The following is a 288,358-nucleotide window of genomic DNA, read 5'->3' on the forward strand; positions in this document are numbered from 1 at the left end:
ATTTATCAAGGCAAATTGTCTTTTTAAAGTCCTTTTAGACTAAATCTCTATACGTTCAACTTTAGCTCATAGCACCTTTTACAAGAATACACTGGGAATGTTTTTGTTATATTCAAGGTCGAAGCAGTGTGGATATATCGCTGTACTGACTGGCAATAATTTTAGCCATGAGCTCCAGGAATATCTAATAGAGGCCTTTGTTAACAGAGAGAGATCATATCATGACTTTTAAAGTTGGAGTGTGCTGTCTCTGATTATCTTTTGTGAAATATGATTTCACCCACAAACAAGCGGCCCTCTCACAGATAAGCACTAGCATGAGTAGAACTAATATAAGCAGCATGGCACATTAATTAACGTTGATATGAATAGTTCCTGTGATTATGCAGACAGCCATCATTTTCATCCTAAAATCATATACGTCACAAATTGCCATGGAGACTGCCGACTGCATAGCCTTTGTGAAAACCTCCATCTCTCGTGATCAGAATTGTTGAGCTAACCCTACAGCTGAAGAAATAAGAAAACTCTTATCAGTGCCGGATATAAGCTACAGCTCTGAGAAGATGTGAGCATCTGCTCAACGTCTTGTGTAGTAGATCCCCCCAGCTAATACTATCCAGACACAGACACATTTGGCATGCTTCATATGATGGTTAACTGGCTTTGCATGGGCTCATGCTACATCTCTGTTCTGCCACAAGGGTTGATATGCAGCATACTTAGGAGTTTGTAAATCTTCAATGTACTGGCTCTGCGTCATAGAAGAACTTCTGTTGAAGCTGTATTTCAGTCCAAAACAATGCACGATTCATGGCTTTAACAGTCAGACATTAGCCGGAGGTTTCAGCAGGCCTACACTAGGGCCCTTAAAGTGCCCCTATTATGTTTTCTTTTTCTGATATTCCATTTCTTGCAGTGTGCAATATTGCTGTTTGTGAATGTAAATGTTCTAAAAAGTTGTTAAGTCCAGGTAAACACGATAAAAAAAGTGATTGTCTCACAAAAGAAAGAATCCACTCTGAACCTTCTAAACGAGTTGTCTTTAATTCAAATCCCACTGCGTTATGGTTACACGTCACATAAGACATTTGCATAATGCCCGCAAACAACTTGACCAGTCGTTTGAAAATCATTGTGTGGGGATGTGTTTATTATGAGAAAAATTCAGTATTTTTATTTTTTTTTACCTTTGATGCATGTAAACCTGTTTTAGGAGACCTCCAAAACAAAATTAGTAACCTTTAAAATAGCATAATATAGGGGCACTTTAAGAAAGAGACTGTATTCACCTTATTTTTAATGGAAATACGGACACAGCCAGTTGACAGTATTTTGTGCGGGACTTCCGGTCAGGCACTTCTAGTCACTGGCGAGCTAACTCACTTTTCACCATAGCGGTTAATCAAACAAGTCTTCGTCTAACTCATCGTTATGGCTTCGAGGAAGACCGGGATTGTCTGTGCAGTTAGAGGTTGTCATAATAACTGGTACAAAAGATAGATTTACTTGGAGGAGTGTTTTAATCATCAAACGCGTACGAGAGCTGAATGTGGATGCGAGTCGCCCTACGACCTTTACCCCGCGCCGAAGAATGAGGAATCCCTTCGCCTGTGGTTAAAAGCTTTAAATTTGAAGAAACCACCGAAGCGACCATATGTTTGGCCTTTTCATTTCGTGAAGACAAGACCTACAGAAGACCACCCAATACCAGAAAAGTGGCTTGGCTACCAAGTCCAAATAAAAACTCCACGGAGAAACAAAATCATTATAGTAACACCTGTATAAATCTAGTCATCATGGCATTTATTTTGTATGATTTACAATTATTTATAGCCATCTACTTATTGCCATCTTGTGCTTTAGTTGCATTCTGATGGCATTCATTATTAATACATTTGACATGACAAAATACCTCCATAGATATATTAGTCCAGCGTTGGCTCGACCGTGTTTAGGGCGGTGTTGAAGGCGCCAGCGAAGTTTTGGCTCTCTGCCAGCTAGATGCATGAGTGTTTCAACCAGGTCCGGTATGCGAACTGGGTTAGGCGGGGCTTTAGATTTTTGTTGTATTCATCTAGGCATTTTTTCTGTCAACTCTGCATAATCCTTCGCGATCGATATTGTTAGTTAGCCCAGGGAAGCGAAGAAACGGAAGTGCCACACAAAAACTGGAAACAGGACCCATATTTACTTCCGCGTTCGAAAATAAGGTGGATAGGGAAAACGTCTCAGGTTACGAATGTAACCCATGTTCCCTGAGAACAGGGAACGAGACAATACGTCATCTTGACGCTATGGGGAACGCCTCAGGCGTGACAGGTGTCTGAAATCAAGTATCAACTCACAGCAATCATGTTGACCGGCGACAGCCCGTGCATCATCAGCTTGAATGATGAGCGCGCGACCTGGATGTATAAAAGGGAGCCTTGCACACATGACAACATCCTATCGTCTGAAGGGACTGTTGCAGGCAGGCCCCGAGGCATGGCAGGGAGACGTATTGTCTCGTTCCCTGTTCTCAGGGAACATAGGTTACATTTGTAACCTGAGACGTTCCCTTTCGAAGGGAACTCGACAATACGTCATCTTGACGCTATGGGGAACGATATACCAACTCCACCATGCTGAGGGGAGTGAATGCCCAAAGGCAGTGACAACTGTCCGAACCAGTAATTCAGAAAACACTGGAACCACTCACCCTTAGGTCACATCGGGCTGTCAGTGACAGCACTCCCTACCGGTCATAGCCCAAGCTAATGAACCAAGAAACCGCCAGAACATAGTTAATGGGGGGTATATCTGGGCCAGCTCAAAGGCTTAGGACCACAGCTTCCAATAGAAGGGGTCACTTCTAGGGAGTGTGGCTAGGGGACCCAAGGGACCCCCAGCCAGTCACTATTCAGGGGAGCGTGCCACCTGAAATACCACCAGGCTGGTCTGGTGATCTATACTAAGACACACGGTCTGGCCATAGCCTGTCTGTCCGAGACAGAGCCTCTGGAAGTTGCCTTGGATAAGGCATCCAGAAACCAAAAGCCTGCGAAGCTGGCAGAAACCATTCAGTTCCGGAACACAGAGACGGGATCTCCCGGAGAGTATGACTCAACCTCAAGAAATGGCGGAAGTCGTCCACTCAATCCACGGGTCTACCCAGTGCTCGCTCCGAACACTGGGGAAGTAAGAGAGGGTTCAAACCAGGAAGGTCTACTGAGACCTAAGACCTGATGACCTCCTCATATGGGGAGCTCCAGTACATGAGGGCTCATATCAGGAAGGCCTGTGAGGCCTGAAACCTGGCGACCACAGTATGTGGGAGCTCATACTCAGGAAGGCCTGTGAGGCCTGTAACCTGGCGACCACAGTATGTGGGAGCTCATACTCAGGAAGGCCGGGTGAGGCCTGTAACCTGGCGACCACAGTATGTGGGAGCTCATACTCAGGAAGGCCTGTGAGGCCTGAAACCTGACAGCCACACAATGTGGGGCTACCTTCAGAAAGGCCTAATGAGGCCTGTAACCACAGAATGTGGGAGATAGCTTGAAAGGGAAGCGCCTGTCGTAAAACATGGCGACAGAAGACGCATCTAGAGTGGGACCCAAGGTGAAGAACCGGAGTCTGAGCCACGTAAAAAAGGGAATGAAGCGGACAGCGCATAACCCTTTATCATAAATATGGATTTTAGAAAGTACATGAGACAAAAGTGCATGTACTTAGCCATTCCGAATCCAGGAAGGCCTGGTGAAGCCTCTAACCTGGTGACCACAGCATGTGGGAGCTCATACTCAGGAAGGCCTGGTTTACTTCGACAACAGGACGCATCTAGAGTGGGAGCCGAGGTGAAAGACCGGGGTCTGAGCCACATAGGAAGGGACCGAAGCATACAGCGCATGACCCTTACCATAAAAATGGATTTTAGAAAGTACACAGGACGTTCAGTCGTGTGACTTACCATAAGCATGGGTTTAAGAAGGTACGGAGCGTACGTACCAAAAAGAAAAATAGATGAAGTAAAGGTGCATGTACTTCATTACTCTATATTCAGGAAGGCCTAGTGAGGCCTATAACCTGACGACCACAGTAAGTGGGAGCTCATTCTCAGGAAGGCCCCTGAGGCCTGTGACCTGACGACCACAGACTGTGGGAGCTCGTATCCAGGAAGGCCGGTGAGGCCTGTAACCTGGCAACCACAGCATGTGGGAACCCATGATCAGGAAGGCCAGATGAGGCCTATAACCTGATGGACAATGCGTGGGAGCTCACATTCAGGAAGGCCTGATGAGGCCTGCAACCTGACATGTGGAAGCTCACAACCAGTGAGGCCTAAACCCTAGCGACCACAGTGAGTGGGAGTTCACATTCAGGAAGGCCTGGAGAGGCCTGTAACCTGACATGTGAAAACTCATTACCAGGAAGGCCTTTAGGAAGCCTGAAGCCTGGTGACCACTGAATGTGGGAGCTTAACACTCAGGAAGGCCTGTGAGGCCTGTAACCTGGCGACCACAGTATGTGGGAGCTCATACTCAGGAAGGCCTATGAGGCCTGAAACCTGGTGACCACAGTAAGTGGGAACTCACATTCAAGAAGGCCGGATGAGGCCTATAACCTGACATGAGGAAGCTCATAACTAGGAAGACCTGCGACCACGGTGTGTGGGAGCTCATACTCAGGAAGGCCGGGTGAGGCCTGTAACCTGGCGGCCACAGTATGTGGGAGCTCACATTCAGGAAGGCCAGGTGAGGCCTGTAACCTGACATGTAGAAGCCCATCACCAGGAAGGCCGGTGAGGCCTGTAACCTGGCGACCACAGTATGTGGGAGCTCATAACCAGGAAGGCCTGGCGAGGCCTGTAACCTGGCGACCACCGTGTGTGGGAGCTCATATTCAGGAAGGCCTAGTAAGGCCTGTAACCTGATACCCCAGTATGTGGGAGCTCATAACCAAGAAGGCCGGATGGGGCCTGAAACCTGGCGACCACAGCATGTGGGAGCTCATACTCAGGGAGGCCTATGAGGCCTGAAACCTGGTGACCACAGTATGTGGGAACTCACATTCAGGAAGGCCGGATGAGGCCTGTAACCTGGCGACCACCGTGTGTGGGAGCTCATATTCAGGAAGGCCTAGTAAGGCCTGTAACCTGGCGACCACAGTATGTGGGAGCTCATAACCAGGAAGGCCGGATGAGGCCTGTAACCTGATGACCACAGTATGTGGGAGCTCACATTCAGGAAGGCCGGTGAGGCCTGTAACCTGACATGTGGAGGCTCATAACCAGGAAGGCCTGGTGAGGCCTATAACCTGGCGACTACAGTATGTGGGAGCTCATATTCAACCACAGTATGTGGGAGCTCATTTTCAGGAAGGCCTAGTGAGGCCTATGACCTGATAACCACATTATATGGGAGCTATATTCAAGAAGGCCTGGAGAGGCCTATAACTTGATAACCACAGTATGTGGGAGCTCATATTCAGGAAGGCCTAGTGAGGCCTATGACCTGATAACCATAGTATGTGGGAGCTCATTCAACCATAGTATGTGGAAGCTCATATTCAGGAAGGCCTAGTGAGGCCTATAACCTGATAACCACATTACTCCTTGACAGTCAATTCCTGGGAGCTCACCTCAGGGAGGCCCAAGCGCTGTCCGGTTGCAAAATAGGGACTGTCTGGTTAAGGAGGCCTGTTAAGACCTACTACCTGACCATCGAAAAAATCTTTAGATTTACTTTCTTACCCATAACATTTTGCCCCAGACTCTAAAACAGGAGACGTGGTCTGAAAAGAAACAGAAATATGTTAATTTTACATTTTACAAAAAGACCAGAATTACACCTGCTCTTTTTGTTCACTGCTCATCATTTTAATTCCTCAATTAATGCAGCCAAAAAAACTGGATAACGCGATCTGGATGATAGGCTGAATTACTAAATATCTAACTTCTTAAGTCAGATAATATTCCATCATTTTAATTCATAGAATTAAATGCAGCCATAATCACCAGACAATACTGTTTTAATATTTATTTATACGTTCTCGTAGAGAAGAGCGAGAGCGGAGCATCTTTAAATGAAAAACGCTCACAGTTTGCACAAGAGGCTCTCCCGCGCGCTTCAGCGATATTCTCAAAACAGACAAACAGTCCCTGAAGACGAAAAGATGTTGTCATGTGTGCAAGGCTCCCTTTTATACATCCAGGTCGCGCGCTCATCATTCAAGCTGATGATGCACAGGCTGTCGCCGGTAAACATGATTGCTGTGAGTTGATACTTGATTTCAGACACCTGTCACGCCTGAGGCGTTCCCCATAGCGTCAAGATGACGTATTGTCGAGTTCCCTTCGAAAGGGAACAATGTTTTATTAACTTTCTAAGTCTCTGAAGTGTCTTTTTTATCTCTTTCAAAAAGGTAACAAAATTGTTTCAGATATCAGAAAATACCATGGTACTTTGATATGTCTGAATGATTGGTCCATTCATAAACTATGGTTTTTACATGATAATCTCCATGATAATTTGGTACTTAAAAGATCATTCCAAAAACTGGTACTTTTTTGTGTTAGCTCATTTATCCAACTTATTTTTTTTAACACATCTGGTGTCAGCTGCTTCAAGTTATTTTAGCTGTGCAAATTTTTGTTTTATCATATTTATTATCGTAATCATAAACAGATTGATTTTGTAGTGCAAGTAGTTTTACCATTTATTGCACTTTGTTATTCTTCTAGTTATTCACCTATAGTGGCTAATGAATCAAAAGTCTTGCATATTCACAGTAGGTAACCAATAGGTAACCTTAGTTTTATGACTGAACTATGCATTTCTGAAAAATGTTCACGGTCATGGACTGATGAGATGGCTTCACTCATATCAGAGTGAACTCATACCTCTTTTGTTAGTAACTTTGGATAAATGCATCTATTAAATGCATAAATATAAATTTATTTTGAGAGTTCAACTACTGATTGAACTACTATTAATTTCTTCAGTGTTAAAAAATGAGGAAAAAAAAGTAATTTTTCCTCAATCCTATAAAGTTCACAAAATTAGTAATTGAAATGAATTGACATTTAGCTCCTGATTCGTTCTCCTTTTTGTCTCTCTTTGCGTGTGTTGATGTGTAAAAAAAAAAAAAAAAAATTATGGAGAGACAATGAATCATTTGAGAGAGTTATGGCAAGTGTTCCGATATTCATTACTTCTCTGTCATCTCCCTCTGTGTTTGTGTGAATTTTCTAAAATGAGGTAAGGCAGCGTGTGTGCATGTGCATAAGTCCATATCTTTTTAGATATCAACACTCTTGAGTGCTAGGACAGTAGATTTCCTGGCCTTTTTACAGTCGGCAGGGGTTCCTTTTTCTCCAAAAGAGCCCTGTGTAAGAGCCAGCGGGGCTGCAGGATGCTGGCAGGTGTGCGCCTGAGCTCCTGCTTTTGTTCCTCACCGCTGATTGATGGCGGCGGCCTTTACCACGCTCAGAAAGACCAGCGTGAGACTAACCGGACCTCCACGGAGCGGAAGCTTGACTTGGCAGAAGACACAGTGAGAGGGAAAGCAGCAGCAGCGACATTTACAGAGGACACCAGCACCAGCGAAAAATTCCCATTTGGGAATGGTTTAGGAGCCGATCCCTGTCAAAAATTCCATTATCTACTATATCCTCACACCAGGCCTCGTTTATAAAATGTGCGTATGAACTTACGCCTACACTAAAATCCACGACTATGTTCATATTTATAAAAACAGTCTGAGCAGACGTACGCACTTTTCCTTGTGGCAGAGAGTCGAAGAACTGCAGGTATTTGGAAATCTAATCAGTTCTTGCCGTTCGCATTTCTCAAGTAAAGGATTTGGATGTTGACCAGTGCTCTTTAATATGTCAGTTACATTAATCAGGCGCCGTTTACAAGGCGGAGATCTGAAACCATTCAGCCATGCACAATTTCACGATCATTTTCGATTTATAAATTTCATTTCTGGAAGAGAGGCGTATGCAGGGTTTTTTTGTGTGTACGTTTACTCTCAGATCATTTCTCAAATGTGCGTACATGTGATTCAAACACGATCAAACAAGATCAAATGTAGGACGGTTTCAACGCAACATTTTATAAATGAGGCCCCGGGTTTGTGAAGAGTGGAAAAGTCAACTTGCATCCATCTTAGCCGATGCTCTCTGCCCTGATGTCTTTTATAACCGATCCCAGGTCAGATTCCTCCTCCATAGTGGATATATACTAAAGACAAGTACAAATCTCATGTCAGCTTAGTAGACCACATTCTGTCCTAACCATCTGTGAAGGAAAAGATCAAATCTGCTCTTTATTAAACCCACAAGTCTATACCAGTGGCTTTATCTCATATAGATGTTCTTTGATGTGCTCAGTGATGTTATATTAAAATGCAATATTGACCTGTTCCTGCTGAACACAGTGAGATGTATTCATCGAATCCACCTCATTTAAACAGTCTGGAATGAAAAAATGCCTGATGCCCTGTGGATTTGCAAGGAGCCTCTTTCTATTGCCTATATTCTCCATAATCTTTGTGTAATAACATAAATGGGCCCTATTTCAAAGCAAATCTGTTCTATGAAAAGAGGGCTGACCAAATTTAGCCAAAGGCAATTATTAGTTAGAGGAAAGAACAAGCCTCCAAATCCTTCCTCCTGAGACTGGTGGATTTAGTGGACTTTGATTCGTGCTGCACTTTATCTAGGGTATAGACCCCTGGCTATGTTCGGCTCCAGAAGCTTTGTGATGTCCCCCACACTGGGACCAGCAAAAGACTCCCTATTTTCCAAGCCTCCTTGTGAAGACTGCTGTAGACATCCTGCCAACAAAATGTTCTTTAGTCTGCGCACTACTGGCAAATAAGCCTCTGGGCCTGAAAGCCTAATTTTACAGACTCAATATCAGCTCTTTGAAAGAATATGAAATAGATGGTAAACATTGTAAGAGTATAATAGTGCTTAATGCTAAGCACATAGTTTACCACAATTACCATCCTTTTTTGAAGATGACATGAGCCGACTCGTATTCGGTCTGTAGACACGCAAGTAAAGCAAAAAGCTCATTTGAATAATGACAATAATGTCTGCAACATAGGCAATTATTGGTGCAACTGGCTCCTGCTGCTCTAAAGCGACTTTGTAAACACACAAAAAGTGGTTGTCATGGTGATGACGTGAAGTCTTCACCATCCTTCTGATTCTTTTCTGTGAGTCGGCTGGAGTTCACCATTACAAGAACCCTCATTAAACCTGGCAATCTTCGAAAGATCTCCAAAGCCTTTTGATTCACAACCCAGGCATTCCTATTTTAGCCACTGACCTGTGTTGATTATTAAACAAGGCGAATGAAGGTACGAGCCTCCTGAGCATGCAGCAGGACATTCGATTATATTGATCTGGGCTTGTCGCTATGGAGTTGGTTTACATAGAGGCTCCCTGCGGTTTATGACAGAGGCTCACGGAGCGATAGGTCAAAATGCTAGAAAGGTTCTCTCGACCGTTCATAACTGTGCACTCAGGTCCTTCTCTAAATAAACAGTATGTGCAAATATGTAATATACAGGAGCTTATTTATATTTGTCTTGGTCAACAGAAGAATAAAAGGCAATAAAATCCAAGCATCCATCTCACATGTGCTGCAGCCCTGCTCCAAATCTGTAAAAGACTATTAGTGCGTGCTGTCATTCATTTAAACGTCTTTCTGATGAGTACTTTCCTCTGTCCATTCATGTATTATGTTTCAGTCTATCTAACTTCTCAGCTATGTTATGTGCTGTGTTCAAGAGATAGTTCACCCAAAAATGAACATTCTTTCATAATTTACTCACACTCAAGTTGTTATAAATCTGTATGAACTTCTTTCTTCTGCTGAACACAAAAGAAGATATTTTGAGGAACGTCAGTGACCAAACATTTAATTGGACCCCATTGACTTCCACAGTATGGCAAAAAAATAAAATAAAATAAAATAAAATAAAAATACTAATAAAAATACTATGGAAGTCAATGGGGTCCATCAATTATATTTATATTTTTTATTATATTTTTTATATAACTTGGCTGAAAGAAGAAAGTAATATACTCCTAGGATGGCTTGAGGGGGAGTAAATTATGGAAAATTATTTTTTTTAAGACTGTTTCTCCCTGTTTACATAAATGCTCTGGCTTACAATATAAAAACATTTTTTTTATTATTATTATCTATCTATCTATCTGAGTGGATTTTTTCCCCAAATATTCTTCATAATCCTCTTTAGTGTTTAATTTTGGATGACTGAAAGAATGAATGAATGTATGTCTAAAAGAATTCAAGAGAACAAATAGAGTGTCTTCCAGCTAAGGAAAGCATTGACCAGGACCATCTGCTGTCTCCTCTATAGCGTATGTCTCCGGTCTGGCAGAGAGAGACAGAGTATTCCTCTGAATTATTACAAGCAGCAAGAGAGTCCCTTGGATACTGTTTTTTAAAACTCTGGAAAGTACACTGTAAAAATAAAAGGTGCCTGGAGGAACCTTTTGGGGTTCTTCACTTTGCCACACCGGCGGAACCGTCTGTAGATCCTCTAGGCACCCTTTAAAAAGGGGCGGTTCTCTGAAGAACCACACAAGTTTCCTGAGGAACTTTTATATTAGGCACTGTGTGGAACCACTTTGGGTGCCTCCAGGAACCAAATTTCATTTTTTTAAATATTTAATTTCATGTTGTTACTATGGTTACCTTTGACTTCTATTATAATAAACAAATTGAACCAAATACAAAATAAGAATTGTTTATTACATATTTTATATTCATTTTTATACATACACTTCCATGCACATGGGAAAAAAAGCTAACTGTAGATTAATATCAATGAATACACAAAAAAATAGTATAATACATAAGCAACATGAATAATCAACCATGTATATACAATAGGCTATACAAGAAAAGACATATCAACAAAATGCATGGAAACACATATGTTCCACGAAATAAATCAAAGTAAAAAAAATAAATTTTGACTAATTAAAAATGTCCATCTTCACTTAACTTTAAAACATTTGTGTTTCAGTCCAATGGTAAGTCTGACATCACTGTTTCTAAGTCCAAAAGCTCTATCAGATGCCAAAAACAAACAAACAGTGCTAATATACACTCATTGTGCTGTAATATTCCTGAAAATTATGATCCTAACCTTTATCTCTATACCAAAATCTTTGATGGTTAGATATTCAGCTATTTTGAATCATAAAATGTTGAAGTCTGGGATGCCGTGAGACTGGAGACTGTAATGTACACTGTGGCTTTTGAAAAGCTTAAATGTGTGACTTGAATCAACAGTGTTCATAAATGGTTGTTGAGTATTCTCATGAAACAAGATAGAGGAAGTAGAAGTAGAGGCTTCGACCCGGAAACAGTATTAAGGTGCAGTAAAATTATCTGTTGTTCTGTGAATGTTCACTGGTGAATTCCAGTCATTTCAATCAGAATCCACACGATCAGCAATTTCGTTTGTGGTCAAAAATGTCACTATGGGACCAAGTTGGTGTGAGGTACTTAAAGAGTTAGAAAAGTGAAAAGGTACAGCAGATTCATTTTCCGTTTGTTTTTCCTCTTTTCTGGTGGATGGTCCAGGCACTTCAGTGATTTTCAGGTCTACAGGAGGATTTTTATTCTTGTTCAAACTTGTATTTCAGCTTACCGAGATCCCTGCAAAGTACAAAATTTACTGTTAGTAAGGTTATTAAAGTGATAGTTGTGAAATTTAAATAATCTCCTCAGCCTTGGGACGTTCCAAACCTGTTTGACTTTCTGTCTGTGGAACCCAAAAGCAGATCTCAGGCATAATGCAACCCCTGTCACCATTCAATTTCACTGCATTAAAACACAAGCAGAAAAAAATTGTGTAAATCATTCATGAAACCATTCTTATGTACACTTGTCTAGTTCAATTCAATGCAACAATTTATGTAAAAATGGTTAAGCTCCAAAAATGTCCCAGAAAAGATCCTAAAAATAATCATTGATTTTCTTATGTGTTATGGGTTGGGTTGTAAGTCTTCTGAAGCCATATAATAGCTTTTTCCTTTTTTTTTGTCGAAAAAGACTAAACTTGAAGTTATAATTCAGAGTTAAAATGTCTTATATTCAAATGCAAATGATAAAGATATAAGAAAAAATGCATAGCATTACTTGTGAACCAAACCTGTGATATTATTTTTCTGAGTAACATGAATGAGATTTGAGAGTATGAGGGAAGATTTTCAGAGAATAACTGATTAAAAAACACAAGTACACAGTCAAACAATACAATTGCACACAGAGAAAGTTCATAGTAATAAAGTACTTGCATGTGGTGCAGGTAACTTACTGTAATTCAATGTTGCCACTGAAATGTTCAGATTATTTTAGAAATACTGTTGTTCTGGGGAAACAAAAGAACAAAGCTGATTATTCACAACATAATATTTATTGACCAGTAAATGGCTTTAAAATGGTATTTGAGAGAATGAGGGCACCTGTAGTAAAGTTAGGCTAACGTTAAACAAAAACAGACCAAACTATATTAACCTGCTTTTGTTATTCATAACAAACGCCAATGACGACAGCAGGAATCAGCTAAATTATAGGCTATATCAGCAATTTGAAGACACAGTTGTACAGAATATGTTGAATTGAATGACTAAATCAATCTAAGACAATAGGCTAAGTCAATAATTTCCATTTGTTCATTAGATCAACGTAACGTTAGTTATCATCGCGGCTAAAACCTTCATACCAGATACTGTGCAATAAACGAGTGGTAAACACTGTAAAAACGTAGTAATGTATAATATATTTAGTTTATATATGTGTGTGTTTGAATATATAGTGAGTAGACTCTGTATTTATAATTATTTGGCGAGTTTACAAACCTTTAACGGAGAGCCGAACAAACGGCGGAAGCTTTGATGAGGGGAGCCGTTACTTTCAAACCCGATGACGTCGATCAGCTGAGCTTTGTTGCGCGCGAGCAGCGCGAGCATCACTGAAGCGAAGCAGAGGAATAGCAGCAGTTTTGTGACAGAAGAAAACTTCTCTCCTCCTGGTTCTTCTTCTTCATATTATTAATATTATTATTATTTAGTGTTGTTGTTTAAGGTTTAAATTACTCAATAAAATAGGCCCATACTAAATAAATGTAAGCTACCCAAGTGAAAAAGACGTAGGCTACTGTTAAATGTATTAAAAATGCATTAAAGTATATTTGTACTGTAGGTCTACTAAAAACACACTCAAGTACATTTTTAATACATTTAATAGTATGTCTTTTTCACCTGGGTATGTATACTGAATCAAACTTAAGTAGCCTATAATAATAATAATAGGATAATAATAATAATCTTATTCTGGCCTCACTGAACCATTAGGTTCCTCCAGATGCTGGCTTTAACATAAGAGATCTTCCAGGAACCACTTAAATGTTAAAAGATCTTCCAATAACCCTTTTATCGCATTCAAGTTCCTCTATTTTCCCCCAAAGCACTTCGAGGTCTCGTGACTCGTGGTAATGAAAAGGTGACTCCAGAACCTCTGAACTAAATATAAAGTGCTTAAAGGATCCCATAAGTTCCAGCAAGAACCTCAAAGATTGTCAATGCTCCTCCAGTAACCCTACTATAGGAGAAAGAGCTTTGAGGCACCTAAATTACATTTTGAAGTTCCTTGAGTATCCGACAGGATATTTGAGGCTCCTTTAGTTTTTACAGTGTAGTTTGGAAGCATCCCTTTTCTGTCTTTGTCTTCTGGAAAGGGCGGTTGTACTTTACATGTGGAAAACACCTTTTGCATGAAACAGGAAACTTTTGTTATAACTGAGAGGGGCAGAGTAATGCTTTTCCAAGATTCTTAGCCTGTTATGCATTGCTTGTACTTCCAGTGAGTGCAATGAGAAACTTCAACATGGTAATCTTTTCTTAAATCTAGACTTTCCACATATATCGGTGACTCTGACTTAAGTGTAACCATGATAAAGCAGTCTGTTTTAACAAGAAGTATGGTAAGATCTCTGTATTTTCACTGTAGTTAAAACAGAGGGAAGTACTTTTGTGTGTTTTGAGGAACAGATAAAATGTCATGATAGTGTGTCACTTGTGTGGGTGGAATGCACCAAAACGGAACCATGAATTGAAAGTGCAAAAGGTATCCACACTAAAGTTGCATGAAACATTTAAAGTCTTCTGTCATTGCAGCATCATAAGTGACAGTTAAAAGTTGCAAAAACAGTGTTGCAATCTTGTATCAGTAAGCAATTTTGGTAATTGAAAAGTGCTTTATATATATATATATATATATATATATATATATATATATATATACATTGGCAGCCTTTTAGCTGGAAAGTGCTGGAATGTAAAATGCATTTTATTTTGTAATATTGTAATATTACAATTTATAATTAAATAGATAATAATTTGAATTTCACTCATTAACACTGACACACACACACACACACACACACACACACACACACACACACACACACACACACACACACACACACACACTTCAGAGTTAAAGAGAGGGCTCTTTGTTTTCTGTTCTGTGTATTTTTTTCTGCTTATCTGCTTTCTCTCTTCCTCTTGATACAACTTCCTCTGAAGAGAGAATTTGTTCCTGTCTCTGTGAGACTGACACTCTCCAGGTGGTCCAGCAGTGTCAGTAATATACTGTACATGACACCTGGCAGTTATAAATAAAAGCATGTTTATGATATTTTAACCACTGCTATTTGCATATTTTTGTAACACAAAGAAGTAAACGCATATTTTACATAATTCCCTTTATATGGTGTGTGTACACAGGACTGCTGGCAGACACAGGCCTAGTTCCTGTTCTCTGTCTCCTAGTTGTCCATCTGTTTCCTCAGGCCAGACAGTGTCTCTTCTCCACTCGCATTCACATCTCCTTTTTGGAGCCTGCACTAACCCAACTCTTGCACCATCACCAAAGGTGTTCAGTTAACACACACCACAGTTTCTGTGCTTTATATCTTCACACTGTAATTTCACACTGTAATTTCACACGATCTGTGACAGGATATCAGCTGTGGTTTAATCTAGCACAAGCTAGTTTTAAACTAGTTGCCCGTAGCTTGTTTGTCCATGGAAATTTGATGTAGGGCACATTCAATTGGAAAACAGTATTTTAATTATAGAGTGTTCCAAATCAAAATATACTGTAATGAGGCATTATTCAGAGTCTCCATTCAAATATGTCTTTCATGATTAGTTTATTATGTGTGTGAAGCTGACAGACATCAAAACAAAACTGTTAATAATCCCGTATAATCTGAGGGAAAATTGTATATGCAGGAATGCAATGAAATTTTAATATCACAAATTATCAAGAACTTGAGTACAAAGGTTGATTTTGTGCTGCCTCCCAAAGCTTTTGTAGTTAAATACTGGGAATTGCCATCAGTGGCTGTTTTGTATTATGGGAACAGACGTTGTTGTTAAATTATTACTTAGGCCTACACACACAAATATGCACAAAACGTCTGCTCAGTGATTGACGGTCCCTAATTTTTCTTTTTTTTTTCTTTACATAGAACATTGTGGCACAAAACACATTCGTGGTGCGTAACAACTGTAAAGGTGAGTGTCCGAGAAACGTGCTTGAATAACAGTTCCAAAAAGTGAGTCCACTTCACTCCCTGCTAAAAACGTACTCGGTGTAACTCGTCCAGATTTTGTCCTCGTTGGGGTCGTTACTCGCGTAAGCGCAGGTGCCCGTGGAGCTACAAGCAACCATGTGGAAGCCCATCTCCGCCAGCCTGTCAAAGGCTTGCTCCAGGAAATTATACTTCAGGTAATACCGAGACGTGTACCTCTCTGGGAGTCTGTCGGGGTCTCTGCTCTCGTTCAGAGTCTCCCCGAAAACTTCTTTGGCGAGAGACGTTTTGCCGCACACGGTGATTCTCGCGACCCTTCGAAATTTGGCGTCCTGTTGGATGTCTCGTCCTATGGTGTAGGAGCCCCTGTACCCGATGGTTATGTAGCCGGTTTTCTTCGCTTCCAGAGACGGGGAGCGAGGTCCGGTGCTGGAGACACTGGTGCCGGCGTGCGCAGCCTCCTCGGGGTCGCTCTGGCACACCTCCTCGCTGATAGAGTTCTCCTTACTGACCGCCGGTCTCAGGCGTCTCGCCAGCTCTTGAAGTTGGAAATATTCCGCCTCTTTAAGAAGGCTCGCCTTCTCTTTGAAGTAATCGGGCAAAACCAGAGTTTGGTCTCGCAAGTAATCCAAAATATATCTGAACAAAAAGCCGTCCCTGTCCAAAAAGAAGCGTCCTTTGCTGTCGGTGGTAAGTTCCGTGGGTTTTTTCTGACTGAACATGGTCCAGAGCAAAGAATTCGGCACGGAGAGTAAAGTTGAGTGGCGCGTAACGTAAACTTGCCCTCCGACATTGAGCTCAATAATTTCGGAGAATCGCTCTGAAGCGTCCGCACGACTTTTATCCATCTCTGCACAACTGCGCGAGACGTCCGGTGCAATCACGGGACTGAAGAAGAGTGGAAAGAAATATTTCAGCTTTGTTTATGTAGGCAAAACACGGTTACGTAGGAGGAGGAATCTGACGGCTGCATTAACTCTTTACTACCACCCTGTGAGAAATAAAATAAAATATTAATAATAGGGCCTAATGATAGCCTAGTAGTAGCATAGTAGTAATATTAATAACGATAACAACAACAACAACAATAATAATAATAATAATAATAATAATAATAATAAATGAAACTCCCTGTGATTTGCTTAAGTCAAGAAATGGTATTCTTATTCTTATTATTTTGTATTTGCTTTGTGATAAGACATTCTTTTAGAGGACTTTCAGAATGTCTCCTTTTTACACACAAAACTGTTATTCGGTGTGATTTGAGGAGGTTCCAAAGATCAGGAAATTTACTGTACAAGGAAGCAAGGATTCAGCGTCACAAATTTGATCCTCTGATTAGTGACAAAGAAATAGGGCAGAATCTGAAATTCCTATTTTAAGATGTCCTCGTAACAGTGAAATTATACAGTTAAGCACTGAGAAATATTAACTAACAACATGTACTTATAAGGTTATGATTAGGGCTAGTTGCATGTATTTAGTGTTGACACATATGATTTACTGTTGACACTAAGTAGCCAACATGTACAGTATAGGCCATAACAAGGACGCTGTTAAGTAAAGTGTTGTCATAATTGCTATAATTTATAGTGTACTTAATACGCACACGTGTGCCTTAATGTGAACAGCTTTGGAATTTGTTTCTTCCGAAAATGAGTTGGCATTTCCATCAAACATTCACTACATCTATAACTATTTATCAAGTAAAAATGCCCAATTGTACATCAAAACATTGTCTTTGCAGAGTGGTTTTCTGATCCATTTCAACAATATGCCTATACTTATGCTTTTAGTTAATTATGCTGTTCTAAAGATAACTTAAAAAAGAAAAGAAAAGGTATATAGTTAAAAATAAATAAATAATAATAATAATAAATGGGGTAAGACCACATACCTATGTGCCACAGAAGAAAACAATCATTGCATATATATATATACACACACACACACACACACACACACACACACGCGCACACACACACACACACACACACACACACACACACACACACACACACACACACACACACAATGAGGTAATATTCTATTTCCTTTAACCTTTTTCCTTTTCCTTTATTTCCTTCATGTATTATTAACCAAACAGGTTGCACTTTGGTTAATAATTTTGCTGTTTATGCAAAACTTCTAGATAGTGGGAACAGTCAGATCAATGTCTATAACAGCAGTGCTTCTATAGCGACATCTAGTGGGCAAGAAAAAGAAGCAATTCATTGTGCAAACTACTTGAAACTACTGAATTAATTAGCACAGCGTTGAATTCTTGTTCAGTAATAGACATTTTTTAATAACAGTTTTATAAGTTACAATATAATAATAAAAATAAAAGAAATGCGAAAACAAAGCTGTTTAACAAAGTTACACCTCTGAAATGTTACTTCTAACAGTCAGTATAAGACCATAAATGTAAGACCTAAGTAATAAATGAATAAATAAACAATGAAATTAGATAAGAATCGTTCAACAGTGTTCACATAGGTGCACACCCAGCCGGTTCAGTAAGGGGACCTCCCTTAAAAAAAAAAAAAAAAAAAGTGCTGCAGCAAACAATGCACAGCTTGTCCTTTATAAACTATTTTATTGGACTCTTGATTCTCCATCCGCATTAACTTCAGTATTGACTTTAAAACGTCTTCTTCGTAATAGTTTTTAGATTACTACTATTGTTGTAGAATATATCTTAATTTTTTAGCTCACATCTGAGATTTTGAAATTTCATAAAGGCAAATGTAAGTGTGTGAAAGCTTGAAAATAATAAGCTACAAGACACGTCTGTAGACTACATCATATTTTGAAATGAAAATAAATGATTTTAAAATGTAAAAAAAAAAAAAACCTATCCCGTAGATGTATCCCGTAGGCCCAGTCTCACAGACAGGGCTTTGATTACGCCTTAGTTCAATTAGGGCATTTAAGTGGCTTTTAGAAATGTGCCTTAGAAAAAAAGAAACATTACTGGTGTGCATATTGAGACAAAACAATGACAGTGACATATTTTAATATAAGGCAGTGCAAGTTGCTTTCAGTTAAACCAGCACAAACATGCATTTTAGTCTGAGACTATAGGCTTAAAGAGTTAGTTCACCCAAAAATGAAAATTCTGTCAGTAATTACTCACCCTCATGTTGTTCCAACCGCGTAAGACCTTCGTTCATCTTCGGAACACAAATTAAGATATTTTTGATGAAATCTGAGAGCTGGATCACTTCCCCATAGGCTGCTAGGTGACCGAAACTTGCTGGCCCAGAAAAGTTATTAAAGAGATCGTTAATATAGTCCAAGTGACTACAGTGGCTCAATCTTAAGTATATCAAGCGACGAGAATACTTTTTGTCCGCAAAAACAAACAAAAATAACGACTTTATTCCACTATTCATTTCCTTCTCTCTGGGCCTCTAGTTGGTTCACGTAGTGTTTTTGCGCAGCGCGTCTGTGTTACACGTCATCACGCATCACACACATGACAAGCGTCGACCAATAGTGAGCCTACGTGGTGACGTGTAACACAGACGCGCTGCGCAAAAACACTACGTGAACCAACTAGAGGCCCAGAGAGAAGGAAATGAATAGTGGAATAAAGTCGTTATTTTAGTTTTTTTTTGCGCACAAAAAGTATTCTCGTCGCTTGATATACTTAAGATTGAGCCACTGTAGTCACTTGGACTATATTAACGATCTCTTTAATAACTTTTCTGGGCCAGCAAGTGTCGGTCACCTAGCAGCCTATGGAGGAGTGATCCAGCACTCAGATTTCATCAAAAATATCTTAATTTGTGTTCCGAAGATGAACGAATGTCTTACGCGGTTGGAACAACATGAGGGTGAGCAGGGGCGTAACACAAGATCCCGGGCCCTATGCATAGGCAGTCCTGATGGGCCCCCATGTTCCTCAAAAAAATAAATAATAATAATAATATGGCCTCTGCACACATGAATCTGTAGACCTAGATATTTATAGCGTAATAACTATTAACTGTAAATGCTTAGAGTAGCCTGATAATTTGTCATGTGTGCACACACATTTCAAACCTCCTTTCAACATTCTCTAGCCTACTTTACTGTGGTTACTAAGTTTAAGCTAAATGATATTAATTTTTTTTTTGTATATAACACTCAACGTAGGCTATATAATTGCTAATCATTGCTAATTTTAGATATTATAGCCTATTAATTTAAAATTAAACAGGTTTCAATTTAGGCTATTATAATGGTGTGTTGTGCAGACAGCATTGTTAGTGTACAGTTTATTTATTTAGCCTTTACCTCAGATTACATGTATAACCAAATTATCATCTGAAAGTGTATGTTCTGCTCTTTCAGTGGGTTGTCTCAGTTGATTTTTAGCACTAACGATCGCGGAGATATTCAAGCAGTTTAGCACTACAGATTTCGTGTTCTAGTTTGTGCTCACCTTTCTTGAAAATAAGTCAGTTACCAATTGTTTCCCCTCATTTTTTTTTCTTTCCTTCTAATGTCGTTCCTTTCATTTTGGGGGGCCTGATTTGCCTTGCTTTGAGAAAGACATTTCTACAGCAGAAGTTTGCGCTCCTCCAGATGCTGAACTAACTAACATAAACAAAATGCGTGCAGATGGACTAAACCATTTGGCGCATTAGCAAGGGGTGGGACCAGTCAGTCAATCAACAAAGTTATTCAGCCAATACACTAATTTTACATTTCATCTGACATTCATTATGAAATTTAATTAGGAAATGAAAATATCTAGGTAACATAAAATATATTCCAGACTTTTCAAGGGCCCTCTCTCCCTTTGGGGCCCTGGTAATCAGTACTGGTTTTACCCCCAGTCCGACGCCCCTGAGGGTGAGTAATTACTGACAGAATTTTCATTTTTGGGTGAACTAACCCTTTAAGCCGGGCAGTAATGTAACACACTGGACTTAAGCTCCAAAATCAAAAAGATTCAGGAAATACAACGCATATGCTGGTTAGCCATATAGTCTCCTGTAAGCAAAACATTTTAAAAACAAAATGCAAAATGGTGTCTAGAGAATGGTCCACACACATCATTGACTCCTAAAAAACCTCTTTGTAAATTTCCCAGAAGGCTCATTGCGTGTGCTGGAGTGTGGGAATAGTCCTCCATCATAAGACCACTGAGACACACTTACGACTGTGGGCAGATGGGAAATTTTTGTTTATAAACCATTTCCTTCATCTCAGTTTGCTACAGTTTATGCCTTCAAGTATAACTGAGAGAAAAAAGGATTTTTTATTTTATTAGGGACCAAGTTAGGCACCTATTTTATCCCCTGGCATTCTTCTTCCTTCTTCTTCCTTCTTCTTCTTCTTCTTCTGCTCTTGAGCCTATGGCAGCCCATAGAGCCGCTTGTGGGAAAGTTATGAAATTTGGCACACTGATAGAGGACAGTCTGAACTGCCACCAGAGCAAATTTGGAGTCTCTAACTCAATCCCTCTAGCGCCACCAACTGTCCAAAGTTGCACTCAAGTTTATGATAATAACTTATGAACCGTAAGGGCTACAAACAACACCGAATTTGACTTATGTATGGGGGCACTCACAAAAAAGTGGTGGGACTGCGCCACTTGGTGGCTCTATAATTGAACACAACATGAAATTGTATCTGACATCCAGTATACCGTTGGTCTGATTGACTTATTTGTCTCAATTGCTATCATAGTCCATTGTGAAATTGGTATACCTTTATAAACATGGCCGTCATTTCAATTGCAAAACGTCAAAAAAGACCCAAAGGTGTAACTCACCAATGTTTTTGAATATTGACTCTAAACTCTCTGTGTCACCAAAAGTGACAAGCAATTAAATCACATAAAAAATTATTGTATTTATGTTTTTTTTTACCATTTTGTAAAAATGTCTAAAATCGATCACTTTACATTTGGTCTTGATGCTCCATGCCATGTTTGTTTTGCTTCTCATTTTGCCTCTGCTTGGCCCCAATAATTGCTGCTCGCAGCTATATTTTAGACATATTTTAAATTTTGTATCTAAATGGAGAAAAACTGTCAGGTTTAGTTACAAAAAAAAAAAAAATAGGCTATAGGTTTTTCTGTTATAATATCCTCTCCATTTTCATTTTATACCAATTCATTAGAAAAATTCCTCTCAGTAACAACTGTCAAAACAAATTGAGATTTCAGTGAGCAGAGCTTATTAAGCAATTCTGACATGTTGCAGTTTGTGGCTGTTTTTATTATTTGACAGTCTCATGGATCATGCAAGGAAAAACTGTGCAAGTTCACCCCCTTGTGGCTGAAATGGTACATTGCAACACACGTCAACACTGGACTCGCATGCACTAAAAAGTATGTTTAGCTACATTTATGTCCTTGACAGACTTTCTATCACTTGTGCAAACACATCATTTCTCACTTGCAGATCTCTTTTGATTCAGCGCAGCAATTTTGAGACGCCACACACCGTGTCAGAATTGAACCACCAACGGTTCAAAATGGAGTATGTAACCCTGAGATGTCTGAAGAAAGCACACTTAATTAGACAGCTGCCTCCATCTCAGATATGCATGGTGTCATCCTGGTGAGACGGACATAGGCGTGCAGTAATTTCATGAAGCATGTTACCAGGGCATCTGTGTGAGAGTTGCAGTATTGATCCAATGTCTTTCCTAAGGTCAGGCACTGTTGGGAGAATCAGATAATTGGGCATCAGTGTAGATGAATATCACAGTGATGTTTTTGTTCACTGAATAGTGTCCGGTAAGGTGGGTAGATTGAGCATGTAGCACTTAAACCTTAAATTTCCCCTTGTTCCGCCTTCACATTATTTCCTGGGGGGAAAAAAGCTGTTCTGTGAGTCAGAAATAATGAAGGTCATCTTCAGATTAGCTATTTGCTATAGTGGTACATTACTCATATGATTAAATAATTTGAGCTTGGTGACAGACCTTAATAATTTAAAAGTTTAACAGCTAAAGCCGGATGGTCAGTTATTTTGACTGGAATTATTAATGTATGGCATTCTAATGTAATCAGATTGACACAACGAGTGTACTGGCAAGTTACCTTTTTCAAAGAATGTCCATATCCTGAAGTGTTATATGTAATATATAATTAGGGCAATTCATCAGATGAGCCGCAAGACTCCTGTACTGTTTTCTAATTGATTTCATTTCTCAGCAGCTGGTTTGTTCCATACAGACTGACAGCCTCATTTGTAAACATAATGATAAGTCAATGAATCACCTTCTACCAGTCTGGCTTTGTATACAGTTTAGTCAATATTTTTTTTCTGGAGTTAATTTTAACAGAAACAATGCAAAATAAAAGAAACACAATGATTTAGAGTCTTAGAGTCAGAGTTTTAGAAATATAATTTAGTCTTTAATTAATAGTCATTAAGAATTAAAATAGAGTAATACTTATATTAATACTATTTATTATTATTATTATTATAGTGATTATAACTACAATTAATATTTTAATTAATGTTTATAATTACTTTAAGTAATAATATACTTATGATTACTTATACTTAATATAAAGGACTTGCATTGCTTAATGCTCTATTTAGCAATTTTACAATTCACTTAACTGTACACCAATTTAAGGGGTAATGAAATACTTTTTTCTTTTATGTTTTATGGTAATGTTTTATGAAGATATAAATGTAGATTATTAAATTACCATATTTCATTTGTGCTTTCATGTGTTTTAAGTTAAATATTCACACTATTTGATTTTTGCCTGGAAAATAAAGGTACGAAATGCTCACTGGTCAGCAGCAACCTACTGGAGATCAACAAAGCAGTCTTTTAAAAACTCCCAGAATGCCCTCTTTCTCTAAACTGTCTATCAAACCCTTTTGTCAGGTGACACATAGGACTGTGGGCTGAATTTTAATGTAACTCTTTGCCCTGATATATCAACATGTCAGTCTTTTCCTTTCCGCTCGTCACGGTTTGTTTTTCCCAGTCAAACCCTTGTCATTTAAATGCAAAAAAAATCCCATAAATTTGTTTGTGATTTCCTGTCTAGCCTTGTCATACACAAGCAATCACTGCTTGGTGTCGTGGTGTGTTTCTTCTGGTTTTTAGACAGAAACACTCATGACGTTTGCATGTTCAAAGGCTTGAGAATCTGCAGATTGTGACATGCGTTTGTTGTATTTAATGACATTCGGAATATTTTGTAATATTTTCTATTCTGTTCTAGTGTTTGACAGCATCTAAAGCCATAAAATACTAAGATGGGCTCAGCTGGACGTACCCTGGTTTTATAGGGGAGATTAAAATATGTTTTCTGTGCCAGTGAATGTGTGAAATATTATCCTTTTATATTCTATGCTCATAAACCAGAGGGCAGCATTGATCAGCTGTGCATGCTTGTTAAATGAAGCCAAGGAAAGAACTGAAGTTCAGTAAACCCCTTTGAATTACATGTGCACTCTGTTACAAATATCATCCTACTATTTCACTCTGACAGTGTATTCAGCCTTTGTTGGCTTAAAGTCATATTGACCTCTGGCCTTTGAGAAAAGAGCCTTTTCCCCTGATGTCTGCCATTTGGAGATGCCTGTTAATTTCAGCACAGAGAGTCTCGGTCAAGATGTGTTACTGCAGACATATGAAAGTCTAATCAGTCTTGACATTTTCAGTTCTTTATCTGTCTTTCCTCTTCTGCATCTCCTCTGTCTGTCTGCTGCTGTGGCGTGAAGGTAAATGAGTCCTCATTAAGTCAATAGTGTGTGTGTGTGTGTTTGTGTTTTGGTTGGGCCAAAATATGTTTTCGCCAGTATACCATTTAGTTTTGCTTCGGCTGTTTGAGAGCACTGCATAAAAAGAAGAGAACATAATTTGATGTATAGTCTCATAACTAATAAGCAAGTCCACCCATCTCAAAGACAAGCAAACCACATTATAAATGTGTTTTCATTTACACAAACTGTCAGATTTGGAAAAAAAAATGTGACAAGAAAGTCCCTCATGAAGTGTAAAATATTTCTTTGAGGCTCCATTCGCTTTCCTGCATATTATAGGTGGTGTTTTCATACCTTCCTTTTCTCTCTCTGGGAGATGTTAGTCACACAACATTACCTTCCATCACTTCTCATGAGAGTCTTGGCATTTCAGAGTCTAAACTGCTGAAGCAACACAGTGATTAAAACAACATAGAAAACAAGAGAAACCGACAGCAACAGAAAGAGTTGCTTTAAAGATAATCTTTATAGAATAGTTTATAGAATAAAATAAAACTTTATAGAATAAAAATTGCACTCAAAATGTTGCTCCAAACCTAAATGATTTTCTTTCTTCCATGGAACACAAAAGGAGTGCATATTTAATACCTCATTTGCATATTTAAACATTACAGTTCAGAACACTTGTTTTATATATATTTAATGTGCAATTATTAATGCGATCAATCATCTGGGAAGTATGGTGATATATAGTTAATTCAGTAACAATATACAATAAGGTTCCATTAGTTACACGAATGCATTAACTTACATTAAATAACAAAGAGCAATACATTTGTTACAACATTTATTCATCTTTGTTAATGTTAGTTAATAAAAACAACATTCGTGTCTGTTCATGTTCATTTACTTAATTAAATAGTTATATTAAATATTAACAGATACAACTTTTGATTTGAATGTATTAATAAATGTTGAAATTAACATCAATACATGCATTAGAAATATTTTGTATTGTATACAACTATTAACAAATGGAACCTTATTGTAAAGTGTTACTGTAAATCTTTTGTTATCCTTTTCACCTGGGTTGTCTTGAATTCTTTTGAGTTTATCAAACAAAGTGATCATATGTCTTCAGAAGACTTGGAATATAGTGCAAGAGTCATATTTAATGAAGCATTTATGGTGCTTGTTGTCATTTTTTGCACTGACAGCTCCAGGTTACTATACTATTCACTTCAATTTATAGAAAAAGCAGCATGAACATCCAACCTGACATCTAATCTACAGTATAGTCTACGGAAGAAAGAAAACTATACTATTGTCTACTAAAAATTATACTAACTAACTGTTGTTGTTTTGAAACAACATGAACATGATAACAATACTGTTTGTTTTTGGGTGAACTATCCCTTTAAATGAACAACATCTGATTATGTGTCTAACAGATGTTATGAAATCATTCCTCCCCTTCAGAACAAGGGTAATCAATAGTGAGACTGATGGCAATGAGTGGTGCAAGTATTTGAGCTATATTAAGAAGATGTCATTCCTCATGCCCAAGGGAGCTGAGGGGAATCCATCTTGTTTGGCGACATTGTATACAGTAATTCTGCCTGAAATTCGAGACTTTACTAGTTGAAATTAAAGCCATAGCCTATATTTCTCACCATTGCCATTTAAACGACTGTTAATTAAATTTGGAAAATGTTAAACTTACATCACACTCTTTGAAAACTGGCTTCCGGTCATATCTTCATTGATGCTTTTTGAGAATCATATGAACAAAACCGATTTTATCTAAATCTGTTTTGAACATTCAGATGTGTGCTCAAGCATCAGGCTCTTTAGAATTTTCACCTGTGAAAATCAATACTTTTCCAGAATTTTACGTTTACTCTTGTATAGAACAAAATCAACCAATATTTAAATCTTTTAAAGGGATATTTCACCGCTGGAAAGATTAATGTGTATTTAAATTGGGCCATTTATGTAGTAGAAATGTGAAATTATTTTAGAAGTTGGTGCCTTCTAGACTGAGAAAAGCTAGAAAATGTATTTTTGGCTCATGTGGATGAAAGACAACAACTCCCAGAATGCACTTGCCTCGCTGCCCTATGAGGCCACTCCCAAGCCACGCCTACCGGTTACAGAGGGCAGTATCGGAAGAAATGATACAACTAGGCTACTAGTCGACTCGAAACTGAAAAAACACCATTTTATCATGAGAGCACCCCTCTATGGACGGGTTGAAAACATGCGGAACAAGCTCCTACTACTGGCTGTGGTCTCTAGCCTCTGGCCAAAAAAGCCTCCGATGAGACAAAATGACGATTTTTGCGTCATCTGAGTTTTTTTTCCAGACACACTATACAGAAATCTCTCGTCTCAGGGGGACATGAGGGAGGGAAGCACGGTCATTCGAAAATACTACCGGGTTTCTACTGATACAAAGCTTAATGCTAATCGGTGAAGTATCCCTTTAATTACCTTGAACGCTCAGACGTGTATCCGAGTAAGTGCATGCATATGTAGACAACACTATAAATTAAATGTAGCTAGATCTAAATCCAAACCCAGGCCCAGATCTGGCCCACACCTGGTATGCTTTGAATCCACATGTACCAGATGTGGCCCGGATCTGGGCTGTTGCTGTCTGGGAAGGAACACTTAGATCATCATCATATATTTTGTCATATCACTCAACCCTATAATAAAGCACTAAGGCATTATAGACATAACAGTATGACTTCTGCAAAGCCGCTTTGAAATGATGTGTGTAGTTAAAAGTGCTATTTGACTTACAATACATGAAGATAAAATGACTATACACACATAAAATGTTTCATAATATTAACCAACATCTGTTTAAATGCATACATACATATTCCTAACGTTCCATCAATAAAGATCAATACTTAAACAATTTATCTAATGTATCATTTCAGCTTGTTTTGACCTTTAGCACATTTGAACCCTGATCTCCTGCTTCCTCCAGCTTTTCCCATGCCCACGGTCTTCATTCTCAGAGACTGTTCACCTTCTCTCAGGGTTACAGCTGTATTCCTTCGCTTTTCAATCAGTGCTAATGGATCTGCTGGCCTGCGTTCAGCTCAGTAAAAAGCTTCTGTACACTCATACGCACATTCATACACACTCCAAGACGCTTTCTCTGCCCCGAGAGAGTGGGCTAGCATGCCAATGAAGGGAAATAACCCTAAGGATGTTCTCATTAAGTGTTCTATCTCAGTGCGTCATTTCTACTACTACAAAAAAAAAGGTACGCCGTCAAGGTACGCTAGCAATTTTAGAAATAACTTTTGCTGGTTGTGATTATTATGGAAGCCTGCTTAGTGTTTTTTGATTAGAAAGTGCAAATCACTGGAAAAAGCGCTTGAGCGTTCTATAGTGGTCAATGTTTGTAGCATTCAGACAACACAAAAGCTTGTTGGTCACATTTGACTGGAATATGCTCATATGTCCGACCCCCTCCTTTTTGAGTGATACGCAACAGAGTGGTGAATAGCAGCACATGCACACTGCTTGTTGCCTTTAGGGGCTTTCTTTGTGGTCCAAGCACAGGGATCTCACAAGAAGAAGGCAAGAGCCCTGCTACTATTGAATTAAGCTATGTGTGTGTGTTTTTCTATCCCGGTGGGGACTTCAACCTGAATGCACACAATGGAATGAATGGAAACAAGCTTATAAATCATACAGAATTAGTTTTTTTTGAAAATGTCAAAATGCAGAAAGTTTTCTGTGACGGGTAGGATTAGTACTGGCCTTACAGGATTTGTCTTCTTGTAAAAGAGAATCACAGTCTTAAAGATTTAGCTCCATTCAAAGACAGCAAACATGGCCAATATAACAGATGAACAGTCTGTACTAGAGTAATCTGAGGGAAATGATGGCTGGATATCAGTTCCTCTAACTCAAATATATTTGAATAATACAGCTGGAAAGCACATTTTGATCAGAATCACTGATCGCACAGGCTCACCAAAATTGTTTTCTTTGCACACTTTGGGCCCCTTAATAACAAATTATGTTTTATCAACAAAGTTTGGTTGGAACACATTCAAATGATCTATCCCAGGGATGGGCAACTTCAGTCCTGGAGGGCCACTGTCCTACAGAGTTTAGCTTCAACCCTAATCAAACACACCTGAACAAGCTAATCAAGGTCCTCAGGATTACTAGAAAATTACAGGCAGGTGATTTTTTCAGGGTTGGAGCTAAACTCTGTAGGACAGTGGCCCTCCAGGACCGAAATTGCCCATCCCTGATCTATCCAATCAATCCTCACCTATGTTCCTCGACAGTTTTCAGCATCCCTCCACCACCCCGTCTCCTCACACTCGCCTCTGGGTTCGGGCCAAAATACCAAGCTCTGAGCCCTCTCAACGGACAGCACGCCAAATACGCATTCAACTTTACTCTATCTGAATATTTGTAAGTGTGAACTCGTGAATTGAGCATCATTTGAATGCCACAGCTTACCTGAATATTGTTGTTGACCATGTCCATCCCTTTATGACCACAGACATCTTCTGATGGCTGCTAACGCTAAACAGGATAACGCCCAAATCACAAAGCCCAAATAATCTCAAACTCTTTTTTGTTTTTTAACATGACAGTTCACTATACTCAAATGGCCTCCACAGTCACCAGATCTAAATCCAATAAAGCACATTTGGGATGTGCTGGAATGGGAGATTTGCGTCATGGATCTACAGCTGACAAATCTGCAGAAAAATGAGTGATGCTATTATGTCAGTATGGACCAAAATCTCTGAGGAATGTTTTCAGAATCTTGCTGAATCTATGGCATGAAGAATTAAGGCAGTTCTAAAGGCAGAAGTATTTATAGCAAATATGTATTTATAAAAAAATAAATAAATAAGGTATGTGATTGGCTGACATTTAATCAAACACGCCAGTTCAGTGTCATTAAGATTTTAACAAGTATACAAGATTTTGATAAATCAGGTTCATTCAGCTGAACTAAATAGCTCTTATAGATCTAGTGTCAGATTCTGTTTCTCTGAGGCTATAGCCGAGCGTTGTGGAATTGACCCTGTCTCATTTCTCTGCCATGTACTGCAGGGACTGGGTCGCGCTGAACGTCTCACACACTGCAATTATTGACTTTGCTAAAGGGGATGAGATAAAGGTCCACTCATCTAATCTAGAACCACTGAGACTTACTGAGAGAAACAGAGCCGGTGGTGTGTGTGTGTGTATATTTGTCCGTATAACTTGCTCTCGCTTTCTATCTTGGTACATTAGTCTCTCTCTCTCTCTCTCTCTCTCTTATCCCTCCATCCCTTTATCCCCCTTTCTTTCTTTGTTTTCCCTCCCTATTACTCTCCACCCCTTCTCTCTCTTTGGCTCCCTCCATTTTTCAATTAGATGTCCAGCAATTACATTACTGAGGCCATCACTTAAGGAACACATAAATAGTCCTGAGTCGCCCTGCTGGCTGAGAGTAAAAGAAAGAGATGAGATAGTACACTTTCACGTCAGAGATGGAAGGAATCTGCTGCATCATAAAAATTTGGGTTATCATCACTTTATGCACTTAAATATGATTTAAATGCCATAAATAACACAAATAAACTAAAAATGACTATACTATACCTTACAGAAACTATAAAAAATATATGTTCATATAATAAATATAACAAATTCCACACTATTATCAGTGTCTATTAATTGTGGTACAAAACATATAATCTCCATAATTGTCATTCACCAAGTTGCCAATATGCCATATTTAATCGGATAAAGGATCTTATTAAAGGATATTTAATAAAGGATGATAGCATATACATACAAAAAAACCCTCTACTTAATTTACTCACCCCCATGCTGTTCCAGACCTGTTTGACTTTCTCTCTCGTGTGGAAAAGAAGCTATCTTGGCGATATAGAAGCCTTAAAGGATTCTGTCAGTTGCTTCAAAACAAATGAGTTAAAACAAAACTAAAACTAAATCCATAAAATGATCCCATGATGGGAACCCCTAAAAGGTTCTATATATGATTACATTTTATTAAACAGCTTTATCCCTATAGAAAAAATTTAAATGACCCTTTAAGCATGAATTGCAATCATTAAGATATTTTTTTCCTTATAATCTTTAAGGCATAAAGCGTTCTTTAAAGGTCAAGAACCCAGGGTTTTATATAGAGCTCCCCCCTCAACCTTTTTTTTTACCTTGAATATCCATGCTTTCCCCATTGGAAATTTCTTTAGAAAGACATTTTTGAGTGTTGTACCAGTAACACTTTGAACAGACACTGTGGCTGACAGTGGAAATAAAGAGTTTTGGGACATTGCCTCTGGCTTTTTGGCTTGTTAAAGAGTGTCTGTGACTTTTTTGTTGGTGTCTTATGTAACACAAGTCATGTAGGACAGTCCCATGTGATTGTCCCCAGGGAGGACTGCGTTGAAAAGATTACGTGACTGAGAAACTGCATCATCAGAATGACAGCGGAAGAGGTTGTGACGAGTTTTATCATACAATAGTTTGGTTGGCAGAGATTTGCGAGTGGAGAGACATGGAGGGAGAGAGGGGAAGTATAAGTCAATAAAGTGATCCCTGAGGAGTAGTACACTTTAATGCCTGGATTCCTCCTCTGGGTCCTTTAAATTCATAGCCGTTGTTTCAGATATTGATTCTTCAAAACAGGGACATCAACTTGTTTGAACTGATCTGAATGCACCAGCTAAGTGACCAAGACTATTGGAAAGCTAATGATAGACATTGATTTTACAAGATCTAATCCACTTGTTTTTTTGTTTGTTTTTTTAAATAGTGTAGTATGGCCAGCAGGACACAAAGCAGATGCTTCTATCGCTGACAGTCATGTCTGATACTGATGTGCCCTCAGGGTCACTTGTTCTAGTCGCTCCATGTCAAAAATAAAAGAAGAAATAAAAAAGGGTTACTCCTTGTCACCACCGATGACTTTGCTGTCGAAAAAGAAAAAGAGCGGGTGGGAAAAAGGAAGATGTTTGGCCTGCGGGAACAGGATGCACCCATATAAAACATGTTATGGTGACATTCCAGATCTTGAGGGAGAAGATATTGAGAGGAGAAACATTCTCAACAAACCCAACAGCATATATTTATATTTCCTTTTCTGTTTTTTTTCTTCTTTTTTTTCTTCTAAATATCAGTGTCACCCCATCCCTGACTTGGAAAGGTATACAAATTAATGTTACATTCATGAAACATGAACATAATTATTTTGTGTGTGTGTGTGTGTGTGTCTGTAAATCATTTGTAAAGCCTTTCTGACATCATTTTCTGATTAATTAAATTTTTCTCATTTTCAAAAGTTAGTACAATTTTTTTTTTAAGTCTGCTCCCAACCACATGTAAATAGTGCGTAAAGACAGTGCATTTTGATAACACTATTCACCATAATAATATAACATCTAAATTTAGAAGTTTTCAGAAAGGTCGATTATGCGCAAAAATAACTCATGAAAGAAAGTTTCATGAATGAGTAATGCAAACTTTAATCCTACATTTCATAATTTTTTTGTTTTGTTTTTGAATTGTCACTTAAATACACAAATCTTTGATTACAGTTTATTTTAAGGAGTTCTTATTACAGTGTAATTACACAAATAAGTAATGAGCAATATTAACATTAAACTATAATGCAGGGTTAGGGTTAGTTGCTTGTAATTATGCATAACTTACTCTTGTTAATATAGTAAGTACTTGTAACGTGTAACAAGACATTGTACAATAAAGCGTTACCAAGTATTTTATTGTCACTTAAATGCAAAATATACAGTACATTTCTTTCAGTGCTCAAAATTGTCTATTGCTGTTCAGGATAGTCAAAAAGTTTGCGATTCTTTGCTGATATTTTGTCTCTTATCTTTCTCATTACATTATACCTACTGTCTTCTGGTAAGGCCCAGAACTATATTTCCCAGCATGCCCAATTATTCCCCTAGGTTTAATGAGAGCCAATCTAATTACACCTGCCGCCTTCAATAGAGAGAGGATTTCTTGACAGATACATGAAGACCCTGGCATTAAGAGAAGTGCAGAGGAGGCATGTCCTAAGATTGTCTTCTATGGCACACTGGGGACTTTATAGCCACTTAACAAAGAATAGAAAGGAAAGGAAATTATCACTGTGTGCAGTTGGTACAACATGATCTGTATCCGTTGCTGATTTGCAGTAAAGGAAATTGTTCAAATAAATAATGATGGGTGTGAATACAAATGAACGCCGCCTGCTAGCTTCCGTCACAGGCTGTGCTTCTAACCGTCGTTGTGGGAGATTTGATCGATTGAAGCATGAGAGAGGACAAATGTCCCTCACTTAGGCTGATTCAATTAGACGCACCATATTTCAGCTGAGATTCTTGAACCTCAAGCATTTCATTACTGATTTGTGAGCAGAGACGTGATCACCAAGAAAACCAGAGTCCGCCCACAAATGAAGTAAGCTAGTGATTTAAAAATGAATATCACTGGTGAGTATTAAGCACAGAAGACATCTGGAAATAATCTGGAAGTGCTAACCATGAAATGTGTTCAAACTGTGTTATTTGGCGAGTAAGTAGTCTTTGAGTTTTTTCCAGACACTTAAGATGGCCACATCAGTTGGAGGGATAAAAATGGCTTGACTTTTGGCTAAGCTAACAGTACCGCCCCATTGCGGTCATTATTAATCATCACAAGTGCTCTTCACTGTTCTTTTGTGAATGAGATCTCTGGCATATCCAGCCTTGACGATGTAATGGGATTAAATTTTGGACAGCAAGGACAAAATGGAGGACAAGCTCGGGACATGGTTGGGTGGGGCGAAAACAGCGTCATCGTCCAACCCCAGGACATTGACGCAGTATATGAAAAGACGCATAAGAGACCCGGCCCAACCCCCGCCTTTACTTCCCTCCTCCTTCTTCACCCCTGCCACGCCCCGCCAAGAGCAGCAGAGCACTTAGAGTAATGTAAATAACGTACTGGCTATTTTTAGAGTGCCTTCCCTTAACAGTGACATTGGAAGTTGAAGAGAGTTAACGTCATAAATTGTCACGTTTTCAGACACGCGTTCTCGTAACTACCCGCAGATCCTACACCAGTCCGCAGACCTTTTTGGCAGGCTTTGTTATCACAAACGGGAATAAACATAACGTATTTAAACACAATTTGTCAAGTTTGATGAATTTAAACAAAACGGAAAAAGTCTACTTAGACTTTTCGTGGACTGTAGGCCTATTACTTACAATGTAACAATACACAACTATGAAAGTCTTAACAATAAAATTTATTGTCTTTTAATAATTCTATGTTTAATCTGTAGGCCACAATTAATAAATAAATAAATAAATAAATATAGATTTGTGTAGCTGGCTCCGAGCAATTCAAATATATATACTTGTATATAGACAGTGAAGTGATACTTTACATTAGTGGAATACTGGACAGTTAGGCTATATTCACTGGAATATAAATACACACATCACACAAATTTCTGTATTGCTAAAACCAACAAAATAACACAGCAGCTGGCTCATCCTGGAACCAGGTACAACGACTTCTTTTGACATCAAATCACAAAATATAACACAGCACAGACCCCGGAGGTTATTATTACATCTTGTAAATCATTTGCAGCTACATTCATTTTCAAGTACAACCAAGTGACGAACTGGCTTTGCATAATGTCCAATTACCTCCATTTAATCCATGTAGCTACAGTAGTTAAGGCGATTGAAATATTATATATATAATATATATACATATTTCCATGTTCCTTGTTTTCTGTTCATCTTAATATTGCACTATGAACATGAAAAAGACATTTGCCACATGTACACTTATGTCACAGTTGTTAAAGGTATTTTGTAGATGGGAAGCACATCACTTGTTATAATATAATTTTGTATTTATGGAACAGCATATAACTGTTTAGCTACATTTATGATAGGATAATCTGCACTAATATCTAGAATGGGAGTTTGACATACATAATGGCATGACACATGGACTTACACCTATTATTTATTCATATATAGCTATAATTTGAAATATTATAATCACTGTTACATTTGTTTTTTTTGTTTTGTTGTTTTAAATCTGGACTGATCTGTGTCCAGATTCGCTGGAATTAAAGGAATATTTATAGCAAAAATGAACATTTTGTCATCATTTTCTCACTTTCAAGACTGGAACACACAAAAAAATACTTTGAAGAATGTTTTAACTGCCCCCCCCCATACAAAGGTCAATAGGGTCCAAAACAGCCCACTGAATTTAATTGTATGACCACTGAGACATGTTTCTGTGTTCCACATAAGAAATAAAGTCATGACGGCTCAGAGAGATATTGAGAAAATTATGACAGAACATTTTTGGGTGAACAGTCCATTTAATATTATCATTTCCCCAGGATTATCACAGTATCTCAACATTTTCTTTAGAAGGGAAAGGAGAGTCACTCAGGTTTGTACATACCAACAGGAGTCGAAGGGCTTCTCAGGGTAAGCAAAACCATCAAGTCAGTTTTTTCCTAATATTACTCACACCACACGAATCTCTGCTGTTTTCTTCTCTCTCTCTCTCTCTCTCCATTTTCAGTTGCTATTCAATTCCCTTCTGAAAGAAGTGATGGCAATTCCAGAAAATTATGTGGAATGAATTAATTATGTAAATCAAATTTCTTTACTTATTGTGTGAAGCAGTCCTTCACATTATGGAGCCACTAGAGAGTCTCAGGATCGACCATGAAGTCTCTACTCGTTCTCATGACTTGGTGACTCCGGGCTGGAGTCTTCCTCTTCGGTCAGGGTTTCTTTCCTGGCGAAGGTAGCAGCTAAAGTAACACTAAGTCTTGGCTTGACCGGGGCCATTTCATTCAGTCCAATGATGTTCCTGTTCACCAATGTGGTCTTGTCCATTATTTCAGCACTGTGCTTGGACACCACTGCATCCAAGAAATCATATTTAGCCGACAAAGTGCCATTCTCAAACAGATACTTAAACAGGTGTGAGACGGCCACGTTGCTTAGGAACGAGGCCAGCATGGAAACTGTCTTAAAGGGAAACCTTTGCATCACCAGGTATTCCACTTCATTGGTCACATGATGGACCTTCTTCTCAATGGTCCATCCGGGGTAGTAGATGAACGGAGGCAGTTTTAGATAAGGTTCCCCTCCGCCAATGCGCAGGATCATTCCAAAGACGTATCCAGCCACCGCGCCATAGGTGTTTGTGCCACGGACAAAAAGAACACAGATGAGTTGGGGGAAGATGATGACGTAGACCAGGTCAGAGCTCAGGTACCATAAACCATAGACAGTCCCAGATAGGAGAGCCATGGCTGTCGCTAGACCCCCGAACACAAAAATAGTGATCCGCATGACCCACACAATCTCACGGTCGGAAGCCTTGAGGTCAATACAAAGATGAGACGAGAATTAGAGGGGAAATAAAATGATAACTGAGAAAGCTACACATTTCTATTTGATTAAGTTGATTAATATGCAGTTTTGAATCACTTTTTTACATACAGTGTCTTTTTGATGCATCCAAACAATACAATTTTGTTTTGGATTCCATTGACTTTCATTATGTGGACAACAACAGATGAGACATTATGCAAAATATCTTTTTTTGTGTCTCGCAAAAGAATGAAAGTCATACAGTTTTTGAACGACATGGGTGTGAGTAAATGATGACTGATTTTTATTATTATCATTATTAATAGTATTGAGTGACCAATCCTTTCAATTACCTTATTCCTGCATTAGTATGCATATTTATAATTTTTAGAGAAGTCAGTTATTCTGACAGTGCAAAAAATTATTTTCTTACTCATTTACTGTCATGTTTTCCATTACAAATATCTAAATATTATTAAATCAACACCGTAAGATAAAAAAATATGTAGAAAAAATACATTATTTGTTATTATTATTAGAGTTTTTTGGACATTTCCTTTAACACTAAAACACAACACAATGCAATGCGTGACTCAAAATATGGGTAAAACACCTGTGAAAAATCAATACGGAAAGTTTCTTCTTATTAACAAAGTATATAGTGCCCTATTTTCTCACACTTTTCTTAAGAGTAAAGATACATTTACTTAAGAAGCAAAATGACTTAAGATATAAAGGAGTTTTCTAAAAATAATCAAAATTAAATGACTTTATTAAAAAAAAAAAGAAAAAGAAAAAAAAACTCACAATGAGGTACGAGAAATAGTTTTTTCTTAAAAACTTTAATAAAATTTCTTATTTTTTCTTAAAGGAATAGTTCACTTAAAAATGAAAATTCTGTCATCATTTACTCACCCTCGAGTTGTTTCAAACCAGTAGGAATTTCTTTCTTCTGCTGAACACAATGGAAGATATTTTGAAGAATGTCGGTATCCAGACAGTTGATGGACTGTTTGACTTCCATAGTAGGAAAAAAAAAAAAAAATACCACGGAAGTCCATGGGGTCCATGAACTGTCTGATTATGGACATTCTTCAAAATATCTTCTTTTGTGTTCATACTGGTTTGAAACAATGTGAACTTTAAGTATAAACTCACTTAATTTGGATGATTTTGCTTCTCAAGTAAATAGATCTTGATTTAAAATGATTTAGATATTTGTACTGGAATTATTTAAAAATAAATGTTTGTAGTGAATGACTTAGCAGTGAATTAAATTAGACTGGCTCTCACCGATTGCCGGAAAGCGAGCTGGTAGATGTTCCTAGCGAACATGGAGCTGGCTGATAGGATGGATGAGTCAGCGGATGACATCACTGCGGCAGAAACTGCCCCCAGACCAAAAAAGGAGATATAGGGTGGGCACAGGTGCTGTAGCACGATCGGTAAGATCATGTCGGACTGGTCCCTCTGCATGGGAGGAACTGGCCCGTAGGTCGTTTGGTTCCAATCTGTGGAGGTAGAACATACTTACTACATACTTTGTGTAATACAACAACATATCTATCTATCTATCTATCTATCTATCTATATATGTGTGTGTGTGACCCTGGATCACAAAACCAGTCACATGTCGCACGGGTATATTTGTGGCAATAGCCAACAATACACTGTATGGGTCAAAATTATCGATTTTTCTTTTATGACAAAAATTATTAGGATATTAAGTAAAGATCATGTTCCATGAAGATATTTTGAACATTTCCAACCATAAATATATAAAACATTTATTTTTGTGAGTGAATGCAGCACAATCGCGAACATACATGGAAAACTTTAAAGGAGATTTTCTCAATGTTTCGATTTTTTTGCACCCTCAGATTCCAGATTTTTAAATAGTTGTATCTCGGCCAAATATTGTCCTATCCTAACAAACCATACATCAATGGAAAGCTATTTATTCAGCTTTTATGATACATAAATCTCAATTTCAAAAAATGTAACCATGTGACTGGTTTTGTGGTCCAGGGTCACACACACACACACACACACACACACACACACACACACACACACACACACACATATATATATATATATATATATATATATATATAAATTTTTTGCATCATACATGAGGCTAATGTATATTAAACTAAATGAAATATTAACGTTCTATTTCAAATTCTTTTTACTTTCAATCCAAAAGCAACACGCCTTGTGCTTGATTAGCCGGTTATTCCCAATAAGTTAAGTAATTTAAGTGACTGGCTGTGTCTTTGATGCTGAAAGTCTGTTGATTAAATCTGGGTGCTGTGTGCCTCCCTCAGATGTAATATTTACAGGGTTCACATCGTTAAATGGATAATCTGTTAATAATGTATGAAGGAGACCAGCTGTTGTTATTTACTCATTTCTTTAGTGATCTGAAGGGAACATGGTTTCCACCCAGGGCTGATACAGCCTGGGGAACACCTCCCACAACACACCATAGCAAATCAGACTGTTTCCCTCAATAATGAGAAAAAAGTGATTACATAATTAGAATTACTGACGGTATGTACTAAATACAGTACATGCTCAAAGGGAAAAGGGCTTTAGGACAAGGAAATATTATATGCAGGAAACAATATGAAAAATGCTTTGATGCACATTTTTAATTTGGATGAGCTGTGAATAATTATTCAGGGCAAGGGTACAGTATGTGGCATGTTCTGGAGCAGAAAAAACAATAGAAGTGTGTAATTAAGAGCACTTTTGTATTATCTGTTTAAAGGAAAGATTTCTGACTTAGTAAAATCTAAAAAGTCCAATGTTGAAGCCATGCTACAAAGCTTTTATTCCTGAAATAGTGAGCCTTCCCATTTTTTTGCACTCCAAAGTCTCGGTCTATTGATCTGTAAGTGGAGACAGCCTGTAAATCAGACTAATTAGACTGCTGGGGTGAATTTGTTTGCATATGTTGTTTATTTAACCCTTAAATGCATGAAGGTTTTGCCAATCATTATTACATATTCGGGTCTTTAGCGTCCCGGATCTATATCTATCTTACTTGCTCTGCAGTAAATCGCTGAGCCATTTCAAGTTTTGCTGATGACACTTCCTATTCTTTTGTTTTCTGCCTGCGGTAACTATGAGTGAAATGTCACTTCACATATCAGACATTGCCACCTTGGGGAATAAAGGTGAATTGCACTTATTCAGTCATCAAATATTCAATTATGGTTGTGCAGAAAAGATATACTTACAGTTACACAACTTGGTTAGCAACCAAAAAAAAAAAAAAAAAAAAAAAATGAATGGGAAAGCAGGCATTCTTTTATATATATATATATATATAAAAAAAAAAAATCTCGTTATATTGTTGATAATTAATTGATTGAGGAATACTAAGAAGATTGATGTCTTTAAAAAATGAATGAGGAGGAGTATAGTGAATGATGTCCCGGGTCACTGAAGACCTGAGATAGAGTTCTCAACGGGTCGGGTCGGCCCGACAAACCCAACGGGACCTGTGGGTTCGGGCCGGGTTCGGGTCGAAAATATAATCAAATGACTCGGGCCGGGTCGGACCTCGGGCTTAATCTTTTCCGCTCAGTGAAAAAACAAAACAAAACAAACCAAAAAAAACACATTTATTAATCATCGCTGCTGTTCACCGTAAAGAAAGTCTGGCTGCTGCGTGCAACGTGCATTATGGAGAGGGGCGGGGGCAGACCTGACGCCGCTGCGTGCACGCCTTGTCACCTTTAGCCTGGAGAATAAGATGGAGTTGGTGAAAAGTAAACAGCCTACTACAAAAACAGCCTACTACAGCCTATTTATATATTTAAAGTTTATTGTTTCAGTTGTTTGTATTGTTTGTATTGTTAAAAGGCGTGAATATTAAAGGTTGATTTGAATTCCCGTCTGCTGGTCATGATAATACGTGTATGAGAAAAAAAAAATCCGACGCGGCGTTGGGCCACGGGCCGGGTTCGGGCAGATAATTCATGTTGATGTGTCGGGTTACATCGTGCCCGGGCTTTAAAAGCGTCGGGTCGGGTTGTAATTTTCAGGCCCGTTGAGAACTCTAACCTGAGGTATGCATTTAAGGGTTAATGCAAAACTATATATGCAATAAATTAACTGCTATTAAAGTTGGTATGAAACAAAGTTGCAATAATATTTTATTCCCTATAGCCTGCAACAGTGCCCACCCCCGTTTTCAGCAGAAATTATTCCGGAAGTATTTTTTTTTTTAATTAATTATCATTTTTTCCCATAGGGATTTAAAAATATTCTCCATTAAAGAGTTATACGTCATGAACCAAGCCAATTAATGTTAATGTTGATGTTGATTGAACATTTTAAATGTATAATGAAAGTAATATAATTTAAAACTACCAGGTGATGTATTTATTCACCCAAACACCTGTTTGGCACCTATTCACCATTCCACTATCATTGAATCATGATCTCGTTGAAAAAATGTCCGGTTTCAAATATCTTACCTGTGGAAGCCCCTATGGCTCCGATCAGGACGGAGGGAATAGCCATGATGATACATCCAAAGGCAGCCAGGAATGAGAGGACTTGAGCATAGGTAGCTGAAGAGGCAGAAAGAACCCTTTGAAAATACACCTGCCAGGGAATCCCCCCCAACATCTAAAAACAGAAATGTCATTGTAAATACAGACACCAGACATCATCATACAGATGCATAACATCAAGTGTGTTATAAATTAGGGAAATTTTTTTAACTACAAACATTAAAGCTAATCTCTCTCTCTCTCTCTCTCTCTCTCTCTCTCTCTCTCTCTCTCTCTCTCTCTCTCTCTCTCTCTCTCTCTATCTCTCTCTCTCTCTTTTTTTTTTTGTTGGTCTTATTTAGTTTTCCGCCCTACGACTGATTGCATTGTTCAATAAAGTGAGAAATTAAGTTTGGCCCTTCAGAATCAACAATCATCCATCGGCAAAATGATTGTGTCTCCATTCCATCATGCTACAGTGAGTTGTCCACTCACCAGAAGGCAGAAGTTGTCAGCCCACATCCATTTGTCAGCGCTATCTATCTTCCCGAGCCATGCAGTCTGATTAGCATGGAGCTGCTTCACTGCTGTCACTCCGATGTCAGACACGGCTGGATTTGAGAGTGCAAAAGGGACGCTCACCCACTACGAAGAGAACATTTTCCACTCTATTACCATGTAATAGACTATCTATAACATTGTAACACACCATATTGAACTTAATGTGTGGCATGTGCAAGTGCAAAATATAATAGATACGATTTTATGCATTAAACATTTTTAAAGTTTATGAAATTCAATTCAATTTTTTTAAACATTTCTTTTTAAATTTAAATTTTAATTTCCACAGCAGTGCAATAGCTAATCAGTTGCTAATGTTATATTATAAATTGAATTCAATTAATAATGAAATAAAAAAATACAACTTGTATCTACGAAAAGTGATTGATGAGTCGTTACTCTCAAAACTGCATAGCTGACAGTCACTATATGCTGCTGAAGACATGCAGACATCAATTAAGGGGAAAATGACATCACCGATGACTTCACCATGTGGCTCTGTGAATCCTTACCAGTCCTAAAAAAATGCAGAAGAGCTGGACAACATCAGTGTAGGCCACTGAGTAGAGTCCTCCAATCAGCGTGTAGAAAATGGCAATAAGAGCCGAAATAATCACAGACATATTGATGTCGATGTCAATGATCACACTCAGTGTGGCTCCTGTGACATAAAGAAATATGCTTTTCATTATGTTTAATTAAGCAGTATTTACATTTGTGCAGTTTGTACAATTATGGTAGAGCTTGCAAAATTTACTGATTGCTTGAGAAAAGGTCTGCATAAGATATAATTTCCCTCTCTATTCTTACCAAGGGCAGATAAAATGGCGGCTGACCAGAACATTTCCCCCATTAGAGCAGGGATGAATAGCAGACCACCCATCCTTTTTCCGTACAGTAGCTGGAAGGGGTCAAGCATGGTGACGTAACCCCGGGAGCGCATGGGTTTAGCAAAGAAAAGGCCACCTTGACATAAATCAATTCATAGAAATTATATGTTTGACAGATATGTTCCTAGTTCTGCATGTTAGCTTGAAAAATGAAAAATGTCTTTCACCGCTTATCATAGCTGCATAAATACACAACATACCCAAGACAAGGCTGAGTGCATATCCAAAGGGAGCCTGTGCCCATGCCAAGCCGTACCCGGGAAGATACACATTTTCTGCAGTGCCGTTTATATAACCTCCTCCGACCCAAGTTGCTGGAATGAAAGAGGATTTAAAAAAAAGAAGGGTCTTGAAAGTATATTGTTTTCTCTCTCTCTCTCTCTCTCTCTCTCTCTCTCTCTCTATATATATATATATATGGTTGTGTATGTGGAGATACCATATTTGGTAACATAAATAATTACATAATTAACACTACACACTACATGCACAATGGAACATATATATATATATATATATATATATATATACAAATATAGGCTATATATTATAGCGATATAATAAAATATAACTTTATAATATATATTTCATTTAGGCCTACAAATTTCAGAATTTGTATTTTTCTATCTATTTTTTTTTTATCGTTCTCACTCTTTCAACATACTCGATTTATAACGATAAGGTTAATTTGTCCCCCAATCATTTAATTTTGGCTGTCTACTTTAATGTGTAGAAAGACATCAAGAAAACCTTTTTATACAGACAGAATATTTTTGTTAGATAACTAAATCTCTAAACTGAAGAATGTAAAAATAAAACGCCAGTCACGTTATATCGCATATAGACTACATAAAGTAAAATTTACTTTTCTATTCATTTCTCTCTGAAACTCACCAGTCATGGTAAATGCGCCGACAAATAATCCAATATCCCTTCCACCGACCATAATAGTCTCACTGCGATCAGTTCCCTCCATCACGCCGGAATTCTTGTTCTTCCATGCTGCCCAGATTCCCACTACAAGGATCAGCAGGTAGAAGATGACAATCGCCACCAACCCCTCCACATGGATGTTCATCTTCTCTCTGCTAAAGTCGTTGTATTTCTAAAGAACCGAAATGCATTGAGACCTAAGTAAAAGAGACCTAAAGAGATGCATAAGAAAAGAGAGAAAATTAAAAAAAAAAAGTCTACTTTGCTTCTCAACACAAAGAAGATCAGGATTCAGAAATATTTTGCATCAACTGTTGTTGCACAGATTTGAAATGCGTAGCATTTTATCTCTTAATAGTCTAAATCAGCAGGTTGTTTCAGTCACTCGAAGCTTTGTTAAATTGCATGCTAAATTAATGGATTTCATGTTTCTTGTTTAGGTATTGGGAAAATGACAACTATATCATAATTGAAAAGTGCCTCACCTTTGTGAATCAGCCGCTCAACTGCCACCAAGAGTGCGAAAAGAGCCCAACTATCGCCTCAGGAGAGGAGCAGTACAGCACATTTCAGAGTGAGCCAAACTTACTGTGAATCTTATAAGAGCAGGTTTCGTCAGAGGGTCGGTGAACGTCAGAGAGATGTGAATGGGGGCTATTTATGAATAAAGATGTCAGAAAGCGCAAATGAGCCGCGCGTCACAGGAGGTTCTCAAGTCAACTGAAAATCGCAAGACAGGGGGGAAACAGCTGTAAATCAAGAGTAGTGGAATATATCGGTTCCATTCATGTTTTTCTTGACTGGTGTTTTAAGGCAGTCTGTTTGAGTTAAGCGCTCTCTCTCTCTCTCAGCAGCAGCAGGTCAGGCGCTGTCCAGAGTACTGAACCAGCTCTCGTGCCAGGGCTTTTAGACGCCACCCAAACTCTCCAAATTCAAGTGTATTGGGTAGACAAAATTAAAAAGTCAGGAGGGTGTTTATAGTCAAACTGAACAGCACTGGAACGCTAAATAACGTTGAACACGACAGTAATCCAACGCAATTGTGCGTTTTTCTACGTTGTATAGCCTTTTTTTTCTGCTGTATTTTCACATGTTTACGTTTTCTCTGTTTTTGACTTTGCTATATACAGGCTAAACTATTTTAATAAAGCGTTAATAAAAGTACATCTTTGTTCATTTTGTTTCGTAGATTTTTGCAAGTAGGGAATCAACGAATTCCTTTTATCTAGGTACCTATTCAAATTATTAAAAGACTTTAGGCCTGTTTTACTCTTTTTGCAGGAGTGCTCTGTTTTATGATTTATTTTCTTTAAAATCCGCAAATGAAATTCTGAGATTCTGCCACCCAGTGGCTAAATTTTATGCTGTTGGTGGTTTTCCTAGTGGCTTAAATTGCTAATTTTAGCTAGCTTTAATGCATTGTTCCATCAAGGAAAGGGTTCCAATAAGGGTTCTCATAAGAGAATTAGTAGACTGTAGTAGACTGTCAGTAGACTGTTAGGTTATGGTTAGAAGTTAGGATTCGGGTTAGTAAAATAAGTTGCCTTTTAGTTGCCAAGTTACTTATAGTCAGTAGAATATCTGTTGGGGGACCATCACAATAAAGTGTTAGCAGATATTAAGCATACAGTCAACTAATACTCTAATGAGAGTTAGTTGCCATTAAGACTTAAGATGCAAAAGCCTCTTAAGTCCGTCTAAAGATTTTGTTTAATATTAACATTTTTATCAGGCTCCTATAGGTTTCTACCCAAGTACCGGCATTTCTGAATGGGCTGAGGCTGGGATTTAGTGAGTTTGAAGTGAAAGTATTTGATGAACGTATACTATGTGCGGAGAGCATTCACTCAATATTATTATCTCATTTTTGACAGAGGTGGCTTTTAGAGGCTTTTGCATCGGAGGTCTTCACATGTAGTTGCAAAGTTACTTATAGTTAGTAGAATGTCTAAAGTGGACTATAGGAATAAAGTGTTAACAAACAAAGGCTACATAAAAATGAATTAAGGAAATGCAGGAGAGCATGTACTTCAAAATCACCTTACTAAGTCAAAGCTAAGATTTCTATTAACATTCATGTGTTCGTGGTAGGCTCCATGAGAGCTTTTATAGACACTGGACATTATTTCCCGAAGACAGGCTTTCCGCAAATAAATCTCCAGGAATCGGAGACTTTTTAGATGCTAATTGCGCCTCTGCACGTCTGACAGTTCTGCAGGCTATTCTAAGTAAAATCACATTAATTTCCTTGAGAAATAAGAATCTGTTAGCTTTCTTAAAAGAGAGAATGCAACTCTCCAAACGAGCCAATTTAATGGAAAAAAGAAGCCAGATATCTTCTACCTAGCCTATATCAGACAAGTCGACTAATTTAACTGGTAACATTTTGACAGCTTGCCAAGTGAGTCCCAATTATAAGCAGACGGTATACTTCCTGTACAGATGTCGAAGTTCTTTGTAGTTTAGAAAAGGCCTGGTCAAGATCCCTCAGCAGTTTACAACAGCAAATGTGGCACAGGTTCTGAAAATCATTTATGTGGTTCAGATAACATAACATTTTGAGTTTCTGTTGATTAAACCAATCTCCTTCATTGTTTTAACTCATTTATTTTTATTTTCAATGAACACAAAATTAAGGCAACCAGGTTAGTTAGGCTACTTTTTAAGTTAAACCAACAATATTTTTTTCAGTGTACGGAGGATGACTATGTGCATTTTAAAATCTCTTAAAATGTGTCTGAAATAAACAGTTGATGTTTTCTCCTAGATCCCTCGTGCATGGGAACAGTCATGGCGCGCAGATTTTGCTCAGCTAATGAGCACACTTCACATCTGTTTCGTGTTCTTTGAAGTGTGTCGCAGAGAGATGAACATGTAGTTTTTCATGGACAAATGAACTGCAGATTTGACAGAACTGTCAGCAATAATAATAAGAAACAACAATACAATATAGGCTATATTAAACGTAAAAATGTACACTTAGGCCTAGCCTACTACAACAATGTCCATAGAGGTGATAAAAGGTATGATCTTCAAAATGCAACTCGGGTGATACATTTGTGAAAGAAACATTACCTTCATACATGTTTTTCTTTTAAAAAATTAAGTTAAATGAATTTATATTGTGTATATTTCAGCAGTTGTTTAACTACCTGTTGTGGCTTTCAAAAGTGAATTACAGAGTAGACTGATGCTGCCACCTAGCGGTAGAAAGTAGCTGCAGTGAGATTGGGTGCTAATTTCAGTTGTCCGTCTGTAATACGTCTATCGTTCATTGGAAAGTTCGAAAAAAACAGAGACTACAGCCTTCTGTTCAGGGACCGTAGCTGGAGCAGCGGAGAAAACCCGGTATTTACACAGAGAGATGGAAAGTGGCAAGCAACGGGCACTTACAGGGTCCCGCATCAGCGTCACGTCTGTTACGCATGGCTAAACGAGACGATCTGAATCTGCACTGTTTTTTTTATCTGCTGTCACTTCTTCTCGGGGATCTGCTGCACAGACTGTCTCTGGTGCTGTCCCTATAGCACCAGACGCTGATGGAAATACAGCATTTTCCCATTGAAGTTAGATGAGAGAGAGAGAGAGAGAGAGAGAGAGAGAGAGAGAGAGAGAGAGAGAGAGAGAGAGAGAGAGAGAGAGAGAGAGAGAGAGAGAGAGAAAAGAACATTCTGTCGTCATTTACACTCAAGTTATCTCAAGCCTGTGACTTTCTTTCTTATGCGAAACACAAAAGAAGATATTTCGAAGAATGATAGTAACCAAAGTTATTTCTTTCATTATATCGAATAAAGAAAAACAAACAAAACACTGGGACATTTCTCAAAATATCTTCTTTTGTGTTCCACAAGAAAAAAAAAAAAAAAGCCATAGAGGTTTGGAACGATACTAGAGTGAGTAAATGACAGAATTTACATTTTAGGGTGAACCATCCCTTTTTAAATGAACTTAGAATTAGCTTGACTACTAGGCAACATGGGCTTTGCAGTGCACAAACAGACAGCTTTGGTGGTTGGGAAGATTCATTCTTCTGCTCAGACGAATTCAACCTAAACTTTTGACGGAGAAAAACCAAAAGTAACTGCCCATATTGTGTCTAAAAAGTATGCTACTCATTATCTTTTTGTATACTGAACCACAGTAATATCACACTCGCGGTTGGCAACGCTCAAGTCATCCTCATAAACATAATTAAATGAGATGAAACTCCAGCTGAAGTCTCCAATGACAGCACAACGCCATTTGGCACCACTTTAGTTTTTCAGTGACTGGAAAAGACATAAATGTGTGCGATTCCATTAAAACGGCAGATGGCTCTATGATTAGATGAGATGCTGCCATTTTCAGTAGCCTACATATCTGTGCTGATGTTGTGGTTCTAATGAGCAAGGGCATTGGATTTTCCACAGCCATAATCATGGACATGGTTCAGCCACCCTATAACAGCTGTCCCTCACACAGTTGAGACTCAAAGAGCTCTGGCCAGACTGATTATTTAAAGAGGAAGAAGGATGAAGCTCTGTGCCACACTGGCATTGACTGGTCAGTTGACTACTGAAAAAAAAAGATTAGAGAGAGAGTTATATAGACAGAGAGAGACTCCCTTCATACAGAGACTAAGCCAGAGTTTCTGTTTATTCTTTAAACATTCTATTACAAGATCCCTTAGTGATGAATAAAAACAGCAAGAAAAAAAAAAAAAAACCTTGCTAAATATCAGTCAAATGTTTAGAAAATAAATTATTTTGTGAAAATGTATCATCTAGACAAAACACAGGACAAAAAATGCAGCAACAATTACTTTACATATACTCGAGAAATATAATAATATTGGAAAATAAATAACTCCAGAACAAAGAGGAAATGTTTCCTTTGTGACGGTTTGAAGTGTCATACTTTCTGAAAAAAACAAAAACAAAACAACACTGTCCATTGTAGGCAACATGTATGCAATGCATGAAAACATAAATCATAGCAAAATAGTGACAAATCAGCACTGCTATACATTACTACAGTAACAAGCTTTCACAATTTTACATTCCAGAGCAATGACATAAACACTGCACAGGAATGTTTTCTATCTATTGATAAACAAACATAGCTACGATATAAAATATTAGCCACTGTACTTTTCTGTCTGAGAAACAGTAAGTTTCTCAACAGAATTAGTCTACAGCATTGGCAGCCAAGAAGTGTAGTGTAAGTATTTAAAGTTTAAAATATGATGTACTTTGACAAATTTATTGCATATTATACATATTGTTGTGGAATATTTATGAAAGAAAATTCATCAAGAAAGAAGGTGCGATGACCTATGACCACTTTACAACTGATAACATCACAGCTCAGGTGATCAAAAGTGGCCAGCACAAGTATTCAAGTCATTTCAAAAAGATCGTATTTATGAGTTGAACGCACATGAACGCCACCACAAAGTCGTAAATACGAGTGGGAAGCTTGGGATTTTCTTTAATCTTTACGAATTGGGGACGTGTCAGTGAGAAATGTGGCGAAATACCACGATATTTATAGGTAATTAGCAGTGACATTGTCAGGCTTTTTTATTTACAACAAATTAAGCTAATTTCCTGCACAAAATATAATAGCATTGTAATTAAACAATATAATATAATGATAAATTTTACAGTGGCTTCAAAAATAAAAAATTTTTTTGTAGTTAATTAAGACACCGGCATCTTCCTCAGACGAAAGGTGAACGCACCGGATGTCGTAAATACGACTTCCCAACTCATAAATGGGAAGTCAAAATGTTTCGTGATTTGATCGCTCATTTGGAGGTAGTCAGAAATCCATTTGGCCATTTTGGCCACAATTGCATTTTTAGAGGAAATTCTAATCAGTTTTTATTAATCTGCCAATTAATCAATGCGCAAATAGGGTAAACTTCACTAGATTTAAAAAGGAAAATCTCGACTGACCACTTGCAATCAGAGGCCAGTTGCATATATACATATAGCCACTATGTTAAGATTGTGTCTTAATAACTAGTCTGACCAACTAGCAGGTAGTTAGGGGTAATCAATCTTACTTTTTGGATTCAAATTAGACTAATCTATACTCTTATGTAACTGACTTTTAAAACTTGAGAAAAAAAAGTTACTAATTAGATTACTAATTTATAAGACTAGTCTATGCAGTTTATGCAACCGGCCACTGATCAACTGAAACAGATGTTCATACCTAGTGCAAACATGGCCATATTCGAAGCCAAACAGTTTATTACTCTACCAATCTAACTGATTTTAAAGTCAGCATAGACAGTAGGTGCCCAGAGGTGAAGATCTGTTTTGTCTGGCTCCGCCATTGCAGCAGGTGACCATGAATCTTTCATTTTCAGGAGGGTTTTACGTTTTCATCGCTCTGATTTGATCTGTTAATGAGAAGGGGGAAAAAGGAAAAACAGAACAATGATTTAATTCTTTATACATTTTGATAACTATATAAATGATTCCGATGAGGGTGAGGCCCTGAATTCCTGGATTGATTGGGATAAACTACTGGGTAGAGGAAAACAGACGTCTGTGAACTTCATTTAATCGTTACTGACTTGACTGAATATTCAAATGCACCTCAAACAACAAGGAGAGGGGATCTGAAATAGTTGAGCATCAATTTGGGCTGTATCTCATCTTTGAGATATTTATATATAAAAGGATTATTTGCCTTTGAATTTCTCTCAAAAGGCCAAATTGAAATGTAAAAAGCTGCAAGAATAAATACAGTCCACAAGGGAAATCTACAATTAACTAAGAAATCACAACACATCTGCTAATTTCAACTGCAAGTACTTACTGTGCAATTTGTTCTATGGATGAAACGGAACACAAGAATGGAAATGGCATTGAACGTTTTAAATGGTACAGTTCTTTTGACACCCTTCTTAAACAGTATTTGAGCTTATCTCTGAAGAAACAAACAAATTAAAGACAAACAGAAAATCAGCATGGAATGTGCATTTACCTTGCAGCCAGTCTACACCCTCCTGAAGGCCTTCTCCTTTCACTGCATCGCTAGCACTGTAAAAGTTATTTATTTCATATCAATTTTATGTATGCTTTGTATATAAATAATATATTCACACGATTCCATTCAAAAGTTAGGGGTCAGTAAGATTTAAAAAAAAAGAAAAAAAAGAAAAGAAAAGGAAATTAATACTTTTTTTCAACAAGTACACGTTAAATTGAATTTAAAAAGTGCTGGTTACAATTTAGATCAAATAAATGCAGCCTTGGTGAGCACTGGAGACTTTCTAAATTATTAAAGGGATGGTTCAGAGTAAAATCAACCTAGGGGTCCTTTGCACCATGACCTCGAGCCAGACACCCCCCCCAGAAGCCTTTTTTCCCTTGATCGAACATTATTAAAGGAATAGTTCACTTTAAAATGAAAATTCTGTCATCATATACTCACCCTCATGTTGTTTCAAACCTGTATGAATTTCTTTCTTCTGCTGAACACAATGGAAGATATTTAGAAGAATGTCAGTAACCAGGCAGTTTTTGGGTCCCATTGACTTCCATAGTATATTTTTTTCCTACTATGGAAGTCAATGGGACCTAAAAACTGCCTGGTTACTGACATTCTTCTAAATATCTTCCATTGTGTTCAGCAGAAGAAAGAAATTCATACAGGTTTGAAACAACATGAGGGTGAGTATATGATGACAGAATTTTCATTTTAAAGTGAACTACTCCTTTAAGCTCTAACTTTAATAATATTCGATCAAGGGAAAAAAACCTTCTGGGGGGGTGTTTGGCTAGAGGTCATGGTGCAAAGGACCCTGGGTTGATTTTACTCTGAACCATCCCTTTAAAAAAATCTTACCGACCCCACATTTATATAATTAGCTTCTGCTTAGTCTCACACACACATACATAGTCACACACACACACACGCACTTCATGATTTATTGTGACTTTCCATAGACATAATGATTTTTATAGTGTTCAAACTGTACCCTCCCCCTAAACCTACCCATTACAGAAACCTTTCTGCATGTTTACATTTTCAAAAATCATCACTTAGTATAATTCATAAGCTGTTTTCCTCATGAGGACCAAAAAAATGTCCCCACAAGGACAAGGATTCTGGATAGTGCCATCTTTGTGGTTTTTTTGTCCCTATTTAATCCCTATAACGTAGGGTTTACCAGGACCACACACACACACACACGCACACACACACACACACACACACGCGCACACACCTCATCAGCTCTATTCGGTTGGGGCAGGTTTACCCTGAGGAGATCACAGATGTACTTTGTGATTGTGTTATTCCCATATGAATTGAACACGTCTGTAAAAACCTCACGCAACCTTTGTAAAAATTAAAAAGCAAATTGCCTACCCTGACTAGCACAGGGTTCCTCTGAGAAATCCAATTCTGTCCGGATATGAATGCTTGTCACTGTGGTATGTAAGACTTTTCCTCATTTATTATGACATTTATTGAATACTGTAACTAAAGCTAAATCTCTTAATGTGCTGCAGCCTGCCTGGTTTATTAGTTTGGTGATTTATGTACTTCAGACATCCCATCCAATGTACAAAGAAAATTAAATCAATAATAAGAGTCCCCTAATTGTGTAATGTAATTAAAGAGTTCCTTTAATTACATAATGTTAGACTTATATAAACCTTGTTAATTTTTACATGACCTTCCATTTCGCCCACATCCAGACAAAATAGACCCTTCGAACTGCAGACTTGCTGTTAATAACTAACTCAAACACTAAATCCTGTCCGAATAGTGCGTTGGACCTATACAAATTATTTCAATGCAAGCAGAAAATTCAAACTAATTATTTTTTGTTTTCTTACCAGATATGCCATGGTTTGTCCTTAATGTTTTCCAGACACAAGAGCTGAGAGACCTTTACTGCTGACAACGCATCCCTGAGGTCCATCTTGTTGGCGAAAAAGAGTATAGGTATCCTTCTGTGCTTAATATCTGAGTACACATCAGAAAAAAAAGAAAGAAAAAAAAACATTTATGGGTATTATGCTGCTTTTAATTCAGATTTGAAAATGATGACTAAAATATTGATAAATGAAACAGACAGACAGAAAGAAAGATATACCAGGGTGATTCAAAAGGGTATCCAATTCCTCTTTTGCCACCACCATTCTTAATTTATCTCCACTGTCAATCACAAAAATGATGGCCTGACCCTCCCTGAAAACAACATAACACAGAATAAACACAAACCACACAGATCGATTCCAAAGTGGGCGATGACACTCCATTAGCTCAGTAAACTTAATTAAACAAGCTTGAATAGGAGAAACTCACTTGTAATAGTGCTCCCACAGATTTCTGTACCTTCCCTGTCCTGACATGTCAAACACTGTGAAAGAAAGACTTTGGGGAGAGGAGGGAGTTACTGTTTTAGTAAGATTTTGAAAAAAGACAAATGGTTTTCAGAGACTAACCCCTCACACTATAAAGCTACATAGTTAGCTCTTTTAAATATTCACCTTGAGGTCCTAAACTTTTCTATGCTGAAGCCTATAGTTGGGACAATGTCTTGAGCCTGAGCCTGAAAGGGAAAAAAAAACTGTGAGCTCACATTCAAAACAGAAAACAAAGAAAAAGAGAAAGGAAAATACAAAAACATATATTTTGTGTGTACAGACAGGAGAGTAACATACATTGGATGGCTTTAGCTGGTTGATGATGGTAGTTTTTCCACTGTTGTCCAGACCTAAACACAGCACGTTCACTTCCTTCTTCTTCAGACCCAGCCACCCTGCAAGCTTATCAAAAAGCCCCATTTGCCTAGTTGGATGGGGCGCTTCTGGAAAGAGATAACATCAAAGACAAGCTCCATTAGATTATTCATTAGATGCATCCAGAGGCCGACAAACACTTGGGACAACAGAAACATCTCTTCTTTTTCACAGTCTACGTAGGACACCAACTGTTGAGGGGAGATCTCAGTAGCTCAAACGAAGAAGAAAAAAATATATAGACAGACAGACAGACAGATAGATATAGATAGACAGATAGATAGACAGACAGACAGACAGACAGACAGATAGATATAGATAGACAGATAGATAGACAGACAGACAGACAGACAGACAGATAGATATAGATAGACAGATAGATAGACAGACAGATAGATATAGATAGACAGATAGACAGACAGACAGACAGACAGACAGATAGATATAGATAGACAGATAGACAGACAGACAGACAGATAGATATAGATAGACAGATAGACAGACAGACAGACAGATAGATAGATAGATAGATACATTGATAAATCTGGGAGACTATTATGCTTGTCTCTTATGCTCACCAAGGCTGCAGTGCATTAATTTGATCCGAAATACATTTACTACAAAAATAACTGTTTTCTATTTTAACATATTTTAAAATGTAAATGTACATTCAACTTTTTGTGATGGCATAGCATAATTTTCAGCATCATTACTCTGATTTGGTGCTCAAGAAACATTTATTATTATTATTATTATCAATGTTAAAAACAGTTGTGCTGCTTAATATTTCCGTGGAACCTGTGATTGTTTTTCCCGATTATTTAATGAATGGAAAGTTCAAAAGAATGGCATTTGTTTGAAATAGAAATCTTTTGTGACATTATAAATGTATACATAAAATGTGTGTATTATTTTATGCAATTTATTTAATATATTTTAATTGAATATTTGTCATGTTATTTATTATATTTTAATTCATAATGTGTTGTGCAATAAACTCACTTAATATACATTTAAAATTCACTTAATATGCATAAATATATTTAGATTTTAGTTTTATATATATATAGTATAGACCTTGAATTGTAAACAGTTTAACAATAACACTGATTTGTTGTTTTAATAATAAAGGCTGTTATAATCTGAAAGTGTTTGTATTTGATGGAGATGGGGCACCGTTGGCTGTCAGCGGCCAGAGGTCTGATGAGAAAATAAGCTTGTTTGCTTCTTTTTTAATAATCCGATTTAAGTGAATTAACTTGAGCTGCGAGCAGACACACAGCTAACAAGCAAAATGCACATAAAATCTGCAGTAAATGAACCCAATTATTTACGTGCAACTATTAACGTTACTTTAATTTATTAACTTGGGATATTTATATCGTATCTTGAGTCTAAAGAAAACACCCACCTGTTGTGTATCGGTCTAAATGAAAATGACATTTAAGTCGCATAATAGCGTTAACGTTACACAATCCATTCATCAATGAGTCCACAGACAGCAGCGAAACTGGCACCGTTTTATCCGCATCTGTCACGGTGTCGCAGGTCAGAAACACATGAACGGACAAGAAGAGTAAAAGCGTAATCTACGAGAACAGCCTGTAATCCTCTCAGCTCATTAGCACACATGCTAGCGCTTAACATGTACGAGGAGGATGCTCAAATAATTCTGACATTTCTGTCTTCTGACGTTTGTTTAAACACTCAAATGCATACACATTAAGACAACACAAGGTTGACATATTTTCTTGTAATTCAAGGTTATTGTTTAACGTTACATATCCGTAGCGGACGACGGCTAACGTTAGCTGTCTGGCTGGCTAACCTGCTCTAACGTATAAGTCTGCTGTACATGGGAAGATTTTCTTTCTTACTTTTCTGCTCCGGCTCGGCTCAAGTGTTGTCTGCGTCTTGGTTTTGAAAAGTAATTTCGCATACAAAAATCTCAGTCATCTGATTGATGATGTGTGCATTGCAGATGCAGAGACGTAAAAACACTTACCTGGCGTCTTGAAAACTCTCACACGCGACACGCCGCTGCTAGGAGACCGATGACGCTCTTCGGCTCGAGTCGTGTTTACTTAATAGCGCCTTCCGATGGACAATGTCAGAACAGTGTTTTCTTTCTTTCTTTCTTTCTTTCTTTCTTTCTTTCTTTCTTTCTTTCTTTCTTTCTTTCTTTCTTTCTTTCTTTCTTTCTTTCTTTCTTTCTTTCTTTCAAGAAAATGCCTCCTTTCCCTACCTTTATTTTCTATTATATAAAAAAAGTACTTTTAAAACTATGATAATATAAAGTGATATAACCATACACTCATTCAGTGTTTACCGTGTGAGAATGGTTATTGTTTGCTATATTTCCCTACACCCAACAATTCAATTAGCTATAATAACACAAGACAGCGTTAGTGAAGAGTATGCAAGATTTTTGCAAGAGACAGCATTAGTTTCAAGAGTTTGAAAATAATATTTAATTTTGCGTATAGGATACATAAAATAGGAGCTGTTTAAATGAGCCTTAGCAAAACGACGAGCCTATAAGCAAATAGAGTGGAAGTGAAATTCATGATGATGTTCATGACTTTAAGAGGAAAAATGACAATTCTTATGCTGTACTGTACTATATCCATTGCTGGACATTATAGACAAATTAAACATATTAAAGTGTTTTAATAGAGTTTGTTTTCTTCCAAAATTATAAAAGTCCACAGGGCTAAAAGTTCTGATAGTTGAATAAATCCTCATTATTAAAAAGGTCAAGTTTGGTTTATTAAAATAAATGAATAAATGAATAAATGACTGTAACACAGAGCTTTCAGCTTAAAACAATGCTTGTCACACAACATGTAGTTATTAATGTGTATATACCCATCTTTGTTTCCAGTGCACATATACTTAGCAGACCAAAGCAACTCATATTTATCAAGGTGTATTGATTTGATCAGATTTCCCTTAACAAGAATTAGTTAATATTTTGATTAGCATTGATATATTTAATAATATTATTATTATTTTAAATAAATATATTTATGTTAAAATAGTTTTTCATGGTGTGCATTTTAATCATGATAATCTCAAACCATCATTTATAACGACACTATAAAAAAAGTTGCTGCCTTAAATTTTAAGTTAAAGCAATGTAAAAAAATGTTGTCATAACTTATCGATCATATAATTTTACAAATTAAGTTATGACAACGCTTTTACATACCTTTAACCCATCAAAATAAGTTAAGCAATTTTCATTAAAAAAAAAAGTTATACAAGAACTAATTTTTTAAGTCAGTTTAATGTCCTTTAAGTTGAAATGACTTAAACATCCAAGTTGATTGTACTTAAAAATTGAAGGCAGCAACTTGTTTTTAATACAGTGAGCCAACTATAGTTCAATATAGAAAGGGGTGGAGAGAGAATAAGAATTTTTGAAAACCAACATTACACTCATTATTGACAATTGTGTCACAGTTGAGTTTCAGCAGACATTTTGAAAAGGCTGTTGTTGTAAAAAATAGTAAAATCTGTTGTTACAACCTGTTCCAGTTGCTTTGTCAATTTAGGAAGATAACGGTTTACAACAATGGAAAGGAAAAATCTTTGTAGGCTGAGCATGCTGTTCAAATGAAAACTGTATTAGAAGTTTCCTTACAAATGACCTAACTAGTGTTACAACTAACTTGAATGTAGCATCTTTATGATTTCGTATTGTATTGGTAACAGTAACACTTTACAATAAGGTCTCATTTGTTAACATTATTTAATGCATTATCTGAACTAACAATGAGCAACGTGTGTTTTACAGCATTTATTAATCTTTATTAATGTTAGTTAATAAAATACTATTGTTCGTTGTGTATGTCATGTTAGTTCATAGTACATTCAGTAATGTTACAACATTTGATTTTAAAAACGTATTAAATGTTCAAATGAACATGAATGAAGATTACCAATTGCTGTAGATGTATTGATCATTGTTAGTTAATGTTAACTAATGTAGTTAACTAATGTTAACAAATTACAACTTATTGTCATGTTACCGTAACATTTTAGAAAGCAAACCCACAGTTCATATTTGCATTTTTTTGGATTGTGATACTCAAAACACAACACACAAATATATGTTATCATTTATTTTTACAAACATTCAACCTATATCACCTTTATCTCTCTGTACTCTTTATAAATTATAAAAAATAATGTACAATTAGTTTACTATGAACAATACATTATGACCTGATTACCCAGAGATTACCCTTGCCCTGCTTGAAGTAAGCACTCGGATCTCTTGCGCTTTTGACATTTGCACATTGCAACTTGAAGTTTGTCAAGTGGCCTCAGTGTCCCGAACATGTGTTCAGGTACAAAGAGCCTGTCAAAGAATGGGGGCATATATCAGCTACAGAACATGGTACGGTATTGTGCGTTTGTTTGTCTGGTGGAAGCGAAGGAGACTGCAAATGTGTATGTTGCCATTGAAGTTATGTGTGTATGTAGGCCTGCTGTGTTGGGAAAAAATGCTTGCCAACATGCAGAGTGCTATATTGTCATGCTCTCTATATGAGAACATTTTACTGCAACCCGTTACCTCAACGTTTCTCCACTGACAAAAGTTTCATAATCGCAAGGCAAACTGATAAAATATCAGAGGTGTCTATAGATACTGTACACCATAGCAGACTGAACAAATGTGTGCAGTTCTCAAATCTCGGTCTGAGTGGATTTGTATAAGTTTGTTCAATTTGACTGTGGTGCACAGGAGTAAGAAAATGGCTTACAGTCTTCTGAAAGGTCAGACTTTTACCACCTCGCCGACAGCCTGAGGAAGTCAATGGTTTTGTGTGGCTTTTTTTTTTTTTTTTTAAACAGAGCAAGATAAAGCTCTCACTTCCCTACCTTGGCTCTTTTCTTGGTTTTCTAAAGACTGCACATATTGCTTAGAAAATTAACTAAACAAAATGCAACCAAAAAAAGAAACAAATTCACATATACATATAAATATCAGGATAAATATCAGATGTGATAAACAATGTATAATAGCCATTTAAAGCTGAAGACATTCAACAGATCCATAGTCTCTCGTTTTAGAGGCTCAGGAAGAAGCTCGATGAATAAACCAGAAAAAATCTCTTAAGACACATAATTTAATACATTAAAATAGCAAATATACTATTCAAAGTTCTCCGATTTGGAGTCCAGTCAATCACAGAACTTGCAGGATGATTGACAGATGACATCTTCGTAACAATTAAATGGTGCCATTGTTCCATTGTTTACTGTGGTTCCTCTGGGTAAATGGTCCAATTTTCCTGTTACACACAGTTTACCAAGAAGACAAACAATTCATGACATTTAGCATGTTTCTTCAGGGTCTTTGAGATTGCTTTCTTATGTATGTGTTTCAACTGGAAATCTTCACTGGATTTTGATAGAAACTGAAGCTGTGGAGCACTTCTCATGACAGTCAGTCAGCCCAGACCTCGAGAGTGTGTGTGAGGTCTAGCGTTGCTGGGATAAGCGTTTGTATGAGTGTATGTGTATGTGTATATGTGTATTTTCATACATGGAAGCCATTCTGTTGAATGTGGAGGAACTGCAGTCGTAGTGCTTGTATGCTGCTCACTATCCTCCTCTGGTGGCCAATCAGAGACACTCCGATTCTTCTTACATCACTGTTTAGAAAACAATGAGGGTGAGACATTCGAAACTGGGTTACATAACTGGCAAGTTCATGAGATGATTATAAAGGGTGTGAATATGAAAAGTAATTTAATCCATTCAATGTTAGATCTACGCTACTGTCTAGTGTAGAGTGAGGGAGCTTAAAAGAGATAGTTTACCCAAAAATGAAAATTAGCCCATGATTTACTCACCCAGATGCGTACAGCCGTCTGCCGGAAGCTAGTTATTTTAGACGATAAAGTTTTAAATATAGATATTTTTCATACACGAACGCATCGCTTCACTTCAGAAGGCCTTTATAAACCCCCAGAGATGCGTGGAACACTTTAATCATGAATAGATGCACTTTGATGGACTTCCAAAGACATACAGCCATTCACTCCTATTATAAAGCTTGGAAGAGCCAGGACTTTTTTTTTAATATAACTCCAATTGTAATCGTCTGAAAGAAGAATGTCATATACACCGAGGATGGCTTCAGTGTGAGTAAATCTTGGGCTAATTTTCATTTTTGGGTGAACTATCCCTTTAATGAATATTAATTAGCTTCTTTTAGATTATTTACCTAGGCTAATCATTCATGTTAGCCGTTTATTATTATTACATATTATTATTGTAATCCCATAAAGCCTACTGCCTATTATAATACATGCATTTCTAAGGCTCATAAGACTGATTAGAAATATAATTTTACAATGTCCAAAGCTATGAACAGAACTCGCAGTAGCACTCACTCAATACTCATGGTGGTTATGGAATCCAGGGTTGTGTACCCTGCTGCTATGAAGTTGTTCTTGTATTGACTCATTTTAATGGAATCCAACCAATCACCGATGGATATGAAGAGAGGGTAGTCTGGCAAATCCTCAGGAGATTCCGGGAAGCTGTTTAAACATGCAACAGATTCTGTATGTGAAACAACAACAGTCTGGTACGCAAGGAAATAAAAAAAAAAAATCATTTACAGGCTTTTCCACGAGGCAAGAAACAACAGTCAAGTTTAATCAGAGTTTTCTGTAAGTAAATACTAACAATTTCAGTTTAAAATGGTAATTTCAATACTGGCACTTATTTTGATTGTAGTAAGCATTTTATAATGTTGTTGTGATCGTTCTACCTATTTACATCCTCCACCAGTGTGAGCAGGCTGCTGGGATTGCGGATCAGCTTGTCTAGGAAGCTGACCACGTCACTAAACTGAGGTCGTCGACTGCGTTCCTTCTGCCAGCAGAGAAGCATGAGCTGGTGCAGGGCCACGGGGCAGCCCATGGGCGCAGGGAGCCTGTAGCCCTCCTCTATAGACAGAATTACCTGCAGAAAGATACACAGAACCTTACTGGGATATAAATTCTACAAGTTCATTTTATGAATGCATTTTTTTTGGGTAGGCCATCAGAGGTCTAAAATACTTCAGCCAATTACTGGATCCCCCAATGTTTGGGTGTATAAAATAATAATTAGCGAGAACAGTAATGAATAAACTAAAGGCATAACACGGTTCCACATGTTATAATTGCACAGAATATGTGTTTTAAATTGAATTACAATTGGCCACATCCCAAGGGAAGATGATTTAAAATTGCAATTAAAACAAATATAATAAAAAATTCAGAGAAATCTAACAGGAAAAGGGATTCTGGGAGATGAAATATATTTTCAGATGTATTTTAAATATATTTAAAAAATATGTTATATATATATAAAAAATATGTTATATATATATATATATATATATATGAAGAGCCTGCAAAAAGTGCCATCTGAAATTTTCTTCTAGAATGATAATTTTTTATCAAGCTCGTATATTTAAGTTGTATTTAAATGAAAATTACCTGTAAATAGACGAGATTGATAAAAATGATCATTCTAGAGGAAAATTTCAGATGGCACTTAGAGGCTTTTGCATCTGAACTCTTCATATATATATATATATTTGAAAATGGCCAAATAAATACATTGCAAATACTAGATTCTGAAATATACTGTATTTGCATTGTTACATGTCATTTTCTCATTATATTTATATTGTTCAAAATATATTTTAGAAAATACATTTTGCATTTAACCAAAAAATGTATTTTAACACTGAAAATATATTTTCTGGCACAATTTGAAATATAACATAGCATTTGAAGGTTTAAATGATTAAACAACTTTGGCCTAATCTCCAAAAAAAAACAAAAAAAAACATCATCCACAACTTAATTCATATACAGTATATATATAAAGTCTAATAATGGTAAAAACAACAACAACAACAACAAAAAACACAACAACAACAACTGCCCGCCTGCCTAGAATTTAGTAATAAGAAAGAATAGCCCAAGTTACTCACATCTTGATTGGACATCTCCCAGTAGGGCCGTTCCCCATATGACATCACTTCCCACATGACAATACCGTAGCTCCAAGCATCACTGGCTGAGGAAAACTTTCTGTATGCAATTGCCTCCGGAGCAGTCCAGCGGATAGGGATTTTACCCCCCTGACAAAACAAAATCTTTTCTTTTCATGATAATAGCAAGCAGCCAATAGATTTGTGTGTATAGGCAATCAAAGGAGATGCAGATTGCTTGTTATGTAATGATGAGTCATAATTGAGTTTTGAAGCAACACACTCAGACCCCTGTATAAAAAAAGTTCAGAAGTATTCAGACTCATTTAGCATCTTATTATAAATCTAATTACTTAATCACTTCTCAGAATAAGCCCTTAATCTGGTGTTATACTGCTTAGATCAACCCAATCCCATTCAATAACACACAACAAGCAGAGTAGTGCTAAGCTCCAGAGATTTTGGATCAGCTTTGGCTGTCTAAGACGCACAGATTGTTATTAACTCTGAACAGTCCTGAATTTAAATGAACCAATATTGAAGTGGGTGTATGTGGCTTACTGTGGTGGTGTAAGCTGCCTCCGGGTCGTCCTCCAGCACCCTGGACAGACCGAAGTCCGACACTTTACACACCAGGTTGTCATCCACAAGAATATTTCGTGCTGCCAGGTCCCGGTGGACATAGCCGATGTCGGACAGGTACATCATACCGGAGGCAATGCCACGCAGCATACCAACCAGCTGGATCACGGTGAAGTGCCCGTCATGCTTCTACAAAAGGCAAGAAGAGGAGCCAAAGGATGGAAAAAAAAAGAGTTGGAGATGTCTATATTTTATCACATTGAACAAAAAACATATTCAACTTTCACCAGACCTGATTGCAAAAACCAAAAAGAACATTAGTTTTTGTTTGGGTAGTTAACGCATAAAATGTTCATTGGCCTTTTTTAAACATCAAAAAACAAAACTAAAAGGATTTTATAAATAGTATAAAAGACCATATAAAATAGGTGCGTTACAGTAGGTTCTGTGAATGGATTAAATCGCCATTTATCCTTGACTAGTTCATTTCAAATGGTTCTGTGGTGTGATAAATTGCCTTCTGAAAATCTAAATATTCCACGTAGTCTCTCAATAAAAGTTTGGTCATGTAATAACATGTAATAACTGGAGTTATGAACCGATAATGAAGAATCTTTTTCACAACTTTTCAAATGCTGAAACCAAATGATTTTCATGATGTTGGGTGTTATTTAAGGTGCGTTTGTGGTGGAATGTGGATGAAACAATAATGAAATACTTTCAACATTTTCCCTGCATTGCTGTTCAACACTGAACTGAATCCACTTAACTGAATTACTGAATCTAAAGCCTGGAACATACAGTGAACCATGTAGCCGATTCCTGAACAAATGACTTGTATTAGCAGGTTTGTTTAGTAAATCTAAAACAGAACCATTTAGTCTGATACACAAACATATGACTCTTATGAACTGGATATTTTTAGTCCATGACAAATTCTTAATCTGTATTTCTTCAAAAGAAATAAACTAACTATTAATATAACAGTTAAGAAACAGGAATCAGAAACAATTATCATACCTACTGTAGTAAAATAATAAGCAAAATGGCATATAGACCAGTGGTTCTCAACCTTTTTGACTCCAAGAGCTCACCCATCCAAAACAATTCAAAGGCCCCATGACGTTTCCAGTCATTTGTTATTCACTGGATAGCTGGCATAGTTAGAAAAATGTATTCAGCAATATTATTGATTTGACTGTACTGGGACTATTAGATGAGAACTGAGCTGAGCTGATACTGTTTTCTCCAGAAATACTTATAGTACTGAATACTGAATTGAACTAATTCCATAACTGATGAACTTTACAGTCATTGAACAGAAGTGAATAAACACTGAACTGGCCTCAGTGGAATCACTATTTTCTTTTTAGAGCTGCTTTACAGCATAATTGAACTATGTTTTTATCAGTGAATCATTATTTTCCCGTTTATCCCTGTAAAGCTGATTTGAAACAATCTCTATTGTATAAAGTGCTATACTTGTGACTTGACTTCACTTGACAAATGCTCATTGAGTTATGAGACTTTGGCTGCGTTCCAAATTCAGAGGCTGCATCCTTCGAAGGAATCGGACTTCGAAGGCAACGCTTTCAAAGGGCACGAAGGTCGGACCGAGCGTTGTTAAATGGGACGATCTAGCCTACAGAGGACTGTTCTTGTCTGCTAGCAACTCTGAAAGCTGCCGTTGATGAGCGGCAGTGATGTTTGTACTGGACTTTTTATATTCAACTGCCTAAAAACAAAACAGGGTTCAAAACCTGTCTAGATATGTTCACCTTGGTGCATTTATGTACATAATAAAGAGCATAAACTATTTAAACTCACATCTTGGTAAGATGCAAGTCATCATTTGAACTGCTTTATATATATATATATATATATTTTTTTTTTATTATTATTATTATTACATTTGTATCATTATATACATTAGACTATTCAAATTTTCAATTCAAGTTGAAACCCAATACGTACATTTAAAAGTGTTATCCGGCAATTTCTCTAAGAAAATCTGTCGTCATTGACGCGCGATGAATTCTGGGGTAGAGTAGAACACGAAGGATCCATCTGTTGTATTATTTATTGTGCTCGAAACGAAGGACGCATTTCAAGGCCGCATTTGAAGGACCCTTCGAATTGGGACAGCCTTCGTTGCACAGCGGTGAAGCAATCGGCCTTCGAATCAGATTTTATTCCTATAATGGCGCTTACAGTTATAGAAATCACACTTTTAAAATTAGGAACCTGGTTGCTAAAAAAAAAAGTTGTCGAAGAAATATCTTGATTTTTAGTAATTTTGTATTATTTTATTGCTTGTTTTGCCTTAGTTTGCTTTGGACCCCTGTTTAAGAACCACTGTTTTAAACTGTCACATTGCAGGACATGCAAATTTCCAAAAGCATTTCATATCAACTATACATCTGCTGGCAAATTACAAAATGCTCTTTGTAGTTAGCCGCTGTTTATGAGGAATGCTGTGTGTGGTATGCCATATTTCTATTGAATGTACCCTCAGAAAAGAGTCCAAGGAGCCATTCTCCATGTATTCCACCACTATCATCACAGGCCGACCTACAAAGAGGAAAAAAGGACACCTGTAAGTAATGGACTAAGTTACAGAGAAAGAAACAAACCCAAAAGTTCACCATCAGTACTTAGTTTCAATGAAATCAGTGATGCTGCTCTAAATCAGTGTATTATGCTACTATATAACGGATTGAATATCTAGTAGCATGGTAGTGAATGGTAGAATAGATGAAAGACATGATATAACACTAGACCCTCAGACTGAGAAAGTTGTTTTTTTCTGGCTCATTATGGAGGTTGAAGGCAGTTCGATGTGTGGGGTGAAATCATTGATTGTGTGCGTATCAGACAGAATCTGTGGGTGTAGCAAACTTAGCGGAGAAACATGTTTGTTTTTTTACAGAGAGAAAACAGCTTTTGGCTGATGATGATCCAAGTTATTCTGTAATCAGTTTCAATTTGTATCTTCCATCAGCAATACAAATCTTCCCAATTTCCGTATCTGTTTTATTTATGCATTGCCTGCCATGCGTTTCAGACACAGCTGTGTTTGCTGGAGTTGTATTAAACTCATGAATAAAGGGTATTACACTACAGTTAAAAAGCTTGGGGTCTGTAAGTTTTTTTTTTTTTTGAAAGAAATTTATACTTTTGTTCAGCAATAATTCATTAAATTGATCAGAAGTGACAGTAAATGCATTTAATGTTTTCTAATTGATTTCTATTTCAAATAAATGCTGTTGTTTTGAACTTTCTATTTATCAAATAATAGCTACTGAATCAGCATATTGGAATGATTTCTGAAAGTTAATATGAACCCGAAGACTGCACTTTTTTGATTTCAGTAAACTATACTTAATTTACTGTCTTTATCCAATTGATTTGTCCAATGCATACAGTATGAACTGACAAAACTAAGAAGTTATCTTAACTTTTGGGAGTAATTAAAAAAAGCCCATGCAAAATGTTTTTTACACATATTTTTCTTTAATATTACAAATAGAACATTATTGTTATTATTATTTTACATTGTAATAATATTACAATATATTAATGTTTTATTTATTTAAGATTTTTGATGGGGAAAAAATTCAGCCTATAAGAAACTTCTTTCAAAAACATTTTAAAAATCTTACGGACTCCAAACTTTTGAACAGTAGTGTATGTTATCAGTGACCATCTTCAGAATGCAAAAGAAGTCAGAAAGTTCCTTACTCTTCGTAACCACGCCCTCCAGCCTGATGATGTTAGGGTTATCAAACTGTCCCATGATGCTCGCCTCTCGCAGGAAGTCCCGTCTCTGACGTTCAGTGTATCCTCCCTTCAAAGTCTTTATAGCCACGGGAATTTCCTTTTTTCCTGGGATACGGAGACGGCCACTACACACCTCCCCAAACTCGCCTGCAGAACACACTAAAGTCCATACTCACTGTCGTAGTATTTAGGGTTACCGCTTGCACTTGTATATACTTATCCACTAGGTGGCAGTCAAACTATATCAAACAAACATGTTCACTTTTCAAAGGCTCTCCTTTTGACAATTATTTCCCACTGAATTATTTCCTACTTATCTCACAGAAGATTAGATTCTAATCATTTTGTCTTCTGAGAATAACAAAGTGATTTTTCAGAGAGACATTTAAGATCTTAACTGTGAAAATGATCTTAAATATATTTTAATTAGACACAAAAGAGAAACCAAAGCCAAGATCTAGAGACTAAAGGAGAGAAAGATGAATGAAGAAATCTGAAGCATTTTTTATTTATTTAATGACACATTTTCAGTTTAGATATGCTGCATAAATAGCTGGAGTGGATTATGGGCTGCTGAGGCACAGAGTGAAGTGAGTTGTAAAAAGAGCTCTGACCTGCTCCGATGACCCTTTCGATTCGGATACGAGATGGATCGATTTCCTTGGCAAACTCATGAACGGCCTGCGAAGGGTCCTCATAAGTGTCTGGGTCAATGTAAGTCTTTAATCCTGGGAATGGCACTATAAAAACAAGTCAAAGGTTGAAATCTGGATTTTTTTCTTTTTTGGAGAAAATATGAATAAACAAGAATTATACAGTATGTGTGTATGTGAGTGAGTGAGTGTGTAATTAAGGTCTCATACCATGACCATTTTGATACTGCGTTCTTTTTTTGTCTTCTGACTTTATCTTAGATTTGATGTACCACTGACACCTGTTCAAGAAAAGAGAAATGTAACTGATCAATGATTTTGTTGACATACTGTCCACATTTAACACATTTAGAGACTGTCCGTGGTTCTGAAGTCAGTGTTTCTGTCTGTGGTCCTGAATGGACAGCACTCATGATCGGTAACCATAAAAACTCAAGACATATGGGTAAATGGCTCCTCAGAACCCTCAAATGTTGAAATTAAAAAGATGCTACTCCAGAGAGAACTTCTCAGAAGTGTTTGATTTCACTTTCACTTAATTTGATTTCTTTTCTCGACAAATGAGGACACTGATTCTGTCCATCATCAAGAGCTCTTGATTTATTTGAGAGCTGCTCACAAATCTGCAGGAGCAGCTGAACACGGTGCCATCAGCCCCTGCAGCTGTGCGAGGATGTGATGGCACAGGGTCTGTCTGACTGAGGTTTCACACAGCGCGCTGCACATGCTGATATTGCGAATCACAGGACTGTGTGGCATGTTTAAGCGTGCTGTCAGTCTCACAGCAGGCCATTTCATGGCAGCACACACGGCCGCTGCCGGGAGGCTGCAGCATTCCGACTAATTAGGCAGCGACATGGCTCAGCCAATCGGAAAATAGAAAGGTGCTCCGTGGCCAACAGGCCTATTAGGAGATGGATGGATAAGCAAGGAGCTAAATTAAGGGTAAATTAGTGAATGAAAGAAAATACATATCCATGACATCCATAGAAAGACAGACAGGCATAGATAGATAGATAGATAGATAGATAGATAGATAGATAGATAGATAGATAGATAGATAGATAGATAGATAGATAGATAGATAGATAGATAGATAGATAGATAGATAGATAGATAGATAGGCAGACATAGACAGATAGATAAATAGACAGACGGATGGATGGATGGATAGATAGGCAGACATAGATAGATAGATAGATAGATAGATAGATAGATAGATAGATAGATAGACAGACATAGATAGACAGACAGACAGACATAGATAGATAGATAGATAGATAGATAGATAGATAGATAGATAGATAGATAGATAGATAGATAGATAGACAGACAGACAGGCGGATGGATGGATGGATGGATGGATGGATGGATAAATAGACATTTAAATCAATGATTTATCCTTTAAATTTAATGATATTCAGAACAGAACAAGAATAAAAAAAATAACTATAAACAAGCCAAAACGAAATAATTTAAAGCGAAAGTGAAAGTAGGCGTTGGGCTCACGTATCGCTCTCGTCATTAGAATCAAAATGTTTCAACATTCGCGATGTATTTGGATGGTAAACTATTCTTTATTATAGGCTTTGTACTTCACTCACGTTCCAATATTGATGGAAAAAATCATCCTCTTCACACGCGCAAAAATGTGCTTGGAAACATCACAGTGGAGCGGTGCTTACGCTGAATTGTACGAACTGTACTACTGACTATTTGAACAGAGCAGTGTAATTTTTATATGTTAGGTTGACTATTTTATTATTATATTTTATTACGGCTATAATGAACAGGCTGCGATGTCAAGATTGCAATGCTGGAATAGGCTATGTTGTGTGTGTGTGTGTGTGTGTGTGTGTGTGTGTGAGGCGCGGGCGCGATCGAACAGTGGAAACATAAAAACATACTCATGTTCATACAAGACATCATTCAAACTGCAAAGTGTTGCAAAACGTTGGTGGATATTTTGCAAATAATTTAATATGTTTTGTGATATGTTTTACAGTTTGTTTTCAGAAGTTTCAAAGAGTTAGTAAAAGAGTAAAGAAAAAGTTAAAACTTTTTTATTTAAGTATCTATTTTTTATTAAGTAGCCTATTTATTTTGAATTAATACATAACCTCATTGTATTAATTTATAATGTAACACTATAGCGTGACATTTGTGTCAATAATCGTAAAGCACAGGTGACTTGTGGTGGTGACTCTGCGTGGTGGGAGGGGGCCCCCAAATCAAATTCTGCTTAGGGCCCCCAAAAGGCTTGGGCCGCCACTGGATAGATAGATAGATAGATAGATAGATAGATAGATAGATAGATAGATAGATAGATAGATAGATAGATAGATAGATAGATAGATAGATAGATAGATAGATAGATAGATAGAGATGGATGGATGGATGGATGGATGGATGGATGGATAGATAGATAGATAGATAGATAGATAGATAGAAACACAACATCTGTTCATCAATCCTGGAGCGTAGAGAATCAAATCTGCCCTCTCATTATTTGCTCCCTAATTACCTGCCAGTGATGAGAAGGAAGAGGGTAAGAATGACGAGGAGAGAGAAACCCCCCACTGTGGCTGTAACAATCACCAACACCTGGCCCTGATCAGCTGCCTCCTCAGAGTCTGACATAGTGAAAGATAGTGAGTGAGTGTGTGCATTTGTGTGCATGTGAGAGAGAAAGAGAGAAGAAAAAACAAAGAAGCACAAAACAATAAAGTCACTTTTCACACGTCCATGTGATCGTTGTGGTCAGTGGGGTTGTGTAACAGTTGCAGACTGACATTCATGATGTCCACAAGCTCATTCTATCAGACTCAGAAATAGCCTTAATGCCAGGCGAGAGGTTGGTAGGTGTTTACATACATTCTGTGCACTTAAATAAGCCAAACAGCATTCAAGAACTGAAATCATAGGCTATTCATGGTAAACAGAAAATGTTCCTGTCAAACATTTTTTTTAAACTCTACTCACGCAGCTGACATGGTATGACCACAATCTTAGAAAATTGGACATAACTGCAGCATTTTAGGCTAACAGGTATTGAAATGAGGCATTTTTAGAGAAACGCTTACTCTCGTCTCCTGTGGCGAACTCAAACTTGGGGCTGTAACTGCTGAAGCCAGCGAGGGTACGAGCGCGCACATGGAACGCGTAAACCGTTGAGGGCTTTAGTCCCGTCACTATTGCGCTTGGAGATTTTGTGCGTGTAGAGGAGTAACTTAACTGTTCCTGTTCCTAAACATAAAGAGATTTTATTTAGCATAATGATCTTATGTAACGTTTATTATGTAAAGATGTTTTCAGTCTTGGTGAGTTACCTTTTCATAATATTTGATCTCGTAGTCCAGGATGGCAGCATGTGGCAGTTCAGTTTCCTGCCAGGAGAGGGCGATACTAGTTTGAGATGCCCAGTCCTTTCTCACCACACCTACCAGAGATGGACCTGAGAGGTAAAAACAGCTAGTTAGTGAGGGTGATTTACTATTTAGATTTGCATATGCATGTGCTGAAAATGGGTTTGTTACTTCAAGCTTCACTTTACTCCCATCTGGTGCTCAAAAAGATAAACAGCACCAACGAAGCCATTGTCTCATAATGCCATGTGCTATAATGAGTCCTTTTACAATTTGTGACCCTGGACCACAAAACCAGTCTTATGGGTAATTTTTTTAAAATTGAGATTTATACATCATCTGAAAGCTGAATACATAATCTTTCCATTGATGTATGGTTTGTTAGGATAGGACAATATTTGGCCGAGATACAACTATTTGAAAATCTGGAATCTGAGGGTACAGAAAAATCGAAATATTGAGAAAATCGCCTTTAAAGTTGTCCATTTCTATTGGCGATAGTGCTGCATCCATTCACAAAAATAAATGTTTTATATATTTAAGGTGGGAAATTTACAAAATATCTTCATGGAACATGATATTTACTTAATATCCTAATGATTTTTGGCATAAAATAAAAATCTATAATTTTGACCCATACAATGTTTTGTTGGCTATTGCCACAAATTGTGATCCAGGGTCACATATGCTTTAAAATAATACGCTTGGGTGTCTCTAATTCAATTGTATATTAATCAATGCTGTAAATTGATTGAAACATTGAAACAGTAAATGCACATAATGTAAACCCCACTTAAATGTCTTTAAAGGTGACATATTATGCCCCTTTTCACAAGATGTGATATAAATCTATGGTGTCCCCAGAATGTGTATGTGAAACCTTACGGAGAGACTCAGGAAGAGGTTGCAACTTTTAGACTGAATGGTTAGTGGATAAATTTATGTAGTTGTTGTGGAGTTACATTGATTCGTCTCATTGACTTGCATGTACCGTCATGTTTAACTTTTACATACGTTGACATGTTTCCCTGAGGTCTTTATAAGACAGCTGTGACATTTTTTGGTCAAATAGTGTTCTGTACTCGTCTGTGCAGCCAACGACAGAACAGTTTGCATGCTTTGCTCCAACTTTTGCCATTGTGTTAGAACTGGTTACACTGTTGTCGCTTGCGAAACCAAATGGCGGCGCCATGGGTGGAAACGTGCAGATTAAGGGGCGGTGATATCATAATAAGATCCCCTTCCTACGTCAGAAGGGGAGCGGAATCTGATCGGCTTATTTTTTTGACATGCTTGCAGAGAAAGGCTTACCAAACCAAAGTTACTGGGTTGTCACTTTTTTATGCACAGGGGACCCGATTATAGCATTTAAACAGTTTTTCATGATATGTCCCCTTTAATCAAGAATTTAATGTTTATTTACTGTAGGTACAATCTCAACATCTATTAATAAGAAAGCAAAACTTCTAGAACTGCATGCATCTTGCGGAAGAACATAGTAGCCGGAGTTACTTCTCTCTGTTTATGTCTGTGACGCAGGTATTGGGCTACTCCGCAGTGTTACGACCCATACCAGTCTAAAATAGTCTGAATATAAACACGTATTATAGGTGTACCATAGTGATTCAGGATAAGACAAAAACATGGTTTGAAAAATGGATTCTTGATGCACTCGCTTATTATGATTTTTTTGTAAATGTTGTACACAAAAAAAGTTACGGACAGCAGCTTTAACTTTTTGAGCTTAAATCGGATATAAGGAGTCACTTGGGTAATGTGGTTTTCAGCCAAAAAGCTTTGGTTATCATAGCACATGTGATTGCAAAACAAATCAAGCTCTGACACTTTGTTTCAGTTTAAGAGAAATGTGTTTTTTTCTTTTAACACAAGCTTTTGAAACTTTTGCTTTGAAGCTCTGCTTATATGAAGATAATGCACTCAGTCATGGCTCAGTCAGGTGGAAGAACCCAAGAAAAAAAACACAAGGAAAATCCATTAAGGCTCTGTGTCTAAAGCCATTTGCAATTAGCACAATTAGTGAAGTCTATAAGCCTCTGCACTTAAGATGATGGTACGTGCACATTCATACTTAAACACGCTCGAACAATCGTGTGCACCACAAAAACTGTTTGCTGCTTCTTTCTAATACTGTACGTTTTAACAGAAACCATTTCGCTTTTTTTCTTCCCCTTTCACCCCATCGACTGAAATGACGCCCACAGGTAGGTGGAGCCCATCTCTAATTGAATCCTGGAGCAGATTAAAGTAGTGGGTGAATGGCATTAGCCAGCTTGATTGAATTTCTCCCAGGTAAATATTCACTCTTGAAGCCCACAGAGACTGCCAGCACGGTAATCACAACCTCTGTCAAAGTAATCAATCTCTCACTGTTAAAACAGCTGGGAAAATATAAGGGGTGGACAGGGAACGGGAGGGTTTTAGGTATAGCAAAGTTGCAGAGAGAGAGAGAGCGAGGGGATTTAGGCAGCCGGTAAACAGCAGAGAGCGGCGTTCAGTGATGTGCAGTATTGGGCGGAACTGCCTGAGATCCTGTGGGATATCAGCAAAGTGATTTGGAAAGAAAATAAGAGAATAAGGCATCAGTTTTGCTAAGGTTACCACCTGTGACACAATCTCTCTGTCTGTTTGTCTCTCTCGGTAACCACAAGGGCTTTATCTAAATGTGCAATGCTGTCTATCTTCCATCTACTATGTCTCTACAAATTTGCGCGTTGGAGATATATTGGAACGGTGTTTGATGAAAACCCCATGTTGTTTGTCTGATTTGACTGCGGCGGGAGAAGCTACGTGCTGGATCTCTCTCATGAGAGACAGCTCATCTTTTATTGAGAAGGGACGGACAGTGCAGCCTGTGACATTTGACTACTTTAGACATGCGTGAGGAGGAAACATGTAGGTTTGCACAGAAATATTGAAGTCAGAGCGACTGTGGAGAACAGGCAGCACCTTAATAAATGATGAAGCTTCATCATGTCTCTATTTACAGAGGTAGAGATTGATTTCAGAATGGAATATTATCCAGGAACAGAGAGGGCAAAAAAAAAAAAAAAAAGTATATTTCTGATTCTGTGACTGCCTGAACTTAGCTGGAGTCGTCAGCCAGTGAAAGGGCAAGAGGATGAACTTGGCTGCAAAAACAAAATGACATTATGACTCAAAACAGACCCAGTGAAGGACAGCTGAGGGTTAGTTCACAATTTATTCAATATTTATCTTTATCTATCTTAATCATTAATGACACGTTGGACAATAAGTCAGAAACCATTCTGAAACACATACACTAGCGTTAAAAAAGTGGGGTCAGCAATTTATTTATGTTTCGATACTTTTATTCAGCATAGATGCAATTAATTGATCAAAAGTGACAGTAAGACATTTATAATGTTACAAATATGTTGATTCATCAAAGAATTCTGAAAAAAGTATCACAGTTTCCACAAAAAAATTAAGTTTTTTAACATTGATAATAATAAGAAATGTTTCTTGAGCACCAAATCAGCATATTGGATCATGTGACACTGAAGACTGGAGTGATGGCTGCTGAAAATTCAGCTTTGTCATGACAGGAATACAGTAAATGACATTTTAAAATATGTTAGAAAACAGTTTTTTTAAATGGTACTTGTAAATTAATGCATGTTTGATCAAATAAATGCAGCCATGGTGAGCATAAGAGACTGTTTTAACATTAACAGAGGTGTAAAGCGTACCTGAAAACCATAATTGAGTACAAGTAGAGATAACTTACAGCAAAAATTACTCCATTACAAGTTATAGCCAATACTAAAGTATTTTACTGGTACTGAATTTAGGCTCAAAGATGTACTAGTCCTCAACACCTAAGAGACATGCCAGTGAAGAGATTGGGGAGAAAAATCACATTGTTTCTGAAATCGAAATAAAACTGAACAACCTAATATTGCAATAAATCAAGCTCGACACAACAGCCTCTTAAACGTCTACAAACACAGTCTCAGTTAAGCTCAAGAGCTCAAAAAGGCATAAGTAAACCAATATCATCTAAAAAGGTCTTTTCGGTATAAGGGATAAATAAAACAATATTAAGTAAAATTAAACAGTCAAAGCCAACTTGCACTGGATGTTCTGGTTTCGGCCTCATCACTGGCTGAAGCCATGTCCTTATCTCATATATGCGATTCAGTAACTAACCTGCTTATGCACTCACATTCACATAAAGTAGCCTTGTTGACAAGTTTGGCTGAGAAAGGGCAAAATGCACAAGATACAATGTACCTTTAATGCTCCGTAGATGGCGATATCACTTATTTTGTAGCAGAAATTAACTGCTGCAGAAAAAGTTAGGTGCCATGCAAAATGTAATGAGTAATTACAAATTAAAAAAATTAACATGCTGTATACTTGATGAAAGTGCAGTCAAGTAAAAGTGGCTAATATCTTTGATACTAGCACAAAGTATTAAAAAAGACAAAAAGATACTTGATATGGACATTAAAGTCTCTTTTTGAACTATTGATTGGTTTCGCATGCAATCCAATAAGACAAATGCATTTTTGGTATTATTTTACGGTACATTATCTTGTTTTTCAAAATTATCACATATTTTGGGGTTTGGGTTATTTGACACTTTTTATTGAATAAAAGGAAATGAAACTTCATGTTCAACATGTCAGACACTTTCATGCTTACTGCTAGGCCATGATTCTGAAGAATTCAAAAAGTTTTGATGATGTTCCTGACAAAAACTTAAGCATTTTTGTTAACTGAATTGGTCTTTTGCCTGTGTGGTATGTATGTTGAATTGTCATAACAAGCCTTAGTTGTTAATTAGCCTGAAGCACCAAGGATCACGCAAGAAGAAAGTGAAAGGAGAAACAGCAACACGTTATTTTACAGTGTCCTTGTTATACAAGTTACATGTTACTGTGGTAATTACATGCAGCTAACCCTAAACCAACCCCTAATCCTAACCCTATAGAAAGTACATGTAGTTAACTATTATTACTCAGTACTTAAATGTATAATTACACTGTAACACGGACACCTTAAAATAAAGAATAACCGGATAAACTGCTAACACAAACACATCCAAACATATACGTTCAAAAAAGAGGCAAAACTGAGGCACTAATGTACAGTCATTATGCGGAGCTGACCTGCAGTTTTATTTTAATTAGCTTTCCTTCTCTGCTAAGGGGATCTCACATTGACTCTTACACCTGCACAATGCCTAAATTATGACTTTCCCTCGTAATGAGAAATCATACCACACTAGTGAAGCAATCATAATAATATGATAATTGGATGTTGCTTATTTTCGCAGGATACATTTTTACCTTGCATTCTCTCAGAGAGTTTGCCAAAATTACAGTAAAAGGAAATGTGGCACAATTTAATAAAAGAGACACATTAAAATGCACATGCACACGCTTGTGGGCACACATAGTGAACACGCAACCTAAATTCTTGTTTTATTGGCGATAGAAACTGTCCTGACACCTACATGTCTTGTCGATTTCAAAAGATTTATTGCATTTATGAGAGGAAATGAGTGGAAATGAGAACCCTGTTAATGCACAGCCACCCCCCCCCCCTTCCTAGAATTATATACAAGATTAAACAGAAATGCTTCCTATAGCTCCTATAATCTTCTCCTCTAAGTGTATCTCATATAGTCAAGTTACAATAAGTGAACACACTCTTCTGAGAGTGCGAACCTGAGCTCACTACAGCTAAGCAGAAATGTGTAGGTGGAGTTGTGGGATAGTGGTTAGCACACAGGCTCCAGACATACTGAACTGTGGTGTGCATGTGAGAGATGTAGGTTTGAATCCAGTTTATATAAATAATAGAATACAAAACAGTTGATGGGCCCCATTGACTGCCATGGAAGTTCTTCAAAATATCTTCTTTTGTGTTCAGCAGAAGTAAGAAATTCATACCAGTTTGGAACAACTCAAGGGTGAGTAAATGATGACAGAATGTTCATTTTTGTGTGAACTATCCCACTAATAAAACAAGATCAAGTATATGAAGTTCATTTTCTAAGTGAGTCAGGTGTTAAGCAATATATTAACAATCAGGGTTAATCTTACCTTAATTTAGACTTAATTTAAACATGTGGAATGTTTGCTTTCTGTTTACAGCAGCTGAGGTTTCATCTCTCCGACTGTGAATGAGTTTACCAGGTGCTCTGAGATCGGGAAGATCCAACACAGAGTTTGACAAGGCCATGTTTGATTTGTTGTCGGCAATGAAAACAACTCCAATTCAGATTCAGAGATGAATAATGAGAGACGATCAAGTATTTGTCTAAACACACTCAAAAGTCATCCACCCCCAGATACACACGCGGGTCTCTCAGAGGCTCACAAACAGCAGCAATTAACTGGAGAATGAAGGCAGCTGCAGTAAATATGCAGTCGATACGGCAGAACTCAGGATGAGTGCCGATCACGTGATTACAAAGGCATGTGAGATGTGCACAAGCTTATTCTTTCTGTAATAACTGTGCATGGATGTAAGGGTCGGTATGTTTATGAGTGTGTACAGGGAGTATAAAAGTCTCTGTGTGTGTGTGTTTGCATGATTTGAGAGTCAGAATACCTTTTTATAGGCGAGTCGATATTTGTTTCAAATAAACTGACTTTTTGGTAAAAGCAGTGAGGCATTACTACATCGAACACAAGCAGTTTGAGCTGAAGGGAGTCGGGTCATCATAATCAATATTAATTCACTCTTTTTGTAGTTCAGTGGTAATTAACAAGCTACAGTGAATTAGTGTCCCACCTCTGTCTCTTCAAGCTCATTGCCGGTGATACGTTTCAAAACAAATGTGAAATTTATATGTTTCCGATACTAGTATAAATAGGATAACAGATGGGGCGGCAGTTGTGTGAAATACAATGCGATTGAAAACTGAAAAAGCCAATCAAAACATCAGCTCAGTTCGGCTCCTAAGCCAGCTGTGCCAAGCAAAAATAAGATGAAAAGAGCAAGAGAGAGGCTGGAAGTGAGTGAGAAAGTAATAATAAAAAAAACCCCAGTAGATTGTCTCTAGGAATAATTGTTTGTTCCGGTAACAGATTTGTCTTGGAGTGTGGGAAAAAATAGATGATATTCTGTTCCCCTCCCCTGTCCAACCAGATCTTAATTACGGGACCTATATGGGCCATTATGTGCCAACACCTGGCCTCATGGGGAAAATTTGTACATTGCATAATTTTTCACTTTGAGCTGTTCCCACTGCCAGGAAAAATAAATAGCTAAATATATAAATAAAATCAGAGAGCCACAGAGAGAAAGTGAGAGAGTGAGGGAAGGAGGTGGTAAAAAATAACATAAATAGGCTCTCTAATCCCCCTTTTCTCTCCGCTCTAGGTAAAGACAGAACAACAAAGATTAGAAGAAAATTGCAGAAGTGTAAATACGTTCGCAAAGCTAGATGTCTAGAGAATAAAGCGGAAAAAAAAGAAGCTTTGAACACCATTCTAAGTGAACTGAGAGAAGAAAATAATGACTTGAAAAACAATGTACTCTACATTACTGTAACAGAAGCAAGGTTGCCTTAAACTACAGAGGAAGCAACAAATTAAATAAACAATCCCTGTATATTAGCCAGGCAGCACTCCTTTGGCCTGCAAGGATTAATATATCATTGCAATATACAATAATAACAAAAGAAGAGTCCAAACATCCAATGAAAACATCCACTGGAAAGATCTACGTTCTGAATTACATGTCTGATTGTCAGACTAGAAAACATGTGTTTTATTCTGCTGACAAGCCAGTGACCACCATGACCACCAATGAAAACACCTTACACAACTAAAACCAAAAATAGCTTATGGAAAAGTCCTGCAAAGTTACTACCGGTAGGCTCACACAGACTTTTTCAGATTTTCTGAGATGATTTTGATGGAAAATTCTGTACAGTAAACATGGTCAAATGTTCTAAATGGTGCTGAGAGTACAACAGTAGCTGCATTTATATGGACCCTAATAATCCAATTGTAATCGAACTAGTAGCACAATCAGAATAAAAAGTCTCATGTAAACACATCAATCAGAATGAATTGGCCAGATCTGATTAAAATTTCATTCAGATTGCAAGGGGTGGTTTATTCCTTTTGTAATCCGATCAAGAGTACATGTAAACAATTGATCGGATTGAAACCCGAAACTGGAAAGTGCTGCGCATGTGCAATGACAGAAATAATGTCATGACGTGTGACGCGCGGAACGACCTGTTCATCTTGTTGAATTGTGTCATAAATGACTGTAGTCTGTGTCATTCTAAAATTCTTCTTCCACTCATCTTCTGTGAAGTGGAGCAGGACAACATCCCAGCAGTCCTTGTTTCAGACTCTCATCCACAGATGACTGGTTTTGGGTGCGGGAAGGGACTTTTTTACCGCTTGATAAATATAAGTCTGCTTTTTAAAACAAAGAAAAGGAGAATGGGTGGTATGCAACAACAGCGGGGAACTCTTTATATTCGTGCGGTGTGCACATGTCAACAGATGAAATCCAGTCAGAAGCTTGTGACATAAATGCACACATCAACCCGATCACTTTTTTTAGCATTCATGTAAACGCTATGTTCGGATTCATCAATCATCGTGAATTAATTCAGATTGAAGCAAAAAAAAGTTTCCATGTAAACGTAGCTACTTTTATGTTTAGCTTTCAGCATTAAAGCATTTAGCATTACAAAGTTAATTGGTAACACATTACTATGTCTTCACTGGGCATGACCGTTGTTCCGTCGCTTTGTGTTGTGTCACAACAGATTAAGGCTGTCTAGCAGTGGACAAATTACACAATTTTACAATAAATGGGATAGAAATAATTTGACAGTTAAGATTAGTTAAATATTATTTATTGTCAGCCAAAAGTTTTATGAAACAGCAAAATCCATTTATAAATAAAATAACCAATAACCTGCTTCTGATTGCTTTTAGAGGGAAAAGCTGCATAGACTGGTCTAGGATCAGTTTTCTCCGTAATAATAGCATATTGGCGATTTGGCAAATTATCTAGTGCGTAGCCTCAGACCACAGATTGGTGGTCTGTGTTTGCAATCTGGAGAGCGCCAATGGTTTCTATTTACAATGTGTTTTTGCAGCGTATAGCAGTGGCCAATTAGAGGTGTTTAAGTTAGAAGCCACTTACCTCTCAAAGCCAGAGTTTTTGTTCAGTGCTGAGTACTGAGGATTTCGTTCTCAAATCCTCTCATTATAACAAAGTGTAAAAAAGGCTATTGTTTGCTGTCACTCTAACCTCTCTCTTTTAAATCTCACCCTCTGTACATCGAGGCACACGCATACGCAGCACCTTGCCTGAGCCAATCAGCGTCCAGAAACCTTGATCACGTGATCTCAGTGATCTCCACGTAGTTCAGTACAGCGGAGACGCACGTTAAAGTGACAGCGGCATAATAAGTGTTTATATTTCACCTAACTGACGAGGCGTTGTGTATGGAAGCTTGTTTCCGCCACAGAATAAAACTTTGTAAAGGATAATTGTGCCTTTCTATCTCATGATTTAGAGTTTACATCTCTAGTTCTCTCACTGCAGCGGAGAAAAAAAGTCAGAATTGCAAGTATCTCGCAGTTCTGACTTCTTTTCTCAGAATTGTGAGATATAAACTCGCAATTGAGAGTTATAAAGTTATATAAGTTTATATCTCACAATTATGACTTTATAACTCACAATTACGTGTTACGACGCTTTCTTTTCAATAACTGCATAGCAACGACTCAATTTTCCAAAAATACGCTTTGGTAGTATGCTAACGGAGGTTTGGGCTGTTAGTAAGATGCGAAAGTAGTTGTTTCATTTCGTGGCCGCACTACCACCTGGGGTGTGCTTTTTTATTCCACTTTTCCTTATATTTTTTATTCTTTTATTAATTTTACCTGTCAATACTTCAGAGTGTCTTCACTCACCACCATATTTCTTATGCCGTGTCCACTGTCCGCTGCAGTGTGAAAACTGCACTCAATACATCGCTCAATGCCGCTGTAAGTCGATGCTGGGCGGAAAAAGGTAGAACGATAGAAATGATAATGCACCAATTACAACAAAGAGTCGCGAGTTTACACCACCCCATTGGACACACAGTTAAATGGGAAGCTAACATGACAGTAGATTATGGAATTTCGAAGCCAAACCCCACCCCCCCCAAAAAAACAAGCGAGTATACAGAAATCTGAAAGAGATCTATGCAGGGCTCCGGTTTTGTGTGGGTCTGCTCACAGGAAATCACACTGAATTACAGAAACATCTGAAAAGGCACAGACTGAGGAGACCAATTTCACATTTTGATAGACTTGAATCAGACGGATAAAATCATTATGATGTCTGACAGGATTAATCTGGGCTTATTAAGTTCATAATTGCATATTAATATGCCATTTTGCCAATGCTATCAGTGGGCAAGCAAATACATCTTCATTAGAGTTTAAACAGGTGACTGCCATTTCACTCTTATGGTCTGTGTTGTTGACAGAAATTGAACAAGAATTGCAATCCATCCATCATCCTCTTAAATTCGCAATGGAAAACAAAAACAGAAAAATTGGGGAATAGATAGAGAGAGAAAAAAAAAGAGAGAGAAAGACAGATGGCACCAAAATTGCAACAGTTCGTCTCTGTTCTCCGATTTATTAACAATGCCCAGCACATATACATTAGCATTCCACTATTCAAACAATATGTGTGCAATCACCATCAGCCTGCCACTCACTTGAAAAGACACAGTGCAGTTAACTCTCCATTATAAAGCCCTTCAGGGGAGTAAGAAAGCTCTGCTCAGTCCAGAGAGCTTTCAGGGCTGCCGTGGGGGTCAGAAGTCTGGATGTCTGTCTCTGTGTTCTGTGGCACACAGTCTGTCAAAATGGAGGCAGTCACCCTCCTCTTTCCCCTTTCCTTGTATCTTTCCGTCTATCTGTCTATCCCTGGGGGACTGCGAAGTGTCAGTCTATGTCTTTTCCTCTGCTCGGCTCAGTAAGGTCTATGGACGTTTTGGCCTCAGATACATTCAAGACATACTCCTCACCCCCTCTCTCTGTCCCATACAGTCAAATAAATTATTTTCAATCAATTATGAAACTGATACTGATGATACTGACACACACGCGCGCACACACACACACACACATATATATATATATATATGTATGTATATATATAGGCCCTATATTAGTTTTTGTTATTTTAGTAATAAAATTATTTATTATGAAAATACAATTTTTATTTATTTTGGCAAATAAGGTTAAATGAATTTACCTTGGAGCGCGCAGCTTTGTATGATGCGTTGACGTAATTTCCACTGAAACAGGAAGCTAAGGCGGGACATATTGAATGGCTCCTCCCCCTTTTCAAATAGCCAATAGCGTTTAGTTTACCTCACAGACTGCACGTTGTACTTGACAGCACCATGGAAGCGAATCCGAGCGCTGATGATATGTTGGATTCAAAGTGAATAAATTCTAGCCATTTCATTCTTAACCAACGTACAGTTGGAAAATGGAATAAAACTCGAGTGTTTGAGCAACCGAACACACATCTCCAACCCATATTGCTCCTTGACATGTCAACATTCGCTTTGGCCAGGTGGTATTTATAGCATATAGGGGGCAGGACGCATTAGATTCTAGAGAGCATTTGATTGGACAGAAGATGTGATGAGAAGCTGAAGTCCGCGGTGATGCAATAAAAATCCGTGATCCATTTTAGCGGAAGTGTGAGAGTGTAAGTTTTGAATGCTTATATCACCTAAATGCGATGATTAGGGTTGGAGCTAAACTCAGTGGCCCTCCACACCAGCATTGCCCATCCTTGCCCTATACTAACCCTACCCCTAAACCTACCTATCACAGGAGAACTTTATACATTTTTACATTTTCAAAACATTTTGTGTGATTTATAAGCTGTTTTCCTCCCTAGTCCCTAGAAGGGCAAAAGCAATCCTGGTGGAGACATTTGGTCCCCATAACGTAAAGAATACCAGGTGCACACACACACGCGCGCGCGCACACACACACACACACACACACACACACACACACACACACGCACGCACACACACACAGCCCAACCCCCTGTCACTTATCTATCCCCTACCACTGGTCTGAGGTGCTCCGAGCCTCCCAGCTCTGTCTAAAACTGACAATGAAGGGCTCCGTCGAGGCCACTGCAGTTAAAAGCCCCTAAAACACACTGGGATGTAATGTTAAATAAATGACAAACGGCTCAGGGATGAGGGTGTTCGGTCAGTACTCAGGGGCCATATTGTCTGAATGAGGACAGCTTGAGGAAGTAGTGTAAACATCACAGCATTAAAAAATCTAAATTACTATGTATCTAAATAAAGTAACTTATCTTACAAGAGATTGCCGTCAATTGCCAGCATGCAAAATGCAATAACTTTCAATTTTGCTATTTATTTTCCCTTTTCTTTATTAAAGTTGTGTCCATTTGGAATAGTGTGTATTTGAATTACAATATCATAGTGCATTATTTGTCTTTTTTTTCATGCGCAGTCTCATCGCTAAAATAGATTACGGCTGGCTGAGTAATTTTTTTAAATGAGATTTGGCCAGCTAGTTTAATATCTTAGATTGCCATTTTATTTGTGTGGGTCTTATTGGTGACGTACAAAGCTTGAATAATTTACGTTTTTTTACACATTTTTCTTTATGAGAAAAGCTTTTTATTGAATAACCTCTATATTTCAGTGCAACTGACATTTTTATACCAGAGCATCTGAGAGTGGTACTTTCATTAAAAAATAACAGACGCCGCCTGGAATTGATTTGGTCTGAAATTCTACGGATCAGTATAGACAGATGAGAGAAAATGAGTAGGCTAAAGATATAGACGGACAATCACACAAAGACTATAATTCCCTATATTTGCTATTGCTGTGATTTTATTAGCCACATAAGTTAGTACAGCAAGACTATAGCATTGCAAACATTTACCATGCATGCTGGTAACAACCCTACATGAAAAACCCTACATGGTTTATCTTGGATAGTGCCAGACCAACATGTCCATTCAGCCATGTTCCACAAAAATAGCTAATGAAACTGATTAAACAATTTAATCTTGTCAGGTTTGGCTAGTTAAAAAGACAGTTGGGGAAACCAGCAAACCAACATCCCAAAAAGCAATATTTGCCCATTTAACCTTTTAATCTTTGGTAGATTTTCCACTAAAATACATAGTAACATATGCATTATTGACTAATACCCCTTTATCACAGTGTTATCATACCAGTAACAGCAACTATGGTTTGGTTATGTGAAAATTGTTGTTGTTATAATACATTTTTGGAATCCCTGCTGGGGAAAAACAATGCTGTTGGCTGGTTTTAGAGGGGTTTTGGGTGCTTATCAGCTTGACCAAGCTGGAAAATCAGAAAGACCAGAAAATCTAAGCTGATTTTTTTTTTTTTTCTAGCAGGCATGGTGTGGGAAAAAGGTTATGTAACTACACTGTGGGAAAACAAAACATTAGCACCCCAAGGAACAAGTGGTAGCATCGGTTTCAGAGAATTAACCTGTTAAAAACCTGCACTGCTGCAGTAATGCTTGTGAGTGAACGTTTATAAATACTGGAGGACTCGAGGGAAATGTGTGTGCGTGCTTGTCTTGTTGGCCTGCCAATGTGTCAGCAGTGTGCAGGTCCACATGGATATGCATGCATATATCAATGTGTCCAAGCGTGTGTGTGTGTGTGTGTGCGCGCTTTGTGTAATTTAGAGTTCCTCTGACATTATGCAAGCCGACAAACATTCTGACACCTTGCTTTTGACGATTCAATCCAAAGCCTAAAAATAATAAATAAATATATAATTCAGAGTTAGGAACTGCACAACATGTAGCCTCTCAGCCCCTGGAGAGAACATTTTAATTTGATATGTCTCACACACACATACTCATCCACTCTTCAGGAATACCTCAAACACACATATCTAAAAAAATACATCCACCCACCCCCGTTCAAAAGCAACGGCAGCACAGAAACAGTGCTCAGCATTAATGTCTGTTTCACTTTCAGCTCCCCACTAGTATTTCTAACATAACATTTCAGTCTGACAGTATATTTGTGCTGTAACTTACTCTGGCACACTGTGCTGTGGGCTTCTTCTTAAAGACATGGATGGGTCAAACAACATCTGCCAAATCCCAATATTGCTTTATGTTTACAGAGAATGACTGCACAGTGCGTTGACCAAAAATGCATTGAAAACTTCACCATAGAGCTTAACACATTCACATTACTGTAGAGTTGCATCATACTGTGAGCTTTAAGCCCCTGTTGGCTGAGCTTATTTAAAGTTGCAGTTTGTGTCATTAACAGGACCAAAGATAATTGCACAAAAATTACGGACACGGCTTAGATTAAGCCAGCATTAGGCCATAGTAAGTAACTATTATAAACGTGTCTTAGAAAAAACAAACAAAAAAACATTACTTCTGAGGCAAAACAATGGCACTGACTATGTCAGTGCAAGTTTCTTTCAGGTAAAACAGCTCAGACATGCATTTTAACTTGATGTACTAAAATAACTAAAACTAATATAGGGACTATATATATATATATATGTGTGTGTGTGTGTGTGTGTGTGCGTGTGTGTGTGTGTGTGCGCATGTGTGTGAGTGTGTGTGGTGTGTGTGTATCTATAATGTCAATAATGTGTAGTTATGTAAACTTTTTCCCACACCATGCCTGCTAAATATATATATAAATATATATAATATTTTAACATAAAAAAATACACACTGTAGTTTTAAATGGTATATGGTATAATGGTATATGAAACACTTTGACAACTTTTGCAAATTAACTGAAGACTTTTGTGTTCAACTAACCAGTTTGGGTTAGTAGGGGTTCACAGAGGCATAAAGAAGTTTCAGATCTATTAAACATGCTTCAATCACTCTGTGAGAAGCTGAGGGTCTGATATTTTTGATGTAATATGAATGTGTCTGAGTGGCAGTGAGAGTTCACCATTAAGTCTTGTAGATCTCTTGAATCATGATTCATTGGCTCAGCCTTCTCCATGGCAAGAACCACCAGCTCATTAATACTGCACTGGTTCTGGAACTGGAGGTTTGTTGGCCCCTTGCCCCATCATCACCCTTGTGGGGTTCTCCGCAGAGCCCAGCTCAATCCCAGGGTCACTCCCCTCAATCTGACCTCTATTAACATTTGATGTAGGGCTAAATAGACACTGTGGAGAAAGATTTGCTACTACGAATCTTACTGAGATATATTGTAATGAGTTGCGGGTTTTAACTTCGGCTACTTTGACGTGATCTTCAGTACAGGATGTTGTGAATTTATAGCATTAAGCATTTGTACAGATGTAGAATAAAATACAAGTACTGTGTCATTGTTGAAGCTATTGCAAACATGCCATTGAATACTGTGACATTATGTGGGACTTTTACATATGATCAGGATCACCTTGCTTACTCTAACCTAAACCTATACTTATTGCACTAAATAAAGCCTTAAATCAAGTAGTATTTACAGTGTATTAAAAACGTACAACATTGGACTCTACTGACTAGTGTTGTAATTCTCGAGACTGGACTTGGTCTTATCTATCTTGAGTCCAAGACCATGTACTGTATTCATGATCTTTGTCTTGTCGAGTCTTTGGGATTCTTAACTCGGATTTGACCCTCTTCTGGTCTTAGTCTTGACTCAGACTCAACCTACTCAGGTCTTGGCTGTCAGGGTCACATTATGTATCAATGTAAAGTCAAGTCAAGTCACCTTTATTTATATAGCGCTTTTTACAATACAGATTGTATCAAAGCAGCTTCACAGTGATAACATGAAAACAATACAACAAAGTTTGTTTCTAGAAGAAAATTGCGTCATCGTCCACCTTAAAGCAACACTATGGAACTTTTCCTCTGCTGTCCCCCTACAGATAGGAAGCGGAATTGTCCATTACTGCTGTCGTCAATCATTCAGCCTACATGCAGCCTACTGTCGCACACATGTCCACTGTTTATCCAGCACCGGCTTTGGAATGAACGATGTCCACAGACAAGGTAGAGTATGATGCATGATTTTATGAAAGTATGATGTATTGCGACATCAGAAATTAAGAAAAACAAAATAATGACTATTGTAACGCTTGCCGTAAAGCAAGTCAAGTTTGTAGTTTTCTTATGTCTCATTAGAACTACAGAAACGCGACCCGATCTGGCAATCTTACATAGTGTGGTTATAGCAGATAAAGGACCGCAAAGCGGAGGCATAAGTGCCTTTCACCCTGTTACGACTTGATGAACCACTGAAACGATTTTGGAAACATTATTTTAAGGTAAAAAATGTTACATAGTGTTGCTTTAAGTAAGGCAGATCTATAATATTGTTGAATATTAAATGTCCCCAACTAAGCAAGCCAAAAGCCAAGGCAACAGTGGCAAGGAACCAAAACTCCATCAGGTGACAGAATGGAGAAAAAAACCTTGGGAGAACCCAGGCTCAGTCGGGGCCAGTTTCCTCTGGCCAATGAGCGAACAGTGTATGATTATGATTCAGGCAGCATTACAGGTCAGAAGTCAGATTCGATCAGAACATTCAGAATATTTATCCAGTTACATCTGGTTGGAAGTCGGAGTCATCACGCCGGTATGGAGATGAGTTTGTTGAGGATCAGTGCCGATGGCTGTTGTATACAATGTGTTATACACATGCACATACACATGCTGTCGTTCATGTGCCCGTGTTTTCTTTCATTTAATTTAGTTCCAGTCTCCTTAGTTAGCAATTCCTCCCTGTTTGTTACCTTGGTTTGATTAGTCCCACCTGTGTCTAGCTTAGTTCTCTCTCTGTTTATACTCCCTGTGTTGTACTGTTGGTTGTAGGTTATTGCTGTTTCTGAAGAACCTCCTCCAACATGAAAGTCACTCATGTTTGGATTGCACAACACCATGACATCGGCCAGGACACGAATAAGCTGGTCTCAACTACAATACTGTTAATGACTTTTATCGTAAGGGCAAAAACAGCAGAAACATTCTTCAGAATGTTTTCTTCTGTGTTCCGCAGAAGAAATAATTTAATGCAAGTTTAGAACGTCATGAGGGCGAGTAAATGATGACAGGATTTAAAATGTGTGTTTCTATCCATTTAGGGTTCCCTGATCTAAATCAATGAAAATCTTATATTTTAAATCCCAACTTCATCGCAAATGATTCTGAATATTTTAGATGCTATATATTCACTGCACTGCTCCATTCCTTCAGTAAAAATCTGCATCTCCTTCCCCCTCCACAGGTGGTAGATTGAGGGCTTGAAGGAAGGGTGTGAAGCTCTTAACTATGATTACACCTCATGGGGAGATTGATCATATCAATCAATCAGTCTTTTTTTCTCACTGATATTGATGCTGATGAGCTCCCGTCTTTACAACAGAGTATAAGACCACCTGGTCCAAATATGACTTTTGACCTCTAACACTTCTCCAGACATAAAATAATTCATCATGTTGCAGTACTTCATGCAACAAAACAGTTGACTATCTCTGCTTTTCCAAAGCACAATCCAGCCAATGAATGTGAGTAGTGAATCATCAGTCAGAGCACAGGAAATGGGCACACAGAGAGAAACTGATAAATACGGTGTGAGAATAAGTCCTGAGGGCCGAGAGAGCTGTCCTGTGAAAACTTGGGGAGATTCTAATAATGAAGTTTGGTCATATCTGCGGATAAGGAATCCAGATAGAGGAAGACAGCAGGCTTTTAGATAAAGCTGTGTGTCTCTATTAGTGTGAAACTGAGCTTAGGCCAGGAGATATCCCGCATTTGATGTGCTGAGACAATGCCTCTCCAGGATGAAATGAAATTTGCAGTTATCATCATTATCATGATGAACGATGAGAGTCTGGCCAGGATGGCAAAGTTATGAATACGTTGTGCCAATAGTTTATTTTTTTTACAGACAGGGGAAACATGCTAGTATGTCTATGGCTCAGAAAATCAGGCGATAGAGGCTGGAATGAGAGTCTGTAATTTAACTAGTCAAGATGCTGAATGCAAAAAATGATCAAAAACACAGCAATATTGTGAAATTTTTAATAAAATAATTTCTATTTTTATATTTTAAAATGTAATTTATTAGTATGATGGCAAAGCTGAATTTCCAGCAGCCACTACTCCAGTCTTCAGTGTCACATGATCCTTCAGAAATCATTCTAATATGCTGATTTGCTCCTCAGGAAACACTTTTTATTAAATTTATTATTAAAAAAAACTTTCAGTTGTGCTCCTTAAAATTTTTGTGTAAACTGTGATACATCTTTTTTTCAGGATTTTTTTTTAATCGAAAAGGATAGAAAGTTCAAAAGAACGATCCGGGTTACTTGACTGTAACCCTGTTCCCTGAAAAAGCGGAACGAGATGCTGTGCTGCTTAGCGTATTGGGAACGACTTTAATCGTGACCAGCTGTGAATATTGTGTTTAACACGTCAGTAGAATAGCTACAATTGATGCTGTGCTGCTTAGCGCATTGGGAACGAAACTACCACACCGCTGTGCTTGAATGTGTCTGGACCCTTACGGCTGTGTAGGTGTGCTCACAAGGAGCCCGGAGTGGCATGAACATCCAAACTATAAAATCTTATGAATGTGTACGGAGAGGACCAGCCAGTCGCATCACAAACAAGTTGTAAGGGGCCACCCCTTGCCAAAGCACTAGAGGAGGCGACCCCCCTGGTGGAGTGAGCCCTAAGACCCGTTGGCGAAGCTTGACCGCACGCCTCATAAGCAAGAGCAATAGCATCCCTGACCCAGTGTGACATGGTCTGCTTGGTGGCAACCGCCCCTTTGTTACGGCCCCTATAACAGACGAACAGTTGCTCTGACTTACGCCACTGGTTAGAGTGGTGGATGTAGGCCTGAAGAGCACGGACTGGACACAGTCTGTGAGATCTCTCCTGCTCCGGCGTTGTGAATGGCGGAGGGCAGAAGGTCTTGAGAGTGACCGGATGTATAGTCGAGAAAGGAACCTTAGGCAGGTATGCAAAATCACTTTCACCATTCCTGGGGCAAAGTCTAAGCAGGATGGCAAGATCGACAGAAACTGCATATCCCCGATTCTTTTTAAATAAGTTATAGCCATAAGAAAAAACTTAGAATGGTCTCAATAACATCAGGTGAAAGCCCAGTATCTCTCAATTGGTATCCATCAGGGGCCAAACATGAAGGTTCCACAGGTCGGGCCTGGGATGGAATATCGTGCCCTCCGCCTGAGACAGAAGGTCCCTCCTCTCCGGAATCGGCCATGGCGAGCCGTCAAGGAGAGATATTATCTCCGAGAACCATACTCTGTTCGGCCAACGCGGCGCTATCAGTAAGAGGCAAGACCCTTGTTGGCGAACTCTGGCTAGAACTCCTGGGAGCAGAGAAACTGGAGGAAACGCGTGCGTCATCGTGTCCAGACCCAGGGGGGCTGGATGACTCAGAGAGAAGTAGAGGGGACATTGCGCTGTCTGATGGGAGGCGAAGAGGTCCACCTCCGCTTCGTAAAATCTGGTCCAAATCTGTTTCACTACTTCTGGGTGGAGTTTCCATTCCCCCATTGGTAGTTTCTGTCTGGACAGTAAATCCGCTCCCACATTCAGATGTCCTGGAATGTACACTGCCCTGAGAGACAGGAACTTGTCCTGGGCCCAGAGAAAAATCTGCCTCGCTATTCTGTTCAGATTGCGTGAGCGCAGACCTCCCTGGTGATTTATGTAAGAGACTGCCACTGTGTTGTCCACCCGTACTAGGACATGACAACCTCTCAACTGAGGGAGAAAGAATTTCAGGGCCAAAAATACAGCCATCAACTTGAGGCAGTTGATGTGCCAATCGAGCTGATGACCCTCCTATTCCCCTTGAGCTGGATGACTCCCCAGCCCATCAGGGAGGCGTCTGTCGTTAACAGTTTGCGACGACAAGGCACCCCTAGAGTGGGACCCAAGGCGAGGAACCGGGGTCTGAGCCACAGAGATAGTGTACGAAGCATGCGGCGGGTCACTTTTATTTGCCTTTGAGGATTGGCCCTTGATGAAATCCCCTGGCTTTTAGCCACAACTGAAATGGTCTCATGTGCAACAGCCCCAGAGGAATCACTGTGGATGCTGAAGCCATGAAACCTAAAATTTTTTGGTACTGACGAACAGTGCGATCTTGGCCTAGCCTGACTTTGCTCATGGTATGCCGAATGGTCTTGATTCAAGCGGGATACAGTTGTGCCCACATCGTGATCGAATCCCAAACGATCCCGAGATAAGTCGTTCTCTGGGCAGGAGAAAGAATGCTTTTCTTGGCGTAGAAGAAACTAGAGAACCCTAGAGAAACTAGAAGAGCTAACACGATGTCTCTGTGTTGAAGCGCCATCTCTTGCGCTTGTGCTAGTATTAACCAATCGTTGATGTAATTCAAAATGCGAATGCCCTGGAGTCGTAATGGAGCCAGTGCTGCATCCATGCATGTTGTGTATGTGCGACGTGACAAGGCTAGACCGAATGGAAGAACCCGAAATTGGTACACTTCACCTCCGAAAGCGAACCTCAGGAACCTCCTGTGTTGTGGCAATATTTCTATATGAAAATATGCGTCCTTCAGATCGATCGTGACGAACCAATCGTGATGTTGAATTTGCGACACGACCATCTTGACAGTTAACATCTTGAGCGCTTTGACTGTACGGTTTAAGCCTCGAAGATCTAAGATTGGATGCACCCCTGCAATCTTAGATCTTTGGACGCACCCCCCCTTCCTTCTTTGTAACCAGGAAGTATCTGCTGTAATAGCCCGACTCTCTCTCTGGAATAGAAACATGTTCTATGGCCTCTTCGCTCAGAAGAGTTTGTAGCTCTTGTGACAGCACATGCATCAGCTCCGGTCTCACGGAAGTGGAGGCCAAGCCATTGAAACGTGGAGGACGACGAATAAATTGGATTCTGTGTCCTATTTGTACTGTGCTTAATACCCATGCATAAATGCCTGGCAGAAGTTTCCACGCTGCCAGACTCTCTGAGAGTGGTATCAATTTTAACACTTCCTTTTGAGGGGATGTTAGATGTTCCATGTCCTGGATGACAGCAGGAAGCAACAGAACATCTAACATTTCGCTGGAAACCGCTGCCCCCCGAAGCACCAGAGGCGGCGGAGATGGAGAGGTTTCGTGGGGGTAACGAGGAGGGGCAGTAAGATGTTGTACGCGCCCCGTCCCGCTGGGGGCTAGCCCCACCAGACTGGGCGCCAGACCATCAGGACTTCCTATTTTTATTGATGATAGTCCTGAAGTCTGGCCTGGGAGGTTGCTGAGTGCAGCGAGTCGGTCCCCAATCTTTGCGAGGGGGAGCGTGGTTCGCCACACTCTGCTTTTTAACCTCCCTAGCTTTTGAAGGACCGGGGAGAGGTTGGGTGGCCGATGGCCGAACAGCTCACAATGCTCGCACTCGCCCTGCTGCAATGCAAGAGCCGCGTGCTCCTCCCCCAAACAAACAAAACAGTAATCGTGTGTATCCAGTTCTGACATAGGATGAGAACATGGAGGGACACAACGTTCACTCTGTTGACTCATTTTTTGACTTTATAAACTCTTTTCAAGACGTTCAGAGAAAAATTTGATTTTCTGCACACTGCCTGAGGAAAACTAACTCCTAACAAAGATCTGTAGTCAGATATAAAGGTAAGAGATAGAGAGAGTTTTGATGCACACATGCACAGAATGGCCTTTGAAGACAAAAGACCTGATGATGCACCTGTGGCTCATCTATTTATAGCCTCGTGTCGCGGGTACACGCCGATGAAGTCACCGACCGAGACTATTAATATCTCTGGGTCAGTTCTATTGACGTGTTACACACAATATTCACCGCTGGTCATGATTAAAGACGTTCCCAATGCGCTAAGCAGCGCAGCATTGATTGTAGCTTTTGAAAGGGAACATCATTTATTTAAAACAGTAATCTTTTGTAACTTTACAAAAGTGTTTACTATCTCTGTTGATCAATTTAATGTGTCCTTGCTAAATAAAAGTATTAATTTCTTTGAAAAACAAACAAAGAAAAATCTTACTGATGCCAAACCTTTGAACATAATACTGTTTCTAGCATGTCGATCTCTCAGAAGATTTTTAGCATGGTAATGAATATGACAATGTCAATATATTTGGTCTTGGCAGAAAATATCTGCTATGATGCTGCTGCCGCTGATGTTGCTGCTGCTACAGAGTATATGAACAGAGTATAGGAACTTGCCACTGCCAATACATACACCGATACGCTGCTGTGAGCATGTACACTGCTTCAGCACATGTATGATATAAAAATTACCCATAGCAGATCTTTAAATGTGGAGCTGGGGGAGGAGGAGGGTTTCAGGGGACCTCTGAAAGTGCACTGCAATCTGACTGTTATAGTGAACGCTAACCAGCTATTTAAATGTTGAGCAGCAAGGTCATTGGCTGCAGATGTGACATGAACCAATCAGCTTGTGCCATGAAGGTAAATATGTAAATATAATCAGTTTGCATTTAAAACCCATCAGCCAGCGTCATCTAGAGTTTCATTATAAAACTTGTTTATTTATTTATTTCAAAGTATTTTCCCTTAATAAATACTTTTTTTCATGAACAGTTGGAGGACTTGTCACAGGCTGCAAAACAACATTTTCAGTTTTCCTCCCATGAAGCCCTCCCTACACTATACCAGTTATAACTTTATTAAGGTATCAGATTTCTTTTTCATTAGTGTATTATTTTTAATGCACCGGAATCACATGCAGAAATCTATCTAGTCCATTCCTATATTCCTCTGTAATATGAGCCTTGTATGTGATCATAATAACATAACTTTACACATAAAAAAGCCTATAATTTCAATGATCCACTGATGTCAGTTCAGTGTTAAAACAGCTCTACTCACCAGCCTGCTCTGTGCTCACGGTGATATTGGCAAGCTGTCTCATGGATCTTCCCAAGCCTGACACTCCATTCAAAGCCTCGATTTGGAATGTGTAGTTGGCATGTGCCACAAAGTCCTGGACCACCACAGAGGTGCTTGCGAGGCCTGTGGGTCTGGGTACGAAGCGGACATTGCTGTTGCATGGCTCACAGGCCTGTCCATCAGCTCCACATCGAATACATAAGACGTTATAGGTTATATCCTTCCGACCACCTGTGTCACTGGGCGGAGTCCACTCCAGGAAGAGGGCGGTCTCATTGATGTTAAAAACCAAATTCCGAGGAGGTGAGGGCGGTCCTGAAAGGAGAGACACCTGACACATTAGCAACCATAATTATCATGCTGGGAGAAATCCATCTGTGAGAGGAGGGGGAAAATGCCTATTTGCGCAAAATATTATGCAGATTAACAGTTTTTAACTTTTTCCCCCTCTCTCAAAAATGTGCTTATGCTTTAACTAATGAATCCCTCTAATGCCTTAAAAATCATGCGAGAGCTTTTGTCATCTCTCTTTCCCACCCTCCCTCTGGTTTAGCTGATATACAAATGTCTCTGCTCTAGTACCCTGGTTCTGTTTCCTATAGAACCCCGGCTCAGAGCCAGGTACAGGGAAGTCTGTGTTTATCTTCTGTTTCCCAGACTCAGCTAATGATGATAATGAGAATATGTCCTAGACATGATTATCATAGTTAATGATAATTGCACCCACTCGTGAATAACAAGGAAGTAATTATTCCTCCTCTCCTGTTTTTAATGCAGATTGCTGCTGGTGAGGAAAAGATTGAGTTTGGTGAATAATTCGAGTAAGCACTATGAGGGGGGAGGGGGGAGGGGGGAGGGGGGGGGGGGGAGTGGGAGGGGGGGGGGGTGAGAAGAGGATGATGAATCAGAAGACTGAAATAAGAGAAATTCTGATCAATAGAATCAGAAACAATAGAGGAAGAAGAAACAGAAAAGAGAATGAGAATGATGAGAGAATTAGAGTGATCTGACATGATCTGTGTCCTTCTTGGTTTGCACTGATACTTATCTTTACCTTTTTGTAATCTTATTTTACCTATTTATTTCTCTTCTGGGTAACTGAAACCAGTGCCATGAAAACTTTCACTCGTCTTGTAACACAGGCTTGTTCTCTCTCATTTCATACGACCACAGCTGGAGTCATCCTGTGTCTCAGTTATAGATGGTATAGAACATAACATGAGAAATTTCCCTTGATCTTTTGACATATAAGAGGTATTTGTACCATTAAAACATCCTGCAAGTATAGCTTAAAACATCCTCCTCATTATAAAAAAAAAAAAAAACATTTATCTAATCAAGCTCCAAAACAGCTTGATTTGAATTGTGGGATTTGTGATGTCACACAGATGAACAAACATTTGCATATGACTGCTTCCAAAGCAAGACATCGACGGATAGATCATCACACCATAGGACCCGCCCACTGGCATTCAGTCGCTTAATGGCTGACATTTTCCTAGACTGGATGTGAACGCGACAAAAGCAAATACAGCCCACTATAATGATTGACGCTGTCCACACTAGCTTCAGTATACAGGTACGAGTTTAGTTTCTGACATGCTTGAGTCTGTCGACAACAGCACAAATGAAAGAGTGCAAGAATACTTGCTTTGATACATCCAGTTTAAACAGTTCATTTGTGTCTCTGCACAGACTTCAGAAGGATCCCAGTGTCGGAAACAAGTGGATGGTTTATATTAACGACATCCCTGATCGCGTCGGAGGATTGCATGTTTGTTCGGAGCATTTGACTGCAGATTTTTTTTACTTGTTGCAAAAATCAGTACATTCACTGATATTCATAACAAGAATCCTCTTGCTTGTGTCAAATTTCTTAAATATTATTTGTCTATTTAAACTATCAGTGTTTTTAAAATGCTGTAACCACTTTTGAAATTCAAATGTGTAGTGAAAAAAAAAAAAGCGATAAGAATGGGCTGACTAACGTGTACAGGCCATGGTGGGAGGGTCCTTGCTGGATCTGTAGTAGCTCTTCTCGCAGTGACACTGTGGCGAAGCATCGGAGTGGCTGGAACTGTGCGGGGGACACTTTGAACATTTGATGTTTCCTGCAAAGGCTTTGTAGAACCCAGGTCTGCAGGCTGTGTGGAAAACATAAGAGAAAAGTTAAGGTGGTGCATTCCAGGGTTTAATGAAAATCAGGGTTTCAATCAAAAACATTTTACTGAAATTAATTGCCAATTATTTAATCAAATGAATCACAATTATTCACATTTATCAATATTTGCTGTATACTGTATATACCCCCCCCCCCACTCCCCATACCCTTACTCATCAAAGAATTAAATTGATCAAAAGTGACAGTAAAGACATCTATAATGTTAGAAATTATTTCCATTTCAAATCAAATATTATTTTTAACATTATATTTATTTTATTTTACATTACATTATATTTATCAACCGTGAAAAATAAATATCATGGTTTCCACAAAAATATAAAGCAGCACAACTATTTTCAACATTGATAATAATAAAAATGTTCAATAAAAATGCAAATCTTCACATATTAGAACGAAGAAGACTGGGATAATGGCTGCTGAAAATTCAGCTTTGCCATCACAGTAATAAATTATGTTTTAAAATATATTAAAATTGAAAAAAGACATTTTAAATGGTAATAATATTTCACAATATTACTGTTTTATTGTATTTTTGATCAAATAAATGAGGCCTTGGTAAAAAAAAAAAAAAAAGACTTCTTTCAAAAATCTTACAGACCCCAAACTTTTAAATGGTGGTGTATAACAACACTTTGCAATCATGTTCACACAAGACACACAAAACCAGCCACAAGTCGCACGGGTATATTTGTGGCAATAGCCAACAATACATTGTATGGGTCAAAATTATCGATTTTTCTTTTATGCCAAAAATCATTAGGATATTAAGTAAAGATCATGTTCCATGAAGATATTTAGTAAATTTCCTACCGTATATAAAAAACAAAAATATATAAAACATTTATTTATGTGAGTGAATGCAGCAGAATCGCGAACACAAATGGACAACTTTAAAGGCGAATTTCTCAATGTTTTGCACCCTCAGATTCAAGATTTTCAAATAGTTGTATCTCGGCCAAATATGTCCTATCCTAACAAACCACACATCAATGGAAAGCTTATTTATTCAGCTTTCAGATGATGTATCACAATTTATAAAAATTGACCCATGTGACTGGTTTTGTTGTAGGGTCACATTTTAGCATTCCATCTATGCAAAATTAATTGTCTTTTTATCTGAAATATTATATTGTATATTTTATTTATATAAATATTATATTATTTTAAATTGATGCTCAAAATACACATGCAGATGAATAACCCTAAAAACGACCAATTACAATATGGACAAGTGAGGCAGATAAAATGTGAGGTGATGTTTTCAATCTGTCTGTCTCCATGGAACTGCTAGCTTAAGAGAGACATTAAAAGCTTCTCCTTCTCCCTCTTTCTCTCTCTGTCTCCCTCAGTGTGCAGCCTAACTCATTTGATCTTTTCTATGCTCCAAACCATAGCAGTTCTTAAACACTCCCTGTCTTGGACTTAGACTCCACACTAAAAGACCCGCCAAGGCCCAGGAGAGCAGCCAGATGAGACTGAGTTAAGTGGTACACACACACACACAAGCACACATACTTACACACATCATAAATGTAAGATAGCAGATCTCTCTCTGAAGTCTCTCTCTCTCTCTCTCTCTCTCTCTCTCTCTCTCTCTCTCTCTCTCTCTCTCTCTCTCTCTCTCTCTCTCTCTCTCTCTCTCTCTCTCTCTCTCTCTCTCTCTCTCACACACACACACACACACACACACACACACACACACACACACACACACACACACACACACACACACACACACACACACACACACACACACACACACACACACACACACACACTAGTTTTACTTTTATTTAAATTTGCTCCTCAGAGGTTAGTAATTCTCTACAGCCACAACATTACAGGCATTGATCTGTTTCTCTCTGACTCCAGACACCTTCTCCAGTAACAGGGCCATTCCCAGAGAGCTTCAGAGCTTTCCCAGCAGCCTTTTGTCCTTATTGTGATACAGAGAAACAAGGTCTGTGCGCAGGACCTCTGTTAGCATCTTTTAAAATCGGTAAAGGCGTTTGGCAGTGTTCCTAGCAAGGAAAACAACTCCAATGTATAAATCATTAATGAGTTGTTCTTACTTTTATATAGATCTGTTGTAAACAAAGTCAACTTCTATTTTACGGAAATGGAGAGCATATGTTATGGAAGCACAAATTCGACAAGTAGTATCTTTCATGATTTGCTCATTAAAGTCATTGGAAATGCTAATTGTAATAGCCAGGTATGTTTCAGTTTAGTTTGTGCTAACCCTTGGTTTTAGGCACGATGAGAGTGGTTCAGCTTTTAGCGGTTTTCATCGCCATAGTAACTTACACTTCACAGCTAAACTGCGGGCAGGTTATGTTCTGAGTAAGAGATCTCAAACCGAAATTGGACCAATCAGCTGTAAGCAAAGTGACACATGTCTGATGTAAAAAAAAGCCACTCCCCTAGATTATCTTGCTTCAAATTAAAGGTCACCATAGTAACAGATTTTTAAAGACAAAATTGTCTAGCAATTATTATTTATTATAATTATTTTATATGATTTATACATTATTTATATGATTATTATACCCCTAATCCATTACACATGAACAATTTTAGTTTAACAATTATTTTTAAGCATTTAGTTAAATGAATAATATATAATATAAATAAGATTTGGAATCAGTAGATAAAGCTTTAAAAAATGACTAAATGTGAACTTACATATTCCAGTCTCTGTATGCCTAATATAATCAACTATATAAACTAACTTCACAAGTTTCTTCTTGCTGTGTAAATGTATTTATGTACTTCATATTGTTCCATCTCGTAATCTTCGGCAGAAGAGAGAGATGAATGTTGCTGATTCTCTTGCAAGAAGTGAATTGCAGTTTTGCTAAGATTCAAGGCATGTGATTGGCTGTTCACTACTGAAGTCACACTTTCATGTGCACGCGCTCCATGAATTCAGGATCAAAACCTGAGTTGACAGAGAAAGTTGATGATCAACGTCATGGTACAAACAAAGCCATGGTACAAACAAAGCCTGAAACTAATCCTGTAACCCTGAAATTAAACATTTAATTTGTTCCCTATAATGTCTGACAGTGGATATACATACGTCACAGGAGAATTTTCATAAAAAGAAAGTCATAAAAACATTTCCACGACAGTGTCTTGTCCACCACATCTTAAGTAATGTATTGTGTTTTAGACGTTTTGTAATACAATGCCCGACTCCTTTGTCTTGTTAAGGCTAATTTCACAGCTAGCTTTTTATGATCCCAAACAAACACAACTAAAATATAAGTTTTTTTCATAATTTGCCAAAAAAAAAAAAAAAAAAAAAAAATTCTAACAAGTAATATTTACCTTGAATCTGTAATCTAAAGCATGCTCTCCACTGACACTATCTTCTTGGTAAATAGGTATAGTAACTTTTGAAGAAAACAAAAATAAACATTTTACGGGAAAAATGATTTGATGTGGTGGAAATTATGCCACAACTGTAGGGCAATCATTTTTTAACTCTTTGTTTAGATTATAAAATTTTTAATTCATTTTTTTAATGGTCAAATAATAATATATATATAGACATACATATATACAGACATATAACAAAAAGAGAATAATAATATTGAAATCTTGAAAAACATAAAAAAATAAATCAACCCCTGGGATATAAGAATCCAAAAAAATAATAATTATAATAAAAAAAATCCAAAGTTAAAGAAACATCTATTTATATTTATTTATTATTTACCAGTATTGCTCCAGCTATTTATGCTTTTACTATCTGACCCGAACCACAAGTATTGGCATTTTTACAAGGCCCATAGCCGCTCTAATTAGGCCGACAGAGGAAGTAGATCTGCCTCAGTGAAGTGAAGACCAGTGATACCAAGAACGGTACGATTCTGCAGCATTTACCTTTCCCCAGAGGATTCACAGGCAGCCATGCTGCAGAACGGTTCAGCTCTCAATATCAAAGGATGCAAAGCAGGATGAGGCAGCGCTGGAGGCAGGCGTGATAACAAAGTGGTCGTTTAGATCTAGGAAATTAGTTCAATTTTAATTTGCTCACATTGTAAAATGACTCCCGGTGTGGCTCTTTGTGGAGCTTGTAATTTCACAGTGGGAGAGAAAATAACATTGGTATGGGTGCACTGGGAAAATAAAATAAAATAAAAAAAACATAAAAACAATACTACATTCATCTTTAATTAAGCTTCATTTTCAGTACAGTTCATTTGGGTTTATTTTTTTTAATGATTTCTGTTGTTTTTAGAACAATTAAGACACATTTATATACCACAGTCTCCACTGAATTTCAGGTGCTAAAACAGTAGTTTCTTAGACTGGGTAAACCCAGCCTGATCTGCCGGTGATTTGATTTCGTCCTGCAGCTCAGGCTGGAAACCTGTAAATGTTTCTATCCTGCTTCCGTTACAAATCTGCGGGGACCAATCACAAACTGGCTTATCCACCTGGCGCGCTATTGGCTCTCGCACGACCGTCAATCCAATTCCTTTTAACCTCTCGACGATGCTCAGTGGCTTCTTTAGTTTAGCAAACAAATCGCTTGAGTGGGTGTAAATACCACTCACTTTCATGTTTTTTCACATTGCTCGATGCCATTGCTGCTTCTGCAAACCGCTGATCAATGCTACAAACCAACACGTTTGTTGACACGTTTCCTGCCTGGAGTTTTCGCATCACTCGGCAAAGTACGTCACCTGGATCATTGGTCTGATTGGTTGAAGGACTATCCAATTGCGTACAGAGTCATTTGAACTATGCCCGTTGATTACGCCTCTTGTGCTGTAGAAAATTCAGAGCTTTAACTACTATAGTCGTTTTTGCTACTTTCACCTCAAAGCAAGCCAATACCTTCTAAAAAGCCAATTAAATACAACCCTCAGTGCCAGTTAATGGACTCCGTAATGGCTATGTCAATATGAATATATATATTTTCCCCTCAGACAGACATGTATTGAGTATCAGCTGACATACTGTCTGAGCAGGGAGTTAGAACAGCAGGGAGATGAACAGGAGACAGTAATTTAGAAAATTGATCCAATTCCCTGCAACCACGCTTTAAACTTTTCTAGAAAATGGCCGTGGCTTTGGGAACGAACCTCAGGAAAGTTGTTCGGTTGCCTGACCTACAGTTCAGGTTTTGCCTAATGGACATGTAGTGCATAATAACAACAGGGAGGAGGTTTAGGTGGTCCATTTGAACGAAAGTGAAGGGTTTTATTATTCTGAGTGTGTCTGAATTGTTACAATGACAGACAGCGTAGAGAGTAAGTCGCTCTCTCTCTCTCCCCCAGCAATCATCACATCTCAACGGCACTTTCCTTGCCCCCGAGGACAAGACCTTTATGACAGGAAGACAAGAGAGTGTCTGTGTGGAAGATATAGTTCTAGAGATTCTTTCTCTCCTCTCCTCTTTTCGTCTTTTCTCTGTGTCTCTTTTTCTCCTTTTCGATGACAGTTTTGGGGCATTTTCCAGCTCTGCTGTGTTTGTGTGTATGAGGTGTAAGGGTAGGAGGACACGGGAATCAAGAGAAAGAATTTTAGGGGAGAGAGAGAGGAAGAGATGTAGTCCCACAGGTAAACAATTTCATCGTTAACACAGGGGACTGCCGGTAAAAAATGCAATTATGATTTGGTTTTCGGTTTAAAATTCTCATTCGCCTTTAATGAATGTTCTCAGAGCTAGTGACCTGACGGTGCAATGCAGTCTAGGCCTCATCATCTCTCTTTTCTTTCTCTCTCTCTTGCCTTTTCTTGGTCTCTTTATCTCTTTCCTTCATTCTCTCTCTTTGTCCCTCCATCCGCCCACCTCCCTCTCTGTATTTCTGTACTCTCTGTTGACAGTCTATCTGGGTATGGAAATAGGCAATGGAGATTGCCTCCAGCAGTATGTCAGTCCCCAGTGGAGGAAATAGACCCATGATAGCACAATTACTTAATACACAAAAAAGCTGAAAATAATAGCTTTGGTGTGTGACGGAAAACAAATCGGAGAGCTTTGATAGCAAAAAAAAAAGAAAGAAATTCAATCAGAGGTCCATTTCGGGCAGACCCGGATCCTGCTGATTCCACTAATTTGTGTTATTCCCCACCCTCAGCATTTAGATATACAAATCCTTCTGAATGGTCTTCCTGAATGCTAATCATAACTGTCAGTTAGCAGTTGGCAAACAAAGGGTAGAGTGACAGATTGCTGGAATATACTCAATGCTTCCTCACATGACAGTTTTACAAAACGCAGAGTATTAACAGTCATTATTCAATTTGGAAAGGCAGTATATAATAGACTGCTAAATGTGCTGCCGTCCTCCGACTCGCTGCCCGAAGCGAATATTGAACAAAGAATTATAAGCATTGAGTTTTAGGACAAATGATTCATTTTTAATCTCCGGTTGGTATTTAAATGTTATGAATGTGATTTTCTACCTCTGCGAGGGAAGAAGCGTGTGTATTTTCTGCCTTATGCGGAGCAATAGCCCTTATTGAGCGGAGGAGGAATTCTGCTTTCCATTTATCTGTGTCAATTTGATGTACATTTAACTGGCTGCTAATGCAGCAGTTGCAGTTTTGGTTCTATATGAAATGTTACTGTGGAGTTGTTGATATAGCAATCTTTCTCTATCAACATGTGCTACTGAGCAAGACACTTAACCCTGGGTTGCTCCAGGGGGGCTACAGTATATGCCTGCAAACAGTTTACTCAGTAGTAGCACAGGGTGGAATGATATATATAACGTATAGAGCTACAAATGTGTCAAACGGTAGAGATTATGCTACTGTACATATAACATTTATTCCATAGCATGTCTGCAGCAAAAAAGTAATAATCAGCAGTAATAATAAATAATTAAAAATAATAAAGCAATAATAATAATAAAATAAAAGCATAAACACAAAACATTAGCAAAAAGTGTAGACAAATTGATTTTAAAGGGAGCAAATACATGTTGGCATATCATGCCACACTGCATCCCATAGATACAGTATAACAGCAGATTGTTTACGGTTGACAAGTAACATCACAACTTGCATAATATATATATAAATATATATATATATATATATATATATATATATAAATAAATTAGAAATAGATCAGTTATCTGTTGTGCAACCATGTTTATTATTGGTGTGAGTACTGTCTGTAATTTGAGTTATGAATCTCTTTTTGTACTGATGCCAAAGTTATTAATCTATTATGCTTTAATGTGTGGATTGTCTATCAAGTAAAAAAGAATCAATCCATGATGAAACATAGACATTGCTGAGTGTTTTTGGAAAATATGGTTCGACACACAACTTTTTATTAATTCATGATTACTATAACAGTGGCTGTAGTAGCACACGACGAAGAGGGAAATAACAGTATTTCATAACAATTCAAGGAAAGCAAGAGAACACAGGATACTAGAGGGTAAGATACTAGAACTAAGGGTATAAATACACAGATATAACAAGGTGAAATCAGAAACTATAGAAACTAACTAGTAAACAGAACTCATGTGTCTCCCTCATCTACTTGCGATCCGATCAACCAAAACACATCTTAATACCAGATGTAAACGGGCTAAAGGAGGTGAACAAGGAGCCTCGGTCATACACTATCCAATGAAATGGGAGAACATACAGGAAGAACCGATGCCACATCCTTCCTGTTGCAGAGCCCCCTCCATCATGGCTCAACCCTGAGAACATTGGCTCTCAAAACACCACTACACATACAGTGGACTTTGATCTCTCAATATCACACACACCACAAACTCTCCATCCACAACCAGAATCCACACAAAATTACACAGTAATCCTCCACTAAGGTCAGTAACGCACCTTACAGAACACGGCCAGGTCGCATCTGTAAGCCGAATCCATGGTATGAACAGTGAGCTTTTTGACACTGATTTAATTTACACTTTGGTTCTTATTTTGAATGCCTGTTAAACGTGTTTATTATGGTATTTTCCATTTTGTCAGTATCATTTTCTTGTCAACGTTTTGTCTTCATTCATACAGAGATCACTGTGAGATCTGTTATCGTTCAGTTATTCACTGTAATGGATAAATTGTTATAACAGAAGTCATTCTATCATAGTTGTTGATCAAGATAATGTCATACCCTATAGCACTGTTCATTGTTAAGTATGTTTATTTCTTTTGATAGGAGATAAATGTGATAAATGATCTGTACAGAAGTACAATATGATTTGTGTATTCTAATATGCTGCACTCTAAAAGTGTTGGGCTTTTTAAGAACGTCCTTGTCCCCTCAGTGTGAATGTGCCAGGAACACACAAGAGCTATGTGACGTGTCGTGCTTGTGACACAAGCTGTTAATAAATCATCATTGGCTTCACATGTGGTGGCCACAGTTCATTTATGGGGCGTACAAAATAAAATAACTAGCAAACAGAACTCAGGAAAAGCAGCACAGGAACAGAATGAAAAGGAAACCAGAACAGACCAAGACCGTTACAATTACTAGGAAATATTTATATTCCCTATAGAAATTTGCATGCATTTTAAAAACGCTTCCATTACTTTACACAAATGTTAAAATGACCTGATATAGGTGTGAATTTTTTTATTATTATTTTTTTTTCTTCAAGTTTTCAATATCATTATGTATACAATACCATGTATTTTAAACATTTTTAGATTTAATTTCCAGCAACTGGATTGTATTATACAGTTACACTTTTAGGTCTTGTTTGTTAACATTAGTTAATGAATTAACTAACATGAACAATGAGCAACATATTTTTACAGCATTTATTAATCTTCGTTAATGTTACTTAATACAAATGTTCATGTTCATTGTAACGAGTCCACTGGAAGTGGACCCAAGATGAATCAAATTGCAGTTTTTTACAAAAAGGGAAATCAGTACAAGAAAACAGAACCAAACAATGACTTGACTTGGACAGACTTGACTTACATAAACCAAAACAGAGCTATGTAAGAATGTGTGCAGTATGAATGTAATGTGGACGTCCTAATTCACCATGTTGTCATTATCATGTGACCTACCAGCGTCAGTTATGTCACTTCACTTCCATTCGTAAAATCCCCGTGGCCTCATGGGATATTAAATTTTCCATCGTATGCACACTTCAGAATCTCACCAGAAGTAGGTCATCCGAGTACTTTTTGCCTACTCTTTTAGTACTGTGAATTCAGACATACTTCTTTTGTCACATACTGTTTTTGACCTACTATATAGCAGGGAAGTATCCGATTTTGGATGAAGCCTAGGGTAGTACAAGACATGACCACATAAGGGCAAGGAAGTCACATGACAAGAAACCAGGGCCAAAACTTCAAAATAAAAAACATGAAACATGAACATGAAACAAAACCCAAAACTAAACGTGACATTCATGTTAGTTCACAGTGCATCAACTAATGTAACAAATACAACTTTTGATCTTAAAAATGTATTAGTAAATGTTGAGATTAGATTAATAAATGCTTTAGAAGTATTGATTATGTTAATTCATGTTAACAAATGAAAACTTATTGCAAAGTATACTTTATATACCATCAGCCTGATATAAAATGACTTAATGGCTTTAATGTGTATGGATGAAAAAAAGTAAATCTTCAAACTACAATGGCCACATCCACAATTCTCTGAAACTACATTTGACAGATGCTGATGGACAATGCTCTTGTACTCCTTCAGCTCATAAACATGTCTTCGCCCTTTCTCTAAATTTTTATTCTGCTTTCTCCTTGGTTCCTCCTTTTCTACCTCACTCTCCTCCTCTGTCCCTAGCTCTTCACCTCTTCTACCACCCTCACCCCACTCTCCTCCCATCAAGCATACCTTTCTTTTTCTCTCACCGTCTTTCTCCTTCCATCATTAAACTTTAAGCTCTCATTGTTTTTTCAGCCCTTTTTGACCATGAGTCCATTTTTTTTCTTTTTCTTCTGAGTGGAATAAAGGAGAGGAAAAACAAAGTTAATGAATTCATAATGAGAAGCACCGAGGCTGGAGGTGACACAGGGGAAAATACTTCCCTCCCCCTGATTGATGATCATAAAAGCACATTCAAATAAACCAAACAGAGTGATTTATTTCCTGCTGTGTAAGACCTCAGCCACTGGCCTATACAGGAAACGTATTTGACAGACACCGAGAGACAAAGCGCTCGACTGCAGCCATCAGTTAAGGCTTAACTGCAGGGTCCTTAGGCTGCTGTGGATGGACATTTGCTTTTGACAGTTCAAGGAAGTGCTCCGGTCATATGGGAGAGCTAAGACAGCTTCAGGGGTTTGAAAGATGGATACACACAAGCCATGGGAATATAAGTGCACTTAAGAATGTATGACAGGGTAAACGGCGACCTGATGCATACCCTAGGTAATCTACATTGCTTAGCAGTCTCCACCAATTAGTTTCATTATCTTAGTGGCCATCCTATGACCTAGTAATAAAAGTGCTATTCCAGAGGGAAAAAACCTCTACAGCGCAAAGTTCACCCATCTGACAAGCTTAATTAACATGTAACAGGCTTAATGAGCTCCTCTACACATACTGGCATTCAATCGATTTGGATTCAATTATCATTTATGGTGCAATCAAATCTAAGCCTGCTTAGAGAGTGTAATAGGTTCTTAATTGAGAATGATAGTATTATGCATTGAGCATTTGAACTTTATGCTGTTAAGAAATTTAAAGGCACCATTAGGCATGTAGAAATTAGCAAAATACAACTTAAAATAAAATAAATCTGAATGTGTGAGCATCTTGACGTTTGGTCTCGAGACAATATTGTACTGTAATGTCAGCTTTTTTTGTGTCTTGTGGTTGCTTGGGGTGAACTTTTACACAGCTATGATATTTGATGCTGTTCCCTAAACACAGTACATTATCTCTCCAGTATACTGAATTCTGCATTACTGTATTTTTGGAGAATTGGGCATCCTACCTGTGTATAGTGAGATGTATAATTGTTGTATAAATGTATAAATCTAAAAATTTCCCTGAGGTGCAGACTTGTCTGAATGGCCCCAGTTTTCAAGCCTGGTGCTCAGTACGCTTTACTGCAGGGCTCAATCCATAGAGAACAAGGAGAGAAACAAGATGAGGATGGCAACTGAAATGAGTCCAAACGAATATCTCTTCCTGATGATCTGCAAGATTCTTTCTGGAAAAAAAAAAAAAAGCAAATGAATAAATGAAACAGAAATGTTTACCTCTAAGCACTGCAAGCTTGAGATATTCCTAGATGTTCAACCTCTTGTATGTTGACTGTTTTAATTTAGTTAGAAGCAAGAAAAAGTGGTTAGAGTCTCTGGATCGTCCACACAGAAGATGGCGGTAATGCGCGAGATATAGTAAAATCCGCCAATAAACTGAAGATGATGTTGAAGATGAAAAATCGGACTAAAAAGCCTATGTAAACATCTCAATCGATCCAATTGAGCTTGATTCAAATGGAATTTTTTATCAGATTGAAAAAGGTGGTGTAGACCTGAAATAATCCAATCAACAAGTAACAACAATACACAAAAAAAAAAAAAAACTACATGTAAACACCTGAATCATATTCAAAAATACCTTGTGCACATGCACAGTGCCATGACACCTATGTTTACATATAGTAAGTTTTACGCCATACGAACGTGCATATGTTTATTTAGGTCTTACGAACTGGGCAGTGGATGAGCAGAACATTTACTAAATATTATTTCTTAAAAAAGCTCTTTTCACATATTTATCATCTTTATTTTAGATTTGTCAAGGCAAAAACAAGGCAGTAGCTCCAATGAGATTATCACAGTGTCTTTCTCCAGTTCTGAATGGGGCAACTGGACACTACACACACGCTGAAACTTGTGATTGCAACATTTACGATTTATATAAACCGAAATCTGATTTTCATTCCGATTGACAAAAAATAGTGCTTGTAAACATACCTAGTGTTTTTGTAAATGCTGGGAAACAGTGGCACTCTCTCAGCATCCAAATATGCCTACTTCCCTAATCCCTACTGTCATTCAATCATGCCTTTAGCAACCAAACAAATGTGTAAAACTTTTCTCTCTATTTAAAGTCCCCCTGCAGTCAACTTGTATCCCTTAAAACTCATCTTATATCACCAACATTACAAAGTATTCAATTTCAAAGTATTAGTAACATATTTGTTTCCTTGAAAAAAATGTCTTCATTCCTTAAAATAGTTTTAATGTAACTCTACACCCTTGCCTCATTTAGTATATGCTATTCAATGAAAATGCCAATTAGCCCCGCCTCCACTCACTCACACCAGCTCAGAGATCCATTCGTTGACGATCACACTTTGACGTGATTGATTACAAGGTAGTTTGTGACGTCAGAAACACCCGTGCAATTTTGAGACTGTCTTTGGTGCACTACAGTTTTAAGGAGAAAATACTCAGCAATGGTGGTGACTTATGGTTTGTCTTAAAGCACATTAAAAACAACACATAGACATTTAAACAACATTAAAAGCTTGGCTTTCACCACAGAAGGACTTTAACATGTTTCACCATGTTTAAAAACAGTCCACTGATTTTTCCCTATAGATCAGCACAGATAATGTGAAAACAGTCAGCAGATTCCATCAGAGAAAAATAGTATAAAACAGAAAACAATCAGTAATCAAACAGCTACTGCGAAGAAACAAACTGTAATACAGAAGAGTAAATACTGCTGCACGTTAATTTAATTATTTATCTACATTTTAGTTAGAGTACATTGCACTTTATTACTAAAATATAAATAATGTTGTTGTCCATTATTTAAAAAATAGAGCCAAAGAGCCACTGTTATAGGCCTATTCTAACAGAGAAAGAAGAACGTGTACCCTCTTAACACCAAATCCATATCCACAGTCTTAAAATGTTTTTTGTGAATTAAGGGCCTGTCTGATGGATGGACAGGTGTAAAAATAATCCCAAGTGCCCACAGGCAGAACGTATAATAAATACAGTCTTAATGACAATTATGAACTAGAGTCTGGATGACTGCTTAAAAGTCAGCAGCGTGTGTAAATGAGAGAGAAGTGGAGTGATTTTGCCCGTGTAAAGGTATATGAGAAGAGAGGGAGGCAGACAAAGAGATGGGAATGCCTCTAAACGTAATAATTCCAAAACGATGAACTGCCACTCAAAGGAGGAGAGAGAGGGGGGTAATTGGGTGTCATTTGCAAGTAATTATGTGAATCTGAATGTGTGAACTCAAATATGTGCAGATTTCCTCATTAACAATTGTCTCTGGAAGTGAAGAGCTCAATGATTCAGCATTGTCTTTGTGGTTTATAATCTTTTAAGCAAGATCTAAGAGCCCTCAACCATGCTAAATACCACACATGAGGTACTGTAATGTGTTCTCGCACTTCCTTTGTTATTATAAATGTCTTTTAGGCAAAAGGGCAGAGCTGGCTCATCATTTGTAGTGGGATGCGAGCATGCCAAAAAAGAACGAATCAATAAATAAACTTCAACTATTTATTTATAAATTATTGATGATAACAATAAGACCATGGTGGGGATATGCCTACTGCAAGTCTATCATCACATATGTATGGGCTGTTGATGATTTGCTGCTTAATGATTCAAATTAGTCAATTGCATATTTCAATATCTGCTAAGAAAACCCCACAAATGAAGGAAATTTAAGAGATTACACCATTATGGCAGACGACTGAATATATATATTTTATATTTCCATATTATTAAACATAAGTCCACAGTATTTTTATACCATTTGTGGTATTTTCAGTTGTGTCTCACTGTTTTTTTACCATCTTGTGTCAAAGGTGCCACAAAATTTGACTGTAAATTTTTAACACATTATTTCAATTTATTAGATTCATTATTTAACTAAATGAAAATGTTAAAGTGACAATTCTAATATTTGTACTTTTTTCTCCATTTAGTCTTCATTGCTTGTGTGGTAAGACACAAGACAACACAAAGCTGTCTTAAATTCTCGGTGCTGATCCTGTCTCTGGCTCTTCCTGTCTGACTTGGTTACCCAGTAAGCCTCCCCACCAAACCCTGGATGCATGCAGGCATACACAGGGATCATTTCAGCTCCCATCTGCTTTTAGTATTGCAATATGAATTCTAAATATTGGCTGGCCAGGAACAATGAGAAGGGAAAAATCATCTATATTTACATAAACAGCCTGGACCCATCACATTTCACAATCCAGATATATATTTTACAGAAAGCAATTCCATTTCTTCTGAGAACAACATTAAGGGAAAACTAATCCAAAACCCTACATTTTAGGTTGCACTTTTTCTAATTTAACAGTTTTAGAGGAAGGGAGATGATAATCATTGCTTATTTTGAATATGAGTATGATGAAAGTTATGCATTTAGAAATTGCATTTCTTGTTTATCTTTCCACCCGAAACTCACAATCATCAGTTTGAAAGTCTGACTCTGCGGCAATGAGGGAAGGCTGAAGCGAAGCCAAGGCTTCCATCCGGAAAACAAAGAGAACATATGGGACAAGAGGAAAGAGCGGATCGTTCATCAAGAAATCCTGATGTATTCTGAGGAATATCCATCATACGAACAAACTGCTGGAAAGAAATAAATGGAAAGAAAGAGGAAAGTTGCATTTATCTATTCCATAGAGGAGATCTCCCAAGGACATACCTATGGATGTCTAATTTACAGATCTCTGATTCTGATGACAGCTGGATGATTAAAAAAAGAAGGAATAAAATGGATCTGAAAAAGCTAGGAGATTGTTCTTTGGAACGCTATTTACAGCACATGGACAGTTTTCCGTGATGAACAGGTCTGCCTATCAAAATAGTTTGGAGTGCTTTTATCTAATCACATGATCATGTAAGGTTGTCTTTGTCTATACAAACATGAGTAGGTGCATGTTATCACAGAAATTTTCTTAAACATTACACAACATATTAGGGGTATCGCAACATACCTGTCACAGTTATGTTGAGTTAGTTTGTTTTCATGGACTTTCAGTTGGTTTTCATCCGTCACATGTGTTCCTTTGTTTTATTTTCCCACAAGTCATCAGTTGTCATGGACACTCATCTAATCATCACACCTGTCCGTTATCATCTCATTATCACTGTGTATTTAAGTTCCTCCTTGTTCACTCTTCAGTTGTTGGTTATTATTACTGTGTTTTAACATTTAATACTGTTATGCATTTTGGACTATTTTGGAGTTGTCTAAATAAACCTTACTTACTTTTCATTCATCTTTGTCTTCCACAATGAGCCATCCATGACAATACAGGTATTGACATATTTAACCCTTTCACACGTAAATTTAAAAGCTGACCCCCCATGCATGTCACATGACACACCGCAGCCACAACAGCTCTGTATGACAGATGTATCGCTTTTATTTTGAGTTCAGAAAATTGGATCTGTTGGATTTACAACATGTAAATTCATTCACGTATCATGAAACACATAAAAGCAAGTGACCGGTTAACTGGGAGAAGAATAAAGTAAACTATATAGTTACCTATACAAAGCGTATCTTCTATGAATAAAACACGTCGCCATATTATTATTGAAAGCATTATTATTTCTGCTTCCTAGACATCAGTGTGTATTTAACAAACTTTAAATGTATTTTTTGCTAGTGCTTATGTGTATTTAAATGTCTGAAACTTAAAATAAAAATTATGGTCGAAATCATTGAATAGTTGTGATATATGACAAGTGCGTCCGTCTCTGACTCAGCACCACATTTGAATGAATGAATGAATGAGGCATGTAGGATTTGAGAGCGAACCAAACACAAATTAATCTTCCAGATGATTCGTTCAAACAGAACTCAACACTCCAGACCCCAAATCAACAGCCTAATCTAGGACCATAAATGGAGTAGGCTCCAGCCAGTTTGAGCTAACCAACGAAAACTCCCAGCTAAGAACTTTATGGCCATGCAAGCTTCAAAGAGATGAGCCCCGCTAAATGAAGAACGTTGTCAACGTTAGATAGTTTGTAAGAGACTGATTGGTTCAGAGATGGCACAGCTCGGGACCAGCCAAGATAACGGCAGAGGTTGCTTGATCCCAAAACCATGATCTAAAACAGACCACCTTCTTCTTAAGGACCTCTGAACGACCCCAGGATTGAAATCTCTTAAAACCACAGAGCCTGAGACTTTACATATCAAAATATAGAAAATCATCCCAAAACAATTCTTGACGGACTTAATAACATAATCAAACATCGTTCAACTACATAATCCTATATCATGTCTACAACCTATATATGTGACTATTATGCTTAGATCACATAAGTCATGCAATTGTTATAACTATTAGATGTTCTCTCTGCTAGAGCTGGAATGTCAAGAGATCACAGATAATGCATGATTTACAACTAGAAGGGAAGAAGATGCCAACTCTAAAATAAAGACAGTGTCTAATTGGTCAGAACTCATCCAGGAGGATGGACAAACATTTGAGTTTAAAATCTTAGGACACGAACAAAGCATTAGTAGATACATTGAGTAGTCATGGAGAAGCCATGATGGAGTAACCAGACAGACGAGCAGACGAAAGAACCCAAATCAAGATCAGAAGAACATGGGTTAAACAGCTTCATTCAAGCCATTTAACTACTCTCGTCTCACTTTTCTTTCTCTTACTTAGTTTCTTTTCTTTTCCGTTGAGAGTCTCGGTTCTAAGTTTTGCTGTAAAGTTTCGGTCAACGATTCAACTACAAAGTCCGCTTCATAGACTTTCCATCCATCCGCCAACACACCACGTGATTGGCCGCCCAAGACATCTATCCAAGACATCTATCACGAGGAGATTGCGAGCCAATCAATGAACCCGGGAAACCCCCTTTTACACAGACAAAAGGAATCCCCAAAGGAATGCAAAGACAAGCAAGTAGCCTCCAGACTCTTAGCTGAACTGGTGCTTTGATATAAAATTGAACAACACCGCCTAGGAAACGACAGAAGGGTTAAATTAATGATTGATGGTTCGTTCAGGTCACGTCTTATAAGTGCATGTTGAAACTTGAGATTTCATCATTTCACTCTTAAAACTCATTCTTTCCTCTCTCTCTTTCTTTCTTTCTGCAACTTGTATGAATGTGTTTGCATGTGTTTGTGTTAGATATTAGTTTTGTGTTAGAATAATCAATAAAGTCTTGTTTGTATTTTAAAGATGCGTGTTCTTGTGTTATGTGCTTACGAATTTAATGTCTTAAACTGCTGATCTAAGTTACTTTGCTAATAAATAGTGTTTTCACTATAGTTTGGATATTTATAGCCGGTGCAGAGCTGATAGATACGGCCCGTTCAAATGAACGCTGGACGAGTCATTTGCTCGGCCGTAATAAGTGATTCTTTCAAGATTCCCTATGAATTAATTAATAATTCCCTTTGAGCTAAATTGACCTGTTTGACCCTTACAGGCATTTATATAGCAGTTGATGACATGACGCACATAACATTCTAATCACACCGGTGTGATCTTATGATCCAGGGACCAGCCTTGAGTGATCACAGTGGTGTGATTGTCTGCATCACAGGGTTAAAGGTTTAAAGTCTTGATTTTTTAAGGTCTGTTAGAATAGATTTTCATGTTGGAATGTTCAAAAAACATTAATTTTCACATATTTTACATTGTTGCGGCACCACTCTTCCCAGTCTGTCTGTAAATCTCTGTTTAGTTCCTTTCTCTATGAAGCCCCTCCTTCAGAAAAGCACAAAGTGCTCTGGGGTGCGTTTCCCGTACAACGACATAACTCGCTGCTGTACTACCATAGTACGATGAATCGTTGAAGAAATCAGCCAGCTACTGCAGTCACAACTGTTTCCCGAAACCGTATTGTCGCAAATTGGTTGTTCAACCACGCTGGTTAATGATGTCAAGCAGGGTGTGGAGTAATAACTTATTTTTAATTAATCTGTTTGAGATCGAATCAATGAATGATGTTTTGCTATAAATTACGGACATGGCATCTGAGGACAATTTCTCATTTTTCTCAGTTATTATGCTTTATTTCAGATTCAATCATAGGCTCGTTCTTACGTACTAGAGCACGTTTGCACATGCGCACCCTTCAAAAACACTGCTTTAAATCACTTTACAAACTTAAAGACGTAAATGACATTTGTATATATAATAAATAAAAGATATAGATTGTTCTGAATGTCATCTTGTTTATTTGGCTCAAGATAAGGATTTATTGAGTCCATATGTCATGCAAACAAGAAACTATGCTTCTAACCACAGGTCGATAGCTGTCGTTTCAACCACGCAACTTTGCGATGCTCTTTGCGAATGTTCGTTAGAACGATGGTTTTGGGAAACACCGACTCGTTGAACTATGCAGATAACGACGGAACTTGCAACCATAGTTGGCTAACGATGCTTTTGGGAAACACACCTCTGATCGGCTGGACCAGTCTGTTGTGATTGGTCATTGTTTCAGAAATGTCACACCCCTTACCATAACCGTGTTATATACGGGGTGGGGAAAAAAACAGCATCTCTTTGACATGCCAACAACACACTACTAAAGCAACTCAACCATGCCTTTTTTTTTTTTGCATATGCCAGGTGGGAATTGTTTAAATGAGGAATACTGTGACATGTATGATCCTGGAAGTAAACCCAAGACTTCAATCGAGGCGTATCAGGGATTTCAGAAACAGTGCTTCCTGATATAGAGAATATCTCCCTTTGGAGTGAACTTTTTCATGCTCAAATAGCAGAATTACATGCTAAAGAAAGTTGAAATATATATATATATATATATATATATATAAATATAATATTAATACTAAATAAGATATCATAACCCAGCCCTAGTAACTCTGGTTGACAATGTGGAGCTACTACTGCCACACAACATCATGTCTGAGGAGATGACAGATAAAAGCAAGATACTATACCTGAAAAAGCTTGCCAGTGAGGAAGATTTTTGGATTCCGTAAAAAGGATGGAGTATTAAGGAACTAGCCACCAGGGTGGTTCCCCGATAACTAATGGTTCCCCTAGGAACGTTTTCCTGGTAGTATTCACACCGCCAGTAGGAACTCTGAAGTGATGCAAGCCACGCTTGATGTTGTGACTTTTTGACAGTGCTGAGAACGCCAGCCAGAGTCACACAGTGCTCGCATTCTCCGTGTTCATTAGTTTAAGATCTGTCATCTCCTGTCTAATACACTATTAGATAGAACTGTTATACATAGAAAGTAGACAGTATGTGAAAAGGTATTAGCGTATGCCATGTGGTTGATGTGCAGTGTCGATAGCGGAGCAGAAATAAATAATCACGTGTAACACATGTTAGTTGTGGGAAGAAGGACGTGGGAACCGGCAAACATTTAAAGACTTTTAATAATTGTGGCGATATGCGAGAGCATTGGATGATTACGGGCACGCTCTCAAATACAGAGCTATAATGAATCACAACTACGCCACCCCAGCATTAACCCAGCTGGGGAAATACCCATAAGAAAAAGGGGCACAAAAGTTCGTTTCTCCCTCCCACAATCACAAGACACGGAGACGTGAATACGTACAAAAATATATATGTAATTCTTTATTTAATGATCAGAAATAATTTTAAAAAAGGGTACTAGAGTCAGTCAAACAATGGGGCTGGATGGCAAGGCCACTACTTTGTATATGAGCAATGAAGTTCAATCAGTAAACAGACATGTCGACTCTCGTGACGGAGCTGGGGTGCACCATTAGCTGGACAGGCTGAGCAGTAGGCCTCGAATCAGCCCGCAAGGAGTACACCGTGCCCAAAACTTCCAACGCACACACACACGTGAAATCCACTACAAGAAAACCTCTACCGCACACTCAAAGGAGAACTTCTGTTCACCATGCACAGGACGGCTAGCCTGCCCGCTTTTGTGTCACCCCTGCTCCTGTGAAAGAAAAAGAAAACAAATTAACAAAAGAATAACCGCCTATGAACAAACAGCATTAATTGGTATTGATATTGCCAGCAATAAGCAGTTAATGCCAACAAAGTACCGTTGCTACCGACAGTAAAGACAAAGAACACAAAACAAAAACAAATGAAAGCAAAACAAATGAAAGCAAAACTAGAAACAACAAGTACGAGCAAAATAAATAGAAACAAAAGGAGACAAAACAACTAGAGACAAAACAACTAGAGACAAAACAACTAGAGACAAAACAACTAGAGACAAAACAACTAGAGACAAAACAACTAGAGACAAAACAACTAGAGACAAAACAGCAGCGTCGAGGCTAAACCGCGTCGCAATCAAGCGCCCTCTTTAATGGCCTAAAATACACAAGAAACAAGATTAAAAACATACTTTTACTTTAAAGTGGACACAAAGACATGAGTGGGTTTACATACCGATCGGCCGGACTTCCGTTCGAATATCCGGCAGACCATTCCCTCATCCCATTTACTACACAGAGGAATTCACGCGTCATACATTCACAAAATAAATACGGTCCCATGCCCACATATACACAATACAATGGACCTACCTCACGCACCGAACAGTAAAGTAGCAGTCACTCACAGCACGCCGGGTTATACGTGCGATCGGTTCCCTTTTCTACACTGGAACTACAGCAGCAATGCAGAGGAACAAAAAAAACCCTCGAGCAGTACGCTCCGTACCTCCACACAGACACCAGCTGCACGAAAAAGTCAGCTCACACAGAGCAAGCGAGCACCAACAACCATGACACCCAGATGAACGCAAGGATGACGCCATATCCTACCACTCTGGAAATGCCCTTTATAAGGCCCGCTAAATAATCATGGGGCGGAGTCATGCTTAAAGGAGCACTTCACCACATAATCATAAAAATAAACAAATACAAAACAAAAGTAAGGGCAGCAGTCCATCACAGATGACTGCTGCCACATATAATAAAACAGAAACAAAACAAAGTCCAGGCCTGTCCTCTCTCGTTCTTTACTGTTGTCACTCCTCCTTTTATGCTTCCGCTCCTCCGTGAGAGATACAAGACCAGTTCGTCGCTCATCAGTAATCACTGCCCTCTGCCTTGTCCTGCTCACCACATCATGTTTCTCTTGGATTTTCTCCTCAGCATAAAAGTTAAGAGGACCACAAGAGGACTGTCAAACTTGGGCTGCGTGAGGCACTTTCAGGAAGACGGATAACAAAGGTGTAGAACCAACCAGGAAGAACTGAAACTAGGGAGACTATATACACAGACAAATGAGGAGACTAAGTGACAACAGGTGCACACGGTGAGCGATGATGACTGATGAGGACGATGACAGGTAACAGGTGAAACTGATTAACAAGAAAACACATGGTGCACAAACACAGAAGGCAAAACAAAGTCCAAGACAGGTGTCACAGTGACAAGGACATGTTCGTAGAGTTCATTTCTGGAGTAAATATATAGGCTATAATCTGTGTGTTTACACAGCCGTTTTAAAAATGGCGGGTGCTGGTGTTTCGCATGCGTTCGGCCAATCAGCGTACACTAACGTCATGGATAGTTCCTATAGTGCTGGTTTTGACCTGACTCTGAAGTAGGAGCTAAATTAGTTCCTCCAAAAGGAGTTCCTAGAATCCTAGAGTCCCTCCGAAAATCGTTCCTAGTTCCTGCAGGGCAAACACGCCAAAATCTGGGAACTTCCGCCAATAGTTCTAGGAACTATGAAAAGTTCCTCCGGTGCGAAAGTCCCTTCAGACACCCCAGTCAGCAGAAGGTGCTAATCAAAAGTTATTTTTGTACTATTTTGTGAATTATTCGTCCTACTACAAATACGACATATCCATGCAGATAAAGAGTTTAAGCTTCACAGAATTTATTTATTTTAAATCTGGAATGTAAGAGCAAAGAGTCTCAGTTACATTTCTACATTGAAAGACTTTCTTCACCTCTTAATAATACCACTTTGTTATATCTAATTTGTCACTCTCTTGTTCGAGCTTCATTGATTTAAACTATGCTCAAGTATCACTCTCAGCATTAAAACAGTGGGAAATTATGGTGATGTTACTCTAATCACAAGCTACATTGACTATGCAGCATAATCAAATGCTATTAGAGAAAAGGTGACAAAAAAGTTACAGTTCATAATTATCTTCTGATCTGCTGCTAGTGAGAGGCTGGAAAAAAAATGTCAAAAGGAATATCCAAATAAGCCTTCAACCAAATCAGACTAAAGTACCCACATAAACCATCTGGCAGGAGACGTAATGAACAGCAAGACAGTGAGTGCCAGTGATGCTTGCAGCTCTCCTTTTTGCAAAACAACAATCCGACTGGTTTTTGAAGACAGTTGTGAGGTATTGTTCAGAAACTATTGAAATCACAGAGAAAGACATAAATCCTTTTTTTTTTTTTTTAAATGCAAGTCATTAAAAGTAAGAAAGACCATTCTTGTGCTATCTTCCCTGTCATAATCCACTCTAGAACAGCCTTGATGCCCAGAGTAGCTGTTAACATCTCAAAGGACAGAAAAAGTGTGGTGGTAATTAGGCACCGTGCTAATACCCATTAGTACTCACTGTTTCATTACAACTTCGAAAGGAAAACAAACTGAAGCAGTTTCATGAAGCATGGAAATTTAATCCTAACAATTTTGTAGTAACATCCAATTTCTTCAGTAAAATACTAAACAACAATATAGAAAAACTAACAGTGTAGTCAATAGCCTTAGCTCAAGCTATAATATTGATTGATTTTACATTTATTTATTTAACGTTTTATCCAAAGCAAGAACATACTGCAAAAAGACAGTGTTTGTGTCATTCCATTTAATCCTCAAAACATGTTTATGTCCTTAAGGGGACACAAATTCACAAATTTCCAACACTAAACCAATTCTTCATGGTGATTTAGACCAGTCACCAAAATAGATTGAGAAAAAGGAAAGTCAGCTTTGATAATTTCTGTGGATAGGACAACAGTGATGCAAACTCATCAGAGGTGTAAAAGGTGACAAAGATGTGACATGAAAACCTCTCAAGAAGATAATATTTAAAATGCCTGCTTTAAAATATGGGTTTACAGTAAATTTTTGCATGAGGATATAGGGGAAAAGTCTTGGTTATGACTGTAATCCTAGTTCCCTGAGAAGGAAACAAGTCTTGAAGCACGCGTGAAAACCAAAGTCCAATGGCATGGCAGGACGTCATCCCATAGAGGAAGCTAGAAACGCTCCACTTCAAAGGCATATAATTTCCTTGTGGAGGAAGCTCTAGAGTTAAGGATGGTCAACCTCAGTTGACAGACCAGAGTTCAGGAGTTAAACCATCAATGTAGGCTAAACCTACATTTTCCACAGGTCTGGGCAGAGGTGGAGGATAGCACCTCCTGCCTGAGACAGAAGTTCCCTCCTGGCAGGAATCTCCCAGGATCTGGCCAGCCAGAACAGGGCTACTAGGAGTAAACTGATGCCATCCTGGCAAACTCTCTCTAGAACTCCTGAGAGCAAAGCAGGGAGAGAAATGCGTATATATGCAACACCAGACAGTGTTGATGATTTATGTATGAGACTGATGGATATGTGAAAGTATGTGTCTTCAAGATCTATTGTGACAAACCAGTCCTTGGATCTGATTTGAGTCTTGGTTAAGTTCAGGGTTAACATTTTGAACCTGTATCTCCTCAGAGACTGATTCAACTGTTGTAGATTGTAATATCTATCTCGTTTGTAATATGGGACGCAACCCAACATCCTTCTTTGGAACAATGAAATACTTGCTGTTAAACCCAGAGTCTTTCTCTCTGGGGGAGGGACACGTTCTGTGGCCTCCTTTACCAAAAAAAACAAACAAACTTGACCTCTTGTCCCATCACCTGAGCCTGCTCGGGACCAACCACTGTATGTAAAATCCAGCTGAATCAAAGTGGACGAGAACCGAACTGGATTCTGTAACCTTTCTGTAAAGTCTGCATGACCCATTGAGACACATTTGGCAGAAGTCTCCAAGCTTCCAGATAATCTACTAAGGGAACCAGCCTCTCAAGACTGGTCTCTGGCGTCTTTCGAGTAGTCTGTTCGGCGCCCTGAAGTGGACAACCGGCAGGGACCAACTGGGCTGGCATCTATAAAAACCCTCCTCAGAGGGGACATGTCTCCCATTGCTGCAATGTATCTGGGCAGACGCTGAGACATGAACTCGCTGGAAACCACTTTGCCCTAAAGCACCGGAGGTGGCAGTGTTGGCAGAATGACTCCCTGAGGACACAGAGAAGCAGGCACCCATTGGTGTGGTGTGAGCCACTTCTACCCAGAGGACTGATACTCTTTGGCTCCTGAAACCTCTCGACAACTGTGGCGACAGCGTCGCCGAAGAGGCCATGAGGGGACAGCAGGGTGTCCAAAAGGAAGGATATGTCTTTATCTTTTTATTCCTGACATATTCAACCACAGATACCTCTCTATGGCAACCTGGGCTCCCATAGATCAGCCTATAGCCAGGTCATTGGCCCTGCACAGCTCTTAAATGCATCCAGGCCCACTACCTCACCTTTATCCAGGTCATTTAGCAGGTCAGCCTGGTACAGCTGCAATATGGACATAGTATGCATAGCATGGACATAGTATGCCGGCCATTTGATATTTAACTTGGCCACAGCTCGAGTAACAACCTCCACAAGCTCCTCATAAGCAGGGGAGGGAGTTGGCGAGTCCTCTATCTCCCCTGCCTCGACACTAAGCACATTCACCTCCTTGGAGCTGGATAGTGTCAGTACTGGGTGTTCACTTGGGGCTGAAGAAACCGCAGAGCATGCTTCTACATCCAGAGAGAAAGCACTGAATAAAGCGGGTGATGGCAGCATCGGGACCAGAGTACGAGGAACACGTGACTGAGCACCCTCCTCAAACAGTGCCAGGAGGAAGCGGATCGTCCGTAGCGGCAGACGTTCACAGTGAGCACAGTCCCCTCGAGAGCTGACTGTGCGTGCTTCACTCCCAGACAAACAACACATAAATCATGTGTATCCCCAGCCGTTAGATAGCATAGGCAGGGAGGAACCCACGATTTGAATTTTTTGCTTGCCATTCAAATACATTTATATGTTCTACGGGACAAACAAACAATGAATAGGACAGACAATACCCACAGAGCGTTTGCTGAAGGCACAGAAGCTAACATTGTTTGGTCAAGGTGTGCTTTATAGCTTCCTGGTCATGAAGTCACATGCTACGGGATGACGTCCCGCCATGCCATTTGACTGATTTCACATGTGCTTCAAGATGCAAACACACAGAGGCATTCCCATAGCGTCAACATCTGATGCAGTGTGGAATTTCCTCGAAAGCAAAACTCACCCAAAATGTATTGGGGTGAAAAATATGATATAAATATCATAATGAGATAGATAAGTTGTCAGACACATGAAGGAGGGTGGACCAATAATACTGGTGTAGGATAAAGATCCATAGTTGCCCTCCTTGTGATTCGCAGAGGAGTTTGAGAAAGCGAGTCTGAAGGACATGAGATGAGTTGAAGTAGGAGCATCAAGTGAATATTAAGATCACAAAGAAGGATGAGTCTTCTGGGACGAGGGTAAGAAGAGTATCAAGTTCATCTATAATGTATGGCCATAGCGTTAAATTCAAAGGAGTGGATGGTTAGATCAGGAAGGGGGAGATATGGAATTTCCAAGATGATGTGATAAGACCTGCACCCTCTCTATGACCTAAAGTGAGAGGCAGTGAGAGGAAATGCAGAAGATATAGTATTGCATGCAGTAGCCAAAGTGACTTGACACTTCATTCCTACTACAAAACAGAAACAGCAACCTTGCACTGTGGTGAATCTCTGTTTCTCAAAGTAAAAGTATATACACTTATTCTTCTGTTAGAACTTGTGTATAAAGTGAGCTGGAAAGTGTATTTTGCTGTTGAAATAACGTTGCATGTAACTTTAAACATGTTTTTTTTCTTCTTCTTTTTTTTCACACTTATATAATATATAATATAATATATAATATGATAACCTGCATATATATACAGTGAGGAAAATAAGTATTTGAACACCCTGCTATTTTGCAAGTTCTCCCACTTAGAAATCATGGAGGGGTCTGAAATTGTCATCGTAGGTGCATGTCCACTGTGAGAGACATAATCTAAAAAAAAAAATCCAGAAATCACAATGTATGATTTTTTACCTATTTATTTGTATGATACAGCTGCAAATAAGTATTTGAACACCTGAGAAAATCAATGTTAATATTTGGTACAGTAGCCTTTGTTTGCAATTACAGAGGTCAAACGTTTCCTGTAGTTTTTCACCAGGTTTGCACACACTGCAGGAGGGATTTTGGCCCACTCCTCCACACAGATCTTCTCTAGATCAGTCAGGTTTCTGGGCTGTCGCTGAGAAACACGGAGTTTGAGCTCCCTCCAAAGATTCTCTATTGGGTTTAGGTCTGGAGACTGGCTAGGCCATGCCAGAACCTTGATATGCTTCTTACAGAGCCACTCCTTGGTTATCCTGGCTGTGTGCTTCGGGTCATTGTCATGTTGGAAGACCCAGCCTCGACCCATCTTCAATGCTCTAACTGAGGGAAGGAGGTTGTTCCCCAAAATCTTGCAATACATGGCCCCGGTCATCCTCTCCTTAATACAGTGCAGTCGCCCTGTCCCATGTGCAGAAAAACACCCCCAAAGCATGATGCTACCACCCCCATGCTTCACAGTAGGGATGGTGTTCTTGGGATGGTACTCATCATTCTTCTTCCTCCAAACACGTTTAGTGGAATTATGACCAAAAAGTTCTATTTTGGTCTCATCTGACCACATGACTTTCTCCCATGACTCCTCTGGATCATCCAAATGGTCATTGGCAAACTTAAGACGGGCCTTGACATGTGCTGGTTTAAGCAGGGGAACCTTCCGTGCCATGCATGATTTCAAACCATGACGTCTTAGTGTATTACCAACAGTAACCTTGGAAACGGTGGTCCCAGCTCTTTTCAGGTCATTGACCAGCTCCTCCCGTGTAGTTCTGGGCTGATTTCTCACCTTTCTTAGGATCATTGAGACCCCACGAGGTGAGATCTTGCATGGAGCCCCAGTCCGAGGGAGATTGACAGTCATGTTTAGCTTCTTCCATTTTCTAATGATTGCTCCAACAGTGGACCTTTTTTCACCAAGCTGCTTGGCAATTTCCCCGTAGCCCTTTCCAGCCTTGTGGAGGTGTACAATTTTGTCTCTAGTGTCTTTGGACAGCTCTTTGGTCTTGGCCATGTTAGTAGTTGGATTCTTACTGATTGTATGGGGTGGACAGGTGTCTTTATGCAGCTAACGACCTCAAACAGGTGCATCTAATTTAGGATAATAAATGGAGTGGAGGTGGACATTTTAAAGGCAGACTAACAGGTCTTTGAGGGTCAGAATTCTAGCTGATAGAGAGGTGTTCAAATACTTATTTGCAGCTGTATCATACAAATAAATAGTTCAAAAATCATATATTGTGATTTCTGGATTTTTTTTTTTAGATTATGTCTCTCACAGTGGACATGCACCTACGATGACAATTTCAGACCCCTCCATGATTTCCAAGTGGGAGAACTTGCAAAATAGCAGGGTGTTCAAATACTTATTTTCCTCACTGTATATATATATATATATATATATATATATTTTTTTTTTTGTGCTGGGAAAAAATTTATCGCGATTAATCTCATCCAAAATAAAAGTTTGTGTTTGCATAATATATGTGTGTGTACTGTGTATAATTATTTTGTATATATAAATACACACATATGCATGTATATATTTAAGATTTTTATTTATTTATATATAAATTATTTATATTTATATATAATATAAATTATGTATAAATGTATATACAGTATATACATGAAAATATTTCTTAAATAAATACATGCATATGTGTGTATTTATATATACAAAATAATTATACACAGTACACACACATATATTATGCAAACACAAACTTTTATTTTGGATGCGATTAATCGCGATTAATTTTTTCCCAGCACTATTTTTTTTTTTTTTTTTTAAGAAAAAATCATTGTTTTTTGGTAATCAACACTGTCACAATTGCTGTTTATTAAATTTAAAAAGATAGCCAACTATTTTCTGTAATCTTCAAAATACAAATGAGGATATATTTTTACTGAAACATAAGAAACTTCTGTCTTTCCTTTAAAATATTTTTCACCAAAAAATTAGTTCAAAAGGTTCTTAAAGAGATCATAAAAGTAATCCATATGAATCACACATTTTACACAAAGTCTTATGAAGAGACATTATATGATGAACAGATTTAATAGGCTTTTAATAACATATACATGATAATGCTAAATGATAATATAAGTAAAAAGGAACTAATTTTGATTTGGTGTTGATGAAGGGATACTTGAGCCCTCCTCAATGGACTGTGTGGGGTGGGGGGTGGGGGGGGGGGGGCAATTTATGTGTTGTACACGGTTACATCTGTAACACTCAGATGTAGAATGAATATTATAGAAAAGAACATTCAGCAAACAAACAGTCAACAAACATTCCCTCAAACCTTGTCAAGCTATATATAATGGTACGTTATGTGTTCCACTTTCATCTCACTTCTCATATCAAACCCAAATTCAGGTAGTACTGACTTGATACTCTATACTTTTTAAACGTTGCCCTCTCTTGCCACATAATTTCATATTATGTATTTGATCACAAATTCCTCTTGTACTAATTCAATTTACTGAATCTGAAGTTGGAGTCGTTAGGATATTGTTTTCCCTGCTCTGTTTCTATAGTCGGCTCTTTCTTTCTTTCTTTCTTTCTTTCTTTCTTTCTTTCTTTCTTTCTTTCTTTCTTTCTTTCTTTCTTTCTTTCTTTCTTTCTTTCTTTCGCCTCCAATGTGTAGCAGTGTAGCAGAAGTCACCATGTGCATGCACAGAGCCAATTGTATTTTTTTCTACCAGCCTCAGCTGTTTTTACTTCACAATCACTCACAAGCTTATTCTGCTAAGGCTGCATGAGAACAGAAAAAAAAGAGGAAAAAAAAAAAACAATCCCCAAATATCAATTACTGGTTATAGACGGAGAGGGAAAAGGAGGGAGGGAGGAAAATGGAAATGGAATCTATTGGCTCCGTGTTAAAAGGTCTCCAGCATTCTATGAGAATGATACAGATTTATTGGGTTTAATCCACAGCTATGAGTAAGGAGGCATTAGTGGAATTATTTGGACATTAGTGTTAATGGAACAGGAGTCTGAAAGGAGCTGAACTTGAAAAGGTTGAAATAACCTCTACACAGATAGAGGATAGAGGTGGGGCCAGCGATCATCTGGCTTTGCACTGAGTGTATTTCTTTATTATAAAGTCAGTGTCCCGTTACATTCTCATATGAGTGTGTCACAATGTACCTTTGCTTTATAGTGGCTTTATTTTTCTTTTCTATTACATCTTTCTATATCCTGTACACTTCAGCCTATATATCATGTGCCTTACTCTATCTCTCTGACATACAGTGTAACTGTAACTAGCTGAGTAGAAAATTAAGAAATTGCTCTCTATCCCTCTTCACTCACGCTCTATCTCTTAAAGGTACAGGAAAATAAAATGTCTACCATCATTTATGTGTATGTTGTGTTTTGAAATTAAAAGCAGAAAAATGAGAAATATATGGGATGAGTTGACCTTTGGTTGACCAGTCAGTGAAAAGGGGTCATGCCTGGTGGAAAATGTAATAAAAAAGTAATAATAAAAACAAATGAAGCTCAATTATATTTTTTTTATGTAAAATAAATGATTGTTCTGTAAAAAACAAACAAAAAAAAAACATTGAAAGCAAAATACACAGACCATTTACTCACATAATTAAAAACCCTTATGACATACATTCTTTCTGTGGAGCACAAAATAATATATTTTAAAAGTAAATTGGGGTAAATTAAATTAATGTTTAAACAACATTAGACTCAATTGACTTTCATTGTCTAATAATCTAAATATCTTCTTTTGTATTACACAGAACAAAGAAATGAAAGCTTTAGCGTAAGTTCTTCCAGGAAGACTCAAGTGTTACGTCACTTATTACCTTATTACCTTACCTTATACCTTATTACCAGTCATGATCTCGTAGTATAAAAGATCGGTACTTACACATGTCTGAGTTTGCAGATGCTGACGGCAACATTCACCTCCATCCTCCCCACCACCACCACCAGTATGGTCCCTTCCTATACCTCCCAGGGGGTCGGCTGCGCCCCTGCCTTCGTCTTCAGGCAGGATATGCAGATTCCGTTACCCTCGGATTGCGAGCTATGGACGGGGCCTACGCCAAATAACTTTATAACTCAATATTTGCTTGCTGGGCTGTTAATAAATGTATGCTTTGCTACGTCATTTTGCCTCCCGAGTCTTTCTGGTAGAAATGCATACAGGTTTTTGATGACATGAGGGTGAATAAAAGAAATTTTTTAATCAATTTTGGGTGAACTATTTCTTTAAGTAGCCTAGTTATCCCTTTCACTCTTCCAAAGGAGAGTAAAGAGAAAGAAAGAGACCTGAGACCACTGAATCGAGCGATCAATACCTTAGTAAATGAGAATCACATGTTCACAACAGGCTTATTGGTCAGGTTCGTGCAGGTGACCCGTGTTTAGTGATTCTCCTATAACTGTCTTTCCAGGCCTCACTTTACTCTCAAGGGGCCCAGGAGCCTTATTTAAGAGCCCTGTAGACACAGATCTCTCTGTGGTGCTTACCAAGAGGGAAAATAAAAGCTGCGTAGGCGCTTCCATTTTAGGTTTTTCGTAGGCTGTAGTAGTTCCAGTTGTTCTTATTTTACAGCATATTTCACATTTACATTTGCAGTAAATGGGAGAACAATAGTATTTCACATAATATAATAATATTTTACATATGGCATTTCATTATTTTGTATACAGTACACACAAGTATTCATGTACATTTGTTTACTCACACATGATATGTGCCTTTTGAGGATTATTGATTATTTCTTAATTAAAAACATAAATGTATTTCAGAGAAATAAAAGGTGGGGGATTCACTAAAAATGATGCTGGATCCAGGATGTTCTTGCACAAATTCAACCCTGGAAACAGGTTATGGCAAACAAGGTCTCAGCAGACAGTGTTATTGAGTCAGTAAGTCAAAAGACAGCCCTACTACCTGTAACTGGGTCAAAGCCAACAGACAATTCTGGATCAGTTTAATTATGAGGAATTAATCTGTGCTACTGCTTAACAGAAAACTGTGAGCTTGAAGAAGAAACTCATGAATACTCCTAAATTACTCATAGAAAGTTCAAGAGGAACTTAATGGTTAAGATCTAAGAGCCATTTGCAATAACAATAGACATGCAATATCCCATATGACCTGATTGGGTTTTAGACATGCTTTTCTGCTGCAGTTTTGTCCATTCATATAGAAAACTAAAAGATACAGTTCAAGTCACATTGAAACAATGACAGATATTTTCTTCTGTATTGCAATGTACATCCGACTGTAATGGAATATTGAAAAAGTAGGGTGGAGACTTCTATCCAACGGTTGTTGATTGGATTTTTTGATGTGGGTGTTGCACTCAATGAATGCGAGCTTGCAGTCGATAGTTGAGGGGCGGAGGTTTAACGGGATAGTTCATCCAAAAATGTAGATTCCGTCATCATTTACTCACCCCCATGCCGTTCCAAACCCAAAAGACGTTGGTTAAACTTCAAAACACAAAATAAGATAAGATATTTTTAATAAAACCTGATAGGTTTCTGTATCTCAAGAGTTTTAAAGATTAAAGGGATAGCTCACCCAAAAATACAAATTCTGACATTTAAAGGGATAATTCACCCAAAAATTTTAATCAGCCCATGATTTACTGACCCTCAAGTCATCCTAGGTGTGTATGACATTGTTCTTTCAGACGAATACAATCGGAGTTTGTCCTGGCTCTTCCAAGCTTTATAATGGCAGTGAATGGCCGTTTCTGTTTTGAAGTCCATAAAAGTGCATCTATCCATCATAAAAGTAATCCACACAGCTCCGGGGTTTAATAAAGGCCTTCTGAAGCAAATGGATGTGTTTGTGTAAGAAATATATCCATATTTAAAACTTTAAAAAGCAAAATAACTAGCTTCCGACCAAACGGACATGCAGATTCCACTTAAGTCTAAAGCACAACTTATGCGAGTAAGGCAAAGTACTGCTGATATTTACGCAACGCCATGATGCACTACACTACTTCCGACGTCACAGCACTGCATATGGCCGTTTGGTCGGAAGCTAGAATTTTACTTTGTAACGTGTTAAATATTAATATTTTTTCTTACACAAACTCATTGCTTTGCTTCAGAAGGCCTTTATTAACCCCCTGAGCCATGTGGATCACTTTTATGATGGATATATGCACTTTTATGGACTTCAAAACAGAAATGGCAATTCACTGCCATTATAAAGCTTGGAAGAGCCAGAACATTTTTATATATAATAATGTATATTAATAATATATAATAATATAATAATTTTTGGGTGAACTATCCCTTTAATTACTCACACTCATGTCGTTCCAAACCCACAAGACATTCGTTCATCTTCGGAACACAAATTAACATCTTTTAAATGTCTGTTTGGGCAAAAAACATAATTTACCACTTTATTTACAAAATATTAATCTCCAACACAAATTTACTCAATAACGTCTGCTCTCGGGTCAACACAACATGCATGCATCATGGTGCTCTCATGAATGCACGTTGAAGATTAATATTTTCTAAATAAAGGGGTAAATTGATCTATTTATTTATTTTGTGCAAAGTACTCACTTCGCTTCATAAAATCGAGGTTACGGCACTTGGGCCTCATGGATTACTTTTACGATGTCTTTACTACCTTTCTAGGGCTTGAAAGTGGTAGTTGCGTAGGCTGTCAATGGAGGGACAGAAAGCTCTCAGATTTCATTAAGAAGATCTTAATTTGTGTTCTGAAGATGAACAAAAGTCTGAAGGGTTTGGAACGACATGAGGGTGAGTAATTAATAACAGAATTTAAATTTTTGGGTGAACTAACCCTTTAAGTCTTATAGGTTTGGAACAGCATGAGGGTGAGTAAATTATGACAATTTTCACGTTCAATTACTAAATTGATGAATTTTCATTTCATGCAGAATAATTGCAAAACAAAAAATAAAAATAAAAAATAAATCAGGTGCTTATTGTGATGATGCCATGTCAAATAAGCATAAGCCTTTAGAGACAAAGGCTTAACATTCCACAGAAAGCATATGCTTTTCTTTTCAAACACATGTACATTACCATAAACACTGACTCACAGCATTCATGTCAGGTCATAACATGAGCATTCTGTTAGGACAGTGGGCTGGGGAAAAAAAACACAGGCTGTTCTGCCAAATAAATCTTTTCATTTACCTCGAGCCCCTCATTATCACAACACTCTATAGAGCTCAGAGCCAGGTGTGCTCCTTTAAGAGCACAACAGAGTGTCTTAGATCCCATGTTAATTGGCTGTAATTTCCTTCCTATAATCTCGCACAACAATAGTCATACATTAGTATTCAAAGCTGCCTGCGGTCTTTCTCGCCTTCTGAGAATGAAAATAAATCAAAGACATCATGACTGTTCAAAGCTGTCAGCACACGTGTTCAAGAGGGCAGAATATAAGTGATATTGTTTGCAAGCATAGTTTGCTCCTATTTGTTTTCTTAGTCTACAAAGAAGCAATTGAAGGAATACACCAGTTTTGTTGTTTTAACTAAATTGCACTGAACAGTTTTCCTTAATTGTTTTTTTGTTGTTTTTGTTTTTGAGTGAAATTGAACTTTTGTTGCTTGGAGTTATATATTTTTAATTAAAAAGTATCACAGATTTCAGCATAATCAGATTTATTATCAGAAACCTATGCAGCGAAAACTTATATAACATGACACTTGTTTGTATAAACCTGCGCTTCAGTGTGCTGTATAGCAATCAGTGAGGAACAAAAACTCCCCTGCCATCAGTAAGCGCTGTTTTCCCTCATTTTTAAACATCACAAATTTATCTCTACCGCGTCACAGGCAACATGATGTCTTATTTGGGTCATGATAGAGCTTCTATATTATGCACATGAGCTTGGGGGTCTGAAATTGAATTGACAACAGGGAGAGAGAGAGCATCAATTGAGATGTTGAGTTTGTCTGACAGAAATTTTGCTCTGAAGAGAAAAAAGAAGGCGCGAATTTGTGGTGCACTGCTTTTGTTTGTGTAGACAGCCCTGTTTGCGCATTCTTCTGTTCGTTTGGGAGTTTTCATTCGTTTTTTCTTTCCCTGCCTCTGCTTCCCTCCCTTTCTCTCGCTCAGACTGCTTTGATCACTCTGGCCTTTGAAGCAGCGCTCGGGAAAAAAAAAAAAAAAAGAGAAAAAAAGAGGGGGGAAGCAGAAGTCATCCTAAGTTCAGGCTTCAACTTGGTGCGACGCAACTGCTGGCAAACTGCAAATCTGCATAAGCTGAATATTTTTGCATATGTTCACCTGGGTGAAGGAGAAAAAAAAAACTGTTTGCTCTTATTAAACATCTTAAAATTAAACACATTATACATCGGTTTGTCATTTCAATCAGAAGCGCACAGGCTCAGGTTCCTCAATGGCGCTAAACGTCTGGGTTTTGTCTTGTTTTAGCATTTGTCTCTTGCAATAAACGATGCGGTTTCTTCCGCTCTCTTGCATATTCACCTGTCAAAAGACTTTAAGATTATTTGCAGAGGAGCTCTGCAGGAATTGAGCTACTTGCTGAGTAATTCCTCCACTTTATAGGCTAAAAACTAGACTTCACCCAGCTCAATTAGAGCTGTAGAGTTCTCTTCATTCCTCTGCCTGACATGTGCACAGGTAACTTGGCTACTGAATTATTCCACACCTCCAATTACTGCACAGCTACAAAAGACTACAGCATTCCTTAACATAATAGTCTCGATACTTGGCTTTCGGACTCAACTGATGACAAAAATGAGGGTCTTTCTGCACATCTTCCTTATTCTGCTGGTTCTCACGAACCATGAAAGCATGAATCACTCTAAAGCTTCCTCCATTTATCCCTTCACCTCTGTCAATGTCATCTCCTCAGCAGAGGGATGCCTGCAGTGTGCAATTATCACATTGGAAAGTTCTCCAGCTCTACATCTTCATTCGCAGCTCTGAAGAGTCTGGCTGAGCTTAACGAATGAGTAAGCCGAAGTGAGAGGATTCTTCCGCCCCCGTGCCGCCTGAAGGAAACAGGTGCCTTGTAAACTGAGAGATTACTCAGTTAAAAAGGGTTTTGGGTTCTGTCAGATGGAGGGAGGATCTGGAGCTGCGGGCTGGCATGGTGGTTTGAATGCTATACGGAAGCTGAAGGGTCGAGTGGGGAGCGCAGATCCACTCACAGGCATGAAAGCTCTGCAGGGGCAGCATAGAGCGGCACTCCAGCTTGTTTGTGCAATGCAGCGCTGCCTGTGATGGATGGCCCTACAGCAGAGAGTGCAGAACAGGTACAAATGGTGAGAGGAGAGAGGAAAGCAGAGCTTTGAACACTATACAGAAGGAGAGGGGGAAAGGCGGGTAGGGACACCGCCAGACAGTGCAAGTCTATCCGGGAAACATATCCAATGCTAAATCAATCCATACAAGGTTAAATTCACTCTCGCACACTTTTATTCAGTTAAATTCTACTCTAAAGAAGTTAATTTAATGCTGGTACATTTTAGTATGTAGACTCAACTGATCTAAAGTCTTCTGTTTCTCAGTTAAAGGTTCTCCACAGCCAGACTGATTAAATGCAGGATCACCTCAATTGGAGGTTAACGCATGTGCTCCAGACATGTTGAGCTGTGTTGCTTTTGTGAGTTGGTTTCAGGCTGGCCTGATGTGTCCTAATCACATTCCCCCTCTTAAACAGCTTCCCATACTTGACCTACTGGGTCACTGAGGATTTTAAAGATAAACTCATGATATCTAATGGAACAGCTATCCTCCACTAACTGAAGATTATACTAATAATACAATAAAGCTTGACACGCTGTAAGCTTGCTATTAAGAATGGAAAATCACAAGTTTGTGAGAAGTCATCTGGCTAACCAAGTAAGCATTTAAACTAAAGTCTCTTTCAAAGCCCTCTCGTCGTTACAAATCTGTATGACTTTCTTTATTCTATGGAATGTAAAACAATATATTTTGACAATTGTCTCAGTGTTATTGTATACAATGAAAGTCTTTGGTCACAAACTGTTTGGTTACCAACAATCTTTATTAAAATATCTTTTTTTTTTATTCCATAGAAGAAAGTTAGACAGGTTTAGAATTACATAAAGGTAAATGATGAAATAATTAGAAATTTTTGAATGAACTATACTTTAAAGCTAAAGACTCTAAATATGTCATACGGTGTAACCATCAAGTGAAAAGTAATAAAAAATATATATTATTTTCTGTACACCTTAAGCCCTATTCGGATGGGATTAGTTGTTTAGTTCACATTGCAATATGTATCCAATGAAAACATTTTATTATAAAATTAATAAATAGAGCCAAATTCCCCCCCCCCCCCCCCAAACTAATATGCAAATTCAAATGCCGGTAACCGGAAGTGGCAAAAAAAAGCTTGAGGAGGTCAGTGTGTGTTTATAGCATGGTTTATAGTGTCAAATAACGAATAAAAACCATCTCATCCGAGGAAATGGACTCTTGAACATGGATTATCGTGATAATAACTACCTAAAATAATAAACACGTTTGAGAAACTGTAGAGTTTCATGATGAGAGTGATGACATGACATTCAGTCAAAGTGAGCCCCCTTGTGGCTGGCTATTATGGCTACAGGTCATAAGTCCCGCACTTTTCATAAAAGTGACACTAGCCTACTCTTCAAATACAGTTTCTCCAAAACTGTTTATTATTTTAGGTAGTTATTATCACGATAATCCATGTCCAAGAGTCCATTTCCTCGGATGAGATGTTTTTTATTCGTTATTTGACACTATAAACCATGCTATAAACCACTATAAACACACACTGACCTCCTCGAGCTTTTATTTTGCCACTTCCGGTTACCGGCATTTTGAATTTGCATATTAGTTAAATATTTAGTTTCACCCGAAACATTTAGATTCAACATTTAGATTTAGATTTAGATTTAACATTTAGATTCAACATTTAGATTTAGATTTAGATTTAACATTTAGATTCAACATTTAGATTTAGATTTAGATTTAGATTTAACATTTAGATTTAGATTTAGATTTAACATTTAGATTTAGATTTAACATTTAGACTTAGATTTAACATTTAGATTTAACATTTAACATTTAGGTGTAACATTTAATATTTAGATTTAACTATTTAAAATATCTCTAAGTTGACAAATATTGTTGTAAATGTGCTAAAAAGTGACATACCAGTCAAAAATTCATACCAGTTTTTTAAACATTGTTTGAAGCTAAATGTGACAAAATGTTGCTGTTATTTTCAGCGTGAGCCGCTTTACAAACGGCGCCCCATAGCTTCTCTTGATTTTGTTTTTATAATACATTAAAATTATATTAACAAATAATAAATTAAAAGACATATACGGCATATGTGATGCACACTAGCACAGCACATGACCTTCTGTAACGCCACATTTAGAAAACTCAACACTCCCACCTCTGTAATAAACACAGAGATGTTAGTCCCATCCGAATCGGTACATGAAATCACAGACATCGAGTGATAATAAAAATTGTAACTCAAACGTCGTTTAGAAAACTAGTCCCGTCCGAATAGAGCTTTACATAGCACCGCTGTAGGGCAGAAAGCTTGTATGTCCAAAATCTATACTTTTCATAAATTGGAAAAAAAATAAAAAATGAATTTATTTTTACAATAAAACACTGTGTTGTAAAAGTTGACATTGTTGCTTTATATATGGTCAGACACTTGCAAGTGTCATTATATTTTCAACATTTTATCAAAATCAAGCTCAAATGGAGTTACGAGGTTTTAGACAAGCAAATTTCTGAGAATTTCGGACATACATGTTTTAAGTCCGTCATTAGAATGGCCGCATCTAGGTAATAAGTGGATCGCATTATGTTTTCATCAACTTATAGGTTATACATTTTATTGTAGCTATGTGGCCAATCAGTCATTTAGCCAATATCTCATGTTATTAAAGACGAAGTGCTATGCACAGGTATTGTATTGGCTGCGACAGTACATGACAAATGCTAGACTAAGACAATCTTCTCCACTCCTCAAATACATAAAACATTAGCCATTATACATATAGTGCTTCTTGAGTAAAGAAAACACTGTACATAGAAATAACCAGTTCTTTATTTAATCTTGCACTGCAAACAAGCAGAGACGGTCCAAAATATGTGCAGCACTTTTAATACTTTTCATTGGTTAAATACATGTGAGTGCCCACATCTTAATCATTCTTTTCTTGTCATAAAATGGTCAAATTGTCAAACTGACATTTTTAAAGACAGTCAAGTCTGCAGGGATCCTCTCTATGATTTTCTTTTATTTTTCTGGTTGCACCTCATGACACTGATTTGGTGTTTTTTCAAATATTTATAATATTCTAACAAAACTGCTTGACAGATTTTTTTCTTCTTCTAAGAAACAGAAATACAAAATGCAAAACATAAATAAATCATAATGCGCAGCCTCCTCCAATAAGTCAGAAACCTATGTTTTGAGTTTTTGTCTTTCTTTCTGTCTGTCTGCATCTATGTTTATCTCTCTCTCCTTCCTGATGCTTTTCACCGCACCAGCTCTATCCCTAAACACTGCTACTAATATTTACACATCAGATCAGCATGATGAATGACGCAAGTTTGACGGGGCAATAATGGATGGGCGAGCTATGATGGCCTATGGCCAGCCGTTTATCACTCTGAAGGGACTCAGTGGGTCTTCAGAATATCAACACGAGCAGCTTTGAAAGGGAGCAGAACTGCTTCACATTCTACGTCAGATGACTATATGGATTTATACAGGATTTATGAGAGTGGCTTCTACAGGATTTGATGCACAATGTGTAGGAGTCTGAGGGGGGATGTGTCGAGTGTGTGCACAAGTTGTGGGTATTTATGCATGTCGGTATCTGTATATAACTGGTTTCCCATGGAGGTATTAGATAGATGAGAAGAACAAAACAAGTTATTCTGTAGTTACTGTGTCTGGTTAAATATAAACACACACACACACAAACATACACACACACACAGTGCTTGTGGGTAAACAATGTACAAACAATGTCTGAGTGCACATTTCGTTTCATTCGCATCACTCCACTTGTTGAGAATTAAAGAGTCTGCGTAGACAACAGACAGGCATCCTACGGCAATGATATTTCATTAAAGGTAATCAACTTGTATTTTTTTAAACAGCAGGCCAGAGGGAACATTTACCATCACCTATAAAACATGCCAATCCTTTCCTCCCCACTAGGGAGTACACAGCCGGTCGAAATTTGTTGACAGCCTTTTGAAAAGAAATGAATCCTTATGTAATTTGCATTTCCACATGCAAGTGCTCTCCTTACAACCTAAACCTGAGATCTATTTTCAAATATCGCTGTCTCTGTGAAAACCAGTGTTTGGGAATAACTACTGCACTTGACTATATGACATTCTGTGATCATTTACTTACCCTCATGTACCTCAGAACCTTTCTTTGAGTGTCTTTCATTCATCTTCAAAACACAAATGATGATATACTTTTAGTGAAACCTGAAAGATGTCTGTCCCTCCATTGAAAGTCCATTCCACCAAAACTTTGACACTTTAAACGTTCATAGATACATTTTAATAGTAATATTATTTTGATAGTCCACTTTAGACATTCTACTAACTATAAGTAACTTTGCAACTACATGTCAACTAACTCTCATTAGAGTATTAGTAGACTGTAGTAGACTGTAGTAGACTGTCAGTAGACTGTTAGGTTATGGTTAGATGTTAGGGTTCGGGTTAGTAGAATAAGTTGACTTGTAGTTGCAAAGTTACTTATAGTCAGTAGAATGTCTGTTGGAGGAGCATCACAATAAAGAGTTAGCAGATATTAAGCAGACAGTCTACTAATACTCTAATGAGAGTTAGTTGACATGTAGCTGCAAAGTTACTAATAGTTAGCAGAATGTCAAAAGTGGACTATCGAAATAAAGTGTTACCATCCATATGAATGGATCGGTCAAGCTTGCAGTCGACTGTGGAGGGTCGGCGTTTAAAGGGATAGTTCACCCAAAAATGAAAATTATGTCCTTATTTACGCACCCTCATGTTGTTCCAAACCCAAAAGGCTTTGGTTAGTCTTCAAAAACACAAATTAAGACATTTTAAATGAAACCGGAGAGGTTTCTGTAAAGTCCAGGTAACCAAAACCAATAATATCCATAAAATGTAAAAACCATCATAAAAAATATAGGTCATAAAAACAAATCTATATAAATCGAGCAATTTAATTCAATTCTCGCTTTATATGATCAACATTTTTTATTTAACTTTTATACACATGTAAACATTGATCAATGCACTTATATAGAGCACATCAAATATGTGACCCTGGATCACAAAACCAGTCACATGTCGCACGGCACGGGTATATTTGTGGCAATAGCCAACAATACATTGTGTGGGTTAAAATTATCGATTTGTCTTTTATGCCATTTAAATCATTAGGATATTAAGTAAAGATCATGTTCCCTGAAGATATTTTGTAAAGATCCTACCATAAATATATAAAACATTTATTTTTGTGAGTGAATACAGCACAATCGCGAACATAAATGGACAACTTTAAAGGCGATTTTCTCAATGTTTCGATTTTTTTGCATCCTCAGATTCAAATAGTTGTATCTCAGCCAAATATCCTATCCTAACAAACCATACATCAATGGAAAGCCCATTTACTAAGCTTTCAGATGATGTATACATCTCAATTTAAAAAAAAATGACCCATGTGACTGGTTTTGTGGTCCAGGGTCACATATAATCAATGGCATCAAAACCATACTTGATGGTTTTTGCGTGCATTCAACCCTCATTGGTTCTCACACATCAAGCAAGCACATGTAACCTTTCGTTTAACTAGTGCTGGGTAGACTACTTACAAATTGTGGTCCGTTACGGATTACATTACAAAAATTGTAGTTCGTGAAGATTACTGTAATGGTTTCACTGAAGTTACCTCGGTAGTTTATTCCATGATTCAAAAGGTTTACAAAACAAAATGATGAAATTGAAAGTAAACAACTTTAACATAAACTTGACTTGGTAAAGTATGGGGTGGCCAGGACATGAAAACCACAACAGTGAACTACAGCATCAAATGATGACGAAGCTAGAACAAGACACATGGCAACATAAGGGCTATAAATACACAGACTACTGATAAGCAAATGAGCAAGACCTGAAGGCAATGAAACAAGCAACCAATAATAGCAAAATACAAATGAAAACAAAACCACATAGCATGAACACAAGGGAAACTTGGGAATCACATGACACCGTCAACATGGAAACAAAAAGCCTAACCAAACACCAGCTTTACAATTACACATTTTAGGCAATGTATTCAGACTACCGGTACTGATTACTTTTAGATTACTTTTGACTTAACTCATTTGTTACGTTTGAATTAGACTTTATTGTGCCATAGTGATTTAAAATTACAAAGATATTTATTCTAATTTTTTTGCATTCTTGGTTATAAGCAACATGAAGTGCATTAAAAATGACATTACGTTAATTTCTCAAACCGGGGTTCGTGAACTTACTGCAGGGGGTTCATGAGTTGATGAAAAGCTAATAATGAAATAATAATAATAATAATAATAATAAATATATAAATAAAATGTCAAAATTAAAATTAGGTCCATGTTGTCTGGAGGTTGGGTGCTCCCTTAGGCCCGGACTTAACCTACTTTCGGAAGTTAAAATGTTTAGATTTCCGAAAACAAAATGCAATGTGACGCCTGGATTAAAGCAGTGAAGCGAGAAGGCTGGATACCTATGATCATTGTTTACATATGTAGCTAGCTAGCGTTTTGATACATGTGTAGTGATAAAAGGCCATGTTTTTATTTCTGTTTCACTTCTAAATGTTCTGTTGGCTATAATTAGGAAAGTTGAAGTTAACATTAGTTGTCTAGCTATCTAATCAGCTGACACATATAATGAATAACACGTTACAATAATGTTGTATTGTGTAACATTAGCATTAGTACAAAAGACAAAAAAGGGTAAACATCATCACTTATTAAGCTTGGCTAATGTTAATTCCAACATGCACTGATGCATTAAATAATCATTTATTATTATTATTATTATTATTATTATTATTATTATTATTATTTTTAATGATAATTGTTTTTCTGCTTTTGTCTTTGGGAAAGCCATGAGATGACCCTGTAAATCCAGACTACAAAAAAGGGATTACAGGGATTTTTAGGAAAATTAGGGATTTTTTTTGCATGCTTATTACCATAAACAATCATTGCACATGCAAAACTTAAAACAATGACAGATTACAGGCGGTAGACAATGAATGTTACAGGTACAATAACTAAAGATAACACTAAAGAGACCTTTCTACCGACTATAACAAATATTTTAATGTGTGTGTGTGTGTGTGTGTGTGTGTGTGTTGTGTTGCGTATCTGTATGTGAATGTATATTTTGCATATATTGTCATTTATCAGGTTTCTGCAAATATTTCCCTTACCTTCAAGAATCTAAAAAGTATACTCTGAACTGCTCTTAGTCTGACTGGTTTAGAACAGTCAATGTCTGCCACTGGTTTTGGATTAATCTAAAACAAATTGGTATTGTACATTTACTAATCTGCAAGTATATACTTTTATCTAAAAGGAGTAATGCATGTTTATGCATTAGAAAAGACACGGTAGCCAGCATTGAATTGCATGCGACTTCTGTTTATTGGTGACCACACGCAGGGCTCAGATGTCACAGATGGAGCACTCAAACCCACTTTTCCACAGTGTAGCAACATGGCTACAAACTTGACCTAATATAAGCAATCAAATTTTGAAACTTATTAAATACGTAAAAATGGCAGATAGCAATTAGTTTACTAGCATATAGTTATGAAAGTAATTTATTTTTTGCATAGAAATACAGACCAACCCAGCCATGCAATTGCAATATCCACTAATAACCTCCCCGGGTACCTAAACGACGAACCATGATGAGTACATTTTTGACACAGTTTGACTTGCTTCAGCTTCACCAAAGACAAGAAAAATGTCATCCACATGTAATGAACAAATGTTGCCAACCTTTCCGCTAAGAAAGCACAGACCAGGCACTATCAACCAGATAATGATAGACGTCTAGATAAGATACTTCAGGTAAAAACGCTTGTTTTGACAGATCTGAGATTTAAAAATGGCACCACCGGAAATACCTCAAGACCAGACATATGCTGTAGCATTCAGAAACGATTGTTAATGTTCACGTCCTTCAAATGGTCTATAATTATAAAAGTGTCACAATCATGTTCTGTTTCACTGTCTTGTTTAGTTTCTAGTCTTATGTTTCATTTCAACCATTAGTTGTCATGGTTTCTACTTCTCACCTGTTCCCTGTTCTGTTAATGTTCATCCTTCTGTGCATATAAGCCCCCTGTGTGTTCAGTTCACTGTTTTGTGTTAAAGTTACATTGTCATGTGTATGCTATCACTCTTTGTGTAAGTCTATTATTATCGCTCATCCTGAGTCATGCATCATTCTTGGATTTAATTACACACAACCCCTGACAATAAGGCTTTCTAATATACAATTTTTGTTTGTAAATATATTTTTCTTGTATAAAAAAAGGTTTGTTAAACTTATGATCAGAAACAAAAGATTAATTAGTAGACCACAGACAAGAAACATGTCAGGTTGGCTTTGATGTAAAGTAGTAATACAAAAAATATATATAGCCTATATCAGTGGCGTGCGGTCCTTATATAAGCTGCGAATGCTCTGCATACCAAACCATTCATGGACTCGCTGATTAGTATTAAGTTAACACTATAAATTACTATAAATACCTTTGTTTAAGGTGTACAATAAAGCTTACATCATAAAATGTTAGTAATACGTATGCAACTCCCAGTCATTTATTTATTTGCAAAACGACGATAATTTTCTTCAAATCTGCCACTCAGTTCCGGGTAAGCTGATTCAAGCAGCTTTGCTTTGCTTCGCGTACGCTGTTGTTATGGATCGTCATCACATCCCGCATTCTCATTGGTTTGCTGGCATGTGGGGGATTTAATGCGCAGGGTAAGCTGTCCGCGGATCGCTCACCCAAGAGGAAAAATCTGCTGCTGCTGCCAGATCTCGATCAACGAAAATTATATTGTGTTTGATACAAAACTAACTGTTCTAAATCTGTTCTGAAAAAAAAAAAAAAAAGAGTCATATCTGGAACTATTTTCATAATATTTAAATTTCTCCATAGGGACATTTATTTCTAACGAAAACTTATAAACTGTTAAAGACAGACCTAAGCAGACCTGTATATCCGAGGCTTCACTTCATTCTAATGGACTAATGTCTGCATGTCTAGAAAAAAATGTCTACATTGCATTTGGCACAATCAGTTCTGTGGTAGGTTTTCTCATTGTACACTAGGACAATGTATATACAAAATTTTTGTTTTATTCTGTATAACCTGAAATACTGTCTGCTGCAGATATCTAGAGTGATGGCACTTACTAAAATGGTAAGCGTTTCCTTATTCCCCTTCACCTTGGCTGCACTGCTTTAACAAAGAAAAAAGTTTAGAAGAATATTTGAAAAGAAAGCGTCCCCACCTTCAGATTCTGAGCAGCGTTTGAAGCTTCATGTGCCTGATATGACTAAGCAAAAAGAGGTGGAAGGAAAGGAGAAAAACACTATAGGCATCTCCTGCTGTGCGGGTGTCCACTCATCTGCTGTTTTAGTAATATATAAGAAGAGAAAAAAACAGCAAAGAGGGACAAAAATAAATCATACATTCAACAAATAAAATAGGAATGCCACTCTTAAGTTGCTCTCTGAGTGACATTAGTTGGTAAGATTCTGAATTGTCTCTATAATTGGGGTAAGACAGTATAAATAGACAAAAAGTTTAAAGTTTCAGCTTTGCTTCTGTTCTGCTGTATAATGTGGAGTAGTGTCCATAATTCAGTAGGTGGTCTGACTGAGGCCTGAAAAAAAAAGAAAAAGAAAGAAAGAAAGAAAGAAAGAAAGAAAGAAAGAAAGAAAGAAAGAAAGAAAGAAAGAAAGAAAGAAAGAAAGAAAGATGTGATGCAGTGAAAAGAAACCAAAAACACAATTATAATAAAAATAAAGCGGCCCTAGATGACTGTGGCAAACTTAATTAAGTGTATTTTGTACAATTCATCATTGTGTCTTTAGCCTCAGTGACCTCACAGGGAGGAGAGGGACTGAACATTTGATGCTGTGAAAACTACACCAGAAAGAAAAAAAGTGTCAGCGATAGCTTGCTTCTGCAGAAAGGATTCAGAGCGCTTAGGGTCAAGCTTGTGTGCTTGAATGCCAGGAATGGCTTTATTTAGCAAATGGTTTAATTAAAATGCACAATGAGGGAAAGAGAGACAGAGACAGACTGGCAGAGGAAGAAAGTTAGAGGGAGAGAAAGAAAGAAAGAGGTAAATTAGCTGTGAATCTAACAAATGACTGTAATTAGCTGGTAGCTGCATGCCGAGATGCAGAAATGGGGCCAGTTATAACTGCAACTTAACTGGAACACAACAATTCCGAAGTCCATATTGAAAACAAATGGATTGAAATCTTTCCAAACAGTCGGATGTCTTTGGTGATCTGTTCAATGCACTTTCATAGGGCACATATAACTAAATGAAGGAGGTTTTTTTTTTTTCTTACTTAGCTAAATATTATAGCTGGTTTAGTTTCCATTCATTGTCTATGTGCTTTATTGCACTTGTTACATGTTAAGCAGCAATAGCTGCGATGTATACATTAAGCCTAGATGCTGCTCCAGCAGTAAAATGCTCCTGCAGAAATTCCAGCGCTGGACCCACAAGTTAGTGAACTGGATCCTGTGTTTCTAGTAATTAAGATTAAATAAAAATCTAAATTAACAAATTAAATAGACAAATTTATAAAAAGCTGTTAATAAACAAACAAACATATAAATATACAAACAACAAACAAACCTATGATAGAGTGAGTAACAGTATTGCAAATGTTATCCAGTAACAATTACAAATGAAGCAATAATTCAGTAGGATTTAATTTGGGACCAAATTATGTTTTTTTGTTTGTTTGTTTTTTATGATTTTTTTTTTTATCCTAAAAATTGAAGAAAAAATATGGATTCTTATAATACATTAAAACATGTTTCTGAAATGAACTTTTTGTCCAGTTTTACAGCAGCCATTTTTTATTTTTCCAATTCAAATACACAAAATAATTCAGTATACATGGAACTGAAGAAACATGCAATAACCTCTATAAAAATAAAAATAAAAAAAAACTTAAAAATGCCTGCTACGATGTAACCTTTTGTCAAAAGCCCCTTTGTCAGTAGCTGTTAGGGGTGCAAATCGGAGCCTTCATGACGATTCGATACGATACCGATTTCTTAAGCCAACGATTCGATTATTTTTGATACTTCAGAATTCCCCGCGATACGATTCGATACGATTCAATACTAGATATTTTTAGATGATATCTATTAAATTTCAAATAAATCAACAAAAATAATAAATAATTTGTCTTTTATTGAGAATACAGAAACAGTATTCTATTCACATAATGTGTATGTTACACTCAGGGGCGTAGTTTGTGGGGGGGATGGGGGGGAGATAACCCCCCCAATATTTAAATATATGCATTACAACCCCCCCAACATTTATACCATGATCACAATATCAGGAGGCATACCCAAACTTCAACCCCCCCAATGTTCAAACCAAATCTACGCCCACACTATAGCAGTTGTGCTTAATGCACTGCAAATAGAACAGCAAATATAACAGTTACTGCATCTACAGTTACAATAAAGTGCAATCAGATAAATTGTAATAAGAACAAAATAAAAATAATAAAGTCTAATGCTTACAGTGGAAGCCTGTGTTCTTTCTTTACACTCGCCATCAATACCATGGCGCCTTTTCAGGTGTGTGGATAGATTCAACGTATTGCCGCAGTATCTTATCTTACAGTGACAGTCTTTCTCTTTGCAAACGGCAAAATCTCTTACCACTGCTCCATCTGTTTTCCTGAAGCCAAAATACTTCCACACCCATGACTTGACGCCGACTGGAGTGTGTAACATTTCACTTTCATTGTCAGCTCGCTCTGACGGTTCCATCGCTCTTGAAAGTCAGACTCAACAATGTGTGTGAACATAGATAGACTGTGAAACATAAGTAACGTGTGTGAAGCGGTGTGAAGTAGAAGACAATAATGAGGTTAGCGCCACCCGCAGCTTAGGAGTAGGTTGTACGCAAATGTCGGTGCAGATGCTAAAAATAGACAGGACGAACAGACAGGCGGCAAAATAAACACATTAATCGATACTCTTGCGGACGCATCGATGCATCAAAACGTCGGCTGTATAATCGATGCACCGATACGAATCGATTAATATTTACACCCCTAGTAGCTGTGGGAACTATGTGGATCTATTGTAACCCTCTGGTGTAACAATTGCCTGAAGTCGGTATAATCACACTAATTTATTGGAAAATAGTGCTAGCACCACAAACTAAACAAAAGGACCAAGGGTTCATATGTAACTGAGACGTTCCCATTTATTGGTTTATTTTGACACTGTGCCAGTAGCTGATGCTATGGGAGCACTATACCATCATGCCATAGCTGCCAATTCATCAGCCCAATGATACTCCTTTGACCAAACCTTTGATGATGCAACACTTCTTGTAGAGCATGCACAAATGCTTAAATGCGTAGTCAAGCGTAAGCCTTTGATATTGCATTCCTCACTCAATGTGACATCCTCTGCTTCAAAACCTTTGCCATCGAAGCAGACAAATAACTGGTCAGATTTACACTGCTGGCTTGTACAGTCAAGGTAAATCCTCAAAACTGTAACTCTATGCAACCTCTCTTTCTCCTGCAAATCAAAGGGAGGAGGAGAGACTGCAAAACAGTCTGTGAGTGAAACAAAGAAGAAACTACATTGGGAAGATAACCACATCTTGGCCTCAGTAAGACTTTAACGAGACTGGGAGCAAAATGCAAACAGATAGGGATCAACGACAATGCCTACAAGCCCCTAATTCTCTTGAGAAAAATGAGCGCCAGCAAGAGAAACTTCTTGAGAGTCAAAAGGTAATTTGAGGCTGACTTTAATGGCTGATATATAACCGATATTCTGCAAGATGGTTTCTCCCAAGAGAGACCAAGATCAGAGAACCACACATGAGAAGGGCAAAACGGGACCTCTAAGAAAAGATGGACCTCTTCCTTCCAAACTCTCCACAGAACAGCCAGATGTAAGCACACTGGTGGAAAGGCATACAGATTGCCCTTGGGCAACACCTGCACCAAATAATTTATTCCCAGAAGTTCTGAAGGAGACACAGTTAACCAGCTCTGCTCTGCCAAACTTTTCAATTAGGTTGACGACCTGAGGGTGCAACCTACACTACCAGGGCCTTAGCCTGTGTCTCAAAAGATGGTCCATCCTATGACTCAGACCTCCTCAGAAATTAACTTCTCTTAGAGGCAAAATATCATTTTATGACCAAAAACATGCTAGAAAGCATCCCTCTTCGGTGGTTCAGGTATAAAACCACATAAATATTGTCCATCTTCACCACAACAAGGCAGCCTTTCAGGTCTGGGAGAAAGTAATTCATCACTAGGCTGAATGGAAGAACTTGAAAGTGAACCTGAGAAACTCCCTCCCTTGTCTCTGTATGATCTGAATTTGAAAATATGCATCCTTTAGATTGATTGTAACGAACCAGTCTCTGGATAAGTTTAAGCGTCAACATATTGAAACTGCAGTTCCTGAGAGTTTGAGATATGATGTAACCCTCTTTCCTTTCCGGCACCAGAAAATACCGGCTATAAAATCCGAATTCGCTCTGGGAAGGAGGGACCACCTCTTTAGCTATTTTTTTCCAGAAGGAAACATATTTCCTGACTTAAAATTTGAGCTTCCCAATCTCAAACTAGTGTGATAAGCACTCCACTGAAATGAGGCGGACAATGCCAAAACTGGATAGTATACCCATCGTTATATGTTTTTCAGAACCCAGCTTAATATGCTGCCAAGTCATTAGCGAGGCACATCAAACGCTACACTGAGTCAAACTGAGTCAGACGACCATCTAGACCAGTGGTCTTCACTATTTTTTTCATGAGAGCCGCACTGATAGGACAAAGTCAGTAGGAGAGCCATTTTACCGCAAAGTATAAAAAGTTACATCCAGTCATAAATACCATGTCTGCCTATCAATCTGTCACCCCTGAACATACAATATGCAATGCAATAAATACAAAAGGGTGAAAAAAAACCCCCATTATTTATGATTTATCAGTCACATTTGTAACTGAGACAAGATGATTTCATTTAATGAAAAAAAGAAATTAGGGATTTCCAGAATATATTTATCCCAGAATAACCTTAAGTTATTTTTTTTTCTACATTAGCCCATCTTGTAGGCCTATCTAACCATCCAAGAGCACATGCAGCGTTAAGAGCTGGAAGACCGCCATAATTGGCAACTCCGCAGAGACTGGATATGTTTACATGCACAACTTTTGTTTCAATCGGACTGAATTCATTCCGATTGATGAATCTGAATGTATTGTAGTTTACATGAACGCTAAACATCGTGATGTGATACATGATCGGGTTGATGTGCGTGTTTATAAGTCAATTCAAATCGGAATATGAACATATGAACCGTTGTGCCGTGCTGTTTGTATTTATCACGCAGTAAAAAATGCCCAAAACCAGTCGTCTGTATGATAATCTGAAACAAGGACTGGTGAGCCGTTGTCCTGCTTCACTTCACAGATGCTGAGTGAAAGGAGAATTATAGAATGAAGGGATACTCATTTATATGACGCTTTATTCATCAGGAGAACAGCGCGTTCAGCGCGTCATACGTCGTCCTTTCAGTTTCGGTTTTCAATCGATCAAGTTTTTTCACGTTCTCTCGATAAACCACCCCTTTCAATCCGATCGAAATTATTTGTAATAGAGCTGACACTTTGAGTTTTTAACGGGTTATGTTAAAGCCCTACTTGTTATTAATGTTTTTATGAAATATCTCTAGTGAATGCATTATCATATCTACGTATTATTTACCGCCATGTGAGCCACAAATTAAAGCTTGGCGAGCCGCATGAGGCTCGCGAGCCGCGCAATGAGTAACACTGATCTAGACCATCATGAGATTTGACTGCCTGAGGTCACGTCTCTGAGCAGTGCATGAGATATGAGGGGCATATAATTGTTTTGTGGCAGACCTTCTGACACTGAGCCCTTAAACGACATAGCAGCAGGGAACATCCGATTCGGAAAATATGTGGTTTGAGCAGATGCAAGGGACCCTTCGTAAAAAAAAACAGCAGTACCACTCGTTGTCTGTAGAGTATCAGAAACAAATAAACCTAGACGAGTATCATGTGGCCTGAAGACAAGAGTGAGACAAAGTTTGCACAAAAACTGGTTACTGTTCAAATCGCACCAAGCAGTAGAACTGGCTGAATAGTGTCTGGAGGCCAGCAGACAGGCAAATACATTTTGCAGTTTGAAAACTTGTCAGTGACAGCAGTTTCTGCATCGCAAACAACCCAGACTGCAAAATCAAAGCAACTAGCAAGAAGGTTCCTTTTCATGGATGTACGTCAGATTCAGCCAGAAATGGTGTTTGGTTGCAACCAAATCTGCCATTGCACAACAAATAGCACGAGCCGTGTGTTTGATAGCACAAGTGCTAAATCATTGCCCTCCTCATCTATTTGACTGCCTCAGGGGTCAAACCCTCACCCTCGTCCATTTCCTTAAGGGTATCCACCTGGAACGTCTGTGCAGCGTTGAGATCCTGGAAGAACGGCAGCAGCCCGCAGAACGAATGCATGCTAAGGCCTGCTAGAAAACGCTCATCCAACTTGGACTCAAAATCGGACTCAAAGAAATTACATCCAAAAGCTCAAAATCGACTACAGAAGGGCACTTGGGGGAAGCTCATCAGTCTGGCCAGCAGTGATCTCCTAAGAGTCAGCTTCTGATCTCGGACACAAATCCTCATGAGCAAACTCCACCGGAGTCATATTCAGCACACAATAAGTAGAATGTGAAAGAGATACATTTGTAGACTCAATCCCCATAGCTTAAAGTTCAACATCAGTTTGACAGGATGCAAGCCCATGTGGTGCCTCTATGGCTGCAGAGCAAGCAACGCAGGTAAGAGTCAATTTGTCTAGAACAAATGATCTTCATCTTAGATTGCCATAGTGTGGGCAAGTGTTACTTGAGCATGACTGAAACCAAGTCTCTTGTCCTCTTCATAATAAAATGAGAACACAGAGCCACACACTTATGCCATCACATCACATACATCACATCCACCATCACATCACATTCACCATCACATCTGCTCTGAGAAGAGAAGACCACTCGATGTGAGTAGCTGAATATGATGAGAAAAGAACACAAATCTATCATTAATGCACGAGCATGTCCTTATCAGGTGTTTGTGAAGTGATGCCTCAGTAGGTGTTGCTAGCTCTATCTGCTAATACATTTCCATTATACTATGTGAGGTTCAGACAATTGTCACACCAGAGGGTGTACTCATATCTTCAGCTACTGACGCAGCGTCGAAGTGAGCCTATAAAAAAGACACATCTCTTTAGCCAAGCATTCACATAATACATCTCATTACCTATATCAGATCATATCAGAAATGCACATGATTATATTTCCTTGAAAAGTTATGAACATCAGCAAATCTAATTATTTTCCATTTGCTTTTCTGTTTTATCTCGGGATGCCCATCTCGAGGTAACTAGAGAGTACGCCAACTCAAGTTTGGATCCAGCCTCTTATGAAGACTTCAGATGACCCAACACCTTTGAAGAGATGAATCCAACTCCTGCTAGGACTTCAGATAACGCAAACTCTGAATCAACAGGCACCAATGCTACATTTTCTATATTGTATTCATTATATTCACAACTTGTAATAATTACTTAAGTGAGATTATTGTTTTTGCCTAAAATTAATGCATCACATTAGCTAACTGGATAATTTGTATATGTACATTTCTAAAATACAAAACTCGGACACAGTCACCTCTGATAACAGATCACTCTGAATTGTAATGTAGACATGCATTTTCTGTAAAGCTGCTTTGAAATATGTATTGTGAAAAGTGCTATACAAATAAATGTGAATTGATTGAACAGATTTAAAGTAAACTAAACTCAAAGCACTGAGATGGTTTATTTGGAGTGTTATTTTGAATCTTGCAAAAAAAAAAAAAAAAAAAAAACTGTTGAGGCTGTTGACACAAATAAAAAAATCCTTACATTTGTTTGTTCTACATAAACAATAGCATGTTTGAGTAGCAGAGCACCACTGAATCCTGCATGATAACAGGAAATAAGAGATTGATGGCTTTTGTTTTGTATGCTCAAGATATGATCAAATGTTTCTTCAAGCGTGCATCTTTGTGTTGATGCAAAAGCAATTCTTGTCAAATGTCAATCTGAACTCTCTTAAAAAGTCACCTGCCACATTAGATTAACTTTGACACGTGGTAATAAGAGAAATGGTGGGATGCTAATGCTTTTCTGCTGAATTTGAATAAGCTATCTGGCATTTACTTGATTGGTTCGATGTTTCCGTCTTGCCTCTTTCAGTCCTGGAGCAAAGTAAACTTAAAGGTAGAACACACACATTCAGTATGTACCTTTCCAACAATCCCTCACAGCTGGCAGAACAGGTCATTGATGCAACACAGTGGAGAATCAAAACACAGCACGAAAGGAAAGCAAATGGCAGACAAGTGTTGATATAACGGATAAAAAAAATGGTGCATGTTGGAGACACCTGGCAGAAAAAAAATAAAATAAAAAAAATAGAGAGAGAGATATGCCAAAGGAACCTAGTGTTTATGATCAGAGGATAAAGATACAGGAGACCAAAGTATTAATGCAATACAGATAAAACAATATTTGCCTTGCTTTCCGGTTGTAGTCAGCGCTGATTAGGATCAAGACTGAAGAAAAGTCTTCCAAGGCCCAAGTAAACAACAGGCTTTGGGGACAAAGCGCCTTTTGCAGGCTTAAGAATCAGCCCTGCTTGTGTTTTCCATCATCCATATCAAAATATATAAATCCAAAAGCTGGTTATTACATTTCCCAGACATCTGTGTACACACAATTTGGATAATTGCACAACCTGAGTATAGATTGCTGTGAAAAATCTGACAGATTGGTATATATGCTAAATCTATAAAAAAAAAATGGCAGGCTATGTAAAACATATTTTATACGGAACCGACAATTCTTGATTTACTGGTGCAAAATGAATAAGATAACCTCACGTCATGGTCAAGGTATTTCACACACTCAAATGAGTAATAAAATAAATAGGCGCATTAAAAAAAAATTATAGCAAAATTTTAATATGTTCATTTTAAGTTCTGCATGTATTAATGCATTGTGTTAAAGGTGAACTGTAATTACTTCGCTATTACAAAACCAGTCACATGTCGCACGGGTATATTTGTGGCAATAGCCAACAATACATTGTATGGGTCAAAATCGATTTGTCTTTTATGCCAAAAATCATTAGGATATTAAGTAAAGATCGTGTTCCATGAAGATATTTTGTACATTTCCTACCGTAAATATATAAAACATTTATTTTTGTGAGTGAATGCAGCACAATCGCAAACATAAATGGAAAAAAATTAAAAGCGATTTTCTCAATGTTTCGATTTTTTTGCACCCTCAGATTCCAGATTTTCAAATAGCTGCATCTCGGCCAAATATTGTCCTATCCTAACAAACCATACATCAATGGAAAGCTTATTTATTCAGTGTTCATATGATATATAAATCTCATTTAAAAAAAGGGGGCTACAGTAAGCCTTAAAATTATTTAAAAGTAGTTATATTATAATAATTTAAAATAATTAAAAAATTACAACATTAAATTGACATCATATTGACATAATATATATATATATATATATATATATATATATATATATATATATATATTTTTATTTTTTATTTTTTTTTTTTTTTATTACAACAGAAGTATAAACTTACATATCATTGCCTTCGAAAATTGTCTTGGACAAAGGGGGCCTCAATGTCAAAAAGGTTTAGAACCACTGAACTAGAGCAGTAAGGAATACTGTATCCCACAATACAGTGCAAAAATAATATCAACTTTTCCTATCTCTTTTAGGACTCATTATTTTATTAAACTACCAAGAATAAAAAGTTAATTAAAATGCAAAATATATATATTTTTTAAATCTTTTCTTACTGATTGCCTCGCTACATGGAACAGTTATAGTAGCAGTGGATAAGGGAATACTCATGTTTCTCTAAAACCTCCTCTCGTATAGATTATTTCTTAATTTAACTCTGCAAAACTCTGAATTCATTAAATTTGTTGGTGAACAGATAGACCTGTATTTTACAATAAATACAGATCTTGGCAGCCATTAGATGGGAAGCCTTTAAGGCATTTATTAAATGATTAGTTCCAAATTTAATAAAGATAGACAAAAGCTGCTTGAGACACTGAAATCAGAGATTTAGAGAAAATATTAAACCTAGATAAATCTGTACGAATTAAGCAAAAAAAATTATTAGCATTAAAAGCTGAATACGAGGAACTTTCAACACTAAAAGCTGAAAGTAGTATATTAAGACTGAAGCAAACTTTTTATGATCAGGGTGAGAAACCCAGTAAACTGCTGGCCTGGCAACTCAAGAAATTTACATCAGAAAGAGCTATTAATGAAATTAGTAATGGGAGAGGAGAAATTACAATGGATCCGGCTGAGATTAACTGTACATTTGTATCGTTTTACAAATCTCTGTATCAAACCGAATTCTGTATCAAGCCTTTACTCAAAACTAATTTTTGAATGGGTTAGATATTCCCTCCATTTTCGAAGCGACAAAACTTGAGCTAGATAGGGAATTGGAATTAGAAGAAGTTTCTAATGCTATTCTTAAAATGAGGGGCGGTAAGGTGGCGGGTCCAGATGGGCTCCCAATTGACATTTATAAGGAATTCAAAGATAAATTAATATGCCCGTTACTGGATATGTATGTAGAAGCTTTTCGGTGAGGATCTCTTCCTCCCTCGTTGATAAGTGCCCTAATCTTATTTTGAAGCCAGGAAAGCCACCTGTAGAATGTAGGTCATATAGACCAATTTCACTTTTGAATACGGATGCAAAATTTATTGCTAAAGCCTTGGGGATGAGACTTGAGAAGGTCCTGCCTCTGCTGGTACATTCAGAATGGCTTTGTTAAGAATCGTCAAGGGTTCCACAATGTTAGGAGGGTACTCAATTTGGTACATGCCGGGGACGGTGCCCCTGTTACGGCCATCCTGTCGCTCAATGCCAAAAAGGCATTCGGCAGACTTGAATGGCCATATTTGTTGAAGGTTCTTGCACGGTTTGGTTTGGGTGACAATTTCCATAGATGGATGGAAAATCTATTAGTTGATTCGTTAACACTTTATTTTGATGGTCCCTTTTGAACGTGCTGTTGACTATAAGTAACTTTGCAACTATATGTCAACTAACTTTCATTGGAGTATAAGTAGACTGTCTGCTTAATATCTGCAAACACTTTATTGTGATGGTCCTCCAACAGACACTCTACTGACTATAAGTAATTTTGCAACTACATGTCAACTTAATCTAACCCTAATCCTTCCAGTCTATTAATACTTAACTAACACTCTAATGAGAGTTAGTAGACATGTAGGTGCAACGTTACTTATAGTCAACAGAATGTGTTAAAGGGACCATCAAAATAAAGTGAAACCGCTGATTCTACTGCGGAGGTACTCACCAACAATCTTATCTCACAACCATTTAAATTAAGTCGTGGTTCCTGACAAGGCTCGCCGATTTCGCCTCTACTCTTTGTATTATCCATGGAACTGCTAGCAATAGCAATTAGATCACACCCTATAATTCACGGTATTCATTCAGCAGTTTTAGAACACCGTATTGCCTTATATGCTGATGATACCATAGTGTTTCTATCAGAGCGTGAAAAATCGATACCTTCCCTTTTAAAGCTTACGGGCATGTTCAGTGTTTTTTTCTGGTTTTAAAGTAAATAAAGACAAGTCATCAATCATGTTTCTAAATAAGCAAGAGAGAATGGGGGCTACAATTACCAAATTTATTGTGGTTTTATTGGGCTGCTTAAAATAGGGCTGCAATGTTCTGGTTCTCTAGAGATACGAATATGCCTTGGTTACAGGTTGAAATGTTGGCTGCAAAAGGCTTGACACTTGACCGCTCTTTACATTCAGCACCCCTTAAAGAACTAAAAAGAAAAAGAGACAATCCATTTGTGAAGAATACCATTATGATCTGGTGCAAAGTTCATACATTTCTCGGAGAGGCCCCATTGTTGTCTTGCTTCTCCCCGATTTGGGGGAATGAATATTTCACTCAGCTAAAAATGATATGGGGTTTAACTATGGTTGAATAAGGGAATAGTTAGATTGATGGACTTGTATGAAGACAATATTTTAATGTGATTTGACAATCTGGTATCAAAGTTTCATATACCGCGGAAACATTTTTTTAAATACCTGCAGCTTAGAAGTTTTATTTTTTCGAAACTAAAGAATTTTGTGCAACTCCCTTCATTATCCACACTGGAAACCTTTTCCACACAAGACTGTTTCAGTAAAGGGCGAATTACCCAATTATATAATATACTGGTACAGAATCATAAAGAAAATTCTGAAAATAAAAGACGAAGCATGGATGCAAGATTTAAATAAAGACATTTCATTAGATGAGTGGGGTACAATATGTTTAAAAGCACAAACTCAAACTATAAATACTCGTTTGCGACTCTTACAATATAATTGGATAATGAGAACTTATATCACTATATCCCTGACTTATGTTTTAAATGCAATAATTTCCAAGGCACATTTTTTCATTGTGTGTGCGAATGTGGTGAGGTGCAAAAGTTTTGGAGGAAAGTGACTCAGTATGTATCTCAATTAACTACTACTCCTATCTCTTTAAGCCCGGTAATATGTGTATTGGGTGTCTATGTGGACAATTGCTTTCTGCCCGTCAAAGAGAAAAAACTGGCGGATTTGTGCCTACTACAAGCCAGGCGTTCAATTGCCCTTTGCTGGAAGAATACAAGTTGTCCTTCCCTTGGACTTTGGCTGAAAAACTTGATATCCAGTTTGGCCTCCCAAATTTGGGAGATGTTCTTGAGATTTGTTAAAGAAGGAGATATTGAAGAGGCTATATATGTGTGAAGTTGTAGTATATGCTTAATGCTTAACAGGAGTGTGTGATATAAAGCACTGAATGTTTATGGATTTTTTATTTTTTATTTTTGTATTATTATTATAATTATAATTATTTATTGTTTTACCGACTGCCAGGGTAATTGTGGAAGGGGAGGGATTTGAGCAAGTTATGTTTGTATTTAAGTGTATGTTATGATTCAATAAAAATATGTTCGCAAAATGAAAAATAATGATACGCATCTCCAGGATGACAACTGGACTACACTCACTTAAAAAATGCAATGTTGTGAGTTACAACAATTGTCATGTGACAAATTTGTAGCACAATATAGCTTCTGAAATGATTTTCTGTCAATGATACTGCATATTAGAGTATTTAGCATACTTAAAATAGTAAACAGTTTACAGTGGCACTGTATGTGCTAGTGTCCCATTTCAAACACAGCATTAATAAAAATGTTTCTGAAACACTCATACCTTTTGTTCATTTACATTTATTCATTTTTAGCATTTATTCATTTATTTGTAATAAACACTTTAAATGGGCTATTAAAATGATTTATGTATTTATTATTTATATTTATGTTGAATTATGTTTTTTTAAAACATACACACAGAGGGTTACATCATATCATATCAAAACGTGGATTACACCTGTGGTGGGAGATCACACAAATGACTCTTTATAAATAGGCCTATAAATAACTCTGAAAGCACAGTTGAATGACTTAACTGAAATCGAATATGGCACTATCTGTCCATCGTCATGTGCACACTGATCAGGACATCTGCAACTTTTAAACTGTCCAAACTGCACTCTACTCGTCCCCGACAGCTGCTGAAATAGGTTTGAATCAACAATTAATCAGTTTTGACTGTGCTAAGTTCTGCGGCATGTTCTACAATATGTACTTCACGAAAGATGTACTGTACTTCTATCGGAAGTCAAAGCACACCAGAAAGATAAGCACAGTATTGTTGTTCCAAAATTTCAGTTTGGCTGTGGTGTGTGCATTAATGTGTGTGAAATACCAGCTTATTCCGAAAACTTACATTGGGCACTTTTTGAAATTAAACTGTTGACATTAAAAATTAAGCATGTGTTTTTCCACCTGGGCATTTTAGTCATATTTGCTAATCCTCTTGAATGTATTTGTGCTGTTTTGATCTGTTTTCCTGGGAAATTTATTTATTTTAATTTTATTTTGTCATCAGTATTTTGTTTTAATGAGATAAAAATGGGGCTTATCAACCTTGACTGACATGGCAATAAAATAATATCTTATTTTGACAGTTTTCTTGGAGTGGGCGGGTTTTGGTGAGCAATCTGGCAACACTAGTTATGTAAGGTATGCAGGTTTTTAGTGTGTTAATTTTTATTTCCCTAAACAGCATAATAACCCTTTTATTTAAAGGCTTAATTTATGTTCTCTAGTCTGTTGCATTGCAAATGTCCCGGTCTGTGTAAATTGTTTAAACGAATGCTCTCACTGATACGCTTGTTGTGCTTTGTGGAGTTTTGACGCGTTTTATAGACTCAATATTGTTTCTTATTCAAATGTGGTGTAGAGTATTTTAACATTAAAAAAAACACACACTTCATATTTAAGAGATTAGAAATGTACAATGGAACGACTGACTTATCTATAGGCTTTTAAGTTGAACAACTTGCTTGGCAAAAAGAGCAACACAAAGAGAACGTGACAAGCTTTTTAAACCCTTACAGCTACAATCTCTACTAGCAGAGCTGTGAAACACAGGCTGGCAGCGGGCAGTGAGATTCTAAAGCGCCACAGCAGTGGGAGGCGACCCAGAGCATTAGCCCAGCAACAGTAAATACAGTCTCTCCAGGCACATGTCAAATGAATATAATGTAAAAATCCTTCATGATACATTAGGCAAACAATCAGGATGATATACTGCATCTGATGGGATTCTGAAGTGTGCAAACAGTGAACACTTCTGATGTCCCATAATGCCAAGGGAGCTGAAGAGCAAACTAATTCAGAAAGCTGGCAGAGAACCATGTGAGGAGTGTTTAAGAGCTGCTAAGAAAGTTGTTTCTTGTGGTTAAAAACAACTTTTTTTAATAGGGATGCACAGTATATCATCACCATATTGCTTAGCCAATATTGGATTTTTTTATTGGTATCGTTTAATATTGAATATTTAATTGTGCATGCTATCCCAGAGGAAAGAAAAGACAAAAATGAGGGTACTTCAACATCAAATGGAGATGTTTAGTCTCCTGTCTGACTCTCCTGAGTCTCCTGCTTCTGACCCTTGGTCTCTCACAATTGTCTCCTTTAAAGTTTTAGAAGAGATCTCATCATGTGCTCAGATTTTTCTCTTAAACTAAAGACCCCAGTGGTCTCATATTTGTCCCCTCCTAAGTTCCTGACAAGATCTCAACAACATCACTCATAGGCTTAGACTTTCTCAGCTAGAGGAGCTCTCACATTTGTCTCATTTCATGTTTAGAAGAGACTGCAACGACTTTACAAATTGTGCACCAAGTCAAGTACTTTAAATGCACCAAAGTAAAAAACAATACATTCAGAGTTTACGCCTATATTCAGAGTGAAGTTAAGCAGAAATAAGGTTAAAGTCACTCTTAATTGCTGACACACAATAAGAGAATCGAGATGTAGAGTTAATGTGCATAGGGCACATAATTTGTTCTTGGAAATAGTAATGCACCCGATGCCTTTATGAAAACTAACTTACAGAAGTCTTACTACAGGAACAGTAACCCTGGAGCTTACTTTGCTGAAAGACACGTCTAACGACTCAATCATTGGCCACTTTGATTATTAATATATATTATATGGTAGCAATGTTTGAGTTCATACTGAGACATTTGATTTGTAAAGTTGTTGAGAACTCTTGTAAACTTTAGAGGAGACAAGTGTGATACCAGCAGAGTCTCTAGCTAAGGAAACAAATCTGAACATAGTCTGTGATGTTCCTGAGATCTTTTCTAAACTTTAGAGGAGACAAAATGATCAGAGTCTCTAAGGAGAGAACTCTGAGCACTGTGCGTGATGTTGTTGAGATCTCTTCTAAACTTTAGTAGGGTGCCATACGTCCTCTTTTTCCCGGACATGTCCTCTTTTTGAACCTAAAAAAAATGCGTCCGGACGAGATTTGTAGATCGCCCAAAATGTCTGGGATTCGGCTTTTGCTTTTTACAGTCGCTGTTTTTTGCATTGCTTTAGGTCCCGCCTTCTCTCACGCCATCATTGGTCGGTCGGTCATGTATGTAATGCAAACATTGGACAAACTGTACCTCAATCATTAGTCATTACCAAGAGACAGAGCAGTGCTTGCTTGTCAGCAGTGGCACATGGTTCCTGAAAAGCATTTTTAAAAAAAGCGCAAATGTGAATTCACAGATGATTTACAGAGAAAATGCCTGTGTTTTCGTCTCAGTCGGGATCCGTGTGAAGCAGAATGCATGACCTGCAAAGCTGCCACGTACATGTCAGTGTCAAATAAAGGTGCTAGTGACCTAGAAGCCCACATAAGGAAAGTATACAAGAGAACATCAGGAGGACTGAAATTATTTTTTACTGAAATAGTGTAGTAGATTTTTTTATTTTATTTTAACCTATAGAAACAGTGTCATGTAAAAGGTGTTAAAAGCTAAACTATTTAATTATTTATTTATTTATTTGTTTGTTATTATTCTATTGTTGCGGTCCAAAAGTTGAATGGAAAGGACGTATTAATTTATGTATTAAACATAGTTGCAAGGTTGTGAATGCATTTGTCAAGTATTTGTATTATTATTATTTATTTTTTTATTTATTTTTTTGTCTCAGGAGACAAGTGTGAGAAGCAGGCGACTCAAGCAAATGTCTCCATTTGATGTTAATGTAACCTCATTTATGTCTAGCAGAAATATTTGAGATGTGAAAGAGCACTTTTTCTTCACTATGGGTAGCTTCAATCTCATTCATCCACATCATTTCAGTGAAACGCAATACACATCGTCATATTTGAAGTTGTTTAGTGTAGACAGTGTTTTGTTGCACAATGATTTAATAGAGAAAATCATGACCTATATTTACATGTATTCAAAATGGGTTGTTCAAGACAAAATGTTCAATGCTAAACAAAAAAAAAAAGGTTATACAACAACAATGAAGTACTGGTACAATAACTGGTACAAAACACTGGTAGTGTTACTTTTGATAAAAACAAAAAAAGTATTTATCTTGTATAACATCTTATAAGTAACTAATCCCTTTATTGTATGTTCGGAAAACCTGCAGCATATAAAATGCTGGGCATCAAAGATACATTTAAACTAGTAACCCTTAATATTCTGAAATGTATAATGGTATTTAAATGATAGTTTCAGTATTTACATATATATATATATATATATATATATATATATATATATATATATATATATATATATATATATATATATATATATATATATAAACAAAATGTTTCTCTTAAAATAAAAATTGAAGACATCTGAAGACAAAACTGATACATAATAAGACATATACGAGAATCACCACTTAGTATCTTGAGCTTAGATAAACCTCTGTCAGAGCCTTAGCCTTGTAGGCAGCACATCGACATTGAGACACAACTGCACCTCAGCTAAATGCACTTACCTGCTCCTGTTCCCTTCTCGCCTTTCCCATTGTTTCCTGTCTCTCCTCCTACTGTCCTGTCCATTAAAGGTGAAAAACCCCAATGGCATAAAATAATAATAAAAAAGAGCAACCTTTGCAAGACAATATAGAGATCTCCCACGCCACAAAGCCCATTCTCATTTTGGACTTCTTTTTCTCAGGACTTTCCCATGTCTCAGTTGTAAAGGCTCCTAAATAATTTTAGGAGAAACATCTGAGACACTACTGATACTTAAATTAGATATATTTGAAAATCTCAACTAAGTCTCCTAAGCTTAAAAAGGGAAACATCTGAGCAATAAAATATTCCTATAATTGAGTCTTGAAAGAGATTGCAGCAAGACAATAAACAGATGTCCTATGTTTCTTCTACCACATTCTGTTTTTATTCTTTTGCTCTCAAATATTTCTCATGTCTCATTTGTGTCTATTTTTATTTATCCTAAGAAATGTTAGGATAAATATTTGAAATGCTATTGAAACTACTGAGCAATACATTTTTCCTCTGCGATTTTCCCCACATTACCTCTGCCATCATCTAACACTTATTTAAGGCTAACCTTTAGCACTGATAATTTAAGAACACTATTACATGTCATCTTTAGCAAAAAAAAAAAAAATTCTAGTGTCCATATATGAATATTTTTCATCTCATGCTGCAATGTTAAAATTCACACATCTGATTTATTTGTTTTAAATTTTAATTTATTTACATAAAATAATATATAATCTTTATATCTGCCATTTATCAGCTAAGGTTGGGTCACATTTACTGCTGCTTGGCAAAATTTTGCATTTAAAACACTGTCATTTCATAGGAATCCACATGATCAGGAGTTTCGAGTGAGGGGAAAGACATTTTCTAGTGTAGATTTTACACCAAGTTCAAGTTGGTCACATAAATTCGCCACATTGTCCAAAAGAAAGCTGCTTGCTTTAAAAGTTTAAGTATTTGTGAGCAGTGCCTCATGCATTGCTATACTACTGACAGTGGAATATTATTATATTTTTTTTTGTCCAGGAAATTTTGCACAAATTTTGGTAACGTGGCCCTGCACCTTTTGCAGTCATAACAAAAAAATAATTATCGGCTTATCAGTATTGGCCAAAATTGTACAATCATTGCATCCCTACTGTTAAAAAACACATGAGAACATTTTTTTTTTTTTTTTCATGATGGTTATAAGAACATACAATACCAACCTGGAACTTACACAGCTGGATCCCTAAAGATCAAACTTCACCAACAGTTGAGAAGTTTTTTATGAAATCCGGTACATACTCTGAAAGTCTCTCTCTCGATTTCTCAGCTTCTGTCCCTGACTCACACAAACACACAAACACCATGCTGAGCAACTGGTCTCTGATGGGCAGGGGAGAGCTGATTATGGATTCACTTTGCAGCGGGAGCCGCCCTGACGCTGGGGATTTGATTAGGGCTTTGACAGGTGCCAGTGCGATTGCAGCCTTAATCTGAGGAGTGATCTGCTTAGATAATGTGCAAAATGGAAGAAAGAGACAGAGGTGGCAGGAAACGAGGGGAGGCAGGTTATAGAGATGCACTGAACGGCCCCGTGACAGCAGAGCTTTGCTTTTGATGTACTCACTAAGTCTAAATCATATCGCAGACAGCATGCTATCTTGAGAGTGATACTTCATCTGGTGCATCTAACAAATCCTGAGAAAGAGACTGAAAATGAGTGCATCTCACACTACAGAATCTTTAAAGCACTTGAAGAATGGTTGAAATGCTCAGTTACTGTATAATAATGAGGGGAATGTAATGATGCCTCTGACTGCCATTGCCATCTCCTATTCTCTCACATGTACAGAAAACCTCCCCACAGGCTGCGGCAGCATGAACCAGGTCAATCACTGATGTCTCTATCATGGCTGTCCCTTTTCTCATCTACTTTCATCTACTGTCAGAAATGGGGCTTTTCTCAGTCAATCAAAAACAAAGTAGAGATGGGCGGTGTGACCAAAATCTTAGGTACGAGTAATTTTATACCTTGTTAACTGTAATCAATGTCCCACCAGCAAGTGCTGTTTTACGGATTATCACTTTGATGCTGCTTTTTATGCTATATACAGGAGCTGATATCGAGTGGCACCCATTTCAGAAAGAATATGGCCTGTTAGTCCTTATACTTGTTCTCCACCAGTTACAAGAAGAAGAAAAAAAGTAAAGTCTCAAGCTTTGCACATTGGCAAGCAATGTTTAGACTGGAATACAATATGCGAGTGGAATGGAGTGACAGTAATTTTCCTTCCCGTCTGAAATTATTCTTCAATCACTTCGGTTTTTACTCCAGGTTGCCCATTTCCGAGCGAATCTGAAGCCAAAGAAAAAATACACTGCATTTGCTCCTGGCCCCCGGCAAAATCACAGCTCACATACCCTGATATGAATTATACACCGAGAACACAGGCAAGCTGAGTGATCAAATTAAACATCCCAATGGTGTTATACTTAAAGGGCCCCTATTATGCTATTTTAAAGTTTCCTACAACATGTTTACATGCATCAAAGGTAAAAAAAAAACGGTTAAATTTCCTCATAATATACATTTGCACATCATCACATTTTCAATGATTCTCAAACGACTCGTGAGATGAATCAATCTCTCTAAATCCCTCCTTTCCGCGAGCTGCTCTGCTCTGATTGGCCAGACAGCTCAGTCTGTTGTGATTGGCCTACTGTGTACAGCGCGTCGAAAACAAAAACGCCCATTGCCATAACAACGTCAGCTGTCCTGAGGCTTCCTACACTGTAAACTAAACACAGTAACGAACAATGACGTTAATTTTACCATATCAATGCGAGCGCGAGTCCGATGATGAAACATTGGAAGAACTAATTATTCAACCCGAACCTCCATCACAAGGATGACTCGAGCAGGACTCAGTGTTTCTCAGTGATACACTACTCAGTTTGAGGTACATTATGAGATGTTGCAACTGTAATTCCTCACCATCAGCATTAACAAGTGCATGTCCATCAAAAAACCGATTATTTTACTTGTACTAATTTATTTACCGAGTATTTTTCTAATATATTGCGGTGAATACGTGGAAACTGTATCAATAACAGTGCATGTATGCAATGTTTACATTAGCTGAGCTCTAGAGTGAATGATCTGATGTAACAAACGTTGGTAAAACAAATATTTCCTCAAAGTAGTGAGAATGACAGACAATCTGCATTAATAGACACAGTTATAGGTAATCGTGGCCCACAGCTGATTAGCAGAAGTATTTCAGTAAGACAATGATAACGTGAGTTAGCCAGTTAGCAGGAGACCTACACAATATAAAGCTCAAAACTAAGTTATTTGAACACCATCTTTCAAGAGTAAAAACGGTTTGCGAATCCTGCATTGAACTCCGAGATTTGAGAAGCAGTTGTCAGTAAAATAAAGGGAACACAGCAAAAGTTTAGGATTATACTGCTGTGATATTGTGGTAAAGATGAATTTTAACCACTAATTATTCACATGCTCGTCCTTGGTCAGTGGAAAAACAAAACAAAAACTGGCTTTACCTTCACATTATAGAGCACAGCGCCGTCTTCTCGACATGATGCTATCCAGTATCCACAGGAATCAGCTGTTGGTTTGAGGTTCAGGTTTTCCCTGGTGTCTGCGCGCAATAAGTGGGCGGGCAATATACTAATGTTTCGTCTTGACGTCACAACGAAACGGCTTATGACTCGTTTGAAAAACGATTCATTTAATTGACTCCGAGTCGACTCTTACTTTTGAAAGACAATAACTTTATATACAGATTTAAAACTTTGCAGGATGTTTTCATTCACTTAGAGCTATGTTACACACTGCATGAAAGGTCATTTTCCATAAAAAATCCATAATAGGGGCCCTTTAATATTAGCAGTCTTGGAAACACACTTGACTAATCAAGGGTAATAGGGCCAGAGGTACCAGAACTACTATAATCATGATAGAGTTTTTTTTTTTTAAATTATATATGACATAGTTATTTTTCAAAACGTGTTATATATAGCAAACATATTTTTGGATAATCCAATGAAAGACTTACTCACTTAATTACTATTTAATCAATTATTAATTACTTTACAGTTGTGGTCAGAATTATTGGCACCCCTGGTAAAATTATGATCAAAGATGGCTGTAAAAATAAATCTGCATTGTTTATCCTTTCGATCTTTCATTCAAAAATCTAACATTTCATTGTAGTAAAATAACTGAAATCACATTATGAAATTGGTACCCCTAGAATTTTTATGAGTACAATATCTCTGAAATATATTCCCATTTATATTTACATTTTTTTAGCACACCAGGGTGACTAGGATCATGAAATAGTCTAGCTATGACTTCTTGTTTCACAGGAGTATAAATATGAGGAAACACAAAGGCCAAAGTCCCTTAATCATCCATCACAATGAGTAAAACCAAAGAATATAGTTCTGATGTGCAGCAAAAGATTGTTGAGCATCACAAAATAGAAAGTGGCTGTAATAAAATAACTTAAGCATTGGAAATTACCCCATGTCCACGGTTAAATATACAGCTGGATCTTTAATGTTGTGGGCCTATTATTTTGCTGGAGGTCCTGGACATATTGTTCAGATACATGGTATCATGGATTCTTGCAAATACCAACAAATAAAAAATCAAAACCTGACTGCCTCTGCTAGAAATCTTATAATGGGCCGTGGTTGGATCTTCCATCAGGACAACGATCCAAAACAAACATCAAAATCAACACAAAAATGTGTCAATGAGCACAAAATGAAGCTTCTGCCATGGCCGTCCCATTCCCCTGACCTGAACCCTATTGAAAATGAGTGGGGTGAACTGAAGAGAAGAAGCACCAGCATGGAGCTGGGAATCTGGGAATCTGACGGATCTGGAGAGATTCTGTATGAAATAATGGTTTCTGATCTCTTTTCAGGTGTTCTCCAAACTCATCAGGCATTATAAGACAAAACTCAGAGCTTTTATCTTGGCAAAAATATATATTTTTATCTATTTAATAAAAGGGTGCCAATATGTATGGCCACCGTGGTTTGGAGAAAAGCATTTATTTCATAATGTTATTTCATAAGGTTAGATTTTTTGGTGAATCTTTTGAATGAAAGATCAACAATAAAAAATGCAGATTTATTTTTACAACCATCTTTGATCATATTTACCAGGAGTGCCAACAACTCTGACCACAACTGAATTTAATTGACCTTGATGGACCCAAACCAAAATTTAAAATTATGCATAACAAATGAATAAAAAGTCAGGCATCAGTACAAAAACAGTGGCTTTGCAATAGGCTATAATACCACTGTTAAGACCAAAGGCCTCAACACAATAAAAATCTGAGTCACATAAAAATGTGTTGCAAACAGATATGCACACCTGTGACCACACATCAGTTGAATTCTATAATAATGTGACAAGTTGCCATGTTGCTTGGTAAACATTGGCAACATTACACCACATCCATACTGGACACGAGTGGCATGTCAAAATTAATCAGTCCCTTCATAATCAATAAGGCTGCACTGGAAGCACTTGTCCACCATACAGTTTGCAGACAGAGTAAACTTTAGTTTTCTGCTTGGTGACATATTTTTAAAATTAAAAACCACAGATAGATTAGATTACAGATTCCTGCGGTTGAAAATTTTATACATATACATACACTACCATTCAAAAGTTTAGGGTCAGTAAGAAAAGTAACAGGACATGTTTTAAATATTTCTATTTCAAATAAATTATGTTCTTTTGACATCACATCAAAGAATCCTGAGAAAATGTATCATGATTTCCACAAAAATGGCATTACGAAACAAACACCAGACAACTTTTTTACAGATTTTGATTACTCAGACGTTTTACTGGACATTCTCGTTGGAGGGGCCATAGACTGTAAAAAAATATGGACGTAGTGTCCGTGACGTCACCCGTAGGTTTCTGAAGATCATTTTTGAAGCCTAAAGTGGGCGGAGCCGGCCGTCGCCATCTTGGCCTTGCGTCACTCCCGGATAACAGAAAATGGGCAAAGAGGCTGAGAAATCACGCCCAAATAGCTCGACGTGATCGAGTTAGCTCAGGCTAACCATAGCTTAATCTATGGTTAAACCATAGATATATTGCCTATGAAGTTCAAGTAAATGCGCTAGAAAATCCGCGCTCATTCATGGATGTGCATTTATTGCATGGACGGAGAAAGCGCCGACGCCTGCATGATTTCATCTGACGGTACATAAGCATATTATAATCCATCTGTTCCGTGAGAGCAGAACGAACGAGCCTTTATTGACGTTTTTAAATCTGAAAACTCCAAAAAGCAACGAAATTGTCAGACATCCATTAGTGCATGTTCACAGAGGAAAACAACTGAAATACAGCGCTGGTTGTTCTCTCGAACGATACTCGACGACAACGACGGAATCCAAAGCCGTGGGCTTTGTACCCAAGTAATGGGTGTATTAAATTGTATGAAATAATCCCGAAAAAAAGCACAAACACTGCAGAGAAAGCAAGTTCAGCAGCAACATTTGCTGAGGTGAAGTGACGGCTAACAGCAGACAAACGGCTAGCATTGACATCAGCGACAACCCACCTGTCACTCAAGTGGCCACACCCTTAAATGCAGAAATTTAAATATTAATCAACTAAACGGATGAGTTATAAAAAAATGCACCCCCCTCACAGTTGTTATGAAGGGCAAAATTAGATGTATAGACCAAAGCCACATAGAGATCCAGGCTGTAAACATGTTTTTTTCTGCTGTAAAGTTGGTAATTTTAACATGGGGGAGATACAGATTTGACTCACTTCTGCAGCCAGCCCAAACGGCCAGTTAATGAATTGCAGTTTAACTCACTTCCGTGTTGGTTTCAAGAGAGAGAAGGGGAGGTTGCCGCTTGGTTCAAACGCGCGGTCAGACGCAAACGCGGGAAGCGCGCCGGCGCGCTGGTTAAACTCTGCGAGCGCGGCCTCCGCACTGCACTCCCCAGTATTCATCTTGCGAATCTCCGATCTCTTCCTAACAAAATGGACGAACTTCTTCTCCTCACCCGCACTAACAAGGATCTGTGCTTCACTGAAAGCTGGCCATACCGAACAACGCACTACATCTGCCGGGCTTCCAGTTGTTCCGAGCGGATCGCATCGCGGAACTAACGGGGAAAAGCGCGGCGCTACAACAGCTGGCTGAACATATAGCTGAAATGGAACAAAGGTACCCAGACTCTCTTTTAATCATTCTTGGGGATTTTAACAAAGCAAATCTCTCCCGTGAACTGCCAAAATACAGACAGCATGTTACATGTCCTACCAGAGACAGTAATATATTGGACCACTGTTACACCACGATAAAGAATGCGTATCACTCCGTCCCACGGGCAGCTTTGGGGCTCTCTGATCACTGTTTGGTTCATCTTATACCGACCTACAGGCAGAAACTGAAATCAGCTAAACCTGTAATAAGGACTGTAAAAAGATGGACCAACGAAGCAGAGCAGGATCTACAGGCCTGCTTCGATTGCACTGATTGGACTGTTTTTGAAGCTGCAGCCACCGATCTGGATGAGCTCACAGATACTGTAACATCATATATCAGTTTCTGTGAGGATACATGCATTCCTACCAGGACATTCTTATCATTCACTAATGATAAACCATGGTTTACTGGGAAACTCAAACAGCTTTGTCATGCCAAAGAGGATGCTTACAGAAGTGGGGATAAAATCTTGTATAACCAGGCCAGAAACAAACTGACAAAGGAAATCAGAGTTGCTAAAAGAAGCTACTCTGAAAAGCTGAAAAACCTGTTTTCAGCCAACGACCCGGCATCAGTCTGGAGAGGCCTGAGGAACATCACCAACTACAAATCACCATCCCCCCCATCTGTGGAGAATCAACAACTGGCTGACACTCTCAATGCATTCTATTGCAGGTTTGAGAAGCCCAGACTCACACCTCACACCCGCTCTGATGTGCACTTCACACATCCACCATCACCTCCTGCAACCCCTCTCCTCCCCCCTTCTGCCATCCAACCTGAGCTTAAGGTCTGTGTGGAGGACGTGAGCCGAGTCTTCAAAAAACAGAAGACTAGGAAAGCTTCAGGCCCAGATGGCATCTCATCTTCTTGTCTAAAAGCCTGCGCTGACCAAATGGCCCCAGTCTTCACGCAGATCTTCAACAGATCATTGGAGCAGTGTGAAGTTCCCTGCTGCTTCAAACGCTCCACTATCATTCCGGTTCCCAAAAAAACTAAAATCACTGGACTTAATGACTACAGACCTGTCGCTCTCACGTCTGTGGTCATGAAGTCGTTTGAAAGACTGGTGTTGGCCTATCTGAAGGACATCACTGGACCCCTGCTGGATCCCTTTCAGATTGCTTACAGAGCAAACAGGTCTGTGGATGATGCAGTCAACATGGGACTGCACTATATCCTGCAACATCTTGACAGACCTGGGACTTATTTGTGGACTTCAGTTCGGCCTTCAATACCATCATCCCTGATCTTCTCACAGCCAAACTGACTCAGCTCTCCATGCCATCCTCAATCTGTCAGTGGATCTCCAGCTTCCTGAAGGACCGGCAGCAGCTAGTGAGACTGGGGAAACTCACATCCAGGACCCTCACCATCAGCACTGGTGCCCCCCAAGGGTGCGTTCTCTCTCCACTGCTCTTCTCCCTGTACACTAATGACTGCACTTCTAAAGTCCCCTCTGTCAAGCTCCTGAAATTTGCAGACGACACCACTGTCATCGGTCTCATCCAAAATGGTGACGAGTCTGCTTACAGACTGGGGGTTGAACAGCTGGCTGTCTGGTGCAGCTATAACAACCTTGAGCTGAACACGCTCAAAACAGTGGAGATGATCGTGGACTTCAGGAGAAAATCCCCAGCACTCCCCCCTCTCACCATCATGAACAGCACTGTGGAAGCAGTGGAGTCATTCAGGTTCCTGGGCTCTACCATCTCTCAGGACCTGAAGTGGGCAAATCACATTGACTCCATTGTGAAAAAGGCCCAGCAGAGACTGTACTTCCTTCACCAGCTGAAGAAGTTCAATCTGCCACAGGAGCTGCTGATCCAGTTCTACTCAGCCGTCATTGAGTCTGTTTTAAGCACTTCCATCACTGTCTGGTTTGGTTCAGCTACCAAATCGGACATCAGGAGACTACAACGGACAGTCCGGACTGCAGAGAGGATTATTGGTGCCCCCCTGCCAACCCTCCAGGACCTGTACTCTTCCAGAGTGAGGAAGAGAGCAGGTAAAATCATCACAGACTCCACTCACCCTGGACACCCCCTGTTTGAACTGTTACCGTCAGGACGGCGACACAGATCACTGGCCACAAGAACATCCAGGCACAGGAACAGTTTATTTCCACAGGCCATTTCCCTTCTGAACACTTAACATGCCCCCCAAGGCATATGCCTGTAAGTGCAATACTCCCAATGTCTAGTGCAATATTCTCTAACTCAGGTGATATTTATATCTATATTATTCATACTACTTAAAATACTGTAAATATGTTCATAATCTGTAACATGCGCTAGACTCCCACTGTCTAGTGTAATATTCTCTAACTCAGGTGATATTTATATTTATATTATTCATACTACTCAAAATACTGTAAATATGTTCATAATCTGTAAATGTTTATTCGGACTAAACCCAACTGTGACCCTACTTTTTTACTTTTATACTATTTTTATTTATTTTTTATATATTTTATTCTTAGAATTTGTATTACTATGTTTCTTGTTGTATTTGTATTTGTATATGTGCACTGGAAGCTTCAGTACCAAGAAAAATTCCTTGTGGGTGGGTTATGCGCGTGCCATACGAGGATGGGAAGTTCGAATCATTTTACTGACTCTCTTGTTCGATCTCGTTCAGCAAAATGAAAGAAGCTTTTTTCGAGCCATTTCGTTCATCTAAGGGGGTTTATGTTATACTTTTAACACATCCACCTACGGAATCTTGATTATATTCTGAATTAAGAAATCATTATAATGCAGTCAAAAATAATTTACAACGAACATAAATAATTACTTTACCTTCAGAGTATTTCATTCATCTGTCACGTGACACGCAATGAATGGATCGTTCATGAACGACAGCTACAAGTCACAAGTGCACTAGGCTACTTGCTTTATGCAAGCACTATATAGGATAAATCACTATACAGGATTTACCCTATTATACTTTATCGACCCGAATTGATAGGTCAAACAGCAAACATCCACCAATAAATAGTCTGTAAACAAAGGCTGTCTTTGAGTTCACATGAACAACGGTTAAATTCGTCGGGCTACAGAAGAATACCATAATTCCTCCGTTCAATTAGGCCTAAACCATCGAGAGTCACGCAGACCTATAACAACCCAGCCACAACACATTTTGGGAATAATATGCCTTACCTCAACACAGAATGGATTTCAAGGACTTCGCGCGCAGATCAATGGCCATCGTTTAATTTTTTTTCGACGAATCTGTGAGTTAACATGAGTGGAATTTGCACCGCAGCGCCACCACACCTTGATGCTCATGACAAGAATAGCATAGTTATCTTTATTGAAGTGAATTGCCGGTAGGTTTAAATCGCCGTCCTGCATGAATGAATGATATTTTTGCTATTTTACACATAATAATCCACGATGATCACATTACACAAAACTGAAATTGCACGTCAAAATAACACATTGTCAATATTTTTTGAGACCCCCCAAAATTTCACAAATCACGTTTTCAGGGGAGCCCATGTCTTATTAAGGGGAGCCGAGCTCCCCCTAGCTCCCCCGTAGTTCGCACCCTGACGACCCCAACCTTTTGAATGTAGGGTATATATACAGTACATATTTGTATACATACATTACTGGCTAACCCTGTAGCGGATAGAAAGAGATTTAGAAAGCAGGATTTAGTGTTAGGACTTACCAAGACAGAGACCGTCACTTTCCTCATAGCCAATGCTGCAGACACAACGGCCCAGCGGCACCAGCCAATCACCATCAGCGCCACAGTACAGCTTGGGTGTGTCACGTTCTTCTGCATTCTCAACACATGCCCCCCTGACCTCCACCAATGAAGAGGAATCCACCCGCGGGACAGTGTCGGGAAAGGCGGCAAGGTTTCTCAGGGTAGACGGACATTTTTTGTAATAAACTCTCACAGACACCAGGGCGATACATGCGCCCACATCCTGGAAGGCCAAGTAGAAACCCTTACGAGATATTGGTCCTACTTCCCGCACTTCGGTATTCAGCCTCAGAACACGATCGCCCAGATCTGTCTGTGTGAAACTCTCATCGGCGGCGATAGTATCGATTTTAGCATACTCGTTAGGATGAAAATGAGCATTGGCACCATGTGGCTCATCTGTCTCAAAGTAGTGGAGGTTAAAAGTCTCCTTACAGGTGCCAGAGACCCAGGGGATGCTGTTGCAGTCCCGCAGAGTGAAGCGAAGCTCTACATAGATCTTCTGTGCAGCCTGACGGGGTATCCAGTTTGTACGGAGCCAGTTGTTCTGGTTGGGTTCCATTACGTGGCACACCTGGAAGGTGTGGATGGGCCGGTTAAGCTCATCCATCTCCGTGATGGCGTCCCACTGTGGAGAGCAAAGGACAAAGGAATGAGAAGATAGATAGTGGGATAATTGGAGAAAGCAACAGAAAGTAGTGAATGCTCAGGAAGGCTACTCTGCTTATTGAGATCTCTCTCCCAGAGAAATCACCTTGAAGTTAGCGTCATAAAATTATTTTATATTAAAATAAAAATGTATTAAAGATATTTAGTCAATATCCAGTGGACTTTGAATAAAATGTAGTGTCCCATTTTTTGCCAACCATATAAATGCTATTATTATTGTATGCATTCACTGTGTTACTTAAAGCTGCAGTCCGTAGTTTTTCCTCTTTGTCGCCATCTCTGTTCGAAATCTGCAATTGCAGTTTGCGGAATTATCAACTTCACAGATTATCACAGATTCTACTTTTTGGAAGTATGACCAACATAAGAATTTTCACCGGAAAATGTAATCTGAACAAGTAAGTAACAGCCACTTTTGTTCTGACCAACTAAGGGAAAAAAAGCATTGCAGTAAATCGCACTGATTAAATCTAACGATTGCTTATCACGTCAAACCGTGCAAATTATACTTTGTTCTCAAATTGTAAACGTTAACAACATCAGCATTGCGTGACTGCATTTAATGTGTATTAGAGCTACCTGTAGTTCGTTTCCATTTCTGTGCAGTCTAATTTCTAATTGTCATACCAACAAATTAATGTTCCTTAGAACTGGTACTCTTTGAAATACAAACACACATATCTGTAATCAGATGCATTTATCCTTGTTTTCACATGGGCCCGGTTGCAGTCTCTTTTTTACGAAGTCCGAAGTCTTTCGCATTTTACAATGGGTGAATCTCCAGTTGTCATTGGTTATTGTCGTTTGAACCTTTCTGGATCCGCCATCAAATTGATACGTTTAATTATATAAAGTGCTGTGAGAAAAGGCTACAAATCTCCACCTCCAACATCCTCACACGCAATATAGCCTAAAAGTCAAGAAACCTTCTTTATGTGTACAGATGTGACGTAAAGAAGCAAAGACGTGCTTGAATTTCACATGGAAATCCACCAGTACCACTGGAATTAAAAACATTATTACAAGCTTACCGTTTTGAATTGAGCTAAGGCAAGCAGATAGTTTTGAACACTGGCTGGTTATGTACTTGTTAAAAAAAAATATTTTGGATACTTTTTAACCCAAAAAGTTACAGACTGGAGCTTTACATAGCTTGCTGATAATTCTGGAATGTCAGTCAAATAAATTCTGATTTCCCTATGTGTAAAATACAGGCTATTCAAAATGCATCAAATGGTTATTTATATATGTATGTATGCTCCTGAATGTTTCTCTGTCCGCGTGATCTTCACGTGATGTGCGAGCTACTCTCTGTACAAAAGGTTTGTACAGTTCCCGCAGCCCAGCCAATCAGCACACTATACAGCTCTACACTGTGCTGGCTGTGCAGCAGCACTGCGTTCTAAAGCAGCACATCATATTTTTCAAAGGCATGACATTTTGTAGTCATTTTGAATGCACACACATAAAAATATACATTTTACTGTTTCAAATGATAGAATATTAAACGATAGAGTATTAAGTTATTTCCCCTGCTGAGGAACAAATCCAAGTGATGGCACTGGTGAATCGCGCTTTAACGACATACAGTATTATCAGTTCACTTCTGGCACTGCTAACTTGACATCGCAGCCTGTTCATTATTAAAGGGGTGGTATAATGGCCTTTTCACAAGATGCAAAATAAGTCTTTGATGTCCCCAGAGTGTGTATGTGAATAATATACCCCACAGATATTTTTATATAGCATGTTAAAATTGAAATTTTTTGAGGGTGATCAAAAACGCACCGTTTTGTGTCTGTTCCTTTAAATGCAAATGAGCTGCTGCTCCCAGCACAGGGGGCGGAGCTTCAACAGCTTGTGTCCTTTTACCTCACACAGACATGCACTGAAAATGTCAAAAACGTTTAACCTTTTATGTTCAAACTGGATTCAGAAGATGGAGAGACGAAGTGAAGAAGTGACAACATGTAGAAGCAACAGGATGTTTCTGAATGGTTAGTTGATGAATTTATGTAGCTCATGTGTAGTTATCTTCTAGTCATTGATTAGCATATTCTGTCTTGATAATCTTTAAATCATGTTCCGGGGGCGGGGTTTATGTAAATTGTATGGTTCTCACTAACCAGGAAGGAATGTTGTGTAGTCCCTACCAGCCGTTTGTTGTAGTCCTTAAAAAGTGATTTTTTTTACAAGCAAATATCTCCCTTTGCTTTGAACTTTGAGCGTTGTAACTTTGCAGATGTTGTTTATGCTCAAACAGCAATAATACACACTAACTAAAGTTAGAAAAGTGAAATCATAATCAACCACCCCATTAATAAAACACAGTCAACCAAACAGATAAAAAGTTATTCTGCTTAATTGAATTCGTCTGTTGTACAATATAAAGGCTGTGCCGTCAGTAACGTGTTATTCCAAACTCATTTCCCTTGATGTGAGGATGCTGATTTAGCCTATACGTGTATATTGGGACTCGACTGAAGTACGAAGCCTTATTTACATTAATATAGTTAGCATCCAACATAGCCTGCAAATATGGAAACGTTGGACCGAGATGCGTGAACCCAACGTCTGTACAGTTTCAGTTTCGATTCAAATAAATTCGTTTAGGCTTGGCGTTTAAAATAGCTTCCTTTTGCGGGAAGCTGCCGCAGCATTAGAACATGGAAACAACCAGCCTGACCATGTTAGTTATGATGTTAGACTCAGACTAGACCATAATCGACGATGAGGTTCATTCATGTATTAGGCTGTTTTGGAAATTCAACTATTTGGGTGTACAAAGGTCTTAGTAACACAGTTTTTACAACAATTATAGCCAGACATTAATACCCACTAGCTTTAACCGAGGCGGACCTCGGCCAATGTTTCATATTCGCGTCGTGCCTAACAACGCCCTTCAGCCGTGACTTATTCAGATACAGCACTAGCCTGTATCTGTCCGCTGTTTAACTGTTACGTGTCTTTTGGTTATTTTAAGTTTGTGTACAAAAAGAATCACAATGCTGATTTTCATTTCCAGTAACAACTTCTGGATGAGATCGAGAAAGCGAGTGTACCTGCATTTACAGTAGGCTAGATATAGCATTTTCCTTCAGGTCAGTCCTATATTCATAATAAAAAATCCGTTTGAATGTCCGGTGTGATATCTTGTACTTTTAACAGTTAATAGGGGTTGTCCGTGCCTATAGTCATGTCAGTTGCGTCTTTCTTCTCCGTGATCACAAGTTTGAGTCATTTCAAAAGTCTTCTCTACTGACTGACTGACTCACTCATTAAGACAGTCTTTGTCTCCATCTAATGGAGAAATAATGTAACTTCTTCTGTTGCTTTATGGTCAGGGACTTTTTTTTTTCTCCAGTGGAAGGAATTGGCTTTTAGTGATTCATTTTACTTCATGAAAGTTGCATAGATACATATGTTTCGGGATTAATATTTGTATTGCGTGGTAACCGTTTTATAAAAGCAATAAGGTACTCTAGGCTAGTGCTGTATCTGAATAAGTCACGGCTGAAGGGCGTTGTTAGGCACGACGTGAATATGAAACATTGGCCAAGGTCCTCGGTTAAAGCTAGCGGGTATTAATGTCTGGCTATAATTGTTGTAGAAATTGTGTTACTAAGACTTCTGTACACCCACATAGTTGAATTTCCAAAACAGCCTAATACATGAATGAACCCCATCGTCGATTATGGTCTAGTCTGAGTCTAACATCATAACTAGGTTATGAATTCTAGCTTTACAGAAGGCGTGTCTCAGCGCAGTTACTAGAATAAGCCACACCCACTCATTAACATAGAATTTGCATGCAGGTTGTCTTTGAAAATGAAAACGAAAATGAAAACTGTAAAATAAAAGAGGAATTAAAATGAAAACGAAAATTTACATTTGTATTTGAATTGTGTCACTATTATTGCGTGAGCGTTACTAAAGAGCATTGTAAAAACTGTATTTGCAGTTTCTTTTTCACGTTTGGCTTTTCATTTTAATATTGGCAGTCTTGCCTCGAGACTGTAGTGAAAATGAAATGTGAAATCACCAATTGCATTTTATTTTTCAATTTGACAGGGATAATGCTGTGAAAATGAAATCATTTAACTTCATTCTCAATTTTGTCACATTTTTTGCGTACAGTTTTCTGTAATGAAATCGTTAATCTGGTTTTAATTTTAATTTTAATCATTTTATTTATTTATTTAAATTTGGCAGAAAATGCCTTCCATAGTTAAGAGGCTAAAAGCAGGTTTAAAACTTGCCCCATTGAAGTCAACAGGGTGCAAATTTTAAAAAGAGGATAACATGGTGTAGGCAACACCGATTTTTGTCGTTGTTCTCTGTACTGACAGCACTCCAAATTTAAAATAAAAAATCTCTATGTTCTGACCTTTTTATTTTCCAACCATTCACTCTCTTTTCTCTCATCCAGTCTTTTTCTTCACTTTTTACACTTTACTCTTTTATTTACTATTCATTTACTACAAATCTCTATCCTCCAATCATCTATTTCCTCTTCTATGTCTTTTTATTACCTATCTCCCTAATCTTTCTCCCTCTGATAATTAATTAGGAAGGACGCACTTCATTAGCACTAAAGCCTTTACTTATTCACTTTCATTATTGCAGTGATAAGCTAAGCCTTCCCTAATAGCCTCTCAATCAGAAACTTGCTGTGTCATAGCTCTGATGTGTGCCGATAGATCCTCACAATAGACCTCTGTTTGCAACAATAACGTTTGATTGAAAAAAACGTCTGTAGAGTTACATTTCACAACACAGCAGGTCAAGTCAAAGTTTACTTTATAATGTATGTCATTTGCATAGCTTAAACAGAATATACTACTAAGCATTAAAATGCTTGTGGCAAGGCCCAGGTCCCAGACCCACAGACATAAGATATGTAAAACAAACAAACAAATAAATAAATAATGTACAGTAAATAGTGTAAATATTTATTTACTGTCACACATAGAAGTGGTCACAAGGGATAAATCTACTGTACACTGTAGACATATGCTATACAGGTATGCTTTCTTTCTTAAAATATAATTATTTTGGTTACGTCCTCCAAACTAAATTCCAATGTTTTATATTTCTTGCACTTAAAATTCCAATTTGATATTCCTTGTTACATCTGACAGATGAATTGAGAAAATGAAACACCCATAAATGTCTTGATGGTCATTAAATGGTACTTTGAAAATTTATTAATATTAGCTGTTATGTTTATATATCTTTTTAAGTTGTTTTTTGTTCCAAACATTATCAACATCATACAGTATGTGAGAAACTGCAGATGTCATATGACCCATTGTGACTTTGTACTTTACATTTCTGTTCAGGCAACTTTAACGCAAGGAATATGTTCCATTTACAGATACCAGCCAACTGGCAAGTAACTGATTTATTTACTCACCACAGCCAATTGTTGCTCACATTTGACACTTGTTGAGTGTTCATTTTGGACCCTGTAAGTAATTATTATCTATTGTGCCCTTATTTTTTTTCAGTAAATGTTGGAGCAGAGGAATTCTTAGTTTATCCCGATTCTAGTAGAAGCTATTAATAACAGATATACTGTAATACAAACGAGGGCTCGACATTAAGCCTTTTCATGTGTCTGTCATTTACTTGTCTGAGTAAAAAAGTTGCCTGTCCGGATTTTTATTTCTTTTTCTTTTTTTGTGTGTTGTCCGGAATGTTTTTGTTTGTGTGTGTGTTGTAAATATAATTTATTCTGAAGCAATATTCTCATCAGTGTTCAATCAGCTTTGATATATTTAAATCTGCATATTGTAATATCTGCACCTTTAAGGTGAGACACTACAGGTGAATAGGGTAACAATTCTAAATAATAAATATCACCATGAAACTTCCTCAGTTGATTACTTACACAAGTATATATATATAAAAAAAAATGTATTACAAGTTTTTTACAAGAAATTTGTATGTTCAATTTTGCATATATTTTCGGTAGATAGATCTGAACATATGATAAAGCCAGGTGCAAAATTCTTTTTTCATTTTGTTTACACACAAAAAAAAAAAAAAAAAAAAAAAAAAATCAGAGGGATTTCAGGATATATGCTTTCATTACCTAGGAAATCAAAATATACTGTCCATAGCCTTAAAAAAAAAGATTTTCCAACAAATCCCTCTGAAAAAAAACAAATCCCTCTGAAAATATCTTCAGAATACTGCTAAGTGTATAACTGGAAAGTTTGGTGTACATACTGTAGGTGCTACATAGGCTGAGATGTTTACTGGAGAATGAAAAAAAAACTCATTTTGAGAAAACGGCATTTAAAGATTTAAATAGCTCTAAATGAGATTTCGTCATTAGCTTTAAATCCCTCTTTGGACATTCACGATTGGTTACTGATAAAAAGGAAATGCCCATATTTGGGTTACATAGCGTTGTGCAGGAGACTCAGAGCTTTACAATGATACCAGTCATGACAGACTCCAGTAAACAGACGGAACTCGGCGTGTCGCGTTGGAATGCTAACTTCTTGGTAAATTCAGGAGAAATGTACTGCCGCAAGTAAACAAAATGTAATAAAATAAACATCTTAATGTATATTTTCAACGTTTTCTTTATAGCAGCTTGAAAGAACACATATTGAAGGAGTAAACTAGCCCAACATCTCAAAACTGACCACTGCATGAAAGATCGATGTTTTTGCCTGCCGTGTCTCGCTTTAAAGGGAAACACTTTATTTAAATACTGTAAAAGCCTATTCACACCAAGCCTGCATTTTCTGAACCAAAGAAACCCACATACAAACAGAAAATACTACACCACAATGATTTATGGTCTTTAATTTTTCAGATGTCAAACAATTGTTTAGGTGTACACATTTGTGACAGTAATGTGTGACAATTGAGTGGTGCAGAAAACAAATAATTTCCCACTGGTTCCCTCAAGATTTTTCTTTTGGTCTTTGTAATGGGGTTTTTACATTTATGAGTAAAATAAGGTCTGTGGTAACCATAACTTGCTAACAAGCTGTTATGTGTTTTTTTTCTTTTCTTTTCTTTTTTTACGTATATTTTTAATAAGTAACCAAATAAGAACGTTTGGGGTGTAATTGTGCAGTCGTCTCAGGTTACCCATGTAACCATGGTTCCCTGAGAAGGGAACGAGACGATGTGTCGAAATGACGACACTTTGGGGAATCCCTTCAGCGTCACCACTCCTGAAGTCACATGTGCAACTTAGTCCAATCCTGATTGGTGCAACGTCATCCCGTGACACATGCCGGCGGAATGCGGAATGCGGAATGCGGAATGCGGAAGCTATAAAGGAGCTGGCGTCAGAGCTGCTGTCAGCCTTCTGATCGGCTGAAGCAAGCCGCTCTCAGGTGTGCGGGAAGCATGGCAGAAGGACGCATCATTTCGTTCCCTTCTCAGGGAACCATGGTTACATGGGTAACCTGAGATGTTCCCTTTCGAGGGAACTCGCGCTGCATCGAAATGACGACACTTTGGGGAACGATATGCCCACTTCGCCATGCTGACGAAAGTCTGTCCCGTTGTGAAATGAGGCACAACTCAGGACATGATTGCTTGAAACCCCGGGGTCGCCGGAAGGTCCAAACTGTAGAATCTAACAAAGGTGTGTGGTGAGGACCACCCAGCCGCATCACATACATCTTGGAGTGATGCCCCCGACCACAGTGCCTTTGAAGAAGCCATGCTTCGGGTGGAATGAGCTCTAACTGACAGAGGTGAGGACAGCCCGCCCACCTCATAAGCCATAGAGATAGCTTCAACGATCCACCTGCTTATGGTCTGTTTAGTAGCCGGGCATCCCTTTTTAGGAGGCCAGAAGCATACCAAAAGCTGGTCAGATTTTCTCCACTGGGATGTCTTCCTAACATACATCTCAAGGGCCCTGACCGGGCAAAGCTCAAAGGATGCCAAGGATAACCCTTCTAATACTATGGCTAGATCCCGTGTGGGGACTCTAACCTGAGCCGGAGGCCTCCATCCGAGTACCACGAAGGAAACGAGTAATGAGATGATGCCTTCCCAGTGAGCTGCCATCCAGAGGGACATGGAAAGCAGCCACTGCTGCCACAAACACCTTAAGTGTAGAAGGGGAAAGGCCGGCCGAGAAACGACCCTGAATGAGCTCCAGCACTGAAGCCACTGGGCAGTTAACTGGGTCAAATTGGTGCTCTGTACACCATGAAGTGAATACTCTCCACTTCAGCGCATATAGTTTCCTTGTGGAGGGAGCTCTAGAGTTTAAGATGGTCTCCACTACCTCAGTAGAGAGACAGGCATTCAGGAACTTATCCCCCTCAGGGGCCAGACCCATAATTTCCACATCTCCGGCCGGGGGTTCAATATCGTGCCCCAGGCCGGAGTTAGAAGGTCCCTCCTGACGGGAATCTCCCACAGGGAGCCGTCCAGGAGGACAATTAGGTCCAAAAACCAAACTCAAGGTACCCTGGCGAATTTTCTCTAGAACTCCCGGGAGCAGAGCAATCAGGGGATATCCGTACAGCCGAAGCCTCGGCCACAGCTGTACCATGGCATCCAGTCCCAGAGGGGCTGGATAAGTGTACAGAACATTATGGCCTCTGATGTCTGGGAGAAAGTGCCTTAAGGCTAGCAGAACCGCTAACATCTCTAGACAGTTTATGTGCCAGGATAGATGATGTTCCTTCCACAGACCCTGGATTGACCAGCCCTCCATCACCACCCCCCACCCTGTGCAGGACACATCTGTCGACAATATCTTCCGCTGACATGGTTCTCCTAACACAGGACTTTGGGCTAAGAACCAAGCTTTCTTCCACATGGCCAAGGAACGAAGGCACCTGCGCGTAACCTTAATCATGTGAAAATGGTTTCCCCTCGGGGAGAACCCCTTGGTTCTGATCCACCACTGTAGCTGTCTCATATGCAGCAGGCCAAAAGGTATCACGTTGGACGCTGCCGCCATGAGCCTCTGGAACTGTTTTACAGTGATGCGTTGGCCTAGCTTTATTCTAGACACCATGGCCGATACGAGTCCATACTACTCCTAAATATGTTGTCCTTTGGACAGGAGTGAGCAAGCTCTTTTTCACGTTGAGCCTCAGCCCCAAACACCTCATGTGGTCAAGCACGACATCTCGATGCCGTGCTGCCATTTCCTGAGACTGAGCTAGTATCAACCAGTCGTCTATATAGTTGAGAACTATATAGACGTATATATATATTATACCCTGCAGTCTGAGTGGCACCAGGGCTGCATCCATGCATTTCGTGATGGTGCATGGGGATAATGCTAGGCCAAACGGAAGAACCCGATATTGGTACGTTTTGCCCCCGAAAGCGAACCTCAGGAACTTCCTGTGTTCCAGAAGGATGGAGATATGGAAATACACATCTTTTAGATCTATCGTGACAAACCAGTCCTCAAACTTGATTTGGCTCACGATAATGGGAATCATTAGCATCTTGAACTTAAATCTCCTCAGAGATTGGTTCAAGTGTCGAAGATCTATAATGGGACGCAGGGCCTGAAATTAACACCTGACCACACGCCAAATGCGGGTGCAATTGACGGGTAACACTGTCAATCTACCTGCCACATTGGCAGGTAGCCAATGAGAATCGACCCTTCGCGGGGAGTTTGATTGACGGCGATCTGGCCAATCATAATCCGCCGAATCCGAGAGTTCAACGTTGGATGATTTGAACTTGAAAAAACGGAGTGTACTGAGTAGGCCTACTGACATCTTTCCGCAGTTAAAACTACATTCCTTCTTATGTTCATTCATGTTTATTTGATGCTATAAATTAACTAGAAGGAAGAGATGATCGGTTCACGAGCAGCTTTAACTGAGGCACCACAGCGATCTGTCAAGACACATTACAGAGCCAAAAAACGGTATTGTCTAAATTTCTTTAAAAATGACCAAATTTTAACGTTGAGACTTTGTTTAATATCAAAAGTAACCTGGACTGTCTTGTCTGTCAGCGTGTTGTCAGTGTCTCTGCTGCGCGAAGTGTTTTTCATTGCATGAGATCATGGTTTGGCGTGAGCGCGGTGTAGCTTGTCGGACATAGTAACAGTAACTAAAGGGGCCGGGTCTTTGCGGTTTTTTTTTGTTATTTATTTGCGACAGTTGTTCTTTGACATTGAAACGAAGTCAGCCATTTCGTTGGATTTTAGCTAAAAATGTGGCGGCACATTACTGGAGTACAGAAAGCATCTGTGAAAGCAGCGCAGTTTGAGTGTTTCGGAACGTATATGTGATCGGAGAGAACGATGAGGCCCTTCTCTGACTACGTTTGAATAATATGTGAGTTAAGTATTAAACTGTTGGTGAGATGAGATGAGATAATGCAACGCTGACATAAGCTACATTACAATGACAGTTGCACAGATGTTGGGAGTTGGGAACCGGTGAGAAAATGCCTACCCAGTAACTTTACCAGTAATAACAATATTAATTTAGTTCTGCTTAACGGTTCCTGAACGCTGTAACTAACAGCTGCCCAGCCATCAACACAGCCGCGTGTGATTTGTTTACATACGAGCTGCACTAGGTCTATATCTGTATTCTAAGAGTCATTATTACTTGTAAGGATCTCGTTAATAACTTGACAGCACTTAAATGTGTATTCTTACAAGTTAAAGAACAAATGTTTGTGCAATTCCTTTTTTTTTCACCTTTTATGAGGCCAAAAAAAAAAAAAAAAACTGGTTGGTAAAAAGTCACTGTGGCGGGTGGATTTTTAAATTCGCTGTGTAATTCGCTGCCTCCTGAAATCTCACGACGACAGAGCTAACAGCATCGCCGAAGAGACCAGGAGGCGCAAGCGGACGTTGCACCAATCAGGATCGGACTAAGTTGCACATGTGACTTCAGGAGCGCTGACGCTGAAGGGATTCCCCAAAGTGTCGTCATTGTGTAGAACAAAACATCGAAGTATTGTAAAGTTACATTATTTCACTCATAAATTGAAAAACCCCATAGGAAAATATAGAGGGAAAACAGTGGCAAATTAGTCGTCTGGGTTTTAACGTCATCCCTGCAGCATTCTTAGTATAATTTAGTATTGGACCTTTATTTTTTTTGGTCTTAAGTAACTGAATTGGTTTTGGTGTGACCAGGATTTTTATATATATATATAACAACATACATATATATATATTTACTTAAGAATATTTGTTTATTGTCATTGTCTTGTACATTCATAGGTTTTTTAAAATACCCTGGAACCTGTGGAGTGTGAACGAACATTATTTTACAGATAAAAAAAAGAATAATACTTCAATGATGATGATAATGTTTAGCAAACTTGTCATTATCTCCTGACAGGTCATATAATGTTATTCATAAAGGCATGAAAGATATAAATTTACCTCAGTGCAGCACACTGACTCTGGGTAGTTTGATATATGTCCTGATACTATAATCTCCTCTCACCCTGCCACTGCCTTCCAGCCTTTTGTTTCTCATCAGCTTTTTTCTTTGTGGTAAAATGAGGCATTTAGAAGAACGGGGAGGCAGCAGCGTGATTTCAATCTCCTGCTAGAAAGTGACCGGATACATCTAGGAACACTGCGGCGGGGATGAGATATCAGCACGCGGCTTAAGATGCTACACGCACTGATAAAAGTGGCTGAGATGGATGAACCTAAAATCGCTGGCTACACATCACATTAAGTTGGCAGGGGTCCACAGAGGAGTATTCTAAAACGGCACAGATCGGTGTGATAGAGACAACATGGAGGAAATGCATCTTGGGGCTGAGGGGGGAATCATTGCTTTTAAAATGGTTTAAAAATGGTTTCTATCAGCAGACGTCTAAGATGCCTGACTCTCCTTTGATATCTGTCATCATTTCACCACTTGGAAACTGACTGTGAAAAAGGTATATAGCTTGTGCAGCCGCTGACAAGAGCCCACACGCAATCATCAAGATACTGTAATGCATATGAAAAGCAATATGCTTATAACAACACACACATAAAAAACACAGTTGAATCTGTGAGTGGTGGTCCTCTGTTTGGAATACAGCTTGTTTCTGACTGTATTTGGCCTCCCTGGCTGTAAATTAACCTTTTCAGCAAACGGCTCTGAACTGACTAGCATGTCAATATGCACACTCAATAGCTTAAAAGCACCCATTATTACCATTGATTTCTGTTTGTCAGATCCAGCTTAGGATTGATCATTAAAGCTTTGATTTTTCTGCTCGTCTTGCATTGAAAGTGCACACTTCAAGACTCCATAATAGAATTTATACAACCCAAATAAAGGTCTTCTATCAGGGGAGTTGTGGGGGTCTATCAATTGCAAACGAGCCCTGGGCAAATGAAAATACAATTAGGCTTGAGTGTGAGTTTAATTATCTTTTAATTATTAAGTACACATTAACCTTGGGTAATGGAATTGCTTTGTGAGAGAGATAACAACACTACCTTTGACTCGATAATTGATTAATTGACTTCCTCTTCAAACAGCATCAATGAAAACCCCAAGTGAATGACAAGCATTCATTTCTGTGTCATGGACCTTAACCCTGTGCAACGCCCATAGCTCAAACACTGTATTTATATATTCATTTGCTTGTTTGTATCATCTATATATTGTTTATTATTTATTATTGAAAGTTATTATACAGTGTAACCGACACAAAAAGTCAGAGTCACTCCAAAATTAAATTAAAGCGGTTTACTAGATCACAAAACAATATATATAAGAATGAAAAACAAACAAATAGGGCATGGGAAATGAAAAATACAGAAACTCATAAAAAAATTAAAAAAATATCACAAAGGTTGAATACTATAATTTTAGAATCTCACCTACTCCTATATATGATTCGTTTCAGTAATTATAATACTGATTCTTTTGCAAGATATCTGAAGGTGTTGAAATCTCATTTTGAACATGCAGTCTGGATTACAAAAAAGGACATGAAAAATGTCTCATTTAGCTCTGTGTAAAGTCAGACATACATCAATATGCCTTTAGGTAATTTCCTGTTAAATTTCTCTTTTGTCTTATTTTGCTTTCATTATCCCAGACTGTTTTACAACCTAGACTCAGATACAATCTCTATTCTGATATGACTTTATTTCCGAATGAAAAAAAAAAGGAAGAGCAAATAAAAACCTTGTTTCTCATAAGAGAAACAAAAAGGAGAGGAAGGGAAAAATAGTGAGTGAGTGATAGAGAGAAAGAGTGTGAGAGTGTGAGATTGTGAGACAGGAAAATGTCATCTACCCTTAACAAAGAAAGTAAGTAAGAGGGACAGTGGATAGAGAGATGGAGAAAGATACTGTTCAAATCTAACATCTAGAAGCTGCAACACAAAAGGTGGACAGTGATGAAAGACTGCATTTATGGCCTGTGTATGGCCCAACAAAAAAAGGTTTCTCTTCCATCATGCACCAGCAAAGGACAAAGGGAACAAGAGCAGGCCAGGCCAACGGGACCTGTGACATTAGGGTCACTCTGGACAGTCCAGAACAACACTACATTATGGCCTACTTCCACCCTGAAGCCTTCTGCACAAAGAAATCTCTACATTCTTTTGTTAGTATGACTCCAGTACAAGAAACATCCCAAGAAAACACCAAAGGGACACGTTTGACATTTCGTTCTGTCTGTTATCAAGGTTCTCCTCCCTAGTGACAACTGGAATGGCCACAGCCAAAGTTTCCTTTAGGAAACACAACATAATGTGGGGAATTCCCTCATAACTGTGATATTCATGCACACTGTCTGCATAGTTTTAGCACCCAATTCGCTACAAGAATTATGCAAATACATTATTAGCACAAAAACATCCAAAACTTTTGCTGAATGCAATTTGCATGGAGCATTTCCTCATCTCGCTGAGCTTTGTAAAAAATCGCAATCTAAAACAAGCCTAATTTGCATAGAAAGAAGGTATGCTGTCTTCAATTAAATACTCATTTAGCACCCGGTTAAACTGGATTTAAAGTGCTTACTTAAAGGCACTTACACATTCAGGCACTTGTATTCAGCACAAATCAACAGATTGTTCAATGTTCAATTTATTGTATTACCTGAAAAGCATCGAACTGTTCTTGAGAGCAAACATAGGATGTGTCAAGGCCGACCAAGCATGTAAATGAGAACCAACAGCAATTTTTCACTGTCTGTAAAGCAGAGGCTGCGTTCAATTTTGATGTCAAACTCAACACTGCATCTTGGATCAACGCTATATGGGGAAATCCATCAGCATGACTGGTGTCTGAAGCACGTGTAAACACACTCCAGTTTCATTTGCTGGCGACAACCCGTGATGTCATAAGCGGAGTGCCCGGAAGTATAAAAGGGCGCCCATGGCACACGCCATCAACCTTTTTTGTCTTCAGGAGATGCTTGTTTGTATGTGCTTGTAAGGCAAAAGCTACTGGTGGAGCATGTTCGACTCCTCAAGGTAGCTGGATGTGCTCATTATGGTGCATCCGCAAGACTGAAAAAGACTGATAAGAAGCTTTGTTCTTTCTTGATTCTCTCCCGAGGGAGCACGGGAGGAGTCTGACGTGAAGTCCTTTTACTTACGTGACTCCTGATGCTATCTATAATACTGTCATGTCAGTTTATAATATCAAAAAAGGACAGAAACTGTTTAATGTGGAATATTTAATATTTAAGATATTAATTTATTTAAGAGAGTTGAGGCGAATGCTATTGATAAATCCACACCCTCTGCTGTCCACACACAGATGAAGGTTGTACTATCTCCTGATCTAGCCATCCGTGCTACAAAGGTTGGTTGATATAGTTGCCACGGAGATGCATCTGTAATGAGGAGAAAGAGAAATTCTGTATCCTTGATGCTTTGATTTCAGAGTTTTCCAGGAGATACGTCCCTCATGTCCCTCATTCTTTATGGACCTGCATATAGGCACACATTATGGACTAACTTTAAGAGCATGAGTCACTTTTATAGTCCAGAGCAATGCTGTGGTTCAGTATGCTCCTCTGAGGCCTAGGTCCAGGGCCAGATTGATAGATTGTAGAGTTCCTTCATGTTTGGACCCTATTACCATCATGGCTCCCTCCTGTGGAGAGCAACCATGCCAAATTGGCACAAAACTTGAAACGAGTCTTTCTGTCGCCTGTTTCATACAGTATGCCCGCTATGTAGTGCTTGATTGCAATACATGTATACCAGCACATTTTCTGCAAAGATACTTCAGTTTAGATAGGAGAATGGGGACATCTCTGAGGACATCCTGCCCCCTTCACATGCCCCACAAAGTAAGAATGGCATGGTTCAGTGGCTGTGGGCAGAGTTTGACTGTGTCTGACATGTATTTTGCTCCACTCTGATACCCTGAGATATCTTGTTTCCCAGTGTTGAGCTATATTTGAGCTATATCCCCTGCGGATGGTTGCTTGGGAGATACCCCCTTAGAGTTGATTCAGGGTGAATGGAGTATGTAGGGCAATTATTTCCCCCTACTTAATTTACCTCAATCCCCAACCATTGTTGGGCCTTGAAGTTGGGATATATGCTCCCCTTTGGGTGGATATTGTATAGGCCTCACTAGTTTGACCCATGTTAAAGCGCAAGCTATGGCGGGTCCTTGAGAAGTGCCTTTATTTAAATCAGGGTTGAGCTGCTCTCCCCAAGTGTACTGAGATTTTTTTTCAGTAGGGCGTAGCTCCCCTATGGCCTCCTTGGGGTTTGGAGTAAGTGAATGAGAGTTATTGACAACCTGTAGCTTGCCTTTCTCTTGTTTGCCTGCCTGCCTGTCTGAGTAATGACAAGGGACATATTTCCCCTTTGGATGGCAAACTAATCTACAAACTAATCTGTCAAGATTAGTCAATCTGAGTCAAGGTATGGTATGTCCACTATGTTTGTGCATATTCTCAGCTAGTGAGGCAGGCATCCACATGGCATGGCGGAGTGGGTAATTTTACCCATAGCACTGATCCAAGACGCAGTGTTGAGTTCCACTTCGAAAGGGAACGTCTCAAGTTACAACTGTAACCATGGTTTACTGAGAAGGGGAAAGAGGCACTGCGTCTCTTTGTCACGTCATTTGGTCTGCCTGCACATCTCCTTCAGACAATGAAGTTGATGACGTGTGCTACGGGTGCTCTGATTCTTGAAAGAGTCTGTTTCACTGGAAGGCCCAGTTATGACATTTTGATTAAACATTACAAGGTCAAAACATTTTAAAAAAATAAAAACACTTGCATGGATTAAATGGTTCACAATAATATCTATGACATGCATTTAGAAAATATTTACGGTCAATTTTAATTTCATGCTCACCTTAAATGTACTGATTACCACCATAATAATACATGTAGTAAAAAATAAAAAAGCCACAAGATTAAGTGGCCTGTCCATAAAACTTGGCCAACGCTGATGTATAGACGTAACCATAAACACAAAAACAAAACACCTTCAGTGTAACATGTATAAAACTAAAATAATTAAATAAACATTACCAAAAAAAACCCTGAAAATGTTGCATAAATCATTCTAAAGATAGCAAAATAGGCAAATTGAGAAGAAACAAAAATTGTATATAAATTATAATCAAATGTGATTTGTCATGCAGGGACTTATGGGAAATAATAGGGTAGTTTTACTTGCAAAACCCATAAATTGAAAGCAGATTTTCACATACTGTATATAGGGCTAGTGGTGGAATCAGAGATGTAAACATAGACAGTATATAAACTGGACACAGCGACCCCACTGGATTCAACAGAGACAAGTGAAGTCAATTAGAAGCTCTTACTTCCTGGGGGTCGAGTGTACTGCGCAGACTCAAGCTGAGCTTGACAACGTAGATGTGACGTGAGCAACCTGTCTGTCTTCTAGTAGCTGTGTCAAGAGAAATCTAAATCATTCCCTTCCGAAACTTGCAGAGACGGAGAGTGTGAGTAGGAGGTGTCCATGAGCTAGGAGCAGGAGAAACTTTTGCTACAGTATGTATTCTGATTAATTATTTTGTCACTTTGCCTCCACGTCCCCCCGATTTCCGGCGAGCTTCTCCTCCTTTCCAAATGGTAATTCTCTACTGTGCGACAGAGAGTCGTGTGGTTATGACGCAATCGTTAACCTATTTTTACAAAAATTGCTTCTACGGGGCCATAACGTAAGCTACAAAGTAATGGAGCCTTTTATACATTTTCGTGTTTCTTTAGAAATAAATAATGGACAAATGGAGTCTTTAAACGCCTCAGATGTAAAGTTATTCGCTGTCAAAGTGACGCCAAAATGAATGGGAGTCAATGGGAAGCTAACAGCAGGTGGGGGTCCACTAGCCAATGGCGGCGCCCGGGGAAACTTCAAAATAATATAAAACCCTGCCCCCCTGGATGTAAATTGCTGGTGTTATATGTAAGTAGAGATAAATTCAATTCATTCAGCTTACTTAAACCCCTAAAGTGTATTAACCTGATTTCTGCATCACGCTAACAACCGTCCAAAGTTTTTTTAAATTACTGGCACACCTGTTTGATTACATGCTGTCTCAAAGAAAATATACTGGAAAAAAATCAATGCTGTCATGTACTTACATTCCCAGCTAAAAAAATAATATCAGTGAATCACATCATGAAAACAGATTTGTGTAGAGCACATCAGTCACTTTTAGATCAGGACTGAGAGTGCGAAATGCTGCTTAGCTTAAATAGCTAAGGCTGAGTAGAACAGAAGGAAAACTTGCTTGTGTTAATAGAGATGTTCTCAGGATGTGGGCGAGAGTTAAAATCAAGCTTTGTGTTTAGTGTCAGTTGCAATGATGAAAACAAAAGTTCCTCTAAATCAGTGGGAGCTCCTGTTTTTTTAATTATTTTTCTGCCAATTAGAAGTAACACTCTATGAATTAAATCAAGAACCACTGAATCAGACGGAGATATCAGAGAGCACATGCTGGTGTTACATTATCAGACTAGTACTATGGTGTTAACATGTGTTGTATGGACTGGAATCCGGGGAATGCAGTCCGGGCCAGTTGGAAACTATATGTAAAGGCCCCAATATACTCGCAGCAAAGTCTGCACTTTTCATTCCATTGCCTTGCAATCAAAAAATGTGGGAGACTAGAAACGCAAAAGTTTGGTGAACTCTGACCTGCAAATCTGTATCACGTAAAGACGCATGGCTAATAGATGATCAATATGTCACAGTGTGACCTTTTAGCTGAATTATAAGAATGCAAACTTTTTGCAGTAAAGTGAAGTAGATTGTGTGTGTGTGTATATATATAAACCACTATATTATTTGCTATGTGTTGAATTTATGTTTTAAAAAAAGATGCCACAGAGTGTGGCATCATATCACATTGCATTGTCCATGGAAATTTTGTGTGCTCAAAGTCTAGCGTGACCGCAACTTAAAGAGAAGTTTGAAATACGTTTGTAGCGATATACCGTACTGTTAGTGAACATCCTGATGCTGCCCACACTGTTGGGAGCGGCGTTTAGATGAATATATGTCTAAAGTGTTAAATATGAATAAAACAGTGCCAGTATTGCTTATAGTTAGAATTATAACATCAGTTTCTACTCTAAAGCAGCTCTCCAGTGTGATCATATTTTTACTCAAGTCTGACCTCGATGGACTGAAAAGAAGAAATGGATCGGAAAAAATTTCAGCCTCAGAGCTCACCTAACTACTAAGTAATTGCATGGACCAATGGTAGTTTGAAGGTGTTCATAGGCCAATATTTTCAGAAACTTCACTTTGGCAATCTCAAACTATCTCCAAACAGACTTTGTTTTAGCTAAATTTGTTCTAAATGATGTCACACAAGTTTATTCTTCGATTTTGTCTGAAGTATTTCAGAGCCATAAAGTGGAAGCATAATCCAAACAAATGTATAAAATGTTATAAAAAATGTATAAAACTATATACTGTAATCAGGATAATAATCAGGAGTTGTTATATTTATCTTTTTGTAAATGTAAAAGTATTTTAATCTATAATTTATCAATTCTTTTTTTATATATAGGTATAACAAAGCAAAATCATAGTATGCCCTTGAACCTGCTCTGCGTGGGGTACCCTGGTTGAACTCGCTGGTATAAAACATCGACCAACTGAGCTTGAATGGTTGAGGTCCAGATTCCGTTGTGATCTATCACTAAATACCAGATCTGTCCTACTGAAGGTCACTGAAAGTCCCATTACAGATAAGGAATTAACACTCAAAAGTGTGGCTTTCTGTCTCATCTTGACACAACTTCTAAAACAGCATGTATTAATCATTCACGTCCCAGTGCTGTGCTCCCTTTGAAAAGAGACGGACAGGCCTTTTTAGAAAAGGTCAACCTTTCAAATGGCCGACCGGGAACGAGAGAGCATTAAGAGATCATTAATCACTCTTTGATTGACGCAGAAGTCTTTGTATCGTAACTACAGCAATGTAACCATGCTGACTGTTTTTTTTAATTACACTCATTTAAAATGAATTGACCTTCTTTGATGATTGTCACAGCTTTTTCATCTTGAAAAGGACAGCAGGACCAGAGCAAAGCTAAATGAGATAAAAAAAATAAAAATAAATTAAGCCTAACTTCTTACAGCAAAAACTTATTTTGTCAAAAGATATTTGCACTTGGGACTTTTTTAATTATTTATATATAGTACAATTCAAAAGTATCGGGTAACAAATAACAATAATAATAATTTTAAAAGAAATTGATGCCTGTATTCAGCAAGGATGCATTTTGATAAAAAGTGACAGTGACAGTAAATAAATGTAAATGTATGATGTTATAAGTTTTATATTTAAAATAAATGTTTTTTTTTTATTGTTTTTTTTTAAATATTCATCAGAGAATCATGTATCATGGTTTTCACTAAAATATTAAGCCTCATAATAATAATAAATATTTATTTAGCACCAAACAAGCACATTAGAGTGGTTTCTGAAGGATCATATGATACTGTTAACAGTGTTAAAAGTTCAGCTTTGCCATCAAAGGAATAAGTGACATTCTAAAATATATTAAAATAGAAAACTGATGGTTCAGTGGCATTGTAAAATTGTAATAATATTTCACAATATTAATGTTTTATTGTAATTTGATCAAATAAATGATGCCTTGGTGAAAATAAGAGACTTCATTTAAAAACAATAAACAAAATATATATTTAAATGTGAATCTTTTTTTTCTGTGGTTTGTGACTATTATATTATATTATATTATATTATATTATATTATATTATATTATATTATATTATATTATATTATATTTTATATAATGTATCACTGAACTGTTGATGGGGGTTAGCATGAGCATTATATAATACTTTCACAGTGTACACTACGTGAGGACACCAGGTCTCTGTGACACACTCGGTTATTACAGCACAGAATCTGCAGAGCTTACAGTGGAGGGGAGCCAAGAGAATAGTCAACGAAACAATGGAACAGCACAAACTAACCTGTTCCTTCAAACAGAGAAGGTAGAGGGGAGAGAGGCAGAGAGATAGGTAGAGAGATAGAACCCCCATAGGATATGTCTGTGCCAGAGTAAACAAAACACATGCTGGTCTCCTAATGCTAGAAAACAAATTAAATGGCGGGTAAAGTCTCCCCAGACTGGAAAAGGTGTGTTCCATCTGGCTATGGGAAAAGAACGAAAAAGTATTTGATTAACATTACATACCCTGACCTAACAGAGAGAACTAGGAAAATACATTGTGGTAAATACTAATAGGAGAGGTATGTGACCCAGGATATTATAGCATGAATTATTGATTTGATCGGAGGTATGCACCAGCCTCGTACTGCAGGAAAAAAGAAACCCCAAGTGGTGTTTACTGTTGAGACGAACTCGCTTTCTTTGACATCATGAGCACCTGTGTAAGAGCAGAACTAATATGAAGATGTGCACAGCAACTCCATTGGGAAATCATTTTATAGGCTATAGGTCATTTTACACAACCTCAAATAAATAAATAAATGATAAAAAAGCCAGTCAGCCTCTGTGGGCTGACTGGTTCCTCCACTACAACACTTCCACTCTAGTACAGCTCAAGACAGGACTAGTAGTTATAGTCAACCTCAGAAAAAGTGCAGTGACTGAGCATCAATCATTCTGTTCTTTATCATGAAATTGATTTTATAGTAGTAGCTCTACTATTATAAGCTCTTTTTGGGCTGCGAGATCACACTTGGTTGCTTTATTCAAATTGCTTCTAGCCCTTTGACTGGTTTTAATGTCTTGGAAAATCCCTCTATAGTACTCACAAGAATGAAAGGAGGTGAAATTGAATTATTAAGACCTGTGTTAATAATTACCTTCTAAGAAATTCTCTGCATGTACATTTCGGATCTCTAATGCCATCTCAGTGGCTTGTTTTTATTCAATTTAATTATAAGAAACTTTTTTTTTTCACACGAATCATGTGGATTGGATTAACCTGAGATAAGTAATGTTTGAATGGGTATGGTGGGAAATCTCTTTTTAAATAACTGTATGCAAGCCCATCCTTAGGGCCTAAACCAAACGGACTGAGGGGTGGGGGTTGCCCGCTTCTGCTACCTCGTATGGCCCTGATGGTACGTTTACCTTATGTACATAGTGCAAGGGAAATTATGTATAAGTTACAAAGGTCACAGGAAAATATTACTTACCCCATTCATTGGGTAGGTCTTCCAGCTTAGTTCTCCCAGCACAGCAGTAGTGTCCAAGAGAACGACTATAGAGAAAAAAAGATGACAACTAGGTCAACTATAAAAGTCTCCAAAAGCACAATGAATCAATGGACCACTTGCATAAACATAACCGCTAAATTGAGACAGTTTCTTAAGAACTAGTCTGACCAACTAGCAATTAGTTAGGGCTAATTGGGCTTACTTTTCGGATTCAGATTAGACCAATCTACCTTTTTATGTAACTGACTAAAGAAAAAAAAAAAAACATACTCCAGTTCGAATCCCACCCGGACGGGTGTGAGTAGAACCGTAGGGGTTACATATGGACTACTTCTATGATAATTGTATGGTGATATTCTTTTTGAAGCTTAAGTCTCCAGTCTAGTCCTTTCACTATGCATGGAAAAAAGTGGCAGTAAATTTTTCAAAAGAAAAGAAAAAAAATAACAAATTCAAAACAGCGTGAGTATGAAAATAAATTTCAGCAACAACAACAAAAAAACAATAAGCAGCTAAAAAAAAAAAAAAAAGCACCCAAACACAATTAAGTTGTTGATGTCAACTTAAAGCAATTGATTAAGATTCAAGAAATGAGACTTACAAGATTAAAGTACCAACAATCAGGCAGTGAGACTCTTAATGGATCCCTTGAGTCTGACATCATTAACAGATACAAAATACACTATGGCAAAAACCACAGCAGAAGAATACAAATATTACAAATACCGCATTTAGTCTGCATGCTTATAAAATTTGCTCTTTAAAGCTAGTCACATCCACTGCCCCCAGCAGGTGATTCATCTGTTCAACAAAATAAAAAAAATTGCTCACCCACATGTGCCAGTTTGATATGATGAATGTGCAATTTCCTTTGTCTCAACACCCAGGACTTAATTACAATGTCTATCAATAAGACTGTGTCATGGACGTCATATTCTCATCACACAAAGTCTGGGTATGTGTCATTCTCTCTTCTACTTAGCCAAAATTCCATATTTAAAGTTTAAAACATATACTACAACAGTAAGTATGTCTTTTGATTTTGGTCTGTGTACAAGTGATCATTATTCTCACTCAGCACAGCGGTCTGTGTGTAAGACAGCTTCTGAATATGTGTTGTAATACTGAGTTAATAATCAGCTTATCCATCTGTGTTGTCAAAGAGTTAACGTAATGATCCTCGAAGAGTGCCTGTCTGTAGAGAGTCTGCAGACAGGCTGAGCACTACTGTTCGCCCTGATCAAATTTGCTTGACAATCCCTGATAATTTTGCCTGGAAGTGATGGATCTATTCTACTAACACACCCAAACAGAAAAATGTGAATTAGAGGATTAGGCACTTTGGCCACTCATTCTAAATCACATTACACCTCTGTCTAGACCCAGTGTCTCTGTCTTGAGTCATATTATCCCTAAATTTCCGCACTTACTTTCTCCCTTACAATGAAGGGAGATTAAACATGTCTGCAAGCATAACGGGACAGAATGATCAATTTGTAATGACTTTATTAAGAGATATTTACCAGATTAGGCCTAAAGCCAGTCAATGATGCACATTGAATTGGTGAAAGTTAGGTCTCAATTCTTGAATATGAATTAGACACGAGATATTTTTTGTCAAAACCACTTATTTGACATATAAAAAGGGCACCATGATCCTTTGAAAATCATTAAGAATTCAGAATTGGGATACAACCCAGTTAAACTTTACCCCTTTCACACACACGTTTAAAATATTTAATGTTTTTTTACGTGACCATTTTTTAAGAATGAATCACATTCTTCTTTCCATGGTGACACATAAAACCTGTCCCGAGATGCTCGTTTTAGTTTTCATTTAATTTTTGCTTTATTCTTATTCAGCAAATTCATACATTTCTTAAAACTAGTTAATATTATATTGTGATTCTCAAATGTGTAAATATGTGATTTGTTTTGGGTTGTCATTTGTGTCAAATAATTTAAATGCATCTTTCAGTAGCATTTCATCATCTTGTCAACCACTTCTCCCAAAAAACTAACATGAAAGTGAGCGGCTGGTGAACCGAAAAAAGAATAGAGTGAAGGTCATACTGTTCACCAGCCACTCACTTCAGGCCTGAACTGAACTGTGTTTGATGTGATTATTATTATTATTATTTATTTTTATTTGTTTTACTTTTAGCATAATCACCTTATGATGCACCTGGACACATCACTGATGTTTCCTGGGGTCACCTGTGTTTTGGGTCTTTCAACTATCAGACACCCTCGCCCAGGCCACCCAGCCGGGGTTGATCAAGCCCTGACTTGTGTCCAGGTAACACTACCCCATCCACAGCTCTCCTCTCCTGATCCATAGCCATCTTGAAGCAACTTCTGCTGCCTCAGTGGCAGACTTCAGGCCATTTTGTTTCCTGGCCCCCTTCATACCCAGCATATTATAGGCCCTGCTGAGTTACTGGGCTGCGAACCCTCTGCATCCCACCTCGATGTGCTCGCACCTTGCTCACCAGCCGTTACTTCAACACTCTTGAACCAGCTCACTGTACTTAGTTCTGTTCCTCTCACTGGCCTCCTCGATACGGTCCTCACAGGGAACAGTAAGTTCTAAGAGTATAATTTACTTGGAGGATTCTGAGATATGTACCATATCTGGCCTTAACGATGTTATAGCAACAGTTTCTGGAAACTTAAGCTGCTTTCCCAGGTCAACCTTCAGCTCCCAGTCCTGTGCTGATGTTAGCAGGCCAGATGAGGTGGTCTTAGCTGCTGGTGTTACCTTCTCCCCAACCCTGACAAAAGTGATGGTCTCCTTCACTGGGTGAAGGTGCTTACAGTGGGAAATTATGCTGGAGATGGTGTCTGCTATGGCCTTCAAGACATTGTCATGACACCAAAGATAGCGCCTCTCACTCAGTCATTTTGGACAGCTGCTAGGACATGTTCCAGGGTGCATTTCTTCAGGCACAAAAGGCAAGTTGGTTACTCTGCCTTCCCCTGCAAAACAAGTTTGACGGTCTTGTTAGTACATCGTAGACAGCCTGGATTAAGCCCAAGTAAATTTACGCTCTACTACTTGTTTCCACCTTGTCCAGGCTCCCTGCTGCCACATCCCGACCATACTGCTGGCTCGCACTTCCTCGAGCAATGCCTGCATCTCATCCTGGAGCTGAGATCTCGTGTCCTTCCTCCATATCTTGCCGTAGTGAGATGACGTATTGCTACCCGGGTCTGTTCTTCCTTGAGCCACTTGCCCACCAACCTAGCCCACCAACGTGACTCAGCATCATCCACAACCTCAGATGCCTTCCATTTCCGCCCTGTCCTGACCTCAATCCTAGCCTGAGAGACTTTTGGGTCACCGGACTCATGGTACTACAGCACCTCCCTAGTACAAGTCACCATGAATTCTTCATTTAGGCTGCTGAGGGGGAGTTTCATTTTGTTGACTTTCCTGTATAAGGCGATGCTACACAGACTTCGAGGTAGTCCCAGCCACATCCTTAAGAACCTGCTGATTCTCTTTTTAAAGCCCTCCACTGTGGTGATCAGGACCTCATAGATTAGAAGAGGCCAGAGAATCATTGGAAGGATACCATGCTGATATATCCAAGCTTTGAATTTGCCAGGTAGGCCTGACTTGTCCACTGCAACTAGCCAGGCTTCTAGCTCTTGATTGGTGGTTCGGATGGCTGTCGTGTCTCTCAGGCTACAGTCGAATATCTTCCCCAGGCTCCTAACTGTTTTTTCCATAATGGATGATGTCTGAGTGTTGCCAAGTGTAAAGAAGAACTTCTCAGTGACCTACCCTTTCTTCAACACCAGGGATCTGGATTTTGCTGGCTTGAAGCTCATGCACGCCCAAGTTATCAGCTCATCAAGGCCCTTCAGGATCCATCTACTACCTGGAACAGATGCTGTTGTCACTGTTAGGTCATTCATGAAAGCCCTAATTGGTGGTTGTCGGATGCCAGATTTTGAGAAGTGGCCTCTACACTGCACCTCAGCAGACTTCACTAGCATGTTCATAGCAAGTGCAAAAAGGATCACTGAAATGGTACATCTGGTGATAATTCCTTTCCTGAGCTCATGCCACTCCAAGATAGTTCAACACTGAGCAGTGAGATGGTCCTGACTTGATCAATGTTCTTTGACTCTTCCTCCTTCTGAATCCACACCCCTTCCGCATACCTCCACTGGTATGCTACCTTGTCCCTCCTCCAGATCACCTTTAAGATCCTCCATAGCCTGTTGAGTAGCCCTGGACAGTTTTTTTTTATAAATCCTATAAGGTACCCCGCTCTGCCTTGGGGCTGAGCTTGTTCTTGCTTTCTTGACCTCCTCCTGGGCCTCCTTCCAGCTGGGCTCCTTACTGTCAAATTCCACAGTTGGTGCCGGTGGAATGATCAAGGCCTTACAATGGCCAAGGTCCAGATCTCTGGCTTCATCACTAAGGGTTTCTCTAAGGTGGTGGTCAATCTCATCTTTGGGGCAAGTAAGGTGGCCGCTCCGCTTCTGCCCTAGCTGATGTTTTGTAAGTCCAAATGGATTTGCTAGAAAGCCAGCTTGCTTCCTAGCTCTCTCTTTCCTTTGCCTCTTATGCCACTCAGCCCTCCTCAAGGCTACAAGCTTCTTGTGGAAGATGTTACACACCTCTGCAAGAGGTCCATTCTACTCCTCTGTCGCTGCCTTGAACCTCCGCCTCAGACTCTTCAGCTCCTGCCTCAGCTGATAGATCTTGACTGCCCTGTTGTTCTTAATATAGAGGTGTTTCACTGCTCCCTTCTCCTCTAGCCCAAATCTCTCAGTTGCTAGGCTGACGATAATAGTAGTCATTGTCTGGAGGAGTTGATCAGCATCACTCTTGGTAGTTGCCTCTAAAATGGCATTGGCATCTTTGTCAAACTGGAGCCACTCCTTCTCCTTGTAAGTTTAGGGCCACTTAACCCATCAAATTTCAGATGCTCTGCATGGGTCTGGAGCTTGAGTCACCTGGAGGTTCAGAGCCCTGTGGTTTGACTCCGGGCCTTGCTCCTCCTGCGTCTCACCAGCCATAGTTCCTGAGCACTGTGACTCTTGCACCATTTGCACGCATTTCATCTTGGCCTGATGGATCTTCAGGCCACGCAGGTTCTTGCACACCTTGCGGCACACACATTCCACACTCGTCATCGTATGTCCGTTATCATGTTATCACATGGTGTCATATTAAGTTCGAAAAGTTATTATTTTGATTATTATTGCCGCTTGCGTAGACATCAGTGTGTATTTTTAGAAATGATAAATGTTTTTGATAGTTTTCATGTGTATTTAAGATTTAGAAGATTTTTGTAATTTTTGCCTTTATTATAATAGGACAGTAAGCAGACAGTAAGCAAAGCGGGAGAGAGAGGGGGAACGGGATCGGGAAAGCCAGGACTCGTACTCAGGTCGCCCGAAGCGCAACGGCATTATATGTTGGTGCACTGCCCACGAAGATGTCTCCGCCAACTCTTATGTGTATTTTAATGTCTGAAAAATTTAAACAGAATAAATATAGACCCATATTGATTAAATTAAATAATTTGTGTGAGAGGGGATTTTGAAAAGGGACCTAGATCATGTGAGTCTCAGACCTCCACAAGAACTAGCTACAGTATGTGCAGTCACCATCATTTATGGGCATATTTCAATCCCTGTCTCATCCCCCTCCACAGGAGCGGTCATATGATCTTATAAGCAACTGTCTTTAACCCACAGGCATATTTAGTACCTGGTATTCCTGTAGCACAACCACCATCAGAGCCTCAATGATGGACATGTTAATTGCTTGTTCAACATAGAAAACCTAAACCTATTCTTCCCAGGTTGACAGTGATAAAGAGTCTTGCCTTGCTGAAAATGGCTCTACATTTGTCTCTCAGGGGTACATGTTCATCTCACTGAGCAGGGACTACAAACTAGCACATTGTACATGCATGAGCCAACTCCACAACAAATACTTAGAGTGAGAATCCATTTCACACAAAAAAAGTACAGAACAATCAAAAATCATAGCTTTAAGATTGTTTTCACACTGTGGTAATTTTGCATTATCTGTAGCTATGTGCATAATGTGTGTATCAAGAGAACAAAAAGAAAAGTTTACATATGTATTTTCCCACATTTTATGTAAAACAAACAAACAAACAAAAAACTTGCTGCAAATGCTGCATAGCCTCTTTTAAAGCCAAAAGTGAAAGGCTTCAATTGGTAATATGTTGGTAATTGTTTAATTAATGGTTAGGGGGCTATAGCAAACTTCCAAGGGGGCCTTAGGATGACAAAAGAAGTATAAAAAAATGAAAAATTATTATTAATAATATATTAAAAAAAACTCTAATCTGAAATAAAGAGCATACAGCTCCTGAAACTTGTGCTTAAAGACCCCCTGTGGTAAAAATCAAGTTTTTAATGTTGTTTATATGTCTATAGGCCTATTCACACCACACAGACAAGCGCCTGATCAGTGCGTTACCCCTTTCAGCGTCTGCTGGCGTTGGTCGGAGTATGTTTTCACCTGACTGAACATATTCAATCAGTGTTTGTCGCTGTATTTTGGGGCAGTGTTAACATGACAGTTATTTTTCATAAAATTCTAAATCCAACGGCCAACTTGTTTGTTGGCGTTTGTCTGTGCGGTGTGAATTGGCCTTATGTGGTGTTTTTAATATACTTTAAGACAAACCATGTGCAAATTCATAAGTCAACACCATTGCTGAGTATTTACAACTTAAAACTGAAGTGAACCAAAGATAGACTCAAAAAAGTGATTTGAAATCGCTGGTGTTTATTACGTTTAAAACTACCTTGTAACCAATCACGTCAACGTGTGATCATCAACGAGTGGATCTCTGAGCTGGTGCGAGTGAGTAAAGGCTGGGCTAGTTTGCATATTTATGGTACCGCGTATATTAAATGAGGCAAGGGTGTAGAGTTACATTCAAGCTATTTTAAGGCATGAAGACATTTTTTTACAGGAAAAAAAAACTTTAAATATGCAATTTTGGTGATAAAATAATCACTATCAAATAAATGAGGTAAGAAAAATAAACTTGTTTTCCCTTTGAATTAAAGTTTATTTTTCTGACCCCATTGACATATTGATTGATTGATTGATTGATTGATTGATTGATTGATTGATTGATTGGTTGGTTTTTATTTAATTAAATTTTTTGTTTTATTATTTCAGACTAATACATTAAGAAAACTATTTCAGTATGAAATTATTAAAGTGACCATGAAATCACGATAGACTATTCTTATTTTTTATGGAATATTCAACCCGATCTAACGGAAATTTCGTACGTATTTTATGAGGTGGCTAATTCGTACGAATTCATACGACCTCACTCGTACGAATTTGTACAATTTTTTCTAAATCGTACATATTTTACAAGTTGCCCAACCCCTGGCCCCGCCCCTAAACCTACCCATCATTGGAGTTTAGACAAATCATATGAATGAATTTGTACGAATTAGTCACCTTGTGCTCACTCGTACGAATTGGTCGTGAGCGTTGGAATATTGCAGTATTTATTTTAAATATATATATTTTTTTGCCCTCATGAACTTTAATCAAAATAACTTTCCCTCTCTCTTGCATGAACTTCTGATGTCGTATTTGCTGGCGTGTTACGTTCTAGTTCTGTTTTTGTCTGTTTTGCCTTCATTTTTATTCTTTGCCATGTTCCGGTTTGCCTGATTTCAGGTTGCTAGTTAGTTTCTATCATCACTGATTGTATTACACATCTGTTCTTAGTTCTGTTAACCAATATGTGTGTATTTAATCCCTTGGTTTCCTCTGTTCAAGTTTTGTTTATGTTTGTATGGTAGTGCTCTATGAGTTTGATTCCTATATTCCAAGTAAAGACTTTGTTATTGATTTTTCTGCATCGTGCGATCATTGCAGCCACACAACGTTACAGAGTCCTCCAGGACAACCTTTCACTCACATCACAGCAATAGAAAACCAGAACAATCCACTGTAAAAATAAAATAAAATCCCATACCTATTACCTATTTCTATTCCTATTTTATTAGCCACTTCAGCTATTTTATTATTTAAGGTCAGTTGCTCTCTTAAATGTTTTAATCTAATAGGCTGTTCAGGTCATTTCAACCTAAATTAAATTAAAAATAACGTAAACAATCAAGTTGAATCTCGTATAACTTAAACGTAAAAGTCCTGGCAGAAAGCCAGTATATCCAACTTTTTTTTTTTTTTTTTTTCCGAAGTATTGACAACTTAGTGTTAAACTGGGAAAACTTAAAAGCTTCTCCCAAAAGCTAAAACAGTGAAATCCCTAATTGCAATTCCAATAATTCTAAATTGCGTATGTTTTTCTATATTAAAACAAGAACAAAAATTTTTTTTTCGCCAACAATTTTGTATGTTGATATAGACACAGTTAGAGTTTAATGATGTTGGTGTCATTTCATTGTCGTCTCATCTTGATCGTGGAAAAAAGGTTGTCAGTGAACATTTTTTTTTTTACAGTTTTCATTAACAAAGTTTGCAAAAGTTAGCTAGTCTGGCCTCTATTCTGATGCAGACAGTTGACTTTCTTGAGGAGGTTCGAATTTTGTTCTTTTGTTCAGAGCCCTGTGTTAAAGTATACACTTCTACGTTCCTTTCTCCAGGGAGCTGCAGTTTAAAGTGTGTTACAGCGACTGAGAAAAAGTGCTATGTAAACAGTAATTGTGTGCTGTAACAGAGGCCTGTTAATGGCCAGTGCCCTGTTTGTGTTGCCGCGTGGAGTGCTCTTATTGATTTTATAGACACCGTGGAGCCAAACCTCTGAGGTGTCTCTCTTTATACCTTCAACATTTCATTGGCTCTTCAAAGAGAGAGAAAGAAGCTGGATACGGCTTTGTGCCGCCTGCAGCAGCGGTATTTATGTGTGTCTGCCTGCTTTCTTGTTCTCTTCATCATATCAAAATCATCTTATTTTATTTTGTCGTTTTTGTATTGGTTTTAAAGAAATCTGATAGATTCACCCTTTTGCTCAGAGATTACATTTACAAAAACTGAATAAAACATAAAGATTTGTTACAGTGTAAGTGACGGAAGAGATGAGCTTCTTTTGGGAACTGTGGCACACAGACCTGCTCGTGCCTCTCCATTGACTTTCTATTGTCACTGGAATCAGTTTGTAAATTGCACCTTGACATTTCCAGGGCCTGCCTGTGCAATGTGATCTTAGCCTTAACCCCTGCGCCTCCTTTTCCTACTCCTCCACATCGTTTCAGACACACTAAATGCCTGGCTAAAGACCACTAATGCATGCAGTGCTGTCCTTATCAGATCAATTTATCTCAAGCGTTCAACAAAGGGCCATTTTTCTCTGGTTGTGACATTCAAATTTCAAATGTCACCTTTCTCGTCTTCATCTCTCATCTCAAAGAAAAAAAAAGAGAGAACATGAGTTGCATGGATCTCTGCTTTCTTGTCACACTCTCACATGCACACACCTTTTTTCTCTTTCCAACCATTATTATCTCCTTGATCCAAGATTCAAAGGAGTTTGTTTAGATTGTTGGGCTAAATGTCAGAGCTTAGTAAGCCAGTTCACTGTTGGTTCTAGTCCAGAGTATTATATAATTAATTTATTGTGACTGATGTTTGAATTTTATACGATAAAAAACATATCTCCAAGCAGTGATAAAAAGCTCTTAAGTTATTATCTTTTCTTCATGAGCTCATACTCATTCTTATTGAAGTATGATAATAGTGAAGAGTACTTCAACAGTACTATGAAAAAGTATGCCATTGCATATTTGATTGATTTGCCACTGAAAGAGTCCAGAGCTTAATGTCGTAATATAAATATTTCAGGAATTGAGTTCTAAGTGGGTTGACCCATGAACTGGAGAATTACATCTGGAGAATTGACATCCACTATCACCATTGTGACTTTGAGTAAAGCACTTAACTCTATGTATTCAGAAGAATGTTATATTCATCAAAGTCTCCTGAAAAAAGGTATCATGATTTCCACAAAAATATTAAGCAGCACAAATGCTGAAAAGAAGAAATGTTTTGTAAGCACCAAATCAGCATATTGGAATGATTTCTGAAGGATCAAGAGTAATGATGCTGGAAATTTAGCTTTGCCATCACAGGAATAAATTACATTTTAAAATACATTTAAATAGCAAGCGGTTGTTTTGTTTTAAAAAGTTTTAGTTTCTAGTGTCCCTGTCAGTATTGGCCAATAGTGGATACGAAAATGATTTGATTTATAGCCTGAATCAGTCTTCATGGCCATGATTATTTAAGGACAAATGGCAGTAGCTACACCATGCTATCTGGATTCATTCCCCCTTGACTGAAGATCAATGACCAATCAATAGTACATCATTGCTAACAAAATCAGAAATTGACAAGCATACCAATCTAATCATATCCCATTTAGCTAACATTACAGACTCCATGTCTGATGTTGCTGCTTTTTCACTAAATTTAAGAACACGTTTTAATACGTTTTTTTATTAAGTATGATGCTTAAATTAGTGGAGCTACTGACTCTTGTTAAGAGGAACCAGAATAAAACAATATTTACATCCCAACTTGTCCCTAATTGTTAATAAATACTTTTCTTTACATCAGTGTTTGGTACTTTTAATCATTTGAAAATATCTTCCCTTCCATTCTTTGATTCAGACAGCAAATAGAGAAGCCTCAGTTATAATCCAACAATAAACTTTATGTCTTTGGTGCCTTTCTTTGGTAATCCTGTAGATCTGCTTCACTGCAATCATTTTAGATCGGAAGAAATATTATTTATATGCATATCATAAAGCTGAATTCACTCTGAACGGGTTTAGATTTTGTTTTTACATTTAAATGTGTCACTTTATGGGATGTTCTACTAGGATCCATTCAACAACTCATAGAGCTTAAAAACATCAAGATCCAGATCTTCTGACATGATACATCAAAGAAACATCTAAACTATAGAGGCAGCCCAGATACTCAAGGTTTTTCTCTATCCGCCTTTTCTTTTTTATATTTTCCTCCTTTCCATGTGGCCTACTTTAGGGACTCCAGATTTTTACAGACAGACATAGGCGCTAGCTGCCACTTCTGATGTGTCTCTGTTGATGTCTCACTCTTCCTGCTGAAGCGGAGGGAGAGAGACAACAAATATTCAGCAGCTGATTTGGTTTGAAATAAAGCTTGCGGATCTTGTCAACACCAGTTATAAAGATTCAGCTGCAGCAAGACATCTCGCTCTCCTTTTTCTAATAAGACCATCAATAATTGCCCCATCTGGAAAGCATCTTGCCATTTGCAGCATTACCCTTGCCATTTCTATTATCTACTTCTAATGGCTGGTCATTTGAATTTACCATACTATCTTAATTTCAAGTTGTTGTACAGTTTTCAATGAACATCTCTCCCCTTCTTTCTATTGTCAAACGACTTCATTATGAAATTCACTATAAATACCAATGTAACGAGGTTAGATGTTATGGGAAGAAGGAGGCGGGAACCATCACTATCAATATTTAAAGGCCCACCTACAATATGCATATTTCTGGTATTTCTAATTGAATTAATCTGAAACTGGGAGTGTAGATACAATATATTAATTAACCACAATTCATTTAAACAAAGTCGGCATGAAATGGAAGTTGTGATAGTCTTTTCTTCCCTATTATGGTGTGTATCTGAGTGAAACGGCTTCTCAAACAAGAAAAATGTAGGGCTTCATTTTATCAAGTCAAGTCAAGTTACCTTCATTTATAGCGCTTTTTACAATACAGATTTCAAAGCAGCTTTACAGGAAATGAATGGAACAGAGATTGTTTTTGCTCTAAACAGCTCTAGCAGAAAATCATTGTCTAGCTTAAAGGGATGGTTCAGAGTAAAATCAACCTAGGGTCCTTTGCACCATGACCTCGAGCCAAACACCCCCCCCCAGAAGCCTTTTTTCCCTTGGTCGAACATTATTAAAGTTAGAGCTTATTTAGAGAAATCAGCCGGATGGCTTAGTGCAGGCGCTAACGGATCCTATAATGTATCTCGTAAATTACCCCACTAATAATGCCCGGAATGGTACCAAACTTATAGTAGTACACATAGGTTCTGTACTCATAAAACGAGGCATTAGAAAGTTTGTAAGTACATCAGGAGTTTATTTAAATAACACTTGCCTGATGGCTAATGCTACCGCTAACCCGCACGTCGAGGTCACTTCAGTGATTAGGGAAAATCACGTAAAAGTCCTGGCAGAAAGTGATGCATAAGGATGTAGTGTAATGACGCCCAGAATGCACTAATATTGTTTTGGTAGTACCAGTTTGCAACAATTATTAGTTAACTATGTACAGAGTGTGTTAATTCATATAATAATAATGGGTAACAATTTATTTTGATGGTCCGGTTTGAATATTCTGTTGACTATAAGTAACTTTGCAACTACATGTCAACTAACTCTTATTAGAGTATTAGAAGACTGTCTGTTTAATATCTGCTAACTCTTTTTTGTGATGGTTCCGCAAAAGACATTCTACTGACTATAAGTAACTTTGCAAGTACGTGTCAACTTATTCTAAACATAACCCTACCAGTCTACTAATAGTCTACACTCTAATGAGAGTTAGTAGGCAACATTTCTTACAGTCAACAGAATGTGTTAAAGGGATACTGTAGGAAAATAGATGAGTAAATTAGTAAAACAAACCATGCATATGAGTTGACATTCTCTTGATTTGTGCTTATAGGTGGAAGTGCAAAAGTTCTGGTCAAATGTAAAAAGAACTTTCCCAAATGACAACAATCTATAAAAAAAAGTTGAGCAAAATAATTGTGATTATCAGTTTAACCATTATACTCTCACTGGGTTGGCTGTATAAACACGCACGAAGATGAAGGTAACTTGGTAATATTTGAATAAATCCACACGATAATCCACGAAAACAGGAACAGAGCAACATATAACACATCCACAACAGACGATACCGGACACTGAACTGAAACAGAACCGAACATATAAGCAGGTCATAATGATAGTGATTGACGAGTGCACAGCTGTACATAATTAGTGTCCGTGACAAAGGCAGACAATGACGAAACATTACGAGTCCAAACTAGCATAATTGTGACATATAGCATGATATATATATTAAATGACTAAAGCACAGAACAAAATGACTAAAAATTAAAGTTTTTACATTTTATGCATTTAGCAAACGCTTTTATCCAAAGCAACTTACAGTGCAATTCAGGGTATGCATTTTATCAGTTCATGCATTCCCTGTGAATCGAAACCATGACTTTGGCATTTGCTATTGCCATGCTCTACTGTTTGAGCTACAGAAAAGATAAACGACAAATAGTAATAAAAAAAAAAATTGCTTTAATTTGAACATCCTCTTTCCCCACCATTGACAGACTTTTCAAACATTTATGACACAACGCTTCCCCACCATTGATGGAATTTTACGCCAACCCATGTTTTCACTGTTATATGGTAGGGGGCGCTATTACGCATCTTCTGAAATAGTACAGAATCTCTGGATCAAAACACAGGTGAAAAATAATCAGAAACAAGTGATAGAAGCATTTCTTATGCACGTGTAAAATAATGTGAGCATCAGCATTGAACAACATATAAATCAAAACTGCCTAACGTTACCGGATGAAATGTCGACCCAGGAAGGGTTAACAACTGTGAAGCTTTGGGGGTGTTGATGGAAGTGATCTACACCATCTATGTTTTGATAATCGTTCTGAATCCGATCCGGATGTAATTTTTGACAAAAATGCAGTTTTCTCAGCTTTTTGTTCAAAATTTTGCTTTTTTTTTCATGAAACTTGCATTTTTTTTTATTATCAAAAATGCTGGCGGTGGCTGGCAACTTTCTAAAAAGAAACACTGGTGAATTAATAGACTAATAACAGTACATCAAGCATACTAAAATAACACTGTTTGAAGACAAACTTTTGATTGCTGGCATGGCAAATGATTGTGTGTAACGTTGTGAAAAAATAAATTCCAATTCAGCCATGAACTAAAACACAAAATTCTTAAATTCAGAATTTTGTTCAACCCTGTTACAGGAAGCTATACAAAGCAATATACAAGTCATACGAATTGTTCCCATTTTAGACTGTCCAACATCAAAATGGATTATGCACACTTTATCTGCTCACAATTTGACCACTGACAGGAATATATGAAAAACGAGGAAAAGGAGGTTAAAAAAACCCCTTGTTGAACACTTAAATACCACTCTGGACTGATTAGAGTAAGGCTTGAGAACATTGCTATCTTACAGTGATCTAATACCCATTTTCTAGTTTTTCTTGGTTTGAGATGACAGTTGAGCATGATCGGCAAGAGCAGCCCGTCAAGCATCAGTGCAAAAAGGTGGTTTTAAGCAGGGCTTTTTACAGACCTGCGCTTAAATAGTGACTGGTTTTACAAGGGGGTCAAAGAGGCATTCGAGATTCAGCTATGAGCATGAGGAGGAGAGAAGACGGGAGATTGCTTGACAAGCTTATTCAGACTTCTTTTAAATGGATTTTTAAGGGCTTTGAAGAGTTCTACAATGAATGCCCTGCAAAATGTTCCTTCTTTTTTTTTTTCTTTTTTTTTTTTGGAGGTAAAGAGAAGCATACGAAATACAAAACCATTTGATTCTTGTGCTACAGTACATAGCAGCCTATTATCATATGGCAGTACAACAGTTGCATTATATTGCGAGGTCATGTAGGGCCATCTCTGTATGCATACTAATTGGATATTATCATCAGTGTTAATCACAAATAGGGATTTATGTTTGAGTGTGCAGCAAACCCTCAATTTACATTTTTATAGGTTCACACTGGAAAGGACTGTATCGATCTATTGTTTAATGTGTGATGGTTTACACTGAGAAAACAGTGACCTGTTAAATAACTGCTTTTCATCGCATGCAGCTCAGGAGAAATAAGATGACTCATAACTAGGAAAAAAGTTTTTAAATGCTGTGCAAGCCAACTCAGATGGTTTGAGTGTTCTCTTTCTATCTTCTGCACATCCCACACAAATATGCTCCCTCTTTCACAACACACAGACATAACATAAGAGTCACTTGTTCTTGTAATGTTCGTATTCAAAATACTGCCATTTACCTAATTAGAATGACCACTGCGAACTGCGAGTGTAAACAGAAGGGAGGAGTAAGGAGAACAAGCAGGGGGGAAGGGGAAATGAGGAATTGCCATCACTGCAGTTCCGTACCTTAGACAAGTGAGACCCAGGAGTGTTGTATTACAGGGTGAGTTGTAACACCATCGGTTTAACTAATTATAAATAATATAAATTAGGGTGACATCACAGTTATACATGCCCATCACCCTCCTGAGGTGATTGTAGAAGTTTATGTGTAAACATATAAAAGATTTACTGGACAAAACACAATTTTGAGGTAAGAAGTTAAATTTCATGTCTGGTTTAAAATTTGTTTGTGATTATTTTAATTAATGTTAATGAACTGTCAGAAGAAAAAAAAAAGAATATCAGAAAAATCAGTACAACCTTACCTTTAGTTGCCCTTAAATGGTTAGTTCACCCAAAAATGAAAATTCTGTCAGTAATTACTCACCCTCATGTTGTGGAGACCTTAGTGAACACAAATTAAGAATCTTCGTGAACACAAATTAAGATATTTTTGACTAAATCTGAGAGCTGACTCACTCCTTCATAGGCTTCTATGTTATTGAAACTTGCCGGCAAAGAAAAGTTAGTAAAGACAATGTTTACAACACAACGTACAACACAGAAGCGCTGCGCTGTGAACTAACTCAGAGGCCTACAAAGAAGAAAATTAATAGTTGAATAAAGTGTTCAATAACAAAAAGTTCAAAAAGTTTCAATAACATAGAAGCCTATGGAGGAGTGAGACAAAAATATCTTAATTTGTGTTCCGAAAGTCTTACGGGGTTGGAACAACATGAGGGTGAGTAATTACTGACATAATTTTCATTTTTGGGTGAACTAACCCTTTAAGATACTAAATACATTTCAGACTGATGTACTGCCCCAGTAACAAGCTGTTGTACTCCTTTTTGGACTTTTTTTTCCTGGCAGTTTATCATTAGAACCACCAGGTTCTCTTTTTCTAACATCAAAACAAGCTTTTGACAAGGAAGGCAGCACTATACTTTTCATTGTATTTCTACTAGAAGCACAAAGATTGCACAAAACGAGACAGCGTCACAGTTGTGAGAGTGACTAACATGCACTCACAAACTGTTTTAGAATTGTTAGCATAAGATTTTTATGTATTTCTGTATTGGTTGCAGTTTTATTTGCTGTTAGTATTGAAGTAAAAATGTTTCTTATAGGCCTTTGTTTGCAGTTTTGAATAATGAAATGTCTAAAAGCAGGTTGGAGGTGCATTTTAGATCCAATACATTTTATTTGCACAAATTCATAAATAGAATTTAAAATTCCTATGTTTTCAATTAGTATAACCCACTCAGGAATAGTGTCAAGAGCACTCTTTGTACTTGACCTTGATTTAGTTGTTAATGTATAACCTACTTTAATATGACAAATGTGGGAATTTCCAGTCAATGTTTGAGAGCGCAAAACACACTGAGTTTTAGGCGTTGAATGTGTTACACCATTCCCCGGTCTTCCCTATCTTATGGGTACCCAGTTTGAGTGATGCTGAGCATATAAGCCTGCAGAACTAGAGAACGGCAGTGAACAGTGCGTTTATAATCTTTCCAGCACTGAGCTGAAAACCAAAACAAAGTGCAATGTTCTGAATTGGGTACAAGTGTCATTAGCCTAATAAATATCCTGGTCAAATTGAAAGGCTGAATGCGATTTTAGCATCTCCTTTGCACACAATACGCACAATAAACATACACATACACACTATGCATATGAATAGGCATTATGCTAAGATATTATCAACCTGTTCATTATAACTCACCTTGGTTTGGATGGCCGGGGTCCGACAACATCAATCCCGGTAAAGCAAACACGAAGAAAAATCTTTGAAAAGTCATTTTTTTGTATCCAGTTGTGGACGTAAGTCGGTGAGAGTTTCTAAAGAAAATAGTCCACGACAAAATATCCAGTAATAAAATTCATTTAACTATTGTACACGATTGTGCGCGTCAGCCGCCTCGTTCCCCGCATCGCGAAAACGCGGACACAGAGCGACAGAAATGCCAGCCCATTACGCACAACTACCAGCAGCACTTGAAAAACTTACAGAATTTACCCATTAAATAGGATAGAGGCTGTGAGATAAGTTATCACTAACGATGTCTGGTTGTCAACACTTGAAATAACGATAGACTAGTTATGTTCTCCAGTCGTCAATATCCATTAACGGGCTTTCCCCTTCTCTAAACGTTAATACGCGCGTCTCTTCTTGACTCTACGTGCCGTCGACACGAGCCTGGCGAGTATCACGCGCATAAACTTGTCGAATCAGTCTCGCGCACACAGACAGTCCTGGTTGGAACGAGAGCTTCTACGACGCTTTCAGTCTCGGGCGCGCGAAACGCGATCCTGAGGTGAAAAGCCCAAGTGAGTTTTGAGGATCTAGACGGAAGACCAGCTCATCAGCACTAGAGGGTGTTCGTTTCCACTCTGTGCTGTCTGTGCCGTCCCGCGGTTCTTTCAAGGCTAGGAAAGTCCGGCTTGCTTATTTAAAACATGGCACATAAACAGAAAGTATTTGGTCTGCATCTCCTGTAAGGAACACCCTCAATATTCATAAGTTAGGCTAGATGTAATTCGTTTCCATCATGATTGACACAACTGCGGTGTGTGTACTTAATTCTACTTTTAAGATGTTGAAACATTTCTTCGTTTGAACAATTGCAATAACAGTAAGCTTAGCTTCCCTTACTATATTAATGCATGAAACCCATGGTAAATACCAAAATAATATCTGAAAGATATTGTGCACTTTAACATTTTGGCAGAATATATTTAGCAAGAATATAATGTACAGCAATTAATATATATATATATATATATATATATATATATATATATATAGATAGATAGATAGATAGATAGATAGATAGATAGATAGATAGATACAATTGAACTACAACTGACTACAATTTGAAGTCACCAATATGGTCATCATTGTTCATTTTGGCTGGAAACTTTATTCATTTTAATATTAACCCCCCCCCCACAACATTAACAACAAAACAGAACAGCAAATTGTACAAAAATGCAAGGCCATAATTGATTCATGCCACAATGCATGATGGGAATCTGGGCATTGGCTCAGTGTTGTAGCCACTTCACAGTTAATCTGCAAAAATAGTAGCAGCATTGTATTAGATTAACTTAACTTAATCATCTTCATCCCCTGTGAGACATTAGGCCTTGTTTCATTACTAGTTTTAATTATGCAATTGCATATAATGCAGATTACTCTATGCAATTTTTTGCAACAGTTCACCTCTGAATAAAAACTGGTTATAATTCACACTTAGAGCAACTGTGCAAATATGTGACCTGATTTATCTATTGTGGTCGAGATCCTAATAATTGCTTGCTGATATCCTGCTTTGTGAGTGTCCACTGCTTGTCATGCCTGTGTAATTCAGACATCTAACTGGCGTCTAATGGTCTCAGATGTGAAAATAACTCCCTCCTTCCCCCTCATATCCCCTACATACAATCCATTCAGAATGGTTATTTTTGCGCAGCCATTTAAAGGTCATCCGATGCCATCATGCATACACAATATGCTGAATGTAATTTATTGATTGACTGGAGACATGAGGTTTTGCAGAAAATAGGTTTTTAATATAGGAGCTTGCTTGAATTAGGTTATGCTGGCTAAGCAGTAGTAATACACACAGTGTGTGAACATCTGATATGTACTGAAGGCAAGTACAGATGTTGCCAGTGTAACTGCAGAAGTTTTTTACAGAAGATTTAACAGTAATTTATTACAATAAAATATTTAATTTTACTGTGAAATCAATATAAGGTTGATCATTTTCTGCAATTTAAAAAATATTATATTTTATAAACAATTAATGTTGGTTGAGTGTATGCAATGCTATTGTGGTGAGCTAAGTGCTTAAAGGATAGTTCACCCCAAAAATTAATCAAAAAACCCTCATAATTTACTCATCCTCGTTCCAAACCCATAAGACTTCCATTCATTTTCAGAACATAAATAAACATATTTTTAATATGGTCTCATCAGTTTGTACATCCTTTGAAAGTCGTATGTACATTTTGAAGCAGTAGTTTAAAATAAGCAACTTTAATAAACAATAGAAGAATTGACGCAACAGTGTGCAAGTTAGCACAAACAACACCAGAAAAAGAGGAACTGAAACAGAAAGCATATATACAAAGGATATTGAACAAAAGTACAGACAGGTGTGCGCTAATTAATGATAATGAAAAACAATGGTAACTGATAATAAACAGGAACATAGAAACAGGAAGCAAAGATAAACATACTAAAAATCCTTGAAAATGAGACCAAAACACATCAAACTAAGAATAACTGTGACAATCTGCTACACCTGGCCCTGCTTGCAGTAAAATATATAGTATATACTTCACAGTATAGCATATACTTTGTATAGCAATTTGAAGTCAGGAATACAATATACTGTAAATTTGACCTACATTTTTTGCTATGGTGTTGTACTACTGTTGTTTTCATCCTCTCACAAAAAGATGAAAGCTTCCACACTCTTTCTATCCACTGGCTGCCAGAAGAGTACCATGAAAGGGTTAGTTCACCCAAAAATGAAAATTCTGTCATTAATTACTCACCCTCATGTCGTTCTAAAGCCTTAAGACTTTATTTCATCTTCGGAACACAAATGAAAATCTGTTTGATTAAATCTGAGAGCTTTCTGTCCCTCCATTGACAGCTACGCAACTTACACTTCGACGCTTCAAAAAGTTCATAAAGAGATCGTAAAACTAATCCATATGAACTGAGTGGTTTAGTCCAAAATTTTCTGAAGAGGCACAATTGCTTTATAGGATGAACAGATTGAATTTGGCCTTTTCACATATAAACATTCATCAATTCACACATCAGTTGTGGTAAACGGAAGCTCAAGCATGTTCGCTTGACGTGCGAAAACCAATGAGGTTCATTCTCGTGTTACGCAGCACATTTGAGCTTCAGGATGAGGTTTTTGCTCATCAATCAGGTTCGGTTGAGCTTCTGTTTATGTTCACTGATCAATAAATGTGAATAAAAGCCTAAATTAAATCTGTTCATCATATAAATTGATTGAGTCTCTTCAGAAAATTTGGACTAAACTGCTCAATTCATATGGATTAGTTTTACAATCGCTTTATGAACTTTTTGAAGAGTTAAGGTGTCAGTTGCGTAGCTGTCAATGGAGAGACAGAAAGCTCTCAGATTTCATCCAAAAGATCTCCATTCGTGTTCTGAAGATGAACGAAAGTCTTACAGGTTTGGAACGACATCAGGTTGAGTAATTAATGACAGAATTTTTGGGTGAACAATCCCTTTAAGCTTCCCTTTAAGAGATATTTGTATTTGTTGTAGTGGGCCAGTATTGAATTAAGGCCAAATGCTTATTTTACACAACTCTTGTCTTTAAATCTGTTTTCAAAAGTATATACTGAGAGTATAGTTAGTAGTTAAGGATATACTGTGCATCTGAGATACACTGTGTATGACTTATTGTTATGTTTTAATATTGTTATTTTCTTCAGGGGTATAGACTTTTTTTCAGATTTAAGAAACCAGGCAAAATATTATTTCTGTCAAAAAGCACAAACTATGGGAATATACTGTACAGGTATAAATGCTTACACAGTCACTACCCATTAAATACAATATTTCAATACAAGTTTGGTTATTTTTGATTGGCTTTTGTAAGAATATTATGTGTAATATCCACTCAGGGAAGCTCATGACAGAGGGTCGGTATGTGCTGCAATCTCATTTAGCATGCTGTCAAAGTTTATCAGTAAATATGTAAAGAGATCTGACACACTGTAATTGGCATGATCACTTCATGATAAATACCCTATCATAATCAAATGTGTGTTTGTTAAATCATTTTACTGTATTTACTGAATGCCAGATTTTATATAACATGTATTTCTTATTCTTACAATATTAAAACTGAGCTGTTGTCATGGCTGTGTTAAATTGTTTTTCCATCTGTTTCCATTTAGGCCTATTGTTTAGAAAAGAACAGAGCTAACACAGATCTTCTGAATCTCTTCAGCAGAAAACAAAAGGACATATACAGTAAATGCTTCTCAATAGTCCATTGTACAATTTAAAGGCTGTGTGTGTGTGTGTGTGTGTGTGTGTGTGTGTGTGTGTGTGTGTGTGTGTGTGTGTGTGTGTGTGCTGTTTGTGCTTTTGATTTCAAGAACATCATACCTAACATTGAGAAGATGACAAGATTTGTCTCCTAGTTGAAAAATGGATGACTGGCTGGGAAAAGAAAACGTCAAATGATGGTTAAAAGGAGCACAGCTGTTTGGTTTTCTCCACACCACGAGACTCCCGGACTCTCATCTATGAAGCTGTCACTTGCAAGATTGATAATGTACATGCACTGGCAGTCTCTTTAAACCTGCCAGAGTTTTCACCCTCTTACAAAAAGATGAAAGCCTCCGCGCTCTGTCTTTCCACTGGCTGCCAGAAGAGCACCATTAAGCTTTTAGACCTTGGGTCCTTTAAAAGAGACATTTGTATTTGTTAGGGTCAGTATTGAATCAAGGTCAAAATGCATATGTCACACAAAGTTTGGACCAAATGGGGATTATATATTGGTACTATATATTGTCTTTGAAGGTATTTTTGTGAATTATTTTAACACATACCCACTCTCATATTCAAAGAGAGATAGGGAGACACTAATGTGAAAAGGTCTCTTAGGTCTATAATAGCATGGGTCAAGGCACTGAATTTGACCACATTCTTCTATACGATAGGCACCGGTGCGAGCTTAATTATGTCTGATTACCTTTTATAAGTCTCTGTGCGCGGGCCTCTGCTCTCGTAATGAACCGGCATGAAATCGTTAAAAAGTAATTGTGCGTTCGTCCCGGAGATAAGCCGCCGCGGCGGGACAAAGCGATCCTGACACAAAGAAGATTTCTCGGCGCGGGATCCGCGCGCAACAACCCACCGTGACTAATGGCGTGTGAACTCTAATCTGCTGCAGCAAAAGAACGAGAAGGGAGGAAGTGCAAATAAATGGAGAGAGCGTGTGCTTGGCATCATTGGACCAAACTCAGCCCACGGGGACAGCGTGACGATGTTGATTAAATAGTCTATCGGTCAATTATTAGCACCCCTACACAATCAATGTTCATTTAGATCATTACAACCGGTCGATAAACAGCGATCTGAATGTGATTCTAACTTTTCAGTAGCTCACTGACCTCCCGTTTCCACTGTGGCAGGCTATCACTTCAGAACCATGGACAGCGACATACGCATCGGCCCGATCAAGTCACTCTTTATTACAGTATTAATACCTCTTTATAGAGGTATTGCAGTGTCGACACATGCAGTCAAAAGGATTCTGACTTGCTAGTAATTAGTTAATTCTTCCCTGAATGTGTTTTTTTTTTTTTTTTTTTTTTTTTTTTTATGCAAACATCCCACTCATGCCCATATCTAATCAATCCAACATACAACAGCTGTCAAGTGAATGAGAAGAATCTATTTTCTGAGTCACAAATTTTCACACAGAGTTACATGGAGATAAAACAAAGCCTTGAACTTCCCCTCATGGTTCTCAGCTCCAGACAGAACACCTGGCGTGTTTGCATTAATTACCGTATTGATTGATTTTGTGGCCTGGTGAAGTGTGGCTAAGGGGGAAGATTCACTAGAAGAGGTGATACACTGCTCAAGGGGTGGAGGGAGAATCAAACGCACTTAATGAAACAGACACGGGCAGGGAATTTATAGCCTTGTGAGCGTATTGATTGAAAGTCCAAGAATAGAGTTCTGAGAGGAAGACTGACATGTAACAACAAAAAGGGCATACCTGAAACCAAAGGATTTGTAACGAAAGGAGCTCTGTCAGTATGTGGTGGCTGTTGAGGTCAATAAACCAGTCGGAAAACCGCCAAAAACAACCTTGTCTCAGATAACCCCTTGACCTCTGTTAAGAGAGAATTGTGTAATTAGCTCAACCTTGTTTTGATTCCAATTACACACACAACACTTTAACTACTTCATTCAATTTGAGTATTGATTAAATGTGGGAGCTCTTAGATTTAAGGAAGCCAAAGTAACAGCATGTGATTTTCTCAAGGCCTGCTGTTTAAAGAATAGTGGTGCTGATTGACGTCTGACCGGCATGTTATTTGTTCTGTCTTTCACTAGCCTACCAAAGTGGCATTGTAACACACTGCGAGAACAGCAAGTAGGAAAGTGAGTATGTTGTAGCAGCATGTAAAATGTCTTGTAAAATTCTTCTTTAGATAATGTAAAACCCCTAATCTCTCACCATCTGAACCAGTTCTTTGCATTATCATTAAAGCATCAAAGGTGTTTTATATGCACTGTTTTCACATGTCAGTCTATATTTATACTACACCTGTCAGCCCACCCACTCACCCCCCATTAAAAACAAATTATTGGACATTTTCCTTTGTCCATTACAATACTTACCACTTTAAACAGTGCAGATTTGCGATGACTAGCTCTTGAAATCCACTCTCATCTGAATGTGCACACACTCATCCTATCATAAAACAAACACTCCACAACATAATAAACTTATGGCAACAGATTTAAATTGCTTCCCTCTCGCTGTCCCCAAAGACTACTGTGCAATATGTTTCCGCAATCCTTCGTGTAATCGCAAAACAATTTATTCATGCACACTCTAACGCATGTTCACACATATTTAGAACATTTTGTACAGCCGTTTGCACACCTTCAAACACGCACATTGACACATCCCTGTGCATCTTGACATTCGGATTCACACAAATATGCACAGTCACTTTGTCATGTCCACATGTTTGACTGTGTTTATATGCATGATGCAACTCCCAATTTGGTGCTGTAGCCACAACAGCTGGACCCGCAGCTGTGGAAAGAACTAGCCACAACATCAGCACCAAGAGGAACGGCTGACTCATTTGGACATATTCTCCCATGCTGCACAAGTATTCTGGAAGCGCAGCTGACTAATGCAAACGCTAATGCAGATTATGCTTTTTTATATTCATTAATCAGCATGCATCATTCAAGATGTGTGATATCTAATGCATTGGCATTTCGAGGTGGTATGAATTGAGAAGATGGCTTGTAAATTAAAACAAACAAAGTGGTTCGTGAGGGCAGATACATCTTAAGGTCAAGTAATGGCACATATGTGTGTGTTGAGAATATGATAATGAACACACAAGTGTTCAAAAGTTTGGGGTCGCTACATTTTTTCATGTTTCAAGTCTCGTATACTCACCAAGGCTGTATTTGTTTGATCAAAAATACAATAAACAGTAATATTGTGAAATATTATTACAATTTAAAATTAATGTAAATAATAATAATACTTTATTTTAATATTTATATTTAATATAAGTTTTAATATTTATTCATTCATGATCTTTTGTAACATTATAAATGTATTTACTGTCACTTTTGATCAATCTAATGCATCCTTGTTAAATACAAGTATTAATTTGATTTCTCTATAAAGAAATTGAATCCAAACTTTTGAATGGTAGTGTATATTTAGGTATGTTTTGGTCGCTTCTCATGTGGTATTTATTATATTCATGTGTGTGTTGCCCTACATTCAATCCTCGACAAATACATGAGCCTTAAACCCCCAGTAAATACCTAATCTAGCAGAAACGTTCCTGAAACTACACTTAATCCTGCAGACATCACTATCTAGCTAATATTGTTGTCCCAGGAAAGATCTAGACACACAAAGACGGTTAGAATGTTGTGGAAATAAATTCTTTATTGGAGAACTGTCCCATAGCCCCCGTACTGTCTATAGCTGGCCGCCTGGTCAACCTTATTGATGGAGGACAAAAATCTATACAGTGATGATCAAAATGCATAGGGATGAAACATATCAAGACTGTAGACTTTCAAATCCCGAGGGGGCCTGGAATATATAGATTTAATGCCAAGGTTAAACTTTTGACTTGCTGCTTAAAAACTAGTCCTCACTGCAGCTCATTCTGGCTGAGAACCGCCCACTACAGGAAGAGAAGGTCTGGTTAACATCTTAAGCACCAATCACAGTTGATTTTGTTTTTAAGTGCCATTTAGGGGTGGGGCTATCTGAAATAGAGGTAACACTTTACAATAAAATCTCATTTGTTAACATTAGTTAGTGCATTAACTATGAACTAACAGTGAGGAATACATTTTTACAGCATTTATTAATTCATATATAACTGTTAACACATACAACATTGGATCTTAAAAAAAAAAGTTAATTAATGCAGTTGACTAATGTCAACAAATGAAACCTTACTGAAAAGTGTTGCCAAAATAAATTATATCGAAATAAGGTTCCAACACACAGTTTACTTATAATCCAAACGGTTAGCAATCCAAACAGGTTGTAGAATAACACACACACACATAGGTATAACGGTGACCGGACAGGGAACTCAGGATACAACGTAACTAATATGCTAAATAACAAGGTGATAAACTAGACAGACAGTCCACGATGGAGATGAAGGCAGAAGGATGTGGCTGCCGACATCTGGGGGATGACCAACGGAGACGAGGGCCCAGGATCTGATGGCGCAGACGGAGAGCCGATGGAGCTGAGTAATATCGTTGGTGCTGGAGACACAGGCGATGCCGTGGTGATGAGCATAGAAGACAAAGCCAGGGTACCCGAGGACTGGGGCGATGCTGCTGTGACTGAGAACAGAGGTGATGCCAAAGGGAAGGAGAAGCCCTCTGCTGTCATAGGGGTGGAGGAAAGGAGCGGAAGATCCGCTCTGGTGGAGGTGGAAGTGGGAGGAGCCAAGGTGTAGCAGTCAGGTCGACGGGCCGAGATGGAGCTAAGTTATCTGAGGGTGAAGGCGGAGCCACAGGATCCACTTCCACGGGCGCTGCTGGTGGTTGTACGACCTGAGGCTCGACTTCATGGTAGGGCATCCCCAGAGACGGCGAAGGGCTGAAAGCTTCCAGCAGCAGCGGGGCTGGAGGACTGGCTGAGCTCTGTGGTGATGGAGGTGACAGGAGAGTAAGGCACAGTCCACACAGATCAATGAAATGAGCAAATCACCGTCCATATAGCTCTTAATGCTGTCTTTAATCAGCTATGAAGTTACAACAGAAGAATTATCGTTCAGGTAGTTTTTAGTGCTGTCTTTAAACTTTAGATGCTGGGTGGGCTTGGGAGAGAGTCGATCCTTCCTCACTGACGTTCATCAGCCAGTCCTCGGTTCCCTCGGCCGCTAGTGTCGCGGGCTCACACCCCTAGTCAGACTCGCTCAGGGGCTCCACTTTCGGGGCGATGGTGAGTGCTGTCCTCTTGTCCTCAGGCTCTGACTCACTCGTAGCAGTGGGTGGTCCCTCAACGTCTGCGTGGGGCTCTCGTAAATTTTCTGCTGTTGAAGGTGATAAATCCGGCTCTGGGTCTGGCTGTGCTCTGAATCGGGGCCGGACGCTCTCCAGACACCTAATGATGGCCTCCATTCAGTTAAGCCCTGTGGTGTCTCCCCAATCCAGAACAAGTTCTTCAAGATCTCGTTGTCGAGTTGGCTGGTGATGGCAAGACAAAAAAAAAACCCAGCAGTGAATGATAGAAAGCCGTGGCACTCCTGAGCCACTGCGATAAACTGCTCTCTTAAAGCCATTTTTTGTGGTCCGGTTATCTGTCACGGGTATGTGCAGGCAGGCAGATCAAGGTTCCAACACACAGTTTACTTATAATCCAGATGGGTAGTGATCCAAACAGGTAGTAGAATAACACACACATAGGTATAACGGTGAATGGACAGGGAACTCAGGATACGTAACTAATATACTAAAGATAACAAGGTGATAAACTAGACACAGCTGAAACACACAATCTAATAATGACGGTAACCAAGGAGACAAACGAGTGGACACATGACAAATGAAAACAAACTGAAAGTCCATGAAAACAGAAACTAACTGAACATAACGGTGACATAAGTAAGTCCACAAGTAATATTATTTATTAAACAATATTGTTTAATATCAGTGTTATTTTATTATTTTAAATTAGCTTTTATTTTTATATTTTATTATTATAATTTTAATTTTAGTTTTAGTAATCTTTAGTTTTTGTCATTTTTATATATTTGTTTATATTACATTACAGTTTTAGTTTTAGTAGTTTTAGTACTTCATTAGTTGCCACGGCAACATTTCTAAATTCTATATACGTTTTTTTTTTTCATCTAATATTTATATTTAATTTTATTCCAGCTTAATTTCAATTACCAAAAACAATTTAACAGTTTTAGTTTCAGTTTTAGTAAATGATAATACCAACACTGTTTAATATTATTATCATGACCTACCAGTAAGTAGTGGTAGTAAAGATTATTTCTCAGTTTTAACTAAGCTGGGTGTGCAGTGCTACTAGGACTATATTGGATAACTTTTCTTTTTGTGTGAATAGACCTCTACCTTGAATGACTGCAGACTTACTTGAATAAATGGCTGATATGGAATGAATAAGACTACTGTGTGTGCACCTCTTAAGATATATTTCATGATGACAACATGTGTGTCATTTTGTAATATTTGTGCACTAACCTATCCTGGACAAAGGCAAAGACCTTGAGTCTAGCCATGTCGTCACTATAAAGGCTCAATGTCACAGCGTGCAAATATATCAACGAGCTAAACAGTGTGGTGAGTAGATGTGAGATTCATTTCTCTCTTTCTTTGATCCATCATCAGATAGAGGCTGTATCAGGTTCATGGCTACACACAGCATCTGGCTCCAAGTGTTCCTCTAATTGTCGCATTAGAAACATGATGCATGCTCTGCATCTGTGCCACTGTTACAGCGTATATGCTTATCATCACCATCTCTCACTGCCAGACCGGGGACACAGTTTTGACCTGTTAACAACAACAACAAAAAAACGCACATGTACAAATCAATGGATTCATGATAAAGTGCAAATTGAAAGATCATAGCTTGCTGAAAGTTAATTGGTGCAAAGTTTTAGTTTAATCTAGTTGAGGCCCGAGGGGTTTACAAAGGACAAACTATAAACAAGTTGCCGAAAAAGACCAATTATTAATAACCGAGAGAAGCTTCCCTTTTAGACAATAAAAGCATCATTAGTGTCCTTGCAGGGGTGCACAGTCAATAGTATTGATCGGAAACAGAGACACAAACACACAGACAGACACAGAGCAAAAGACAGCAGTGCACTGATGTTGTCGTCTCACTTCCAGACATGGCCACAGAGATGGAGCCGGCACCAGCTTTTCCCCCCATATGGGTTATGATCCTGCTGGACCCCTGTGTCTGCCACCCAGTGTCCCCCAGCAGGCTGTACACGTTGCCTCAGTTTCCCCCACACAGCACGACCCTAAGCTCCAATCTGCTGCTTCAGCCCTGACAGCTCAAGCACATGTTTTCCTCCTCTCCTGAACTCAAGCTGGGAGAAAGAGAGAGGAAGGAAGAGGCTATAAATGAAGGGAGGAGAGAACGCAGAGGAGGAAAAGGGAGTCGAGGTGAGCGGTACATTTTTTTATGGTCGGTTTTAATTACAAGCAGCCAGCCTGTTGGGGAGGATACGGCCACACGACATTCAGAGGATCCTTAAAACAACACCTGTTCCGGGTGAGAAAAAGTTTTAATGACCTTCTTCATCTCTTCGGCACCTCTCTGCCACCTTCTCTTTCATCATCCGTATCTTGGCTCAGCGACTTATAAGAGTTTCTACGATAAATCTTTAAAAAAAAATCTAGTTTAAAACACATGCAAAAAAGTTAAGTACCTTTAGATTTTCCCTTTGTATTTTAAATGTATAAATTTATAAAGGATTTCAATGTAATGACTTATATATATATTTTTTTTTAAAGAATTTCTATCTCACAATTTCGAGTTTACATCTCGCAATTCTGACTTTATTTCTCAGGTCAGAATTGTGAGATATAAACTGCTAGAAAAAAAGTAAAAATTGCTAGTTTATTTCTCGCAATTGTGAGTTTATGTCTCACAATTCTGACTGTATAACACGCAATTACGACTTTATATCACGCAATTCTGACTTTATAGCTCGCAATTGTGAGTTTACATCTCGCTATTCTGAGAAATAAAGTTTATAACTCGAAATTGTGAGATAGAAAGTCGCAATTATCCTTTTTTATTTATTTATTCTATGGCGGAAACAAGTTTCCATACTAATGAGAGTTAGTTGACATGTTTATTATGATTTTTAAGCCATTTGGTTTACGTCGTACCCATGTCACTATACACATTTGTGTCCTCATAAACCATATGTATATGAACACACACACACACACACACACACACACACACACACACACACACACACACACACACACACACACACACACACACACACACACACACATTATAGAATTGGTGTAATCATGTTATTTCATGTGTCAAGTGCACTTAAAATATAGATTTTAATAAATGACATGACGTCACTGACCTTCTTAGCACTCTCCCCATTATTCTTCATTTTCATGCTGTAAAAACAGTTTTGTCATCAACTTGTCAAACTCTGTATGTCATAGTTGATTTTAAGTTGTTCAAAGAAAATAACTCAACTTTTGTGTCTTTCCTCTTTCTGCCTAATGCATGCTAAGTAACCATTTAGAGAGACATATTTGTTCAAAATTCTGCCATCTGGAGCAACAAAATAAATGAAAAGCTATTTAAATCCCCAGATAACAATGCGTACAAGCCGTTAGATATAATTAGAAACAAACTAAGTCAGCTATGAACATATCATAAGAACACATAATCATTTAATCTCAAGAATGGTCTCTTGTGAATTTCATGCCATAAGCTAAATAAAGCTCATACTGTTCATTCTCCAGGACTCAAATTCAGCACAGGGCCCTTCATTGAGTGTTTTTAGTGCTGATCTACACACAGTTCAAGCTTTTCAGTGCTAAACATAGGTGGCCTGTGCCAAGGGGTAAAACTAATATGGAGTCAGTGACTTCTGTTCGACTTCACAAAGTGAATTGGGGACTAATCTTATGACTGCCAGTATTAACTGTGAACTGCGATTACACCCCATCAACTCTTCCTGCCAACAGATAACCACGGGGCCATATAAATTATCCTCAAAATATTTAATATTGAATTGGCTTTTAAAATTCACTGGCCATAACTAACAGCAATGGAATGCTGATTAAGATTAACGTCCAATAACAAGGAAAGTGTGAGAGAGTGAGAGAGGAAGAAAGAAAGAAAGAAAGAAAGAAAGAAAGAAAGAAAGAAAGAAAGAAAGAAAGAAAGAAAGAAAGAAAGAAAGAAAGAAAGTGAGAGAATGAACCAGCCAAAATAACATTTATTTATACCACATTTTGAGAAAATATCTATTTCCTAGGAGAAGTCATCATCGGCATCCTGTGGAAGAGACCTGTTACCTGTTTTCAGAGATTGTCAATTTCTATATTAGGTGGATACAATACTGGAGTGGCATTCCTTTAAATAGGCATTAGAACTTTTCAAATTAGTAGAATCCCCATGTTTTTAACTTTATCATGATGTTTTATCATTTTTCACCAAAAGCTTGTAAAATGCACAGCGGTGCTTTTCTAACTGTTGTACTGTACTACTAAAAGCTCATGCACATCAAAGCTGTTCTTTGGAGCAAGGAACAATGGCAATCAATGGACCATGATCACACAGTTCATGGTTTGCCTCTTGAGGAGCTTTAACCTAAAACATTTTGAAAAAATATATATTTAACAGTAAAAACAAAGCATATTTTTAATGTTTACATTTATTCAACACTCTTGTTAGGAAAAGAGTGTGAAGTTTGAGATCTGAACTGTTGATCCATCCTTTAGCAGCAATGAAGTGTTTCTAGGATTTCTGCACAGATGATTTCTTGTTTCTTGTTGGCTCGTCTTCAGAAAACCACTTCAAGTCATTTATATTTTTATATTTGTCTAGCAACAACTGTTCACCACAGGTCAATGGTGTTACCTTATTTTACCAGATTTTCAAACATGACTAAGCTTTGCAGGACAGCAGAAAAACAGCTATTTGTCTTGTGATAAAGTAGATTTACAAGTTGTTTAATAAAATGTAATCAAATAAAAAAATAATTAAATAAAAAGTTAATTAATTGAAATAAATACATGATCCCATGATGGGAACCTCTGACAGAACCCTTTAAAGTCCCCCTGTGGTAAAAATTCATGCTTTTAATGTTGTTTAAATGTGTATGTGGTGTTTTTAATATGCTTTAAGACAAATCATGTGTAAATTCATGTCAGTACCATTGCTGATCCTCCTTAAAACTGCAGTGAACCAAAGACAGTCTCAAAAACGCGGTTTGAAATCGCTGGTGTTTCTTACCTTACAAACTACCTTGTAACCAATCACGTCAACGTGTGATCATCAACGAGTGGATCTCTGAGCTGGTGTGAGTGAGTGGAGGTGGGGATAATTTGTATATTCATAGAACCACATATACTAAATGAGGCAGGGTGTAGAGTTACATTCAAGCTATTTTAAGGCATGAAAAAAGACTGCATCAAATATGATGACACAAACCTCAAACATCATGACGTTTGGTCATGTGAGGTGTGAGAACCAGGGAGGTTCATGTGTCTATATTTTATATAATCTGTGTATATGTGCATTGATCAATGTTTTGATTTGATTTGAGAAAAAAAAAAAAAGAATACACCAGTCATATGGATTAATTTTGTACTACTTTAATGTCCTTTCTAGAGCTTGGAAGTTCTGGACCACATTCATTTTCATAACTGGATAAAAAATGGCTGAAACAATATCTTCTTTTGTGCTCCGCAGAATAAAGAAAACCATAATCAGTTTGGATCCGACATGAGGGTGAGTAAATGATAACGGTTGTTCACAAACTTCCTGTCACTGATTAAACTGAACAGTTTTACCGAGACAAAAACTTGTGCCGTGTCTATCTGTCATCCACACACACCCGTGTGTGTTCTGCTCACTCTGTCCTTGCCAGCCACTGACACACGGCTATAGATTGCGCCTCCCTCTCAATCAATGCAAACCCACTTAGTCTACAGAGGCAAGCACAGGCGCATTTCTCCACATCTGCGCTGACTTCTTTATTTTCATCACCAAAGCAAGGTCATTCAGGCTCATCTAATAAAACAGAATATGATGCAAAGATCTGTCTTTTCATACACCGCACGCAGATGAAGAAGATGTCAATTGTTCTGTCATCACTAACGTCCCTGTCAGGTGGGAAGGACAAATTCATGCACTGAGGCCTAGCGGTCTGAAAGCATTGGAATTGCAAAGAGGATAGTGGGGATCTTTTGTATAATCAGCCCCGGGAATGACTATTGATTTCTGTTAGAGCTTTCTGGAGAGGAACCAGGGGCCTGATTGTACATTCATGCCATATAGATATTGTGGCAAGTGTTGAACTGGGAGGGATGTCTGGACCAGGCATGTCACAAGCTTCTGGACTGGGCCTTGCTGGTAGATACAGAATAAAAAAAAATAAAAAAAAACACACGGTAAACAAAAGCACACATGCAAAACACTCCCGTCACGTATTTTCCCACACACATGCGCACCCCGTTGAACTTTGTCCAGCAACGGCAGTGGATTGTGGAAAAGCAATTAACACATTCATCAGCTAGGAGACATACATAACTCTGAATTGTGCCGCTTCCTGTCTACATCAGAGCCAGTTTTATTGTCTCCGCATGCACAGAGCATTAAATGGGTGTGTAAATGCTGCAAAAGTGAGGAAGTGCTGGGAATAAAGGACTGTGGAGAGATTGATTTGGCAGAAAAGGTGACTCGATTATAACAGCTGTGAACCGGCACGGAATGTTGAGCTAACAGGCATGTGCAAATATGTCTAAGCACAGCGAGGGAAGAGCAGGTGTGCACGCATATACTTGCTGCTGTTTCAGTGTGTGTGTATGTGTGTGTGCCAGGACATTTATCCAAAAATTGAACTCTTTCAAAGTGTTCTAAAAAATTAGGCTCCCTCCTAAGATACCTAAGATAATTTTTAGCCAAATTTCAAGGCATTACTGCCTTTTTTCTTCATTTAGTCATTGTTTACACCTGGTATTAAGATGCGTTTTGGTCGATCGGATCGCAAGTGGATGAGGGAGATACATACAATTTTATCTCTGGTGTTTTAATTTGTCTCTTTTGTCCACTTTCAACCAACCACTTCTGTCCTGATTTCTTCGAGGGGAGGGTATATAGGCAGATATGGGCTTTTTCAGATCTTTCAATCTAATGGGCGAAATAAGCTCACGCAATTTACATATGAACGCGCCCAGAGACGACGGATTAAAACACAAGGGATAAACATTTTTGCTCGGACAGCCGCAAGATCACGCTGAACGCTGTGAGTGTGTGTTAGAAATCAGGAATGGTGAAATAACTTTGTGCTAGGTACGTTTTTCATCTTCAAACCAAATTTGGGTCTTCAGCCGACAACGTTTAAATCCCGTCTGGCTAACGGGCTTCCCATAATTTGTATGCATTAGGTCACTAGGCGGAGAGTAGGCGGAGAGTAGGCGGTCTTTTGTCTCTTTTACCTCTGGAAGTGGTCGAAAGTGGACAAGCTCATAATGTTTAGACCCCGTTTACACCTGTATTTAAGGTCGTCCACTTGCGATCCGATCAACCAAAACACATCTTACTACCAGGTGTAAACAGGGCCTTAGAAGGCAGTTCCAGAATGCATTGCAATGAACAATGAATCTAATGGGGGGAATTCAAAGATGGTGGAAAAAGGAAGACAATGCAGGAGAAATGTTGATAATAAAAATAAGACTACAACCACATTACTTTTTGATGCTTAAAAAAACGTATTACCAAAAACAAAACATACTAACAAACACACAAACAAAACACAATATCCATAAAAAGCATCAATAATATATTAAGAGGCAAAAAGTGCTCAGTATAATAACACAATGTTTTCATCATCAGAGTTTAAATAGAAGCAGAAAACCTGATGCCATTTATATATAAGAGTTATTTACCATAGCTCTTCCAGTTAATGTATATTAGAATATTCAACAGATGTCACAGACTAACACTATACTGTTCAAAACTTTGGGGTCAGTCATTTCTTTTCTTCTTTTATCAAAAGTGACAGTAAAGACATTTAATGTTACATATGATTTTTATTTTAAATAAATGCTGTTGTTTAGAACTTTAATGTCATGGTTTCCATAAAAATATTAAGCAGCACAAATGATTTCAACATTGATAATAATAAGACATGTTTCTTAAGCACGAAATCAACATATTAGAATGATTTCTGAAAAATCATGTGACACTGAATGCTGGAGGAATGATACTGCTTTGTCATCACAGGAATACATTGCATTTTAAAATATATTAAAATATAAAACATTTACTTTAAAATAGTAATAATATATCACAATATTGATTTTTTTTATCTAGTAAGGCCTTGAACATATAAGACTTTCAAAAACATCTTTCAAAAAAAATCTTACCAACCCCAAACGTTTGAATATCAATTATACAGTACATATCAAAATGCATAACAGCCCGTTCTCATCCCAAGGCGTCATATACTGACGCTTTTGAAATTTCTTCAATATCCGACGCACAGGGCACCCTTAGGCGTCAATATGAGACGCAGATAAATATGAGTCTAGGAGGCGCCTCCTAGCGGTCTAACCCTAAACCTACCCCAGACCTAAACCTACCCATAACCGGCGTCTCATATTGACGCTAAAGGGCATGCCCTTTGCGTCGGATATTGAAGAAATTTCAAAAGCGTCAGTATATGACGCCCTAGGATGAGAATGCGTTGTGCATAATACACATCATCATTTAGAACACTGATGAAGCATGACAATGTAAAAAGAAAAAGACTTTCTGTGCTGCATTGAGCACTTTTTGGAATTATTAATATTATTGGTACTTTGTAGGGATATTTTGTGTGAATTATACATATCATTTCTTCAATATGGACAAGTATTGATAAGAAATAATTAAATATTAAAATAATTAAAAACCTAATATTTCATGTCCAATTAGTGTGTACTATATATTTATGCTTAAAGTATTCTGTTGTTTTGGGGAACCTGTATTGAAACTTGTATTGTGAGTAATGACTTTAGAGTTCTGTTGGTATAACATGCAGTTTGCATTTGTATAACAAGCTATTTGCATCATGCTCACTAAAGGGATGTTCACACTGAAAGCATTTAGTAGCGACAAAGCAATGAGAGTTGGAAATAATGTTAATGCAAATGAGTAACAACAAAATTAAACAACAATGGGAGGGCAAACAGGAATTTGCCAGCTAATACGGCAAAATAGCAACGCCTACTACAAACCAACAGCACATCGTTTCAGTGACCTCAGTGATTTATCGTTGTCAGTGTGAACACCCCAATACGATGCTCCATTTCAGTTAGGATACTGCCTAGAGGCAGTAGGCAGTAAGGCAGCTTACTAGGTTTTGGAACAGATTCTTTCTCCTCCACACTCATCCTCACACTACCAAACAGGTAATGTGAGATAATTATACTTGAAAGCACTCAGCTACACACATACACAACCACACACACCAATACATAACCGCAGACGGATGAAATGTCCTGCTTAGCATTGACAAGAGCTCTCTGCAAACTCTTTTGCACTACACAGCTAAAAATATACCTGCCTCCATCCCCTAGTGTGTTCTCTCTTCAGCTTCCCTCGAGAGCCTGGATGTGCATGTGCATAACGGAGTGTGTGTATGCATGTGTCTTCGTGTAGGTGGTTGGTGAAAACGCAGCACTAAAACCCAAACTGTGGTACTTGAACTCAACCCACTGTGATGAAATAAGAGGCTATAAGCATTTACTCCTCCGACGAACATGAGGAGAACTATTTTTGATGAAACAAAGAACATAATCTCGCCTTTAAAAGAATCTTTGGCACAGTACAACTGCACAGTGTTCAGGAGGTACATCTTTTGGAGGAGAACATTCTGATTGTTCCTTCTTTTGTTCCACAGATAGTAACAAGTTAACTCAGCTACCACTGAGAAACTGTGGGTACTTTGCCTTTGAATAGGTACTGTAGCTCTTCTGCAGGTCTGAAGAACTGCAATTTGCCAGCAGTCAAGTTATGGTATGAGGAAGTGCCCACGCCACTGCTGTTTACTTTATTTAGTGTGTATATATGCATACAGTATGTACGCAGACAGACATGCATGTATGTTTATTGTGTGTGTGTATGTGTGTGTGTGTATATAAATATATTTACACACAAAGTATATGAAGAAATGTTTAAAATTCTATAATTATGTTTATGTACAAATTATATTATTTGTGTAATATGTAAATATATTATACATTTTTATTACACATAATTATTGTGTATAAAAAAAGCATAAAAAGTATATATTATGTACACTATATTCAAATGTTGGGGCCAGTAAGATTTCTTTTTAAGAAATTAGTCATTTTATTTAGCAAGGATGCATTCATTTGATCAAAACCTACAGATAATAATAATAATAATAATAATAATAATAATAATAATAATAATAATAATAATAATAATAATCCTGTAGAAAAAAAGCATCACAGATTCCACTTTTTTTTTACAACTGTTTTCAACACTGATAATAAGAAATAAAGACTAGATTAATGTTGCTGAAAAGTCAGCTTTGCCATCATAAATTACATTTTAAAATATATTAAAATAAAACAAAAGTTATTTTAAATTATATATATATGTATATGTATATATATATATATATATATATATATATATATATATATATATATATATATATATATATATATATATATATATATATATATATGAAGAGTTCAGATGCAAAAGCCTCTAAGTGCCATCTGAAATTTTCTTCTGGAATGATCATTTTTATCAAGCTTGTATATTTAAGTTCAGTAATTTCACTTAAATGGCAATGAAAATGATCTATTAATTGTCATTTAAGTGAAATTACTGAACTTAAATAGGCTATACGAGCTTGAGAAAAATGGTCATTCTAGAAGAAAATTTCAGATGGCACTTAGATGCTTTTGCATCTGAACTCGTGAACACTATATATATATAAATAAGGCGTTTACATCCTCCCACACTTCCCACATTTCTCTTTCACATTTTCTCTTTTCCTTACTTTTTTTCCCCCTTCCCTTCTTGTATCTAAGGCGTTTCATATTTAATGCAGCAAGGGTTACAGGCAACCCTCAACAGTTCATGATTGCGTGCAAATATTTACTTCCACAGCAGTGCGAGGTGGGGTCAGGGGCAGAGGAGCTGGGGAATCGCTAAAGACATGCACACACTTCACATGCAAAGACCTTATCTGACATCATTGCATCTGACATAAGCACTGGCTGACTGCGTGTCGCACTGTGTGTGTGTGTGTGGCGGTGGGGGACTCTATGAGATTAGGGGCTGGGGAAGAAACAGAGAAAGATGAAAATGATCGGGAATTGGTTGGACAAATAATAACAGACAATAGTAAAATAGAAAGTGGCATGTATTTGTATGCACCCATTGCATATGGATGTATGCAAAAGTGCATGCAAACTTGCGTGTCTGTGAGCTGACAGCAGGTTTGATGTATATTTGAAGAGACAACTGCATTTGTGTGTGTGTGTGTGTGTGTGTGTTCGTGTGTGTGTGTGTGTTCGTGTGAATGGACAACTCTCTGCTGTGTTTGGGCTTGAAAGGGTAGAAGCACCATCACAAGTCTGCAAGAACATCAAAACACAATTAACGGATGACATGAAGCAAGAGACAGAGGAAAAGAGAGGGAGAGATGGATAGAGAGAAAGAAAAAGAGCATGAAAATGTGAGTTGTTATGACAAGCTGAACTACCCTGAAGAGACTATATAGCATCTTTGAATCCTCCTTTCCCCACTCAAGTATTCTAGAAACTACATCTACGTATTCTAGAAACACCCCACAGCAGTTTATCATCCCACAGCAAAGGATTATGGGAGATGCTGAGCTCGATGAGAATCCCAGCATTTTTATCAGTGTGAAGAATAAACAGTGCGGTTCTGCTACGTTACATGTCTGCAACAACAAAAGTTCCAACTGTGTTCAATTTGTCTTCTTTTTTTTCTCATCTTATGAATTCTTTCAAATCTGTTTTGAGCTGTCATCACCAATTAGGACTAAGTATTAAAGGATAGACAGGGAGAGATTTAGAGGGAGGGAAAGGGAGAGATGGATAGGCAGGTTTTAACTGGATCAGAGCTTTGGGTCTCACTGGGAATCTCTCACAGGTGTGTAGGCGTCCAACATTTTGTTCTCGTTCTGTCCCAGACAGGTTAAATTACCTGGTAACACTTTAGAATACTGTATCTTACTTACTGCATAACTAATAAGGAATTATTGAGGAACTAATAGATAATTATTTATTAACACTTAAGTCACTACTGTTAACTACTAAGGAAGATGTGTTAACTAATTAGTATGTAATAGAATTGTATGATTGTGTTAAGTTTCAGTTAGTTAATCAATAACTAATGAATTATGTCATAACTCTTGAAGAACTATTATTAATTATCTATTAATTAATGTGCAAGAAAAATAACTAAGAAGTAACTACTAATGAACAGTCATACACAGTGGTTACTACAATAAACCGTTTTATTTTAGCAGTGGAGTGGTGGATGAAGTACACAAATCAAGAACTTGAGTAAAAGTACAGATAACCCAATAAAATATTACTCCAGTAAAATGATAAACTATTGGCCTATTCATTTTCAAAATTATCTTAGTAAATGTACAAAGGTAATTACTTGAAAAGTAAAAAGCACTGATCAATGTGTTTTTTTTTTTTTTTTTCTAGCCAGTTTTAGTCATTCTTCAGCACTAATAAGAAAGATAAGTGCAGACATTTACTAGGCTATATATTGATCTGCAAATAAGCAAACTTTTTATTTAATTAGCAAAATGTATCATAATGTATGATAACTTATCTATTTTACAAAGGTTTAGATAATACTGTTAATAATATGTTTTTTACAGTAAGTTTGATTTGAGTCAGAAGTATGTGGTAATTCTGTATTAATTACTAATGAGTTCCCTATATTCTCACTTTAGAATACTGTTCCAGGTTCCAAGTAATTCCTGAAGAATTATCTAATAATTATTTGTTAATTACCAATTAATTTCCTTATATGTTCACTTAAGAATACTATTTCAGGTTATAAGTAGCCTAATTCCTGGATAATTATTTGATAATTATTTATTAATTACTAATGAGTTCCCTATATTCTCACTTTAGAATACTGTTCCAGGTTCCAAGTAATTCCTGAAGAATTATCTAATAATTATTTGTTAATTACCAATTAATTTCCTTATATGTTCACTTAAGAATACTATTTCAGGTTATAAGTAGTCTAATTCCTGGATAATTATTTGATAATTATTTATTAATTACTAATGAGTTCCCTATATTCTCACTTTAGAATACTGTTCCAGGTTCTAAGTAATTCCTGAAGAATTATTTGATAATTATTTATGAATTACTAATAAGTTCCCTATTTTCAGTTTCCCTCAGTCATTGCCTCAAACATGAATTTACTCAATGGCATTCTATGCTGAGGAAAACAGACACACACAGTACTTTATATAAAATATAAAAACTAATCTGAGGTTAGTTTTGTATGACTGTTCATTAGTAGTTACTTCTTAGTTATTTTTCTTGAACCTTAATTAGTAGATAATTAGTAGTAGTTCTTCAAGAGTTATGACAGAATTCATTATTTATTGATTAACTAACTGTTACTTAACACAATCATAAAAATATATTACATACTGATTAGTTAACACATCTTCCTTAGTAGTTAACAGTAGTGAAGAAGTAGTTAATGAATAATTACCTATTAGTTCTTCAATAATTCCTTATTAGTTATGCAGTAAGTAAGATACAGTATTCTAAAGTGTTAAGGGGGGTTGAGCACTAATTAAGTTTGATACTTTGGTGGGTTGTCTCCTGTGTAGGGAACTTTGGATAAGTTTCAGATGTTGAATTAGGTTCGACCTTGAATTAACTGGTTTGGCCTTTAAAGTCCACTCAGGCCAAACTGAGCAGAAAATTGTGTTGCTGGTCAAGTGCGTCCATGCATTTTGAGTGTGTTTGTATTTTTGGATTTACATTTACAGTATATTCATTCATTTTGTAGACTTTTATATAGAAAGATTTGATTGAGCAATATAACATAAGCATTTCATTCTAATAAAGCAATACAAAACTCAAAATTGCTCAGAGAAGTAACAGCTAAAAAAAAAGAAGTTTTGTTTTTGTTATTAACATGACTGAATAAAGGTCTCCCAGTGTCTTTAGCCATTTCTTGAAGAGATTCAAGAAGGGTTTGGAAGATCAGTCCACCAGCGAGGAACAGTGAAAGTTCAGAAAAGTGATTTTGTCTTTTTTGATTGCAATTACGCTCAGTTACTGAGAACATCTTCTGGAAAAGAACAGCAACTGACAGCCAGTGAAGCGAAGAGAGCTCTAGAAGAGATGCTCTCTTCGCATCACTGGCTGTCAGTGCGATAATTTGTATTGCTGAATGGTGGAGTTGTATTGCATTGTTGGAGTGGCTGGGAAGACAAGAAGCACTTTCTAGATTGAGTTGGAAAAGTTCTGTTTTCATTCAAACCAAGATATCTTTCAGGCAGGCCAAGATCTGTGCAGCTACATTGTTTGCATTGATACCTATTAATTATTTAACACTGAACAGACAGACCAAGGTTAAAGGGACTGAGAAATCAAGAACTGAAAACGTCCTTGTTAGTCCAATAAAAGCTGTTATTGACACCAGGCACAGCGAACAACAGGTTTTTCAAAGTGGGGATCTATGACGTCAAAGGGTATCAAACACCACCTTCGCAGAAGAAGATCAACGCCTACTTCAACACTGCCTGTTTAGCCCCGCCCACCGATTTGCGCTTTACATGAAACTCATTATAATATGCAAAACTGTTATCCAATCATAGCAGTGGGTGTTTACTTCCAAGTCTTCAATGCGGCACGCCCATAAAAACTGAGCGTTTCAGGAGCTAGGCTCAAAACCAGGGTAGAAAATAGCCTATTACTTTTTCATTTTGATGTTTTTGAATGTAAAAACCAAGCGAACATCATAAGTTGACCTCAGACTTTAAAAAAGCCAGTTCATGACCCCTTTAAGGCACCCATACCATTCAGTATCCCATGACGCAGATGTCCAATGAAATATATCTCTAACATTTAGACGCAACATCCAGACGTAGATTTATCAGCTTTCTCCATCTCTCACTTCAATGCAACAACCTCACACTAAAAGTAAAAAAAGAATCCCAGCATAATTTCCTGTATGACAAATCTACTTGAGTGATATTCCATGCTTATGACACACACATGCTGCAGTGAATATAAATTACACTTGATTATCTATTGTGCATCTTTATGAATTGGCCTGGGAAATCGCTGGGGAGTTTGAAGCAGGCACTAAATCAAGGCCAGACTGTCTGATCACTCAGTTGTTTCACCGGAACAAGCCTTGAAACACCATTCTGTGTTATTTACAGCTTTGTTTGGAAACCATTCTGAATGAAGCTTTCTCTGTATTTAATGCCCTAGATTTCTGAAACTATTGTCTGTACAGTGTTTCTGCTTTGTTATTTAGTTGCTGGTTGGCAGAATGAATGCAGGAACATGAGCTTGTTGCTTGTTTAGTCAGTTTTATACCTCACTTGCTTCATGTGAATCTGTTAAAACACTAACAAGCTGGCACGACTGACATGTGAGAGATGTACTGTGTGTAACTGTGGGATTTAATGCTTTCCTTCTTATTCACACATTCAGTCATTTTTGTTTGTTTTGTTTTGTTTTTCTGCTGAAAACTCCACCATAAACCAGCAAGAATTCCATGCTTGTCACGGTTGTGAATTCATTGTTTCCTCTGTGTCTCGTGTCATTGTTGTTTACATGTCTGTGAGTTTGCGGGAGTGGGCGTTGTCCCGCTCACGTGTTTGTTCAGTGCTCCAGCTGTTCGCAATCATCTCATTCCCCACCTCAGCTGATTCACATTACCGTTCCCTATTTATACTCACTCATCTCTCCATTCCAGTGTCCATCCGTTGTTTGCTGTTCCTGCGTGAATGTTCGTGTCGTCTTCCGGGTTGTCGTGTCTTCAGTGGATCCCTGTTGTTTCACCGCACCCGAGCACAGATCACCGAGCACCAGCACTCAGCACCGAGCACTAGACCATCGAAGTCCCTGTGTGTCCGAGTCTGAGCGTTTCCCCCTGTGTGGACCGTCCGGAGCTGTTTCCTGTTCGCGAGATCGCGACCGCACCCTGAGAGGAACTTTCATTCCTGAATTGTCTTATTCTGTGTTTGAGTTCCAATAAATATTGTTCACCTGCAATTGTTTCCAGTATTCTGTCATGACAGAACGGATGGACCAAACGATGGGAGCAGCAGGTGATTCATCTGCTTCACTGGAGGATTTCATTCGAGTATGCATCGGCCGGATGGATGCACAGGAGCGCAGCCAGGGGGAGACAGGACGCGTTATCCAGACTCTGGTCACACAGGTGTCCGAGCTCACCCAGCGTTTTCACCAGCTACAACCCCCCACTGCGCCAGCACCTCCAGCAGCACTTGCAGTTCCCCCCACACCACCTGTGCCTCTCTCCCAGTCGGAACCCAGACTGCCCACGCCTGAATTATACTCTGGTGAGCCGAATTTCTGCCGTCCTTTTCTGACACGTTGCAGTATGCATTTCTCATTACAGCCCAGAACTTTTGAAAAAGAGGAGGCGAAAGTAGCCTTCGTTCTGACGCTACTGACTGGGAGAGCGGCGCTTTGGGGAACTGCAGTGTGGGAGAATCGAGACCAGTGCTGCTCCTCGTTCCAAGCCCTCTCGGCGGAGATGAGACGTGTCTTCGACCGAGCCGTCGAGGGGAAGGAGGCTGCCAGGGTCTTGACTGACCTACGCCAGGGGGACCGATCGGTATCTGACTACTCCATCGAGTTTAAGACCCTGGCGGCCGGGTGTCGCTGGAACGAGGAGGCGCAGTGGGACCATTTCCTGCATGGGCTGGCCGAACGTGTCCAGAGGGAGATCTACGCCCTGGACCTTCCTTCAACACTTAATGGACTCATCGACCTGGCCCTGAGAGTGGACGCCCGTCTGTCCAGGATTGGGCAGAGAACACCCACCAACCCAGTTCAGAGTCGGAATGAGAACCAGCGGTCCAGCGGCCTGGACACGTTCGGCTCCCACGATCCCGAGCCCATGCAGGTGGGGCGAGCTCGGCTTTCCCGGGAGGAGAAAGAAAGGCGGAGATCCCAGGGCCTCTGTCTCTATTGTGGTGGCAACGGACATTATGCCTATAGTTGTCCAGTAAAAGGCCCAGCCCGATAGTAAGTTTGAGGCTACTATCGGGTGGGATCTCCGCAGGAAAGACCTCATCCACTTCCACCATCCTCCCGGTAAGACTGAGATGGTCTACTCTGGATCACCACTGCACTGCACTCATTGACTCAGGGGCAGAAGGTAACTTTTTGGATCATCAGTTTGCACTACAATTACAGATTCCTCTTCGAACACTTTCCCAGAAGATCACAGTCAACGCACTGAATGGACAGACTTTACCCACCATCTCCTTGGTCACCGAGAAACTTACACTCATCACTTCTGGAAATCATGCTGAAACTATATCATTTTACATTACGGACTCTCAACTCACACCCATAGTTTTAGGACACCCCTGGCTCAGTTTACACAACCCACGTATCGACTGGAAAAGACGGACCATCTCAGCTTGGAGCACTGAGTGTCACAATTCGTGTCTTGTGTCTGCTTGTTCTGTTGTTTCTGTCCCTGTGTTACAGGAGGAAGTAGTGGATTTATCAAACGTGCCCGAGGAGTACCGTGACCTGAGTGAAGTGTTCAGTAAGTCTAGAGCTGCTTCTCTCCCTCCGCATCGTCCCTATGACTGTGCTATAGATTTATTGCCAGGTAAGTCTCCGCCTAAGGGCAAGATTTATTCACTTTCAGTTCCTGAGAGAGAGGTTATGGAGAAATATATTTCTGATTCTCTAGCAACCGGGTTCATCCGCCCTTCCTCTTCTCCAGCGGGGGCGGGGTTCTTTTTCGTGGGGAAGAAGGATGGTTCTCTGCGACCTTGCATTGATTACCGAGGACTGAATAACATCACGGTAAAGAATACTTATCCTTTGCCGTTGATGTCTTCAGCCTTCGAGAGGTTGCAGGGAGCGTCTCTCTTCACTAAACTGGACTTGCGTAATGCTTATCATTTGGTCCGCATCAGGGAGGGGGACGAATGGAAGACTGCTTTTAACACCCCTAGGGGGCATTTTGAATATTTGGTTATGCCTTTTGGGCTTTCCAATAGTCCCGCAGTCTTCCAGGCACTAGTCAATGATGTGTTGCGAGACATGATCGATCAATTCATATATGTTTACCTGGATGACATATTGATTTTTTCTTCGTCTCTCCAGGAACATGTGCAACACGTACGACTAGTGCTTCAAAGGTTACTAGAGAATGGGCTTTTTGTCAAGGCGGAGAAATGCGTTTTCCATGCACAGTCAGTTCCTTTCCTGGGACACATCGTGTCGTCTGAAGGTATGCTTATGGACCCTGACAAAGTTAAGGCTGTGGTAGAGTGGCCAATCCCAGATTCCCGCAAGGCCCTGCAGCGGTTTCTGGGATTCGCCAACTTCTATCGGCGTTTTATTCGCAATTTCAGCCAACTAGCCGCACCTCTGACTGCCTTGACCTCTCCCAAAACTGCGTTCAGGTGGTCAGACGCAGCTGAGGCTGCGTTTGCCAAACTCAAGAGCCGCTTTGTTTCAGCTCCTATTCTCATAGCCCCTGATGCTTCACGTCAGTTTGTGGTAGAGGTTGATGCGTCGGAGGTGGGGGTAGGTGCAGTGCTTTCACAACGTTCACCTTCAGACGACAGAATGCATCCCTGCGCGTTTTTGTCACATCGATTATCTCCTGCCGAACGTAATTATGACATTGGTAACCGGGAGTTGTTGGCAGTCAAGTTAGCTTTGGAGGAATGGCGTCACTGGTTAGAGGGTTCAGGGGTACCCTTTACAGTCTGGACTGATCACAAGAATTTGGAGTACATTAGAACCGCTAAGAGATTGAACTCCAGGCAGGCTCGGTGGGCACTTTTTTTCGGTCGTTTCGATTTTACACTTTCCTATCGTCCGGGTTCCAAAAACGTCAAACCCGATTCTTTGTCGCGTATTTTTGATCGTCCCGAACACGAAGCTACTCCTGAGCGCATTTTTCCTGAGACCCTGATTATCTCTTCGCTCACATGGGAGGTCGAATCGAAGGTCAAGAGGGCCTTAGAAGGGGTAACGCCTCCGATCCGGTGCCCACCTAACCGCTTATTTGTGCCGGAGGAATTACGATCAGACGTCGTCCAGTGGGGTCATAGTTCCAGTCTAGCTTGCCATCCAGGGGTGAGTCGTACCATATTTCTAGTTAAGCAGCGATTCTGGTGGCCCCTGATGGCTCGTGATGTTCACAATTTTGTTTTGGCTTGCTCTAGTTGTGCCACTGGTAAGTCGTCCAATCGACCCCCAGCTGGGTTACTTCAACCGCTGTCGGTGCCTTCGAGACCTTGGTCCCACATCACTCTAGATTTTATCACCGCCCTCCCACCCTCCCAGGGTAACACGGTAGTTTTGACCGTGGTGGACCGATTCTCGAAGGCAGCCCACTTTATTCCCTTGCCCAAATTACCTTCAGCCAAGGAGACAGCGGTGGCAGTCGTTGACCACGTCTTTCGGTTACATGGCCTCCCGACAGACGTGGTTTCTGACAGGGGACCCCAGTTTGTGTCCAGATTTTGGCGAGAGTTTTGTAAATTACTGGGGGCGACGGTCAGTCTGTCCTCTGGGTTTCATCCCCAGAGCAATGGCCAAACTGAGAGAGCCAACCAAGATTTGGAAAGATCGTTACGATGTTTGGTCTCCAAGAATCCCTCCTCCTGGAGCCAACAACTTTCCATGGTGGAGTACGCCCACAATACGTTACCAGTGTCATCCACGGGCCTATCTCCGTTTAAGTGTAGTGTAGGGTACCAACCACCTGTTTTTCCTAGTACTGAGTCCGAAGTCGCGGTCTCCTCCGCCCACGCCTTCATCCAGAGGTGTCACCGTACTTGGACGAGGGCCCGAGAGACTCTCCTCCAAGTGCGGGAACGCACCAAGGCCAAGGCCGATCGCCACCGGTCAAGGCCTCCCGTATACGTCGTCGGTTCCAAAGTGTGGCTTTCTACTAAGGACATTCCGCTCCGCTCCGTTTCCAATAAACTGGCACCCAAATTCATTGGCCCGTTTTCTGTCACTAAGATCATTAGTCCAGTGACAGTCCGCCTCAATCTTCCTCCAGTGTACAGGAGGATTCATCCCGTTTTCCATGTGTCTAAAATTAAGCCCGTCTTTTTTGCACGCATTAATCCGCCAGCCCCGGTTCCCCCCCCGCCGCGACTCGTAGATGGGGAACCATCCTATTCGGTTCGTCGTATCCTGGATTCCAGGCGGAGGGGACGCGGATTTCAGTACTTGGTGGATTGGGAAGGTTACGGTCCGGAGGAGAGAAGTTGGGTTCCTGCTCATGACATCTTGGATCACTCCCTTATCGATGATTACAATCGACAGGTAAGGAGTTCTGGGAATGCCGTGAGGCATTCCTAGGAGAGGGGGTACTGTCACGGTTGTGAATTCATTGTTTCCTCTGTGTCTCGTGTCATTGTTGTTTACATGTCTGTGAGTTTGCGGGAGTGGGCGTTGTCCCGCTCACGTGTTTGTTCAGTGCTCCAGCTGTTCGCAATCATCTCATTCCCCACCTCAGCTGATTCACATTACCGTTCCCTATTTATACTCACTCATCTCTCCATTCCAGTGTCCATCCGTTGTTTGCTGTTCCTGCGTGAATGTTCGTGTCGTCTTCCGGGTTGTCGTGTCTTCAGTGGATCCCTGTTGTTTCACCGCACCCGAGCACAGATCACCGAGCACCAGCACTCAGCACCGAGCACTAGACCATCGAAGTCCCTGTGTGTCCGAGTCTGAGCGTTTCCCCCTGTGTGGACCGTCCGGAGCTGTTTCCTGTTCGCGAGATCGCGACCGCACCCTGAGAGGAACTTTCATTCCTGAATTGTCTTATTCTGTGTTTGAGTTCCAATAAATATTGTTCACCTGCAATTGTTTCCAGTATTCTGTCATGACAATGCTGGTCCAGCCTGGTTTATGCTGGTTAGTGCTGGTATGGTGTTGGTTTAGCTGGTGGACCAACATAATCATGCTGTTCCCTTTCAGTCGTTCACGTTCGACGTAGTCTAGGGTGCCGTGTGGGATGGGTGATCGGAGGATAGTGATGGAGTTCCTGCCCGGTAACCAATCCCTGTGGGCTCCTCACTCTTCCATCACTCCGCAGCCGGTGGAGTCCCCCGTTGAGAGCGCTGGTCCCTCTGTAATGGACCGACCAGACGTTTCATTCAGGGTCCCTCCAGAGGACAGGATGCCGATTGCAGCATTGGAGGGTGGAGCCGAGGCTGTCGGGCTCGAGTGGAATCCTCCACTGTGTCCCGCTCAGTCTTGGTTGGATAATTGGTTTCTCAGGGCGGGCTACGCTGGTTCTCAGCCCGCCGCCCCAGTGCCTTTCTTTCACGAAGTGCATGGAGAGCTTACTAGATCGTGGATGGCACCTTTTACTGCCAGAAACTGCCTGGATAGCTCCTCCCCCCTCACTTCCCTTGACGGAGGAGCGGTGAAGGGTTGCGAAGCTATCCCGCCAGTGGAGCGGTCTGTCGCGGCACACCTGTGTCCGGTGGCCGCTGCATCTGTTCTTACGGGCAGAGCTTACAAAGCCTGTGGGCAAGCCACCTCCTCTTTGCATGCCATGGTGTTGCTACAGGTCTATCAGGCCAAAGCACTCATGGACATGCACAAGGGTAGCCTAGACTGTGCGCTCATGAGTGAGCTCTGCACCGCAACTGACTTGGCTCTCCGGAGCACGGTCTAGCTATGTTCACACTAGTGGTCCAGGAGCAGCATCGTTGGCTCAGCCTGGTTGATATGGCGGATGCGGACAAGGTTTGCAAGGTTCTGCTCCCGCTGGGCCACCGCAGCAGCCTTCACCCAGGCCTCAGCGGAGAGCCAGCCACAGGCAGGCTGCCCAGCCTGTGTCAGACGCTGCCAAGCCAGGTGGCAAATGTAAGACCAAGCGTCCCTGACACAGGCTGGGTGGCCTGCCTGCCTGCGCTGCAATCTGCAACATTGCTTCAGTGTTACTTTTTCTCTCTATAGATTGGGACCATATGGAAACTGATCAGTGTTTGTTTAACACTGGGTTAACACAGTGTTTGTTTATGTTATGTAAACCAGTGGTTCTCAAATCTGTCCTGAAGGACCCCCAACAATCAGGACAACAATTGAATCAGGTGTGTTTGATTAGGGAGACAAAGAAAACGTGCAGTGTTGAACCACTAACACTAGAACCACTGATGTAAACATGTAACCAGCAACATACGTTTTTCTTTGTTAAATAATTTATTAAAAATTTATTTGGAAAATCGTCTCGGTCATTAACTATGAACACACACTAGGAAACGTGATATGTAACAACATACACAAATACACACAACATACACAAATTTTGTTGTGGTCTTGCTGGGATCGTACCAGCACCCAAAAGACAACATAATGCTGATCCACCAGCACACCAGTATCCCAAGTTGGGGACAGCATGCAAAACAAACCTTATGCTGGTGACCAGCCATGTTGGATTTTTCAGCAGTGAAATATTAACAAATTAATGAAAAATAACTGGTCAATGGCTGTAACATTAATCCACATGGATGACGCATACCTCAGGTCTCTAGTGACCCGTGAAGTCATTCACTACCTTCCTCCTCATTCATTTTTTAAAGTTAGACATTAGTTAGTAAGACAACCTTAGTATTCCTCAATCAATTCATTATAAACAATATAACAAGACAATTATAAAAGAATGCATGTTTCACCATTAATTTTTTTTAAAAATCGTATAGGGTTGCTAACGACCTGAGGTGTGTAACAGTGTAAGTATATTTTTTTCTGCACAACAATAATTGAATCTTTGATGACTGAATAAATGCAATTCACCAATATTCCACAAGGTGGCAATGTCTGATACACAATGATGAAGTGACGTTTCACTTACCACAGGCAGAAAACAAAAGAATAGGAAGTTTCATCAGCAAAACTTGAAACGGCTCAGCGATTTACTGCAGAGCAAGTACTGAACACAATCAAATATTAGTGTCACTGTCACTTGATTTCACAAAGTCACTTGGTGGATCTGGTGAAGAAGCTGTCAGCGATCAAAATATTGCTTTTGAAGATGTTGAAAATGATAGTTTTGAGAATATGTTTGAGGTTGTGAATATGAGCCAGATGCTGAATATACTGGGAAATGAGCTTTGACGAGAACAGTGATGATGATGGTATAAAACATCTGCTCAAACTGAACCCTTCCAAGTTTGAAAAGTTAACAAAATATGCTTTATTTTAATCTTCTGTAATTGTTACTCTAATATCAGGAGAGTTTTACAATATCACGACAAGTAGAGATCCATCCGTGTTAGATACATATTTGGATCTTTAGCAGCCCAGGTCTATAATAATGAGTGGTGAAACATTCATGAATTTAAGGGTTAAATGACATAGACTATGCAGGATGGGACCAGCGGTGCTGAAGACAACTCTGTGCAGGACGGGACCACTAGAGGCAGAAGAGGAACATGGTGGGAAGCGGTACTTACATCTCCCAGTCGATCAGCCACTTCTCTTCTTCCAGCTCCAATAATGTTCCCACTGGCGCAGATAGAACGTCCGGCTCACACACCTGGGACTAGGGATGGGAATTGATAAGATTTTATCAATGCCACTGACGATTCTGCTTATCGATCTAATTCTTTAACGATTCTCTTATCGATTCCTGATAGCACTGTGTGGAAAAAAGTATTCATATGCTTTTTCGGCAAAAAACAAGTGGTTTTATTTGTTTTAAAGCTTACACTTGACTAAGCAAACTGTACTTTTTATGTAATTTATGTAATAAATGGAACCTTATTGTAAAGTGTTACCGATTAGTTATACACCGATTCAGACGTCTCGTGAGTTCAGTGTTGGAAAGATCAGTTGTTTTAACCATTCATTAAAATGAATCGGTTCAAAGGAGTCATTAGTTCACGAATTGGACGTGTCATACGTGTTGTGTGATTATCCCAGCAGTTAGGACATGGACATCCCACAAGGTTTGTGTCAACACAGACAACATTACATCACTGGATAGATTTTTTCATTTATTTAAAGTGTGATTTTATGTCAGCTGAATGTGCGGAACGCTTTTCAGGGAAGATAAGGCAACGTATTTTAGCACAATTCACACCCAGCGGTAATTCAGAAAAAAAAATAAAAAAATCTCTGAATGCTCCACATGAAACTTTGGTCTTTCGACCTTTTACCATCATGTCGATTTATTTTGATTAATATGTGCGCGGAAGAGAGAGCAAGACAGCGCTTAGTTGTTAGTTGTCTTAGCGCTCTCTCTCTCTCTCTCTCTCTCTCTCTCTGCGCCCTGTCACAAGCGCAGCAGTTTATCTACATTACTCACCGATCAAATAAGACTTTGGCGGGACAAAAAATCGCTTTGGCGGCCGCTAAAAAATTTCAATGCAGGAAAAACCCTGTTATTGCAAACGGCATAATTTTGTCTCGTTTAGTAAAATAAAGCCAAGCTTTAGATCGCCTCTTCCTCTCCATGATTCCCTCCTTTGCTCAAATCGCTTTGACGTCATGACGCACAGATGTGTAGGACGCCGTGCTATGGTGCCCGATAAAGGACAAAAGGGACAGTTGTGAGTTCACAGTCTGTATATACTATGGCTGGGACTCGGAGCAGGAGCATCGATAAGAGGACTCGTTAACGTCGAGGGCATACAATATCGATGGTTCATAAAACTTAGAACCGGTTCTCGAGTGGAACCGGTTTTCAATTCCCATCCCTACCTGGGATCTTAGGCTTCTTTTCCGGGACACACAAGGCTGCTAGCTGTGGCTCGTAGCAGGTACAGTACATGTTCTGGCTCAGTGTCCGTGGCTGGTATCAGCTGGCTCTCTAGGTCTGCAGTGGGGTCTAGCTCCTTATCCGTGGTGGGCTCTAGGTCTGAAGTGGTGACTGATGTTATGTGGGGCTGGACACTGGGAATGGAATCCTTTTCAACGTTGCCCATGGGAAGATCCATCTATCTACAGGGCAAAGTTGAAGTAATCTACCAGCGTCCATATATAGTCAACATATATATTTTCTGAAATCAAGTCTAAATATCTTATGCGATTTTTGCTTATCAAGCAAATAAAAATAGAAAAAATAGAAAAAAATCTTAAAAACAAGACAAATACTAATTTGGAAAATGTTATGTTTTTTTTTGCACTCAACCAGCCTCAACTAGCACAGAAATGCATGCTGGGTGAATGCAGGGTCTGGAACAAGGTTTTATGAGAGGTCTCCCTAACTGTGGCTTCTCACTGTTCCAGAAGTCCCTGCAGCATTCCGAGTCTGTTTAATACAGCCACATTTTACAATAAGGAGAGCAAGCCCTGCCTTAGGCTTACACTTCATCTCTAAGCCAGTGTGGTTTAAAAGAGGTTCAGAATGTGTGTATGTGTCTGTGTTATATTTATGGAGCTTACCTCTGCTCTCTCTTTGAGTGGTAAGCCCTGCTCTCCTCTGGCCATTTGATGAATAAATGCTCTGAGAGTCCCAAAGCTGGTGGCCCCTATGTTTTATCAGCTGGGAGAAGCACATTAACGTCAACATCACTGAAATGTTTACAGCGGTACCAGAAATAAATGCAGCTCTGTGCACATGAAAAGGAATTAACACACATATTAACATGAATAAAACAAAAGTTTTAAATCAAAGGATGGCCCAGGCAGATACCCATGAAAAACTACACAGCTTAAAGCTTTCACTTAATATAAAACATCCATCTTTAATATCTGGTAAAGAAACAAAAATGGAAATGGGTGTCTATTAATCAAAAGACATGCCAAGCTAATCAAACCCTACGCTTCAGAGAGGGAATGAGAGTTTTCTTATTCACAAGCACATCATGTTGTAAATTTATGCCTGAATGTGAGTTCCAGCTCTATAAATTGCTTAGTGTAAAATGTTATTATGCCATTACTAAAATAACACTGTCTGTTTTGTTTGCTTTTTGTATTCTGGCAGAGTTCATCAGTTCATCTCCTTATTTTGTCTCGGTGCTGTCAGTTCCCTGAAACAGTGCTCAAAGACAGACAGATATACGCACACACGCAAAGGCACACTATGGAAGCATTGTACACTCAAAAGACAATCAAAACTTTTTCAAAAACATTTGCTCACTTTTCTGGCCTCTACAGACTCTAAAAAACAGTAAGCATCCAAAAAAATAAAAAGAAGAGAAAAGAAGAAAAGGTTAAGTGGATTTGTTGAACATGAAAAGCACTTTAGTAAAAAACACACATATACGTAATGTCAGCCGACTCCTCCACAGCGGCCGTTGTTGAGAGCAGATATTAATGTGTGTGGGCTTTAGAAGATGAGTAGGATTTAAAGACAATTTATAAGAACGAAGATTTGATGTATATACAGTATAATTACCTCAAATGTCTAAATGAAGAACAAATATAATACTAAGTTATACGGACGTTTCTTTCACGCCAATAATTAATGGTTCAATGACAAATTAGAATGTCTAAAAATAGTTTAAATACTAGTTTAAAACAGTTATTAGAAATCTACTTTGTATTCATGTTGATTTAATGTTTTTTTTTTTTTTTTTTTTATACCATTTTTAAGAAAAATAGATTAAATTTAATGTCATGTGGTGTAACCATTATGTAAAAATTATGACACATTTTCCTTAAAGGTGCAGGGTGTGATATTTAGCAGCATCTAGTGGTGGGGTTGCGAATTGTAACCAAGAAAAGTTACGGTGGCCGACAGGAAAATATGTCATCGTCTGAGACAGCAGAGAGTAGCCAGTTCAGCAATGAGGTTTCTTTACAAGGATAAATTAAGAAATTATGTTTACCTTATTATTCAGTAAAACGATGTTATTGCGAATATTATTGTTACTTGTTCATCATTGTGTCAGTGTTTTATTCGCTGACTTTAGCTAGCTTCCTTGCACGAAGAACAACATAGTGACAAAACGCGTTTGTCCGTTTAGGGCCACTGTAGAAACATGTCAGCGCATTTCAATGTACGGGGACCCACGGTGTATGTAGATAGACATGGCTCATTCTAAGGTAATAAAAACATAAAGGTACATTAAGTAAGGTCTTTATACACCACTGAAAACATAGTTATGTATATGATATTGCATTTCTGTCAACAGATCCTCCTAAATATTACACAATGCACCTTTAACTTTGAATACATGTGAGTGTACACATGTATACATAGTTTTTTTTAATTATTTTTATTATGATTATTAATTCAGAATTATCGCCACATTACATTTTACAACCTGAACTAACTACCTCGTCATAAAGGGGCCAAATTATCAGATTATTATTTTAAGAGATTCAATGACTTTGACGCAGGCATGAGGGTCTGGAATGGTCAATGAAATAAATTCCTGCTTTTTTCGGAATGCTCTTGCAATAACTATATCTCAGAATCCTTTGGCTGCTTATTGCTGAGTTTACACAATTGTTACAACAAGATTTGTCCAGAGCAGTGAACCTTAAGATGAATCCACTGGAAGTCTAAAATCACTTTTTACCCAGTCAGAACTGATATCTGGCCTAAACCCCACGCCCCTTCATCATCAAAGACCAAAGCAACATTAACAACCACTGCTGGGAAAAGGACAAGAGACGGCCCTCGGCACAACTTCAGTGCTTAATCACAATCACCCAGATCTTCGGACCTTTGTAAGGGATTCAGTCACTCTCGCTTACAGGGGCTGAGCTGCACCACCCTGACCCAGAGAAACCCTTTCCGTCCTGGGGTGCTTCAAACTCAAGAACCCCCTGCTACTGTGATTTCCTCTGGTGCTTAAGCTGGGAAAGCACATCGATAAAAGTGTCTCAGCACACACTCGGGCTCCTGTTGACAGTATTGATCCGGAAGGCGAGGGGGGGCTGTGTGGACGGATTTCGCTATCGGATTTTTAAGGAGGCAGGTGAGGAGAGTATTGAAAGGCCTCTTGCGCTCTTCAGAAATATTAGATACGGGGCCACAGGGAGCTGCAGCAAGGCACTGTGGGTGTCAGAAATGACGGTGAGAGATAAGGAAAAAGCAAGAGGTAGGTTGTCATTGGGTTTAACCTCCAAAAAGTGTATGCAAGTTTAAGACTGTGGAAAGCTGGGTTTCCTTTGAAGGCTTTTGAGGAGAACTGCATGACAGTAGCTGGCACAACACAACAGCACAAGGCCAATGAGGCATATAAAAGTGATTTCATAAGAACAACAACTTTGAAAATGAAACTTAACGTTTCTGGGGAAACTATAAAAAGTCAGCATTGCAAAAATGTAAAAAAAATTATGTTTTTGATTAAAGATTACAATACCACGTGAATTAAAATAAATGTTAAAAAATATATTGGCCACTCTTAAATGAAGACTCAAGCTGTGAAACTTCAAAAACAAAGTGTTCAAAATGAAATGTTTTGTGTGATGTGTGCATTATAGTGAAGACTTCTGAATCATAGATGTGTATGACAAGACCATTACATTCATTTGGTATTTATTCACTTGTAATATTCCACTCCTGAGCTGTTAACTATACTGTGTTCAAATCATTTATTGAGTTCAGTCAGATTTATGAAAGAATCTTTAAAGATATAGTTAACCCCACAATGGAAGTTCTCTCATCATTTACTTTTTAATAAAGAGTCTTTTCATGAACTTGATCAACATATTCAAAAGAAGTTTGTCAAAAGACAAAACTCAAACAATTATTTGATCACAAAAAGGACATTACTAATTTTCTCATTAACGCGCCTAGGCGAAGTAGGGTGGATTTTAAGATATTTTGTGAATAATGGTGTAAATTCTGTTCCCTTAAAGCTGTCATTCCCACAAAGCTATCTTATGAATTATTATGCATTAATCAAATGGACTATACTTTTGTAATTCTGGAGCTTGACACACCTCATTCACTTTCATGATATTGAAAAGAGTGGCAAGGATATTCTTCAGAAACTCACCTTTTGTGTTCTACAAAGAACAAAATGAGTTTGGAATGACATGAAAATGATGGCAGAATTATCAGCACATTTAAGTGTATACCAGCCCGATACAGTGTAGCCCTGATTAAAGTATTGAAGTGGAATGAGAGTTCAAATATAAAGATTGGAATCTTTAAAAAAAAAAGAGCACGAAGTCAGCGAATAACACCCTCATGAAACAATATTTCAGCATATACTTTCAGACAAGCTGTAAGCCCATGGAATACAATAATTACAGTGCTCTCTAATTTGACAAGTGTTCCAATGATCAAATAAATTCCCGCTCAGGAGATTAAAAGCAGACGCTTAATCGATTCCATCTGCACATTCCGCCATGTGTGCTGTTTTGCCTGACACCGACAACACATCACAAAGCTCCCTTTAACCTGATCTAAGATCAGCCAAACCATGATCCTGACCAAATCCATTACCATTATAAGAAAAGCTGAAGAGCAGGTCTCGGATCAGTACAAAAGGGCAGCATCTAGCAAACACCCATCATGGTTTGTGGGATATAATGGGTTTTCTCCTAGCGGTGGAGGGAAAGAGAAAGGTCATAGAAAGGACAGATGAGGGACAGCAGAGCTCCCCTCTTCCCATTTTCCAGCTTTGTCACGGTCCCTCTCTCTTAACTCATGATCCTGTTTGAGTCAGGGGCTAATCCGCCTCTGCCCCAAGGACATAGAAGATTCCAGAAATCATAAACTTCGGCTGCTGCTGCACACACTCATTCTCCAATTCCCAAGTCTGTGTGTTTCTGTGTGACCGTGAGAGCAGTATTAAACAATCAGGCATTTTTATCTTACCTTACTCTCAGAGGCCACATTCAGTCTTATTAAAACAAAAACAGGGTTATATTTGACAGGAACGTCCACACACCTGTGGCCAGAACGAAATTCTCTAAGTTCTCACTAAGCTTATAGGGTGATGGCTATGTACTGCAAGGTGATTCTAAATCTGTCAATAACTTTTAGAAAGAGTCCTTTGGACATTTTATTATGAGATGGGGAGACAGGGGCTAGTTTTCTTTATATATATATATATATGTGTGTGTATATGTATGTAAGTAAGTTTAAAGGGATAGTTCACCCAAATATTAATAATTACTCACCGTCATGTCGTTCCAAACCCGTCAGACTTTCGTTCATCTTTGGAACACAAATGAAGATCTTTTTGATGAAATCTTAAAGCTTTCTTGTAGACAGCTGCACGGTTTAGTCAATCATTTTCTCAAGAGACACATTCGCTTTATATGATGAACAGATTAATTTAGACTTTTATTCACATATAAACATTCATCAACACACACAAAGCTCAAGCATGCTCAACCAATGAGGTTCTTTCTCGTGTTACGTAGCACATTTGAGCTTCAGGATGAGGTTTGTTTTTGCGCGTCAAGCAGGTTCGGTTGAGCTTCTGTTTATGTTCACTGATCAATGTTGATATGTGAATAGAAGCCTACATTCAATCTGTTCATCATATAAAGTGATCGTGTCCCTTCAGACAATTTGGACTAAACCAATCAATTCATATAGATTAGTTTTACAATCTCTTTATTAACTTTTTGAAGCATCAAAGTGTGTCAATGAAGGGACAGAAATAGCTTATATTTCATCAAAAAGATCTTCATTTGTGTTCCGTAGATGAACGAAAGTCATTTTTGGGTGAACTAACCATTTAATTTCTAACTTTCTAAAATTCATTATCTCAGTAGATTATCACAGCTGCAGACTGTTTAAACCTTGTAAAATATGACTGAGGTGTTTTACAATGAACAAAGCAAACAGTTTTTACAGCAATCTGTCGCCATTATTCCTCACTGTCATGTAACATGCAGTGAAAGACAAAATGGCTCTGGGTTTAATGGAGCATTCTAATTAGAAACCTCCTTTGCTCTGACCTTTCTCAAATGACCAGGGAGGAACAAAACAATGATTATATTTGTTTTTACCATAATGTTTACATCTGCAGGCCTCCAATAAACAACTGAAATACCACACAGACATTATTAAAACATTTCATGATTGTCTATGATTTTCTTCTTGTTTTTATTGTGTTAGAGCAGATGTGAATTTAATTGAGAACATTGTGTTTAGATTATAAAGCCATAGACATTTGTTTTAGTCGTTTATTTTTTGTACTTGAATCAATGAATGAAAAAATGAATGTATATATTAACAAATAAATATAAATGTCACACTTTAGGATCTTATGTTAGGACGCCCATCTGAGAGCACACAGAGTTATATTTGATTATATCAAATAAAACTACAAAAAGAGAACTCCAGCAGGAGACTCTCAAGCAATGTTTATGATGGTCTTACAGCCCTTATTACAGAGAGAGAGAAAGAAATCCATCTTTAACCCCCTCCCTCATTTTCTAGTGGCTCATTGACTTTGGAGGCACAAACTCATTAAACTGCTTCTATTGCACTGACTCAGCTTCTATGATATAGGTAGGGTTTGCTTCATTACCCTTCTCTCTAATAATTGATCTTTTTTTCTTTCTTTCTTTCTTTTTTTTTTTTTTTTTTACATTGAAGGAGGTTTTCACATATTAAAATGTAAACATAAGAAAAATATTTCCTGTCATACATTTTTAATATATAAGCAAGTAGATTATGTTGAAAGAGATTGCTAAATTTTAAAGGAATATTCTGTTCAATACAAGTTAAACTCAGTTGTCAGCGTTAATAACAATGTTGATTACCAGGGAAGAAGAAGAAGAAGAAGAAAAAATGCATCACAGTTTCCACAAAAAATATTAAGCAGCACAACTGTTTTAAACATTGATAATAATAAGACATGTTTCTTGAGCAGCAAATCAGCATACTAGAATGATTTCTGAGCTGAGGGATCATGTAACACTGAAGGTTGGAGTAATAATGCTGAAAAGTCAACTTTGCCATTTTAATGGAATTATATTTCACAATATATTTTTATATTATATATATATATATATATATATATATATACATGTTTTTTTTTTCCAATCCTGATCAAATAAATGCAGCCTTGGTGACCATAAGATACTTCTTATGTTTAAAAGAAGTGTAAGCACTTGCATTATTTCTTCTGTTAAAACTTTGTTTTAATTATGTAACACGTTTCTCATAATTTTTACGGTCATTTTAGAGTTTGATGATTTATGTTGTCACGGTAACACGTGTAATATTGGATATAACTTTTGGATATATAAATTTAGCAAGCTATTTTTATTTATTTTTTTTCCCCTTTTTTTTACACTACAAATATTTTAACCTGCATATTGTTTGTGTCTTGGCCCCATACTTCTGTTATAGGCTCAGTGCTTTATTATAACAAATATTTTTATTTTTTTATTTTTTTAAGAAAGAGGAATGAGTTTTGTGGTAATCAGATATTTTGCCACAGGTTCTGAGCTTAACTTGTACTGAACCCAGAATATTCCATTAAGATTGTTACATTTTTTATGTATAACCACCAGTTTCTTTAAGTCAGGAAACTCAATTTCAGAACCTTATCCCTTGAGGTGCTCGGCAATAGTCTGTTTTTCCAAGTCCACAATAAGTTCTTCTTTTTATCTCAGACAAGGGGATAGCTTTAGCATGACCACAAAGTTCTGATGATTCTTGAAATATGTCCCAATAGCCTGAGGATGAACCAAGGACGTATCTTACAGTGTGAGAAGGGTACGTCTCACAATTAGATCCATCCCCTCTGATTAACACCTTCATTATATACTTCAAAGGTCTCCTTTGTGTGAGACATCCAAAGCTTTCTGCAGGCTTGATCTAAGTGTCTTGCATGCTGATGACCTGACGTTTAATTAAAAGGTCCTTAATGAGTTTACGGATCACTGAGGCTCAGTATTTACCCTATATTGCCGTGTTTGAGGGCGAGACAGCTACCGCTGAGTCTGCTGGGCAATGCTGAAGGTGACCGCAGCAAGATGTCAACAACTTCCTCTAGCTGTCATCGCTTTAACCAGCAGTTGTATGGGCTCAGAGGATTCTCACAGACGGCTGAAGGTTTTTTTTTTTTTTTTTAAAGGTTTCATTATAGACAGTGTGGCATTACATCCAAAATACAAGATGCTGTACAAATACTTTATTATTTGCTCTCATTTAAAATATAGTACATCATTTGCTGGCTTCAAGCTCCATATACAGTCTAGGTGGATGCCAGAAGGGTTATACTGTAATGAATAAAAGCTGCAAAGCACAATCTATTCGTCTATCGGTAAAACTGATGGATAGATGCTTTAGCAGGAGATTACATAAACACACACTTATAGTTTGAGAGTGTGAAAGTGGATTTTGACAATGTCTTTCTTCTCCCTCCCAGAGAGAGAGAGAACAGCATGGCGTTAAAAGCTTACAATCAATGCAGGCTCCGATCCACAGTTTTATCATAAGTTATAAACTGAAATGACTCACAGATCAATGTCACGTCACACAGTGGAAATCCGATTTACAAGCTTCAATCCCTGCAGAGGAGCACAGATGTGTATCCCAGATTTATGCCTGTAAATCTGGGATACACTATCGGGAAAAGACTATCGGGAAAAAAAGAGAGAAACACAGAATATTTGTGTATAAAGGATGTGTAACTATACAAGGATTTCTTCAAAACTGAAGATTGTCTCAGGTATTGATTTTCATCCAAAAATAGTGAAAACATTAAAACTGTCCTAAAACATTTTTCCACGTCGTTATCATTTCCATCACAGAATACATACTGTATGTTATAACACATACAGTAATACATAATTTAAGATTGACATGACATTTTAGAATAAAATGACAACAATTTAAATTTTGTGCTAATGTTATATCACAGCTGGACATTGCTAAACACACACACACACACACACACACAAAAATAATAATAATTTCCTGCGAGTCTGAAGTGTTTTAAGAGCTTATATTCTAAAGATCCACAAGGCCAAAAGTGCAGATTGCAGAAAAACCTGTATGCAATTGTTAGGAGAGAGAGAGAACCTGTTTGTGTGCTATGTGTGTTTTCTTCCTGAGCACCTTTTACATGCTGATTGTACCCCTCCACATCTCATACTGAAATGCTCATTACCATAAGAAGGAACCTTTCTCCTCTCTGTATTTATATGGGTCACTGAAGTCTTGCCAAGGTGACCAATGAGGTTCAATTCAGAGACATGTCATCAATAGCTGAAGGCTAGTGCCTGTTTGCATCAGAGTCTGGACCAGAGTTCAGACTTTAAGAACTTACAAAAGTTTTCTAAACCTGATTGAAAATTATAATAATTACTATTTATGTCCCTCACATTGTCAACACCCCCTCCCACAATCCCATCTGTCTCTCTGAGAATGTGGCAGGATAGAGAGAGAGAGAGAGAGAGAGAGAGAGAGAGAGAGAGAGAGAGAGAGAGAGAGAGAGAGAGAGAGAGAGAGAGAGAGAGAGAGAGATTAATTATTAATAATAATTATGTCAATGTTTCTTTGTTTACATTTTTTTTTTTAAATAATAAAAGGTTCTGTTTATATTCAAAGGAAAATACATTGAATCCCAGATGTTGAATGTCTCAAACTTTTGTGTCCCACTGTAAATGTTAATGTGACACACTAAAGCCAACAAAACTGCAAATGTAACAAAGTTAGCTCAGTGGGCACCAGATATCACAACCTTCTCTTTGCGTTTCACATTTTCTATTAATGTCCTTGTGAATGAGAACAGTGTCAAAACACTGCATCTGTTCTTCTTAAGAGTAGTTAGTATGCTTACTGTCTCACTTTCTGAAGAAACGTTGCTGTAGAATTTGCACATGCCAGTATTTTAAAGAGTGTTGGCACGGCCTTGTGTTTTAATTAGAATTTAACAGTACATATTTAATTGGAGTTGTTTTGTCAAAGTTTTCCTAAACTGAAACTGTACAAATAAAGAGGTGTGTCCCTAGTTAAAACCTTATTCATAAAGACTGCAACAATTGAATGTATAATTCAAAAATAAGTAACATTAAAGTAACAAAAAAGTAACATTAATCTGGGGAGAATATCAAGCTCCTGAGAGCAGGGATATAGAATGGTAGGCCTCACTTTATATTGCATGCATGTTAAATATTAGTACAAAATATGCACACAAAAAAGTATATTGTTTCAATTAACATTGAATTATTTATATTTTTTATTTACAGACATAAAGACACCTATAAAGTGAGTCCAAAAACGGTGTTTTCTTTATGTCTTGCTGTCTTCGAATGTATACACTAAGATTTGGATCTATGAATGTGGATACAAACAAATTATTAAATGTACATATCTATTTGAATTACCCATTGTGTGATTTCAAGGAAATGTTCAATATGTTCCACAAAGATATTTAACTGAGATATTCTTTTATGCAACACATTACATTTACATTTGTACTGTGAGACACACGTACAATGAAATGAGGAATATGAGATACACTATAAAAAAAAAGAGTTTTTTACTGACTGCTGGTATTACATTGTTATAACATTTTTCCAAAATATGCAACTGGTTTGCACTTGGGTTTTATTATGATATTCAGACACTGCCAGAAACGGATGATAAATTTATCTAATACGGAATCAAATATTGTCTCCAGCCATTAAAATCATAGAGTTGTTCATCTGCTATACTATGTTGAAAGTAATCTGCATGTACTGTAAATGTCACAGCGATAGTAATAACTAAACAGCCAGAGCACAATTTATGAAAGCCATTAAAGAGGATAATACAAAAATGATGTAGCAGGCCATGCAGAAAGGCCTGACACAGCAGATGGTATAAGTGTGCCCAAATCAAATTAAATGAAATCAAACAGAAAAAAGGGCTTCACTTGTGTCAAATGCAACATTTAAATGTGTCCCCCATGCATGTTCTACTCGACTTCTAATTAAATTTGTGTAGATATCAGACGCAATGTTAAATAAATAGTGGATAATTTGATGTATCTCTGAAATATATAGGCCTCTATGAAATGAAAGTAGCCTTTAACATTTAATCTTTATATGCGTTTTGATTGTGTTAGAGCTCTTTCAGACGGAGTGCAGTGCAGAGGAGTTCTTTTAGCAGTTTTAGTCAATGTCTGTACAGAACATCAATGATGATTTATGAGAAATAATTAGAAGCCGCATACTAATGCTAATGCTATTAACCTCTTCTGATGGAGTCTGATATTAAAAACATGTTTGTCTCTTTTGAAGGTGTGTTTGTTTTCAATTACTCTTAAACATAAAGGTTATAGTTAGAACCAAAAACACAGATGCCATATTAGAAACTTTTTAGGGTCCATAAAAAGCATTTTAATCAGTTATTCAGAAAACACTGTACTGATGTGCATTCCTCATGTTCTTATCAAGGACAGTAGGCAGTAAAATAAAAACAAAATAAATAAATAAAAAAGCTACCAAATAAGAAAATGCAACTAACATCTCCAAATATGCATGCTTTTTTATTCTAATATGTGACCCTGGATCACAAAACCAGTCTTATGTTGCACGGGTATATTTGTGGCAATAGCCAACAAAACATTGTATGGGTCAAAATTATAGATTTTTCTTTTATGCCAAAAATCATTAGGATATTAAGTAAAGATCATGTTCCATGAAGATATTTTGTAATTTTTCCCACCTTAAATATATAAAACATTTATTTTTGTGAATGGATGCAGCACTATCGCCAATAGAAATGGACAACTTTAAAGGCGATTTTCTCAATATTTCGATTTTTCTTTATCAAATAGTTGTATCTCGGCCAAATATTGTCCTATCTTAACAAACCATACATCAATGGAAAGATTATGTATTCAGCTTTCAGATGATGTATAAATCTCAATTAAAAAAAAAAAATACCCATAAGACTGGTTTTGTGGTCCAGGGTCACAAATGTATAGAAAATACTGTTACTTTATTTGAAGGTGTCCTATAAAATTCACTTTATTTGAACAGTGTATTTATACATTTAAGTACTGAGTATTATTAATCAACAACATGTACTTACTGTAGGCTTAGGATTAGGGTTAGTTGCATCTATGCGTAATTTACTGTTATTACTAAGTACATGTAACGTGTCATGACACTGTCACATGCCTGTCCTGTCTCGTGTAGCACATGTGGTGTTTGTGTTCCTGTCTCTGTTTTGACCCCACCCTCCTTGTTATCTCATTATTGGTTTCATTTGTCCCACCTGTTGTTCCCTCATCACCTGCCTGATTTGTCCATTTTATAAGTTCCTTTGTGTTTGCAGTCTTTGTCGGATTGTTGTCTTGTTTACGTCTCCCGCTCTCCTGTGAAACCCCGGTATGTGTTGTTTTTGAAGTTGTTGTTTTGTTTGATATCATGTTTTCCCCCTTGTGGGTTTTTGTTTCATTTTATGTTTCTTTTATTTAATAAATCATTCTTTCTGCACTTGAGTCCTCTCCCTTAGTTTTCTTTAGTTAACGTGACAGACACTCGTAGGAGCAGAGACGGTAGTCGGATCTAAATGCAGCAGTAGACTTTAATTAACTCAGAACAGGATAATCTCAGAACGGGAAACAGGTACACGCACACGGAACATACATACAGTAACTGACCAGGAACAAGAAAGCACACAGGGTTTAAATACACAAAAGGGATCAGGGAACGAGACACAGCTGGGGCAAATGAGAACAACGAGAGGGACCATACAAACTAACAGGACAACACACCTGAAACACGGAAACTAATGATTAAGCAAGCTAGGGATAATTGAATACAAGAAGCACCGGCAGAATCAAGGAGACTGAATGAAATAAAACAAAGTCCAAACACAAACAGAAACATGACAAAAACAGAACCTGGTCGTCACACATGTAACACTGCAAAGTGAAAAGTGTTACCGAAAACACTGTTGTAACACCACAATAATACCTTTCGAAAATAAAATTTTCACTCTATTAAGTAATAAAACTAAAAAATATGCATGAGCCATAAATGTACAATACATGTACATATACACACATCACCGTTTATGTTCTTATATCACAGCCGCTGAGTCTCCTGCCTCTCCTATCCAATTCACTAGATTTATCGGACTAGTCAACTCACCTGAATTCTGAACTCTACCTGGTTCTAGGACTCCATTTCCCACAGTCTTCTGCCCAGACTCATCATTGAAATCAGCTGTTAGTCATTAGCCAAAGGATTAATCAATATCTGTTCACTCACTTGTTGTGAAGATGTTACACTCAGGCTTGGACATAATGGCTGCGTATACACTTAGCATTAACATGCGATCACCGTGATCCGATCAAGCAGATCGGATCATAAGCCAGTCAGGACACGGCGCGTTTACACCTGTCCACATCAAGTGGCTTCTGTATCTGGATAACAAATCGGTTCTCGCATTCCCGCGAAAAAAAAAAAAAAAAAGGCTCCGGTGCAAAGTCGCCCTGAAGTGGTGGGTTTTCTTTTAAAAACAGTTTTCAGTCGGAGTACATTTTACAAATTTCGCAAAATGAGGAGGATGAAGAGGCTGCAAATAGCCTACTAATAATGTGGATAGATGCCGTAATGGAAACGGTACAGAGAAACGTATCCGAAAACGTTGCCAGCTGTGGTGGGAAAAATGCGTGTTCTTTACAGAAAATGAATGGTTCTGCAACTTTAGGGTGCGAAAGCAAACATTTCAGTACTACTTTGCACTCGACTGTATCGCAAAACCACACAGCTCTCAGTTCTGGAGAGAGGAGGGGGAATAATGACAGTGGGCGGGGTTTTGTGTGACGTCCACCTGTGAATGCAGACACGATGGCTGGATTGCGTTTACATTACACTGAGATCCGATCACAATGCGTCCTCGACTACCTCTGAACCTGGACACGCTGATCGGATGACATTCCGTTCAGAAGCGCGTTTACACTTGTCTTTTCAGTGTGTATGTGGACAACATCCGGATACAGGTCGCATGTTAATACCAAGTGTATTAATCTATATAGTTAACTTTGAGTCTTTAACAGAAACGTTGGAGCACACACACATAAGGGAACCACACTGAGATGAGGGATGACTGGAAGATTACTTGGATGACTGGCGATAGACTTGGATGAGGTAATAGCATTAGCCAGCAAAGTAGTCAGGAACATAAAGCAGGTAATAGCAAGGGAAGTATCAGATGAGGTCAGACTGTAGCTGTGTCCCAATTTAGGGGCTGTGTCCTTTGAAGGCGCGGCCGACGCGGCCTTCGAAGGACGCACCGAGACTCGTTTAAAGGGGAAAGTATAGCCGATTGAGTCACGTGACGAAGGCTGTCCCAATTCGAAGGTCCTTCGAAGGCTCCTTCAAAATGCGTCCTTGGCTGGATCCCAAACGGCACACTCCGGCCTTGTGGACCTCCTTCGAGTTCACAGTTGGTGACGTCAGGTAGTGCAGACCTAAGGGGCGCTGGCCTTGAGTCCACGCGAGAGTGTATTTTGAGACAGGCTTGATGACATCATGCCACCGAAAGTCAAACAGCCACGAAACTCCTCCCCTCATTTATCTCATTGGGCGTTCGCAATGATTCCTGGGTAGGTAACTCGTGTAGAGGGTGTGAAAGTGCAGGCTCGCGAGCACACTTCTGAGCACTGAAATGCCATATATATATATATAGTCAAGGGTGGTTGCAGGAAGGCTGACGGAGACGAGGCTCAGCGAGGATATAATTCCAAAACAAAGGTTTATTGGTAATTAAACACAGGACAGCAGAACAGGTAGCAACACACACTAAATATAACTGAGATCAGACAAAGACTGACAGAACAGACATAACTTAAACACAAACACAGATTACACTGATTAACAGAACACAGGTGATACAGATTTCGATAATAGACTAAACAGGTGATACAACTGAACTGATAATGAAGGAGTGGTGGGAAAAGAACAAAGGAAAACAGGAACCAATCAAAACACAAACTGAAAGTCCAAACATACAGTATATATACATACATATACATATAGCTTATATAAAGTTTTAGATATAAAGTCCAGTACAAATGTTACTGCCACTCATCACAACGGCTGTCACAGTTGCTGGGCGACAACACCAGATCGTCCCATTAAACAACTCTCGGGACACAGCTAGCAAGAAGTTGTTAATGTGACAATACATTTTGTTAGTTTCATTTTCCAAATAACCAGTGGTGGAATGTAACAACATAAATTTATTCTGGATTAAATTATAAATTTGAAGTACTTTAGATTGTTATTCAACTCCACTTCATCTCAGAGGCAAATACTTTTTATTGGGTATTAGATTTTGATATTAGATATTGTTTAAAAAATATGAACAGTATATAATAGAAACACTAAAAATATGTCTTATAGATCAGGGATAGCCAACATTCGGTCCTGGAGGGCTGCTGTCCTGCAGAGTTTAGCTCATAGAACGGTTTTGCATGTTAAAATATTTTATGGTTTGATAGTTTAAGTATGTGAGTTAATTTATTTTATTTTTCCCTCTTTCTGAGAACATCTCAGTGATATGGCAGCACACACTTGAGTCAGCCCTAGAAAACTGTTGGTAGACAGTGGTAATATGCACTCATCCCAGATGATGTCCCTCCAGCAGAGGCCTTACCAGTGTCTCTATTGTGCAGCTCATCCTGATCCAGCAGCACCACCAGAATCTCCTGCTTATCTCAATAAAAGTCTACAGAAAAATGTTTTCTTCCAATCTGTTTTATGTATACTGTTGATTTAAACTTTTATTTTGTTTTTCTTTTCTTATACGCAACTTATCTTGTAAATAGTTGTACTTTAAGTAAAAATGTATAGAACAATTTATTTTGTATCAAATGTACAAATTAATTGACATGACAAAAATAAATGTACAGAATCATTTCTTTATTACATTTACAAGTTATAACTTGCATTACAAAAATAAACAATGCACAGAAATTATTTTTTTGTTTAATTTACAAATTTAGCCTACAATTGTTTAATTAACAAATTTTAATTCACATAACCAAAAGTTTATTTCTCTACCAATCAGGGAGGGAGGATGATGGGAAATGCAGTCAGTGACAGAAGCCTTGTTTGGTACTACTACAATTCTGAGCTTTCCTGCCTTTAGACCTCTGCCTGTTCTTTCTTTTGGATTGCTTATCTAATGTTTGCCTGTCGTTGACCCCAGCCTGTTTGACTACAAACTGATTTTTGTGTTTGCCCATCCTGGTTTGACTATTGCCTGCTCTGTATTTTTACTTTTGGCTTTGACTTATTAAACACTGCACATGGATTATGAATCTACTGACGCAAACACAAGATTCACAAAATTTATAGACATTGATTTTAAATATATATATTTTTTAATCTGGTAACCAACAATTTATCTTCGCTAAACCTATAAGGAGCTGAGGAAAAAAAAAAAAAAAAAAAAAAAAAACCTTTTAAGGACCTGTTCATTTTTAAGAATGTAATTTGCATTTAATCATTTAACAGACTCTTTTATCCAAAGGAACTTAATGTGTTTTGGGGTGCATTAGCTTGCTTATATAATGGTTGTAAAATGTTTGCATTTCTCTCCCTACATGTCATCTTGAGTGGTGTGTGCATATATCCGTGTGTATGAGTGTGTTTGTGGCTGTGCGTGACTGAGTCAGTCCAGTGTTTGTTTTGCCTTGTTGTGGCTGACTGGGTTGTACGTGTAGACTTTGTTTGCTGCTGTTTTGATCGCTGTGTGTTCCCTGCAGGGACGGAATGGAGGATAGAGAAAGAGAGAGAGATGGAGAGAGAGAGGGAGTGTTACCTAGCTGAGTGGAGGGGAGTTGAGGCCACTAGCATGCCAAGTGTTCCCTCCAGACCCTCTGGCTGCTGCCTACAGCTCACTCACCACTTAGTGCACACAAGCGTGATGAGAGAAATGAGGACGCCTGCATCTTCCATCACTCCATTCTATTTTTCTCCACATCTCCATCTCTCACTGATTCTTAGCCTGTCTCTGTCCAATTCCAAACATCATAGATTTCATCTCTCCATCCATCATTGGTCTTCTTCTGCTTCTTTCTCACTCTTCTCTTCACATCAAAACTCAGGTTTGAATTTGACTTTCTCTAGTGGGTTAAAATGGTGTATGAATTGAACTCTTCAAAGGAGGAAGTGTGTATCACATGCTTTGAATCCTGATATCCACAGAGAGGACACATATGACCACGAACTCTTGAACCCGATAAAAACAAACAATATAAATCCCGATTAGCTACTACAAATCTCCTTTCCTATTTACAAGAAACATATAGTGGTATTCAAAAGTCTGAGATCACAAGAAGAAATGTGAATTTTAAATTATATTAATATTGTAAGATTAATAAGGGAATTAGGATCAATATAACTCAAGGGAATTGAATTACAGTGAATATACCGAATTAATATGCAAATTATTCAGAATTAATATTTAACACTTTATCAACTATTCGTCCACCGATAAGTTGAGATTAGGGTATTTTATAAATTCTGGACAGAATATTATCCCGTGGCCTACGGTAATAATATCATAAAATTATGATAACTGATTATGAGCAAGGTAACAGAATCTACAGTTTAAGGGGCCGATCACACCTGACGCGTTTTTTGCAGTGAGAGGCGCCTATTTTCAATTGGTTTCCTATGGCAGCGAGCGTTCTGCGCGCTGTTTATGCGCCTGCTGCGCCTCGCGCTTTACCGCCCTCTGCGCCTCGCGTTTTTGAAGTTGAAAAAAAAAGCAACTCGGAGCGGAAAAAGCGCCCGACGTCCAATCGAATGAAGTGAGAGGCGGGCCTTCCGTTTAAGTGATGAAAGCTACAGTTGCTTGAACGCCAGGAGAGTGCGATGATAGAGGATAAACCAACGCTATCTCACGACCAATTCGTACGAATTCGTACGAATGATAAAAAGTTGGCTAATTCGTACTAATTCGTACGACCTAACTCGTACGAATTTGTACGATTTGTCTAAACCCACGTGATGGGTAGGTTTAGGGGCGGGGTCAGGGGTAGGTCATTCGTATGAATTCATACGAATTGGCCAATTCGTAAAATATGTACGATTTTGCAAAAATCGTACTAATTCGTACGAGTCAGGTCGTATGAATTCGTACGAATAAGCCACCTCGTAGAATTTGTACGTTTTCCCGTGAGATCGGGCTCGATAAACTTGTGGTGCTCTCGCGGGTTACCAGGAGCTTAACGACATCACGAACCGTAACTACCACAATGTTAACAGAAAGTAAATAAAGGTAATAAAAGGCTGATTTGACGTTTACTTGACTGACAGGACAGCTGTTTCATTGGTTGCCTAGCAACATAAAAAAATGCAGCGCACTGCTCGTTCTGTGTAATGTAAAGTGCTGTGCACCTCGCATTTTCGAACCTGAAAAACGCGTCAGGTGTGATCGGCCCCTAAGGCAGTAACTTGTAAGCACACAGCACAAGACGCTTGTATGTAAAATCAAGACTTTATTGAACTACTCTAATACACACAAACTAAACTAACGAAAACACACAAACATTCATTCAAACAGTGACAGAGAAAAGTGATGTTATTAACGGAGGGTGAATGGAGTCCCAAATGTCTAGCGTTAGACACTATTTCTTGACCGCAACCTGAGAGAATCAATCTACTAGCACTTTAATCTTAGTTTGTTTTCTTAATAAGATTTGCACCAATTCAGCCAGAATTAGGAGATATTGTGTACTTGCGTTTGGATGCTCCTGCGTGCATTCCCTTCTGTGACGAAGTTGCTGGAGAGGGAATCTCTTTGGCGCTGATTGGCTGGCAGTCGGTCGATGATGCGCTCTGAGGGGCAGCACTCGATGGTGAGTGGTTGGTTGGCTTTGCCGGGTGGTGCTTCGTTCGCGGGATTTCCTGGATTGCGGGTTGCTGCAACGGAGTTTCCTCTGAGTCTGTAGGAGCTGCTGGAGCGACTCTGAGAGGGTTTTCTTTGACGAAGTTCAACGAAGGATCTTACGGAAGAGTTGATGAGTTTTGAGTGAGCTCTTGGTAGTTTGAAGAGTATGTAAGCATACACGCTGGACGATGGAAAGGTCAGCACAAACATAGGCAAGAGCAAAAGTCACTGCAAAAAGCAAGGCAAAAAGCAACGCATAGGTGCTTGTCATTGGGTTATAAGCGTGTCCATTTGACCCGTCCTTCCTAGTGCGACAGCCAATCAGATATTGTCTTGGGCGGGACCTACGCCCCGTTCTCCGGTTCTTGCATGTAATTAGCGTAATGTCCACGTGATCGCGTGTGCCCAAACTCCTGAGAGTTTAGTAAATGCTTTAATAAGCAAACTTAATAGTTTAAATATGGTGCATCCTACACACATCTACTTTATATCAAAATTCTAGAAATCATTTACCCATCAAGTAGGTACCAAAATACATATACTTCCCATAGTTGAGGTGGAAGTAAATAAGTATTTAGCTGTGATAAGTGTTTAACACACAAAATTAACTTGAGTAATATAAAGCATACATAATACAGAGAATACACATGTATGAGGCAACTTCTGGTGATTAGTTCCTATAACTGAGGTAGAAAACCCTACAAATAGGCTGTAATGAAAGTTAAACACACAGAAAGAACTCCACAGGTTATATAAAACATACATGATACTTAAGATATATGTGAGGTAAATACTGGTGATCAATTCAGCTTATTGGAAGCAATTTTGAGACCGTTGTTTGTATTAAACCACAAGTGGGTTAATTTCAGTCTATTGGTTTTGGAGACAAAAGTCTCTGGAATTTACAACTGCAGAAAGGAGGTGTCCCCCTGGTTTAAGGTTTGTGGTGATTCTGGGCCATAGGAATGCCTTAGCATCCTTCGTTTCCTGATAAGGCTGTGGATTTATGCATTGGGGTCACCACAGGGTTTCTTGGCCATTTGGTCTTAAGTTTGGGGAACAAAGATAAATCTTTTCCTGCTGTCCTGGCATCGCTGGTATGAGATTAGACAGGCACAAAAAGGGAAAGGGGGGTGACATCTCCTTTAGCCACTCGGCACCATGACTGTGTTTTATGACTTACTAATGGTCCGATGGGGAATCGTTCCGAACTGTGGAATGCGGTGTTGGGTTCATATGAAATGGACTGTTCAAGGATAATCTTACAATATATTAAAGGTAGGGTAGGCTATTTCAGAGAAGCAATAGCAAGATATTTTTGAAATCTTTAGATCCCACTCTCCCTTCAGAGGGCTCTCCAAAGCCACGCCTCCTCCAAAATACATGAACACACACAGTAGAGTCTGCAAAGCATTACGAGTTATGTAATGTACCTACCTAAAACAGGACGGTTGCAGGGTTGCCAGGTCTGTGCAACAAAAGTAGCCCAAAAAGCCCATCGGCTCTTTTCCATCGGGCGGCCAAATTCTCCACTGGATTTGTGCATCTGAGGGATGTTTTGGGGGTGTTGGAGTGTCGAAATCATACTTACGGGGATGGAAATCAACCAGCAGAAAAAATGTTTACCCGCGGCAACAACTTAAAAGTAGTCCAATTCCACGGGAAAACCTTGGACTTGGCAACGCTGACGGTAGGCCGCATTAGAAGGATCTTTCCACTTGGGACAACCTTCGATGCGCCGCTGTGACGCAATCGGCCTTCAAATGCGTCCTTCGGAGGATGCAGCCCCTCAATTTGGACACAGCTCATGTCTTCCAAGCACTGGCTGACTAAGAGTCCAGTGGCATCTATCCAGTTCATCAGGGAGGGAGATAAGTCACACTCCTCCAAAAAGACCAAGAGCCTCCTGCAGGAGGCACAATCATGGGAGATGAGAATGGACCTGGGAAGGAAACTGTTTTCCCCAGGTCATTCAAACATCCCCAAGGCCAGAGGTGTCTGAGGAGGGAAGAAGGATCATAATGATTGAGCTGACAGTCCCATGGGAAGATGTATGTGAGGAGGCCTCAGAGAGGAAAGTTACCAAGTACCAGGACCTGGTCCATAAATGCAGGGATAAAGGGTGGAAGGCCTGGCTATTTCTAATTGAGGTTGGTTGCAGGGGTTCCACTGCACAGTCTGAGCTGGAAGCCAGGAGAAGATGGGCAGGCCATGACTGCTGACCTGCCAACTGGTTGAAACGTCTGAAGAAATTTGGATGCCACCTGATGACATCTTTTCCTGGCCGAAAGCTACAGTCATAAGTAAAAATGCAATGATTGGACCAAATGCAATGATTGAAATAACATTATTTTGGTCCTGAGACTTACACAGAAGATATATGACATTTTTATATGCACTTAATATATATGTGGTGATGCGATCAACCATTACAGTGATTATGGGCGGATATGGTGCGTTCGGTGGGTATAAAAGGAGATGAGACTGACATCTAACTAAGCGTGTCATTCTGGGTCCTGGAAGTGACGTCATTTCTGGCACGCCGTGTTTATGTCCAGGAGGTAAGAACTACTGGTGGCAGTGTCATTATGAACGTTTTGTGTTAGGAAGGGTAATTTGAGACTCGTTTAATTTACAGTGTGGCTGAGGAGTACTGTAGACACGTTGAGCAAATGTTTGTCTTTGTGAGCCCTTAATTTGCACACCATCAAGTGCACTGGGCGGTGCGAGTCACCATCCGCAGGTATGTTAGGTTAACTAGGTTAACGAGACAGCAATTTCTTAATTTGAAACGTTGTGTGTTATATTTTAACAGTGACACGGGGGCCAGGAGGTGTTGCCAGCAGGCTTTGTGGGCACTGTTAGGCTTTATGCTACCCTTTTCTGGTCATGTGAATTATGATTACCTGCATGCGGTAGTGATTGCCTTCAGAATGCTTCTGAACGGATTGGATTGTGTTCTCCCCTGCAAGCTGCCTCTTCGACCATTCCTCTGCCTTTTACCGGATGGCAGATGCTGCCGATCTGTATGTAACTTTAATCTAATTGCTTGATGATCTAATTTCAGCGAACAAGGATCTCCTACCTAGACGACCGGAACGATAGCGCGTTTACAGCCCGTGGTGACGCATTTCAATTTAGTAGTTTCCAGTATTTATTGGCCTTAGGACTTGAGGAGTACAGTGGTGAGAAGCTACGTGTTTTGTCACTACTATTGTGTTTCATTGTGAATATTACGTCTCTTTGAATTTCGTTTGTTTGTAAAGTTGTTTTTTTTTGTTGTTTTTTTAATGTTCTTTTGTAATGTAATCTGGGATTACACTTTATAGGATGGCGCTGTGCTGACAACAGTTAACGATTATCAGCCAGTGAGCAGTTGCCATCATTGTGTGACAAACTGATTCCTTCTGGCAGCATGTGATAAGTGTTTAATCGGCAGTCTCATATTGTTTTCTTTTCCATTCAGAATTGGGGTGCCAGTACTAGCCAGAGTCCTCTGTGTGTGGTGGTGGTTTGGCTATCGGTCTGCAGTGTTCACAGCAGGTGGTTTGGTGTTGTGTGGTGAGAGAGCACGAGTAGTTGCTGTGTTTATTGGATAGGCAAGACGAATCCCCCAATTCCAGTTCATATAATTAATTTAATGTAGTAAAATTAATATTACAATCAATCAACCTGTTCGTCCCATGAACACTCAGTGTTAATTGTTTATTGATTCATGTTAATTTCCGAGGGAGAGAAATGTCTTTCTTACTGTAAAGTACTACTAAGAGCCTGTAGTCAAAATCTAAATCGTAAAATAAACTTTGTTGCAAGAAGAGAATCCGAACCAAATACATATGTGCACAAGTTTTATTAACTAAATCACAAACATAACTAATCTAAACATATACACATTCGCACAATCACTCATACATGGGTAAAAGCACATTAAAAGCAATAGCACATTCCGCACATACTCATGACACCGCTGTTCCATCCGTGATATTAGGCTAGGTAAGGAAATTACTTTCCATCACTTTCAAAGAGTTCTAAGTCTTATGGCAGCTGTGCCTAAGGGCCTTCTGTACATGAGACCGTTTCAGCTGTGTCTCAGAGCCATGGGATTTTGTCCAAGGGCTAATCCCCAGAGGCAAATAAGGGTAAGGGCACAGGCCTAGTGCTTCATGCACTTTCTAAACGCTGCAGTATTTGTATCCATTCTATGTAGCTCAGACCCCAGTTCCTCACCTTGGGTCCCACTCTAGGTGCATGTTGTCATCACAGGATGCTAACGACGGACGCTTCCCTGATGGACTGGGGTGCGGTCTTAGATGGCTGTCCAGCCCAAAGCATCTGGAGAGGCTGTCATCTCGATTACCATCTCAATTGCCTCAAATTGATGGCTGTATTTATGACCCTGAGGTACTGCCTATACCAGTTAAGGGGCTACCATGTTCTGGTGCGAGTGGACAATACTGTGGTAGTCGCTTATAACAATCGCCAGGGAGGACTGCATGGCCCAGGAAGCGTCTATATGCGATTCCACCGATCGTTCTGCTCCCACGAGTCCTGGCGAAAGCCCGTCAACAAGGGTCATGCCTCTTGCTGACAGCGCCTCGTTGGCCGACCAGAGTCTGGTTCTCAGAAATAAAAATTTTCCTCGACGGCTCGCCTTGGGTGATACCGAACAGGAAAGACTTCCTGTTTCAGGTGCAGGTGACGATATTCCATTACCAGCCCGAGATATGGAACCTTCATGTTTGGCCCCTGAGGGGGACCGACTAAGAGATGCTGGACTTCCAGTGGAGGTAATGGAGACCATTCTAAGTGCTAAGGCTCCCTCCACTAGAAGAATGTACGCCCTTAAGTGGCGCGTCTTTGAAAGGTGGTGTACTATACATCATGCAGACCCAGTCCACTGCGCGATTGTTTCAGTGCTGGAGTTTCAGCTGTCAGCAGGCACATGTCCTGTTACTCTCAGAGTTTTTATGGCTGCCATCTCGGCTTGCTACGCTCTGATTGACGGTGTTTAAGTGGGGAAACACCCTCTGATCGCCCTCTTCATACACTGAGCTAGGCAACTGAGACCACCCGTCAGAGTCAAAGTTCCCACATGGTACTTAGCTGTGGTCCTTGAGGGGCTTGTCAACAACCCATTTGAACCACTGGAGTTAGCGCCAGTCAAGCTTCTGGCTTTAAAAATAGGTTTCCTTATGGCTATCTCGTCACTAAATTGAATCCTTTGGGAATTTACAGGCTCTGTCGGTTTCGCCACTCTGCTTAGACTTTGCCCCTGGACTGGTGAAGGCTATTTTGCAACCTCACCCCGACTACCTTCCAAAGGTTCCATTTTCGACCATGCATCCGGTCATTCTTGAAGCCTTCTGTCCTCCGCTGTTCACTACGCAGGAGCAGGAGGGACTACACTTGCTGTGTCCAGTTCAGATTTACGTCCACCACAATGGCCAGTGGGGTAAGGCAGAGCAGCTGTTAATTTGTTATGGGGGCCGTAACCGGGGGGTGGCCACCACAAAGCAGACTATGTCGCATTGGGTGAGGGATGCCATTGCCCTAGCCCTTAGGGCTCATTCTGCCAGGGGGGTTGCATCCTCCAGAGATTTAGAGGCGCCTCCTTGCAGCAAGTATGTGATGCAGCAGGCTGGTACTCTCTGCACACATTTATTAGATTCTATAGTTTGGATGTTCATGTTACTCTGGGTTTCGCATGTCCTTGAGTCGACATCCCAAGCTCATGTCTGAGGCCCTTCTCGTGTTTGTGCACACACACTTCAAAACCTCACTTGTAGTCTTTTGATTTAACACATATTGTCATTTATTTGTCGTGTTGTGATGTTAAGTGCTCATTTGGTAACACTTTATTTCAATAGTCCACTTTAGACATTCTAATAACTATAAATAACTTTGCAACTACATGTTAACTACCAGTCGTTAAAGTATTAGAAGACTGTCTCCTTAATATCTGCTAAAAAAATGTGTTGGTTCCCAGACAGACATTCTAGTAACTATAAGTAGCTTTACAAGTATATATCAACTTATGGTAACACTTTACTTGAAGGGGTGTGCATAAGACTGACATGACACCGTCATAATCATGACATGACACATGTCATGAATATGAAGGAGGTTTTATGCATGTTTATGACAAATGTCATTAAGTGTCATTCGCTCAATTATGACATTTTTAATGCAAATATGACATTGTGTGAGATGTCTTTGTTATGGCAACTTGACTTTACTAAGACAACACAACCTGTCATAAATATGTCATAAACATGACATAGCAGATTAATTATCAAACTTAAAGGTCCCGTTCTTCGTGATCCCATGTTTCAAACTTTAGTTAGTGTGAAATGTTGTTGTTAGAGTATAAATAATATCTGTAAAATTATAAAGCTCAAAGTTCAATGCCAAGCGAGATATTTTATTTAACAGAAGTCGCCTACATTGAACGGCCCGTTTGGACTACATCCCTCTACTTCCTTCTTTAATGACGTCAGTAGAACAGTTTTTTGACTAACCTCCGCCCACAGGAATGCTCCCTCAACTCTACCGAAATTTGTTTATGTACTTGCGCACTTCTTATAACTTACTGTGTTTACTCAGCTCTTACGGTGATTTTCTGAAGTAAAACTGACGCTTCATCTTTTGTGTGATGTACAATAAACTTTAAACTCATCAGTATATGTTTGATAATCATTCGGACCTGGTCCGAAACAGCAGACTTGTAGGCTATTAATAAATAATGGATACATACAAGCAGATGGCAAATACGTTATAATAACCGTAATTAAACTACTAAACTATACCTGTTTAATCTCTATACAGCACTCTGACTCTGTAGGCATTATTGTCCGAGAGTTTCTGATATTATCATCATTCCATGAGATGAAATTGTCCTGAGAGACTGAGCGTGAGCTCATGAAGCTCCGCCCCCTGGGTCGTCCAGCAGCAGCTTATTTGCATTTAAAGGGCACACACTAAAACAGCGCGTTTTTCTGAGCCCCAAAAAAAGACAATTTAAACATGCTGTAAAAAATGATCTGTTGGGTATTTTGAGCTGAAACTTCACATACACACTCTGGGAACATCAGAGACTTATTTTACATCTTGTGAAAAGGGGCATAATAGGGGACCTTTAAGAAACCACTTAGCTTTATGGGTTAACATTTCATTAAACTGTCATGTGGTTGGTTTTGACATTGGCTGTCATGAAGCCATTATAACATTTTAATGACAAATTAAATTTGTACCACTGTAGTTGAGGTTAAGAAAAACATTCATGACACAGTTATAATGGCCTCATGACAGCCAATGTCAAAACCAACCACATGACAGTTTAATGAAATGTTAACCCATAAAGCTAAGTGGTTTCTTAAGTTTGATAGTTAATCTGCTATGTCATTGTTTATGACAATTTATGTTGTCTTGGTAATGTCAAGTTGTCATAACAAAGACACTGACAGGTTATGATGTATTGTTTTATGTCAAGTTGTCATAACAAAGACATCTCAAACAATGTCATATTTGCATTAAAAATGTCATAATTGAGCGAATGACACTTAATGACAGTTGTCATAAACATGCATAAGACCTCCTTCATATTTATGACATCTGCCATGTCATGATTATGAAGGTGTCATGTCAGTCTTATGCACACCCCTTCAAGTAAAGTGTTACCACTTATTCTACTAACCTTAATCTAACAGTTTACTAAGGCTACATTCACACTGCAGGCTGAAACGACCCAATTCCGATTTTTTTGCCCCTATGCGACCTGTATCTGATCTTTTCATGACAGTCTGAATGACACAGATCCGATCTTTTCAAATGCGACCCAGGCCACTTGGGTATGTGGTCCAAATCCGATACGTATCCGATCTTTTGAAATGCGACTTCAGTCTGAACGGCCAGGTCGCATGTATCCGACCCGCACGTCATTGATACGCGACAAACGTCATAAGTCTGCGTTGAAGTAGTTGTCGGTTTGAAAACGGACTGCATATTCGTCGAGCTGAGGTAAATCTGCTGAACGGGTCGACCTCGACGAGCCCGTTAATTAAATAAATAAATAAAAGCCCACGGCCACCATCATTATAATATCCAATGTGAATAAGAGTAGACTAACGTTATGTTAACTTAGCTGTCTGGCTCTTGTGTAACGGTCGCTGCGCGCGCTCGTGTGTTGTGTGTGTGTGTGTGTGTGTGTGTGTGTAAGTGAATCACAGTTAGTTGAAGTTTAGCTACTTCCGCAAACAACAAGTGACGTCGTTGACCGTTGAGTACTCTTTTGCGCATGCGGGTCAATTCTGGGTCATTTCACGCTCACACAGGAGATCACAAAAGGTTGCATTTAATTGGAAATGTGAACGGCCTTGCAAAAAAATTCAAAAAATTCAAAAAATCGGAATTGAGCATTAAGCCCTGCAGTGTGAACACAGCCTAATACTCTAATGAGAGTTAGTTGACATGTAGTAGTAAGTTAATGAGAGATAATACAGTTAGCAGAATGTCTAATGTAGACTATCGAAATAAAGTGTTACTAGATGAGCTCTTAACATCACAACACAACAAATGAATAACAATAATTACATGACTTTTATATTTGAAGAAAACATTAGATGGACTTAGAGGCTTTTGCATCTGAAGTCTTCATTTGTTCATTGTCACTGTTCGTGAGGTTTGTGTGTCAAGTGTTAAAATCTATTTGCAACTATGTCGCAAATATTTTTGCTTTGTAGGCTGAATGTGCCTTCAGAAACAAAGATAGCATAGTTTACTTAACATATTTAGTGTCCTATAAAACTATTTATAAAATGGTTAGTTCCAGTCCTTGATTCTGATTTTATTCATGATAAAACAGCTACGACCGCTTTACCCAACGGTTCTATGTATCACTACATAACAAAGCAACCACTCTTAGCAACGTAAACATATGTTCTCATTGATATTGTTCATTGAAGCTTATAGAGTAGAGTATTGTGAGAGATTGAGTAAGCGAGTGTACCTGCATTTACAGTAGATATAGCATTTTCCTTCAGGTCAGTCCACTGCGATATCTTGTCCTTTTAACAGGGTTTTCCGTGTCCTGACACACTAATACTTTGTCAGTTACATCTTGCTTCTCCGTGTTCACAAGAAGTTCAGTCCTTTCAATATAAAAGTCTTCTCTACTGACTGACTCACTCATAAAGACAGTCTTTGCTGCCATCTAATGGCGAAATAATGTAACTTCTGTTGCTGTTCACGGTCAGGGACTATTTTTTTTCCAGCGGAAGGAAGGCTTTTAGTGATTTTACTTCATGAAAGTTGCATTGATACATATTTTTTGGCTTTAAAATTTGTATTGTGTGTTAATCGTTTTATAAAAGCAATAAGGTACTCGAGGCTAGTGCTGCGGTTGGATTGGGCTAAGACTCTTTAGCCGATTCTAAAGATTGTATTGGTCATGTGAATCACAGTACTGATTGCCTACACCAAACACTGATCCCTAAACCTACCCGTCATTGTAACCTTAACCAATGAAATTAGCTGCAGGGCGGGATTTCCGCTTAACTGGTTTGCGCCCAGTGGGATTTATTTATTTATTTTTTATAGAAAGATATACGAAAGAAAGAAATACGGGAAAATATTTAAATGGGATGATAGCGGGATAGCAAGGTAAAATACGGTAGAATCCCGGGAAAAACGGGAGGGTTGACAGGTATGAGCATGACGCGAACAACGCCCTTCAGCCGTGACTTATTCACAATACCTTATTGCTTACATAAACAGCTACCAGAACGACAGATCAATTTGTTGTGTTACTAATTGTGTTACAACAAATCTGTAATTGTCTTTATGAATTTATTGGCTGAATGAGACATTCTGCATTTAGTCAAAACAAAAAAATTCTAAATGATACTAAAAGTATTGATACTAAGGACATTTTTTGATATCTAACATTGAAATCTCAATGTATCATGCTGCATTGAATTTGTAAATTTTCTCAACAATTCCTTATCCATCATGAATTCATTGGAAATCATAAATAATTCTCTCATGAGCTCGGGTTGGTGGTTTCAATATTTTGGACCTCACTGTACAAGCATATGATATGTACTTGATTTCATGCCACTGATTGTGAAATGATATTACAACTGCAGACGCACCAAGTTTATGAGTGTGGAGGGAATTCAGGGACATCTACATTCTGAGCACAGGTTTTATTAAAACTTGTGAAAACATGCTCCAGCAGATTAATATTCCTAACAAACAAATTTCAACAGTGCTGGGTAATTAGCATATTATTGAGATGTGAAGGAAGTCACCGCCCAAGAAAATGTCAGATCAAAGTGCCTGAAGATAAAAACTCTAACCAGGCTAATTTACGCTTGTGTCCCTTTTGAATTCAGTGCCAGTGGTATTAAGTGGAGAAAGCTTGTGACAAAGTGTTTACTCACACAAACTCGTACACAAGACAGACATGTAAACACAAAAGACATTATCTCATGCATCAGGTCTTATGTATCAAAACTGGAATAAATGTCTGCATGACAGGGGTATGTTCTTCAGGACAATAACACGAAAGTAACCGTGTAATGGCCCTTTTCTATCAGCCACACCATAGCCGTGTCATGTTTACCACAATTTCCAATTGCAAGGCTTTTCCAGTCCTCACAGACAAGAGCAGCTTATCTACTGAGCTTACTTCAGAGGACATCATAGATTGTAATTGAGCCACCCAGTCCCTTTGGTGGTTGACCCCACTTTAACAGCAGCTATCATCTTGCCAAATTCCCACCTCTAATGCCTCGGCTTCATATCACTTTATTTAATGGTTTACTTATTATTCAGGGGATAAAACAAGATCATTTAAGGTGTGGTAATTAGATTTTTTTCAATTACCAAGATATTGGCTCTGGAGTAAAATAGCAGATGCTTTTTTTTTTCTTTTTTTTTTGGCATGACAAACCTGTGGCATTTAACAGCCCAGACAACCCACTGCTAGGCCAAAACTGAGACTTTTTTTTTACTTTAGTGGAATTCTGTGGAATGGACATGTAAAGTCAAGTAATTGTTATTTGTACAGAACAATTCAAACGTCAGTAGATCTGAGATTTGGATCAACAAAATGTTTTGTTTGTACTTAAATGCTAAAATTATGTGTATCTGCAGGTCTAAAGCATTGCCAAACTCCCAGTGAATGTCTTTTGCCAGAGATGATGATAAATTACTTCAGTTTGGACCCTTTCTAGCATGACAGTTAAAGAGATAGTTTATCCAAAAATGAAAATTCTGTCATCATTTACTCATCCTATGTTGTTAAAAATCTATATGATTTTCATTCTTCTGCTGAACATAAGAGAAGAGATTGTGAAGAATGTTGGTAATCAAACCATTTGGTGAACATTGACTTCCATTTTATGGACACACACACACAAAAAAGACAGATTTTGTTTGCTTAAGTAAGTCCTAATTTGTAAGTCGCTTTGGATAAATGACTAAATGTAAATGTAAATGTAAAAAGTCACACAGGTGAACTATACCTTTAAAAGTTTATCGTTTTGTTCCTGGTACCACCACAACACTTACAGGAAGGTGTAGTTATGTAAGCTTTCAGATGTATGAATGTTTTTTTATTCTTAAAAATAGATGTCTTCTGACATAGCTATGGAGGCAGATTAGTCTCAAATATAAATCACGCAAAAAACATGATTCACAAATGCGTAGACAATTTCACATGCATGAAACCTAATTCACGTACACACAAAAAAAATCCACGTGCGTGAAAAAAAAAATATATTCACAAAAAGCAATTCACATGCGCAAAATAAAATTATATACTCATAAAATACATTTCACAAATGCAAAACACAATTCGTAGATATACAACTGTGCACAAAAACCTTTGAATGTTTAAAATGTACGAGTGTATCCTTGCATTTGAATGTGCAAATCGTCATTCACGTACGAATCGCCTTAGATATGTGTGTGTGTGTTTTTGAGACTTTCCTGGCAGCATAACACTCGTAACACAGAGCAGTTGTACTCTTTAGCCAATCAGATTTAAGCTTATCAATCGACCAATCAGTATCACGTGAGGGCGGGCCTACCTGCATGTTACGTCATCAGCTTTCGACCAGTTCATGGCTGAGCAGAGGTAAGTGCAGTTAATCGTTCATTTCTGTGTTTAGAAGATCAGTTGAAGCAATAGTTTATTAACTGCTGTTTAGTCCACATGTGAATATAAACATTTATTTTTAGTATTGATGGATTTTCATGTCCTGTCCACCACACATTCAACTGATGATAATGTATGTAATGACGTGCATATATAGGAGACCTGTTTTGATCTGCATATATTATGTAGTTTTATTGTTTCAGATTTCCAAGACAGATGATGTATGAAGTTGCAGACAACCAGTACTGTGATCTTACCATTTCTACTGTAATTCTTTGAAAACAGTCATGTTGCAAGCCATCCATTTTGACAGTTGTTTCAACAAGTGGTTGAAAGTGATGCATTGTTACTGTATTAATTTGTCTCCTGCGGACTATATGTAGGCCTACATGCTTTAGGAATAAAGCCTTGCTATGCATGCATTATTAAATGTTCTTGTAAGAATTAAAAGATTCAGACATAGTTCAATTTGATGTACACGTTTTATTAATTTGAAAGTTTCCGAATCCTTTGGGAATAAAATATATAAAATGACTTGATCATGATTAATGTTCCTGTTACATATGAAGATCATGAACTGACAGTCTAAACTGTGAAGCACAATATTCAGTACAGAGAAATATACGTCTCTTCAGGAGTTGTGAGATCCAGTCAGAGTGTACTTTGCTTTTAAAGTATATAAATATAAGTGCAATACATCAAGTGAAAAGTTAAAAAATGAATTGTGTTCAGTCCGGTCATCAGTAGACCTCTCTGTTAGGACATATAAGATTTTGTCCTGATATTTAAAGTACTAAAACCCTATAGTACAAGAGGTGCAGACAGAGGATGTGGGAAATTAAGTGATGGTATTTGAATAGAGTTTACTGAGTAATCTTAGTCGCATAATCTTAATTGCCTCTCTATGATAAGTACCTTTGTCTTATCAGCATAAAATCAGATTTGCCTATTTTACTAGGCAAAGTAAAATTAATGCTTCACAATATTGTCCTGTGAGACCTTAAGATGACAATAAAAAACCTTATTTAAAAACCTTGACATTACAATACAGCATAAGGAAATGCATGTTGAATATATTGGTAACACTCTACAATAAGGTACAATAACTAAGTTAACATTAGTTCATGTATTAAATAACCATGAGCAATACATTTGTTGCTGTGTTTGTTAATCTTTGTTAACATTAGTTAAAAATACAGCTGCTCATTGTTAGTTTACAGTGCATTTACTAATGTTAACAAGATTTAAGTATTAGTAAATGTTAACATTAACAAAAAATAATAAAGGCTGTTCACGTGCAGTTCATTATTAGTTCATGTTAACTAATGAAACGTTTTAATAAAGTGTTACCAATTAAGACATAAATACAAAAAAAAAAAAAAGTATAAAAGAGAATAAAGAAACAACATGAATTAAGATGTTCCTGACTGCTATCCAGATGTCACACCAAAGGTGAGTAATCCTGAAAAATGCAGGGAAACAAGTGTTAATAATAATTTAACATCATACACAAATGGCAAAAAACACTGGCTGCTCATTAAAATAGGTCTATTCACTATTTAAAGAACAATCTCGATGGGTATTGACCACAGATGATTGTTTTGCAATCATTAGCGTGATTGTAGCTGTGAGAGCTGTCTGTACCTTCAGCTAAAATACAACAAAACAAGCATCATTCTTCTTCATTTTTGACACGATATGGGACATCTGATTACAACAACACTTGCTTACATCAGTTAATAGTTCATAAACTATTGCTTCAACTGATCTCAAACTTCTTTAACTTCAGTTAACACAGAAATGAACGATTAACTGCACTTACCTCTGCTCAGCCATGAACTGGTCGAAAGCTGATGACGTAACATGCAGGTAGGCCCGCCCTCACGTGATACTGATTGGTCGATTGATAAGCTTAAATCTGATTGGCTAAAGAGTACAACTGCTCTGTGTTACGAGTGTTATGCTGCCAGGAAAGTCTCAAAAACACACACACACATATCTAAGGCGATTCGTACGTGAATGACGATTTGCACATTCAAATGCAAGGATACACTCGTACATTTTAAACATTCAAAGGTTTTTGTGCACAGTTGTATATCTACGAATTGTGGTTTGCATTTGTGAAATGTATTTTATGATTATATAATTTTATTTTGCGCATGTGAATTGCTTTTTGTGAATATATTTTTTTTTTCACGCACGTGGATTTTTTTTTTGTGTACGTGAATTAGGTTTCATGCATGTGAAATTGTCTACGCATTTGTGAATCATATTTTTTGCGTGAATTATATTTGAGACTAATCTGCTTCCATACATAGCAGCCTAATCTCATGGGAATTTTTATTGTATGAGATTGTGTTTCTGTATGAATTGTATGATCTAACCCCATGCCTAAACCTAATTCTCACGTAGAAGTGAGCAGATCATACAAATGAGATTTTGTGAGAACGGCACCATTTTTCCACATTGTACAATACTCAAGAATTGTCAGTATGTTGGAAATAGATGGCTCATTCAGAGATTAATATAATAAATAAATCATATTGTATTTGATTAATCATTGAATTGGTTTAGGGTTGATTTTTTTGTGAAGTAACAGAATGAGCTTTGTCTAAAGGTCAATTCATACTGTACCAACAGACTTCAACGGATGCCAACAGTCAGCCAGATTACAGTGCAAAGGCAGATTCAATATGTTCAGTCATGAATGTCAGATGGAGATAGTACTGATCCAACAAAACTAAATGTGTCTGTTGCCATTGGTCAGCATCTCTCGGTACAATGTGAATTGGCCTTAATAAACTGCTCCATTATTACAATTTTTTATTGTAATCTGGTTTTATGGTTGAAGCACTGGATGCATCCATTTTCACGCATTTCAAATTAATTTTAGTAGCTCCCTGAACTGATCCAAAAAACACAAGGCAACAAACCCTTAAGCAAGCAAAATCTGCAATTTGCCAATAAAGCAGGTCAAGATTATGGACCAGAACCTCAAGTCAATAATTTAGGCGCTGTAGTGAAAAATATTGTTTTTCTAGAATTCTCAAATTCTTGATAAAACTGCAATGAGGTGCAAAATAAAAACACTCTGAAGCTGCCCATGGGACAACAGGTCATGAAGTAACTTTACACTCTGCTGCTGTTTAAGTTATGATGCAATGGAAGCGACATAACTAATTCCCTATTGTGACATACATCCACATGAAAAAGTAGGGAAAAAACGTGAAATAACTTCTGTCCGATTGTTGATTGGATGGAGACAAAAAAAGACAGAAATATATATGTGGATGAATCGTTCACAATAAGATCAATAACATTCATATATAAAATAGATTATAAAAAAGAGCTGCTCTCTCTCTGTGCTGGCTCAAATTCTCTGGCTAGACAAATGCCCTATAGAAGTCTGTTAAAAAATATGTTAGCTTTGACCCAACTTAGCCTCTAGTGTCAGAGGCAACTCAAGTGCTCCTTTGGTTTTGTGCAAATGAAATGCAGCATCAGTGCAGAGTTAAACTGTTGTCATTATCATACCGGAATAAACAGCATATTTTACAATTTCATATTTCTAGGAATATATTTACATTGATAATTTAATTTTTCTTTCATGCATTTATGTCACTTCTGTGCTGAATAATTTTGGTAGAAATATTGGTAAAACTTTATTTTGATGGTCCCTTTTGAACGTGCTGTTGACTATAAGTAACTTTGCAACTATATGTCAACTAACTTTCATTGGAGTATAAGTAGACTGTCTGCTTAATATCTGCTAACACTTTATTGTGATGGTCCTCCAACAGACACTCTACTGACTATAAGTAATTTTGCAAGTACATGTCAACTTAATCTAACCCTAACCCTACCAGTCTATTAATACTTAACTAGCACTCTAATGAGAGTTAGTAGACATGTAGGTGCAACGTTACTTATAGTCAACAGAATGTGTTAAAGGGACCATCAAAATAAAGTGAAACTGAAATATTGATACTTTTCATTGAATGTTATAGTTCCTTAAATTGTTCTTTTTCCTTCACATTTACAAAATGTTCTCTTTTTTTATGAAAATATACAACAATAATGTCACTATAATTTTGTTGGAGAATGGAGTGAAAAACATTATACGTGTGCTACTACAAATACATGGTTTTGTAACTTTCAATACATTCTTTCTAATGCTGCCAAGACAAATCATTTCTGCAGTTTTGAAAAAAAAAAAAACTAATTTGTTACCCAACAAGATGACATTATCTTGGTAACAAATCAGCAGAATTTGCAACAACAATGTGGAATAAAATCTAGATAATATCCCCAGGCCATCAGGCCCTCCTTATCATTGAGACCTGCAGTGTATAAATGCTGTCTCATTGCGTGACTAGGAATTCTGGCCATCTTTTCGGCACCATCAATAATACATGCTGATGATTTAACTAGTTTTGTAAAACATTTCCATCCCCTACATAATTTATCTCACCCAGTCAATGCATAATGAATAGCACTCAACTGACAAACTGCAGTGTTGCAGTATTCAGATTTAGAGTCATTGAGAGATTAGTCTACCATTATGTGTAACAGAGCTTCCACTTCCACCTTGGTAACAGTAGAAGCACAAAGAGTGAACACATTGAGTTGTGAATCTTAACATCCTTCACAGCAGATGTGGTAACACTTTAGAATACTGTTCCTTCATTAATGAATAATTACACAGGAACAAACGAGTAACGTATTATTAACATTCTAGTAACTACTATTAACTAACAAGAAACTCTGATTAACGAATTAGTAAGTAATCGCGCTTAGATGAATGTAGTAGTTCATTATTAGCTAATCAATAACTACTATTTTTTTCATACCTCCCAGAGAACTACTATCTACAGGTTCATAATTAACATGAATAATGCACAATTTATAATAAAAGGTAATGGTAACCCATTAGTAATGACTCAAGTATTACTACATAATTTTAAAGGAACTACTAATTATTTGGATCAGTATTCTAAAGTGAAAAACATGATAACAACCTAATATTGACTGAAGTCATTGTAAGCTTTTGAGATTTTTGTAAGATTTTGAATATCAATTCCTTCCAACGGATTTGGTAACACTTTAGTCATTACTAGTGTGTTCCCATGATCTTCACTTTAGAATACTGATCCAAATAATTAGTAGTTCCTTTATAAAGATGTAGTAACACTTGATTCATTACTATCCAAAACCTTACAAAAGCCTTAAAAGCTTACAATGACTTCAGTCAGTATTAGGTTGTTATCATGTTTTTCACTTTAGAATACTGATCCAAATAATTAGTAGTTCCTTTAGAAGGATGTAGTAACACTTGATTCATTACTAATGGGCTACCATTACCTTATATTAAACATTGTGCATTATAAATATTTATTATAGTAGTTCTTATAGTCTTCAGTGAGGTATGAAAAATAGTAGTTATTGATTAGCTAATAGTGAACTACCACTTTTGTAAGGCTTTTGTAAGGTTTTGGATAGTAATGAATCAAGTGTTACTACATCTTTATAAAGGAACTACTAATTATTTGGATCAGTATTCTAAAGTGAAGATCATGGGTCTTATCATATCATACCTCCCAGATAACTTCCTGTGTAGTTCTCTGGGAGGTATGAAAAAAATAGTAGTTATTGATTAGCTAATAATGAACTACTACATTCATCTGAGTGCGATTACTTACTAATTCGTTAATCAGAGTTTCTTGTTAGTTAATAGTAGTTACTAGAGTGTTACTAATGCATTACTTATTTGTTCCTGTGTAGTTATTCATTAATGAAGGAACAGTATTCTAAAGTGTTACCGCAGATGTTCATCTGCCAGTTCAAGTAACAAGCTGTGGTAACTTTAAATAAATGTATACAAATCTACAAAGCCAAATTTATACTTTTTTCTAGATGCAAAGGTGTCTGTGTGTGTTCATGGACTGATAAGTCCTTATCAGATAAGACTGATAAGATAAGTATATATTCACATTTGTAAGTCCTAATCCAACAGTAGCTTTGTGAATGAATGAATTTCATTAAAGATCCAGTGTAAAACCAATAAAACAGCGTTATTAGAACACCAGGGAGATTTGTTGTTATTTGAGGAAGGGTGAGCCTGCCAGGAAAACTGATTTCCTACTTTGTGCTTCTGAGAAATGCTTCATTAAAACAGAGGCAAGGTTAGTTTTCTAACATGTGTCACTTTAAATGTTATACCTGGCTTGAGAACCCTTTTTACTGAGTAGCAGCTGGACCAATCAGACACCAATTTTTCATTATATTTATTGAACAGTCGAACAGACCTCTCACCCAAACACAAAACTAGATGCCAATGTGTCTGTGAACAACCACCAAAAAGGTAGAACAGGCCCTGGTTACCATGGCAGCAAAGGCACGCCAGCGAGATAATTATGGGTTTGTGACCCAAAGGAATGCAGTGAGAGTCAGCATTCAGTGGCATTCCCCATTTAAAACAGACACATAAAGGCCCATAAAAAATGACTTCTTTCCATTAATTCATAGACGAAACTTTCTATGAGTGAACAAGCATATTCCCAGGACATTGTGTGTATTATTACTGTTTTGTGTATTGTCTGTTGTATTGTATACTGTTTTATGTGCCATGATTGAACCTAGTTAACATAACCTCTGTATAGCATGCATTGTATGCTTGTTATATTAATCAGAGTATAAAGGGCCACAAAACTTCCAGCCCACTCTGATCATGCAAATGAGTCAGCTTCCAAACAAAGAAACCTTTCCCGCTTGAAAATTGCACCTTTGCTCAAGCCAAACTCGAAAGGTGTGACTCCTGCAGAAGTTAAAAGGGCACTATCTCGGTGACCCGCCCTCTTCTTCTTCTGGTTGCAGTTTGTGTGGAAAAGACTGGAGAAATCTGGTCCCCCGATGCACATCCGTGCAGCTGGAGGGGCCTCAAAGTTATAGCCAGCCCTGCTGTAACTTTCCCCCACAACTGAGCCAGCCTAACATTGCAAGTTTGTCATTTCTTCATTCAACGTGGAAGAACCTGATTGAAACTTCACCACCATCGAACTACTGAACCATCAAGACAATGTGCAAGGCATTGTGTAAGTATCGTACATTTAAGTAACAAAACAGAGGTTTAATGTAAGCTGTAGACCCCCCCTTACGAAAAAGAAGTTTATTCAAGTGTGCTTTTAGTATACTTCTTTTCAACTAAAAATAAGAAAGTATACTTTCAGTCTACTTTTATGTACTTCTCAGAAATATACTTTATGTACTTCTACTTCAAATTCCACTTAAGTATACTTGACTTATACTGACAGAAAAGTCTAAGTATATTTGGCCTCTACTTGTTGATCGAGACATACTTAAAGGCATAATTAAGTATACTAAGTATTATTGGCTTGTAATTGTGTTTACTATTTTGATTGAGTAGCTTATTAAATACTTTTTTAAAAAAAAAAACATAATATTACACACTGTCTTATAAACTAACATGTTCAAGTTTATATAGTAACAAGCTTCCGGGTGGAATAGCTTATAGAGTAAATAAAATAAGCATGGAACTGAACCTGATCTTGTACACAGCGATAATAATTCCCTTACGAAAAATAAGTTTATTCAAGTGTTCTATTACTATACTTCTTTTCAACTAAAAATAAGAAAGCATACTTTCAGTCTACATTGTATATACTTCTCAGAAATATAATTAATTACACTTAAGTATACTTGACTTATACTGAGAGAAAAGTCCAAGTATATTTGGCCTATACTTGTACTCAATCTTTTGATTGAGATATACTTAAAAGTTGAATTATTCAAAGTATACTTGGCTTGTAGTTGTGTTAACTCTTTTGATTGAGTAGCCTATTAAATATACTTTTTTTTTTTTACATAGGTTTTCATATACAGTCTTATGAAACTTACACTGTTTGAAAATATTGATTAAAATATTGATATAAAACAGATATGTTTCTAATTCTGCGTATCTGAATTTTTGTGTAGGCTAGTCCACTGGTAGTGCACATAGGAATTTACTTTAATTCTACTTTACTCTTTCCCTGCCATTGACTGAATTTTCCAGCTATCCATGTTTTCACTGTCATATGGTAGGGGGCGCTATGACACATCTTCTAGTACAGAATGTCCGGATCAAAACACAGGAGAAGAAGAAGCTGAAACAAGTGATAGAAGATTGCTTACTCAAATGTAAAATAATGTGATCATCAAACATTAAACAGCTTGTAAATCAAAACTGCTTAATGTTTCCAAATGAAATGAAGCATAACCCATGAAGAGAAAATGACTGTGAAACTTTGGGGGTGTTGGACTCGATCTACTCCATCTGTGTTTTGATCTGAATCTGATCAAGGCGTAGTCTTTGACAAAAAATAGATTTTCTCATCTTTTTTGTTTAAAATGTTGCCTTTATTTATGAAACTTACTAACATTCAAGTGTTGATAAAAAAGGATGTATGAAGCTAATGAAATGTTTTTTTAAATTAAAGTACAGTTAAAGGTATTTTTCAAGTATAAAAAATAACATTTGAACATAGTAGTATAGGCCTACTGCAAGTGCAAAAATTATATATAAATAGTAAACTATAAGTATAATGTTAAGTTCACTTAAAGAAAACTTATAAAACTACTAAACTAGTAGTTTACTGAGAGTATACTTCAAAGTTGCTACAAGTATTGAAATAGTAAACTACTAGTATACCCATAAGTTCACTTGCAGTACAAATGAGAAATGTAATTATGTATAACTAGTTGTGCACTTAAAGTTTACTACTGTTACACTTATAGTACACTTAAACATATACTTTTATATACTAAAAGTGGGCCAATTTAGTCCCAAGCGGTATTAAAATAGTACACTTACAAGTTTACTACTAGTACATATTGACATTAGTATACTTACTACATAATGTATACTTAAACATATACTTGAACATTACTTAAGTATACTTCATAAAATTAACTTTAAGTATACTTCTTTTTCTTAAGGACCTTGTTGTCTAAGTGCTTTAAAATTAAGGAAGTTCTGTTCAGGTGGTTACCTGACTCTTACGTTTCCATAGCTTCATTCCCCTGATTCTGTTTTGGTTTCATTCATTCACTTACACTTTCCTTTTTACTCATGTATGCATGATTTGTGTGAATGTATTTATTTAGACTAATTATGTGTTTGTGATTTAGTTAAATAAAACTTTTGTGCACATTCATGAGTTTTGATTCTGTGGTCACCTCTTGCAAAACAAAGTCCCTTTACTCTGCGATCGCAGCTAGATCTGTAAAGTACTGCATCGAGTAAGAAAGGTTTTTTCATGAAAATTAAGATTTTTTTCATGAAAACGTGTCTGTTACGTATGTAACCATAATTCCCTGAAGAGGGAATGAGATGCTGCATCGAGATGCTGCATCGAAACGCTGCGGGAACACCCCTGCGTGAGTGCGTCATGAAGCACGTATGGAATCAGTCCAATGGCGAGACGGAACATCATAGGCAGGTGACGTCATTGACCAGGAAACTATAAAACACCCCTGAATCATAACCGCCCTAGCTTCTGATAGGCTGAAACAAGTCGATCACGGGCATGCCGGGAATATGGCAGGGCAATGCAGCGTCTCGTTCCCTCTTCAGGGAACTAGAGTTACATACATAACCGAGACGTTCCCTTTCAAGGGAACTCGAGCTGCATCAAAACGCTTTGGGAACGCTAATACCCACGTCGCCATAAGAGCAAATGTCTGTCCGTGTGAAGTCAAAGCGTACATTCGGATGAAAGCACCTGCGCCCCTGGAGTGGAGCTGTAGCAACACTGGCATTAGTAGTACATTTAACATTAGCTCAAATGATTTATAGGGAATTCTAATAATTAATCATGAATATGATTAATATTTTGCATAATACAGTTACATTAATTTATTCGAAGTTGAAAATAGATCGATTTGTATATCTGAATAATCAATCACAACTAATTATAATTCATCATTCATATACCAATAATCCTATTTCAGATCGATTATGAGATAACCCTTAATGGAAATGAATAATCATCAAACGGGAAAACTTTGTCCAGCAAAACGGCCGTAAGATTAACTTAACAATTTCCCAACAAAAATTATCTCTTTCTTATAATTTGAAGAAAGCTATTTTCTGGCCATAAAAACAACTCTCCTGTTCTTATAAGATTAGGTTACTTAAAGTAACAAATCAGCTTTGTAGCTTAAGATCGAAAACATCTCATTGACTTTAGTTATGAGCAGGCAGACAGAATCAATCAAGTATATATGGAATTTTAATGATTGGACTAATACATTGAACTAAGGAATACAAAATACTACAATTTACACGAGTAAATATGTATGTACAGGGCACGTAAACAAAATACAGAGAAAGTGAAACTAAAGTTCAGGATGAGAGAGATCACCGAAATGATCTCAGCATGGCAAAAATCACAGACAGTAACCTTGAGAGACAGCAAGGAATCAAATCACATTAAAAGTTCAATAAACTTATCTTGCAAAATGGTTCTCTTTGTTGCTGAAGAACACAGAGTCGTGCGTGTGTCTCTTTAAGAAAGCAGGGCTTGCTTCGGTGAGCGCGTGCTGTGTCTTCCATGCGAGCGCGAGCGCGGGAGGTTCAAAGAGTCTCTTTCTTTGAGGTGAAGTTGCCGGGAATGATTCAGGCTAAGTTCATTCAGCTCGTGAATGAACAGAGGCGAATAGGAAAACAAAACTAGACTATAGAAAAACATAAAAAGAAATAAAAGAGAAGAAAAGAGAAGCAGGCCGAAGCCGGTCCGGACTTGGGTTTCCAAAGTTTTTGAGGAGGGAGAAGAGAGTGAGAAATGAAGGTTTGGACTTTTTATCAGTGTCCCGTGTACGCCTCCATTGCGTGGAGGACGAATCAGCTCAGAGCATTTTAAAAGGGAGAAGTTCCGCTGTCCAGTGGACGACGCCCACTGGAATGAGTCATGAGGAGATTTAACTTGAGAAGATTTGCTCAAGAAATATGAAATGTATAAAACAATGCACATTACTGCATTCTGCTATCGGAATTCCACTCCGTTAGCTGGAGAGGATTACAGAGATATCAGAAATAGAATATAGACATTGTAGTAATGCAAAGATACATTATTATGCATTAGTATAGGCATTTGCAGTTCGATTAATGTTACAATAGGATATATATACATGCTTTCCTATGGTTTATAAACATAGTACATCGAAAAGTGATGTTATGGGTAAAAGTCCCTTGTGTGGTGGGTTTCTGCATGTGTTTGTGTGCGTGATTGTGTGTGTGTTAATGTGTTGCGCCCCGTTATCAATGAGATCGGGTTACAGGATGCGGTTCTACTGGGAGAACATTCTTCAGAGAAAAATACAGAGCCAACACTCGAAGATCATAACTATACGATCAAAACAACATTAATCACACATACATACAGGATGTTCAGATACCAGTCTGAGTTACATACATTAAAAGGATATTAAGTTAAACACAACGGATGTTTGTGTGTATATGTATGTATGTGTGTGTATCTGTGAGGTCGGCATCTGTTGCATCTCGTGGTGCATACCACGTGAGGGGTTGGGGCCTATTTGAGAATGTGTTACTCGGCAAAAACAAAGGTAGTTCTGTGGGCAGACTAACTTGACAGCCTGAGGCGTCATATAATTTTGCTGAGAGAAGCAAGATAGTCCTAGTTGTCCCAAAACAACTGAATGGGGCAAGTCTTGCAATTTTCCTTCAGTACACAAAGAACAAACGTTAGACACAGTAAGGGAATTGTGGTCGCAGCACGTGATAGTATGAGAAACAAACAGGGGCCTGTTCGTTGATTTCATTAGGTCGGGTAAAACATTAACCAGGGCCTGCTTGTAGAGACTTGTGTCAGAAAGCTAGTCAATTAGGGCTTTCTGAATATGAACGTGTAGTGTTCATATTTAGTCAGCATGAGAAGAACAATCATGATTCGCTACTTCAGAACATCTGACCGGACAGACGGTCAGTGTCGTTACAGAGCTGAAGTCAGGATTGTAGAATCTAACGAATGTGTGCGGTGAGGACCAGCCTGCCGCATCACAAACGTCATGTAGTGAAACTCCTGACAATAAAGCTTTAGAAGCAGCCATACTCCTTAGTTGAGTGAGCTCGTACAGCCAAAGGTGAAGGCTGACCAGCCGACTCGTAAGCAAGTGAGATAGCCTCAACCACCCACTTGCACATGGTCTGTTTAGATGCAGGACACCACTTCCTGGGTGACCCAAAACAAACAAACAGCTGTTCAGGTTTCCTCCACAGGGCAGCTCTGTGGACATAAGCATCTAATGCCCTAACTGGGCAGAGCAGATTTAGTTTCTCTTGGTCTGACATCAGAAAAGGAGGAGGACAGAAAGCCTGCAGTACTAATGGTCTAACAATATTAGTAGGGACATTAGGAACATAGCCCGGCCTAGGATGGAGAAAAGCCTTTACCATGCCAGGCGAGAATTCCAGGCACGAGGGAGAAATCGAGAGTGCTTGAATGTTTCCAATTCTTTTGAGAGACGAGATAGTAAGAAGTCTTAAGAGTAATGAATTTCTCAGAAATTTCTTCAATGGGCTCGAATGGAGCTAGGGATCGATCACGCCTGCATCATAGCTTCCAACCCCAGAGGGACTGGATGGCTTAGAGAGAACCACAGAGGACAGTGTGATGTCTCCTTGGAAGCGAACAGGTTTACCTCGACATGACCAAAATTCTTCCACAGGAGCTCCACCACCTCGGGGTGGAGTCTCCATTACCTGGGCCTCTGCCCCTGCGTTGACAGGATGTCTGCCCCCTGATTTAGATACCCTGGGATATAAATCGCCCTAAATGAAAGAAGCTTTCCCTGGGCCCACAGGAGGATCTGGTGAGCCAGCTTGTATAAGGGGCGCGAACGCAGACCCCCCTGATGGTTTATGTACGAGACCACCGATGTGTTGTCTGACCAAACAAGCACATGATGGCCCCTCAGATCTGGGAGGAAGTATTTCAGGGCCTGGAACACCACCAACAATACTAGACAATTTATATGCCACGAGAGATGATGGTCCTGCCACTCATTATCGCCCCCCAACCCGTGAGGGAAGCATCTGTCGTTAACGTGACATGACGACAAGGAGCTCCCAGCATGGGCCCTTGGGACAGGAACCAAGGTTCTTTCCACATAACTAAGGCACGAAGGCATCGCCGCGTAACCTTGATCATGCTTGATCCTGAGCCACCACTGCAACGGACCTAACAGTCTCTGAAACTGCTTTACAGTGAGCGACTGGCCTAGCTTTACTTGTTTCACGGCTGAGAGAATCAAAGCGATGCGAGCAGGAGACAGACGTGCCTGCATCGTCGTCGAATCCCAAACCACACCCAGAAAAGTGGTCCTCTATAATTGAAATACTTTTCTTGGCATTCAATCTCAACCCCAACTTCTTGATGTGAGCGAGAACAACATCTTGATGCCGAACCACCTGATGCCCAGATTGAGCTAGACTCAACCAATCATCGATATAATTCAAAATGCGGATGCCCTTGGAGTTGCAGAGCCAGTGGAGTGATCAGTGGGAGAGCAGTGTTCTTAGTGGTAAACGCTCGCAATGCTCACAGTCAGCCCCCTCGAGAGCTGACTGGGCATGCTGAACTCCCAAACAAACAACACATAGTTGGTGTGTATCCCCACCCGTGAGAAATCGTGTGCAAGGATGAACATACTTTTTTTAATATATATATATATATGTGATAAAACTCCTGCCTAGTATCATCGACAGACAAAAACACTTTCAGACAATGATTCACACACAGAGCGCTTGCTGAAGGCACAGAAGCTAGTGTGGTTATGATTCAGGGGTGCTTTATAGTTTCCTGGTCAATGATGTCACCCGCCTATGACGTTCCGTCTCGCCATTGGACTGATTCCATACGTGCTTCATGATGCACTCACGCAGGGGCGTTCCTGCAGCGTTTTGACGCAGCTCGAGTTCCCTTGAAAGGGAATTACCTTTCGGAGAGTTGACAGATGATTAATACCGATTGTTTGCTGGGCGAACAAGTTAATTGATTGAATTTTATTTCTGATGTATCAAGTTAATTTTATTAACTGATCCAAATATTTATAATTGATTATAACGAGTTATATAATTACATAATTTACTACATATTAATGGTGGAGATTAAACAGCGCTTATGAGCTTAAACCACTGTAAACCTAAAATGGTGCATTTGATAATTCCAGTAAGAATAGGACGCAACATACGATACACATTTATGTCTCTAGATCCTGGCTTGTTTAAATGCAGATAAAGACGAGCTTTAATTGACATAGGGGAGAGCGGGGCATAACCTAACACTTTTTGACTTTCTCAGTTTGTGTAAATTCACTTGGGATTCAGAGTATTATATTTTTCCCCACATTAATTTCACACGTCTAGTACAATTATGTGGTTCTGTTTCATAAATACAGTGTATACTTTTTTCTTGATTTACCCTGAAAGAATGGAAGTGAAATGTGACAACATGCCCTATGTGGGGCACATTGTAACATGACCATTTTAAACATGGCAGCTTAAAATATTATCTGATCTAATAAAAAAAAAAATCGGTCCCATCCACCACTCAACGATCACTCTCTCCAGACTACTGATCACACGCACCTGTTCCCCATCAGCAACCTAATCACAAGCACTACAAAACACTCACCACTACCGCAGTTCCTTGTCAAGCCTCCAATGGGAACAGACCATGATCCATTGTCTCCTGAGTCTCTGATGCATCCAGATTTCTGAGAAGTAACGTATACTTACCTGTGAAGCACTAACCTCTGTATCATTGTTCCGCTGTCTCCAGAAATCCTGCTTGATTCCATGTTACCTGTGATCCTGCATCCTCCCGAGCTTCCGATGTTTCCTCCGAGCTTGCTTGCAAGCGACTGCATCTGAAAGAGAAAGGACAAGTATTAATGAACTGTGACTGCTTGACATTAACTAACCTGAAGAGAACATGCTCACCTGTTGTCTGCCCCACACTGAGTGATCTTCACCGAATCTGCACCTGAACTCACTGAATACTCACCTTGCACTCTTGTTTACTTGAATAAAGCTGTGTTTGGATTTACTTACCTCTGTCTCCGTGCCTGTATCCTGACAGAAGGCTTGACCCACACCGCTATGGATCCTGCACAGCCCGAAGACGCTTCCGCAAATCCTGCTCCTACACTGGTCTACATTGCAAACTCCGCCACCCGACCAGCGCCCTTCTCAGGCCGGGCGGAGGACTGCAACGGATTTTTGCTGCAATGTTCACTCACCCTTGAAATGCAGCCTCAATTGTATCCCACAGAAAGATCGAAAATCTCCTTCATCATCCAACAGTTATCTGGATCAGCGCTAAGGTGGGGTTACATCTTCGTTGCAGAACTTTATAAATCATTTCAAAGAGGTGTTTGGACATCCTGTAGAAGATTCATCAGTCAGCGATGCAGTCAACTGTTACAGTTGCGTCAAGGTAAAAGATCTGTTTCCGATTATTCCTTGGAATTCCGAACTCTAGCATCAGCAAGTGGGTGGAACGAAAAAGCTCTCCTTGCAGTTTTCCGAAGAGGTTTAAATCCCACGCTTTGTCTTCAACTCGCCATTTATGACGATACTCTAGGACTTGAGAAATTTATGCAGCAAGCTCTCCGAGTGCATCAAAGATCCCAGAATTGTTATCTAGATGTTAAACCATCAGCCTTTGTACCTCCTCAGAAACCACCTGAATTCGACTCAGAACTAACGTCAGAGAAAATGCAAGTAGAAACCCATCGACCTTCTCAAGCGGAACGCAACCGCCGCAGAGAATTAAGACTGTGTCTATATTGTGGAACTGAGGGTCACTTCCTACGTATGTGCCCATTACGTCCTCCTCGTCTACTTGTGAGTTCAGTTCTTAACCAACCAGTGGTATCAACTCCGTTAACTATCTCAGTAACCCTGAAGTCTCAAAATTTCCACGTTTCAGTCTCGGCCATCATTGACTCCGGGTCGGCAGGCAATTTCATATCAGGAAGTCTCTGTAGAAGACTCAAACTCCCGAGATCCAACACATCCAAGCCCTACTCCATCCATGCAGTAACTGGTGAAGTTATCAACAAGGGGTATGTAACATCTCAAATAACACCCATTACATTATGTGTTGAAAGTATTCATCAAGAACTGTTTGAACCGTTCATTCTCGAGAATAGCAAAGCTGATATGATCCTTGGACGTCCATGGCTCATCCTCCATCAACCTACCATTGATTGGAGGACTGGCAAGATCTTGAACTGGGGTTGTAGCTGTTCGTCAACTAAAGCAGTACTCCCTGTCTCGTCATCTGTAAAAACACCAGAACCTGTGTCAGTGAGTTCAACGTCCATAGAAAGCCCCACTGAAAACCTGTCAGTGACCATTCCTCCATGCTACTCTTCATTTGCAGACGTGTTCAATCCTGTTGCTGCTTCCAAGCTACCACCACATCGACCATGGGACTGTGCCATAGACTTGGTTCCAGGGGA

General features: G+C 38.4%; 4 protein-coding genes and 1 long non-coding RNA gene across 9 annotated transcripts; all 5 read right to left on the reverse strand.

The window, feature by feature from the left end:
• Positions 1-10,759: 10,759 nt before the first annotated feature.
• Positions 10,760-12,391, reverse strand: LOC311073485. The gene is made up of 3 exons (XR_014604150.1): positions 12,355-12,391; positions 11,784-11,858; positions 10,760-11,693 (listed from the first exon to the last, which is right to left on the reverse strand). It is a non-coding gene; the product is annotated as an uncharacterized lncRNA (long non-coding RNA).
• Positions 12,392-15,238: 2,847 nt separating this feature from the next.
• On the reverse strand, positions 15,239-16,549 carry kctd12.2 (potassium channel tetramerisation domain containing 12.2). Its single transcript, XM_084099208.1, has one exon. The coding sequence runs from the start codon at positions 16,485-16,487 to the stop codon at positions 15,675-15,677; it is 813 nt and encodes a 270-aa protein (XP_083955334.1). The 5' UTR covers positions 16,488-16,549; the 3' UTR covers positions 15,239-15,674.
• Positions 16,550-33,612: 17,063 nt separating this feature from the next.
• On the reverse strand, positions 33,613-43,428 carry slc5a7a (solute carrier family 5 member 7a). Of its 2 annotated transcripts, none has more exons than XM_084099108.1 (9): positions 43,124-43,428; positions 42,600-42,810; positions 41,906-42,019; positions 41,626-41,781; positions 41,328-41,476; positions 40,750-40,899; positions 40,237-40,390; positions 37,037-37,254; positions 33,613-35,749 (listed from the first exon to the last, which is right to left on the reverse strand). In XM_084099108.1, the coding sequence occupies exons 2-9, from the start codon at positions 42,781-42,783 to the stop codon at positions 35,096-35,098; spliced, it is 1,779 nt and encodes a 592-aa protein (XP_083955234.1). In that variant the 5' UTR covers positions 42,784-42,810; positions 43,124-43,428; the 3' UTR covers positions 33,613-35,095. The 2 variants fall into 2 exon arrangements, with proteins under 2 accessions (XP_083955234.1, XP_083955233.1); XM_084099107.1 differs by having other exon boundaries at positions 42,600-42,850.
• A 3,810-nt stretch (positions 43,429-47,238) lies between these two features.
• Positions 47,239-54,606, reverse strand: arl6 (ARF like GTPase 6). Of its 2 annotated transcripts, none has more exons than XM_084099241.1 (8): positions 54,396-54,606; positions 52,313-52,458; positions 52,139-52,200; positions 51,954-52,022; positions 51,742-51,836; positions 51,482-51,611; positions 49,620-49,675; positions 47,239-49,029 (listed from the first exon to the last, which is right to left on the reverse strand). In XM_084099241.1, the coding sequence occupies exons 2-8, from the start codon at positions 52,433-52,435 to the stop codon at positions 49,004-49,006; spliced, it is 561 nt and encodes a 186-aa protein (XP_083955367.1). In that variant the 5' UTR covers positions 52,436-52,458; positions 54,396-54,606; the 3' UTR covers positions 47,239-49,003. The 2 variants fall into 2 exon arrangements, with proteins under 2 accessions (XP_083955367.1, XP_083955368.1); XM_084099242.1 differs by having other exon boundaries at positions 54,268-54,397.
• A 2,612-nt stretch (positions 54,607-57,218) lies between these two features.
• Positions 57,219-206,894, reverse strand: epha6 (eph receptor A6; the record flags this gene model as incomplete). 3 transcript variants are annotated; one of them, XM_084098966.1, is made up of 18 exons in its annotated part: positions 206,313-206,893; positions 189,351-189,415; positions 167,029-167,698; positions 93,752-93,907; positions 91,743-92,078; positions 68,746-68,870; positions 68,500-68,662; positions 67,941-68,049; positions 65,627-65,697; positions 65,378-65,503; positions 64,725-64,910; positions 63,493-63,554; positions 60,963-61,172; positions 60,402-60,566; positions 59,184-59,377; positions 58,801-58,950; positions 57,948-58,056; positions 57,219-57,693 (listed from the first exon to the last, which is right to left on the reverse strand). In XM_084098966.1, the coding sequence occupies exons 1-18, from the start codon at positions 206,386-206,388 to the stop codon at positions 57,658-57,660; spliced, it is 3,009 nt and encodes a 1,002-aa protein (XP_083955092.1). In that variant the 5' UTR covers positions 206,389-206,893. The 3 variants fall into 3 exon arrangements, with proteins under 3 accessions (XP_083955092.1, XP_083955093.1, XP_083955094.1); XM_084098967.1 differs by having other exon boundaries at positions 60,402-60,551; positions 206,313-206,891; XM_084098968.1 differs by lacking the exon at positions 57,219-57,693 and having other exon boundaries at positions 57,942-58,056; positions 60,402-60,551; positions 206,313-206,894.
• Between the last annotated feature and the right edge of the window lie 81,464 nt (positions 206,895-288,358).

This window comes from Abramis brama (genome assembly GCF_963993115.1).
Source record: "Abramis brama genome assembly, chromosome: 2".
NCBI lineage: Eukaryota > Metazoa > Chordata > Actinopteri > Cypriniformes > Leuciscidae > Abramis > Abramis brama.

Bases quoted from the DNA above. Each gene is read 5' to 3' on its own strand.
- arl6 (XM_084099241.1), bottom strand. From the start codon at position 52,435: ATGGGGCTTTTTGATAAGCTTGCAGGGTGGCTGGGTCTGAAGAAGAAG. The intron at 52,023-52,138 runs GTGAATATTTAA...CTCTCCCCAAAG, and splicing joins GAAAAGTTTAGGACCTCAAG to TCTTTCTTTCACAGTGTTTG. The intron at 51,837-51,953 runs GTGAGTTTCTCC...TGTTGTTTTCAG, and splicing joins CTGTGGGAGCACTATTACAA to GGAGGGTCAGGCCATCATTT.
- slc5a7a (XM_084099108.1), bottom strand. From the start codon at position 42,783: ATGAACATCCATGTGGAGGGGTTGGTGGCGATTGTCATCTTCTACCTG. The intron at 41,477-41,625 runs GTAAGAATAGAG...TTTATGTCACAG, and splicing joins CGCCATTTTATCTGCCCTTG to GAGCCACACTGAGTGTGATC. The intron at 40,900-41,327 runs GTAAGGATTCAC...TTCTCTTCGTAG, and splicing joins TCTGCATTTTTTTAGGACTG to TGGGTGAGCGTCCCTTTTGC.
- kctd12.2 (XM_084099208.1), bottom strand. From the start codon at position 16,487: ATGGATAAAAGTCGTGCGGACGCTTCAGAGCGATTCTCCGAAATTATT.